Source organism: Pristiophorus japonicus, chromosome 3 (genome assembly GCF_044704955.1).
Source record: "Pristiophorus japonicus isolate sPriJap1 chromosome 3, sPriJap1.hap1, whole genome shotgun sequence".
NCBI classification, from domain to species: domain Eukaryota; kingdom Metazoa; phylum Chordata; class Chondrichthyes; family Pristiophoridae; genus Pristiophorus; species Pristiophorus japonicus.
The window spans coordinates 270,710,045-270,944,823 of NC_091979.1; the positions used below are offsets into that span (position 1 = coordinate 270,710,045).

Sequence of the window (234,779 nt, forward strand, 5' to 3'; positions counted from 1 at the left end):
GGAACACCGGAGGCGGCGGAGAGAAGGAGCAGCCAGCCAGCCCAGGACACAGCGCGGGTCGTGAGCCCCCGCCGGGAATGATGCCGGACCAGGTATGCTGCCGGAACAAAGACTCCCGGACTGGAGAGGTACAACCTGTAGTTCTATTTGAAATACCTTTTGTTCAGTAATCTTTATCAATTGTAGATGTCCTTGCAAACTACCACCCCATCTCCAACCTCCCTTTCCTATAAATGTCTTTGAATCGCCTCCCAAATCCATGGCCATCTTTCCCACAATTCCATGTTTGAATCCCTCCAATTTAGTTTCCTCGCCTGCCACAGTACCGAAATGGCTCTCATCAAAGTCACAAATGACATCCTTTGTGTCTGTGACAAACTATCCCTCCTTCTTGACTTGTCTGCAACCTTTGACACAGTTGACCACTCTATCCTTCTCCAATGCCTCGCCACCATCATCCAGCTGGGTGGACCTGCACTTGCCTGGTTCCATTTTTATCTATCTTATCATAGATATCCCGGCCGTCGTGCTGAAGACTTGTGCTCCAGAACTAGCTATGCCTCTAGCCAAGCTGTTCCAGTCCAGCTCCAACACTGGCATCTACCCGACAATGTGGAAAACCGCCCAGGTATATCCTGTCCACAAAAAAACAGAACAAATCCAATTCTGCCAATTACCAGCCCATCAGTCTACTCTCAATCATCAGCAAAGTGATGGACGGTGTCATTGACAGTGAAATCAAGCAGCACTTACTCACCAATAACCTGTTCATCGATGTTCCAGACCTCATTATAGCCTTGGTCTAAACATAGACAAAAGAGCTGAATTCCAAGATGAGGTGAGAATGGCTGCCCTTGACATCAAGGCAGTATTTGACCAAGTGTGGCATCAAGGAGCATCAAAACTGAAGTCAATGGGAATCAGGGGGAAAACTCTCCACTGGCTGGGGTCATACCTAGCACAAAGGAAGATGGTTGTGGTTGTTGGGAGGTCAATCATCCCAGCCCCAGGACATCGCTGCAAGAGTTCCTGAGGGCAGTGCCTATGCCCAACTATTCAGCTGCTTCAATGACTTTCCCTCCATCATAAGGTCAGAAATGGGGATGTTCACTGATGATTGCATAGTGTTCAGTTCCATTCCCAACTCCTCAGGAAATAAAGCAGTCCATGCCTGAATGCAGCAAGACCTGGGCGACATTCAAGCTTGGACTAATAAGTAGCAAGAAACATTTTCACCACACAAGTGCCAGGCAATGACTATCTCCAAGAGTCTAACCACCTCCCTTTGATATTCAACGGCATTATCATTGCCGAATCCCCCACCATCAACATCCTGGGGGTCACTCATTGACTAGAAGCTTAACTGGACTAGCCACATACTGTGGCAACAAGAGTGGATCAAAGGCTTGTGGTGTCTCAGCTTCTGACTCCCCAAAGCCTTACCACCATCCACAAGGCACAAGTCAGCAGTGTGATGGAATACTCTCCACTTGCCTGGTTGATTGTAGCTTCACCAACACTCAATTTCATCAAGGACAAAGCAGTCTGCTTGACTGGCACCCCATCCAATTCCTTCAACATTCACTCCCTCCACCCCCAGTGCATTGTGGCTGCAGTACCATGTATAAGATACACTGCAGCAACTCGCCATGGCTTCTTTGGCAGTACCTCCCACACTCGCGACCTGTACCACCTTGAAGGACAAGGGCAGCAGGCGCATAAGAACACCATCACCTGCAAGTTCCCCTTCCAAGTTACACACACCATCCTGATTTGGAAATATATAGCCATTCCTTCATTGTCGCTGAGTCAAAATCCTGGAACTCCCTCCCAAACAGCACTGGGAGTAGCTTCACCACAAGGACTGCAGCGGTTCAAGGCGGCGACTTACCACCACCTTCTCAAGCACAATTAGGGATGGGCAATAAATGCTGATCTTGCCAGCGACGCCCACATCCCGGAACAAATTTTTAAAAACCTACCTGCTCAACCTAAACCTCCTTCCATGGGACATTGGTGTGTAGTCCAACTTAAATATTTTCAATTACCAAAATGTATGCATTTACAATTGTTGTATGGTATGTAATATAATTTAATAAAAGCTTTTTAAAACTACATGTCCTTTTCACTCATCCAGCTATTTCATTAAGATGCTACAATAGTCTAAATGTTAACTATCCAGGGGAGTTCTAAAACCTCCAGTCTGTATTGACTATTTGATGATTACAGAAAGTATACAATCGTACAGATTCTGGTACACAAGGATTAGAACATATATAGGAACAGGAGTCGGCCATACAGCCCCTCGAGTTTGCTCCGCCATTCAGTATCATGGCTGATCTTCTACTTCTACTTCAACTCCACTTTCCCCGCCCTATTCCCCCCCCCCGATTAAACCCAACTTCCCTCCCTTCTCAAAAGTTATACATCTATTAAAACTCATGAATTTGTTGGATAAATTATGACAAAAAAAACACACAATAAAGCATACTTATTATAAAGCAGTAGGTCTAGCACACATTGTGTCCACACTTGAATTATAAAAAGTAACAAAATAAATATTTTATTGTTCATGTGTTTCTCCCCTTTCCCTCACGAGCTGTTCATCTCTAATATCTTTCAGTTCTGATGAACGGTTATGCCCAAAACATTAAGTTGTCACTTCACTTCACAGTTGCGGTGTCTGACTTGCTGAGAGTTTCCACCAGAGCCTAAACATCTGGAGCTTCTTAACTGGCCTCTTGATAGACTCACCCAGTGTTTACTGAACAGTTAGACCGTGCCTTTAAAGGGACCTAGTCAGAATAAACACTGCATTACATGGTAAAAAACTTCTCTCCTTATGAGTCTCACTCACCAAAAGCAATGCTAGAGATATATATATATTTACATATTTTAAAGCACTTTATTTAAAAGAATTAGAATTTGTGGTCTTTCAGGGGCAGACCAGATTAAGCGGTGTTGCAGCTTAGCAGCAGAATACATTCTCTATTACATAGTGAAACGTTCCTGTCATTACAAATAGTTTGCCAAACTTACTGTGAATGTCACAGGATATCGCAGATACATGTATAATAAATGAGTACCCAACTAAGTGTTTTAAGTACTGAAATTATTAGCAATGTGTTTTACTATTGGAGCTCCTGCAAATTCAAAGTCCTACACAAACCCTACAATACCAAAGTCAGTATCAGTCTATTGGTTAATATCTGGCATAATCTACTGGCCAACCATTAGAAAATAATGTACCTGCCAGCTTGTAATTTTATTGTTTTAATAAATATTTTCAGCACATTATACTGGGAGGGAAGGGGAGAAGAGGAAGACAAATCAAACTCCTGCACTGCAATTATATATTTAAGTTTAAAGAATATTTCTGCCACAAAGCAATCAAATGTGTTAGTTTCAGAATAACTGTCTGGCTCTTTATAGTACTGCACTTACATTCCAAGTATGAAGTTTACCCTTAAACAGATACAATCTTAACGAGGCACAGTTTTTCCTTTGTGCTATTACTGCACATTCAGTATTAAAGCGTAATCAGAATGAAACAGAAATGATACAGCATCAACAATAACATAAAAAGAAAAGTTCATTCTACATAAAGTTCATTACATACTTTTAAATGAAGATAGAATTTCTTTCATTGGCCTGTACAAGCGTGATATCATGGTTTATAGGATTTCCAACTTGGCCTCAGTCGCCAAATTCATTGTTCTCGTGTCCCAAATACAGTTGCAAATCACTCTCCCAAATAGTTGATCATAAGAGTTTACATGAAATGTGTGTTTTATCTTAAATTTAGGTGGTTAACAAATGAACAAACTTTGAAGGAAGCTGTTTTATATTTGGTTCGGCTTGTAGCCATTTACACTAACTTTTCTGTAGTTCATGCTACATTTCATCCGACTGAGTCCCCACTAACTTGTATTTACAGCTGACAGCATAACTTGCACAATAATGCAAATATAACCATTATAATTCCCTACTCGTGCACTAGCGGAGCATTTCAAATCCTCAATAGCAAACCAACCAGATACAGAAATTAAATTGGGGAAAGGGGCAAGATTAATTTTTTTTAATTTTTTTTTAAAAAGCAGCCTATCCAAAGAAACCCACATACTAGTTTAAGACAACCACCTTTCTTGCTTGTAACACCATGTTGCAACACCACCTTGAGGCAAGCCCAGAGGAAAAATGTTAATACCACATTCAATACAGTGTTCAACCGTAACATTAGACTGCTACTACCTTAATATTATGAATGCAAACAGGGTAGAAAATGCTTTCCCAAAGTACAAATATGTATTTAATCACACTAACTTTTACATTGGCGATTAATGACAGTCATTGATAGGTTTTCCAAAAAGTAGAAGTGAATGCTTGAAAGTAGTTATATAGAACATAAATTTTAAGGTTTATATTTTTGAAGCGGTTTTCTAAATTATACTGGTTTTGGAATTTTAAATTTTCGCTGCAAGTGCCCAAACAAGCAGAGGTGGAGGGAACGAAAATCAGTTTCAGGCCCCTTTACATTCTTATTAACTCTTCAAGGGCATAGTAACACCAGTTAATACAATATCAAAAATATCCAACACCAGTAAAACATGTTCAATTCATTGCCTCGAAGTTACAATATTTCTAGAACATTCTGATTTTTAGTATTTTTGTATTTGTTACAATTTTTTTTTATTTTTAAATAGAGGACATTTTAAGCCCGAGAAATGGCAGTCGTCAAAGACAACAGAATGTGATCAAATTAGAACTGCAATGCTGCGCTTTCAATTTTATTTACTCGTGATGCATTTGGCAGTTTACACTAGACCTGGGGTGTCCAAGCTTCTCTGTGGGCCATTAAGTGCATTCCACAAACACTCATGAGCTACATATGTGGTTTTAAGTTACCATTAACTTGCATATATCTCAAGCTGCCAATTTTTGACAGATCTTGGTGTCCTGATTTAGGATTTATCCATTAGTGAGACTACACATCTAGGATTAGCCCTTTCCAAACCTCCAGGCCCACAAACTTCAAACACAAAACAAGTAACAATTATAAGCACAAATAGGACTGAGTTACAGGACCATGGATGACTGGCTCACGGAAAAACACACAGCAACAAACTTAATGGGCTGAAACTGTCAATCTTTATGGCCCAGGTCCATAGTTTGGATACCCTTGCACTAAATGCTACATTCAGAGTTTCTCAAAACTAAACCAGTTTCACAGTAGTCTTTTGAGGAGAGTGAAGAAAAATTAGTTAAAGCTCTCCATTTGTTAAGATGGTGCCACATTCATAGCTTTTAGTTACAGTTCTATTCAAAGTAATATTTTCAAGCAGGTTGGTGAGTGAAACAAACTTTTCGTCAAGGTCAGCTTGCAACATGTTTATTCGACAATCAATATGATCCTTCAGTCTCTTTTCTATAGACTCCATGTGTTCAGCGATATGCTTTTCCAACTCAAAAGCCTGTTGGCTATGCCTGTGAAGAAATGCAACAACACGAAATCAAGCAGATCGCTTCTCAAATTATACCGTTAAGAAAAAAAAAGTATACCCAAAATATTGGAGCTAAAATTCCAGCCTCGCCGGGTGGTACAGAATACATACGGAGCCTGTGAGGCCTCAGAAAAGCAGGTTTTCGGCACGCAATGCGCATGCGCCAAAAAACAGCTTTTCCGATCTGTCAAGATTTGTCTTGACAGATCCTCTGCATTCCCGCAGCAAAGATACTCGCATGGGCAAGATTGGGCTATTTGCCCAACTCTTGCCCAGCAAATGTTCTTGAAACTCTAAAACACACAAAAATAAAATGTAAGCACATTTTTTGAGAATGGGGGCCTTGTCCATTAAGGTAAATTTATTTTGGACCCAATTAAAAAGACAAAAAATAAATCCAAAAAATAAATGTTTTGATTAACTTTCATTTCAACTGGTTTTCGAATTGAGCTTTTTTTTTGTTTGTTGTGTTTGGGTGTTTTTTCTCATTGATAGCAATGAGAACTCGGAGTTATGGAGTTCCATTGCTATCAATGAGAATACTGTATTGTGATTGGTTGTTGAGGCCCACATGACTCCAGCTTCTCTGTGCGTAGCTGGAAGACATGGACGCGCTCCGATGCACGGGAAGAGAAGACCTCCCAACGCAATCGAAGGCGCCTTTTGCAAAAAATTCTCGGTTCGGAGGGGTTCGTCCGAAGGAAGCCTCCGACCCGAATTTCAGGGCCAATTACTTCCATGGTTCCTCAAAAATAAAAAAAGCTTCAAAATTGCAAGTTGTGGGACAGTAGTTCATGAGAAATGACCAAAGTGATGCAAACTGCAGTACTTATGAACAGCAGATGCAGAACTGGTTTATTAACCATAAACCTTTAAGACTTTGATCTTTATTTTCTTTATACATAAATTAGTAGCTCTCCTATGGCATTGATCGTGGGCAGTTCAGGACCTAGAAAGTAGCTTCTGATACTGTGGTACTGCAGAACCCTAAAATGCAACAGCAGCTTATCCAGCTACAATACAGTAAACGCACTGAAGCAATTTATTGCATCACTAACATGAAGTAAAATGATTTATTCTTCCCTCCTCTCTGCCCCAAAGCTTTTTTTTCTCTCGATGAACTATATATTTTTTCTCCACTTAACTTCCCAAGGTGGATTTGTAGTTCTTGTTAAAACTGTTGTTGGTGTAGAAGTGCATTGGAGAAGTAATCACGACAATCATTGGACATGGTCCAGATCTGGTTGAATGACATAATGCAAATCACAATGTCTGAGATTGGCACCAAAGTGCCTCACCAATATTCCCCTCTAGCATTAGTGTAGATATCAATTCAAAAAAAAGATCCAATTCCAAACAGAACATAGGAACAGGAGTAGGGCATTCAGCCCCTAGAGTCTGTTCCGCCATTCAATGAGATCATAGCTGATCTGTATCCTGACTCCATCCACCCGCCGTGGCTCCAAATCCCTTAATACCCTTGGGTAGCAAAAATCTAGTCATCACAGATTTAAAATTATTAATTGAGCTAGCATCCACTACTTTTTGTAGGAGAGAGTTCCACACTTCTACCACCCTTGGCATGAAAAAATGTTTCCCAACTTCTTTCCTGAATGGCCTGGTTCTGATTCCAAGGTTATGTCTCTTGTCCTAGACTCCTCCACCGGCACAAAAATCTGCTATCGTCCCCACAAATTCCTTTCAAAATTCTAAAAACCTCAATCATATCACCCCTTATAACCTTCTATGTTCCAGGAAATACAAGACCAGTTTATGTAATCTCTGCTCATAATCTAACCCTTGGAGCCCTGGTAACATTCTGGTGAATCTGCGCTGCACTCCTTCCAATATATCCTTTCTAAGGCAGTGCCCAGAACTATACACAGTACTTTTGCTCAGAATTATTCAACAGTTTAAACTATTTTTTAAAAACTGGGGGGGGGGGGGCGGGAAATTGATTTTTTGATCATTGATTCTTGCTACTTGTGCCTCCCCGTTATTTGGAAATATTCTGCTTTTATTGTGAAGAGTCTTGGTTGCTGCAGTGTATTCTGGGTATTGCAATGCAATAGGAGCAAGGTGAAAACTACAACTCCCATGATGCATTTTCTTGTTGCACAGAAAACATTGTCAACGGTAGCTAGAGTTCCAAGTGCCGAAATGAAATTTCCAACTCGGAACAAAGCAGAATGCAAGCCTCACACCCCTGAAAGACATGGGACCTATGTCGAGGTGGGGGACAGACACATTTCAGGCATTTCTAACATTAAAATACATATTTTAAGGGTACTTTTAGTGACCTATCACAATTTGTAATGCAGGGCAAGAGTTCTGGAACCATGACTTAAATGTCAAACACCTCTTCTTGTGTAAGGTAATGTGAAGCCCTTTCCTCATATACTTTGTGAAGTTTAAAAATAATGTACTTGGCTATTTTTGCCATGAAATTAACTACATAATGGCATTATATACATTTTTATTCCATTTGTAGCAGCAAGCAAGATGCTCATGGAGCAGTGTGGTGGCAGCCCGGCACTCAGCCCAGCACTCAGCGTGGCCCTGACCTGCGAGGGAACATCAGCAGCAGGTCAGGGCCATAAAAGGAGCATACCACTGAAAGGTACAGTGTGAGTCAGTTCAGGAGGATGACGACATGGAGGAGGGCGACTGGATTGGACGTCACCAAAATCCAGGTCGCTGATTGGAGTGTGGGGGGGCAGGTACAGCAGGAGCAACAAGGTCAGAATGAAGGAGTGGTGAGAGATCATAGAGTGATGTGATCGGGGCCCAGGAGAGGCGCGAGTTCGGGGCCCAGAAGAGGCGAAAGCCTAGGGGCAGCACAGGCCAGCCCACACTGCGATGTGTGCGCGCACTGGGTCCGTGCAGCCGAGCTGGTCTCCAGTTGTCTTGGTTAATCCTTGCCACTGGACCAAGACCTGGCTGGTGTGCAATGGCCACCACACGCTAAAAAAATCCACGCACAGGCATCTTCCAATATGTAGTTCGTGACCTGGAATACCAGGTCCTTCATTGAAACACCTGTGAACTCATCCCTTTTTGGTGTGGAAGCAAGTCATCCTCGATTCAAGGGACCGCCTAAGAAGAAGTGATGCTTGGCACTAATAAGTCAAGTGAAAAGCTGTGGTATTTGAAGGCATAAACCACCGATCTACATTCCAGACGCTATGCAGTGACCATGCACAGGCTGGTTCAAGATGGCCATAAATTTCCTAGTTTCTAACAGAGGTGGGAGGAAAGAATTAAAAGCAAAACTGAATACAATTTTCAACAAAAATTTTTTCAACAATTTTTTTTTGTAAAGTAAATTGCACATGGAAACAGGTTCCATTAATACGCAACAGATATCTGCAAAATTCGTACCTGCCACAGGTTCTTTCCTCTGCTGCTGCAGCGTTTTTAGTAACTTTAACTTTCTCCCCCATACGAAGTTCATTCACCTGGCCACAAAGATTCTGAAGAAAAGGAAGCATTTCAGAACTAAAGGCATTTTGCTCCCCGTTGCTTTGTTTGCACAGAAATGTTGACACTAGTTCTTTCAAATCTCCTCCTGCAAACGTCTGCTGATCTACATCTTTTGCGCTGTCTTCAGAATCACATGTTGTTTTCTTGTTATTATTTGTTCCAGGAGGCGAGACTGAGCCATCTCTTGTTTGTATAGGTTCAGCATTAAACTTAATTATTTCTTCTGGATCCTTCGTTTCACTAAATACATGGGAAGAGGTCACTCCTTCTTCAGACTGCGCAGCAATCAGCTGAGGTGAGCTAGCTACTTTTCCAACTTCTGTCAAGTCCCTTGCTCCAAAGATGCCCTGGAACAATCCTCCTATTGCTGCCTGATTCTGCATGGAGAATAATCAATATACAAGGTTATAACAATTTCAATTATTATTACCAAATATCTGCAAAAGTCGTAAGAGCTTCACATTTCCCTGCTGCAGAAGCACAGAGACTAATTATAGCCATCCTGGTTGAGATCATCTACCTAAGCAAAGACCTAGAACCTTTAAAGGTTGTATGCTTCAGTTAGATGCTGCCTTTACCAAACAAAGGACAGGATTCTCCTTTCCCTCCAACTCACTCCCTCACATCTTCTCAAAATACTGCCTTCACTACTGGGGTACAGTTGTGGGCAACCTACAGTACCATCCCTATTATTGATTACTGACAATCTTTTATTAAAATACGATGTCACCAAGCTCGCAACGCAGCTGCTTCACAGTAGTTACACAGTGAAAGATCAAGTGGAAATCTGTCAAAGGGAACAGTTCACCCAATTTAACCTGTAAAATGATTATTTTCTTGAACATATCTATATTTAAATGGTTTTGTGCTCTCTATGCTTTGAGCATTACACTTCACTGGAAATTTATGAAAAACTATTACAATTCTGGTAGCATTATAAAAACAGAAAAATGCAGTTCAAAAATAATTTCAAAAATGAAAAATAAGTATTTTTGTGCAATGTGTCAAAAATATTATGCTATTTAAAGATTATTAAACCAAATTAGTTCCCATAGTCTACTTCCTCTTCACATCATATCTCTGAATTGTTACTACCATTCCCTAACATCTATATGCAGAGTATGCACAAAGCTGTATGCGTTTCTGCTCAACCTTTCCACAATGCATTACTATACAATAAAAAATACAAAATACACTAAGTTAGTGAACACTTGACTTGAAAAATAGTGACCCACACAATCACGTGCCCTGAAGCATGCACTTTATTCCAATTGAACATTCTAGATGCATCACTATGGCCTGGCTTACCCCGGGATTATCTATAATGAAAATACAATCAGCTGAACAAATTGTTCCAATTTATAAAAGGAGCATTTGCATAGGGGAGAGCATCAAATGAGTGTTAGAGATTTAAAAAAATATTTAATGCAGAATTATAAGCTTTGTAATAACCACATCTAGGATCTTAAAATTACTGTTGCCTCGTGAAATAAAAATCTTATTCAACCCTTTACTGTGACCAATATACAATTCACCTTCTGTTGGAACTGGACCATGTTAAAAAGTTGCTGAGCTCCAGGCGACAGCTTCGCTCCCATTGAATCCATCATTGTTTGTACTCGTTCCAAGTTGATGTTCTTTCCTAATGGAGAAAAACCTCTTGAAATCCTTACTGAAGCATGTCTGATGCCCAGTAATATTTTACCAATTCGTACTTTCTCCTTTCCACCTAAAGATAGCAGCTAAGAACAGAACATTAATCAGAGGATTCCCAGAGTAAAACATGACCAGTAAAAAACAAAAATAATCCCAACACATTACCTTTAGTTCACAAGATGAACAAGGAAAATCCAACTTAAAATACTTCTTAAACAAGAGGATCTGTTCATGTTCACTGAAAGACAATTTAAAAACAGAAATGCTGGTGGTTAGAAAACACACAATTACTTCAATCCATTCAAAAGGTCAGTGGCCCCAGTGCAGCAGTTGCTACCAAAGTGATTCCGGTGAATCTGAAGCAGCTTTATCTACCTGGAGTGTGAATTCTGTAGCAATAGCTGCTGTTTAGGATCGAAGCCAGTAATTGCAGGGAAAAGAATACCACTCACATGTCAGCCGTAATTTTGGCAGAAGAGCCATGGAAATCCTGGAGAAATGACCCTCTTTAAAACCCACCTCTATGACCAAGCTTTTGGTCACCTCGCCTTTGACTTGGTAAGCACTATTGCTAATGAATTCTGAAGCACTTTGGGCTGTATTTCCACATTGAAGGTACTTATATAAATATAAGTTTTGTTATTAAAGCCATAAAAAAGGACAAATGGGATTTTGGATTTTATATATGGGACACTGTGACCATTAAATAGGCTTTGACCCAACAGTGCTGTGATCACCTTTTTAGAAGGCACAGCAAAAGCATGGATTGTTAGCCTAAATGCTTCTGAAGGTATATCACTCCAAAACTCCATTAAATCAGAAATTACTGCAACAAAGTAATCATATATACTGTACAATGTAGATACCCGTTATTTGCATTGTATAGTGCAAATTGCTGTTTTATGAAGCACACCTTGCTGCATATGCCTTCAAGTGAACTTATTTTACCAAATGTGTTAGTAGTGAGCAATATAGAGTAATGTCAATAAGCCACAAGGTGAATTTGTAAAATTATTTTTCATGAAAATACTCATTTTCACAAAAATGCAAATATAAAATCAACTCCTTCAATTCCATTTGTAACTTGCATTATCATTTTAAACAAAAAAGGATTTAAACCATGCAATAAATCGGGCCTTTTGAGAAAAAAACCCAACTAGTTATATCAAAATTGGTATTGGCACTATTGGCAAAACTCTGAAGTTGCTTCACTACAGTATAATAATTGTTTCCTTACATATTCATCATAAGCTAAAACAATATATTACCCATTTATTTGTAGATTATCTACTCTTTGGCCCTGGCTTGTTCCACAGTACTCTTCTTGTGTGTAAACCTCCATAGTTCTTGCTTCACTCACTACTTCTACAAAGACTATGTCAGCAGGTTGCTGAGAAGAACACTGTAGATACAGCACACACGGAGTTTCTGCAGTAGTGGTTTGAGGCCGTTCCAAAGTGACTAGTTCTGCACTGAACCATAACAAAAGAAACAGTAAGCCATCTCTAATTTAAAGCAAGACATTTTTCAAAATCATAATGTATCACAATGTTCTTTTACCCTTGGCTTGTCACAAATATTACTTACATTTCTAGTAAACTACAGACTTTACATTTTTCTAATATGAATTGAGATTTCCTTTATGCTTACAACAAATATTGCACTATTATATGTCCCCAACAGATATTGGTAATATTCAATAGAACATCCAAATAATTCTTGATAATATGTCCCAGGGTTTCATAAAAAGTTAATTGAGGTCTTCTTCACTTACAAGGGTCCCAGTCTAACACCAAATTTAAGCTGCATAACCAGGTGATGAAAGTTTAGAGTTTACTTCAGGACGAACACTCAAATACTACAGTATTTGCAGTAGACTTAGCACCACGTCAAATCACAAAAGACCTTGATCAATATTCAAAAGTGCAGTGCTTTTCATTTTACCAAGCAGGCAAAAAGGTTAAAGTACACATGCATGGGCAATGCATGAGTACGGAGATCACCTGCCCAGCAATGTCTATTTTTTTTTTAAAGTTATCAGAATTGCAATTAGCCACATCTGGATGCCCAATTGGTCACGTGACTAGTGGCCAACGCAATAGAGAATGATTCTTTCAACTCACTGTAACATATGCAGCAGACACTTGGCTGTCATCATCATCATAGGCAGACCCTCGAAATCGAGGAAGACTTGCCTCCACTCTAAAAGTGAGTTCTCAGGTGACTGTACAGTACTTATGGGAATTACAGTCTCTGTCACAGGTGGGACAGGCAGTGGTTGAAGGAAAGGATGGGTGGGGAGTCTGGTTTGCCACACGCTCTTTCCACTGTCTGTGCTTGGTTTCTGCATGCTTTCGGCGACAAGACTCGGGGTGCTCTATGCCCTCCCGGATGCTCTTCCTCCACTTTGGGCAGTCTTAGGCCAGGGATTCTCAGGTGCCAATGGGAATGTTGCACTTTATCAAGGAGGCTCTGAGGGTGTCCTCGAAACGTTCCCTTTGCCCACCTGGGGCTCACTTGCCGTGTAGGAGTTCAGAGTAGAACGCTTGCTTTGGGAGTCTCGTGATGAGCATTCGGATGATGCGGCCCGCTCATCGGAGCTTGTCGTGTGTGGTCAGTGCTTCGATGCTGGGATGTTGGCGTGATCGAGAACACGGACGTCGGTGTGTCTATCCTTGTCTATCCTCCCAGTGGATTTGCAGGATCTTATGGAGGCAGCACTGGTGGTACTTCTCCAGCGCTTGGTTGTATTAGTGAAATCACTGAGCTGGAGCACTGGACGCCAACGAATCCCATCACTGCACCGCCAGAAACATCACGAGGTGGTAAAAGTCACACTCAGATTTCCAAGAGCCAGTCATCATCTTAAAAAAAAAGTTATTGGCACCGATACACAAATTACATTTTGCAGCTGCTAAAAACCTAATGGGAGAACCGAGGTTGTTTCACAGTGAGTGCTGGATGGCCCGAAACACGCCGCTCAAAGGCAGCAGCGCTGTCAACGCCAGACAAGCGCCAGGCCCGCGGGAAACCCGGTGCAAACACCGCCGCGGGGCCGCGCTGCCAGCCGGTGGGTGGCTGGACTCACTCGCTGCCGGAGAAGTTGCGCACTGCAGGCAGGCCGCAGTCCCCGACCTCACCCCACGGCAGCCTCCGCCTTACCGGGCGCAGCACTCTCGGCCGTCTCCTTCCGAATCCGCAGCCATCACCCGCAGCGCCTCCTGCAGCCGCTCCGGACCCGGGCCGCACTCCCAGGCGGCTCTGACACACACCCCGGCCGCTGGACGGGGGCAGCAACTGCTGCTGTTCGGCCTCAGCTCCATGTTCAGCCGCCACTCCCCGGCCGCCCGGCACCGGAAGCAGCGCACTGCGCAGCCGCCACTTGCGCCGATAGTTAGTGAGTGGAGAAGTGAAACTCAGACAATACAAGCAGTGCAAATACAAGTCTGCACAGGTTCATTACATGGCTTTTTTAACATTCATTCTCGGGATGTGGGAGGTCGCTGGCAATTGGCCATCCCTAATTGCCCTCGAGAAGGTGAACCGCTGCAGTCCGTGTGGCGAAGGCGCTCTCATTGTGCTGTTAGGGAGCGAGCTCCAGAATTTTGACCAGGATTAAAGGAATGACAATATATTGTCAAGTGAGACTTGGAGGGGAACTTGCAGGTGATGGCGTCCCCATGTGCCTGCTGCCCTTGTCCTTCCAGGTGGTAGAGGTAGCAGGTTTGGAAGGTGCTGTTGAAGAAGCCTTGGCGAGTTGCTGCAATGCATCTTGTAGATGGTACACAGTGCAACCACGGTGCGCCGGTAGTGGAGGAGTGAGTGTTTAAGGTGGTTGATGGAGTGCCAGTAACATCATGGGATGTAATAACATTATTTGACGACTGGCTTTTTTTTCCAGTGGGTCAGGAAAATTTGGCGATGTCCTTGACCATTTTGTGTCCAACCAGTCTCCTTTCTCCAGCACATCCTACAATCATTAAGAACTGAGATCTAGTTTAGAAAGCTCCTGTATGTTTATATTATGCACTTTTTAACCACTGGATTGATTAAACATTCCTAATACAAAAGTAAAAATTTATCATATATCATATATTCAGGATGTTTCAAATGTGCTTGGTTAGCAGCAGATCTGAGAAACAACACCTCTAACAATATGATATTCTCAATACTGCACTGAAGTATCAATCTGGATTGTGGGCTCAGGTGTGACTTGTACCCATGAACTCCTGACAGAGGTAACAGAGTCAATCTTAAATATACTAGTAGATCTCTCTGCACTGTTCACAAGTCATTTGATCTACTATCTGGCACCATCCTCAACCACTACCTCATCCCTGACTCCTTTGACCAATCACAAGCTTAAGACTTCGTTCAGCATTTGCCATCGGTCACCCAGCCTGTACATGTAACTCACAGCCATTTCTCTGCATTTGTTGGCATTCATATTTTGGTTGCTGCCCCCACACCTGAGCTCTCCTCTCTCCTTTTTCTTATCATCCACCTCCAGTCCTGCTCTGGTCTCTCCTCTTACTTCACCTATTTTCTTGCTTTCTGTCATCAATCACAATGCTGCCTCAAGCACCAATGCATTTAACACTACTGCTATGCTGACCTCTCCCACCACCTGATTCCATCATCTAAGGCAATATTGTACTACCTTCTTCTTGTTCAAACCCTCCCGCTACTCCAAGATTAGCATGGGCGGTAAAGATAACCTCAGGCTTGTCATATTAATGACAACCCCTATTGACCCCCACTGTGTTTGGAGGCACAGTAGGTTGTGTGGATGGGAGCAATAAGTTAGGAATAGACACAGGCTATGTTGGTGGGCAAAACTATGGCAGATGGAGTTCAATATGGGGAAATGTGTGGTCATCTACTTTGGACCTAAGGAAGACATATTGCAATATTTGGAATGGCGAGAGACTTAAGAGCTGTGGAAGAGCAGTGGGATTTTAGGTGTCCATGTATACAAATCACTAAATGCAAGTGCACAGATACAGAAAGTCATCAGAAAGGCTAATGGTATGTTGACCTTTATTTGAAGAGGTTAGAAATTTAAAAGTAAAGAAGTGATGCTTCAGTGGTCCAGAGCCTTGGCCAGACCCCCATCTGGAGTACCACGTTCAGTTTTGGACACCAAACTTCAGGGAAACATCCCCCAAAAGACTGGATGCTAGATCAATTGAAATTTTCAAGACTGTCATCAATAATTTTTGTATTAGTAATTGTATCAACAGCAACAACTGGCATTCATATAGCGACTTTAACATAGTAAAAGGTGCTTCACCATCATAGGCAGTCCCTCGAAATCGAGGAAGACTTGCTTCCACTCTAAAAGTGAGTTCTTAGATGACTAAACAGTCCAATATGGGAATTACAGTCTGTCACAGGTGGGACAGACAGTCGTTGAAGGAAAGGGTGGGTGGGACTGGTTTGCCGCATGTTCCTTCCGCTGCCTGCGCTTGTTTTCTGCATGCTCTCGGCGACGAGACTCGACATGTTCAGTGCCCTCCCGGATGCACTTCCTCCACTTCAGGCAGTCTATGGCCAGGGACTCCCAGGTGTCGATGGGGATGTTACATTTTATCAAGGAGGCTTTGAAAGTATCCTTGAAACGTTTCCTCTTCCCACCTTGGGCTCGCTTGACGTGTAGAAGTTCCGAGTAGAGCGCTTGCTTTGGGAGTCTTGTGTCAGGCATGCGAACAATGTGGTCAAGCGTGGTCAGTGCTTCGATGCTGGGGATGTTGGCCTGATCGAGGACGCTAACATTGGTGCGCCTGTCCTTCCAGGGGATTTGCAGGATCTTGCGGAGACATCGTTGGTGGTATTTCTCCAGTGATTTGAGGTGTCTACTGTAAATGGTCCACGTCTCTGAGCCATACAGGAGGGCGGGTATCACTACAGCCCTGTAGACCATGAGTTTGGTGGCAGATTTGATGGCCTGATCTTCGAACACACTTTTCCTCACGCGACTGAAGGCTATGCTGGCGCACTGGAGGCAGTGTTGAACCTTGTCCTATTATCAGCAAGGGCAGACATCGACGATGAAGTTCAACACCGCCTCCAGTGCGACAGCGCAGCCTTCAGCTATTTGAGGAAAAGAATGTTCGAAGATCAGACCCTCAAATCTGCCACCAAGGCGCTTCATACTGTGTTATCAGATAAAATTTGACACCGAGCCACATAAGAAGATATTAGGACAGGTCACCAAAAGCTTGATAAAATAAGTATTTTGTGAGAGCGTCTTAGAGGTGAGAGGCATAGAGGTTTAGGGAGGGAATTCTACAGCTCAGACCTGAGACAGCTGAAGGCACAGCCACAATTGGTGGGGCAAAGGAAATCGGAGATGCACAAGAGGCCAGAATTGGAGGAACACAGCGTTCTCAGAGGGTTGTAGGGCTGGAGGAGGTTACAGAGATAGGGAGGGGCAAGGCCATGGGATATGGAACAAAGGCTGGTAAATACAGTTGAAGTAAAAGAAAAAGACTTGCATTTCTATAACATCTTTCACAACCACCGGACGTCACAAAGCACTTTACAGCCAATTAGGTACTTTTGGCAAGTAGTCACTGTTGTAATGTAGGAAACGCAGCAGCCAATTTGCACACAGCAAGCTCCCACAAACAGCAATGTGATAATGACCAGATAAACTATTTTAGTGATATTGGTTGAGGGATAAATATTGGCCAGATAACTCCCCTGCTCTTCTTCGGAATACTGCCATAGGATTTTTACGCCCACCTGAGAGAGCAGATGCGACCTCGGTTTAACGTCTCATCTGAAAGACGGCACTGCCAACAGTGCAACACTCCCTCAGCACTGCACTGGAGCGCCAGCTTAGACTTATGTGCTCAAGTACCTGGAGTGGGATGTGAACCCACAACCTTCTGACTCAGAGTCGAAGGTGCTACCCACTGAGTCAACATGATCAACATGATCAACCATGATCTAATTGAATGGTAGAACAGGCTTGAGTGACTGAATGACCTACTCCTATTTCTATGTTTCTGCTCTACCCATTTTCAACACTAATTCTGAGGAGACCATCCTTTTAGCTACCTCAGCTACCTGCTCCCCTCTTCAAACTCCATCCAGCCCTTATACCCTTGCCTCAGCCCCATATCACAATACACTTCTAATTTTTCCTCACATGCTCACCAAACGCAACTCCCTCATTCTACCTACCTCCTGCCCATTAAAGCTTATGCTCAATCTAATTCAGGTGGTATGCCATGGGCCGCCTGTTTTATGCCCAATATTCAGTTCTTACAAGACACATAAAATCTTTCAATTCTTCCAAACATGTTCCAATTATTTCTGGCTAGTATATTTGTGTCAAATTCAATACTTGGTCTCTGCAAGAAAACAATTGTCTGGTTGAATCCTTGTTTTTCTGGGTAATGTACGCTGTATGGAAGGCAGAGTGACGCAGTGAACTATATGGCCTACAGAGGGCATCCTTAAGCTTAAGCAGTTTTGAAAGAAATACATAAAGGTGGATTCTTGCCATTTTGCAGAGAAAATGTGACTGCATCATTGAGAAATAAGATGTGTGATGATATTATGAACAAGAATGGAACAATGTTTTCCACTGTAAAGTTTGGAATTCCAATGTGCTTTTACAAAATAAAATAATTTTCCAACTATATTTCAGATGTACCAATAAGCATTTAATAACATATTGAAGTTTTCAGATTGTGCCTCTCCACCTTTTACAGGTTGAGGTCAGTGACTATATCACTCATTGTTTGTCCATGAATATGTTCTGCTGTTTGTGAGTGCTTTCTCACTCCATCCCTGATTACAATCACTCAGTCATCGGTGGCCATGCCTTCTGTTGCCTAGGTCCCAAACTCTGGAACTCCCTGCTTAAATCTCTCCATCTCTCTACCTCTCTTTCCTCCTTCAAGATGCTCCTTAAAACCTACCTCTTTGACCAAGTTTTTGGCCACCTGCTCTAATTTCTACTTCTGCGGCTTGGTGTCAAATTTTTGATCTCATAATACTCCTATGAAGTGCCTTGGGCTGTTTCACTACGTTAAAGGCGCTATATAAATACAAGTTGTTGTTATTATTGTGTATCCATTCCAGCCTGCCGGCCAGGCAGGAATCTGAGCCTATTTAAATTAGTACCTGCCATTAGTACCAGCCTTGCCGGATTCTTCACTCTCTTCCGGGCTCCCCCACACCTTTACTGACTCCCCATTAATATTGGGGCCATGGTCTTTGGCTTTATTTTTGGGTCTATTAGGGAATAAAGGGTTATGGGGAGCGGGCAGGGAAGTGGAGCTGAGTCCATGATCAGATCAGCCATGATCTTATTGAATGGCAGAGCAGGCTCGAGGGGCCAAATGGCCTACTCCTGCTCCTATTTCTTATGTACTAATGTTTGCTTCAATTACTCGCTGCAGTAGTGTATTCTACAATGGCAATTGAGCTTCTATGTGGGAATTCCAGATGAATGAAGCTACTTTAGGACTTAAGGAGCATGACATCAATGTAAATCATAAAGTTGCCCCCATAATGATAAAAATTACATAAAAGAAATATAATGTAAACGTTATCTTCTCAATTAACATTCTAAAAAAAAAGAGCACTTAGAAAAGAATAATAAGATTGGGCAGAGTCAGCATGGATTTATGAAAGGGAAATCATGTTTGACAAATCTGTTAGAATTTTTTGAGGATGTAACTAGCAGAATAGATATGGGGGAACCAGTGGATGTGATGTATTTGGATTTTCAGGATGCATTCAATAAGGTGCCACACAAGAGATTGTAAAACAAAATTAGGGCTCATAGGATTGAGGGTAATATACTAGCATGAATTGAGGATTGGTTAATAGACAGAAAACAGAGAGTAGGAATAAATGGGTCATTTCCGGGTTGGCAGGCTGTAACTAGTGAGTTACTTAAGGATCAGTGTATGGGCCTCAGCTATTCACAATCTATATCAACAATTTGGATGAGGGGACAAAATGTAATATATCCAAGTTTGCTGATGATACAAAGCTAGGTGGAAATGTAAGTTGTGAGGAAGATGCAAAGAAGCTTCAAGGGGATATAACAGGCTAAGTGAGTGGGCAAGAACATGGCAAATGAAATATAATGTGGAGAAATGTGAAGTTATCCACTTTGGTAGGAAAAACATAGAAAAGCAGAGTATTTTTTAAATGATGAGATTGGGAAATGTTGGTGTTCAGAGGAACCTGGGTGTCCTTGTACATGAATCACTGAAAGTTAACATGCAGGTACAGCAAACAATTAAGAAAGCAAATGGAATGTTGGCCTTTATTACAAGAGGATTTGAGTATAAGAGTAAAGACATTTTACTGCAATGATATGGAGTATTGTGTACAGTTTTGCTCTCCTTCCCCAAGGAAGGAGGTTCACCAGACTGATTCCTGGGATGAGGAGATTGTCCTATGAGGAGAGATTGAATAGACAAGGTCTATATTCTCTAGAGCTTAGAAGAATGAGAGGTGATCTCATTGAAACATACAAAATTCTTACAGGGCTTGACAGGATAGATGCAGGGAGGCTGATTCCCCTGGCTGGGGAGTCTAGAACCAGGGGGTCACAGTCTCAGAGTAAGGAGTCAGCCATTTAGGGCTGAGATGCGGAGAAATTTCTTCACTCAGAGGGTTGTGAATCTTTGGAATTCTGTACCCCAGAGGGCCGTGGAAGCTCAGTCTTTGAGTAAATTCAAGGCAGAGATCGATAGATTTTTGGATATTAAATGAATCAAGGATTATGGGGATAGTGCAGGCAAGTGGAGTTGAGGTAGAAGATCAGCCATGATCCCATTGAATGGCGGGGCAGGCTCGAGGGGCCAAATGGCCAACTCCTGCTCCTATTCTTTCTTATGTAATCATATGACCTGAAGGTGCAGAAAAAATTTACGAGAATGATTCCAGGAATGAAGAACTTCAGTTATGTTGATAGACTGGAGAAGCTGGGGTTGTTCGCCTTGGAGCAGAGAAGATTGAGAGGAGAATTAATAGTGTTCAAAACTATGAGGGGTCTGGACAGGGTAGATAGAGAGAAACTGTTCCCATTGGCAGAAGGGTCAAGAACCAGAGGACATAAATTTAAAGTGATTGGCAAAAGAACCAAAGGTGACGTAAGAAAAAACTTTTTTATGCAGCGAGTGGTTAAGATCTGGAATGCACTGCCTGAAGAGGGAGGCAGACTCAATTTTATCTTTCGAAAGGGAGTTGGATAAATATTTGAAGGAAAAAGAATTGCAGGGCTACGAGGAAAGGGCAGGGGAGTGGGACTAGCTGAGAGTTGGCAAGGGCTCGATGGGCCAAATGGTCTTCTGCTGTGCTGTAACTATTCTATATAGTCAACCACACCAGAAGATTTTGCTAATTTTATGGATGTACAATGGTCTATCCTCAGTAGTGTAGTGTAGTGCTAAGACACACAGAACAAGAAGGGCCCTTTTTGATCCCTGGCACTTGCTGATGGTGTTAACTCCTATACTTACACTTGTATGCATATTAGCTCTTAAATTCCACAAGGGTTAGAAACATAGAAAATAGGTGCAAGAGTAGGCCATTGGGCCCTTCGAACCTGCACCACCATTCAATAAGATCATGGCTGATCATTCACCTCAGTACCCCTTACCTGCTTTCTCTCCATATCCCTTGATCCCTTTAGCCATAAAGGCCATATCTAACTCCCTCTTGAATATATCCAATGAACTGGCATCAACAACTCTCTGCGGTAGGAAATTCCACAGGTTAACATCTCTCTGAGTGAAGAAGTTTCTCCTCATCTCAGTCCTAAATGGCTTACCCCTTATCCTTAGACTATGTCCCCTGGCTTTGGACTTCCCCAACATTAGGAACATTGTTCCTGCATCTAACTTGTCCAGTCCCATCAGAATTTTATATGTTTCTATGAGATCCCCTCTCATCCTTCTAAGCTCCAGTGAATACAGGCCCATTCGATCCAGTCGCTCCTCATATGTCAGTCCTGCCATCCCTTCACTGCACTCCCTCAATAGCAAGCATGTCCTTCCTCAGATTAGAAGACCAAAACTGAACACAATATTCCAGGTGAGGCCTCACCAAGGCCCTGTACAACTGCAGTAAGACCTCTCTGCTCCTATACTCAAATACCCTAGCTATGAAGGCCAACATACCATTTGCCTTCTTCACCGCCTGCTGTACCTGCACGCCAACTTTCAATGACTGCTGTACCATGACACCCAGGTCTCGTTGCACCTTCCCTTTTACTAATCCGCCGCCATTCAGATAATATTCTGCCTTCGTGTTTTTGCCCCCAAAGTGGATAACCTCACATTTACCCATATTATACTGCATCTGCCATGCATTTTCCCACTCACCTAACCTGTCCAAGTCACCCTGCAGCCTCTTAGCGTCCTCCTCACAATTCACACCGCCACCTAGCTTAGTGTCATCGGCAAACTTGGAGATATTACACTTAATTCCTTCATACAAATTATTAATGTATATTGTAAATAGCTGGGGTCCCAGCACTGAGCCCTGCGGCATCCCACTAGTCACTGCCTGCCATTCTGAAAAGGGTCCGTTTATCCCAACTCTCTGCTTCCTGTCTGCCAACCAGTTCTCTATCCACGTCAGTACATTACCCCCAATACATGTGCCTTAATTTTGCACACCAATCTCTTGTGTGGAACCTTGTCAAAAGCCCTTTGAAAGTCCAAATACACCACATCTGCTGGTTCTCCGTTGTCCACTCTACTAGTTAAATCCTCAAAAAATTCCAGAAGATTTGTCAAGAATGATTTCCCTTTCATAAATCTGTGCTGACTTGGACCGATCGTGTCACTGCTTTCCAAATGCGCTGCTATTTCATCTTTAATAATTGATTCCAACATGTTCCCCACTGCTGATATCAGACTAACCGGTCTATAATTACCCATTTTTATAGAGCATGACCCACCCAACACCAGGAACACTCCCCCCGCACCCAACCCGCCCCATCCCATCAGAATCCTTCCCAAATGCCAAACACCCCCGGATGTCGAGCCCCCAGCCCCGGCCACCCCGGAGCTACGCCCCCGTGAAGCCAACCACACCACATCCACCAACCGCCATCTGCGCAGTCAACCCGTCCACCCCACTCTGAACACTCCCCGCACCGAGGCACAGAGCCCCCAAGCCCGCCCCTCCAACACAATTCGCCCCCCCAGACCTCCGCTGCAATGTCCCACGCCCTGGGTTTCTCCGCCCCTCACCTCCACCACTCTCCCCTCCATCCCCGGCCCCCGTCTCCCCTCAACTTCCCTCTGCCTCCCCGCACAGGCTCCCATCTTGGGGGCAGTAACCTTCTGGGGCCGGGAATTTTAGCGTGGAAGTCCTGCTCCTGCCGCAGAATTGGCCTTACCACCCCTCAGTGTGCAATTTCCCACACTCCACTTCCTTTGGGGACAGTTACCGGGGCACGACTGGATGCTCCTGCGACAGTTGGAACTGGTGCTCTCCACTCTCCCGTCCTGTGACAGTGGGAACTGGTGCTCTCCACTCTCTCTCCTGTGACAGTTTGAACTGGTGCTCTCCACTCTCTCTCCTTTAACAGTTGGAACTGGTGCTCTCCACTCTCACGTCCTGTGACAGTTGGAACTGGTGCTCTCCACTCTCTTGTTGAATGGCGGTGCAGGCTCAAAGGGCCGAATGGCCTACTCCTGCACCTATTTTCTATGTTTCTATGTTTCCTCGCTCCCTCCTTTCTAAAAAATTGGTGTTACATTAGCTACCCTCCAGTCCATAGGAACTGATCTAGAGTCGATAGACTGTTGGAAAATGATCACAAATGCATCCACTATTTCTAGGGCCACTTCCTTAAGTACTCTGGGATGCAGACTATCAGGCCCTGGTGATTTATCAGCCTTCAATCCCATCAATTTCCCTAACACAATTTCCTGCCTAATCAGGATTTTCTTCAGTTTCTCCTTCTCACTAGACCCTCGGTCCCCTAGTATTTCCGGAAGGTTATTTGTGTCTTCCTTCGTGAAGACAGAACCAAAGTATTTGTTCAACTGGTCCGCCCTTTCTTTGTTCCCCATTATAAATTCACCTGAATCTGACTGCAAGGGACCTTTGTTTGTCTTCACTAATCTTTTTCTCTTCACATATCTATAGAAGCCTTTGCAGTCAGTTTTTATGTTCCCAGTAAGCTTCCTCTCATACTCTATTTTCCCCCTCTTAATTAAACCCTTTGTCCTCCTCTGCTGAATTATAAAATTCTCCCAGTCCTCAGGTTTGCTGCTTTTTCTGGCCACTTTATATGCTTCTTCCTTGGATTTAACACTATCCTTAATTTCCCTTGTTAGCCACGGTTGAGCCACCTTTCCCGTTTTATTTTTATTCCAGACAGGGATGTACAATTGTTGAAATTCATCCATGTGATCTTTAAATGTTTGCCATTGCCTATCCATCGTCAACCCTTTAAGTATCACTCGGCAATCTATTCTAGCCAATTTATGTCTCATACCATCGAAGTTACCTTTCCTTAAGTTCAGGACCCTAGTCTCTGAATTAACTGTGTCACTCTTCATCTTAATAAAGAATTCTATCATATTATGGTCACTCTTCCCCAAGGGGCCTCGCACAACAAGATTGCGAATTAGTCCTTTCTCATTACACATCACCCATTCTAGGATGGCCAGCCCTCTAGTTGGTTCCTCGACATATTTGTCGAGGAAACTATCTCTAATACACTCAAAGAAATCCTCCTCCACTGCATTGCCACCAGTTTGGTTAGCCCAATCAATATGTAGATTAAAGTCGCCCATGATAACTGCTGTACCTTTATTGCGTGCATCTCTAATTTCTTGTTTGATGCTGTCCCCAACCTCACTACTACTGTTTGGTGGTCTGTACACAACTCTCACTGGCGTTTTCTGCCCTTTGGTATTCCGTAGCTCTGCCCATACCAATTTCACATCATCCAAGCTAATGTCCTTCCTTACTATTGTGTTAATTTCCTCTTTAACCAGCAACGCCACCCCACCTCCTTTTCCTTTCTTTCTATCCATCCTGAATGTTGAATACCCCTGGATGTTGAGTTCCCACCCTGGAGCTGTGTCTCCGTGATGCCAATTACATCATACCCGGTAACAGCTATCTGCACAGTTAATTCGTCCACCTTATTACGAATACTCCTCGCATTGAGGCACAGAGCCTTCAGGCTTGTCTTTTTAACACACTTTTCCCCTTTAGAATGTTGCTGTAATGTGGCCCTTTTTGTTTTTTGCCTTAGGTTTCTCTGCCCTCCACTTTTATTTCTTCTGTCTATCTTTTGCTTCTGCCCCCATTCTACTTCCCTCTGTCTCCCTGCATAGGTTCCCATCCCCCTGCCATATTAATTTAACCCCTCCTCTAGCAAACACTACCCTGAACATTGGTTCCGGTCCTGCCCAGGTGCAGACCGTCCGGTTTGTACTGGTCCCACCTCCTAGGCTCCTATCGCAATTCCAGTGGGAGACTGACTGAACCCCCAAAATAACAGCAAACACCAAAATAACCAGGATATGCCAAGTTACCACCATTTTTGAAGAGTTCCACCAGTCTGACCACTGGAGTAGAAAAGGGAGACCAGGAGAACCCCCACAGAATTTCACGGCCATTGTCTTCTAAAATCAATAAATACCAAGTTTTTACTAAACCTATTAGCAGCACAATTTTTCACAATGAAAAGTAAAAGAAACTACAAAGATGTAAAGAGATGATCAAGCTTAACTTCTGTTATCAGCATTGTATTTACCCCTATTAACACTGAACAGTTATTTAGGTACAGAGTAATTATGTTCTCAAAGGTATAAGTAGTAAGAAAAACTTAATTTGGATAGTGCCTTATCAGATCCCAAAATACATCACAACCAATGGAGTACTTTTAAAGTGCAATCACTGCTGTTCTGTAGGCAATAGCGGCAGCCAATCTGTGCACAGTAAAATCCCACAAACAGCAAATGAATGAATAACATACGACATACAAAAATGACAGGCAGGAAAAGATCAGCAGGTCCATAAAGCCTGGCCGACACTCATGCCTGATGCCTGAAGCAACATGACTAGACACTTCATACTCCCTCGCAGTCACGTAATCTCCTAGGAGAAGCAAAAAAGCAGAAAAAACCCCAGGGCTAATGAGCAAAAACATACTCTGAAAAATCCCTCTCTGATCCCCTCAGGCAATGGAAACTAGTCCAAGAAACCACATTGAACATACTTACATTAACTGTAAATCCATTTACCTTTTACATACAAATGGCTTTTACAAAGCACCATGGGACGTTTTACTACAATAAAACCACTATATACATGCAAGTTGTTGTTATATGTTGCAATCTCTGCCTCAGCCAGGATCCAGTCCAGCTCCCTCTTGAAGGCATGCAGTGAGTCAGCACAAATTGCACTAGCCACAATGCATTCCAGAGGCTCACTGCTCTCTGGGAAAAGAAGAACTGCTTAATATCCAGATATTCTTGTTTAGTGGGGGAAGGAGCCTTGGCCAGAACACCAGGAGAATTTTAATGAGGCCCAGCCTTCAAAGTGGAGCTCGTCTCCAGCCAGGACTATTGGGCAGCACAAAGTCTGCACCAGGGAAAATCTTTCCCCGAAGCAACCTGGAGACAGTTTGAAGACAGTAAGAAAACATTTTATTATTTTTTTTAATCATTGGATGTGGACATCGTCAGCAAAGCCAGCATTTATTACCCATCCCTAATTGTCCTTGAGAAGATGGTGGTGAGCCACTTACTTGAATAAGTGGGCAGTTAAGAGGCAACCACATTGCTGTGGGTCTGGGGTCACAAATAGGCCAGACCAAGTAAGGATGGCAGATTTCCTTCTCTAAAGGACATTAGTGAACCAGATGGGTTTTTACAACAACCAGTAGTTTTATGGTCACCATTACTGATACTAGTTTTTTAACTTCAGATTTATTTAATTAACTGAATTTAAATTCCCCAGCTGCCATGGTGGGATTTGAACTTATGTCTCTGGATCATTAGTCCAGACCTCTGGATTACTAGTCCAGTATCATAACCACTATGCTACCGTACCCATTGTTGTTGCTGTTAACTATTTTGTAAAAAAAACAAAAGTTTCGATATAACTCTGGAGTCGAGACCTGACCAGCTACCAGTAAGAAGCAGTGTAGGACTGTCAAGGAGCCTGCATTGCACCATTTGACTTTGACACCATAATAGAACGTGTCTGAAGTGCAGTGTCAAACTTGATAAAAAAAAGTGCCAAAGGGGACTCACAAAGAATTAATTTGAATGTTTATAGAGAGCAAGTACTCCCTCTGAACATTTAGATCCTGAAATTTCATGTTGCTTCTCTCAGTCTCTCACCATGACTCTGTGAGGAGATCAGCGGAACAATGGCTCAGAAATTGACGGAGCGGAGCGATAACAAGGGAAATTAAGGATAGCGTTAAATCCAAAGAAGAGGCATATAAATTGGCCAGAAAAAGCAGCAAACCTGAGGACTGGGAGAAATTTAGAATTCAGCAGATGAGGACAAAGGGTTTAATTAGGAGGGGGAAATAGAGTATGAGAGGAAGCTTGCCGGGAACATAAAAACTGACTGCAAAAGCTTTTATAGATATGTGAAGAGAAAAAGATTAGTGAAGACAAACGAAGGTCCGTTGCACTCAGATTCAGGTGAATTTATAATGGGGAACAAAGAAATGGCAGACCAGTTGAACGAACACTTTGGTTCTGTATTCACGAATGAAGACACAAATAACCTTCCGGAAGTACTAGGAGACCGAGGGTCTAGTGAGAAGGAGGAACTGAAGGATATCCTTATTGGGCAGGAAATTGTGTTAGGGAAATTGATGGGATTGAAGGTCGATAAATCCCCAGGGCCTGATAGTCTGCATCCCAGACTACTTAAAGAAGTGGCCATAGAAGTAGTGGATGCATTGGTGATAATTTTCCAACAGCCTATCGACTCTGGATCAGTTCCTATGCACTGGAGGGTTGCTAATGTAACACCACTTTTTAAAAAAGGAGAGAGAGAGAAAACGGGTAATTATAGCCTTACATCAGTAGTGGGGAAAATGGTGGAATCAATTATTAAAGATGAAATAGCAGCGCATTTGGAAAACAGTGACTGGATAGGTCCAAGTCAGCATGGATTTATGAAAGGAAAATCATGCTTGACAAATCTTCTGGTATTTTTTGAGGATGTAACTAGTAGAGTGGGCAAGGGAGAACCAGTGGGTGTTGTGTATTTGGACTTTCAAAAGGCTTTTGACAAGGTCCCACACAATAGATTGGTGTGCAAAATCAAAGCACATGGTATTGGGAAAATGTACTGACGTTGATAGAGAACTGGTTGGCAGACAGGAAGCAGAGAGTCGGGATAAACGGGTCCTTTTCAGAATGGCAGGCAGTGACTCGTGGGGTGCCGCAAGGCTCAGTGCTGGGTCCCCAGCTCTTTACAATATACCTTAATGATTTAAATGAAGGAATTGAGTGTAATATCTCCAAGTTTACAGATGGCACTAAACTGTGAGGAGGACGCTAAGAGGCTGCAGGGTGACTTGGACAGGTTAGGTGAGTGGGAAAATGCATGGCAGATGCAGTATAATGTGGATAAATGTGAGTTTATCCACTTTGGGGGCAAAAACACGAAGGCAGAATATTATCTGAATGGCGGCAGATTTGGAAAAGGGGAGGTGCAATGAGACCTGGGTGTCATGGTTCATCAGTCATTAGAAGTTGGCATGCAGGTACAGCAGGCAGTGAAGAAGGCAAATGGTATGTTGGCCTTCATAGCTAGGAGATTTAAGTATCGGAGCAAGGAGGTCTTACTGCAGTTATACAGGGCCTTGGTGAGGCCTCACCTAAAATATTGTGTTCAGTTTTGGTCTCCTAATCTGAGGAAGGATGTTCTTGCTATTGAGGGAATGCAGCGAAGGTTCACCAGACTGATTCCCGGGATGGCTGGACTGACATATATGAGGAGAGACTGGATCAACTGGGCCTTTATACACTGGAGTTTTAAAGGATGAGAGAGGATCTCATAGAAACATATAAGATTCTGACGGGACTGGACAGGTTAGATGCAGGAAGAATGTTCCCGATGTTGGGGAAGTTCAGAACCAGGGGACACAGTCTTAGGATAAGGGGTAGGCCATTTAGGACTGAAATGAGGAGAAACTTCTTCACTCAAGAGAGTTATTAACCTGTGAAATTCCCTACCACAGAATTTTTGATGCCAGTTCATTGGATATATTCAAGAGGGAGTTAGATATGGCCCTTACGGCTGAAGGGATCAAGGGGTATGGAGAGAAAGCAGGAAAGGGGTACTGAGGGAATGATCAGCCATGATCTTAGCAAATGGTGGTGCAGGCTCGAAGGGCCGAATGGCTTACTCCTGCACCTATTTTCTATGTTTCTATCTCACAGCGAGCACCATGAATTGGAATTTATTCCTCACATTTCAGGTCGTATTATTTTTGTCATGTATTTCACCATCTTGCAATGACTATAAATATGTAACTGTAACTCATGCATACTGCACCTGTACCCTTGTAATGCACACCCTGACCACAGGGAGTGAGCTCCTCACCTGGGCTTCCAGGTATAAAAGGGGAGGTCCCACCCAGGATCGGCACTCTTCAGTCCTGGAAATAAAGTGAAGGTCACAGAGTGAATGTGTCTGATATAACCATGCCTTGTGTGAGTTTGTAACAAGGTGCAGAAACACTACATCTGGCGACAAGAATCGGGAATCACCGAACCACGAGGATGGCCACCGGTGGCACAGAGGAATGCTACTGTGTGGGTGAGGAATGGGATGACTTTGTGGAAAGACTCCAGCAGAGCTTTGTCACAAAGGACTGGCTGGAAGAGGCAGCGGCTGACAAGCAGAGGGCGCATCTACTGACCAGCTGTGGTCCACAGACTTTTGCGCTGATGAAAGACCTGCTCGCACCCCAAAAGCCAGCGGACAAGTCCTTCGAAGAGCTCAGCCAGCTGATCAGTGAGCATCTCAAACCGGCAAGTAGCGTACACATGGCCCGGCACCGGTTCCACTCTCACCGGCGTCGGGAGGATCAAAACATCTCGGACTTCGTGGCGGCACTGCGGCGTTTGGCCAGTCTCTGTAAGTTCTCCGATGCCTGCAGGGGAGAGATGGTAAGGGACTTTTTCATCGAGGGCATTAATCATTCCGGCATTTTCAGGAAGCTCATAAAGACTAAGGATTTGACTTTAGAAGGGGCAGCGTTGATAGCTCAGACCTTCATGGCAAGGGAACAGGAGACCAAGCTAATTTACGCACACAGCCCTGGTTTCAATGTTGCGATGAACCAGGGAGTTAATGTTGTAAAAAGGACACAGAACCCCACAGGCAGGCAAGGGCAATTCGACACCGTCCAGGCAGGCAGGCAAGGGCAATTCAACACCGTCCATGCTGCAACTAGCTCCAGGGCGGGCCTGCAACAGGGACAATGGAAAGGGGATCGACAATTCACGCCATCACAAGGATTGTCCCATCCTGTGATGGGACAATTAACACCCTCCATCAGAGTGATTAGAAACATTCAAACGAGCCATCAGAGAGGAATGCCTGGGAATAGCCCTTTTGTTAACAGCAATCTCAGCTCATGTTGGAGATGTGGGGGCAGACACATTGCAAAAATCTGTAGGTTCCAACTTTACTTTACTGTAGGATTTGTAATGTCAAGGGACACCTGGCCAGGATGTGCAAAAAGGCAGTAGCGAGGCTAGTCTGCGAGACAGACGAACCAGACGAGGGGTCTGAAATGCAGGATGAGGCCTGGGGAACAACCATGGATGCTGAAGTTCAGAGAGTTCATGTGGCCGATGTCCATAGCTCATACACCAAAACGCCACCCATAATGATGAAAGTCTTACTGAATGGCATTCCGGTGCACATGGAACTGGATACACGGAGCTAGCCAGTCCCTCATGAGTGCCCAACAATTTGAGAGACTATGGCCACACAGAACTAGCAGGCCCAAATTGGAACGCATTGAGACGCAGCTACTTCCATACACCAAAGAGATCATCCCAGTGCTGGGCAGTGCAAACTTGGTGGTAACGCATAATGGATCACAGAACTGGCTGCCACTCTGGATTGTTCCGGGAAATGGCCCCGCGCTCTTGGGGAGGAGTTGGCTAGCTGAGATGAATTGGAAATGGGGGGATGTGTGCGCCATTTCATCCGTGGAGCGAAGTTCATGCTCGCAGGTATTCCAAAAACTCGAGTCACTCTTTCAACCCGGTGTCGGAACGTTCAAGGGCACCAAAGTAGTGATACACATTACCCTGGATGCCAGACCAGTGCACCACAAAGCCAGAGTGATGCCGTACGTGATGCGTGAGAAAATTGAAAGTGAACTGGACAGGCTGCTCAGAGAGAGCATAATTTCGCCCGTTGAATTCAGCGACTGGGCAAGTCCCATTGTTCCGGTCCTCAAAGCGGATGGCTCGGTTAGGATTTGTGGCGACTACAAAGCCACCATCAACTGAGTGTCGCTGCAAGACCAATACCCGCTCCCAAGAGCAGAGGACCTTTTTGCCACGCTGGCAGGTGGTAAGCTGTTCACGAAGCTGGATCTCACTTCGGCCTACATGACTCAGGAACTGGCTGAAGAATCCAAGTTTCTGACCACCATCACAACACACAGAGGATTATTTGTTTACAATAGGTGCTCGTTTGGCATTCGTTCGGCAGTGGCTATCTTTCAGCGAAACATGGAAAGCTTGCTCAAGTCCATCCCTGGAATGATCGTGTTCCAAGACGAATCCTTATAACGGGTCGAGACACTGAGGAACACCTCTGCAACCCGGAGGAGGTGCTACACCGATTGGAACGGGTAGGCCTGTGGCTGAAAAAGGCCAAGTGCGTGTTTTTGGCCCCAGAGGTCGAATTCTTGGGCAGGAGGGTTGCCACAGACGGGATCCGGCCCACTGAATCAAAAACTGAGGCGATTCGCCGAGCGCCCAGGCCTGGCAACACGTCGGAGTTGTGATCATTCCTGGGACTCTTGAACTATTTTGGGAACTTCCTGCCGAACTTAAGCATATTGTTGGAGCCATTACACATGCTCCTCCATAAAGATAGTGAATGGTCTTGGGGGGATTGTCAAGAACGGGCTTTCAATAAGGCGAGGAACCTGCTGTGTTCCAACAAACTGTTGACTTTGTATGACCTCTGTAAAAAACTGGTTTTAACATGCGATGCGTCATCCTACGGGGTTGGGTGTGTTTTGCAGCAGGGTAACGATGACGGCCGACTCCAACCGGTGGCTTACGCCTCCAGGTCGCTCTCCCAGGCAGAGCGTGGATACGGCATGGTCAAGAAGGAGGCACTCGCGTGTGTGTACAGTGTGAAAAAGATGCACCAGTACCTTTTCGGTAGACGGTTCGAGCTAGAGACGGGCCACAAGCCGTTAACATCCCTGTTGTCCGATAGAAAGGCTGTCAATGCTAATGCGTCAGCTCGCATACAGCGATGGGCCTTCACGCTGGCTGCGTATGACTACACCATACAGCACCGGCCAGGCACCGAAAATTGCGCTGACGCGCTCAGCAGGCTCCCACTGGCCACCACCAAGGGGGCGTCGGAGCAGAGCGCCGAGATGGTCATGGCCGTTGAGGCTTTTGACACTGCGGGCTCCCCCATCACAGCCCGCCAGATCAAATTCTGGACCAACTGGGACCTCCTCCTATCCATGATAAAAAATGTGTCCTAACTGGGGACTGGGCGCCCGCACACAGGACGTGCCCCGAGGAAGTCAGGCCATTTCAGAGACGGATGGATGAACTCCCCGTCCAAGCCGACTGCCTGTTATGGGGCAGCCGGGTAGTCATGCCCCAGAAAGGAAGGGAAGCGTTCATCAGGGAACTCCACAGCGAGCATTCTGGCATTGTGTTAATGAAGGCCATTGCCCGGTCACACGTGTGATGGCCGGGGATTGACTCAGACCTGGAACACTGGGTTCGCAGGTGCACAACGTGTGCCCAGCTGGGCAATGCCCCCAGGGAGGCCTCACTCAGTCCGTGGCCCTGGCCTACCAAGCCATGGTCACGTATTCACGTGGACTATGCGGGCCCGTTCATGGGAAAAATGTTCCTGATTGTTGTCGATGTATACTCGAAGTGGATCGAGTGCATCATATTGAACTCGTGCATGGCATCCGTCACTGTGGAGAGTCTGCGTACGGGGGTTTTCATGACCCACGGCTTGCCGGACATCCTGGTCAGCGATAATGGCCCGTGTTTTACCAGCCATGAATTCCAGGAGTTTATGTCGGGCAATGGGATCAAACACGTCCGGACAGCGCCGTTCAAGCCGGCCTCCAATGGCCAGGCGGAACGGGCAGTCCAAGTCATAAAGCATCCAAGGATCCTCTCTTCAGTACCGCCTATCGTGCCTCCTGCTGGCCTACAGGTCCCGGCCGCACTCGCTCACGGGAGTCCCGCCAGCGGAACTCCTCATGAAACGCACGCTCAAGGCGCGGCTGTCCCTCATTCACCCAACCCTGGCAGACATTGTTGAGGGCAAGCGCCAGTCCCAAACCGAGCTCCATGATCGAGGCTCAAGGGGGAGGTGTATAGAAATAGATGACCCGGTATTTGTTCTTAACCATGCTTTGGGACCCAAATGGCTCGAGGGCACCGTAATTGGCAAAGAAGGAAACAGGATCATAGTGGTCAGACTAAACAATGGGCAGATATGTCGCAAACACTTGGACCAAGTAAAGACAAGGTTCAGTGCAGACACAGAGGAACCGGAAGAAGAGCATGATGAGATAGCACCCACACCACTGCCAGCGCACGAGCAACAAAGACAGTCCTCAGCATGCACAGTCCCTGCGGCCAGCCCGGACAGGCCGGAATCACCTCAAGTGACAGAGATGCATGCTGAGGCTCAGCCACCAGAGTCTCAACTGCGGCGCTCCACAAGAGAGCGCTGACCACCTGATGGACTTAACCTCTGAAACTAAAAGACCTAAGGGGGAGGTGATGTCATGTATTTCACCATCTTGCAATGACTATAAGTATGTAACTGTAACTCATGCATACTGTACCTGTACCCTATAATGCACACCCTGACCACAGGGAGTGAGCTCCTCACCTGGGCTTCCAGGTATAAAAGGGGAGGTCCCCCCAGGATCAGCACTCTTCAGTCCTGGAAATAAAGTGAAGGTCACAGAGTGACCGTGTCTGATATCCATGCCTCGTGTGAGTTTGTAACAAGGTGCAGAGATACTACAATTTTTGCACCACAAAGTGCTGGAAATGCGAATTGATACTGTTGCAGCAATGTCAACAAATTATCTGTGGCTTCCTGAATGTCAGATCCAATGGACTATTTCCTTAAGCAATTCAATTTAAGGATAGAGAAAGAAACAGAGCAATCGATGGAGAAGGAAATAGGGGGAATTAGAGCAAAATTAGATACTGAAAGAGAAATAAAGCGAGGGAAAGAAAGATTGGATTAAGAGAGAGGAAAAAAAGACAGAAAGAAAAAGTAAGAAAAAAATGATAATTTAAAAATAAATTCCAGGAACAATTTGCTACCTGCAAGAGTGAGATTCCACAAATTCATTGTTCCCTTTCTGGGCTTCCAAGGTTGAGGTTCATGTCACGACCATAAATGACTTCATTAGCAGGGTCCTTATAACATGAAAAACCACCGCTAAATATCTGCGACAAGATTAATTCATATTTATGCTGCAAATCCAGCAATTTCTTGACACATGGGGAGGTTGATGGTGAGCTCCTGTTTTTGCAAGACTAACGTCAGAGTGACGATTTGCAACTAATGGGCCCAGAATTTGCCATCAGAATGGAAGCGAAGGTGTTTGCTGCTGGCCCTGAAGTACATTCCGCACAAGGATTTGCCAATCCCTGTGTCAAGAACTTTGGGTTTTCCGACCTTGAATTGAATTCAACGGAACTTAATCAGCATCCCCTTGTTCGAACTGCTATGATGTCAACTGACCAAGCAGCCAATCAAAAGACAGAATTCTCACAGACAGCGAACAAGGAAGTGAGTAAGCCCTTAAAATTCTAACTTTTAAAAATAGTTAGAGAGAGCAAAAGAAAGATTGGGGTTCTCACATGGGAAAAAAGCAAACCTGAAATAAAATGGACAAACTTAAATAAAATGTATAAAAACCAAATGTTTTTGAAAAGTTTCTGAAAAATGTTATTTTTTATTAAAATGGACTAATTTCACACTGCACAAAATTAAAATTCATTTTCAAATCCCTAACATTTGTTTAGCAATCAATACGCTGTTAAAACCCCAGTTACACCTCATCATCATCATAGATAGTCCCTCGGAATCGAGGAAGACTTGCTTCCACTCTTAAAAAGAGTCCTTAGGTGTCTGAACAGTCCAATACGAGAACCACAGTCCCTGTCACAGGTGGGACAGATAGTCATTGAGGGAAAGGGTGGGTGGGACAGGTTTGCCGCAGGCTCTTTTCACTGCCAGCATTTGATTTCTGCATGCTCTTGGCAATGAGACTCGAAGTGCTTAGTGCCCTCCCGGATGCACTTCCTCCACTTAGGGTGGTCTTTGGCCAGGGACTCCCAGGTGTCAATGGGGATGTTGCACTTTATCAGGGAGGCTTTGAGGGTGTCCTTGTAATGTTTCCTCTGCCCACCTTTGGCTCGTTTGCTGTGTAGGAGTTCCGAATAGAGCGCTTGCTTTGGGAGTCTCGTGTCTGGCATGCAGACAATGTGGCCTGCCCAGCGGAACTGATCAAGTGTGGTCAGTGCTTCAATGCTGGGGATGTTGGCCTGGTCGAGGATGCTAATGTTGGTGCATCTGTCCTCCCAGGGGATTTGTAGGATCTTGCGGAGACATCGTTGGTGGCATTTCTCCAGCGACTTGAGGTGTATACTGTATGGTCCATGTCTCTGAGCCATACAGGAAGGCGGGTATTACTACAGCCCTGTACACCATGAGCTTAGTGGCAGTTTTGAGGGCCTGGTCTTCAAACACTCTTTTCCTCAGGCGGCCGAAGGCTGCACTGGCACACGGGTAGCAGTGTTGAATCTTGTCGTCAGTGTCTGCTCTTGTTGATGAGAGGTTCCCAAGGTATGGGAAATGGTCCACGTTGTCCACGTTGTCCAGGGCCATGCCATGGATCTTGATAACTGGGGGGCAGTGCTGTGCACTTACACCTAATCCCTTTGGATCTAACTTTTAGTGGGGAGTTTAACAGCAAAAGAGCCAAAGTTTTTGTCAATTTCAATGATTTCCGAGATTTCACAGATTGCTGGCTCTGTGCGGCGGGGAGTACAGCTCAACAAGTTTCGGAGCTGTCATTGACAGATTGCAACTTCAGGATTTCCCCATGCGCCTGCGCAGCCGCCAAATCCCGAAGTTACGGTCAGTTTCATAGAATCATTGAATCATAGAAATTTACAGCACGGAAGGAGGCCATTTCAACCCATCGTGTCTGCACCGGCTGACAAAGTGCTATCCAGCTTAATCCCACTTTCCAGCTCTTGGTCCATAGTCTTGTAGGTTATGGCACTTCAAATGCACATCCAAGTACTTTTTAAATGTGGTGAGGGTTTCTGCCTCTACCATCCTTTCAGGCAGTGAATTCCAGACCTCCACAACCCTCTGGGTGAAGAGATTTTCCCTCAAATCCCCTCTAAACTTCCTACCAATTACTTTAACTCTATGCCCCCTGGTTGTTGACCACTCTGTTAAGAGAAATGTCTGTCCTATCCACTCTATCTAGGCCCCTCATTATTTTATACACCTCAATAAGGTTGCCCCTCATTTTAAAGGTTTCAACGGCAGAATGACGTCATCCCGACCGCAAATTCCATGGTGTATCTTTTCCTTGCTTCTTTTTGCCCACTAATATTAGCAGGCGCTGTGAACGTTATTATTTTTGCAGCAATTTTGGCCCAGTGTAAATGAGAGCTGTTTATGTTGTTCCTTCTATTTCCACCAGCGGAATTTCAGGGCCTCTGATGGCCAGGGAGATTCCAGTAGGGGCCAGGCAGTTTACACTGGATACAGTTTGCTTAGAACTCAGCGACCAATCTCAAAAATGGTTGCTGAAATCTGCATGCACCAAAGGCAAGCGCAATACAGTAATATTCTGGGGAAGACTATCTGCTTTTTGTAGGAAAATTCACATACTTCTACATATACCTTATTCATTGAGATAACCTCCTACACAGGATGCACCCATATCACAGATTGTCAAACGGGTGGTGGAGTATTCAATTTGTATTCAACCGCCAGGGTTAGGAATCCACACACCAACCTTGTCACCTGTTTGGTTAGTCCGACAATTGTCGTCAGTGATCAAACTAGCTTTTCAGGTCTGACTAGAAGTTTTCTGCTGTGGAATGCTAATTAAAACCCGAGGAACTACGACTGCTGAAGGTGAAGACTCAGTCCACAGTGAACAAGATTGGACAGTGAGTGCTCAGAACCTGCCCAACAAACCCGATGTTGCTGTTTGTGGAGCTTTTCCTGGTTATCCTGGGGTTCTGTTTCCACAGCGGGGCAGGTAAGTCACTTTCCAACTACTTTTCTTTGTGCCTGGTTGAAACCGTAATCGATCAAAACAAAAACGACAGCAGCCTTTACAACCCAACCTTTGTTGATAGAAAGGTGGCGTTGATTGTATGGTTGGGAGAATTAAAGTGCAATCGTTAGTAAAGGTAAAAGTACAAATTACAGTCTCGTTACATTTCGTTCGTGCTGTTCTTTAGTTAATTCTTCATGAGCAGTTCTTCCGAGTCAGAGTGATAAACAGAAAGCCAACATTCGCCCTCCATTCCTGCAACTGTTACACGCTCTGGGCGTGGAACTGCTCCAAATATCTTACATTGTTTCCTTGTTTAGTTATATTCTTACAAAACAAAAATACAAAATGGGATGATTGAATGCGGTAAATATTTCCGTAGCCAGGGTCAAAGCTACACATGGTTAGGGGTTTAGGGTGTCCTGGCCAATATTTATCCCTCAATCAACGTAGCAAAAACAGATTATCTGGTCATTGTCATTGCTGTTTGTGGAAGCTTGCTATGCGCACTTTGGCTGCCGCGTTTCCCACATTACTACACTCCAAAAGTACTTCATTGGCTGTAAAGCGCTTTGAGAAGTCCGTGGTCATGAAAGGCGCTTTCTTTTTTTGACTCTCCTCAGCACTGTTTCCAGGGATTCAATGGCACCTGTTTCTCAGTAATCAAAATAGATACAGTACTCAGGGTGCAGTCTAACTAGACACTTTGTATTACTAAATCCTCTCACTTGCACGCACAGGCATCTTCCACCCTTCAATATGCAGTTCGGGACCTGGAATATTAGGTCCTTCATTGAAACACCTGTGAAGTGGAAGCAAGTCATCCTCGATTAGAGGGACTGCCTAAGAGAGAGACTTGCATTGTTCAATATTTTATTTGTTTCCTGCTCTGTATCTAGAAGTATTCCTAGCCTTTTAAAAAACCCAAGTCTATGAATACTTATAGATTTATTTTAATCTCACCTTTAACTAATTCAGCAGCATTCATGGAGTAGGTATTTTATCCATTCTTTTTGCAGTATAATAATTTATATTGGTTCTTGACTGCCTCTTTAAATTCAACTCCCTTCCCTAGAATTATATTGTCTTCAAATTTGACCAGTTTCATTCAGAGTGCAAATCAAAGATACCACTGTAAATCAGAAACAGTATGGCTTCTAATATCGATGCATGGGATACCTATCCCATCACCACAACACCACAATCCTAAGAAGTCCATTGCTTCCGACATTTCAGCCAATTTCTTGAATTACATTGTTTTAACGTCAGATTCTACATGTATACTGATAACACCTAGCTCTACACCTCCAGTGCCTCTAATTTTTTATGCTATTTGTCCGACATCCAGTACTGGATGAGGAGAAATGTTCTCCAATTAACTATTGGGAAGACCAAAGCTATTGTCTGAACCTGAGCTGAGCTTCAGACTCCATAATCCTCTCCATCTCCAAGACCGCTTATTTCCATCTACGTAATATTGTCTGCTTCTGCTCCCTCCTCAGCCCATCCTGCTGAGATCCTCATAGAAACATAGAAAATAGGTGCAGGAGTAGGCCATTCGGCCCTTCGAGCCTGCACCACCATTCAATAAGATCATGGTTCATCTTCCACCTCAGTACCCCTTTCCTGCTTTCTCTCCATACCCCTTGATCCCTTTAGCCGTAAGGGCCATATCTAACTCTCTCTTGAATATATCCAATGACCTGGCATCAACGACTCTCTGCAGTAGGGAATTCCACAGGTTAACAACTCTCAGAGTGAAGAAGTTTCTCCTCATCTCAGTCCTAAATGGTTTACCCCTTATCCTTAGACTATGCACCTGGTCCTGGATTTCCCCAACATTGGGAACATTCTTCCTGCATCTAACCTGTCCAGTCCTGTCAGAATTTTATATGTTTCTATGAGATCCCCTCTCATCCTTCTAAACTCCAGTGAATACAGGCCCAGTCGATCCAGTCTCTCCTCATATGTCAGTCCAGCCATCCCGGGAATCAGTCTGGTGAACCTTCGCTGCATTCCCTCAATAGCAAGAATGTCCTTCCTCAGATTAGGAGACCAAAACTGAACACAATATTCCAGGTGAGACCTCATTAAGGCCCTGTACAACTGCAGTAACACCTCCCTGCTCCTATACTCAAATCCCCTAGCTATGAAGGCCAACATACCATTTGCCTTCTTCACCACCTGCTATACCTGCATGCCAACTTTCAATGACTGATGTACCATGACACCCAGGTCTCGTTGCACCTCCCCTTTTCCAAATCTGCTGCCATTCAGATAATATTCTGCCTTCATGTTTTTGCCACGAAAGTGGATAACCTCACATTTATCCACATTATACTGCATCTGCCACGCGTTTGCCCACTCACCTAACCTGTCCAAGTCACCCTGCAGCCTTTTAGCGTCCTCCTCACAGCTCACATCGCCACCAACTTAGTGTCATCTGCAAACTTGGGGATATTACACTCAATTCCCTCTTCCAAATCATTAATGTATATTGTAAATAGCTGGGGTCCCAGCACTGAGACCTGTGGCACCCCACTAGTCACTGCCTGCCAATCTGAAAAGGACGCGTTTATCCCGACTCTCTGCTTCCTGTCTGCCAACTAGTTCTCTATCCATGTCAGTACCCCCAATACCATATGCTTTAATTTTGCACACCAATCTCTTGTGTGGGACCTTGTCAAAAGCCTTTTGAAAGTCCAAATACACCACATCCACTGGTTCTCCCTTGTCCACTCTACCAGTTACATCCTCAAAAAATTCTAGAAGATTTGTCAAGCAAGATTTCCCTTTCATAAATCCATGCTGACTTGGACCGATCCTGTCACTGCTTTCCAAAAGTGGTGCTATTTCATCTTTATTAATTGATTCCACCATTTTCCCCACTACTGATGTCAGGCTAACCAGTCTATAATTACCCTCCTTTATTAAAAAGTGGTGTTGCATTAGCTGCCCTCCAGTCCATAGAAACCGATCCAGATTCGATAGACTGTTGGAAAATGATCACCAATGCATCCACTATTTCTAGGGCTACTATCTTAAGTACTCTGGGATACAGACTATCAGGCCCTAGGGATTTATCGGCCTATCCCATCAATTTCCCTAACACAATTTCCCGCCTAATAAGGATTTCCTTCAGTTCCTCCTTCCCACTAGACCCTCGGTCCCCTAGTATTTCCGGAAGATTATCATGTCTTCCTTCGTGAAGACAGATCTGGTTTAACTGGTTCTCCATTTCTTTGTTCCCTATTATAAATTCACCTAAATCTGACTGCAAGGGACCTACGTTTGTTTTCACTAATCTGTTTCTCTTCCCATATCTATAGAAGCTTTTGCAGTCAGTTTTTATGTTCCCAGCAAGCTTCCTCTTTTACTCTATTTTCCCCCTCCTAATTAAACCCTTTGTCCTCCTCTGCTGTATTACAAAATTCTCCCAGTCCTCAGGTTTGCTGCTTTTTCTGGCCAATTTATATGCCTCTTCCTTGGCTTTAACACTATCCTTAATTTCCCTTGTTAGCCACGGTTGAGCCACCTTCCCCGTTTTATTTTTACTCCAGACAGGGATGTAAAATTGTTGAAGTTCATCCATGTAATCTTTAAATGTTTGCCATTGCCTATTCACCGTCAACCCTTTCAGTATCACTCGCCAGTCTATTCTAGCCAATTGACATCTCATACCATCGAAGTTACCTTTCCTTAAGTTCAGGACCCTAGTCTCTGAATTAACTGTGTCACTCTCCATTTTAATAAAGAATTCTACCATATTATGGTCACTCTTCCTCAAGGGGCCTCACACAATAAGATTGTTAATTAGTCCTTTCTCATTACACATCACCCAGTCTCGGATGGCCAGCCCTCTAGTTGGCTCCTCGACATATTGGTCTAGGAAACCATCCCTAATACACTCCAGAAAATTCTCCTCCACTGCATTGCCACCAGTTTGGTTAGCTCAATCAGTATGTAGATTAAAGTCACCCATGATAACTGCTGTACCTTTATTGCACGCATCACTAATTTCTTGTTTGATGCTGTCCCCAACCTCACTACTACTGTTTGGTGGTATGTACACAACTCCCACTAGCGTTTTCTGCCCTTTGGTATTCCGTAGCTCCACCCATACCGATTCCACCTCATCCAAGCTAATGTTCTTCCTTACTATTGCATTAATTTCCTCTTTAACCAGCAACGCCACCCCAACTCCTTTTCCTTTCTGTCTCTCCTTCCTAAATATTGAATACCCCTGTATGATGAGTTCCCAGCCTTGGTCACTCTGGAGCTATGTCTCCGTGATGCCAATTACATCATATCCGTTAACTGCTATCTGTGCAGTTAATTCGTCCACCTTATTCTGAATACTCCTCGCATTGAGGCACAGAGGCTTCAGGCTTGTCTTATTAACAGCCTTTGCCCCTTTAGAATTTTGCTGTAATGTGGCCCTTTTGGATTTTTGCCTTGGATTTCTCTGCCCTGCACTTTTACTATTCTCCTTTCCATCTTTTGCTTCTGCTCCCCTTCTACTTCCCTTTGTCTCCTTGCATAGGTTCCCATCCCCCTGCTATATTAGTTTAACCCCTCTCCAACAGCACTAGCAAACATTTCCCCTAGGACACTGGTTCCAGTCCTGTCCAGACGCAGACCGCCCGGTTTGTACTGGTCCCACTTCCCCCAGAACCTGTTCCAATGTCCCAGGAATTTTAACCCCTCCCTTCTGCAACACTCCTCAAGCCACGTATTCATCTGAGCTATCCTGCGATTCCTACTCTGACTAGCACGTGGCACTGGTAGCAATCCTGAGATTACTACTTTTGAGGTGCTACTTTTTAATTTAGCTCCTAGCTCCCTGAATTCAGCTTGTAGGACCTCATCTCTTATTTTACCTATATCATTGGTACCTATATGCACTACGACAACTGGCTGTTCACCCTCCCTCTTCAAAATGTCTTGCACCTGCTCCGAGACATCCTTGACCCTTGCACCAGGGAGGCAACATACCATCCTGGAGTCTCGGTTGCGGCCGCAGAAACGTCTATCTATTCCCCTTACAATAGAATCCCCTATCATTATAGCTCACCCACTCTTTTTCCTGCCCTCCTGTGCAGCGGAGCCACCCATGGTGCCATGAACTTGGCTGCTGCTGCTCTCCCCTGATGAGTCATCCCCCTCAACAGTACCCAAAACGGTGTATCTGTTTTGCAGGGGGATGACTGCAGGGGACCCCTGCACTACCTTCCTTCCACTGCTCTTCCTGTTGGTCACCCATACCCTATCTGTCTGTGTACCCTTTATCTGTGGTGTGGCCAACTCACAAAACGTGCTATTCACGTCATTCTCAGCATCATGGAAGCTCCAGAGTAAATCCACCCACAGCTCCAGTGCGCAATGCGGTCTGTCAGGTGCTGCAGGCGGATGCACTTCCCGCACATGTAGTCGTCAGTGACACTGGAAGCGTCCCTGACTTCCCACATATTACAGGAGGAACATAACACTTGTCCGAGCTTTCCTGCCATGACTTAATCCTTAGATTAACTTAATTTGGCAACAACAATGCTAAAAGGTTACTTACTGATAAAGAAAAGAAAAAGAAAAACTACTTACCAATCACCAGCCAATCACTTACCTCCTTGGCTGTGACGTCACCTTTCGATTTCTTTCTACTTTTTGCCTTCTCTCCCTGCTGCAGCTGCACCGGCTGGCCTCTTCTCCAACCACGAACTCCCGAGTCTCCTCGAACTTCTGCTCCTCCACTGTGACTGATGGGCCTTTTATAGGCCTCTCCAACTATGAACTCCAGAGCCTCCTCGAACTCCCACTCCCCGACTGTGACTGATGGGCCTTTTATAGGCTCTCCAAGCACAAACTCCTGAGCCTCCTCGAACTCCCGCTCCCCGACTGTGACTGACGGGCCTTTTATAGGTCTCTCCGACCACGAACTCCAGAGCCTTCTCGAACTCCCGCTCCCCGACTGTGACTGATGGGCCTTTTATAGGCTCTCCGACCACAAACTCCTGAGCCTTCTCGAACTCCCGCTCCCTGACTGTGACTGACGGGCCTTTTATAGGTCTCTCCGACCACGAACTCCAGAGCCTCCTCGAACTCCCGCTCCCCGACTGTGACTGATGGGCCTTTTATAGGCTCTCCGACCACAAACTCCTGAGCCTTCTCGAACTCCCGCTCCCTGACTGTGACTGATGGGCCTTTTATAGGCCTCTCCGACCATGAGCCCCTGAGCCTCCTCGAACTCCCGCTCCCTGACTGTGACTGATGGGCCTTTTATAGGCCTCTCCAACTACAAACTCCAGAGCCTCCTCGAACTCCCGCTCCCCGACTGTGACTGATGGGCCTTTTATAGGCTCTCCGACCACGAACTCCCAAGCCACCTCGAACTCCCGCTCCCCAACTGTGACTGATGGGCCTTTTATAGGCCTTTCTGACCCCAAACTCCCGAGCCTCCTTGAACTCCCATGATTTTGTTCCCTCCAGACTCGACTATTCCAATCGTCTCCTGGCTGGCATCCCATCTTCCACCCTCCGTAAACTTGAGCTAATCTGAAACTGCTGCCTGTGTTCTAACTCACACCAAGTCCTGTTCACCCATCACCCTTATGTTCGCCAACCTACTTTGGTTCCCTGTCCAACAATGCCTCAAATTTAAAATTCTCATCCTAATTTTCAAATCTCTCCCTGGCCTCACCCCTCCCTATCTCTGTAACCTCCTCCAGACCTATATCCTCTGAGAACTCTGCGATTCTCCAATTCTGGCCTCTTGTGCATCCACGATTTCCTTCGCCTCACCATTGGTAGCTAAGCCTTCAGCTGTCTCGGCCTAAGCTCTGGAATTCTCTCCATAAACCTCTCTGCCTCGCTACCTCTATCTCCTCCTTTAAGATGCTCCTTAAGACCTGCCTCTTTGACCAAGCTTTTCAACACCCATCCTAATATCTTCTTATGTGGCTCGGTGTCAAATTTTGTCTAAAAATGCTTCTGTGAAGCACCTTGGGACGTTTTACTACATTAAAGACACTAAGTAGCTACAAGTTGTTGTTGTTGGTAAGGTTAAGCAAAGTCTTTGTGCCAAATTTTGTAAAAGTCATTTAGTCAATTTAATTAAAACTTTCCACGTTCTACTTTTAATGTCACTTCTCCAAACAAGTTAGAGGTTGGATGAACAAGATTTTTCCTTTCTGAAGCTGTGTTGGTTGTCATTATTACTGGCCTAATAGGGTATGATATTTTACCTTAAAATGCAGAGAAATAAATCCAGACATCACTCCTGACCAAATTATTTTGTGGAGCATGAAACTTGAGCACAAAATCAAGGCTGACACTTTACTGCAGTAGTGAAGGAATGCTGCACTGCCCGAGCTGCTGTCTTTCAGATGAGATGTTACACCTGCCCTCTCAGGTGACTCTAAAAGATCCAATGGCACAGTTTCAAAGCAGAGCAGGGGAGTTATTCCTGGTGTCCTGGCCAACATTGATCCCTCAACCAACATCACTAAAATAGATTATCTGGACATTATCTCATTACTGTTTGTGGAACATTGCTGTGTGCAAATAGGCTGCCACATTTCCTACATTACAGTAGTAACCAGTGTTCTCGCTAAGGTGCACGTGCGCGTGGCCGCTGTAACCTGAAAGCTTTTACATTGTAAATACTGCACATGTGCAGATATTTAAAGGGACCACTCATCCAGTTGTTAATGGTGGTGGATCATTAAACAACTAATGGGAGGAGGAGGCTCCATGAATATCCCCATCCTCAATGACGGCGGAGCCCAGCACGCAAATGCAAAAGACAAGACGTTTACAACCATTTTCAACCAGGTGCCGAGTAGGTGATCCACAACAGCCTCCTCCTGAGGCCCCCAGCATCACAGAAACCAATCTTCAGCCAATTCGAATCACTCCACTTATATATCAAGAAACAGCTGAGCGCACTGGATATAGCAAAGGCTACGGGCCCGCCAACATCCCTGCTGTTGTGCTGAAGATTTGTGCTCGAGAACTAGCCACACCTCTCTAGCCAAGCTGTTCCAGTACAGCTACAACACTGACATCTATCCAACAATGTGGAAAATTTCCCAGTCATGCCTAGCACAAAGGAAGATAATTGTGGTGGTCGGAGATCAATAATCATAGGCCCAGAACATCGCTGCAGGAGTTCCTCAGAGTAGTGTCCTAGGCCCAACCATCTTCAGCTGCTTCACCAATGACCTTCCCTCCATCATAAGGTCGGAAGTGGGAATGTTTGCTGATGATTGCACAGTGTTCAGTGCCATTCACAACTCCTCAGATAATGGAGCATTCCATGCCCACATGCAGCAAGACCTGGACGACATTCAGGCTTGGGCTGATAAGTGGCAAGTAACATTCGCGCCACACAAGTTTCAGGCAATGACTATCTCCAATAAGGGAGAGTCTAACCCTTGACATTCAACAGCATTACCATCGTTGAATCCCCCACCATCAACATCCTGGGGGTTACCATTGACCAGGAACTTAACTGGACCAGCCACATAAATATTGTGGCAATAAGAGCAGGTCAGAGGCTGGGTATTCTGTGGCAAGTGTCTCACCTCCTCGTTCCCCGAAGCCTTTCCACTATCTACAAGGCATAAGTCAGGAGTGTGATGGAATACTCTCCACTTGTCTAGATGAGTGCAGCTCCAACAACACTCAAGAAGCTCGACACCATCCAGGACAAAACAGCCCGCTTGATTGGCACCCCATCCACCACTGTAAACATTCACCCCCTCCATCCCCGGCACAGCATGGCTGCAGTGTGTACCATCTGTTTCAAAAAAAGCTGCTCCCTGACAACAGAGGCCGCTCGAGCCTGGAGCAGCTGGAGCTGCTCCCTGACAACAGAGGCAGCATGAGCCTGGAGCAGCTGGAGCTGCTCCCTGACAACGGAGGCAGCGTGAGCCTGGAGCAGCTGGAGCTGCTCCCTGACAACGGAGGCAGCGTGAGCCTGGAGCAGCTGGAGGGAGTTTCAAAAAAATGCTGCTTCCTGACAATGGAGGCAGCACAAGCCTGGAGCAGCTGGAGGGAGTTTTAAAACAAAGCTTCTCTCTGACAACGGAGGGAGCTCGAGCCTGGAGCAGCTGGAGGGAGTTTTTTTTTCAAAAGTTGGTCCCTGACAACGGAGGCAGCATGAGCCTGGAGCAGCTGGAGGGAGTTTTTTTTTAAAAAGCTGGTCCCTGACAGCAGAGGCAGCGTGATCCCACAGCAGCTGGAGGGAGTTTGAAAAAAAGCTGCTCCCTGACATCGGAGGCAGCATGAGCCTAGAGCCATAACAGATCCTGTCAAGGAGACAAAATGTGAACTTAAAAAATAATGACATTATGACATCACAAGGATGGTAGGCAATAAATGGTTCTTGTATATTAATTGAATCAATGGACAAGGAATGAATTTTAAAGAAAGCTAAAATACGATTTAATTTGTTTCAATTGCTGATTTACTAATTTTAACTTAATTTATAATTATTGTATATATTATTTAATTTTGTTTAATTATAATTAGTTTTTATATTAATTTTATTATTGTATACTCCTTATTGTGTTATTTACAATGTAATTTGAATTTCTTTTTTTTTGTTTTTTTGCCTGTGTCTGTCTGTGTGTGCATTTTAGCTGCCGCTTCAGACCCAAGCCTTTTACCTCCTTTACACTTCCTTCTCCACTTTTCCTCGCTTTCCCTCCCTTGTGAATATCTAATGTGTTGTGACTGTTGTGAAGTGCCTTGGGACGTTTTACTACTTTAAAGGCGCCATATAAATAAAAGTTATTATTATCTACAAGATGCACTGCAGCAACTCGCCAAGGCTTCTTCGGCAGCACCTTCCAAACCTGCGACCTCTACCACCTAGAAGGACAAGGGCAGCAGGTGAATACCATCACCTCCAAGTTCCCCTCCAAGTCACACACTATCCTGACTTGGAAATATATTGGTGTTCCTTCATTGTCGCTGGGTCAAAATCCTGGAACTTCTTCCCGAACAGCACCGTGGGAGTACCTTCACCACACGGACTGCAGTGGTTCAAGAAGGTGGCTCACCACCATCTTCTCAGGGACAATTAGGGATGAGCAGTAAATGCTGACCTTGCCAGCGATGCTCACATCCCGAGAATGAATTAAAAAAAAGAAACCAGCCACGCAGAACAAAGCGCAGCTTACAGGGAACATTGGCAGTGACTACACTTGGAAAGTACTTCGTTGGCTGTAAAACACTTTAGCCTGAGGTTGTGAAAGGCGCTATACAAATGTAAGTTCTTTCTTTAGCATCGCTTGTGATCAGAACTTGCAAATCAATTGTGAACACTGTCATTTCGCCCACCATAATTTCCACTAGTATGTTTTGAAATATGTCTTGATTTTGGGACAGCATTGATAAATTGGCACAATGTTATTTCCTCAGTGTATTACTGTCTTACAGCATGATACATGAGCTAGAGTGCGTTATAGCCACTGAAACGATTTAATTATTTTGCATTGATTGTGAGTTTCATTTTAAAATACAGGTACATTCCTGGAACATCAATTATTAACCAGTAATGGGCTTTAGGGCAGTGGCTGCAATTTGATAGTTGCTCAAATCATAATAAAATCTTGATTTTTTTTTGTTTTATTTGATTAGATGCATCTTCCCACCAGACGTCTAAGCTTTCTGCCTATGAAATCACTATTCCTAAACTTATAAGGGAATGGCAGAAACAACATGCTGGCCAGGTAGGTGCTGCCTTCACTTAACATGTTGTGTAACCTGTAAGACTCATTCCTTTTTGCATTTTGGATTTTTGCAATTCATATAAATATTCCTAATTTTCATTGTTATTCAGTTTCATTATATATATGGTACAGTTAAATGTTAAAAGAATGATGTCAGTGCCAAGGAATATCGTCAACAGTTCACATTTTCATAACAGAGATTTTCCAAATCACTGAGTCTCTTGGTTCCGTAGAGTGATATCAAATGTATAGAATGCAACATTGGTGTCTTCTATATGGATGGCTGTCAGATAGCTGCTGTGCTTTCTCCACCCATCATCTATTCTTTAGGTCCCAGGTTTTTTGTTGGGCCTCGGCCTTAAGCTGTCTGTAATGCTGCTTTGCTGCTCCCGAGTTGGGTTGTTTTTAGGTTCAGAAATGCCCTGCGCTTGCGATTTATTAGGTCTTGGATCTCCTGGTCATTCTCATCAAACCAGTCCTGGTGTTTCCTGGTTGAGTGACTGAGCGTCTCTTCGCAGGCATTGGTTATTTTAGCCTGGAGGGCAGACCAAGCGCCATGGGCATCCTGCGTCTTGGGGTCATCAAGGGTCGCCAGGTTAGCAGTGAGGCGTTAGCTGTATAGGGCTCTCTTAGTTGGGTCTTTGAGTGCCCCGGCATTAACCTTTTTGCAGCATTGCTTCTGCTGCCATCGCCGTTTTTGGACTATGTTGATGTTGATGATGAAACGGATTAGGCGACGGTCAGTCCAGCAGTCGTCAGCTCCTGTCATGGCACCGGTGATGCGCACATCCTTGTGATCCCTGGCTCAGATGATGACATAGTCGAGCAGGTGCCAGTGTTTGGAGCAATGATGTTGCCACGATGCCTTGTACTTGTCCCTCTGGTGGAGCAAGGTGTTAGTGATGACAAGGTCGTGCTCTAGGCATTTTGTCAGGAGCAGGGTACTGCTGGAATTGGTTTTCCCTATCCCCTCTCTGCCAATCACGTCTCCCAAGAGGGCTGTGTCCTTGCTGACCCTGGCGTTGAAGTCGCCGAGGAGGATCAATTTGTCGTCCGTTGGGACGCGGGACAGGGATTTTTCGAGGCTAGAGTAAAAATCCTCTTTGGTCTCATCTGTTGCATTGAGTGTTGGGGCGTAAGCGCTGATGACTGTGGCGCACTGGTTCCGGGATAGGGTGAGTCGGAGAGTCATAAGACGTTTGCTAATCCCGCAGGAGGAGTCTCTGAGGCGGTCGACCAGCTCGGTCTTGATAGCAAAACCGACTCCATGGAGGCGACATTCTTCCTCTGGTTTCCCTTTCCAGAAGAAAGTGTAACCTCCACCTTGTTCCTTGAGCTGACCTTCCCCTGCCCGCTGGGTCTTGCTTAGGGCAGCGATGTCGACATTGAAGCGTCTAAGTTCCTGGGCAACTATGGCGGTGCGGTGTTCCGGCCTGTCGCTGTTGGAATTGTCCATGATGGTCCTGATGTTCCAGGTCCCGAACTTCATATTGAAGGGTGGAAGATGCTGAGCAAGGTCTTCGTCCATTGGTAAGGAGGCTCAAGATGAATGGAGACTGCTGTATGAGCCAATTGCCTACAGCGAGATGCGGGCCGTAAGCTCGGCGCTGAGCAGCGCCCTTCAGTAAGATGGTAAGTGATCCGAGGCCTGGCTGTCCTACCCTGTAGATCCAAGGGGGCTCTGGATTTGTTAGTCCCACCCTTTTTCTTTAAGGGCACATATTTGGAGAGAACACAGTGGGAGAGCATTTAGGTGCCAATGACCATAATCAAGTTAGATTTAAGGTAGTTATGGAAAAGGACAAGGATAGACCAGGAATAAAAGTTCTAAATTGGGGAAAAGCTAACTTTGCTAAGCTGAGAGGTGATTTGGCCAAAGTGGACTGGAAACAGCTACTTGAAGGTAAATATCAATGTCAGAGCAGTGGGAGGCATTCAAGGAGGAGATCTGGAGGGTTCAGGCCAAACAAGTGCTCTTAAGGAAAAAGGGTGGGACTAACAAATCTAGAGCCCCCTGGATGTCTAGGGATATACAGCGGAGGATAAAGAAAAAAAGGGAAGCACATAACAGATACCGAGGGCTAAATACAGCAGAATTTCTGGAGGAGTATAGAAAGTGCAGGGGTGAAATTAAAAAGGATATTCGGAAAGCAAAGAGAGAATGAAAAATTCTTGACAAGTAAAATCAAGGAAAATTCAAAGATGTGTTATAAATATGTTAAGAGCAAGAGGATAACGAAAGAAAGGGTGGGGCCTATTAGAGACCATGAGGGTAATCTGTGTGTGGAGACGGGAGATGTGGATATGGTTCTTAATGAATACCTTGTGTCTGTTTTCACAAAGGAGAGGGACAATGCAGACATTGCTGTGGTAGAGGAGGAGTGTGAAATATTAGATGAAGTAAACATAGTGAGAGAGGGGGTATTAAGGGGTTTAGTAGCTTTGAAAGTGAATAAGTCCCAAAGCCCAGATGAAATGTATCCTAGGCTGCTAAGCGAAGCAAAAGAGGAAATAGCAGAGGTTCTGACCATCATTTTCCAGTCCTCTCTGGCTACAGGTGAGGTGCCGTAGGACTGGAGGACTCCTAATGTGGTACCTTTGTTTAAGAAGGGAGAAAGGGATAGACTGAGTAATTACAGGTCAGTTAGCCTAACCTCGGTGGTGGGAAAATTATTGGAAAGAATTCTGAAGGACAGGATAAATCTTCATTTAGAAAGACACAGATTAATCAAGAACAGTCAGCACAGATGTGTTAAGGAAAGATCGTGTCTGACTAACTGGATTGAATTTTTTGAGGAGGTAACAAGGAGGTCGATGAGGGTAGTCGTGCATTTGATGTAGTGTATATGGATTTCAGCAAGGCTTTTGATAAGGTCCCACATGGCAGACTGATCACGAAAGTAAAAGCCCATGGGATCCAGGGCAAAGTGGCAAGTTGGATCCAAAATTGGCTGAAAGGCAGGCAGCAGGGGATAATGGTTGATGGGTGTTTTTGTGATTGGAAGGCTGTTTCCAGTGGGGTTTCACAGGGCTCAGTGCTAGGTCCCTTGCTTTTTGTGGTATACATCAATGACCTAGACTTGATCAAAAGGAGCGGTGCGTCTCATGGGCAGCGTGGCGAACCCGACCTGCGAGAGATATCAGCGGCAGGTTGGGGCCATAAAAGGAGCGGCGAGCGGTGGCCATGGTCAGCATGGCGGCGTAACACTGCAAGGTACAGCGCGAGCTGGTGCAGGAGGACGACGGGCAGCGAAGTGGGACATCATCAAGGTCCAGATCGCTGATTGGAGCGTGGGCAGGTACAGCAGGAGTGGCAAGGTCGGGGCGAAGGGAGTGGCAAGAGTTCGTAGAGGGATGTGATCGGGGCCCAGGAGAGGCACGAGTTCGGGGCCAAAAGGCAGCACGGACCAGCCCACACTGTGATATGTGTGCGCACTAGGTCCGTGCAGCAGAGCAGATCTTCAGTTGTCTTGGTTAATCCTTGCTACTGGACCAAGACCTAGCTCTGTCAGGTCTGTGTGGTGGCTGATGTGCAACGACCACCACATGTTAAAAAAATCCACGCACAGGCATCTTCCACCTTACTCTATGTAGTTCAGGACCTGGAATATTAGGTCCTTTATTGAAACACCTGTGAACTCATCCTTTTTTGGCGTGGAAGCAAGTCATCCTCGTTTTGAGGGACTGTCTATGATGATGATGAGATTGAATTAATACTGCCAATGAAACGTTATACAGCAGCGAGAGCTTAAACATTGTAATGGAGTTCCAACATGTTACAACAGTAATGAGTAACTAGCGTGAAAAGCAATCTGCCTTGAAATATAATTATGTTAAAGTGTAAATGGGATAGTGCAAGTGTAAGTGAGATATGCCTCCAGTCTCACATCTCCTCCAGTGCATCTTCTATGTATAGTCCTCTCCATCTACTTCCTATTGGGCTTTAATTATTTCAGGCTTACTCTCTCTAGCTCCTTCTCTGACTACATCCGCCTCTGTCCCCTTCTCTTCTCTATTAACATAATAACATAAGAAATAAAAGCAGGAGTAGGCCATATGGCCCTTGAGTCTGCTTCACCATTTAATAAGATCATGGCTGATCATCAAACTCAACTCCACTTTCCTGCCGGTCTCCATATCCCTTGATTCCCTTAGAGTCGAAATATCTATCTATCTCAGCCTTGAATATACTCAAAGACCTCAGCAACCACAGTCCTCTGGGACAGAGAATTCCAAAGATTCACAACCCTCTGAGGGAAGAAATTCCTCCTCATCTCGGTCTTAAATGGCCTACCCCTTATCCTGAGCCTATGTTCCCTAGTTCTAGACACTCCATCCAGGGGAAACAACCAAGATCCTGAAAATCCCCTGGGAGGACAGATGCACCAACGTTAGCGTCTTTGACCAGGCCAACATCCCCAGCATCGAAGCACTGACCACACTCAACCAGCTCTGCTGGGCGGGCCACATTGTTCGCATGCCTGACACAAGGCTCCCAAAGTAAGCGCTCTACTCTGAACTCCTACACGGCAAGCGAGCCTAAGGTGAGCAGAGGAAACGTTTCAAGGACACCCTCAAAGCCTCCTTGATAAAATGTAACCTCCCCACCGACACCTGGGAGTCCTGGCCAAAGACCACCCGAAGTGGAGGAAATGCATCTGGGAGGGCGCTGGGCATCTCGAGTCTCGTCGCTGAGAGCATGCAGAAACCAAGCGCAAGCAGCGGAAGCAGCATGCGGAAAACCAGACTCCCCACCCACCCTTTCCTCCAACGACTGTCTGTCCCACCTGTAATTCCCGTATTGGACTGTTCAGTCACGTAAGAACTAATTTTTAGAGTGAAGCAAGTCTGCCTCGATTTCGAGGGACTGCCTATGATGATGATGTCAATCTCCTTCAGAATCTTGTATGTTTCAATTAGATCACCTCTCGTTCTTCTAAACTCCAGAGAATGTAAGCCCATTCTATACAATCTCTCATCATACGACAGCCCTCTCATCCTAGGAACAATCTAATGAATCTCCATTGTACTGCCTCCAAGGCAATGATATCCTTCTTTAGATAAGGAGACCAAAACTGTGCACAATATTCCAGGTGTGGTTTCGCCTAGGCCCTGTACAATTGTGGCAAGACTTACTGTTATAGTCCAACCCCGTTGCAATAAAGGCTAGCATGCCTTTTGCCTTCCTTATTGCTTGCTGTACCTGCATGCTAGTCTTCTGTGTTTCTTGCACGAGGCCACCCACATCTCTCTAAACACCAACATTTAAAAGTTTCTCACCATTTAAAAAATATTCTGATTTTCTATTCTTCCTACCAAAGTAAATAACCTGACATTTCCCTACATTATATTCCACCTGTCACCTTACCGCCCACTCACTTAGTCTTATCTATATCCTTTTAGACTCTTTGTGTTCTCCTGACAGCTTACTGTCCCACCTAGCTTTGTAACAGCTTACTGTACTATCTAGCTTTGTTAGCTTTAAAGCATTAAAAGCTTACTTAAAGTCTAGCTTTTCGAACAAGCCTTTGGTTATCTCTCTGAACTTCCCACAGATGTTTGATGTTCTATGCAACTCGTCTTTGGACTTAGAGTATTTCTATGTTAAAAGTGCTATAGAAATCCAAGTTGCTACTACTAAAATGATACTTAAATAATAAAACATACAACACAGAATTAGTCTTTTGTAATCTATTTAAGCATTAAAATTAATTTTATTACTATTGCAGGAAAAATGGATGGATCAAGTGTCTTATTCAATTGATTTGGAAGGTGAAGTCTATATATTAAAACTGGAAAGGAACAAGTAAGTATTGGTAATAATTTGTTCGTCATTTTATTGTTATTCTTTTTGTGGGTGTATGTAAATCTAGAATTTAAATAATTCTAAAATGTTGGATAATTATCCCACCATGATGATTCACTGGGTAAACGCACTGTACTGAGATTGATACTGAGTCATAAAGACCAGGTTTGCTGTTTCCATCTCTGGTCTATGCTACGCTAGATGATTTCAGTCAGGGTACCAGTGGTGGGTAGCATTAGAACTGGACTCCCTGCAGTCAAAGAAGGGGAAAAAACATGTTTTCTCACTATCCAGTGACTCTTGCTGGAAGATGCACATGTGTGAATATCAGGTTTGATTCTGATGCTTCAGTAATCTGTCAATCTGCATGATTTAGGCTCAAATGTGAAGAATGGCCATTTAGGTGAGATAAAGAAAGGTAGCCTTGCATTTATACAGTGCTTCATCACATCACTCAGAAATACCCCAAAGCACTTCACATACAATGAATTACTTTGAAGCACAGTAACTATTATTATGTGAGCCAACATTTTTGCACACAGCAAGAACCCATAAACAGCACTGAGATGACAGACCAGTTAACCCGGTTGAAGGAGGAATGTTGGCTAGAACTGCAGGACTGGAATTATCAAGTGCCCCTTAGCGCTTTAAAAAAAGTACAGTCACTGTGTGGTAGGTGGAGTCACTGCCATCAGAAGAGGAGGACAGGAAATTGTGAGAAAGTAAACTTCACTGTTATGGGCAGTATTTGTTTCCTCACTGCTTAGACATTTAGCTGTATAACACACCTCAAATACTGTAATCACTGTAGGCTTGATTCATTGGCGTGAGATAAAGGTCACTGATTTTTAAATATTTCTTAAAAATATAAGAGCTAATTATACGACACCACATTCTCATGGTGGACCTTGCCCACTGGCAGTGTATATTGGGTATTTGGACACGTAACTCCATGATTTCCGTCCATTTATTTTTAATGGACAAAAAATCTTGGGGTGAACGTAATTTCATAAAATTACCTCTATATACTTATAAAACGTCAATACTGTAAGGTGGAGTGAAGTATTGTGCAAATATCCTCCCTTATAATAACAGAAAGATTACAAATTACAAATACATTACAACAGTGACTACACTCTAAAAGTACTTCATTGGCTGTAAAGCACTTTGAGACGTCTGGTGGTCGTGTTAGGCGCTATCTAACTGCAAGTCTTTCTTTTTTTTTTGGTTGTTCCCTAAGGGCAATTTGACATCTCCACCTCATGATTGAGAATCTGCAGAATGCAGATCAAAGTATGTGCTTCTCTGCTTTTAAAGTCTAAGAGGCACTTGATAATTCTAGTCCTGTGGCACATATTATGGCTCAAAGGCCTTTACTGCTCCATATCCCCTTGTCCAAAGTTGCTGTAGTGAAGGAGTGGGAACAGTGTTAAATCCTAGCACTATTAATATCCCAGAGCCATTTGGGCTATGAATGAAGCTCAGAGACAATGAGATAAGTTTTGGATTATTAGCTTTCCCAGCATAGAACTTTTGCACGACAGGAGCATATATTGGCAATTTGGGTGTGTCTCCTCCACAACTTTCTGATTTTGTTTCAGATTTTCAATATTTGCAGTATTTTGCATTTTTTTTGTGGTTATTTATCGAATCACTGTTTGTTCAACCTTGCTGTATGCAACACAACTACAATGACTGTATTTCAGAAGTAATTTGTTGATTTTGAAGTGCATTGGGACAGCCGGATAACATAAAAGGTAATGCTGTATATATATGGAAGTTCCTCGGGGTCGCCTCTGTTCATGCTCCAGAGGGGCGTTTAGACCAGCGGAATTAATTTCTGGGTGGGCAGCCAGCTTCCAGCGTCCCGCTGGGACATTCGATGTCGGTTTTGCGGGGGCACGGAGCAGTACTGCCCGGGAGAGGCGGGCCTGTGTACAACGCTCCCGGTTGCGACACCGTTCTTAAATTTGTTTTCTGGGGGACCCGTAATGCCACGTAGCGCGCCCTAGTGGGACCGTCGGGGAAAGCTGGCTGCGGTGAGGGAAAGAATGAATACCTGAGGTAAGTGTGACTTTTTTTTTGTGATTTATGTTTATGTGGAGTGAGCAAGGTATTGGGAAGGTTTTTGGTGTTTTTTTTGCCGATTTTTTTTTCACAGGGAAGCCTCTCTTATGGCGCTCCGAGGCTGGCTCTTTAGTTCGGGATTTTCAGTTGATCAGCCAGCCTAGCACCCTAGCACCCTAGAACGCCTCCCTTAGCGTGCCGCTCCACACTCAGGGCCCAACTGCTGAATTTTGTGGCTGCAAACGCAAACCATTTCCTGGCACAAAATTTACCGCCCCACTGCCATTATCATCCTAATTAGCCTGCAACTGAATTTCAACTCCCTTCTTTCTTAGCACACCATTTACCTAGTAAGCCATCAGTCGACGTCCTAAGCTGATAATTATCATTGCTTTAGGGTGACCATATTTTCTAAACCAAATCCAGGGACCCACAGGGTAGGAGCACTGAAAAGTAGCCAGGACGAAAAATATAGGTTGAGCAGCATGGCGAAGCAAATTTTTTGATATTTTGATGTAAACTGAAGCTGCAAAAAGCAGCGCCTGAACTTTCGGCGTGAATAACATGGCTGCTGTTCACAGCATCTGCCAGCCACAATCACCGGCTCCTCCCATCCTCACAGCCCAAAACTAACCCACGCGACCAAGGCCGCAGTATGCGCTCTAATCTGGCTCCCGGGACATCCACATGGCCTGTCTCTTGCCACCGCTCATTAGTCCGGTTACCAGCGGTTCCCGTTACTCGGACATTTTGCCTCCGGGGTCGATTTCTCTTCAACTGAATTTCACAAGACTATCCAGGGATTCGGTGGGTGGAGGGGGATGTTGAGGGAAGGAGGGGGCGGAGCCTGCGTACTGCAGCCACAGAACGCGATCTCTGCATAAATTAAAGTCCCTCAGTGAGTCCACCCCTTCTGCTGGTTGAAAACAAGAGATTGACATCCCTCCCACCAATCAGAACCCACCCTGTCGCACAGCCCCGCCCATTTTATTGATAGACCGCTGAGCAGTTCGCGGTCACGTGACTCCTGATTTGAATCCATGCGTATTCGGCGACGAGTTTCCTGAACTGGGGACTCTTCCGGGGACATTGTATGCCCGGGGATACAGTCTGTCATTCAGAGACTGTCCCCAGAAAACAGGGACATATGGTCACCCTACATTACTATCTACATTTTATTTTACAGGAAACTGATTACTAAGGATTTTGTACAATATACTTATGATAAAGAAGGCAAAATGAAGGCATCTCAACCCAAGATTCGGGTAAGTGCATGGTTGTGGGTCTTTATCTCCTATCCTTAGCCTCAAAGTTATTTGCATATATTTATCCATGCATTTATTAGGAAACTGTATGACTGTACAGCAAGTAAGTTCATTGTACTCATTAGCATGCACGGTCTTTCAGAAAGATTGTATTAATTATGTCCAAATTCAAAGTTTGGAAATTTTCAATTTGTTGATTTTCTAGATTGTGTGACTGCTTAGAATAGGAGTCAAATCCACGACCGATTGACAGAATGTGGTTTCTCTTAAAATAAAGAAGAAACTCCAAAGGTTGCAAATCTGAAACAAAAACTGAAAATGCTAGAAAGACTCACAGGTCAATCAGCATCTGTGGAAAGAACAGAGAAACTAACATTTTGGGTTGATTCTTTCGACAGAACATGTTAGCTGTAAGAGTTTTAATGACCAGTATTGGTTAGCATGGGCCCGTTAAATAAAACTCTTAGAATTTGGCAGAAATTGGCACTAAGTTGGAAGTAGTACTCAGATTGGAAAACTGCACATGTAACGCACCTATTTAAAAAAGGAGGCAGACAAAAAGCAGGAAACTATAGATCAGTTAGCCTAACATCTGTGGTTGGGAAAATGTTGGAGTCTACTATTAAAGAAGCAGTAGCAGGACATTTGGAAAAGCATAATTCAGTCAGGCATGGATTTATGAAGGGGAAGTCGTGTTTGACAAATTTGCTGGAATTCTTTGAGGATGTAATGAACAGGGTGGATAAAGGGGAACCAGTGGATGTGATGTATTTGGACTTCCAGAAGGCATTTGACAAGATGCCACATAAAAGGTTACTGCACAAGATAAAAGTTCGGGGGTAATATATTAGCATGGTAGAGGATTGGCTAGCTAACAGAAAACAGAGAGTCGGGATAAATGGTTCAATCTCGGGTTGTCAATCAGTAACCAGTGGGGTGCAGCAGGGATCAGTGCTGGGACCCCAACTATGAACAATCTATATTAACAATTTGGATGAAGGGACCGAGTGTATCGTAGCCAAGTTTGCTGACGATAAAAGATGGGAGGAAAAGCAATGTGTGAAGAGGACACAAAAAACCTGCAAAAGGATATAGACAGGCTAAGTGAGTGGGCAAAAATTTGGCAGATTGAATATAATGTTGGAAAGTGTGAGGTCATGCACTTTGGCAGAAAAAATCGAAGAGCAAGTTATTATTTAAATGGAGAAAAATTTCAAAGTGCTGCAGTACAGCGGGACCTGGGGGTGCTGGTGCATGAAACACAAAATGTTAGTGTGCAGGTACAGCAAGTGATCAGGAAGGCCAATGGAATCTTGGCCTTTATTGCAAAGGGAATGGAGTATAAAAGCAGGAAAGTCTTGCTACAGTTATACAGAGTATTGGTGAGACTGCACCTGGAATACTACAAACAATTTTGATTTCCATATTTAAGAAAGGATATACTTACTTTGGAGGGAGTTCAGAGAAGGTTCACTAGGTTGATTCCGGAGATGAGAGGGTTGACTTATGAGGAAAGGTTGAATAGGTTGGGCCTCTACTCATTGGAATTCAGAAGAATGAGAGGTGATCTTATTGAAACGTGTAAGATTATGAGGGGGCTTGACAAGGTGGATTCAGAGAGGATGGTTCCACTGATAGAGGGAGACTAGAACTAGGGGGCATAATCTTAGTTTTAAATGGGCGGCTCCTTATTCTGAGATGAGGAGGAATTTCTATTCTGAGGTTTGTCAATCTGTGGAATTCACTGCCTCAGAGAGCTGTGGAAGCTGGGTCATTGAATAAATTTAAGACAGAGATAGACAGTTTCTTAACCGATAAGGCAATAAGGGGTTATGGGGAGTGGCCAGGGAAGTGGATCTGTGTCCATCGGATCAGCCATAATCGTATTAAATGGCGGAGCAGGTTCAAGGGGCCGTATGGCCTACACCTGCTCCTATTTCTTATGTTCTTATGTTCTTAAACGAGATTTAAGTGTTGGTCTGTGTGGAGTTAGTTGACCTAACTTGGGCAGTAGTAGGGGCACTAGAATTTGCCTCCATGTCCTGGATTAGAGCAGAGAAAATTTGCTAGCATTCCCAATCATTATCCAATAACTTCTGCTGAAAGGTGTGTGTGTAGCTGTCAGATGAGCTCAGGACTAACTGAGTTGTAATGCGCTCATAGTTAAACAGGCTGCGAACAGTCACTTTCTAGGCTCATATATGAAGAATAGCCAATTGAGCAGGGGAGTGGAGAGTGATCCAGCCCGTGGATCTGTACTCTTGTAAGGAGGAAGAAAATAGAGGTGTGGGCGAGGGGAAATCATTGCAATTTTCTCTAGGCCACTCAGCTCTTCACTAAAAACAAAGAAGTAATGCCGGTACCATCGCAATAATGTCATGCTTATTTATACTGTAAAACCCAATAATTAATATCCACAATTAATCATTCATTTCAGATCCATTGTTACTACCACGGGGTTGTGGAGGATGTTAACAATTCCAAAGTTTTGCTCAGCACATGCTCGGGTATCAGGTATTGTATTACAACTGCTTTTGTTTAACAACTAAAAATAGCTTCATATATCCCTAAATTTAGCTGAATGTCTTACTTGAAATGATTGACTTAAATCTTATTAATTATACTTTTCATCTAAAGCCATTGAGAAAGAAAAAAAAATCCATATAGATGTATGGCACCTTATCACATCACTCAAAACTTACCATGTCTCAGAATTGTCTCAAAGCACATTCAAAAACATTCAATTAATTACTTTTTGAAATGCAGCAACTTGTTTTGTTGGCAAATACTGCAGTCATTTTGTGCACAGCAGGGGAGGAATATTGGCCAAGACACCAGGAGAACTCTTCTTCAAATAGTGCTGTGGTATCTTTAACACCCATCTAAACATCATCATCATCATCATAGGCAGTCCCTCGGAGTTGAGGATGACTGCTTCCACTCTAAAAGTGAGTTCTCAGGTGGCTGAAGAATCCAATGCGGGACCTACAGTTTCTGTCACCGGTGAGGCAGACAGTGGTTGAAGGAAAGGGTGGGGGGCGGGGTGGTGGGGAGCCTGGGTTGATGCACACTCATTCCATTATCTGCGCTTGGTTTCTGCTTGCTCTCGGCGATGAGACTCAAGGTGCTCAGCGCCCTCCCAGATGCTCTTCCCCCACTTTGGGCGGTCTTGGGCCAGGGATTCCCAGGTGCCAGTGGGGATGTTGCACTTTATCAAGGAGGCTTTAAGGATGTCCTTGAAGCATTTTCTCTGCCCACCCAGGGCTCGCTTGCCGTGCCGAAGCTCCAAGTAGAGCGCTTGCTTTGGGAGTCTTGCGTCGGGCATGCGGACAATGTGGCCCGCCCAACGGAGCTGATCGAGCGTGGTCAGTGCTTCGATGCCGGGGATGTTGGCCTGAGCGAGAACACTGATGTTGGTGTGTCAGTCCTCCCAATGGATTTGCAGGATCTTGGGGAGGCAGCGCTGGTGGTACTTCTCCAGCGTTTTGAGGTGTCTGCTGTATATAGTCCACGTCTCTGAGCCATATAGGAAGGCAGGTATCACTACTGCCCTGTAGACCATAAGCTTGGTGCCAGATTTGAGGTCCTGGTCTTCAAACACTCTTTTCCTCAGGTGACCAAAGGCTGCGCTGGCACACTGGAGGCGGTGTTGGACCTCGTCATCGATGTCTGCTCTATCTGATAGTAGGCTCCCGAGGTATGGAAAATGGCCCACATTGTCCAAGGCCTTGCGTGGATTTTGATGACCAGGGGGGCAGTGCTGTGTGGCGGGGACAGGTTGGTGAGGACCTTTGTCTTATGGATGTTTAGTGTAAGGCCCATGCTTTCATTTGCCTCGGTGAAGGTGTTGACGATGACTTGGAGTTCAGCCTCCGAGTGTGCGCAGATGCTAGTGTCATCTGCGTACTGTAGTTCAATGACAGAGGATGGGACAACCTTGGATTTAGCCTGGAGGCGGCAAAGGTTGAACAGATTCCCATTAATTCTATAGTTTAGTTCCACTTCAGCGGGGAGCTTGCTGAGGGTGAGATGAAGCAAGGAAGATCGAGAAGAGCTTTGATGCCCATTAGTTCTATAGTTTAGTTCCACTTCAGCGGGGAGCTTGCTGAGGGTGAGATGAAGCAAGGATGATCAAGAAGAGCTTTGATGCGATGACACAGCCTTGCTTGATCCCGGGCTGGACGTGGATTGGGTCTGTAGTGGATCCATTGGTCAGAATCATGGTTTGCATGTCATCATGGAGCAGGCGGAGGATGGAGAAAAACTTTTGAGGGCAGCCGAAACGGAGGAGGTCTCTCCATAATCCCTCACAGTTGACAGTGTAAAAGGCCTTTGTGATGTCAAAGAAGGCCAAGGGTTGCTGCTGTTTTCAGCATTTCTCTTGTAGTTGTCGCGCAGTGAAGATCATGTCCGTTGTACCCTTTAGTGGACGCAATCCACATTGCGACTCTGGGAGTAGCTCTTCAGCCATAGGGAGAAGACAATGGAGGAGGATTCTTGCGATGACTTTCCCTGTGGCCGACAGCAGGGAGATTCCTCGGTAATTACCGCAGTCGGAATTGTCCCCTTTCTTGAAGATCGTCACGATTACGGCATCTCTGAGATCTCCTGGCATGCTCTCCTCCTTCCAGATAAAAGAAATGAAGTCATGCATTCGTGCCAAGAGTGCTTTTCCTCCATGCTTTAGTGCCTCGGCGGGAATTCCACCTGCTCCTCGTGTCTTGTTGTTCTTCAGCTGACGGATGGCCTTTTCAACTTCGTGCTGGGCTAGGGTTGTGCTGAGATGGTGGCGGGTAGCATGCTGCAGGATGGAGTTGAGGACACTCGCGTCGAAGACAGAGTCTCGGTTGAGGAGATCTTCAAAGTGCTCCTTCCAGTGGGTACTGACTGCCTCGCTGTCCTTGATGAGAGCTCTCTGTCCTTGACTGCGCTGAAGAATCCTCGCCGTTGTGGTTGTTGTAATATTTCTAAATCTCTGTAATTAAATTTGACAGTGAGACAATTCTTCTAAAACAATTGGAACAGTTTATTTAAAAAAAACACATACACATGCACATCCATCTTAGTTACAACAGATACAATGAGGTTATAATAAAGAGTGATATACGTTATTTCCCTTTGGCTGGCTGGTTCAAGAGAGAGAGAAAAGTCTTTGGCTGGATTCTTTTAAATCTCTCAAAACCATTATCCCTCCAAAAGCCTCACAATTGGACCTTGGGTCCAGGGCAGTTCCTTATTGGCTCTCCTCACACATGTGGCTGTCTGGCCTGGCTCAGCCATCTCTTGATTAGAGTAAATGCCTTTCCAATACACAAAACCCATGCGGCAACCTGTGGGGGCTTTCATTTTGTTTCTTTTGTTTCAAAACTCAACTCATGCTGGCAACGTGTAGGCTTTCATTTTGTTTCAACACAAACAGGCCTTTCCATATAATCTATACTTTTAACATTTATACATACACAGAATCAATTTTAATCATTAATTAACACTTTTATTCTTACAAACTCTCCACCTTGAGGGTGAAATATCCTTATTAATCCCTCATATGGTTTATCTCCTCAGGGATCACATATCATAGACATTGAGAGGGAGAGGGAGAAAAGTGGATGGCCTAACTTTGTCCCCACCTCCTAGGGTGTAGGCCACATAGGGGATTTACTATAGTCCATTAACATCTCCAGCGGAGACTCTCCCTTTCACGTATTTTCGGTGCACCGTCGCTTCTCAAAGCACATTGATGATTGATGATGTTCATGAGTCATGCTGCAGCTCCCGCTTGTCCATCTGCCCTCCGCTTCGTTCGTGGCCGGTGTAGAAACATAGAAAAATAGAAAATAGGTGCAGGAGTAGGCCATTCGGCCCTTCGAGCCTGCACCGCCATTCAATGAGTTCATGGCTGAACATGCAACTTCAGTACCCCATTCCTGCTTTCTTGCCATACCCTTTGATCCCCCTAAAAGTAAGGACTACATCTAACTCCTTTTTGAATATATTTAGTGAATTAGCCTCAACAACTTTCTGTGGTAGAGAATTCCACAGGTTCACCACTCTCTGGGTGAAGAAGTTTCTCCTTATCTCGGTCCTAAATGGCTTACCCCTTATCCTTAGACTGTGACCCCTGGTTCTGGACTTCCCCAACATTGGGAACATTCTTCCTGCATCTAACCTGTCCAAACCCATCAGAATTTTAAACGTTTCTATGAGATCCCCTCTCATTCTTCTGAACTCCAGTTCAGAATACAAGCCCAGTTGATCCAGGCTTTCTTGATATGTCAGTCCCGCCATCCCGGGAATCAGTCTGGTGAACCTTCGCTGCACTCCTTCCATAGCAAGAATGTCCTTCCACAAGTTAGGAGACCAAAACTGTACACAATACTCCAGGTGTGGCATCACCAAGTCCCTGAACAATTGTAGTAACACCTCCCTGCCCCTGTACTCAAATCCCCTCACTATGAAGGCCAACATGCCATTTGCTTTCTTAACCGCCTGCTGTACCTGCATGTCACCCTTCAATGATTGATGTACTATGACACCCAGGTCTCGTTGCACCTCCCCTTTTCCTAATCTGTCACCATTCAGATAATAGTCTGTCTTTCTGTTTTTACCACCAAAGTGGATAACCTCACATTTATCCACATTATACTTCATGTGCCATGCATTTGCCCACTCACCTAACCTATCCAAGTCACTCTGCAGCCTCATAGCATCCTCCTCACAGCTCACACTGCCACCCAACTTAGTGTCATCTGAAAATTTGGAGATACTACATTTAATCCCCTCGTCTAAATCACTAATGTACAATGTAAACAGCTGGGGCCCCAGCACAAAACCTTGCGGTACCCCACTAGTCACTGCCTGCCATTCTGAAAAGTACCCATTTACTCCTACTCTTTGCTTCCTGTCTGCCAACCAGTTCTCAATCCACGTCAGCACACTACTCCCAATCCATGTGCTTTAACCTTGCACATTAATCTCTTGTGTGGGACCTTGTCGAAAGCCTTCTGAAAGTCCAAATACACCACATCAACTGGTTCTCCCTTGTCCACTCTACTGGAAACATCCTCAGAAAATTCCAGAAGATTTGTCAAGCATGATTTCCCTTTCACAAATCCATGCTAACTTGGACCTATCATGTCACCTCTTTCCAAATGCGCTGCTATGACATCCTTAATAATTGATTCCATCATTTTACCCACTACCGATGTCAGGCTGACCGGTCTATAATTCCCTGTTTTCTCTCTCCCTCCTTTTTTAAAAAGTGGGGTTACATTGGCTACCCTCCACTCGATAGGAACTGATCCAGAGTCAATGGAATGTTGGAAAATGACTGTCAATGCATCCAAGGCCACCTCCTCAAGTACTCTGGGATGCAGACCATCAGGCTCTGGGGATTTATCGGCCTTCAATCCCATCAATTTCCCCAACACAATTTCCCGACTAATAAGGATTTCCCTGAGTTCCTCCTTCTTACTAGACCCTCTGACCCCTTTTATATCCGGAAGGTTGTTTGTGTCCTCCTTAGTGAATACAAAACCAAAGTACTTGTTCAATTGGTCTGCCATTTCTTTGTTCCCCGTTATGACTTCCCCTGATTCTGACTGTAGGGGACCTACGTTTGTCTTTACTAACCTTTTTCTCTTTACATATCTATAGAAGCTTTAGCAGTCCATTTTAATGTTCTTTGCAAGCTTCCTCTCGTACTCTATTTTCCCTGCCCTAATCAAACCCTTTGTCCTCCTCTGCTGAGTTCTAAATTTTTCCCAGTCCCCGGGTTCGCTGCTATTTCTGGCCAATTTGTATGCCACTTCCATGGCTTTAATACTATCCCTGATTTCTCTTGATAGCCACGGTTGAGCCACCTTCCCTTTTTTATTTTTACGCCAGACATGGATGTACAATTCTTGTTGTTCATCCATGCAGTCTCTAAATGTCTGCCATTGCCCATCCACAGTCAACCCCTTAAGTATCATTTGCCAATCTATCCTAACCAATTCATGCCTCATAACTTCAAAGTTATCCTTCTTTAACTTCTGGACCATGGTCTCTGAATTAACTGTTTCATTCTCCATCTTAATGTAGAATTCCACCATATTATGGTCACTCTTCCCCAAGGGGCCTCGCACAACGAGATTGCTAATTAATCCTCTCTCATTACACAACACCCAGTCTAAGATGGCCTCCCCCCTAGTTGGTTCCTCGACATATTGGTCTAGAAAACCATCCCTTATGCACTCCAGGAAATCCTCCTCCACCGTATTTTTTCCACTTTGGTTAGCCCAATCTATATGCATATTAAAGTCACCCATGATAACTGCTGCACCTTTATTGCATGCACCCCTAATTTCCTGTTTGATGCCCTCCCCAACATCACTACTACTGTTTGTATCATCCTGACAATCATGAGGATCCTTAACATGGTCTGTGGGAAACGAGATCAGTGCAGTATTTACTCTTTGGCAGTTTTTAGCTGATTAATGTGAAACCACTTCTTGTACTGAACACCCTTTTTCCCCGGTAACTGAATCAAATAAACCGTGGGGTTCAAATGGTCTATAATCTTATGCAGTCCCCACCACCTGGGCTCAAAGGCAGCTTCTTTTTCCCATAATTTGGAATCATTACTGAGTCTCCCACCTCGTATTCAAAGTACTTTCTTGTCAAAGTACCTTTTAATTTGTCTTCTTGACTTCCCCAATTTGGTGGCCACAAATCGATTGATCTGATCGGTGTGATCTACAACTTGTTCCAGCCACTTGGAACTACATGTTTTCATTGTCAGGGTATTCATCCCTGTTAGTGTTAGCTGGCCTTGTGTTCTCATGAGCCTCCCCATCATGGCCTGATATGGGGAGACCCCTGTTGGTCTATGAGGTGTGGACCTCATTGCCATTAAGCACAGTGGCAGCATGTTAGCCCACTGAGTGGGCTGGTCCGCGCACAATTTTTTAAACATTAACCTGAGGGTCCTGTTCCCCTTTTCGACCACTCCGGATGACTGGGGGCAGTGAGCAATAGTAATTTGTATTTTATCCCCAACATTTCCTGCAGGTGGGTAAAAATTTTACCGGTAAAGTGTGAACCTTGATCACTGTCCACTTGTACTGGTACTCCCCACCTACAAAACACATGATTCAGTAGTGTTTTGGCTGCTGTGATTGCAGTGTTGGAGCGGCAGGGGAATGCTTCGATCCATTTAGTGAATTGATCCACCACCACTAGGGCATGCTGAAAATTGCCTTGCGCCTGTGGAAGTGGCCCAATGAAGTCTATCTGGAGGTGAGTCCATGGCCCTTGAGGTGGGGGTACGCTTTGAAGCAAGGCTCGGTTAGTGCATGAGGGAGGATTGTGTTGCAGGCCCGGTAGGCATCATGCCATGTATTGGTTGATTGTTTCCCTCATGGAAGGCCACCAAGCTGTGGATGCTACCTTGTAGAAGGTTACCAGGGTCGAATAGTGCCCTGCTGTGGGGTGGGAGTGAAGGAGGGAAAGCAGTTCCTGATCCACCTCTGGTGGAACACACACCACCGGGCAGGCATTTAGCTTTCTTTTGAACATCAGCAACTGCTCATCTGAGTCAGGGCCAGTGGCTTGTATGGTATTGGGAGCCCAGGCTGTTGGTTGAGGAAGGGGTCTGCCAGGTGCTTACAACAGCATGTGACCAGTATTACTGCTGCAAGGATTTTAAATCTAGGTGATCTGTTGGGGAGGCCTTGCTAACAGCATTGCAGGGCTCAACTACTATAGCCTCTATCTTCCCATCAATCGCATCATCCTTGGCTGCTCTGTCTGCTCTGGAATTTCCCTCACTATGTGGACCCCCTTTTCGATGGACTGCTTCCTTTCCTATGAAGCAGGGCTGCGATCGCTGTTTAAGGTATGTCTAGAGCAGGCGTAACCAGGGCCCATGGACCAGGGCCTTACCGTCTATCGTACAATCGGCATTTTTGTGGTATAGGGGCAGGGAGAGCATGGTGTTTATAGCGTAGGCACTATCAGACCAAATATTCACAGGTCTATCTGAGGTCTCCTTTACAGCAGTTAGAAGTGCGGCGATTTCTGCATATTGTAAAGACTGTCTGTTGCATCCTCGCTGGATAGTTCTTTCTGGCAATACCACAGCATATCCGGTGTGAGGGGATCCTTCAATGTGACATGAGAACCCATCAATGAAGACATCTGAGGCACCCTGTATGGGCTCTTTCTGCACAGGATGGGTCTCAAAGTTAATCAGGGGTAACGGTCCCCCTCATAGATCAGAAATTGTGGCAGCAAGGTGGTGGGTTTGGAAATTGTATCAATGTCTCTTTCCATAAATTCCAATGTCCATTTGCTGAGGCGCTGCGAGGAAACTAGCGAATCTCCAGGTTTCATCAGTAGTTTCAGAGGTGTGTGTCCGCTGTGCAGGATTGTAGCCTGTAACCCAGAAATAAAAGTAGGAGACGGTCAGTAGGTGGCACTCGCATGTGGTATACGTCTTTTCTGCCCCCTGCAGGATTCGAGATGCTTATACAATGGGCTGTCGTCGATCAGCTCGCATTTGGTACAGAACTACAGTGAGGCTTTGCTCTGTGGCCCCGACCTCCAAATGGAAGGGCTGCGTGGGATCAGGAGAGATCAGACATGCAGCCTGTATCACTGCAGTTTTTAATTCAGCCACAGACTGGGTGTGGGATCAGTCCATGCCGGGCGTATGTCATCACCCTTCACTTTTATTAAATCATACGGGGCTTTACAAACTCTGCAAAGCCTGGGGTAAATTTCCTTTGGTACCCCACCAAACCCAAGAATGATCGTAGGGCTGTTTTCAAAGTGGGTAATGGCAGCCGCTGTATTATCTCCACCTTGTGAGAGTCGGGGGATGATCCCTCTGGAGAAATGGACACTCCTGGAAAGGTGACCCGTTCTTTTACTAATTGAACCTTACGGGGATTCACCTTTAGTCCCGCCTGAGCCAACAACGTCAAAAGTTTGTGCAACAGGGACAGATGCTCCTCCATGCTGTCTGTTGCCAGCAGTAGGTCGTCTACGTACTGCAGCAAGCAGGTAGGGTGGGAAAAGTCTTTTAAAATTGCAGCTATTCTTTTGTGGAATATTGTGGGGGCATTGTGGAACCCCTGAGGCAAGCATGTCCAGGTGTAGCTCTGGTCCTCAAATGTGAACGCAAATTTGTACTGGTCTTCCCCTTTAACAGGGATACTCCAGAATCCATTGGCGATGTCGAGGGTGGAAAAGTATTGGGGACCAGCAGGAATTTGAGATAATATGGTGGGAGTTTCTCTTACTACCGGTGAGCAGGCTGGTATTACAGAATGTAATTTTCTGTAATCAAAAGTCAGTCGCCAGCTGCTATCAGGCTTTTTAACCGGCCATGCGGGTGAATTGGTCGTGAAAGTGCCTATCCTAAGAACACCCTGCTCGAGTAGGGATTTTATGGTGAATTGGATGTAAGGGTGACTCTCCCTTGGGATGGGGTACTGTTTAGTGAATGAGTGGGGGGGTCCCTCAATAGATTCCTCACCTGCCATTTTTCCACAGTCATGCTCGCATTTGGCAAACGCCGCTAGGTGTTCCTGAATTAGTTTTGCCACAGCTTCATTTTCGCTCCCTGGAGCGTCATACTCCAATGGCTTTTTAATAGCAAAAACTGAGTGAGCATCTGAAATTTCTATCACTCCTGCCTTATCTCTCAATCCCATCCAAACAGTCCCGATTATAATCTATCACCGCGCCATACTGATCCAACACATCAGTCCCTAAAATTCCCCTTCCGTCGGGGGTGGTCATCAGCATTGGTGCTGGGACCTTACAGGTGAGACCTTCCAACTGAAGTTCAATGGCCTTCCCTGTATCACCGTTAAACCCTTTAAGGGTCATATAACCCTTGCCCGCTGCCACATGGCGTTCAGGGTATGGGGTGTGGATGATGGTAATGGCTGAGCCAGTATCGATTAGCATAATCTGCTGTCTTCCCCCTTTTAAGACAACAAGGACTACTGGTCTCCCGCTACCATCACCCCGGAATCCCACTTCCGACCAATCTTTGGGGGCAGAACCCCGTCATAGGGTCGATCCTGGAATGGGTCTCTCTAATGAGTGTGCATCGGCGATTGCGTGCACCGGTAAATGATTTTGCATCCTCCTGTGGCAATTTGGGTTTGTATAAGGGTTATCAATTGATCCAATGGTTGATCTGTCCCAGAGGGCTTGGATTCGTCCCTCGGGAGGTATCTATGGTTCAGTGCTGGTCTGCATCTGGTGCAGTCTTTTGCTAGGTGGCCTACCTTCTTACAATTAAAGCACTGTCCCTTAAAGGGGTAGTTTCGAGATCCCTCCATCATTGACACTGGTTTATTTGCAGTGGGTGGTGACTTCCCCTTTAACTGGTCTTTTACCACCTCACAGGCTATTTGAATGCTGGTCTCTATGTCCACTGATTGGTGGACCTCATGTCTATTCCCAGGGTGGTTTTAACTTAAGGGTGGAGTTAGATCAGGAACATCGATTTAAATTGTTCCTGATTCTTTCCTACTGTAGCATTTGTGGGTACCTGGTTCTGCGTACGTTGATAGATATCGTACAGGCGATTACTGAAGGCTCTATGGGTTTTTTCTGGGTGCTGCTTGGTCTGATTAAGCAGAGCCACTAAGTTCAAGTTTTGGATCCCTAAATGGTTTAGGATCCCAGTCATGAGTGCATCGGCCGCTGCGCCAGGCTGGAGGACTGCTTCTGGCAGATCATCTTTTAGGGAAGTGGTACAGGCCAAGAAGAGGACTCGTGTTAAGTCTCTCTCTTCCAACTCGGGGTGACCCCTCCTGAAATTTGCTCACCTCCTATTAACTTCCAGTAGGTCGTCCCCATCATTAAAGGGCCCCAACTTGTGGCTACACGCAGTGGCGTCAGCACAGGATATGGGCTGTGAGTTGGTATGGTTACTGGTGATGTGACCGTGCGTATTACGTCGTAAAGAAGTGGTTACTACGGCTACGGTTGGCTCTTGTGTCTCCAAGCTATCCCATCCTGCACCACCCTCCTGGGAATTATACTGACCTTCTTCCTCTTCCCAATCTGTCCCCCCCTTTTCCCCTTCTGTTTCTGTTATGGCTCCCCGTGTTACTGCGGATACCAGGGCCTGCTGCTCCCCTAATTTACTTTTTAGCCTCGCTATTTCTAGTTGGCACTGGGAGTGATCTCCCTTTGTGGCTTCTTAATGATTTCCCTTAATGCATCCCTAGCATCTTCTATCTCTTGCTGGAGCCTCAAGTTTTCCAATTTATATTTTTTTAACTCTAATTTGTTTTCATTTGCTTCAACAACGGCTATGGTGGCATTTAAGTTTGAAAGGCTTTGTTGCTGTAGCAGTGAAGCTGCCTGTTCAGCCCCTCATTCGAATTGCTTAATACTATGGTTTAATGAGCCAATTTCTTGTCTTAAATGCTGTATTTCTCCCTCTTTTAACTGCTTCACAAGTTGGAGGCCTTCTTCCTTTTGTTGTTTTATACCTTCAATCTCTCTTTTAGTTGAATCTCTTTTACTTGCAATTCTTTCAAATCTTGTATCACTTTGGCGTCTTGCCTCATTAATTCCTCATCTTTCCTGGCACAATAAAATGCGCTAAATGCCATGAGACTGTTTGCCTGTTTTGGCCATATCTCTCACTTATCTACCCTCTCCTGGATAAGTTTCACCATCTCCCCAAATGACACAGGTCTATCCTCATACCATGCCTGTGCCATTAACTCTTCTACATCTTGTATTGGGAGCTTTTTGGGCAACTTCTCCTGATAAACTAGCTCAACATTACTTTTTATTGTTGGCCTTCTGTCCATGACCGATTTCTTCATCCTGTGTCTTTTGAATATAACTACTGGTGGTCCCCACTTAAATAGTTCCAACCCACCCCACTTAAATAGTTACAACTATCGAGATGACCGCTCTCCTTTTTAAGACGCAATTTCTCCCGACCCGTTGAATCGATTATATTCGCAACACAGATTAGAATCGCAACTCCCGAGATTTCCAATTGTTCAAAAGAATCATCAAAAAGCTGTCTCGCCAGTTGCCCGCATTCTCCACCAATTGTAAGATTTCTAAATCTTTGGCATTAAATTTGACAGTGAGACAATTCTTCTAAAACAATTGGAACAGTTTATTTAAAAAAAATACACACACATGCACATCCAACTTAGTTACAACAGATACAATGAGGTTATAATAAAGAGTGATATATGTTACTTCCCTTTGGCTGGCTGGCTCAAGAGAGAGAGAAAAGTATTTGGCTGAGTTCTTTTAAACCTCTCAAAGCCATTATCCCTCCAAAAGCCTCATGATTGGACCTTGGTTCCAGGGCAGTTCCTTATTGGCTCTCCTCACACATGTGGCTGTCTGGCCTGGCTCAGCCATCTCTTGATTAGAGTAAATGCCTTTCCAATACACAAAACCCATGCGGCAACCTGTGATGGCTTTCATTTTGTTTCTTTTGTTTCAAAACTCAGCTCATACTGGCAACCTGTGGGCTTTCAACACAAACGGGCCTTTCCGTATAATCTACACTTTTAACATTTATATATGCACAGAATCAATTTTAATCATTAATAAACACTTTTATTCTTACATTGTTGACTACCTGCTGGATTACCTGTGCTTTCTCCATCCACCATCTACTAAAAAAATGATAAAGAGAGGGAAGATAAATTATGAAAGTAAACTAGCACAAAATATAAAAACGGATAGTAAGAGTTTCTACAGGTACATAAAAAGGAAAAGAGTGACTAAAGTAAATGTTGTTCCCCAGGAGAATAAGACTGGGGAATTAATAATGGATAACAGGGAAATGGCAGAGACGTTGAACAAATATTTTGTATCAGTCTTCAAAGTAGAAGACACTAAAAACATCCCAATAGTGGATAATCAAGGGGCTATAGGTAGGGAGGAACTTAATACAATAATTATCACTAATGAATTAGTACTAGATAAAATAATGGGACTAAAAGCGGACAAGTCCCCTGATGCCTTACATCCTAGTATCTTAAGAGAAGTGGCTGCAGAGATAGTGGATGCATTGGTTGTAATCTACCAAAATTCCCTGGATTCTGGGGCGGTCCGAGCAGATTGGAAAATCGCAAATGTAACACCCCTATTTAAAAAAGAAGGCAGACAAAAAGCAGGAAACTATAGACCAGTTAGCCCAACATCTGTCGTTGAGAAAATGCTGGAGTTCATTATTAAGGAAGCAGTAGCGGGACATTTGGAAAAGCATGATTCAATCAAGCAGAGTCAGCATGGTTTTATGAAAGGGAAATCATGTTTGACAAATTTGCTGGAGTTCTTTGAGGATGTAACGAGCAGGTTGGATAAGGGAGAACCAGTGGATGTGGTGTATTTGAATTTCCAGTAGGCATTCGATAAGGTGCCACATAAGAGGTTACTGCACAAGATAAAATCTCACGGGGTTGGGGATAATATATTAGCATGGATAGAGGATTGGCTAACTATTAGAAAACAGCGAGTTGGGATAAATGGGTCATTTTCCACTTGACAAACAGTGACCAGTGGGGTGCCGCAGAGATTGGTGTTGGGGCCTCAACTATTTACAATCTATATTAATGACTTGGATGAAGGGACCAAGTATAATGTAGCCAAGTTAGCTGATGATACAAAGATGGATGGGAAAGCAAATTGTGAGGAGGACACAAATAATCTGCAAAGGGATATAGACAGGCTAAGTGAGTGGACAAACATTTGGCAGATGGAGTATAATGTGGGAAAATGTGAGGTTATCTATTTTGGCAGAAATAATAGAAAAGCAAATTATAATTTAAATGGAGAAAAATTGCAAAGTGCTGCAGTACAGAGGGACCTGGGGGTCCTTGTGCATGAAACACAAAAAGTTAGTATGCAGGTACAGCAAGTAATCAGGAAGGTAAATGGAATGTTGGCCTTTATTGCAAGGGGGATAGAGTATAAAAACAGAGAAGTCCTGCTGCAACTGTACAGCGTATTGGTGAGGCCACACCTGGAGTACTGTGTACAGTTTTGGTCTCTATTTAAGGAAGGATATACTTGCATTGGAGGCTGTTTAGAGAAGGTTCACTAGGTTGATTCCGGAGATGAGGGGGTTGACTTATGAGGATAGGTTGAGTAGGTTGGGCAACATTGGAGTTCAGAAGAATAAGAGGTGATCTTATTAAAACTTATAAGATATTGGGCTCAATTTTGACCGAGCCCGTTTTTCAGTACACTTACCGGAGTTGTGCCGCTTATGTACTTTCGGAGATGCGGCAGAAAAAAAATGTTGCAACTTTGGCCGCTGTCTGGCCTCTTCACTGCAGTCGCGCAGCGTGGCCAGTCAACTCGGGGGATGGAGCCTGCGTTCTGCACTGGAAAATGTGCCAGGACTTCTGCACATGCGCAGTGGAGAATGGTGATGTTCCCGCATGCGCAGTAGCGCTGCGAGTCTGCGTGTTGGCAATCGGCCATTAAAGGGTTGCTTGCATCTTCGCGACCGAATTTCTGAGGTAGACTATCTTGCTTTCTTGTTATTCATCAATTCACTCAGGGGTTACTTCTTACAAGTAATTCATCCAGCAGAAGATACTAGATTTTCTGTTTTCACTCATTTCTCAGAGCACGAATAATTCAGAATTCTGGTCAATATGCAATTTTCATAAACTACACCTTGCAAATTTGGCAGATGGAATAGAATGTTGGAAAGTGTGAGGTCATGCACTATGGCAGAAAAAAATCAAGGAGGACGTCATTATTTAAATGGAGAAAGATTGCAAAGTGCAGCAGTACAGTGGGACCTGTACTTCGTGGCCAACGAGCTGGAAGGGGTCGAGAACGCGAACAAACGAAGGGCGATCCTCCTAACTGTCTGTGGGGCAACAACCTATGGCCTCATGAAGAATCTTCTGGCCCCAGGTAAATCAACAGATAAATCCTATGAAGAACTGTGTACGCTGGTCCGGGAGCACCTAAATCCTATAGAAAGCATTTTGACGACGAGATATCGGTTCTACACGTGTCAACGATTGGACGGCCAGGAAGTGGCGACCTACATCGCCGAACTAAGGCGCCTCGCAGGACATTGTGAGTTTGAGGGATTCCTGGAACAAATGCTCAGAGATGTTTTTGTACTGGGCACCGGACATGAGACAATCCTTCGCAAACTGTTGACTGTAGAAACTCCAAATCTGAGTAAAGCCATAATGATAGCCCAGGCATTTATGTCCACCAGCGACAACACCAAGCAGATTTTGCAGAACAAAGAAGTTTCGGCCAGTACTGTGCATATAGTAACATCGGTTTTGAGCAGAAATATACAGGGCAGAGCGTACACGCCGGCTGCTGTGGCCCGACCTCAATTGACCCAAAGTCCGCCATCATCTGTTAATGCGAGGCAGTTAACACCCTGTTGGCGCTACGGGGGTGTTAGCGTGAATGTTTTCCCGGAAGAATCACTCAACACTCTGGGTCGGTTCCAACATCAAAACGGCCTTTATTACGCCGGCGGGGAGAGAACCTCTGGTCCAACTCCAGTCACTCCACTCCACCGAACAAAGAAATCCATCGATATTTATATGTTTTACAACAGTTCATTACAGTTACTTCAGCCCACATCGGCTGGACACAATCCATTCATAACGATTATAGATTACATATAGGTTTCTTTGGGCCAATAGAATTAACCCCGGTACATCAGGGGGCAGCATGCTCGGTTTATGCCAGCTGGGGCTGATTCATGTCCTTGTGATGTTCTCCAGGCCCCCTTATCTCTGTTGCTCGGGGATTCTGCCGGTGCCTAGTTTTCTTATCTCAACATGGTTGCTAGGTATCCCATCTGGAGTAATTGATTTAAAGACATTCCGTACTAGGTACTGCAGTGTTCTGTTATGGTCTCTTGTCTCAAGTTGTTAATTCAAGACATTCTTGATACCAGGCACTGCAGGGTCAACGCTCAGTCAGCGTTTTAGCTAACTTGGCTAACTGAGTTCCCATCATGTTTGCGAAGCCCCTGGCATCCATTTTATATCTGGCTACCATTTTAAACAGACATACATACATATATTCAGCAGGTGCCTCTGCCTTAAAAAATCCCGCTGCAACAGGGGGTGATCATCAGCCCCATCAATGCCGCTTTAAGCACTAAGTGTGCAATGGCTGCAGAACAATGGGACACCTCCAACGAATGTGCAGGCGAGCTGCAAACCCTGCAAACCCTGCAAACCACCACGTTGCAGAGGAAGATTGATCCACATTGGATCAGACGGAATTGGAAACTCGTATGGAGGAGGCAGAGGTGTACGGGGTACACATGTTCACAAAGAAAAGGCCACCAATAATGTTGAAAGATGAACTGAACGGTATTCCAGTGTCTATGGAGCTAGACACAGGGGCAAGTCAGTCCATAATGAGTAAAATGGCCTTCAACAGGCTGTGGGGAAAGAAGGCACACAGGCCCAAGCTCAGCCCCATTCATACCAAACTAAGGACTTACACAAAGGAACTAATCCCTGTAATTGGCAATGCTGAAGTCAAGGTCTCCTATGATGGAGCAGTACACGAACTCCCGCCATGGATTGTGCCAGGGGATGGCCCCAGGTTGTTTGGCAGAAGCTGCCTGGGAAAAATCCGCTGGAACTGTGACGACATCCGAGTGCTCTCGTCCATCGACGACACCGCATGTACCCAGGTTCTAAGCAAATTCCCGTCGTTATTTGAGCCAGGCATTGGAAGCTTCTCGGGGGCGAAAGTGCAGATCCATTTGATTCCCGGTACGCAACTCATCCACCACAAGGCTCAGGCGGTACTGTACATGATGCATGAAAAAGTGGAAATCGAGCTGGACAGGCTACAACGTGAAGGCATCATTGCGCCGGTGGAATTCAACGATTGGGCCAATCCGATTGTTCCGGTACTCAGGGAGGATGGTACAGTTAGAATTTGCGGGGACTATAAAGCAACAATTAACCATTTTTCGCTGCAGGACCAGTACCCGCTACCCAAGGCAGACGACCTATTCGCGACCCTGGCTGGAGGGAAGACATTCACCAAGCTGGATCTGACCTCAGCCTACATGACGCAGGAGCTGGAGAAGTCTTCGAAAGGCCTCACTTGCATCAACACGCACAAAGGTCTGTTTATCTACAACCAGTGCTCGTTCGGGATTCGGTCGGCCGCAGCGATCTTCCAGCGGAACATGGAGAGCCTGTTAAAGTCGGTTCCTTACACAGTGGTCTTCCAGGACGACATATTGGTTACAGGTCGGAACACCATGGAGCACCTGAAGAATCTGGAGGAGGTTCTTAGTCGGTTGGATTGTGTGGAGCTCAGGTTGAAACGCTCGAATTGTGTTTTCCTGACACAGGATGTCAAATTCTTAGGAAGGAAATCGCAGCAGACGGCATCAGGCCCACCGATGCCAAGACGGAGGCCATCAAGAATGCGCCACGACCACAGAACGTGATGGAGCTGCGGTCGTTCCTGGAACCCCTTAACTACTTCAGTAATTTCCTACATGGGTTAAGCACCCTGCTAGAACCCCTACATGCGCTACTGCACAAGAGAGACGACTGGGTATGGGGAATTCACAAGAGGCTGCCTTTAAGAAAGCCAGACATTTATTGTGTTCTAGCAAACTGCTTGTCCTGTATAACCCATGTAAACGATTGGTGATAGCTTGCGATGCGTCGTCATACGGGGTCGGGTGTGTGTTACAACAGGCTAATGAATCAGGAATTTTGCAACCGGTTGCGTATGCATCCAGGAGTTTGTCCAAGGCTGAAAGGGCCTACAGCATGGTTGAAAAATAGGCTCTGGCATGCGTTTGTTGGTTTAAAAAAATGCACCAGTACTTATTTGGCCTCAAGTTCGAGCTTGAAACTGACCACAAGCTGCTCATATCGCTATTCTCGGAGAGCAAAGGGATTAACACCAATGTCTCTACCCGCATCCAAAGATGGGCGCTCACGCTGTCGGCATACAACTATGTAATCTGCCACAGACCGGGCACAGAGAACTGCGCAGATGCCCTCAGTCGGCTACCATTGCCCACCACCGGGGTGGAAATGGCACAGCCAGAGGACTTACTCATGGTCATGGAGGCATTTGAGAGCGAGCAATCCCCCGTTACGGCCCCCTAGATCAAGACCTGGACCAGCCTGGATCCTTTACTCTCCCTGGTAAAAAAACTGTGTCCTCCATGGGAGCTGGTTCAGTGTCCCAGTGGAGATGCGGGAAGTGATTAAGCTGTTAGCGTGAATGTTTTCTCAGAAGAATCACTCAACACTCAGAGTCGGTTCCAACGCCAATGCAGCCTTTATTAACGCCAGCAGGGAGGAAGCCTCAGGACTGGATCCAGGCACTTCACTCCGCCGAACAAAGGGTTTCATGGATCTTTATATGTTTTACAACAGTTTACTACAGTTACTTAGCCCACTTCGGCTGGACACAATCCAATCATAACGCTTATAGATTACAAATAGGTTTCTTTAACCCAATCGAATTTCCCTGATACCTCAGGAACTGCATGTTCGGCTTTTGTCAGCTCGGGCTGATTAATGACCTCGTTATGTGAGGCAGGTTCTCCCCTTATTTCTCTTCCTCGGGTTTCGGCTGTGTGAAATCACTAGTTCATTATAATTATCTTGTATCCAAGGCATAGAAACATAGAAACATAGAAAATAGGTGCAGGATTAGGCCATTCAGCCCTTCTAGCCTGCACCGCCATTCAATGAGTTCATGGCTGAACATTCAACTTCAGTACCCCATTCCTGCTTTCTCACCATACCCCTTGATCCCCCTAGTAGTAAGGACCTCATCTAACTCCTTTTTGAATATATTTAGTGAATTGGCCTCAACAACTTTCTGTGGTAGACAATTCCACAGGTTCACCACTCTCTGGGTGAAGAAGTTCCTCCGCATCTCGGTCCTAAATGGCTTACCCCTTATCCTTAGACTGTGACCTCTGGTTCTGGACTTCCCCAACATTGGGAACATTCTTCCTGCATCTAACCTGTCTAACCCCATCAGAATTTTAAATGTTTCTATGAGGTCCCGTCTCATTCTTCTGAGCTCCAGTGAATACAAGCCCAGTTGATCCAGTCTTTCTTGATAGGTCAGTCCCGCCATCCCGGGAATCAGTCTGGTGAACCTTCGCTGCACTCCCTCAATAGCAAGAATGTCCTTCCTCAGGTTAGGAGACCAAAACTGTACACAATACTCCAGGTGTGGCCTCACCAATGCCCTGTACAACTGTAGCAACACCTCCCTGCCCCTGTACTCAAATCCCCTCGCTATGAAGGCCAACATGCCATTTGCTTTCTTAACCGCCTGCTGCACCTGCATGCCAACCTTCAATGACTGATGTACCATGACAACCAGGTTTCTTTGCACCTTCCCTTTTCCTAATCTGTCACCATTCAGATAATAGTCTGTCTCTCTGTTTTTACCACCAAAGTGGATAACCTCACATTTATCCACATTATACTTCATCTGCCATGCATTTGCCCACTCACCTAACCTATCCAAGTTGCTCTGCAGCCTCACAGCATCCTCCTCGCAGCTCACACTGCCACCCAACTTAGTGTCATCCGCAAATTTGGAGATACTACATTTATCCCCTCATCTAAATCATTAATGTACAGTGTAAACAGCTGGGGCCCCAGCACAAAACCTTGCGGTACCCCACTAGTCACTGCCTGCCATTCTGAAAAGTACCCATTTACTCCTACTCTTTGCTTCCTGTCTGACAACCAGTTCTCAATCCATGTCAGCACACTACCCCCAATCCCATGTGCTCTAACTTTGCACATCAATCTCTTGTGTGGGACCTTATCGAACGCCTTCTGAAAGTCCAAATATACCACATCAACTGGTTCTCCCTTGTCCACTCTACTGGAAACATCCTCAAAAAATTCCAGAAGATTTGTCAAGCATGATTTCCCTTTCACAAATCCATGCTGACTTGGACCTATCATGTCACCTCTTTCCAAATGCACTGCTATGACATCCTTAATAATTGATTCCATCATTTTACCCACTACCGATGTCAGGCTGACCGGTCTATAATTCCCTGTTTTCTCTCTCCCTCCTTTTTTAAAAAGTGGGGTTACATTGGCTACCCTCCACTCTATAGGAACTGATCCAGAGTCAATGGAATGTTGGAAAATGACTGTCAATGCATCCACAATTTCCAAGGCCACCTCCTTAAGTACTCTGGGATGCAGTCCATCAGGCCCTGGGGATTTATCGGCCTTCAATCCCATCAATTTCTCCAACACAATTTCCCGGCTAATAAGGATTTCCCTCAGTTCCTCCTCCTTACTAGACCCCCCGACCCCTTTTATAACCGGAAGGTTGTTTGTGTCCTCCTTCGTGAATACCGAACCAAAGTACTTGTTCAATTGGTCCGCCATTTCTTTGTTCCCCGTTATGACTTCCCCTGATTCTGACTGCAGGGGACCTACGTTTGTCTTTACTAACCTTTTTCTCTTTACATATCTATAGAAAGTTTTGCAATCCGTCTTAATGTTCCCTGCAAGCTTCTTCTCATACTCCATTTTCCCTGCCCTAATCAAACCCTTTGTCCTCCTCTGCTGAGTTCTAAATTTCTCCCAGTCCCCAGGTTCGCTGCTATTTCTGGCCAATTTGTATGCCACTTCCTTGGCTTTAATACTATCCCTGATTTCCCTTGATAGCCACGGTTGAGCCACCTTCCCTTTTTTATTTTTATGCCAGACAGGAATGTACAATTGTTGTAGTTCATCCATGCGGTCTCTAAATGTCTGCCATTGCCCATCCACAGTCAACCCCTTAAGTATCATTCGCCAATCCATCCCAGCCAATTCACGCCTCATACCTTCAAAGTTAGCCTTCTTTAAGTTCTGGACCATGGTCTCTGAATTAACTGTTTCATTCTCCATCCCAATGCAGAATTCCACCATATTATGGTCACTCTTCCCCAAGGGGCCTCGCACAACGAGATTGCTAATTAATCCTCTCTCATTACATAACACCCAGTCTAAGATGGCCTCCCCCCTAGTTGGTTCCTCAACATATTGGTCTAAAAAACCATCCCTTATGCACTCCAGGAAATCCTCCTCCACCGCATTCCTGGTAGTGGGCCTCACAGGGTCATTGCTCGGTCATTGCTCGGTCAGCCCCAGTTCATTACTTGACTAACGGGGTTCCCATCATGCTTGGGCAGCCATTTTATATGTGGCCGCTTTAAACTTATATGAGTTTAGATATATTCAGCAGGTGCCTAATGCCTAGTGTTTTATATATTCAGCAGGTGCCTAATGCCTACAACAAAGCCATTCCTCAGATGCAAAGCTGAGCTGTCCCTGCAGGCGGACTGTCTTTTGTGGGGCAATCGCGTAGTCTTGCCCAAGAAAGGCAGAGACACATTCATTTGCGAACTGCACATCACCCACCCATGCATCGTGATGATGAAAGCCATAGCCAGCTCCCACGTGTGGTGGCCTGGCATCGACTCAGATTTAGAGTCATGTGTGCTCCAGTGCAACACTTGCTCTCAGTTAAGCAATGCACCCAGAGAGGCACCGCTAATTTTGCGGCCCTGGCCATCCAAACCTTGGTCGAGGATCCACGTAGACTATGCGGGCCCATTCCTAGGCAAAATGTTTTTGGTTGTCATGGACGCTTACTCAAAGTGGATTGAATGTGCAATAATGTCTATAAGCACGTCCACGGCCATCATTGAAAGTCTATGAGCTATGTTTGCCAAACACGGCCTGCCTGATGTCCTAGTCAGCGACAATGGGCCGTGCTTCACCAGTGCTGAATTCAAAGAATTCATGACCCGCAACGGGATCAAACATGTCACATCTGCGCCGTTCAAGCCCACATCCAACCGCCAGGCAGAACGGGCAGTTCAGACCATCAAGCAAAGCTTGAAACGCGTGTCGGAAGGCTCCCTGCAGACCCAGTTGTCCTGAGTACTGCTCAGCTACTGCACCAGACCCCACTCACTCACCGGGATTCCCCCAGCTGAGCTGCTCATGAAAAAGGCGCTTAAAACAAGGCTCTCTCTGGTCCACCCTGATCTCCATCATCACATGTAGGACAAGCGGCATCAACAAAGTGTGTACCATGACCGCGCAAACTTGTCATGCGATATTGAAATCAATGATCCTGTGTTTGTGCTCAATTATGGACATGGTCCCAAATGGCTCGCGGGCACAATCACAGCCAAAGAGGGGAGTAGAGTATTTCAGGTCAAACTAACCAATGGACAAATGCACAGAAAACACTTGGACCAAATTAAACTGTGGTTCACCAACAGCTACGTACAACCTGAAGAGGACACCACCAACTTTGACCCTCCAACACACAAACAAGTGGCAACTGACATCACAGTTGACCACGAAACAGAACTCATCATCCCCAGCAGCCCAACAGCCTAATGAAGAACCAACCAACCCACCCACACCAGCAGTTGTACCGAGGCGATCGACAAGGGAGCGCAAAGCACCAGATCGTCTCACCTTGTAAATAAGTGTATTGTTGACGTCACGGGGGAGTGAAGTTATGTATTTAACCCCTTGTAACCTGCGTCACACCTGTCCACCAAAGGGCCTACCTGTTGGAGTCCCAAGGGATCCCAGCATCCCTTGAGATCACAGTATATAAGCAGGCCACCCACGAGGTACCTGCACTCTGGAACTATAATAAAGGAGCTAAGGTCACACTTGCTCATTACACACAGTACTTGGTCTGACCATTTATTATGAGTGTAAAAGTTAGTATGCAGATACAGCAAGTGATCAGGAAGGCCAATGGAATCTTGGCCTTTATTGCAAAGTGGATGGAGTATAAAAGCAGGGAAGTGTCTGAAATACAGTGATTGTGAGATAAAGACCCCGATATTTACGAGGAGGCGGGGAGGGAACTCATATGCTCGCGTTCAGATATAGCTCTGTAACGGAAATGAAAAGCCACTTCTACTTTTACTGAATCAAAGTTTCCTGTTGACTTATTCAAATGTGTTTGCTGCTGTTATCTAGAATTGCAGCCTCTCCCTCTCTGTGGCTCCTGGTGCTTGCCAGTTCCCTCCCTCCCACTCTCCACCACCCACCCGCCCGCCCCCAGCCTCTCCGTTGATTTGCTTGCAGCCTCTCCATTGAATCCTGGTGCCGGCCAGTTTACTCGCTCCCGCCCCTAGCCCAGGCCAAGTGGCCTCCCGGTACATTGTCCCGCCCCTAGCCCAGGCCAAGTGGCCTCCCGGTGCGTTGTCCCGCCCCTAGCCCAGGCCAAGTGGCCTCCCGGTGCGTTGTCCCGCCCCTAGCCCAGGCCAAGTGGCCTCCCGGTGCGTTGTCCCGCCCCTAGCCCAGGCCAAGTGGCCTCCCGGTGCATTGTCCCGCCCCTAGCTCAGGCCGAGTGGCCTCCCACACCGGCCCGCGGCCTTCCCGGACCGAGTGCAGAAAGGTGAATTGCAGTTTGAAGATGAAGGTAGTAAATTTTTTATTTCTTTTCGAATTGTTAGTAGTTTTTGTTTGCAAACATTGCTAAGGGTAAGGCTTGGTTGGTTTATGTCTGGGTCCTCTCCGCTTCCCGCCCCTATACCAGACCGATGGCCTCCAATGTACTTACCTGCGCCAATATATTTATCTCGCCGCAAGGGTTTTCTCAAGTGGCCACAAACGCTGGCCTAAGTAAAAATGGAGAAACTATTAGCTGGTCAAAGTTGCCGAAATGGGCAGAACTGGCATAGGTAGCTGGTAACGCCCCCTTTTGAGAAAAAAAACTAACCTAAAAGAAACTTAACTAAGTGAGTTACGCTGGTGAAAATTGATTGGGGAAACTGGGGATTTTTAAGTTACACCAGAAAAAGTTACTCCAAAAAAAAACGGAACTCTTGACCAAAATTGAGCCCAATGAGCGGACTCGGCAAGGTGAATGCAGAGAGGATATTTCCGCTCATAGGGGAAACTAAAACTAGGGAACATAGTCTTAGAATAAGGGGCCGCCCATTTCAAACTGAGATTAGGAGAAATTTCTTCTCTCAGAGGGTTGTAAATCTATGAAATTCTCTGCCCCAGAGAGCTGTGGAGGCTGGGTCATTGAATATATTTAAGGCAGAGATAGACAGATTTTTGAGCAATACGCGAGTAAAGGGTTATGGGGAGCGGGCAGGGAAGTGGAGCTGAGTCCATGATCAGATCAGCCTTGATCTTATTGAATGGCAGAGCAGGTCGAGGGGCCAAATGGCCTACTCCTGCTCTTATTTCTTATGTTCTTATGTTCTTATTCTTTAGGTAGCAGGTTTTTCATTGGACCGCAGCCTTCAGTCGTCTGTAAAGCTGTTTTCTTGCTCTCGATTTGGGTTGCTGCTTTAAGTTCAGAAATGCCTTTTGCTTGCGGCTTATTAGTTCCTGGATCTCCTGGTCGTTCTCGTCAAACCAGTTTAGTGTTTCCTGATCGTGTGACCGAGCGTCTCTTTGCAGGTGATGATTATGGAAGCCTTGAGGGCTGACCAGGCGCTGTTAGCACTCTGTGTCTCTGGGTCATCGAGGGTCGCCAGGTTGACAGTGAGGCACTAGTTGAACAGGGCTTTCTTGTCAGGGTTTTGAGTGCCTCTGCGTTGATTTTCCTGCGGCACTGTTTCTGTTGCCATCACTGTTTTGGGGCAATATTGATGTTAATAACGGAGCGGATTAGGCGGTGGTCCATCCAGCAGTCATCGGCTCCTGTCATGGCGCGGGTGATGTGTACGTCCTTGCGATCCCTCGCTCAAACGATGACGTAGTCGAGCAGATGCCAGTGTTTGGAGCAAGGATGTTGCCATGATGCCTTGTACTTGTCTGTGTGACGGAACAAAGTGTTAGTAATGACAAGGCCATATTCTAGGCATTTTGTCAGGAGCAGGGTACCGCTGGAGTTGGTTTTCTGCCGATCACACCTCCCCAAAGATCTGTGTCCTTTCCGAGTCTGCGTTGAAATCGCCAAGGTGGATCAGCTTGTCACCTGTTGGTATTCGGGACAGGGATTGTTCGAGGCTGGAATAGAATTCCTCTTTGGTCTCGTCTGTAGCATCCAGTGTTGGGGCAAACGCACTGATGACCATAGCACACTGGTTCAGGGCTAGAGTGAGCCGAAGAGTCATGAGATGTTCGCTTATCCCGCAAGGGGAGTCACTGAGACAGCCCACCAGCACATTCTTCATGGCAAAGCCAACTCCATGGAGATGGCGTTCTTCTGATTTGCCTTTCCAGAAGAAGGTGTAACCAGCACCTTGCTCTTTGAGCTGGCCTTGCCCTGCCCGCTGGGTCTCACTTAGGGCGGCAATGTCAACGTCGAAACGTCTGAGTTCTCAGGCAATGATAACAGTGCGACGTTCCAGTCTGTTACTGTTGGGGTTGTCCATGAGGGTCCTGACGTTCCAGGTCCTGAACTTCATTTTGAAGGGTGGAAAATGCCTGTGCGTGAGTTCTTTTAACGTGGGATAGCCATTGCACACCGGCTACCACACCAGCTTAGCAGAGCAAGGTCTTGGTCCAGTGGCAAGGTGGTCCGAGATGACTGGAGACCAGGGTCTACTGTATGGGCCTAGTTGCCTACGGTGGCATGTGAGCCATAAGATCGGCACAGAGCAGCACCTTTATGAGAGGTGGTGGTGGTGAGAAATCCAAGTTGTGGAGAGTGAAAGTAAGAGACTTGAGGTATTAGTTCCCGGCTGAGGGCAGACACTGGGGCCCATCTCGTGCTTTTTAGCTACACCCCGCTCTATTTTGGTGGGTCGCAGGAGAAGATAGAATGGCCACCGCCATAATGTGCACTACGTGCCCACCACGATTCCTCCAGCTGCTTTTGCCTCCGCAGTCAAATGTGACCGGCGGCCGAAGGGAGGCCGAGACACCAACAGGATCGAATCAATGAAAAGCTGGTCCCAGGACAGGCACACCACGCTCCATGATCAGATCAGGCATGATCTTATTAAATGGTGAAGCAAGCTTGAGGGGCCAAATGGCCTACTCCTGCTCCTATTTCTTATGTTGTTATGTTGTTAACCTGAGAGTAGTACAGAAGCTGCATGCATAACATGACATCATTCATATATTATAATCAAATGCCATTACATTACTTTGAATTACCACTGCTTTACACATTACTCACGTGGCGCAACAATAAGACCTGCACCACCAGGTGGCATAGCAACTGTGGCTGCCCACTAGTGCTGCAGCACGTTCCTCCAAGTCGCTGAGCATCACTAATTGAGCAGGGCCTCCTCCGGTGCGCCTCTGCTCCGACTGATTCTTAGCTATCTTCCTCTGCAAACGTGACAAGACCATGGCATAAGCTGATTGACTAGGTACTATTACGGAAAGACAACAGATTCTAACGTTATATGTTAATACGGTTTGTATCCAATGGATGCATGGTTATAAAATCTACCTTCAGAGAAAATATTTAATAAGATCGTGTTTAGTAACTAATGCTTGACATCAAACATCTCCCGTACAATCTCGAGAAAGGGCCTCATCCACTGGCCAATGCATTCGCCGCCTGAGGGGAGGTAAGCGGTTTATTTGACTTGATGGAGGCCCCCCAGGTGGGGGAATCAGGACCGCTGGTGAGCTCGGCAATGACAGGAGTGTAATGAGAGGGCTGTGTTCGGAGACCTCATGTGGCCAGAGCTAATGTCCCAAATTGTCGCAGGGCAGACAGTGAGCCAGGGCAGCTCTCTCCCAGTCCAGGCTGGGTCACTGTGTAAGTGACAACAGCCGGAGAGACTGACACAGTGTGGGTGAAGATGACCGGACCCCTCAGTGCTCAGCCGTGCCCCATCCACCAACGTAACCCAAAAGGAGACGGCGCCAAAATTAGAATTAAAGGTCACAGGTTCTGAACCCAGTCCAAATCTTAGCAGGGAATCTATGCAAGAATAACCAGCTTAATTTCAATCCGGCAGATTTACATATTCAGTGGATCATTACAATTTAAAACCTATTTAATACTTATTTTTGCCGAAGCAACCAGGCTGTTCCACCTCTTGCGGCACTGGTCCATTCCCCTCAGTTCGTGGGACACTGATAATACAATATCGGCAGTCTAGTCCCAAATTTGTCAATATGTCTGGGGTGGAGGTTTTCCACGCCCACCTCGGGTTAGTTGGCCCCACTGAGTCTGCACCTCATTAAGGAGGGCCTTATTCCGGATTCTTCATGGGACATCTCCAACTTCACAGACAAATTCACCTTCTTCACAGCAAAAATCAACAGCTTTCTCGCTCTCTCTCCCTCCCTTTGCCTTCTGCGTGACCCCTGACCTCCCGAATCACGGGAAAACTTATTTGCAAAAAAAACCCCACATGCGCAGAACGGCCGTGACTATGGACGCCAGCCTTCCACATCGCTCAGGCCCATTTCACATCGCTAAGGCCCATTCCACATCAATAAGGCCCATTCCACATCGATAAGGCTATTGCCCAAAATAAAAAGCCGAAAGTAGCGATCAAAATAATGGCCGATCTTCGAGCGATCCTGAAAAATAAAAAATCGCTAAGGCCGGAACATCGCCCATTTTTTGGCCGATAGTGATCTGAGTGGAAAGTCTGGTCCCAGAAGATACCACAACATTTTCAACTTTTATCTTTGATTCATTTTTAAGCAGTATCGAATACATGTTGTGTATATAAGATAGCACCTGACTACTATCTGAATTTATGTTTATGCAATGTTTATGTTTATGCAATGTTCCCTCTAATTTTTTTTCGCATGCGGTTCCTTTAAATTTGCTGCACGGCCGATCACTATGCAGCAATATCGCTTCCAATGACAGGAGCTGGTGAGCAGCCTGCACGGGACCACATGATTGTTGGTCGACCATGCAGCCACACGCCTTAGGGGGAACATTGGTGGGCAACCCTCAACAGCTCACCAAAACTTGGTAAGTGGCCCTCCAGCCCAAATAATTGCCCACCCCTGACCTAGGTTATGTGCTCAAGTCCTGGAGTGAGGCTCAAACTCACAACCCTTTCAGCATAACGAGTTTAAATAGGCAGTTCCCATTATAAGAACATAAGAAACATAAGAAATAGGAGCAGGAGTAGGCCATTGGCCCCTCGAACCTGCTCCACTATTTAATAAAATCATGGCTGATCTGATCTTGGACCCAGCTCTACTTCCCTGCCCGCTCCCCCACAACCCTTCACTCACTTATCATTCAAAAATCTGTTTATAGCTGTGGAGAGAGGAATTATAATAGAAACATTTAATACAAAAACATGGCAGTAGGAAGTAAGGATTTGTTGACAGGAACTGTCCACAGACATAAGAGCCTAGAAATTTGTTCGCATGAAGATCTGGTTTTCCTGAAATATAATCTAATTTTGCAAAGAGGGCTTCAAACAGGCATTCGGCCCATTATCTGTACCTGCAAAGGGCACTGGATACCGTGCAGGCGCTGGATACCATTTTCTTTCCACCTATAACAATATGGTGGCCAGCGTACATCTGACTCAGAATGAGCACGCACCTCCTGCCCGCCACACTTAGATGCCAGTTTAGTGGCGTCATTGAATTTCAAGGGTAAGATATTGAACATGGCTGATCCGATCTTGGACCCAGCTCCACTTCCCTGCCCACTCCCCCACAACCCTTCACTCACTTATCATTCAAAAATCTGTTTATACCTGTGGAGAGAGGAATTATAATAGAAACATTTAATACAAAAACGTGGCAGTAGGAAGTAAGAATTTGTTGGATATAGTAAGGATATAGTACATCCTTCAGGGATCCAGGCTGAGTGAGATAAGGCATACCGGCTTCCTCATGAGGAATGGTTGGCGGCACTGGCATGGGATGGGTCCCATGCCAGTGCTGCCAACCATTCCTCATGAGGAGGCCGGTATGCCTTATCTCACTCAGCATACCAACCTCCCATACTATGGATCCAGAATCTACCAGGGAAGTAGGAACTCCACAGTAAAGAGACTCTACCCGGCTCTGTCCACTGACAACATTTGACTTGCATGAAGTGGGCGGAGGTACTACTGGGTCCAGGCTGTTTTTTGGTAGATTCCGCTATTTTTTGGTGGATTCCACCACTTTCCCGCTGGAGTTATGGGGCCCCTATATTTTATGAAAAGAATCTAAATTGCATTGTAACTTAAATGAGTTGTTCTATTTACTATATTTTAGCCATGGCACTGAACTAATTATGGAGGTTTAAATGACCTTCATTGAAGGTTTGATCTGTTTACAAAGGTAATTGTGATTCTGAAATGCTTTGACCAAAAAGGGATATTTTCATCTAGGCATTAATGTGAGCTTAATTTTTTTGTTCATGTTAGTGACTGGAGGAAACTACATTCCACACTTCCACAGTAACCAGGATTAATTAATCATGGGACTTTCTGTATTTGCCAATAATACCAGATTGTTTCACAAGCAAGTGAATATGAAAAGCACAAGGCTGGGTGGGTAATCATAGTAGAATGTAGAGGACAACACCCTCAAATTATGGGTGCCCTGAAAAATGAAGGGCAGTTGCCAAATTTTAAGTACTGGCATTACATTACTTTCAAAGGAAACAGATGACAGCAGTTCTTTGTTCATCTCTTAGGTAAAAGAATGAAAATTAGGTACATTCACTTCAGTGCAAGAAACAAGCGCTATAGTCTGGCTACTCTCAGGCACCAGCTTACGTAACTCTTTAGGGTTGGAGAGGACAGTGGGAGAGAGGGGAGTGCACCACATCTGGATAATGTTTTTAAAGATAATTTTGAAAAGAACCCGAAAGAGGAGAATTTTTTAACGCAGGTCCCAGATGCTGGAAACAGTTTCAATGTTAGCTTCAAAAAAAAGAATTGGATATATACTTGAAAATGAAGAATTTACAGGACTATGGGGAAGGAGCAGGGGAATGGGACTAATTGCATAACTCTTTCAAAGAGCCAGCACGGGCATGATGGCTAAACGGTTTCCTATACTGTATTATTCTATGGATTGGACAGTCTGAATGGACCCGTCAGTCTTGTCTCCCTTTCCAGTGGCAGAACCAGTCATAATCCCCCATATAATTTCACGGTCAGCCAACATGCATTTGAAGTACTGCCACCTTATTGCTCTCAGGAATCTCTGTCACCCGTCTCCCGCCTGCAAATCTGTGTGGTTTCTGGCTCGACCTTCTGAGTAATGTCAGCATTCCCCAGTTTCCCATCCTGCCAAATCTTGAGTTTGACCCCCTCCCCCAGTTGGCCAAACCTAGCTCTACTACTGCTTCTTTGTCATGTGTGCGTAACCCCACTTAACAGAGAACAACAGATATCAGTGCGTGATACTAATTCAGATTCAAAGCAAATTCACTATTTTCTTGATTTTAATCTATGCTGATCAGTTGCAAGGAAAATCTTAATTTACTTTCTGACATCGTAAGTACCTCTAAATGCCATGCAATGTTGGTTCGGTGCTGTTTGGAATGCCTTAGTTGCAAATAAAACATTCCTGTGGAGAACAACTGCAAAGTTCTGGGTATCAGAGCAGTCTGATTTAGTGGATTGATAAGGGAAATAGACTGAGAAATCTTCGTATGGTTTACGTCAAAGACCTTTGTTGATAGTTTCATGAGAGTTCAGCTGTGAAACCGTTGACTGCAATGCATGACGAGAGGAAAATGGACAATGAAACAGCTCATGGCAGGAGGAAGCTCCATGAACATCCCCATCCTCAATGATGGAGGAGCCCAGCACATGAGTGCAAAAGAAAAGGCTGACGTGTTTGCAAGAAGTGCCGAGTGGATGATCTATCTCAGCCTCCACCTAAAAAGGCTATGGGCTCCAACAACAACCCGGCTGCAGTGCTGAAACCTTGTGCTCCAGAACTAGCCATGCCTCTAGCCAAGCTGGTCCAGGACATCTACAACACTGGCATCCAAAAGAAGTGGCTACAGAGATAGCGGATGCATTGGTTGTAATCTACCAAAATTCCCTGGATTCTGGGGCAGTCCCAGTGGATTGGAAAACCTCAAATGTAACACCCCTATTTAAAAAAGGAGGCAGACAAAAAGCAGGAAACTATAGACCAGTTAGCCTAACATCTGTCGTTGGGAAAATGCTGGAGTCTATTATTAAGGAAGCAGTAGCCGGACATTTGGAAAAGCATGATTTAATCAAGCAGATTCAGCATGGTTTTATGAAAGGAAAATCATGTTTGACAAATTTGCTGGAGTTCTTTGATGATGTAACATAAGAACATAAGAAATAGGAGCAGGAGTAGGCCATACGGCCCCTCGAGCCTGCTCCACCATTCAATAAGATCATGGCTGATCTGATCATGGAATCAGCTCTACTTCCCTGCCCGCTCTCCATAACCCCTTATCGTTTAAGAAACTGTCTATTTCTCTCTTAAATTTATTTAATGTCCCAGCTTCCACAGCTCTCTGAGGCAGCGAATTCCACAGATTTACAAGTCTCTGAGAGAAGAAATTTCTCCTCATCTCAGTTCTAAATGGGCGTCCCCTTATTCCAAGATCATGCCCTCTCGCTCTTCTGAATTCCAATGAGTAGAGACCCAACCTACTCAACCTTTCCTCATAAGTCAACCCCCTCATCCCCGGAATCAACCTAGTGAACCTTCTCTAAACTGCCTCCAAAGCAAGCACAAGTACTCAAGTCCACTGTTCTCTAAGCTCACTTTCCAAAATACTCTTGCCAGACACTCCTTAACTGCAAGCCTAACCCTCATTCACTTATCTTGCTGCAGCAGAAATGAGCATACAATTCTCAGGAGAGACTCAGAACGAGCAGGTGCATCTCCACCTGCAGGCTCCTGACCTCCCCATGAGTAGGAGGCCGTGGGCATCCTGGGCATGCACAGCCCCATCGCTATATGTGATGCTGAAGCTGGAAGAAGATTACCAGTGTCTGAGGAATACCTCAACACCTACAGTTTTGCCGTGTACCCCACAGCATTACCAGACACTTTCAAGCTTCCGCCCGCTTTTCCTTTAACCTGAGAGGGAACGTGTTCATTCCTTCTCATCTGCCATCCTTCCCTGTAGAAGCACAGTAGCCATGGTGGCCTCCATATGGCAGACGATGAGTCTGAGGAAGAGGAGGAAGTGAACCATTTTCCATCCTTAGCAATACAGCAGAAAGTGATAGTTCTGGAGGAGGAGGAGGAAGAGAGCAAACAGCGAGCATGGTGGATAAAGGGGAAATCAGTGGATGTGGTGTATTTGGATTTCCAGAAGGCATTCAATAAGGTGCCACATAAGAGGTTACTCCACAAAATATAAGGTCACGGGGTTGGGGGTAATATATTAGCATGGATAGAGGATTGGCTAACTAACAGAAAACAGAGAGTCGGGATAAATGGGTAATTTTCTGGTTGGCAAACAGTGACCAGTGGGATGCCGCAGGGATCGGTGCTGTGTCCTAAACTATTTATAATCTATATTAATGACTTGGATGAAAGGACCGTGTAATGTAACCAAGTTTGCTGATGATACAAAGATGAGTGGGAAAGCAAATTGTGAGGAGGACAGAAAAAATCTGCAAAGGGATATAGACAGGCTAAGTGAGTGGGCAAAAATTTGGCAGATGGAATATAATGTGGGAAAATGTGACGTTATCCACTTTGGCAGAAATAATAGAAAAGCAAATTATAATTTAAATGGAGAAAAATTGCAAAGTGCTGCAGTACAGAGGGACCTGGGGGTCCTTGTACATGAAACACAAAAAGTGAGTAAGCAGGCACAGCAAGTAGAAAATGGAATGTTGGCCTTTATTGCAAGGGGGATAAAGTATATAAGCAGAGAGGTCCTGCTACAACTGTACAGGATATTGGTAATGTTATGTATGTAAACTTTACCAGTGTGTAAGACTTGCCACCAGGGGGTGCACCTGTGGGAGACCTAAGGGTCACCTGTACACCCAGGCAGGCAGGTATAAAATGCAGTCTAATGTTCCTCACTCTGGAGTTACATTAAAGAGACCATGGTCTCAACAGTTTGAGCTTACAGCACACACTCTTATTCTGAACATAACAATTGGCGACAAGTAACAGATCATGAACTATCATGCGGTTATGGCTGCATTGGTATTCTTGAGAGATTTTTTAAGGGTGATGATTGGGAAGCCTTTATTGAACGTTTTGACCAGTACTTCGTGGCCAATGATCTGGATAAGGAAGAGACCGCGGTCAAGGGCGATTCTCCTCACCGTTTGTGTGTCCACGATATATGGCCTCATCAAAAATCTGCTAGCACTGACGAAATCAACGGAGAAGACATATGAAGAGTTGTGCACGCTGGTTCTGGAATGCCTCAAGCCGAAGGAGAGCATCCTAATGGCCAGGTATCACTTTTATACGCACCATCGCTCCGAGGGCAGGACGTGGTGAGCTATGTTGTCAACCTAAGAAGCCTTGCGGGACTGTGCGTATTTGCTGGACTTTGGGGGAAAATGTTGCAGGACTTTTTTGTGCTTGGAATCGGCCACGAGGTCATTCTTCGCAAACGGCTGTCTGTACATGGCAGGGCCTACACACCCGCAGAGGCCAGACCTAGGATGACTCAGAGTCCGCCGTGGGGCGTGAATGCGAATCCATTAGCACCATGTTGACGCTGCAGGGGTAATCATCAAGCTCATCAATGTCGATTCAAGCACTACGTGTGCAAAGACTGCGGAACAATGGGGCACCTCCAGCGAATGTGCAGACGCACTGTGACTCACCACGTGGCAGAGTCGGCAGACGATGACCGATCTGTCGTGGATCACGCTGAACGAGTAAAAGAGGCAACTCAACCCGAGGCTGAAGAGGAAATGTATAGGGTACACACCTTCAACACCAAAAGCCCTCCTATAATGTTGAAAGTAAAATTAAATGGCATTCCAGTTTCCATGGAATTGGACACGGGGGCGAGTCAGTCAGTTATGAGCCAGAAGGCTTTTGAGAAACTGTGGGGCAACAAGCCACAAAGGCCAAAACTAAGCCCGATTCACACCAAGCTGCGCACTTACACCAAAGAGCACATACCAGTCATTGGCAGTGCAGCAGTGAAGATATTGTACGATGGAACTGTGCATGATTTATCACCATGGATTGTACCAGGCGATGGCCCAACGCTGTTCGGCAGAAGCTGGCTAGGAAAGATCCGATGGAACTGGGACGACATCAAAGCACTGTCTTCGGTGGATGACGCCTCGTGCACCCAAGTGCTAAACAAATTCCTGTCGTTATTCGAACCAGGCATCGGCAACTTCACAGGCTCCAAAGTGCAGATCCATCTAGTCCCTGATGCACAACCCGTTCATCACAAGGCCCGAGCGGTTCCATACATGATGAGAGAGAAAGTCGAGATCGAACTGGACAGACTTCAACGAGAGGGGATCATTTCGCCAATCGAGTTCAACGAGTGGGCCAGTCCAATTGTGCCGGTGTTGAAGAGCGATGGGACGGTCAGAATCTGCAGAGACTGCAAGGTAACGATCAACCAAGTCTCATTACAGGACCAGTACCCGCTACCCAAAGCAGATGACCTGTTCACAATGCTAGCAGGGGGAGAAGTCATTCACCAAGCTGGATCTAACCTCTGCTTACATGACACAGGAGCTGGCTGAACCTTCGAAAAAATTGACATGCATCAACACGCACAAAGGACTGTTCATATACCACAGATACCCTTTTTGGATTCACTCAGCTGCGGCCATCTTCCAGAGGAACATGGAGAGTCTGCTGAAATCGGTTTCGTGCACCGTGGTGTTTCAAGACGACACCCTGATCACTGGTCGCAACACCACCGAACACTTGCACAACCTGGAAGAGGTTCTAAAGCGACTGAACAGAGTAGGACTCAGGCTGAAATGCTCCAAGTGTGTTTTCCTGGCGCCAGAGGTTGAATTTCTGGGGCGAAAAATTGCGGCGGACGGCATCAGACCCACGGACTCAAAGACAGAGGCCATCAAGAATGCACCCAGACCACAGAATATGATGGAGCTGCGTTCATTCCTGGGACTCCTCAACTATTTTGGTAACTTTCTACTGGGGTTGAGCACTTTGCTGGAACCTTTGCATTTATTGCTACGCAAGGGTGACGATGGGTTTAGGATAAATCTCAAGAGACAGCCTTTAATAAAGCCAGAAACCTGCTATGTTCTAACAAGTTAGTTGTATTGTATGACCCGTGTAAATGTTTAGTACTAGCTTGTGATGTAGCTTCTTACAGGGTCGGTTGTGAGTTATAGCAAGCCAATGTGTCAGGCAAACTGCAACCGGTTACATATGCGTCCAGAAGTTTATCTAAGGCTGAAAGAGCCTCCAGTATGGTTGAGAAAGAAGCATTAGCATGTGTATACGGGATTAAAAAAATGCACCAATACCTATTTGGACTCCGGTTCGAGCTTGAAACCGACCACAAGCTGCTCATTTCGCTGTTCTCAGAAAGCAACGGTATTAACACCAATGCTTCGTCCCGCATCCAAAGATGGGCACTAACGTTATCTGCGTATAACTATGTAATCCGCCACAGACCAGGCACGGAGAACTATGCTGATGGCCTCAGCTGCTTACTATTGCCCACAACCGGGATGGAAATGGCGCAATCCGCAGACTTGCTTCTGGTAATGGATGCTTTTGAGGGCGACAGGTCACACGTCACGGCTCGCCAGATCAGGGCCTGCACTAACCAGGACCCTGTGCTATCACTAGTAAAAAGCTGCATCCTTAATGGGAGCTGGTCGGCGGTTCCCGGAGAAATGCAAGACGAAATTAAGCCGTTTCACCGACGCAAGAATGAAATGTCCATCCATTTGGACTGTCTCCTATGGGGGACTCATGTAGTTTTGCCAAAAAAAAGCAGGGAAACGTTTATACGTGACCATCACAGTACCCACCCAGGCATAGTCATGATGAAGGCTATCGCCAGGTCGCACATTTGGTGGCCCAGCATTGACTCGGATTTGGAGTTATGCGTACACCAATGTAACACTTGCTCACAGTTGAACAATGCACCAAGGGAAGCCCCACTGAGTCTGTGGTCATGGCCCTCCAAACCGTGGTCCAGGATCCACGTAGATTTCGCTGGCCCCTTTCTAGGAAAGATATTCCTAGTAGCAGTGGACGCTTACTCTAAATCGATTGATTGTATAATAATGTCATCATGTACGTCCACTGCCACCATTGAAAGCCTCCGGGCCATGTTTGCCACTCAAGGTTTACCCGATGTCCTTGTTAGTGACAAAGGACCATGTTTCACTAGCTCGGAATTCAACGAGTTCATGACCCGCAATGGGATTAAGCATATCAGGTCTGCCCCATTTAAGCCCGCATCCAATGGTCAAGTGGAACGGGTAGTCCAAACTATCAAGCAGAGCTTGAAACACGTATTGGATGGTTCCCTGCAGACCCGGTTATCTCAGATTCTGCTCAGCTACTGGACGCGACCCCACTCGCTTAATAAAGCTCGGGCAGTGCCGTACATGATGAGGGAGAAGGTCGAAATTGAACTGGACAGACTCCAGCGTGAAGAGATCATATCACCAGTCGAATTTAATGAATGGGCCAGCTCCATTGTTCCTGTGCTGAAAAGTGATGGCACAGTCAGAATCTGTGGAGACTACAAGGCTACAATCAACAGGGTTTCGAAATAAGATCAGTACCCGTTACCGAAGGTTGATGACTTGTTTGCGACGCTAGCTGGAGGGAAGTCATTCACAAAACTGGACTTGATGTCGGCCTATATGACACAGGAGTTGGTCGAGACGTCAGAGACTTACATGCATTAACATGCACAGAGGACTGTTTATTTACCACAGGTGCCCTTTCGGAATTTGCTCGGCTGCAGCAATATTCCAGAGGAATATGGAAAGTCTACTGAAGTCCATTCCCAGAACCGTCGTGTTCCAAGATGACATCCTGATCACCGGTCGTGACTCCAAGGAACATCTGAACAACCTGGAAGAGGTTCTGTTGCGTTTGGATAAAGTGGGACTCAGACTGAAATGCTCAAAGTGCGTCTTCATGGCACCGGAGGTCGAATTCCTCGGGAAGAAAATCGCCGCTGATGGCATGAGACCTACTGACGTGAAAACCAAGGCCATCAAGAATGCACCCAAGCCACAGAATGTGACGGAGCTGCGTTCGTTCCTGGGTCTACTCAACTACTTTGGTAACTTCCTACCTAAATTGAGCACCTTACTTGAACCACTGCACATGCTATTGAGAAAAGGCAACAACTGGGCGTGGGGCACATCGCAAGACAGAGCTTTCGAGAAGGCCACCAATCTGCTTTGCTCGAATAAGCTGCTGGTACATTATGACCCATGTAAACATTTAGTTTTGGCCTGTGACGCGTCGTCATATGGAATTGGTTGCGTACTCCAACAAGTCAATGAGTCGGGGAAACTCCAACCTGTCGCATATGCATCCAAAAGTTTGTCTAAAGTAGAAAGAGCCTTCAGCATGGTAGAAAAAGAAGCTTTAGCGTGTGTGTATGGGGTTAAAAAGATGCATCAAACCTGTTCAGTCTGAGGTTCGAATTAGAGACTGATCACAAGCCGCTCATTTCATTGTTTTCCGAGAGCAAAGGTATCAATACCAACACTTCATCCTGCATCCAAAGGTGGGCGCTGACATTATCTGCAATTGATTATGTCATTTGCCACAGACCTGGCACAGAGAATTGTGCCGACGCTTTGAGCCGGCTGCTATTGCCCACGTCGGAGGTGGAAACGCCACAACCGGCGGATCTAATGTTAATCATTGATACTTTTGAGAGTGCAGGAACCCCTGTCACGGCTCAACAAGTTAAGACCTGGACCAGCCAGGACCCGATTTTATCGGTGGTAAAGGTTTGCATCCTCAAAGGGGATTGGTCTGCCATATCTAAGCAAATGTGCGAGGAGGCCAAACCGTACATTCGTCGCAAATACGAACTGTCTATTCAAATAGATTGCATATTGTGGGGCAATCGCATTGTAATGCCCAAGAAAGGGAGAGAGAAGTTCATGCGTGAGTTACACAGCACACATCCTGGTATAGTGATAATGAAGGCCATCGCCAGGTCCCATGTATGGTGGCCAGGAATTGATTCTGAGCTAGAAGCATGCGTGCATCAGTGCAACATTTGCATGCAGCTCAGCAAAGCACCAGCGGAATCGCTGCAGAGTCTCGTTGTGGCCATTCAAACCTTGGTCCAGGATCCATGTAGATTTTGCAGCTCCCTTCCTGTGCAAGATGTTTTTAGTGGTGGTGGACGCTTATTCGAAGTGGATAGAATGCATAATCTTGCCATCCAGCATGGCCCCGGCAACCATAGAGAATCTCAATGTCATGTTTGCGACACATGGAATGGTGAGTGACAATGGGTCGTGCTTCACCAGTCAGGAGTCTCAGGAATTTGTGAAACTTAATGGCATAAAACATGTAAGGTCAGCACCGTTCAAGCCTGCGACCAACGGGCAAGCTAAACGTGCAGTACAAATTATCAAGCAAAGCATGAGGAAGCCAACATTCTATAGACTCTGGATCAGGTCCTTTGGAGTGGAGGGTAGCCAATGTAACCCCACTTTTTAAAAAAAGGAGGGAGAGAAAAAACAGAATTATAGACCGGTCAGCCTGACATCGGTAGTGGGTAAAATAATGGAATCAATTATTAAGAATGTCGTAGCAGCGCATTTGGAAAGAGGTGACATGATAGGTCCAAGTCAGCATGGATTTGTGAAAGGGAAGTCATGCTTGACAAATCTGGAATTTTTTGAGGATGTTTCCAGTAGAGTGGACAAGGGAGAACCAGTTGATGTGGTGTATTTGGACTTTCAGAAGGCTTTCGACAAGGTCCCACACAAGAGATTAATGTGCAAAGTTAAAGCACATGGGATTGGGGATAGTGTGCTGACGTGGATTGAGAACTGGTTGGCAGACAGGAAGCAAAAAGTCGGAGTAAATGGGTACTTTTCAGAATGGCAGGCAGTGACTAGTGGGGTACCGCAAGGTTCTGTGCTGGGGCCCCAGCTGTTTACATTGTACATTAATGATTTAGACGAGGGGATTAAATGTAGTATCTCCAAATTTGCGGATGACACTAAGTTGGGTGGCAGTGTGAGCTGCGAGGAGGATGCTATGAGACTGCAGAGTGACTTGGATAGGTTAGGTGATTGGGCAAATGCATGGCAGATGAAGCATAATGTGGATAAATGTGAGGTTATCCACTTTGGTGGTAAAAACAGAGAGACAGACTATTATCTGAATGGTGACAGATTAGGAAAAGGGAAGGTGCAACGAGACCTGGGTGTCATGGTACATCAGTCATTGAAGGTTGACATGCAGGTACAGCAGGTGGTTAAGAAAGCAAATGGCATGTTGGCCTTCATAGCGAGGGGATTTGAGTACAGGGACAGGGAGATGTTACTACAATTGTTCAGGGCCTTGGTGAGGCCACACCTGGAGTATTGTGTACAGTTTTGGTCTCCTAACTTGAGGAAGGACATTCTTGCTATTGAAGGAGTGCAGCGAAGGTTCACCAGACTGATTCCCGGGATGGCGGGACTGACATATCAAGAAAGACTGGATCAACTGGGCTTGTATTCACTGGAGTTCAGAAGAATGAGAGGGGATCTCAGAGAAACGTTTAAAATTCTGACGGGTTTAGACAGATTAGATGCAGGAAAAATGTTCCCAATGTTGGGGAAGTCCAGATCCAGGGGTCACAGTCTAAGGATAAGGGGTAAGCCATTTAGGACCGAGATGAGGAGAAACTTCTTCACCCAGAGAGTGGTGAACCTATGGAATTCTCTACCACAGAAAGTTGTTGAGGCCAATTCACTAAATATATTCAAAAAGGAGTTAGATGTAGTCCTTACTACAAGGGAGATCAAGGGGTATGGCGAGAAAGCAGGAAAGGGGTACTGAAGTTGCATGTTCAGCCATGAACTCATTGAATGGCGGTGCAGGCTCGAAGGGCCGAATGGCCTACTCCTGCACCTATTTTCTATGTTTCTATGTTTCTAACGCAAGGATCACTGCAGACCCACTTGTCCTGCATACTGCTGAGTTACAGGACAAGACCCCACCTACTCACAGGGGTCTCGCCTGCTGAACTCATGATGAAAAGAGGTCTTAAGACTAAGCTATCTCCGGTACACCCGGATTTAAATAATCATGTTGAATACAGAAGACAAAGTCAACAAGGGTACCATGACTGCGTAACTGTGTCACATGAGATTTCTGTTAATGATCCTGTATGTTACATATGCAAACTATAGATAGACTCTCTGTGTAATCACTGTATAGTTGCATAAGATGGAGACTTGTTTACCTGATGTACTATCAATAAGGTTTACATTGTGTATATATATGCTGGCACCACTAGAGGGTGCAACGGGTGTAGACCGGGGTTTCCTGCCCCTGTGGCAGAGGCTGTCCACCAGAGGGCACTGCGGTGGGAGACCTGAGGGTCACCTGCATAAGTGCGCAGGGCCCAGTATAAAAGGCTGCCCAGCATGGTTGTGCCTCACTCTGAAGTTTCAAATAAAGGGCCATGGTCACTACAGTTTGAGTACAACACATTGCCTCATGGAATCATAAGTGCGTTACAGACATAACAACTAGCGACGAGAATACGGACTTTCACGCGATTATCGCTACCCTTGGCACACTAAAAGACTTCGCAGAGGGTGATGATTGGGATGCCTTCATCGAAAGGCTCGAGCAATATTTCGTGGCAAACGACCTGGCAGAGGAGACGGACACATTGCCGTAGAAGCGCAAGGCTATACCGCTGACCAGTTGTGGGCCCGAGGTCTACCACCTCGTCAGGGACTTGCTGGCACCCACGAAGGCCAAGGATAAGACATACTATGAGCTGACTGAACTAATTTGCGACCAACTAAAACCAAAGCATCCTCACAGCCAGGCACAGATTCTACACTCACCTGAGGGCCAGGAGATTGCAAAATATGCTGCCGACCTCAGGAGACTTGCGGCACCGTGTGATTTCGGCACGCACCTCAACAAAGCATTGCGAGACATTTTCATTATGTGAATTGGCCACGAGGGCCTCCTTCACAAGCTATTATCTACCGACACAACAGTCAACCTGCAGAAGGCCATCAGCATCAGTCAGGCATTCATGACCTCAATCTGCAGCACCAAGCAAATTATTCATCATGTGGACTCAAACCCAGCAAGTACTGTACACAGAAAGGTGCCTTTCACAGGCAAGACTGTAGAACATGGCTCTGCCCAGGTCAGAGAGCACAGACCTCAGGGTTCCAGAACTCGGAGTCCGCTGAGGGGTGCTAATCGAGTAGCACCATGCTGGTGTTGCGGAGGAAACCATAAGGCTCACCAGTGTCGGTTTGCGGAGTACATATGCAAAGCCTGTAACATGCAGAGCCACCTCCAGCGAATGTGTAAAAGAAACACGACTCACTATCTAGCAGAGGAGTCGGTAGATGACTTTGAATCCAGCGAGGAGTATGATGATTTGGCCAGAGAGGCAGCTCAGCCCCAAGAAGACGTGTATGGAGTGTATACCTGCACCACCTATTATCCTCCAGTGAAGATGGAAGTCAAGATAAATGGCGTTCCAGTCTTCATGGAAGTGGACATGGGAGCGAGCCAGTCAGTGATGAGACAGAATTCCTTTGAGAGGCTATGGAATGAAAAACGACCCGAGCTGGTTCCAGTACAGGAAAAGTTGCGCACCTACACCAAGGAGCTGATCCCAGTCCTTGGTAGTGTGGATGTAAGTGTAATCCATAATGGCGTGGTGCACAAATGACCTCTGTGGATTGTTGCAGATGATGGTCCAACACTACTCGGAAGAAGGTGAATGGGGAAGATCCAGTGGAAATGGGAAGACCTCTTCACTCCAGCAATCGATGTCCCCCGTGCTCAGAGGCAGAGCAAAACCTCACCTTTGCTTGGGCCAGGCACCAGAGAACAGACCAGCGCAGCACCGGAGGCACAGACTGTCCATCATGACTGCGTGGCAATGATCCGACCGGAACGAACTAAAAGTACCTTCCCGGTTCCAGTGGCAGGACTCCTGGGGAGGAAGATCGAATTCACAGGCACTCTTCCAGCTTTTGTGGCAGAATCGTGGGAGAGAAGGATCAACGCAGTCAACCTCGAGGACAGAGACAATATGACGTCCCTGCTGCAGCGAGGTGTAGCGTGGCTGAAAAGAAAGATGGCCGCGGCCATAAAATGAGGTGCAAAGCTGAGGAACCAACATGTGGTGTCTAACAAAGGATTTGATTGGGGTAAAGCCAGCAGGGTTCTCTTAAAGGAGACCTGCAACCAACTGAACTTAAAGAGACATTGTATGCATGGCAATCAATGTAACGAACCGATTAAGATTGTGAACAAAATGTTGTTGTGAGATGTCGGTATTATTCCTAATGTAAAGAACAAAATGTTGTTGCCAGGTGTCGGGAATAGAGTGTCCCCTAAAGTAGCAAGCGAGCGAATTTGGGAGGGTAAAGGCGCTGATCCTGATGCCCTGCCCCAGGAATCCCCACAAGTTATAGGACAGCGACCTCAGGAGGGTGAAGGCACTGATCCTGATACCCTGCCCCAGATCTATCCCACGCTGCAGGCATCCGATGGCATTATTCGCCAAGGACCTAGAAATGAAAACGGCGCCAATACACGCAGTCGCCCCAGACCCAGTCGCTACCTCGGCCATATCCGGGAGCGAAAGGTCAGAACCAACGAGTTCCCCAAACGGGACCTGGAACAACCAGGTTCCCAACACCGTTAGAGAGCAGGAAGAAGATTCTCAGCTCTCAAAGGAGAACAGGGCGGTCACACACATCTGTGGCTCTGCCCATCACTAGGCAAAGGCCCTGAGTCCTGGCTAGGTGAGCGAACCAAGCCCATCCAGCTAGCAAGGCGTGCAGCGCTGCTATCAGACGACCAGGACCCCGTCCGATTGCTCTGGAACATGCGTCTTCACATACCTCTACTGCTATTTCAGTACTTACCATGACTGAACCATGAAGGCCATCTACCCAATCCTGGCGCACGACCACAAAACGTAACAAATGTAAGTCACTGAATCAAGGTGTCATGATACAAACTGTAACTTCTTTTCTTTGTACTTGCACTGTCTGATCCTGTATGTTAATGTAACGAGCCTGCTGCATGATCTCGCTGTGGGGGGTAAGGAGGATGGATGGATGTAGCCATGGACACATACACATGGATCACACCCAGAACCCACTGGAACCTCCACTGCATCATCGAACCATCCAAACTGGTAACCACTACCCAACGTTGTGGCAAAAGGACTTGGGGGTTAACAGGGAGAGAGCCAAGCCAAAACACAGCCAAGGTGCAAGGGCTATTGGCACTTAAATCTGGGGAGAGCTAAGCCAGAGCACAAAGTGCAAAGGTAATTGGCACAAAGGGCTTGGGGGAGAGTGATGTTATATATGCAGACTAAAGATATACTCTCTGTGCAGTCACTGTATAGTTGCATAAGATGGAGATTTGTTTACCTGATGTACTGTCAATAAGGTTTACACTGTGTATATACATGCTGGCACCACTAGAGGGTGCAACTGGTGGAGACTGGGGTTTCCTGCCTGGTGGCAGGGGCTGTATAAAAGTGGAGCCACCATGAAGTTATAAATAAAAGACAAAGGTCCCTACAGTTTGAGTACAACGCATTGCCTCATGGAGTCATTCATAAGTGCATTACAGACATAACACTGTATATGTGTTGAACTATGGTCAGGTTCCCAAATGGATCGCTGGTACGGTCATGGCCAAGGAGGGCAACAGAGTATTCGTTATTAACCTCAAGAATGGGCAAACTTGCAGGAAACACATGGATCAGACAAAGCTGAGGCACACAGACGAGCCAGAACAGTCAGACGAAGAAACCATTGATGACCAACCAACCTACCAGCAGTCTTCAGAGGACTTGAGGGTCATCAGTGAACCTGGAATTTCCATCACGGACCTGTTCAATAAAAATGGACTTGCAATTCCTGACAGGGTCACTGCCACTCCCAACAAGTCAGTCATCCAGCCATCAGCCACAACAGACCTCGCACACTTACCCAAGGCTGGAGTCGAACTGAGACATTCAGCCCAGGAGTACATAGCACCGAACCGTTTCAACCTGTGAAAGACTGTGATAAGTTCTCAGAGGTGGGTATTGTCATGTATGTACATTCTGTTTGTAGCCACCAGATGGCGTCATTGTTGGAGGCCACTGAGCAGCACGCACATGGTGCTGCTCAGGTATAAAAGGCAGAGCCAAGGTTATACCTTGCTTAGATAAACAGTACTTAGTTTGAACCTTTATTGCAAACATAACACATAACTAGCAAAAAAGGAAGATGGCTGTGGTTGTTGGAGGTCAATCACCTCAGCCCCAGGACATCGCTGCATGATTTCATAAGAATATAAACATAAGAAATAGGAACAGGAGTAGGCCATACGGCCCCTCGAGCCTGTTCCGCCATTCAATAAGATCATGGCTGATTTGATCATGGACTTAGCTCCTCTTTCCCGCCTGCTCCTTAGGACAGTGTCCTAGGCCCACCCATCTTCAGCTGCTTCATCATAAGGTCAGAAGTAGGGCAGTTCACTGATGATTGCACAGTGTTCAGTGTCATTCGCAATTCCTCAGATAATGAAACAGTCCATGCCCACATACAGCATGACCTGAACAACATTCAACCTTGGTCTGGTAAGTGGCAAGTAACATTCATGCCATGCAAGTGCCAGGCAATGACTATCACCAACAAGAGAGCGTCTAACCACCACCCTTTGACATTCAATGGCATTACCATCATTGAATCCCCCAGCATCAACATCCTGGGGGTCACTATTAACCGGAAACTTAACTGGACCAGCCACATAAATACTGTGGCTACAAGAGCAGGTCAGAGGCTGGGTATTCTGCAGCGAGTGTCTCACCTTCTGACTCCTCAAAGCCTTTCCACCATCTACAAGGCAAAAGTCATGAATACTCTCCACTTGCCTTGATGAGTCATCATCATAGGCAGCCCCTCGGAGTCGAGGATAACTTGCTTCCACACTAAAAATGAGTTCTCAGGGGATTGAAGAGTCCAACGTGGGACCTACAGTCTCTGTCACAGGTGGGGCAGACAGTGGTTGAAGGAACGGGTGGGTGGGGTGCCTGGGTTGCCGCGCACTCCTTTCGCTGTCAACGCTTGGCTTCAGCTTGCTCTCGGTGAAAAGACTCGAGGTGTTCAGCGCCTTCCCAGATGCTTTTCCTCCACTTTGGGTGGTCTTGTGCCAGGGATTCCCAGTGTCGGTGGAGATGTTAAATTTTTTCAAGGAGGCTTTGAGGGTGTCCTTGAAGCATTTTCTCTGCCCACCTGGGGCTCGATTGCCATGTTGGAGCTCCGAGTAGATCACTTGTTTTGGGAGTCTCGTGTCAGGCATGTGGATGATGTGGCCCGTCCAGCAGAGCTGATTGAGTGTGGTCAGTGCTTCGATGCTGGGGATGTTGGCTGAGCGAGGACACTGACGTTGGTGCGCCTGTCCTTCCAATAGATTTGCTGGGTCTTGCGAAGGCAGCGTTGGTGGTACTTCTCCAGTGTTTAGAATTGCCTGCTGTACATAGTCCATGTCTCTGAGCCATATAGGAGGGCGGGTATCACCACTGCTCTGTAGACCATGAGCTTGGTGCCGGGTTTGAGGTCCTGGTCTTCAAACACTCTCTTCCTCAGGTGACCGAACGCTGCACTGCCACACTGAAGGCGGTGTTGTATCTCGTCATCCATGTCTGCCCTTGTTGACAGTAGGCTCCCGAGGCATGGAAAATGGTCCACGTTGTCCAAGGCCTCATCGTGGATTTTGATAACCGGGGTCAGTGCTGTGTGGCGGGGGCAGGTTGTTGGTGGACCTTTGTCTTACGGATGTTTAGTGTAAGGCCCATACTCTCGTACGCCTCTATGAAGGTGTTGATGATGGCTTGGAGTTCGGCCTCCGAGTGTGCGCAGACGCAAGTGTCGTCTGCGTACTGTAGTTCGATGACAGAGAATGGGACAATCTTGGATCTGGCCTGGAGGCGGTGGAGGTTGAACAGATTCCCCTTTGTCCTGTAATTTAGCTTCACTCCAGCGGGGAGCTTGCTGAGGGTGAGATGGTGCATTGCAGCAAGGAAGATTGAGAAGAGCATTGTTGCGATGACACAGCCTTGCTTGATCCCGGTTCGAATGTGGAATGGGTCTTTGATGGATCCGTTGGTCAGGATCACAGCTTGCATGTCATCGTGGAGCAGGCGGAGGATGGTGTCAAACTTTTGAGGGCAGCCGAATCTGAGGAGGATGCTCCGTAATCCCTCATGGTTGACAGTATCAAAGACTTTTGTGAGGACAAAGAAGGCCATGTTAAAGGGTTGGTGCTGTTCCCTACATTTCTCTTGTATCTGCCGTGCGGTGAAGATCATGTCCATTGTGTCACTTAATGGGCAGAATCCACATTGCGATTCTGGCAGGGGTACTTCAACTACAGGAAGAAGGCGATTCAGAACGATTCTTGCGATGACTTTCCCGGTGGTCGACAGCAGAGAGATTCCTCTGTAGTTACTGCAGTCGGACTGGTCACCTTTCTTGAAGATGGTCATGATTACAGCGTCTCTGCTCCTGTCATAATCTCCTCCTTCTAGATAAGAGAGATGAGGTCATGGATCCGTGCCAGTAGTGCTTCTCTGCCATGTTTTAGTGCTTCGGCGAGGATTCCATCTGCTCCTGATGACTTGTTGTTCTTCAGTTGTCGGATGGCCTTTTCAACCTTATGCCGGGCTGGGGTTGTGCTGAGATGGTGGCGGTTGGTATGCTGTGGGATGGAGTTGATGACACTCATGTCGATGACAGAGTCTCGGTTGAGGAGATCCTCGAAGTGCTCCTTCCAGCGGGCACTGACTGTGTCTCTGTACTTGATGAGCATTTCTCCGTTCTTGGCCAGTAGTGGGGAAGGGCCACTTGCCTGGATGAGTACAGCTCCAACAACACTCAAGAAGCTTAACGCCACACAGGACAAAGCAGCCTGCTTGATTGGCACCGCATTCACCACTTTCAACATTCACTGTCTCCACCAATGGCAAATCATGATTGCAGTGTGTGACATCTACAAGATGCACTGCAGCAACTCGCCAAAGGCTTCTTCAACAGCACCTCCAAAACCCGCAACCTCTACCACCTAGAAGGACAAGGGAAGCAGGTGCATGTGAACACTACAACCATCAAGTTCCCCTCCAAGTCACACACCATCCTGACTTGGAAATATATTGCCGTTCCTTTATCATCGATGGATCAAAAATCTGGAACTCCCTTCCTCAGCACTGTGGAAGTATCTTCACCACACGGACTGCAGCGTTTCAAGAAGGCGGCTCACCACCACCTTCTCAAAGGCAAATAGGAATAGGCAATAAATGCTGGCCTTGTCAGCAACGTCCACATCTTGTAAATGAATAAAGAAAAAAAAGTGCAGCCAGCCGGGTTACTCAGTGCTGCATTGTTCAAAGCCAACACAAGTCAATTGTCAAAATCTATTATAGTCTGTGTCTGTTCCTCTAGGTATTGATGTCAAGAGTCTGCAGGAATGTGAATCCATTGCTGTGGCATTTCTTTCTGGTAGAAGTACAGATGTTTCGGCTTTGAGGATACAGGTCAACATGTGGTGATCTAAGGGATTATTATTTCTTACATCAGCCTAGAAATTGGCCTCCTTAGCGCCTTCCATTGTCGTCTCTGGGGACGATAACAGGGCGCTAGAAGATCGACTCCTGCTATATTCAGTGGGAGGTTTGTGGTGGTGGTTACGCCCCGAACTCCTTCGCCCAAAGATCGTGATGTCATCACCGTGCGCATCGCCCCGGTAGTGCCCCAGACCCGAACTTCAGTTCTGCCCCCTGCAGCATCGCTGGACGAAAGCACCGAAAGCAGTAGGAGACATTCATCGGGAGACCAGGTGCTTCGGGGGCGATGCTGCAAGGCGAGATGGCCGAGGTAAGTGAATAAAAGCTGAAGTGCTCTTTCTGGGGGTTTTCGATGTACTTCACTCCCGATCGATCAGCCCGGCACTCAGTTGCAGTGCATTGGGCTGATCGGGCCGGATCGTAGCTGTCTTCAGGGAGCAGGTAAGTTTTTCCTTTGAAAAGCCTGTAGCAACAGTCCTTCCCTTTAAGGGAGGGAAGAAGCCTGCCAACCCAGCAGCCTTGTACGGCCCATTATGCAGCGCTGCACACTTACCGCCCCGCCTGCTGCCTGTTGTGCCCCAAGAAGCGCTTGATTTAGCGCTCCACTTTCTTCCTGGAGTGCAAATGGCAAATTTTTTTTAAGTTAAAAATCATTAGCGCCTGATGCTAATTTTTTCAACTTTTAAAAGTTAATGCCCCAAAGGGGCGTTCCTGAATTTCTGCCCCACAGCACAGAATCATGTCATTTGGCCCAACAGGTCTATGCCGTTGTTTATTCTCCACATGTTCCTCCTCCAACCTTCCTTCATCTCAGCCTATCAACATATTCTCCTAGAATTTAACCCTTTATGAACAGTTAAATTCCATGATCCCATGCTGCTAGCTGTTTGAAGTGCTCAAAGAGAACATGGGTTGGCGAATCAGGTCGACAGTGTTGTGGCCATGTCCCTAATCCATGCATCCTTTCCTGCCAATTTGTTTTCTTCTCTCTTCTGAAAATATTGGCTTGCTGTTCCACAGTTGATGAGCAGTCCCCAATGCGATGCCCAAGTGGCCATTATTCACACGTGAGACTTGTACAGTGATTGTTAACAGGATGTTCCACCTTGGGGACCATTACAGGCAAATCCAATCCTGTCTTCACCCAAAGTCCAGCTGGAGTTGGTGGACAGAGTGATAAGGAGTGGGAACTTTGGCTGATTTGCTGCCTTACACTAGCCAACTGTACCTAGCTTGTATGATGCAATCCTTCCCTTTATGGGAGGGAAGGAGCCTTCCAACCCAGATGAACTCCGTGAGTCATCAGGGGAACTTGAAACTTCTCAGTTCAATTGGACTGGTCTGGTATTAACTGGTTTTACAGCTGGAAGCAAAATGAGATTCGTCAAAGATAGAACGTGTGCAAGAATGGAAAATACTTTGGTATTGTGCAGTTGCCAAATTTTGTACGCATAGCTCATATTTTATATTTTTGCACAATATGTTAATTATGAAGTAGTCCTTTAAAGGACAGCTGGCGTAGAAATATTATAGAGGATCAAGAAATGCCCAAGTTTTAAAATAAATTTCTTCATTCCAGTTTTTTTTGATGAAGACTATAAACAAATTTCAGATGCAGTCAAATTCACTGAGGAGCCCCTGACATGCATCTTGGTCAGTAAATCATAAACTGTGAAGAAACACAAAGAAATTAATCCTTCCAACACCACGGACAACTTTATTTGTAGAGCAATTTGGAAATTGTTCCCCCCTCCCCCTTCTAAAATGGACCACGAGAGTCATGAAGAAGAAAAAGGCATTGAAAAGTTTTAAAGTTGGAAAAGATTTAGAAAAGATAGATTAGGAGCAATGAAATAGAATAAAGTAACATTTAAGATGTCATTCCAGAACCCACAGATCAGGAAGTTCCCAGGTTTAATCCACAGCCTGCGTTGATATAAACTGGGGCAGCAATAGTCTGGAATCAACAGTTTTCTGCAGCAGCCCAGGTTAAGAAAGGGAACAATGGGTCATGCTGCTGCTCCTCATTGCCATTCAGTAATCCCTGCCTGACGAGGGTATGGAGATCAGGTGAGGACAGGATTGGACTTGGTGGTGAAGTTCTCCATAGTCGTATAGCTTACCAACGCTCCCTAACAGGATATGAACGTAGGAACAGGAAAAGACCGTTCAGCCCCTTGAACCTGTTCCGCCATTCACTTAGATGGTGGCTGATCTATATTTTAACTCCATCGACCCGCCTTGGTTCTGTAACCCTTAATACCCTTGCCGAACAAAAATCTGTTAATCTCAGTCTTGAAATTTTCAAGTGCCAGTTGGACAAAGTGGAGGGTGGTGTTGACTGTGAAACTGTATCATAGTAAGTGAGTCAACATTTGCAGGAGAGGAGAGGATAGAAAATTGAGGAGAATTTAAAAAAAAATAGAGAATGGGGGAAAGGTAGGGCAGGATAAGTAGGATTCATTTTCAATTGAATATTACATTTTAGCTTAATTGTTATATAAAGCATAGAAATGATGCAGGCCAATATTAACATATTTATATGAAATTACTGTGCCCTCTAGTTAGATGCTTTTGTAATTTATTCTCAGGATTTAAGCTGTGCTGACAAGGCCACATTTATTGGCCATCCCTAGTTACCTTGAGAAGGTGGTGTTGGGCCTACATCTTGAACCGCTGAAGTGTAGGAGCTGAAAATGCCCTCCCCTGGAAATGGGGTGCACCTACCGCATTTTTAGTGTGCTTTACCAGCGCTATGGATGAGCGAAATTCTGTTTTTTTTGGCGGCTAAACGGAATGGAGTGGTAATGACTGGTTAATGGGTTGGTTATAGCGGTGTGGCAGCGGAGTGGTGTTTGGACCACGATATTCCGCCCCTAATCAATTGATCCTAATGATCTAGCTGCTCCCAGGCCTTCTTAAAGGGCATGTTTTGGAGCTGTGTCTTGACTTCAGTCTGAGTTGCTTCAGAGGAGATGGCTGCAGGGGGACCTTTGAGGAGGGCGAGCCGCTTCAGCGACGTTGAGCTGAAAAGCCTGATGCAAGCTGTGGAGGGAAGGATGTGGTTACTCTTCCCTGATACTGGTGGGCGACCAATTAGGAGTGTCTTCCTAAATGCCTGGAGGGAGATTGCAGAGGAAATTTTGGGAACCTCCATTCACCAGCGCACCGCTACCCAGTGCAGGAAAAGGCTCACAGACCTTATTCGACGACTGAAAGTGAGTACATGTTCCCCAACTCCTCACCTTACATCTGCAAGACTCTCCTTCACCTTGACTTCTTTCTTAACTTCTTTCTCACCAACACTATATAGTAGCTGAAGTAGCATTTGATTGCTAAGGCATGTATGTGCGCACACTCACAGTGGAGGCTCCCTTGCATGTGAGATTCACAGCTGCATGTAATGGACCCACACTTGCACTAATTGCCGTGACCTCAGGAAACTCTGACTTACCAACCCTTCTTTACTTTGCAGGCCTAGGTGGCACGCAACTGTGCCCAGCAACAAGCCACTGGTGGGGGCAAGTCCGAAAATGTCGAGCGGCTAGTGGCCATGCATGTTGGATTCCCTGTGGCTGCTGGCTGCTCTGATGCCACTGGGGGCAGCATGGGTAAGTGAAGGCCTTTGTGCAATGCCATCTCTCCCTGACAGTACAATCGGCTACCTGGCAATTGCTTATGCTTGTGTGCAAACTGCTTGCTGCATGGTGCAATGCACCACCTCACCCTCACGGCACCCTTTGTCCCATTTATGATTGCAGATGAGACCCCCCGAGTGTCAGCCAAAACGACACGGACCCCCTTGACACGACTGGTTGCCAGAGTCAGGAGGACACACTTGGGGGCCTGGATAATCTTGGTGGCATGTCTGATGAGGGAGATGGAGAGGTGAAGGGCTGTACCAGCAGCACCATGTCGCTGCTTCTTACAGTCCCACGCACCTGCTCAGATATTGGGAGTCCGTGGTCGGGTATCTTAGATTTAGGAGAGGAGTCTGCACTGGGTGAAGCATCAGGGCCTAGCAGGCTGCAGCATGGTGAAGGGCGAAGGGAAGCTTGGGTGCCATCTCTCCAGGGGGCGAGTGCGCAGCCGAGTCCACTGAGGAAGACTCAGAAGAGCCCATTGATGTTGGGACTTATGAAAGAAGGGTGGAGGCCTTGCAATCTGGGCAGCAAGCCATGGAGCATCTTACTGCTGTCGTCTCTGGTGGCTTCGGGAGTCTGGTTGCTCTCATGCAGTCTCAGCTCGATGCTACACGAGATCTGACTGCTGCCATCGTGGCTGGGTCCACCGGGGGCCTAACGGTGCCACCCCACCCCACCGACTTGTGCTCCAGCAGCTTGGTGGGGGAGGTGGGGTGCTGCCCCGGGGGAGTGGCACTGGCTCCTTGGACCAGGATACTGATGTGGGCTCTCCAGTTCACAGCAGCCCTGAGCCAAGACCTGCCACTCCACCATTGCTGCCAACCATGGCATCGCCCCAGCCACTTCCGACTGAAGGCACAGAGGAGGATGCGGCCCAGTCTGCACCTTTCCAGGGCCAGAGCTGGTCGAGACATCCAAGAAGGACACCCGTAGCTTCCTGTACAGACACACAGCAGCCTTCCCAAAGCCATGAGGCAGCCATAGGGGAGACACGTGGCATAGTGTAAGAATAGGCCTGCATAAGAAGGGTTATAAGGAGTGGTACGAGCGATCATTGATAATGTTGATGTTTTGTGCACCTATTGTTTGGTGTGTAATAAATCTTTATTTTTTTTGGACATTTCTGAATAGGACTCTCATTTAACTGTGCGGGAATGATGTGTGAGAAGGGTCATAGGTTGGACCATGAACGTGGCCAGATGCAGACTTAACTGGGCATTCAGTTATGTGAATCATGCAGTTATGAGATGGTTTTGTGCTTCCCGTGCAGGGTCACAATGGCGATGCCACCTCCTGCGTGACTGGCCACCCGCATCCTGCTCCTCCTCCTGTGCCTCCTCCTCCTCATGCGCCTTCTCCTCCTCCTCCACAGGTGACACTTCTGCCTCATCCTCCAATGGCTGTGCCCTCATGATGGCCAGGTTGTGGAGCATGGAGCACACCACCACGAATAAGGACACAAAAGCAAAATACTGCAGATGCTGTAACCTGAAGTAAAAACAGAAAATGCTGGAAATCTCAGCGGGTCAGGCAGCATCTGTGCAGAGAAAAACAGAGTTAACATTTCAGGTCGATGACCCTTCGTCAGAGCTGGTGAATGTTCAAAAAGAACAGGTTCTTAAGGAGCACTGAAAGGGGGAGCAGAAGAACGAACAAAAGGGAAAGTCTGTGATAGAGTGGAAGGCAGGAGAGGGTAATGTTATATATGTAAACCTGTACATACCTTGTGTAGCCACCAGAGGGCTCATTCCCTAGAGTCCCAAGGGATCCCACAATCCCTTGGGAGCACTGGTACTTAAGGAGGCCTCACAGGCTGGAGAGACACTCTGGAGACTTGCATTAATAGACTACGGTCACACTTTACTTTGAGCTCAAAGTATCTAATCAGACTCTTTTTTCATACGCAACAGTTAAAGAGACAAAAGGGATGATGGGCCGAATTGAAATGGTAATGGCAGAAGTTAGAAAAAGGTTAGTCTAGCTAGGGTGTGAATGGCGGAATAATGACCAGCTGCCATTGGAGACAAAGAGGAAAAAAACGGGATGGGGGGGGGTGGGGGAAGGGAACCAACAATGGGCAGAGGTTATCTGAAATTGTTGAATTCGATATTGAGTCCAGAAGGCTGTAAAGTGCCTAAGTGAAAGATGAGGTGCTGTTCCTCGAGCTTGCGTTGAGCTTCATTGGAACAGTGTAGGAGGCCGAGGACAGATATGTCGGAGTTGGAGTGGAGCGGGGAATTAAAATGACAGGCAACCGGAAGCTCAGGGTCATGCTTACGGACTGAACGGAGGTGCTCTGCAAAGCGGTCACCCAATCTGCGTTTGGTCTCCCCAATCTATAGGAGACCACATCATGAGCAGCGAATACAGTATACTAAATTGAAAGAAGTATAAGTAAATCGTTGTTTCACCTGGAAGGAGTATTTAGGGGCCTGGATAGTGGGAAGGGAGGAGGTAAAAGGGTAGGTGTTGCATCTCCTGCGCTTGCACGGGAAGTTGCCGTGGGAAGGGGAGGAGGTTCTGTGGGTGACTGCGGAATGGACCAGTAGGAATCGGTCCCTTCGGAATGCTGAGAGGTGGGGAGAGGGGAAGATGTGATTGGTGGTGGGATCACGCTGGAGGTGGCGGAAATGGCGGAAGATGATCCATTGAATGTGGAGGCTGGTGGTGTGAAAGGTGAGGACAAGGGGAACCCTATCGTGGTTCTGAGAAGGAGGAGAAGGGGTGAGAGCAGAGGTGCGGGAAATAGAACGAACACGGTTGAGGGCCATTTTAACCACGGTGGAGGGGAATCCTCGGTTGAAGAAAAAGGAAGACATGTCAGAGGCATTGGTGTGAAAGGTGGCATTGTCAGAGCAGATGCAACGGAGACTGAGAAACTGGGAAAATGGAATGGAGTCCTTACAGGATGCGGGGTTGGAGGGAGTGTAGCCCAGGTAGCTGTGAGAGTCAGCTATGAATATGGAGACACGCTCAGCCGAGTACTGCAGCACAATGCCTGAGTGATCCAGGCAATGGAATCTCTGCTTCAGAATCCCAATTGTGTGCTCGATGATGGCCCTGGTGGCCGAGAGACTGTCATTATAGGCGTGCTGCGCCGCAGTTCTAGGGTTGCGAAGAGGAGTCATGAGCCAAGTGCTCAGTGCATAGTTCTTGTCACCGAGGACCCAGCCGCATTCTTGATTCTGACCAGTGAAGAGGCCTGGCACACCGGTTTGCTGCAGTATGGAAGAATCGTGGCTGCTGCCAGGAAACCAGGCATCCACTTGCATAATTTTTCGGTTGTGGTCGCAAACCAGTTGAACATCGAGGGAGTGGAAACCCTTGCGGTTTTGGAATTGCTCGGGAGTGTGTTGGGGTGACCTCAGACCAACATGGGCACAATCAATGACCCCCTGGACCCTGGGGAAGCCCGCCATGCACAGGAATCCAGTTTGCCGCTCCAACTGCTTGTCCCTGCTCATAGGGAAGATGTAATCGGCTCTCCTCCAATAGAGAGCATCTGTGACCTCCCGTATCGATGTATGGGCTGCAAACTGCGAGATGTTGGAGATGTCTGCAGTGGCAGCTTGGATGTACCCAGTGGCATAAAAGTTCAGGGTGATAGTAACCTTGGATGCCACGCTCAGGGCTGTCCTCACCCGTGTTTGCGGCTCAAGTCTGCCTGCAGGAGATTGCAGAGCTCCGTCGCTACATCCTTGCGGAATCGTAGTCTGCACAGGCACTGATCATCATTCAGGTGCCTGTATGAGAATTGCCTGATGGAAGACCCTTTGTCGATATGGCCTTCCGCCCCCATATCTGTGCAGCCGTCTTGCTCTCTGTTGTGCCTCATTGGCTTCTCCCTGCTGGTCTGCTGGCTCCTCTGCCTCTGCAGGCTGCTGCTGCCCAGCATATGCCTCCACTGCAGGCTGCCTCCTGGCCTGCCGGCCCAGTATCTGGTGGGGGGGGAGGGTTCACATACCTCACTCTCCTCCTTAGGGGACGCCCTTGCTGAGGGTCTTCCTGTGGCAGCTCGCTAGCCTCCCCTCTGTCGCCATCTCCCTGGCACTCTCCATGCTGGGCCGCCATGATTGCCACGGCCCTTGCCTGCTGCCTGTGCAGCCGTTGGACCTGGCGTCGCCTTCTCCTGTATGCCTCGGCGGCACACACAATGTGCAGGAGGCGTTGGCCTGCCAGCATTGCCCCTATTTCCAACCCTTTCTTTAGCCCAGCCTCCTTGATGTCGGCTCCCTGTTCTGCAAGTGGAGGCGCCTCCAGCACTCTCAAACAATCGCGCACTATAATCTCGCACTGGTTCTCAAAGATGGGGCAGAAGTTGCCGACACAGATGCATCAAAAACCAGCACACCTCTGAGGAACGCTAGACACCGACCAAAAAAACTTACTCTTGGCACCGTCGAGCTGTTGGAAGATTTTTATAGCAGAATGTGGCTTCTGGCCCAGGACCTCAACGGTGCATGCTCTGATGCTACGCTTAGGAGTGCTGGCCATCAGCATAGCGGAAGTCGGGGGGCAGTGGGGAGTGTTGTGGTGATGCTCACCACCGGGAAATCGTGGCAGGGCAAACGGGCGAGCGTCGTGGCCACCGATTTCCAGTGGTAACAGGCCTTAAAGGAAGGGCAAATTCGGCCCCGTAGTGTTTTGGTACAACGGAATGGTTTGTTAGGCCACTTTAGAGGGCAATTAAAAGTCAACCACATTGGTGTGAGACTGGAGTCACATGTAAGTCAGACCAGGTAAGGATGGCAGGTTTCCTTCTCTAAAGGACATTTGTGAACCAATTGGGTTTTTACACATTCCAACAGTCAATTTTACTGATACCAACTTTTCATTCCCAGATTACTGTGTCCTCTGATTAAAGGTGTTAATCTGCTCATTTTCTTTTGAACAGGTTAATTCCTCCATTAAAATAGCAGTCAAAGAAATTTCATATGAAAGTATTATGTGTTCATATGGCAACGTTACTTTGGAATCTTCAAGGAAATTAGTAAAGAAATAGACAAAGTAAGGATTAAGATTGTACTTGAGAACTGGAGGACGGCAAGCAATTTCAGTATTCAAACAAAGAGCAAGACATGATGTGACAAATTCTAGACCACTTAGTCTAACATCAGCAGTAGGAAAATGTTTGACACTGTTACATAGGATGTTTTCAGTTTTCAGTTAAAAAATAGAAGAAGCCATAGGGCCTCATGATGATAAAAACAATAGGCTATCCTTAAAAAGCATCTTGATTGACCAGATGGAAGCTGTTATGTATGTAAACCTGTAAATACCATGTCTAACCACCAGAGGGCTTATCCCCTGGAGTCCCAAGGGATCCCACGATCCTTTGGGAGCACCTGTATATAAGGAGGCCTCACAGGCTGGAGAGGCACTCTGAGATCTGTAATAAAGGACTACGGTCACACCTTACTTTGAGCTTGCAGTATCTAGTCTGACTCTTTATTCAAGACATAACAACTGGCGACGAGATACAAATGACAAACCCCACCACAACAATGCAGAGAACCGTGGGCAACCTGGAGAAATTTTCGGAGGGAGATGATTGGGAAACCATCGTGGAGTGACTCGACCAATACTTCGTGGCCAACGAGCTGGAAGGAGAAGTGAACGCTGCCAAACGAACCTCCTCACCGTTTGCGGGGCACCAACGTATGGCCTCATGAAAAATCTGCTCGCTCTAGCAAAACCCACAGACAAGTCGTACGATGAGTTGTGCACACTGGTTCTGGAGCATCTAAACCCGAAGGAAAACGTTCTGATGGCGAGGTACCGGTTCTACACGTACAAGAGGCCTGAAGGCCAGGAAGTGACAAGCTATGTTGCCGAGCTAAGGCGCATTGCAGGACATTGCGAATTTGAAGGACACTTGGAGCACATGCTCAGGGACTTCTTTGCACTTGGCATTGGCCATGAAGTAATACTTCGCAAACTTTTGACTGTAGAGACCCCATCCTTGAGTAAAGCCATAGCGATAGCCCACGCGTTTATCGCCACCAGTGACAATACCAAACAAATTTCTCAGCACATGAGTGCTGCTGCAAGTACTGTGAACAAAGTAATGTTGTACTCGAATCAAAATGTACAGGGCAGGACTTACACGCCTGCAGTTGCACATCCACAGATGACTCAGAGTCCACCATCAAGGGTAGTGAGTACAAGGCCATTAACACCTTGTTGGCACTGCGGGGGTGATCATCATTTCCATTCATGCTGCTTCAAAGGATACGTTTGCAAGGGCTGTGGAACAATGGGACACCTCCAGTGCATGTGCAGGTGAGCTGTAAACCCTGATAATCCTGCAAACCACCATGTTACAGAGGAGGACAGATCCACAGTGGATCACGACGAACCAGAACATCAGACCGAGGAGGCAGAGGTATATGGGGTGCACACATTTACCACAAAGTGTCCCCCAATAATGCTGAAGATTGAATTAAATGGACTCCTGGGATCCATGGAGCTGGACACGGGCGCAAGCCAGTCCATAATGAGCAAAAAGACTTTTGATAAGTTGTGGTGCAGCAAGGCCTCAAGGCCAGTCCTGACTCCCATTCGTACCAAACTGAGAACGTACACAAATGAACTGATTCCCATAATCGGCAGTGCTATCGTAAAGGTCTCCTACAATGGAGTGGTGCATGAATTACCACTCTGGGTGGTACCGGGCGATGGCCCCACGCTGTTCGGCAGGAGTTGGCTGGGAAAGATACTCTGGAACTGGGACGACGTCCGAGCGCTATCATCTGTCGACGATACTTCATGTGCCCAGATCCTAAACAAGTTCCCTTCGCTGTTCGAACCAGGCATCGGGAAGTTCTAAGGAGCAAAAGTGCAGATCCATTTGATTCCGGGGGCTCGACCCATCCATCACAAGGCGAGAGCGCTATCTTGCATGATGAGAGAGAGGGTGGAAATCGAACTGGACAGGCTGCAACGAGAGGGCATCATTTCGCCGATTGAATTCAGTGAGTGGGCCACTCCGATTGTTCCAGTCCTCAAGGGAGATGGCACCATCAGAATCTGTGGTGATTACAAAGTAACTATCAATCGTTTCTCGCTGCAGGATCAATACCCGCTACCAAAGGCAGACGACCTATTTGAGACGCTGGCGGGAGGAAAAACATTCACGAAACTGGACTTGACCTCAGCCTACATGACGCAGGAGCTGGAGGTATCATCGAAAGGCCTCACCTGCATCAATACACACAAAGGCCTCTTCATTTACAACAGATGCCTGTTTGGGATTCGATCGGCTGCGGCGATATTCCAGAGGAACATGGAAAGCTTGCTGAAGTCGGTTCCGTGCACCGTGGTTTTCCAGGACGGCATCTTGGTTACAGGTCGGGACAACGTCGAGTACCTGCAGAACCTGGAGGAGGTTCTTAGTCGGCGCAATCGTGTGGGGCTCAGGCTAAAACGCTCAAAATGCGTTTTCCTGGCACCTGAAGTGGAATTCCTGGGGAGAAGAATCGCGGCGGACGGCATCAGGCCCACCGATTCGAAGACGGAGGCAATCAAGAACACACCGAGACCAGAGAACGTGACGGAGCTGCGGTCGTTTCTCGGACTCCTGAACTATTTTGGTAACTTCTTACCGGGTCTTAGCGCATTGTTAGAACCCCTGCACTCTTTACTGCGTAAAGGAGATGAATGGGTATGGGATAAAAGCCAAGAAAATGCCTTTGAGAAAGCTAGGAAGCTGCTATGTTCAAACAAATTGCCTGTGTTGTACAACCATGTAAGCATTTGGTACTAGCAAGTGATGCGTCGTCATACGGGGTCGGGTGTGTATTGCAACAAGCTAATGAATCTGGGATATTGCAACTGGTTGCTTGTGCATCCAGAAGTCTGTCTAAGGCCGAGGGGGTCTACAGTATGATCGAAAAAGAAGCGTCAGCGTGTGTTTACGAGGTAAAGAAAATGCATCAATATCTGTTCGGGCTCAAATTTGAATTGGAAACCGACCATAAGCTGCTTATATCCCTCTTTTCTGAAAGCAAGGGGATAAATACGAATGCATCGGCCCGCATCCAGAGATGGGCGCTCACGTTGTCCGCATACAACTACGTCATCTGCCACAGGCCAGGCACAGAAAACTGTGCCGATGCTCTCAGCAGGCTGCCAGTGCCCACCACAGGGGTGGAGATGGCACAGCACACAGATTTAGTTATGGTAATGGAAGCATTCGAGAGTGAGCAAACACCTGTTACCGCCCGACAGATTAGAACCTGGATGAGCCAGGACCCCTTACTGTCTTTAGTAAAAAACTCTGTGCTCCACTGGAGGTGGTCTAGTGTCCCGTTACAGATACAGGAAGAAATAAAGCCGTACCAGCAGCGCAAAGATGAAATGTCTATACAGGCAGACTGCCTCCTATGGGGTAATCGGATAGTGGTGCCAAAAAAGGGCAGGGACACTTTCATCAGTGATCTCCACAGCACCCACCCAGGCATTGTAATGATGAAAGTGATAGCCAGATCCCACGTGTGGTGGCCCGGTATCGATGCAGACTTAAAGTCCTGTGTGTACAAATGTAATACATGTTCTCAGTTAAGCAATGCACCCAGGGAGGCGCCACTAAGTTTATGGTCCTGGCCCTCCAAACCGTGGTTCAGGGTCCATGTCGACTATGCAGGCCCATTCTTGGGAAAAATGTTCTTCATGGTTGTAGATGCGTACTCCAAATGGATTGAATGTGTGATAATGTCGGCAAGCACATCCGCTGCCACCATTGAAAGCCTACTGGCCATGTTTGCCACGCACGGCCTGCCTGATGTCCTTGTAAGCGACAATGGGCCGAGCTTTACCAGTGCCGAGTTCAAGGAGTTCATGACCCGCAATGGGATCAAACATGTCATATCTGCCCCGTTTAAACCAGCGTCCAACAGTCAGGCAGAACGAGCAGTTCAAACAATCAAGCAGAGCTTGAAAAGGGTAACTGAAGGCTCACTGCTGACTCGCTTATCCCGAGTCCTGCTTAGTTACCGCACAAGACCCCACTCGCTCACTGGGGTCCCTCCCGCTGAACTACTCATGAAAAGGGCACTTAAGACAAGGCTCTCATTAGTACACCCTGATCTACATGAACAGGTAGATAGCAGGTGGCTTCAACAGACTACATATGATCGCGCAAATGTGTCACGCGAAATTGAGATAAATGATCCTGTATTTGTGTTGAACTATGGACAAGGTCCCAAGTGGCTTCCTGGCATTGTTTTGGCCAAAGAGCGGAGTAGGGTGTTTGTGGTCAAACTCTCAAATGGACTCACCTGCAGGAAACACCTGGACCATACCAAACTCAGATTTACGGACTATCCAGAACAACCCACAATAGACTCCACCTTTTTCGACCCTCCAACACACACACAAGTGGCAACCGACCCAGCGGTTGACCACGAAGCAGAACCCATCACCCACAGCAGCTCAGCAGGGCCAACCACCCTCAGCAGCCCAGCAAGGCCAGCTGCACAGCAGCCCAGCGAGGGCCCAACAAACGACTCACCAAAACCAGCATTTGCACCAAGACGATCAACCAGGGAAAGGAAGGCCCCAGATCGAATCACATTATAAATAGTTACACTCTTGACTTTGGGGGTGAGTGTTATGTATGTAAACTTGTAAATACCATGTCTAACCACCAGAGGGCTTATCCCCTGGAGTCCCAAGGGATCCCATAATCTCTTGGGAGCACCTGTATATAAGGAGGCCTCACAGGCTGGAGAGGCACTCTGAGATCTGTAATAAAGAACTACAGTCACACCTTACCTTGAGCTTGCAGTATCTAGTCTGACTCTTTATTCAAGACATAACAGAAGCTATCCATTGCATCTTTAGATAGCATTGTGAATGCAACAGGCTATATTACGAACTGCTTTAAAGCAGCAGTGGACGACCAATTGTCATAGTAAAAAGAATGTGCTTCTGGGACTATGAAAATGTTGCATGGAATGAAGTTCGCCCGAGTTAAATAATATATACAGTATATACTTGAGTACATTCAGTGCCAATGACTAAGCATTTTAGGTGTTATGTAAAATTGTTGGGGGCTAAATTGGATGAGGCCCGAAAACAGGCACGGGATGGCGATGCACGATCTGCCCGCATCTGTTAAAAGTAGTGCAGGCAGCATGTGAAATTTGTGCCACCTCCTCATTAGCATGATTGCAGCACTGAGTCAGTGCTAAACATGCTGCTGATTGGCTCAGCACTCATCAGGGGGCCCAATATCATGTGCAGTCTCTATTTGAAGGTTGCCTGCATAGTGAAAGGCCGTCTGCACTTCTTAAAACCATGATCAGCCATGATCTTATTGAATGGCAGAGCAAGCTTGAGGGGCCAAATGGCCTACTCCTGCTCCTATTTCCTATGTAAAGTGGAGATGCTTTGTTATAGAAGTATTTCATTGTGACTCCAAATACACTGCTCCCTGAAGACCCGAGGTGGGTGAGGCCTCCTGCTGAGAGTTCTCCTCCTCCTCCCTCTGCGAACAGCTTGCCTTTGCTGTGCCTGCTCCATCTCCCTGTCATGCTGCAGTGCGAGGGGGACTGTAAGTAGAGCCTCATGACTGGGAGCAAGACGTGTAGTCAGAGGGCTTCCAGTAGCAGCCAAGACCTTTCCAACATCCAGCAGCACTTCCTGCACACTTTAACATCTTTATAAATGTCTTCCAGCAACCCAGTATAGATATAAACTCTGCAAGAGAAAAAAATCAACTTACCTGCAAGTTAAATTACACTGGTGAGGGTTCCCTCGTGCAGCTGAACACATGACCAGCTGTTCATGTTTAGGGGAGGGCATTATTTGGAATGTCCAAAGTGGCAAGTTGTGCAGCAAATCAGTGTTGCATGCTAACTGATATCACAATCTGCCGACTCTGAACACTGCCGAAGCCCGTGCTACTGCCCTTACCAAGATGGTGACCTGCACGGGTCACGCCAGAAGTGGGCAGAAGTGAGGCTGCCATCACTTTTTTCCAAAACCGGCCTTAGCTGCTGGCGCTAAGGTGCCGAATTTCGTGGCCGCTTTCTTCAGATCTGAGCAACTTCCCAGAGTTGCCATGACTTGGACCAATATAATAACATTCATTGTGAAATTTCACACAGCTTTATATTATTGAAACTTTTACCTCAGGTTATTCAGCTCTGTCAAGAGATGAAATCAATTAACAAGAATGATATATATATGTGTATGTGTGTGTCAAAAATGGTGAGTGGGTTAGGACAATCATTACAAAATACATTGAGAACTCCTGTGTCGGACTTTGTCAATGGCAGAACCCATTCTAAAAATGGCGAGATAGGCACCCACAATGTAGTTCTATTAGCCTGGCTCCCCTCTGGAAGCACGGGATCCTGGAATTGGTCCTTTCATTTCTTCATTACAGTCACTGGACAACTCCTCATCCTTCTTGTGTAATTATTGCAGGGGAATGATTTTTATTGGTGAAAGAAGTTTTGGAATTGAGCCATTGGAAAGCTCACTTACATTTGAACACCTAATCTATCGACTGGAAGACATGCAAGCAGAGCCCTTTGTGTGTGGTGTAGCTCACCATGGTGGATCAACGAACGATGAACATCATCGCTCGAGCTATGGAAGTTTGGTGCAGCACCTGAGGGTAATCACAGCTCTATTTCATTGCTTAGCTATTTAATAACAGTCAAGTTAGTAACTTTGAGACACAAAAAATGCCACCGGTTGCTGAGTATTTTACAATTAGTTTTTACCCATGTCCAACTGGGTAAAGCTGCAGGTGTCAGAAACTGAATACACATTCCTGACGGGTACAGACCATACATACCATCACAGGAGGGCAGGAAAAAGAGTGGGTGCACGATAGTGATAGGGGATTCAATGGTGAGGGGAATAGATAGGCGTTTCTGCGGCCGCAACCGAGACTCCAGGCTGGTATGTTGCCTCCCTGGTGCAAGGGTCAAGGATGTCTCGGAGCGGGTGCAGGACTATCTGAAATGGAAGGGAGAACAGCCAGTTGTCGTGGTGCACATTGGTACCAACGACATAGGTAAAAAAAAGGGATGAGGTCCTACGAAACGAATTTAAGGAGCTAGGAGCTAAATTAAAAAGTAGGACCTCAAAAATAGTAATCTCGGGATTGCTACCAGTGCCACGTGCTAGTCAGAGTAGGAATCACAGGATAGCGCAGATGAATACGTGGCTTGAGCAGTGGTGCAGCAGGGAGGGATTCAAATTCCTCAGGCATTGGAACCGGTTCTGGGGGAGGTGGGACCAGTACAAACCGGACGGTCTGCACCCGGGCAGGACTGGAACCAATGTCCTAGGGGGAGTGTTTGCTAGTGCTGTTGGGGAGGAGTTAAACTAATATGGCAGGGGGATGGGAACCAATGCAGGGAGACAGAGGGAGACAAAAAGGAGGCAAAAGCAAAAGACAGAAAGGAGATGAGGAAAAGTGGAGGGCAGAGAAACCCAAGGCAAAGAACAAAAAGGGCCACTGTACAGCAAAATTCTAAAAGGACAAAGGGTGTTAAAAAAAACAAGCCTGAAGGCTTTGTGTCTTAATGCAAGGAGTATCCGCAATAAGGTGGATGAATTAACTGTGCAAATAGATGTTAACAAATATGATGTGATTGGGATTACGGAGACGTGGCTCCAGGATGATCAGGGCTGGGAACTCAACATCCAGGGGTATTCAACATTCAGGAAGGATAGAATAAAAGGAAAAGGAGGTGGGGTAGCATTGCTGGTTAAAGAGGAGATTAATGCAATAGTTAGGAAAGACATTAGCTTGGATGATGTGGAATCTATATGGGTAGAGCTGCAGAACACCAAAGGGCAAAAAACATTAGTGGGAGTTGTGTACAGACCTCCAAACAGTAGTAGTGATGTTGGGGAGGGCATCAAACAGGAAATTAGGGGTGCATGCAATAAAGGTGCAGCAGTTATAATGGGTGACTTTAATATGCACATAGATTGGGCTAGCCAAACTGGAAGCAATACAGAGGAGGAGGATTTCCTGGAGTGCATAAGGGATGGTTTTCTAGACCAATATGTCGAGGAACCAACTAGGGTGGAGGCCATCTTAGACTGGATGTTGTGTAATGAGAGAGGATTAATTAGCAATCTCATTGTGCGAGGCCCCTTGGGGAAGAGTGACCATAATATGGTGGAATTCTGCATTAGGATGGAGAATGAAACAGTTAATTCAGAGACCATGGTCCAGAATTTAAAGAAGGGTAACTTTGAAGGTATGAGGCGTGAATTGGCTAGGATAGATTGGCGAATGATACTTAAGGGGTTGACTGTGGATGGGCAATGGCAGACATTTAGAGACTGCATGGATGAATTACAACAATTCTACATTCCTGTCTGGCGTAAAAATAAAAAAGGGAAGGTGGCTCAACCGTGGCTATCAAGGGAAATCAGGGATAGTGTTAAAGCCAAGGAAGTGGCATACAAATTGGCCAGAAATAGCAGCGAACCCGGGGACTGGGAGAAATTTAGAACTCAGCAGAGGAAGACAAAGGGTTTGATTAGGGCAGGGAAAATGGAGTACGAGAAGAAGCTTGCAGGGAACATTAAGGCGGATTGCAAAAGTTTCTATAGGTATGTAAAGAGAAAAAGGTTAATAAAGACAAACGTAGGTCCCCTGCAGTCAGAATCAGGGGAAGTCATAACGGGGAACAAAGAAATGGCAGACCAATTGAACAAGTACTTTGGTTCGGTATTCACTAAGGAGGACACAAACAACCTTCCGGATATAAAAGGGGTCAGAGGGTCTAGTAAGGAGGAGGAACTGAGGGAAATCTTTATTAGTCGGGAAATTGTGTTGGGGAAATTGATGGGATTGAAGGCCGATAAATCCCCAGGGCCTGATGGACTGCATCCCAGGGTACTTAAGGAGGTGGCCTTGGAAATAGCGGATGCATTGACAGTCATTTTCCAACATTCCATTGACTCTGGATCAGTTCCTATCGAGTGGAGGGTAGCCAATGTAACCCCACTTTTTAAAAAAGGAGGGAGAGAGAAAACAGGGAATTATAGACCGGTCAGCCTGACCTCAGTAGTGGGTAAAATGATGGAATCAATTATTAAGGATGTCATAGCAGCGCATTTGGAAAATGGTGACATGATAGGTCCAAGTCAGCATGGATTTGTGAAAGGGAAATCATGCTTGACAAGTCTTCTGGAATTTTTTGAGGATGTTTCCAGTAAAGTGGACAAAGGAGAACCAGTTGATGTGGTATATTTGGACTTTCAGAAGGCTTTCGACAAGGTCCCACACAAGAGATTAATGGGATTCGGGGTAGTGTGCTGACGTGGATTGAGAACTGGTTGGCAGACAGGAAGCAAAGAGTAGGAGTAAATGGGTACTTTTCAGAATGGCAGGCAGTGACTAGTGGGGTACCGCAAGGTTCTGTGCTGGGGCCCCAGCTGTTTACATTGTACATTAATGATTTAGACGAGGGGATTAAATGTAGTATCTCCAAATTTGCGGATGACACTAAGTTGGGTGGCAGTGTGAGCTGCGAGGAGGATGCTATGAGGCTGCAGAGTGACTTGGATAGGTTAGGTGAGTGGGCAAATGAATGGCAGATGAAGTATAATGTGGATAAATGTGAGGTTATCCACTTTGGTGGTAAAAACAGAGAGACAGACTATTATCTGAATGGTGACAGATTAGGAAAAGGGGAGGTGCAACGAGACCTGGGTGTCATGGTACATCAGTCATTGAAGGTTGGCATGCAGGTGCAGCAGGCGGTTAAGAAAGCAAATGGCATGTTGGCCTTCATAGCGAGGGGATTTGAGTACAGGGGCAGGGATGTGTTGCTACAGACAGTTGTACAGGGCCTTGGTGAGGCCACACCTGGAGTATTGTGTACAGTTTTGGTCTCCTAACTTGAGGAAGGACATTCTTGCTATTGAGGGAGAGCAGCGAAGATTCACCAGACTGATTCCTGGGATGGTGGGACTGACCTATCAAGAAAGACTGGATCAACTGGGCTTGTATTCACTGGAGTTCAGAAGAATGAGAGGGGACCTCATAGAAACGTTTAAAATTCTGACGGGTTTAGACAGGTTAGATGCAGGAAGAATGTTCCTAATGTTGGGGAAGTCCAGAACCAGGGGTCACAGTCTAAGGATAAGGGGTAAGCCATTTAGGACCGAGATGAGGAGAAACTTTTTCACCCAGAGAGTGGTGAACCTGTGGAATTCTCTACCACAGAAAGTAGTTGAGGCCAATTCACTAAATATATTCAAAAGGGAGTTAGATGAAGTCCTTACTACTCGGGGGATCAAGGGGTATGGCGAGAAAGCAGGAAGGGGGTACTGAAGTTTCATTTCAGCCATGAACTCATTGAATGGCGGTGCAGGCTAGAAGGGCTGAATGGCATACTCCTGCACCTATTTTCTATGTTTCTATGTTTCTATGCCAGTTAATCAGAATACTGCACACGCCCCTTATCTAACAGAAACAGGAACTTCGTGTACACATTGGCTAAGCATATTGGCGGGCAGTTAAATCTGATTGTCAATGCCCCTGTTTAAACGATGGGGTGATTTAAATCCTCCACGGTCAGTTACCTGTCCTGGAGCTGACCTGCCGGGAGTTTCACCCCACATGGCAAGGACAGCTGCACATGTTTCTTAATTGGGTTTTGAAGGTAAAGCTCTGTTCACCTGTTCTTCATTCAGGTAAAGCTATCAAGTAAATTCTGTTTCGTATAGATTTTTTGTATGTTTGGATTTATTACACAAATACACACATAAGTTTGTTCGAGCATTCTGTTGTCAAATTGCAGAGTAGTGCTGGAGACATCTCCCATTCTCAACAGAAATATATAAAAAGATATACTATTTTTCAGTCTCACAAAGGCTCTTTGTACTACATTCTATATTCACACGTGCTGACTGGGAAAGGGTGAACAGGGAGACATTGGGAGCCTGTGTCCTTCTACAATTGAATTATAATAGTATTGCAGTCAATTGTTGTGCAATACAGTTTCCCTCCCGCAATCTCAGAGAGTGAAGGGAGGACGGTCCACTGACTAGGCCGTTCTAGTCAATCATTTTGTTTTTCTATATTTAAAAAGAAATTCTGATTGTGTTAGGGAATCACATTTACCTGTTTCAAAGTAGTGTATATGTTGGGTTGTGTTTTAGCCAGTAATGCCTTGGGTGATAACAATCATGTCCAGATCAATTTTAGGTAATGTACTTGAAACTGTTTTATATAGAAATTGAGAAAAACTGGTATCCTGTTCTATAACTGTAGCATGAATTGTTTCCCTTTAAAAAAATGTTAGCAATACAGTCAAAATGTAGGCATTATTTTTATATATGTTCTGATATTGTAGTCAGAAAATAAGATACATATTCTGCAAACCGAAAGCTACATGTAAAAGAAACTTGCGTCTAGTATGCAAATAGAATAGTATACTCTGATATTTCCAGTAAAAAGTGATCTAATTCTATCTTCATGTTTAACCATTAGAAAAAGCGAGCTATTTTACCAAGAACCAATTATGTGGAGTTGGTTTTGGTTGTTGACAATGACAAAGTAAGTATTCATTTATTTAAATTAGTTCAAAATTAAATTCAAAAGGATATCAGTTTCACTAAGTTAACTTACTTTTGGTCATATTTTGTGTTTTCTAGTACAATTTGCACAACAGGAATGAAACTGTGATTCAGGAGCAAATGATTGAACTGGTTCATATGGTAAATGGAGTACGTAAGAATTTATGTTGTCAATATTCAGTTATCTAATCTGGATGTAACATCCCTGCCTTTGAAGATTCACATAACAGTTGTAACCTTTATGAGACAATAGTTTGGGTACAGTGTGGATTAGAGGCAGGTGGGGTTAGAGGCATGGACTAGAGGTAACAAATCTGGTGTGGTATCACACCATGTATGATGGCGCTTATAGATGGCAGGTCAGCTATGGTGTGGTAGAGGTACTAGGTTGGGTGTTGCATGGACTAGAGGAAGCAAGTAGGATATAATTTGGGTTAGAGGTACCTAGTTAATGATCGCAGTGATTACTGTGGTATTGGTGGAATGCATCACATCCCACCATCCATCACCTCATCAAATATATTAGGTACTTTAAAACAGGTCCCACCTGTGTGTTCCAGAGCATCTCTATTGACTTACTGAAAGTGGGTACTTTAGATTGACTGAATGCCAATATACAGGTCCTTGAGCTAGGAATATTTAGTACTAACTCGAAAGCAACAGTACCCAGCTGATACTAACTATTCTGGTTCACCCAGACCATTGGAAAATCAGCTTTCAGAAAAGTGAAGAAGCTGGTCTGGGATGTACCTTTAATCAGCATCATTGGACAGCCATAGCGGAGGCCTGAAATGGTGATGCTCATAAGTAACAATGATTCATTAAATGCTAGTTATTAACTGGGAGAAACATAAGCCCCAGTATTAACTCGGGGTAGGAATCAGGGGTGTAAGGCCCAAAGCGGGCAGAGAACCCCACCCCGTCTTGAATTTCCTAAAGCTGACTCCTGCAGGAAGCTCACGGAGATGACATGGATACCCATGGACACCACCGGGCAGGAGTGGGAAATCGTGTGGCTTCGAGTCGCCGTTAGGAAAGCAAAGAGCACGGTCCCCGGTAAAGTAAGTGAGTAGGGGGAGTGGGGGGACTGGTCTGATTGCGGCCAGCATTGGTTGGGGAATGTCTGGGGCAGAGTAGGAGTATGGTTACCTTCTCGGGGCAGGAGGAGAATTCCTGCTCCTGTTGGGCCACAAAGAACATCTCAGAAATTTAAAAAATGTAAAACTTACTTACCTGGGACTCTTCTGAAGCTGCTTGCAACCAGCTTTGCTGGCGACTTGAAGACTGCGTGAAATTCACACCTCTCTGCGATAAATTGCCCACGGAATCATTGGACCCTCAATATTTACGGGACCCCTGCCTGTCTGTGGTGAGCGGCCTCCAGGCTCCTGAGAACCCAGGAGTTAAAATGTCGGTGGATGTGTAAATGCTATGGGAATGCAGCCGTTTCTGTCTGGCCTCCATGTTAACCCCCCGCCCACACCTTTCCCACCGGGCGAGTAGGGTTAAAATTGATCCTATAGATTTTGTAAGTTAATTATATGGGTAGAGAAAGCACTTAATACTAAAAATATTCTTTCCCTATCCTTTCAGTACTTTTTATTATTTTTTCTTTAAACAGAAAATTGGTATCAATAGAAAACATTAACTGGCTTTTTCATCACCTTTCAGATGTACAGCTCTCTGAATATCGGTGTCACACTAACTGGTCTTGTGATCTGGAAAGATAAAAATCAGATTAATATCACCAAAAACGCTGGAGATGTTTTGGGTAAATTTGTACGGTGGCGTCAACGAGTCCTGCTCCCTGAGAAGAAACATGACAGTGGACACCTGATTCTGTAAGTTTATTTGTGTGGGAAGTTCCTCAGGTGCTGCTTTGTTGTCATAACTTTGGTGGATACCCCTTTAAGCACATAAATATATGTGTGTGATCCACATTTTAAAGTTTTCTTCAATGTTGCATATTATAACTATAATGTGAAGCAACCTGTCAAGTATACTTCTAAATGACTACCTGGTGTGATAGAAATGAACATGAATTGGCAACAGTACATCTTTACGTTTACAAGTTACATTTGTATCTTGTCAGGACTTCAAAACTATGGTGCGCTTTGGTCTTCCATTCACTCTACAATCTACAGAATTTTAAAACCAAAGCTTCGCATCACTTAATTACTGTTTCTAAACTTGCTTCAACTTCTGCACTATGGGTGTTGATCCTTCTGGGTTTCTCAATATTTTTTTTTGGAAAGGACTCTCGTGGCTTTTACGCTTCCTTTCTCTCTCACTCTCGCTCTCTCTCCCGCTTTCTGGTCTAAAACATGGTTATTCATCCAATCCCTGTGACACGATGTCCAAAGTAAGCACAAATGGTTGCAGACATGTGTTAAGAGTTGTTTTTATATTTAATTTGCATTTTGATCATTGCAATCTTGATAAGCTGCAGATAATGTCAGGTTGCAAACTATAAAACTGGATATACCCACTATGAAGTCATTGATTATTTTTGATACAAGTCCAACAAATATATCAACAAAAAGGTTAGAATAGCTTTAAGTCGTGCAATCAGCTCTCCTGTATGAACAGGGAGTGATGGTTGTCGGTGTTTAGGTACATTCTTGGAGCTGTCTGATTTTCATGGCCTCCACTCAGCAGGAACACAGCAGCAATGGACCTATAATGAAAGTGCACCACATGCTGTCCCAATCCCACTCCTGGTATGGCCACCAACATTTTGTTGGGTCTTCACCTGGACAGCCCCAGCTGATTTGTCTTTAAACTTAATGTTTATTTCTTTAAGGGAATATAGCAACATTTTAACTAATTTACACCTATAATTTGTTTTTAGATTTTCCCTTCCTCTCCTGGCGGCATTGGATAATGCTAAAGTACCTTTCTCTGCAGTCTGGTAGCTCCTTCATCCTAAGAATGGCCATTCTTTATATGTGAACCTAGAGAGGAGTGTTGCCTGGTTATTCTACATGGGTGGCATCATATTTGACCACAATCCTGTCCTCAGCATCATCCACTTTTCAGCAGGGGGTCACTGGACTGTGACCTGGTTGGTTCCCCTTTCCTTAGCTTGAGAAACGTGAGGCCAGTTTTAGTGCCCTTATCAGCACCCTGGCTTAAAGTCAGCTAACTCAGAATAAACCAGATATTGATCATGTGCTCCATCAGAGCAGACGTGAGGTGTATAATTAAGCAACTTGTGATGCTAAACATTGGGCTGGATTTTTGGTCTGTTGCCGCATCTGTTTGCGCCCCAGAGGGGCGGTAATGGCGGCGGAAACATTTCCGGGTGGCGGTTAGCTTCCAGCGCCCTGCTGGGACATTCGATGCCAAGTTTGCGGGAACACGGAGCAGTACCACCCGGGAGAGGCGAGCCGGTGTGCAACGCCCCTGGTCGCGACATCATTTAAAAATTTATTTTGCGTGCGATCCATAGTGCCCCGTAGCGTGCCCTAGTGGGACCGCCCAGGAAAGCTGGCTGTCCGAGCTGTACCAGCCGCAGTGAGGGAATGTCTACCTGAGGTAAGTGTGATTGTTTGTTATTTTTTTATTTTTGCAGTTTGTGTTTATGTGACGTCAATAAGGTATTGCGAATGTTTTTGGTGTTTTTTTTTGCCGATTTGTTTTTCCCAGGGAAGCCTCAACGAGGCCGGCTCTTTAGCAATGGATTTTCACTTGCTCAGCCAGCCTAATGCCCTAAAAGGGGTGTGGAATGCGTCCCTTAGTGCTCCGCCCCACATTCAGGGTCTAGCTGATGAATTTTGCGGCTTGAGGCGCAAACCATTTCCTGGCGCAAAATTTACAGCTCCGCCGCCATTACCGCCTCAAAAGAGGCGTGACCGAATTTCCACCCCAATGTGTTCTTATCAGGTTTAGATAACATTAAAATACTTGGTCTTGACAGAATGGGGGTGAAATTGGACACGGGTGGGGATGTTAAATAGGCAGAATCGTAGTTGGCAGCCATTATACAACATGCCCGCTATTCAATTCAATTCAACTGAAGTTAACATAAACTGAAAATCAGGCGGAGCATATTACAGGCAACCGATGTGATGCCTCAAATTTGTGTCCCGGCACATCTCCAATTCTAATATCTAATACCCTAATATCTTCAGGTATCTTAGTCACACTGCAAATATATGTTTTTATTATCCTTTCACAAAACCAACGTAAATGCATTCTTAATTTTGAGCAATCAGATAACCTGTCGAGCCAGATGTCACAAAACCAATTTGCCTGGGTGCATTAACAGTGACATCACTTGTTTCTTTTCTGTTTCAGAGGTAAATCTCAGTTCTCTGGAATTCTAGGACTGGCCTTTGTAGGCACAGTCTGCTCTGTCAGGCATGGAGGTGGAATTAATGTTGTAAGTGATCTGCTTTATTACTTCAGGGCAGCTGTTGAATAAATGTAATGTCACTGTAGGTATATCAATAACAGAAGATGTAACCTTTTCAATAATTTTGTTCCTTTCAATTCTTCAAAGACCCAGGGCCTAAAAAAAACGACATTATTAACTGTTTGGTGAAGATGCTACAGGTTGAACCTCGCTTATCCAGAACTCCCTTATCCAGAACCACGCCTCATCCAGAACCATTCCCGGCCACTGGGTGACGCATGCGCAGAACTCCGACATGAACAAGTTGAAGTCCTTCCTTGCTGCCGACTCACGCAATCGCTGGCTTGACCCCGCGATCCACCGCCCCCCCCCCACCCCCAATGATCTCTCTGCCGCACTCCCAACCCCAAGCCAGCCTGCCCCGATATCCCCTTGCTCAATACCTGTACCATCCAATTTAACGTGACCACCCTTCATCCGGAAAAATTCCTTATCCAGAACAGGGCCAGGTCTCAAAGGTTCCGGATAAGTGAGGTTCAACCTGTAATATGTTTATTTTAAGTAGGTTAGTAACTTTGTCAAAATAGCAGACAAAAGAATTTCGTACTAAAGTTTTAAGCATTCATAAATACTAATAGCGCACAGAACAAGTTCAAAACTAAGTTTCCTCTGTCGTTTGTAAGCCCAACCAATAACTACCACTTCTTACTTTGAGGACTTTACAATTAAGTCCATCTTCATCTATTGCACCGTTGCCATATCTGGGGAGACTTTCCTAACATCTTTCTCACACTACTGGAACAAGAAGAAACTCGTAGTATAACAGGCAATCCTTCTCTCATCGCTAGCCTTCATCCTCTATTTCACCGTCACAACCTTTCTTGTCTTTATCATAGGCAGTCCCTTGAAATTGAGGAAGACAAGCTTCTACTCCAAAAGTGAGTTCTCAGGTGACTGAACAGTCCAATACGGGAATTATAGTCTCTGTCACAGGTGGGACAGACAGTCGTTGAAGGAAAGGGTGGGTTTGCTGCACGCTCCTTCCGCTGCCTGTGCTTGATTTCTGCATGCTCTCGGCGGCGAGACTCGAGGTGCTCAGCGCCCTCCCGGATGCTCTTCCTCCACTTAGGGCAGTCTTTAGCCAGGGATTCCCAGGTGTCAGTGGGGATGTTGCACTTTATCAAGGAGGCTTTGAGGGTGTCCTTGAAGCATTTCCTTTCCCCACCTGGGGCTCGCTTGCCGTGTAGGAGTTCCGAGTAGAGCGCTTGCTTCGGGCGTCTTGTGTCCGGCATGCGGTCAGTGTGGTTGGTCGAGTGTGGTCAGTGCTTCGATGCTGGGGATGTTGGCCCGATCGAGAACACTGACGTTAGTGCGTCTGTCCTCCCAGGGGATTTGCAGGATTTGATTTTATTGCTAGCATGATCATTCCTCACTTGTTACTCTGAAGCTCCAAATATGTCACCCTATATATGGGTTTTTCTTCTCTCTAAATGCTAAGTATCGAAACAAGATTCACCAAGATTCACTGTTTCTTACACTTAATTCATTCTTTTCTAGGACGACAAAACAATGGAATTAGTCCTCCAATAATCTACAGGCTTTTCAAACCCAAAATTTGATATCACCTAATCACTTTTGATTTATCTTATCTTGCCTCCTGTTTTTTTCAACATTGATGAGGTCTTGCACTATGTGCCTTGACCCTTCGCATAGGTTTCTCAATTAAAAGGCCACACTCTGATATGGAACGACTATCAATTCTGATGTAATGACTACAATGCAGTTGTGCTGAAATGTTCTTTTCATCAGAAACGATTTTTAATATGAAATGATGAGAGGGTGGCTATTTGCATAACTAGTGCACGAATTCCAATGACCATCAACACTGGTTAGTTATAAAGTATTGTGTCTTTTTGGATCATTTAAAAGTTACTCGTACCAAGTCCCCTGTGTTCGCTGACCTAGTCCCAGTCCGACTGGATTGGCTCCCAGTCCGGCAACGTCTCGATTTGTAAATTCTTATCCTTGCTTTCAAATCTCTCCATGGCTTTGCCCTTCCCTATCTCTGTAACCACCTCCAGCCCGACAACCTATATCTGCGCTCCTCCAATTCTGGCATCTTGAGTGTCATCGATTTTATTTGCTCCATCATTGGTGGCTGTCTCTTCGGCTGCCTAGGCCCTAAGCTCTGGAATTCCCTCCCGAAACCTCTCCGCCTCTGTACCTCTCTCTCCTCCTTTAAGATGCTCCTTAAAAACTACCTCTTCAACCAAGATCTAGAACTAGCCGTGCCTCTAGCCAGGCTGTTCCAGTACAGCAACAACACTGGCATCTATCTACCTGACAAAATGGAAAACTACGCAGGTACATCCTGTCCACAAAAAGCAGGACAAATCCAATCCGGCCAATTACTGCCCAGTCAGACAACTGTCAACCATCAGCAAAGTGATGGAAGGTGTCGTCGACAGTTCTATCCAGTGGCACTTACTCACCAATAACCTGCTCACCAATGCTGAGTTTGGGTTCTGCCAGGACCACTCAGCTCCAGACTTCATTAGAGCCTTGGTCCAGACATGGACAAAAGAGCTGAATTCCAGAGGTGAGGTGAGAGTGTTTGCCCTTGACATCAAGGCAGCACTTGACTGAGTGTGGTATCAAGGAGCCCAATAAAACTGAAGTCAATGGGAATCAGAAGAAAAACTCTCCACTGGTTGGAGGCATATCTAGCACAAAGGAAAATGGTTGTGGTTGTTGGAGGTCAGTTATCTCAGCCCCAGGACATCGCTGCAGGAGTACCTCAGGGCAGTGTCCTAGGCCCAACCATCTTCAGCTGCTTCATCAATGACCTTCCCTCCATCATAAGGTCAGAAGTGGGGATTTTTTAAGCTGATGATTTGCAACTCCCCAGATAATGAAGCAGTCCATGCCTGCATGCAGCAAGACCTGGACAACATTCAGACTTGGGCTGATAAGTGGCAAGTAACATTTGTGCCATACAAGTGTCAGGCAATGACTATCTCCAACAACAGAGAGTCTAACCACCGCCCCTTGACATTCAGCGGCATTACCATCGCCAAATCCCCTACCATCAACATCCTGGGGTCAACATTGACCAGAAACTTAACTGGACCAGCCACATGAATAATGTGGCTACAAGAGCAGGTCAGAGGCTGGGTATTCACCTCTTGACTCCACAAAGCTTTTCCACTTTCTACAAGGCACAAGTCAGGAGTGTGTTGGAATACTCTCCACTTGCCTGGATGAGTGCAACTCCAAGAACACTCAAGAAGCTCAACACCATCCAGGACAAAGCAGCCCGCTTGATCAGCACCCCATCCACCACCTTAAATACTTCACTCCCTCCACCACCGGTGCACTGCGGCTGCAGTGTGTACCATCTACAAGATGCACCAAGGCTTCTTCGACAGCACCTCCCAAACCCGTGACCTCTACCACCTAGAAGAATAAGGGCAGCAGCGCATGGGAGCACAATTACCTGCAAGTTCTCCTCCAAGTTACACACCATCCTGGAAGTATATCGGTGTTCCTTCATCGTTGCTGGTTCAAAATCCTGAAACTCCCTTCCTAACAGCACTGTGGGAGCGATTCAAGAAGGCGGTTCATCACCCCGTTCTCGAGGGCAATTAGGGGTGGGCAAAAAAATGCTCACATCCGATGGACTATTTTAAAAAAAAAGCTTTGGTCATCTATCCTAATATCTCCTTATGTGGCTCTGTATCAAATTTTGTTTGATAATGCTCCTGTGGAGCACCTTGGGTGTTTTACTATGTTAAAGGAGATATTCAAATGCAAGTTATTGTTGCTGTAAGAATTCTTTCCCTCTAAGAAAATCCTGCAATCAAATCCTTCTCTTTTTTTCAACAAGTTTTCCAGTAGTAATGTACCAACGGCTGCAACAATTCTTGCTCATGAATTAGGACATAATATGGGCATAAGTCATGATGATAACCGACACTGTAAATGCCCAACACGCACCTGCATCATGTACAGTGCAGTTACGTAAGTAAAAAACTGGCTTATTTGGTATTTATTTCAGTGGATGTGAAAAAAAGAATTATTTCCCTAGTTTCATTATAATGTTTAAAATGGAATTTCAAGATTATGGAGCCAAAGTTGCCCCTTTCCGAAAGGCTCATGTGCACTTCCCGGAGATGCTAACGGGGCGATAAGGACTTTTCGCCCGGGGGCAGGCGGTGGACGCGACCTGGCCGGAATTGCCTCTAGGATGGCGGCGGTGAAAACCGCTTTGCACCCCATAGTTTTCGCCATGGGCGGCGTGCACGTGGCGATGACGTCATCGTCGTGCGCGCTGAGCCCTTATCACTCCACATTGACCCCTTTATGCCGCGCTGGGGAAATTGCGCCGCAGGAGCGAGGTTGGTGCGGGGCGATGCCACCGACAGCTTTGCGGGTCGCACAGCTGTGGTGGCTGGGGTGCCCTGTCCGCCCTTAAAGGAGAGGGCCTTGCGCCGTGGCCGGCATCTTTTTTTTAATCGACCGACTTGTCAAATGGCCTGGCAATGGCAGCCGCTGGTTCAGCCGACCCGCAAACATGCAGCCCACTAACCCCTCTTGGGTGCCGGGCCGCTGGATCGACCGAAACCCTCCCTGGTGGCCTAGTGAGTGCCTGGAAAGCAGCTGCAGAGTTTGCCGTAGCCCTCCCCTTTAAAAGGGGAGGGACGTTGTGATGCGTCAGCGCAACGCGTTTCCGCCCCTCTATCGCCTCGCTACCGCCCTGCGGAGGCGAATTACGTCTCCAATAACACCCTGCAAATGTTTTTGTTTCAAAGACCTCAATTCCAGGACATTTAGCTGCCCATCTCGTCGGGCGCTAAATTTTCATTTAATTCGAATTGCGCGCAGGACAATATTGCCCCCTATGGGTGTCAGGAATATAACACAAATTTAATTTATGAGGAAAGCTTAAAGAAGTGGGAATTGTTCTCTCGGGGAAAAGATGTGACTGAGTTAATCAATTTGAAGTTTTCAAGATTCTAGAGGGAATTGACAAAATTGATCCAGCCAAATTATCTGCCAGGATGAAGGGTTTGAATCCTAGGGACAAATTAAAATTGAGGATGTCAGGGGAAAAAATGTGGAATCAATTACCATAAGAAACCATTGAAGCATTTCCTGTAAATAGGTTCAATATGCAATTAGTGATTCTGGAGAGAACAGGGATTGCGGGATATGGTGAGAGGTGGCAGGCTTTATAGAGCCGAATGACCTTTTTCTGTTACTAAAATCTCTTATCATAGAATCATTAGAATGATACAACACAGAAGGAGGCCATTCAGCCCATCATGCCTGTGCCAGCTCTTTTAAAGAGCTATTTAATTAGTTCCGTTCCCCTGTCTTTTTCCCATACCGCTGCAATTGTTTCCAGTTCAAGTATTTATCCGATTCCCCTTTGTAAGTTATTATTAAATCTGCTTCCACCACCCTTTCAGGCAGTGCATTCCAGATCATAACAACTCACTACATAAAATAATTTCTCCTCATCTCGCCTCTGGTTCTTTGCCAATTACCTTAAATCTGTGTCCTCCAGTTACTGAAGCTCCTACCACTGGAAACTGTTTCCCCTTATTTACTCTTTCAAAACCTTTTGTGATTTTGAACACCTCTATTAAATCTCCCTTAATCTTCTCTGCTCTAAGGAGAACCAACCTAGTTTCTCTAGTCTCTCCACGTAACTGATGTAAGGAAGTATTAATTTAACGTACAAACAAAACGGCAGTAGTAATTATAGCTCTCCTTTAAAGAAATATGGTGATCAATGTTTTGAATGACCTCATTCAAACTAATTGCTTGGTCAAGATTAATTTAGCAATTAAAGGGGTGAAAATAAGTTGGAATGAATTACTTATACATATTACAAATGTCACTTTATTACAGCGGTGCCAGGAACTTCAGTAACTGCAGTGAGAGTGATTTTGTACAGTTTATCGAGAGAGGAAGAGGAATATGTCTTCAAAATGAACCTAACCCGGAAGACGAGTTTTCCCTGCCTTCCTGTGGCAATAATATTGTTGATGAAGGAGAGGAATGTGACTGTGGTACATCACAGGTTAAACATCAGATCTCATTTTTTTTTCTGATTTGCTTTTAGAAACCTAGGCCTAGAAGTTTGTCTCGGGCGGTGGTGCACAACAGGTGGTATCGGATTGGCCAGCCATTATATGCAGCGCCTGATATTCCATTATAATGGAACTGAATATCAGACACTGCGTATAACGAGCAGCCGATCCAATACCACTCGTTTTGAGCCACCGCCCAAGATGAATTTCTAGGCCCTCTTAGTTTATCAACTTCATAGAAACATAGAAAATAGGTGCAGGAGTAGGCCATTCGGCCCTTCGAGCCTGCACCGCCATTCAATGAGTTCATGGCTGAACATGCAACTTCAGTACCCCATTCCTGCTTTCTCGCCGTACCCCTTCATCCCCCTAGTAGTAAGGACTAAATCTAACTCCTTTTTGAATATATTTAGTGAATTGGCCTCCACAACTTTCTGTGGTAGAGAATTCCACAGGTTCACCACTCTCTGGATGAAGAAGTTTCTCCTCATCTCGATCCTAAATGGCTTACCCTTTATCCTTAGACTGTGAGCCCTGTTTCTGGACTTCCCCAACATTGGGAACATTCTTCCTGCATCTAACCTGTCTAAAGCCATCAGAATTTTAAACGTTTCTATGAGATCCCCTCTCATTCTTCTGAACTCCAGTGAATACAAGCCCAGTTGATCCAGTCTTTCTTGATATGTCAGTCCCGCCATCCTGGGAATCAGTCTGGTGAACCTTCGCTGCACTCCTTCAATAGCAAGAATGTCCTTCCTCAATTTAGGAGACCAAAACTGTACACAATACTCCAGGTGTGGCATCACCAAGGCCCTGTACAACTGTAGTAACATCTCCCTGCCCCTGTACTCAAATCCCCTCGCTATGAAGGCCAACATGCCATTTGCTTTCTTAACCGCCTGCTGTACCTGCATGCCAACCTTCAATGACTGATGTACCATGACACCCAGGTCTCGTTGCACTTCCCCTTTTCCTAATCTGTCACCATTCAGATAATAGTCTGTCTCTCTGTTTTTACCACCAAAGTGGATGACCTCACATTTATCCACATTATACTTCATCTGCCATGCATTTGCCCACTCACCTAACCTATCCAAGTCACTCTGCAGCCTCATAACATCCTCCTCGCAGCTCACACTGCCACCCAACTTAGTGTCATCCGCAAATTTGGAGATACTACATTTAATCCCCTCGTCTAAATCATTAATGTACAATGTAAACAGCTGGGGCCCCAGCACAGAACCTTGCTGTACCCCACTAGTCACTGCCTGCCATTCTGAAAAGTACCCATTTACTCCTACTCTTTGCTTCCTGTCTGCCAACCAGTTCTCAATCCACGTCAGCACACTACCCCCAATCCCATGTTACATGAGAAGATATAGACTCTTCTCATTTTGATTTTCTAATGCTCGCCTGGTCAGCCTCCCATTCTTGACCTTTCAAAAAACTTCAGCTCCTCGAAAACTCTTTGGCTCACATGCCCTCCTGTACCCCTCATCCATCACCCCTCTTCCATCACCCCTCATCCATCACCCCTCATCCATCACCCAATATCCATCACCCCATATCCATCACCCCATATCCATCACCCCTCATCCATCACCCCTCATCCATCACCCCATATCCATCCCCCCTCATCCTTCACCCTTTTCCTCAATGACCTACATTGGCTCCCAGTCACCACCGCCTCAAGTTGTACTTAAATCTCTCCATGGTCTCATCCCCCAACAACCCCCCCCCCCCCCCCCGGCTCCCCCCCTTCCGCTCTGCAACCTCTTCCAGCCCTTCCCTCCAAACTCTCCCTTCCTCTGACTCCAGCCTCTTGTGAATTCTCTCCTCCCTTCGCCCCAGTGTAGGCAACTGTGGCTTAAGCTGCCATGGCCTACGGAATGCCTTTCCTGAATCCCTCTACCTTCCTATCTGCCTTTCCTCCTTTAAGTTCATCCTTAAAACCCATCTCTTTGACCAAACTTTTGGTCGTTCTTCTTTTCCTTGTGGCTTCTGTGAAGTGTCATAGGATATTTTTCTTTGTTAAAGGCACTATATAAATTCAGGTTATTGATGTTGATGAGATAGTGGACAGAACCTAATGATGATTGACAGCTGAATTGGCCAATCATCAAGAAATAACATTGAGCGATAGTACCTTGCCAAATTATCCAAGAGAGATTAAACTGTTAGCTCAGTCAAATAGAGCATGCAATTAAATATAGGGGCTAGAAATTGCATTGGCTTACCACCTGGTTTCTGGGCAGTATTGACCATTGTGGGCGATAACCAGGTCAGCGAGAAATTGCCCAGCTGAGTTACGCCGGTGGTTTTGAGGTACAGCTGGGGATCTGACCGCTGGCATGCACCATCCTCAGATCACCCTGGTGCGATATTTGGCTCAGCAGTGACCTGTAAGTAAGTATGAAAAAAAGCACCCACGAGAATCAGCAGAGCTGGGCGGTAGGTGAGTAGCTCTGCAAAAAAAGGTTAGTAATTGGTTGTTTACTTATTATTTTTTAATTATGTTGTGGTGATTTAGGTTAAAAGGTTCTTGAGAATGTTTTTTATGATTTTTTATGGTCTGTTTATAAAAAAAATATTTTTAGTGTTTTTCTTCTCCTAGGCCCAAACCGCAGCCTCGGGGTAAATTTTTAGTGGATTTTTTATTTATCGCCCAATTTCTTTAGGAACCACCCAATCGACCCTAAATTCCACTTTTTCGCCGAGGATCAGGGTGCAACGCCCATTTTTTTTGCTGGGTGGATTTTTTTCTTTTTTGGGGGGGAAGTTTTCGCCGGCAATAATCTTGGGAATCTTAGCAGTCTTTTGGGTGGCAATGGGGCACTGGCGGGTTGTGAGGAAATTCTAGCCCTGTATCTTTTTTGTACCTTAATTGCTGATATTTTTATTAGATTAAATTACAATTGAATGCTCTGATTGGTGGTGTTTGCTTGTTTCTCCACTACTGTGGTACATTTAACAGTTGTGCGGTGACTCAATTATAGAATTAAAGAAAACATTGTTAAGCTCAAACACACAAATGGGATTTACAACTAGTTCAATGTTTAGGTACTCTATAAATCAATCTGTTTATTTTATGTTATTATCTTTCACTTTTATTTTCACTAGAAATGTACTAATCCGTGCTGTAATGCAGCCACTTGTACGCTAACATCAGGCTCACAATGCGCACATGGGACATGCTGTAAGAACTGCAGAGTAAGTAGATCTGCTGTAAAGGTAGCAGGCTCAGATTTGTAAAGTTACTATAGAAAAATATGTTTTGATATTTTGATGGATGGACATTGAGGATAAAGCACTGACCAGATTCTTCTCACTGACACAACCCTCGTCCGCCACAATATATTTATCAACAAGTTCACAGAGAAATCACATCGATGCAATTAAAGTCACGCTTCCTTTAATAAAAACCGATTTCCCAATATAGGAGGCTCATGAACGCTTGTAAAGAGGAAAGACATTTTGAGTACTAGTCCTAGGAAGCATTTTCTCTTTTTGTTTCAGATTTCCACCATTGGTGGCTTTTCCTCTTTACATTTCCCATGATATTTAACCTATCAGGCTTTGAATTATTTCCCTTGTTGCATCACTCGTTCTGCTTCTCACCATAAGCTTTCAAAATTTAATTTTATGTTGTAGCGTTAGTAAAAGGATATATTCCCAGTAGCAAGGGTCTATAACATTATTATTCTTGGGAAATTCAAAGCAATACATGACTTTGCTCTTAATTCTGAGAGGATTGCACCACCTGCTGGGCTGTTTTCCTGGCCTTCCATTTTGTTGGGCTTTGCGATGCTTCTCATTAGCAAAAAGAAAATGAAACAGGGACTTTAGAGATTGGATTTTCCTCCAGGATTGGTATTGGTGGGTCAAGGCTGTGCTTTGGGGTTGGGGTCAATCTCATGCATAGCCATTCCCAGCGGTATCTCTGCTCTGCAGAGGGGGTCAAGAATCCAGGGAGGAAATTCCTGTGGTGATGCAGCAGAGCACTCGCTGCAACACTGGAAATGTTCAGCTGCCAGAAGCCTCGTAAAGATTTTGATTGCTCTGAATGAGTTCTTATGGAGACCTGCCAGGAGTTGGAGGGCATATGAGAAGGAGAGGTAGCCCAAAGAATCCTGTCCTTCTAAAGATTTTTCGTTCAACCAGCCAGTAATGTCTCTGTGCTGCTTTCCTGGTACCAGTCTTGCTGTAGGCCAGCGGTACTGAGCGGGGGAGGGGGAAAGACTGGGAAGTAGGCTGATGTCTGAAGCTTACCAACCCCCCCCCCCCCCCCCCCCCGCCCCGCCCCCCCACACGACAGTCAAAGAACAAGCAGCCAATATCCCTACTAATGGGAATGAGGAATGGCCAAAATCAGGGGAAGGATTCGGCATTCAGCCTCCCTAATTTTTCATGGTACACTACTTCAGCACCACCTAAAACTGAGTGGCTACCCAGAGGACAATCTAGGCCAAAAAGTTTATTCACTAAATGGCAAATAAATTAAGTGTTTGCCAAGTCACTTTATAAAATAATAATAAGTGTGATATAAAGCAACAATTTGGCAACTTTCCTGAAAGAATATCTTCCTTTTGATTTCAAACAATGTAGTCAAGGGATGTGGGTATATGGCGGGAAAGTGAAATTGATGTAGGAGATCAGCCATGATCTTATTGAATGGTGGAGCAGACTCAAGGGGATGTATGGCCTGCTCCTGCTCCTATTTCTTATGTTCTTATTTTAGATATTTTCTGATTTATATTATTTTGCCAGCTTTCTCGCATCTTCTGCTGACTGTGGTGACTCTTGCTGATTTTAGTTTCATGGCCAGGAGCTGCCCTCTGATAAGGCCGCACACAGATGGCTAGTGGAGGCCTCCACCTGGGCTACCACCTCTAGTACACTGCTTGGCACAGTTCCCCAAGACTGCACAATGCTCAGAAAGCATCCTTTTTTAAAAAGCAGTCCTGTGAGGTCCAAATGCCGAGCCTCCTTAGCCCAGAGAGACTTGGGCTGTTCCCCTTGGACAGCATCAGCTGCACCTGCTTATTGTGTTCTGTTCCCCGCCCTCCCCTATTCCTCAGACTCTAAATCCTCCAAGGTGGATATATCTGGTGCTTGGGAGGGATAGAGTGACTGATGATGTATTCTCTGTGGGCCCAGTGAGAAGCTTAACTCCACTTCCTCTGGCACACCTAGATAAGGGGAAGAGAAATTACAATGGTTTCCTTATAAGAAGCCTTCACATATAGCTTCTAATAAAAGGAGTAGGATGGCAAAGTACTTCAGTATATGATTTGTTGCCAGCGAGTAAATGAAAGAATGAAATTAGGGTTGGGCAGGAAATACTGGCCTTGCCAGTGATGCCCACATCCTGTGTATGAATTTTTTTTAAATGAGAAAAAAAGAGCAGTAGAAAATAGTAAGCACTAACCCTGAGCTGGCGCCTGTTTCTTTCCCATCTCCAGCCCAATCTATGGCTTCTCGCCCCAGATTTTGTAGGGTTTTCTCCTCGTATAGGGTCGTGTACAAATGTTAGAGAGTACATGTTCTCCCTCTTTTGTTATTTTGCTGCTACCAGAGTAGAAAAAAAATGAGAGGTTGCAATTGTCATGATGCTGTACAGTGATACCTAAGTGTCAGAATGCAGCCTACAATGGGAGTTATAACATGTCCGTGCATCATGTTGCTACATTAGATATGATGATTACTTTACCCTGAATGCGTGTTAGGATATGAGTGAGAGAACACTTCCAGAAGAAGGCTAGTGTTGCTAAGTGTACCATATAATTAATTGGCATTTATGGCAAGCATTGAAAGTAATTTAAAACCATGCGACAGGTATTTAATTTTAAGTGTCATAGGTGCTTAATACACTGAAATAATGGGTTTGCTTACCTAGGCTGATTTGGTAAAGATATCAAAATTCTACTTACACGGCCTGCTTGTATATCGTATGTTGCTCCTGACTTTCATGCTGATTGCCATCTCCTACCATTCTTGTTGGGCAACTTGCCTGTGCGTCCTGCTCTGTTCCATCTTCATTGGGGAAATGAGGCATTGTGTGACATGCTGAGCTGCTTACAGACATGCATTGCAAAACGAAGGGTGCTGCCTTGCATGATGCCTGCCCTCTTAAGCTGCAGCAGGCCTTTAAATTCTGTAGCAGCGCATGACCTACCACCCAGCAATGGGCAAGCTCTCAATCACAGGCATTTTCTATGCTAGAGCTTTCTCGGTTTATGTAAGTGACACTGAGCCTGGAAATTTGCATGAGGTCGGTGCATCATCGTCATCATCATCATCATAGGCAATCCCTCGGAATCGAGGAAGACTTACTTCCACTCTTAACATGAGTTCTTAGGTGGCTGTACAGTCCAATATGAGAACCACAGTCTCTGTCACAGGTGGGACAGATAGTTGCTGAGGGAAGGAGTGGGTGGGACTGGTTTGCCGCACGCTCTTTCCACTGCCTGCGCTTGATTTTTGCATGCTCTCAACGTCGAGACTCGAGGTGCTCAGTGCCCTCCTGGATGCACTTCCTCCACTTAGGACGGTCTTTGGCCAGGGACTCCCAGGTGTCAGTGGGGATGTTGCACTTTATCAGGGAGGCTTTGAGGGTGTCCCTGTAACAGTTCCGCTGCCCATCTTTGGCTCATTTGCCGTGAAGGAGTTCCGAGTAGAGTGCTTGCTTTGGGAATCTCATGTCTGGCATGCGAACTATGTGGCCTGCCTACAGTTTGGATAGATGTTCTGCTCACACCACCCTATTTACCTACATCTCACTTACATCATATTGGAAAATCCATGCCTAAGTGACAAAAGATGGTAAATTGTTTCTTTCCCATACCAAAAAAACAAATGTGAATCGGCCTGTTTTCTGGCCATTTGTTGCTTTAATATTACTTTAAAAACTTACATAGTCTGTTACATTTCTTCAATTATTTAGCACTATTAATTTGCTGAAAGCTCATGAATGAAAATGTGTATTTTTGTAAACTACTGAACAAACATCAACATCAATAAACATTGACTCATTCTCAGATCTGATATTATTCTATGTAGTTCCATTCTGCAATGACTTTATGCAGAGGAGTAGAAAATGTCTGTGACCTCCCAGAGTACTGCAATGGCTCTTCACCCTTCTGCCAGCCTGATGCCTTTATCCAAAATGGTTATCCATGTGCAAATAATACGACGTACTGCTATGAAGGTGTGTGTCAGACCTACGACGAACAATGTCAGGAACTATTTGGCTCTAGTAAGTATAACATTTATAATTACTAATGATCACAGAAAATACATTTGCTTCAAATTAGAATAAAGATTTTTCAAATTTATTGAAGATTCTTATTAAAAAATAATTAGGGGTGAAATTGCCCCTTTTTATAGCCCTGTTAGCGCCTCCGGGGGGCAGCAAGGCAATTTTCAACCAGGGGAGTGGGGCGCTACCGCCTCCCGGGAAATTGTCTGGGAGGTGGTGGAGATGCTGCCTTGGCAGTGCCACGCCCTGCAGTTAGCGCCCTGGGCTACCGTGCAACCGGCAATAACATCATCGCCGTGCACGGTAACCCATCACCACCCTGCGCTGAACCCTTCACGCCCTGCGGGGGAAATTGCTACACGGGGCGCAAAGCTGGCAGCCATCCACTCTCGGGGCGGTGATTAAAGTGGATGGTGCTAGCGGCCCGGACCGCCATCTTCCTTTGTCAGCCGACTCTTGGGTCGACTCGACGATGGTGACCCTAGCATGGTCTAGCACTTTGTCTTGGGCACCAGATGCCATGCAGAGTGCACAGCGGCCCTCCCCTCTAATCGAAGAGGAGGTATGTTGAAGCGCGTTAGTACTACGTGGGTCATCTGCGTAGCACTGAACATTTCACCTCAGTAGAGCCCCGGGACCCATCCCTAAAGGAATGTTGGCCTTCATAGCGAGGGGATTTGAGTACAGGGGCAGGGAGGTGTTACTACAGTTGTACAGGGCCTTGGTGAGGCCACACCTGGAGTATTGTGTACAGTTTTGGTTTGCTAACTTGAGGAAGGACATTCTTGCTATTGAGGGAGAGCAGCGAAGGTTCACCAGACTGATTCCCGGGATGGCGGGATTGACATATCAAGAAAGACTGGATCAACTGGGCTTGTATCCACTGGAGTTCAGAAGAATGAGAGAGAATCTCATAGAAACGTTTACAATTCTGACGGGTTTAGACAGGTTAGATGCAGGAAGAATGTTCCCAATGTTGGGGAAGTCCAGAACCAGGGGTCACAGTCTAAGTATAAGGGGTAAGCCATTTAGGACCGAGATGAGGAGAAACTTCTTCACCCAGAGAGTGGTGAACCTGTGGAATTCTCTACCACAGAAAGTTGTTGAGGCCAATTCACTAAATATATTCAAAAAGGAGTTAGATGTAGTCCTTACTACTCGGGGGATTAAGGGGTGTGGCGAGAAAGCAGGAATGGGGTACTGAAGTTGCATGTTCAGCCATGAACTCATTGAATGGCAGTGCAGGCTCGAAGGGCCGAATGGCCTACTCCTGCACCTATTTTCTATGTTTCTATGTTTCAAAGTGGAGCACGGTAGATTGCGTTCCGCTTCTGTTTAGGCGCAGTAAAGGCAATTCCGCATTGAGGGCGGGACTTCTGCGTCAGGGGTGGGACTTCCGTGCTGGGCGCTAAAAGTCCCGGCCCCGGAAGGTTATCATCCCTGTTTGGAGCATGGGGCTATTTCGTCCTCTGAGTCTTTATGTCAAAATAAAAATGTATTTATAATTAAAAGTCTTGTGCTGAAATTCCTCCCATGGAAAAGGACCAACACTAACTATCTAGGTGCAGTAAATGTGACAGCATCGCTCAAATCACAAGGACAAATAAAAAAATCTCACAGACCCGTTTGAGGAATTAGTTGTGCAGCGGGATTGGATTTCCATCTGCTGCTTTAACTCGCCACTGTTAATGTGAAACATATAACCATAGTTCACATCTCCAATGTCTCAATCATTTTGATGCTAACAAAATACTAACTGTGAGATTTGCACACAGTTATTGGATTGAAGAAAGCATTATTCCAAAGACTAATAACATTGTCCCTGTGATATATTAACAGCTTCAAAGCGTGCACCAGATGAGTGTTTTCAATTTGCAAACCGACAAGGGGACAGGTTCGGGAACTGTGGATTCCAAGGAGGGAAATTCATAAAATGTCGTCTAAGGTATATTATTGTATATAAAACAACTAAATGCAAAAGGATATCAATCTGACATTTTTTTTGAAACCTGAGAAGTTGTCTTGTAATCTTCCCCCTTTCAGAAATTCTGGCTGTGGTAAAATTCAATGCATAAATGTGACAGAGAAACCTTTTGGTGTTGATACAAGCACTTCGTTTAATAATGGTGTTGAATGTGTGAATGCTGACTTCCACGTGGGTACAGATGTCACTGATCCCTCTTATGTGAATACGGGCACTGGCTGCGGCAATAACAAGGTAACTGTTATGCTCACAATAAATGGTAAGACTGAGTACTGTGTATAATGAGCAAGTGTGACCTTAGCTCCTTTATTAGGTTCCAGAGTGCAGGTACCTCGTGGGTGACCTGCTTATATACTGTGCTCCCAAGGGATGCTGGGATCTCTTGGGACTCCAATGGGTGGGCCCTCTGGTGGTCAGGTGTAATGCAAGTTACAAAGGGTTAAATACATAACATCACTCCCTCGTGAAGTCAACAGTACACTTATTTACAAGGTGAGACGATCAGGGGTTTTGCGCTCCCTTGTCGATCGTCTCGGTACAAACGCTGGTGTGGATGAGTTGGTCAGTTCTTCACTGGGCTGTTGGGCAGCCGGCCTTGCTGGACTGCTGGGGATGATGAGTTCGGTTTCGTGGTCAACTATGATGTCAGTTGCCACGTGTGTGTGTGTGTTGGAAGGTCAAAGTTGGTGGTGTCCTCTTCGGGTTGTTCATAGCTGTTGGCGAACCGCAATTTGATTTGGTCCAGCAGAATTTTGCTTAGATATGCAAATCGGTGTCCTAGGCCAGTTGCAGAGCCCTGAGCAATTTTCAGGTACAAGTGTATAGAATGTACATGCCATTTGTACCAGGTGGAGCCTAACCACCAATACTTAAAAAGACCGCTGGAGGACACTCAAAAGTGACCCACAAAGAAACTCCAGCCCACTGCCCGCCCATGAAAGGCCCTCCCTCCTGCCGCTGGATTACTTGCCCCCCGACCCCCAGGTCCGACCTGCTGGCAAGCTCATTGCGGCAGACAGCCAATTTCCTGCTCTCCCACAACCGGTGACCTTCAGCAGGGCACCCATTTGGCACCTGCAGTTTGCCAGCGGCATTTAAATGAGGCCTGTATGAAAAATGGTTTGTGCCTCTCAATGCCAGCTTTGGACAGGTGGCATGGGTACTCCACTGACTTTGTGCCCATTTTGGGCAGAGGTCAAAGGTCCCCCCCCCCACTGTAAACAAACTGTTGTCATTTCTATCAGTGTTGAATACTTAAATGTTTGAAATTAATGTCATTTTTTTTTTAATTACCTTCTTGAAATTCATGCCTCCCAGTTTCAATTCTTCAGTCTTTTTTTAAATTGCAGTTTTGAATTCTCATTATTCATAGTTTACCACTTGCCTACAGAGCTACGTTACCATTGCTAAGATATGCCAACCATTAGCCACTAGCCTGCAAAGGTCCTGGCGAAGCATAAATGTTTACAGGATGGCCTGTTGGGAGGCAGAGGCTCCACAAATTCAAAACAAGGCCATCAATTTAAGGGGCATGGGAACTCCAAACATAAAATCCCTGTGCCCTTGGCCCTCTCTGAAACCCAGCGTATAGTCGAGACAGGTATACCAGGCATACTGGCTAACCCAACAGCACACATGCGGGACCACCTGATGCTTCAGACTGGGACCGTGACCAGACCCCCCGAAGATATTTCACTTTATTATATTTCTTTAAGTGGCTGTTGGGAACACTTACAGTATCCTTCTAATAGCTATCCCTCCCCACCGATATATTCAATGACCTATTCCTACACAAGTGGTACATGATATTCTAAAAAGTAGTGTAAGAATGAAAAATTAACTATGTTAATCTGTTATGTTTTATTCATTCTAATTTATTACCTGTATTTTTTTTAGGTCTGCATAGATTTTGAATGTGTGGATGCTAGCCAACTGGGATATGATTGTGATGTCAAAGAGAAATGCAATAACCACGGAGTAAGAATTATTCTTTTCCTATTCATAGTGTGAACATTACATGGCTGTTTACTTGATGCTTTATCTTTGTTATGAGGGCGTAGTGAGTTTTGTATTGCAAAATTAACATTAAACAAAAATTGGAATTGATTTATTTTCACACAAAAACAAAATTGTTTTATTTATTTGTATTTTATCAAGGCTATATCGTAGTACAAGATATTTTCTTTTGGATATTCGTAACTAGACAGATGAGTTGATGGCACAAATAGAAATAAATGGGTATGATCTGATAACCATTGCAGAGATGTGGTTGCAAGGTGACCAAGGCAGGGAACTGAATATTCAGGGGTATTTGACAATTCAGAAGGATAGGCAGAAAAGAAAAGGAGGTGGGGTAGCTCTGTTAATAAAGGATGAGATCAGTGCAGTAGTGAGCAATGATAATGGCTCAGAAGATCAAGATGTAGGGCCCAAGTTTCCACATGATTTGCGCCTGATTTTTAGGAGCAACTGGTGGAGAACGGACTATCTTAGAAATCGCAATTCTCCACATTTTTTTTTTCTGCAGTTCTAGTCGGGTAGAACAGTTCTACTTTAAACAGAATTTTTTCTTCAAAAGGGGGCGTGTCCGGCCACTGACGCCTGATTTCAAAGTTTCCACAGTGAAAACGTACTCCAAACTAAAGTAGAATGGGGCAAGTGAAGATTTTTGTAGAACTGAAAAAACCTGTTCTACACATTAAAAAATCAGGCGCAGGTTACAAATTAGGCGTCCAGAACGAGGTGGGGGGCAGGGAACTCATTAAATTCTACAATCAATCCTTATTTATACTTCTACAAATATTATACAAATAAATCCAACCTGAATAAACATTTATAAGCAAAGAAAAGATTAAATAAACCATCTTCCTATCTGTGTGAAAGTACTTCAGCCATCGTTCGAAGGAAACCGCCGTTTGTTGCCGCGTAGGGGAGGGAGGGGAAGGAGACAGCGGCTTGTTGCCGTGGAGGGAGGGGAGGGAGGGGAAGGAGACAGCGGCTTGTTGCCGTGGAGGGAGGGGAGGGAGGGGACGGAGACAGCGGCTTGTTGCCGTGGAGGGAGGGGAGGGAGGGGAAGGAGACAGCGGCTTGTTGCCGTGGAGGGAGGGGAAGGAGGGGAAGGAGACAGCGGCTTGTTGCCGCGCAGGGGAGGGAGGGGAAGGAGACAGTGGCTTGTTGCCGTGGAGGGAGGGGAGGGAGGGGAAGGAGACAGCGGCTTGTTGCCGCGCAGGGGAGGGAGGGGAAGGAGACAGCGGCTTGTTGCCGCGGAGGGGAGGGAGGGGAAGGAGACAGCGGCTTGTTGCCGCGGAGGGGAGGGAGGGGAAGGAGACAGAAAGAAGGGAAGCCTCAGTGCTGATATGCTGATGGCAATGTGGTTTTATTAAAAAATGTTCAAAAATTAAACAGCTACAAAGAACTACAAAAATGGCCGAGTGCCAATGTTTTTTCACACTGAGCATGTGCGAACGCTCCAACGCGCACGCGCAGCGTTGCCGGCAGGAAAAAAACTAATTTAAATAGTACCCGCCCCCTCCCACTTACAAAATCGGCGCGAGTGTAGGCCCCGCCCCCCTGGGCGCCGCGCCAAACAGACAAGGAACTGCAAAGCGCTCGAGAATAGCGCGTTTTTTTTCTGGCGCCGTTTTAGGCGCGAAAAACGGGCATCCAACTCGGAGGGGCGCCTGTTTTTTATCCTGTGGAAACTTGGGCCTGTAGAATCAGTTTCAGTGGAGATAACAAATAATAAGGGAAATAAGTCACTGCTGGGAGTAATCTATAAGCCCCCTCTGTAGGACAGAGTATAAATCAAGAAATAATGGAGGTTTATAAGAAAGGTACAGCAATAATCATGGGCGATTTTAATCTTCATATTGATTGGACAAATCAAATCGGCAAAGGTAGCCTTGAGACGAGTTTACACAGTGTATTCGGGATGGCTTCTTATAACAATTCATTGTGGAACCAACCAGGGAGCAGACTATTTTAGATCTGGTAATGTGTAATGGGACCGGATTAATTAATAATCTCATAGTAAAGGATCCTCTTGGAAAGAGTAATCATAATATGGTAGAATTTCAAATACAGTTTGAAGGTGAGAACGCTGAGTCTCAAACTAGTGTCCTGAACTTAAATAAAGACAATTATAAAGATATGAAGGTAGAATTGGCTAAGTGGACTGGGAAAACAGATTAAAGGGTAAGACGGTAGATAAGCAGTGGCAGACATTTAAGAAGATTTCATGTCTCAGCAAAGATATATTCCAGTGAGAGAGAAAGACTCTAAGAGAATGATGAACCATCCGTGGCTAACTAAGGAAGTAAAGGATGTATCAAATTGAAAACAAAGGATCACAATGTTGTGAAGATTAGTGGAAGGTCAGAGGATTGGGAAATTTTTAGAAACCAGCAAAGAACGATCAAAAATATAATAAAGCGAGAGAAGATAGATTATGAGAGTAAACTGGCAAGAAATATTAAAATAGACAATAAGAACTTCTACATGTATATAAAAAAGAAGAGAATAGCTAAAGTAAACATTGGTCCCCTTAGAGGATGAGACTGGGGAATTAATAATGGGAAACAGGGAAATGGCAGAGACTTTGAACAAATATTTTGTATCAGTCTTCATGGTAGAAGACACTAAAAGCATCCGGATAATAGATAATCAAGGAGCTATAGGGAGGGGGGGAACTTAAAACAATCACTGTCACTAGAGAAAAAATACTAGGCAAACTAATGGGACTAAAGGTAGACAAGTCCCCTGGACATGATGGCCTGCATCCTTGGGTCTTAAACATAGTGGCCACAGAGATAGTGGATGTATTGGTTATAATCTACCAAAATTCCCTAGATTCTGGAGAGGTTCCAGCGGATTGGTAAACTGCAAATGTAACATCCCTATTTAAGAAAGGAGGGAGACAGAAAACAGGAAACTATAGACCAGTTAGCCTAACATCTGTCATTGGGAAAATGCTGGAGTCCATTATTATGGAAGTAGTAGCAGGTCATTTAGAAAAGTAGAATACAAGCAGAGTCAGCATGGTTTTATGAAAGAGAAATCATGTTTGACAAATTTGCTGGCGTTCTTTGAGAATGTAACGAGCAGGGTGGATAAAGGGGAACTAGTAGATGTAGTGTATTTGGATTTTCAGAAGCCATTCGATAAGGTGCCGCATAAAAGGTTACAGCACAAGATAAAAGCTCATGGGGTTGAGGGTAATATATTAGTATGGATAGAGGATTGGCTAAGTAACAGAAAACAGAGTCGGGATAAATGGGTTATTTTCAGGTTGCATAGAAACATAGAAAATAGGTACAGGAGTAGGCCATTTGGCCCTTCGAGTCTGCACCGCCATTCAATAAAATCATGGCTGATCATTCCCTCAGTATCCCTTTCCTGCTTTCTCTCCATACCCCTTGATCTTCTTAGCCACAAGGGCCATATCTAACGTCCTCTTGAATATATCCAATGAACTGGCATCAACTGGCATCTCTGTGGCAGGGAATTCCATAGGTAAACAACTCTCTGAGTGAAGAAGTTTCTCTTCATCTCAGTCCTAAATGGCCTACCCCTTATCCTAAGACTATGTCCCCTGGTTCTGGACTTCCCCAACATTGGGAACATTCTTCACGCATCTAACCTGTCCAGTCCCGTCAGAATCTTATACGTTTCTATGAGATCCCCTCTCATCCTTCTAAACACCAGTGAATACAGGCCCAGTTGATCCAGTCTCTCCTCATATGACAGTCCAGCCATCCCGGGAATCAGTCTGGTGAACCTTCGCTGCACTCCCTCAATAGCAAGAACGTCCTTCCTCAGATTAGGAGACCAAAACTGAACACACTATTCCAGGTGAGGCCTCAATAAGGCCCTGTACAACTGCAGTAAGACCTCCCTGCTCCTATACTCAAATCCCCTAGCTATGAAGGCCAACATACCATTTGCCTTCTTTACCATCTGCTGTACCTGCATGCCCACTTTCAGTGACTGATGAACCATGACACCCAGATCTCATTGCACCTCCCCTTTTCCTAATCTGCCGCCATTCAGATAATATTCTGCCTTCGTGTTTTTGCCCCCAAAATGGATCTCACATTTATCCACATTATACTGCATCTGCCATGCATTTTCCCACTCACCTAACCTGTCCAAGTCACCCTGCAGCCTCTTAGCGTCCTCCTCACAGCTCACACCGCCACCCAGTTTAGTGTTATCCGCAAACTTGGAGATATTACACTTAATCCCTTCATCTAACTGTAACTAGTGGGGTGCCACAGGGATCAGTGCGAGGGCCTCCAATATTTACAATCTATATTAATAACTTGGATGAAGGAACCGAGTGCAATGTAACCAGATTTGCTGATGATACAAAGATAGGTGGGAAAGCAAGTTATGAGGAGGACGCAAAGAATCTGCAAAGGAGATAGATAGGCTAAGTGAGTGGGCAAAAATTTGGCAGATTGAGTATAATGTAGGAAAATGTGAGGTTAACCACTTTGCTAGGAAAAATAAAAAAGCAAATTATTATTTAAATGGGGAGGGATTATAAAATGCTGCAGTACAAAGGGATCTGGGGTCCTTGTACATGAAGCTCAAAATCTTAACACGCAGGTACAGCAAGTATTTAGGAAAGGTAAATGTAACGTTGGCCTTTATTGCAAGAGGGATGGAGTATAAAAGTAGGGAAGTCTTGCTACAACTGTACAGTTTTGGTCTCCTTTTTTAAGGAGGGATATACTTGCATTGGAGGCAGTTCAAAGAAGGATCACAAGATTGATTTCTGAGAAGAAATGGTTTGTAAGATTTCTGAATCTCTCTGGGCTTACATTTGACAGTGAGACGATTCTTTCCAAACACTTAGAAGAGTTTATTAAAAACATACACACATGCACATTAGCAGCAGTAATCAGTTATCTTAAAAAGACACACACATGCACATTACCAACAGTTGTCAATTATGTTATAACAGAGCTACAATGAGGTTATAATAACGAGTGATATACGTTACATCCCTTTTGCTAGCTGGTTTGGACACACGGCTTGTTGTTTTAGCTGGTCTTCAGGGATGTCTTGTGCCATGTGTCCAAGAGACAGAAGAGAGGAGAGAAAAGTTCCTGGTTTGCGTTTTTTATATTCCTCAAGGCCATTTTCCTCAGAAAGCCTCCTGATTGGATCTTGGCTCCAGGGCAGCTCCTTATTGGCTCTCCTCACACATGTGGCGTCTGGTCTGGCTCAGCCATCTCTGATTAGTTTAAATGGCTTTCCAATACACAAAACCCATGCAGTAGCTCTGGGGACTTTCATTTTGTTTCTTACAAAACTTAGCCCATGCTGGCAATCTGTGGGCTTCCATTTTAAATCAACACAAACAGGCCTTTCCGTTAATTTACACTTTTAACATTTATACATACACAGAATCAATTAATAAACACTGTTATTCTTACAAATTCCCCACCTTGAGGGGGAAATATCCTTATTGACCCCTCATATATCGTAAGCATTGAGGGGGAGAGGAAGAAAAGTGGGTGGCCTGACTTGGTCCCCACTTCGTAAGATGTAGGGGATTTAATAACAGTCCGATAACATCTCCAGCGGAGACTCGCCCCTTCCCGTTTCTTCGGTGCACCATCGCTTCTCGAAGCACATTGATGATTGATGATGTTCGTGAGTCATGCTGCAGCTCCCGCTTCTCCATCTTCCCTCCACTTCGGTCTTGGCCAGTATCGTCCTGACAATCGTGAGGATCTGTAACATGGTCTGTGGGAAACAAGATCAGTGCAACATTTATTCTTTGGCAGTTTTTAACTGATTAATGTGAAACTACTTCTTGTACTTAACACCCTTTTCCCCCGGTAACTGAATCAAATAAACCACGGGGTTCAATTAGTCTATAATCTTATGCGGTCCCCACCACCTGGGCTCAAAGGTATGCTTCTTTTTCCCATAATTTGGAATCATTATTGAGTCTTCCACCTCGTATTCAAAGGGACGTACTTTCTTGTCAAAGTACTTTTTAATTTGTCTTTTTGACTTCCCCAATTTGGGGCCACAAATGGATTGTTCTGATCGGTGTGATCTACCACTTGTTCCAGCCACTTGGAACGACATGTTTTCATTGTCAGGGGACTCATCCCTGTTAGTGTTAACTGGCCTAGTGTTCTCATGAGCCTCCCCATCATGGCCTGATATGGGGAGACCCCTGTTCTATGAGGTGTGGACCTCATTGCCATTAAGCACATTGGCACATGTTAGCCCATTGAGTGGGGTGGTCCGGCACAATTTTTTTAACATTAACTTGAGGGTCCTGTTCCCCCTTTCGACCCCTCTGACTGGGGGTGGTGAGCAATATGTAATTTGTATTTTATCCCCAACATTTCCTGCAGGTAGGTAAAAATTTTACCAGTAAAGTGTGAACCTTGATCGCTGTCCACTTGTACTGGTACACCCCACCTACAAAACACATGATTCAGTAGTGTTTTGGCTGCTGTGATTGCGGTGTTGGAGCGGCAGGGGAATGCTTCGATCCATTTAGTGAATTGATCCACCACCACTAGGGCATGCTGAAAATTGCCTTGCGCCTGTGGAAGTGGCCCAATGAAGTCTATCTGGAGGTGAGTCCATGGCCCTTGAGGTGGGGGTGCGCTTTGAAGCAAGGCTCGGTTAGTGCATGAGGGAGGATTGTGTTGCAGGCATGGTAGGCATCGTGCCATGTATTGGTCGATTGTTTCCCTCATGGAAGGCCACCAAGCTGTGGATGCTACCTTGTAGAAGGTTACCAGGGCCGAATAGTACCCTGCTGTGGGGTGAGAGTGAAAGAGGGAGAGCAGTTCCTGACCCACCTCTAGTGGAACACACACCACCGGGCAGGCGTTTGGCTTTCTTTTGAACATCAGCAACTGCTCATTTGAGTCAGGGGCAGTGGCTACTATGGTATTGGGAGCCCAGGCTGTTGGTTGAGGAAGGGGTCTGCCTTCATCGTGCCAGGTGTTTACAACAGCATATGACCAGTATTGCTGCTGCAGGGATTTTAAATCTAGGTGATCTGTTGGGGAGGCCCTGCCAACAGCATTGCAGGGCTCAACAACTATATCCTCTATCTCCCCATCAATCGCAGCATCCTTGGCTGCTCTGGAATTTCCCTCACCATGTGGACCCCCTTTTCTATGGGCTGCTACCTTTCCTATGAAGCAGGGTTGGGATCGCTGCTTGACTAGAGCAGGCGTAACCAAGGCCCATGGACCAGGGCCTTACTGTCTATCATACAATAGTCATTTTTGTAGTATAGGGGCAAGGAGAGCATGGTGTTTATAGCATAGGCACTATCGGAACAAATATTCACGGGTCTATCTGAGGTCTCCTTTACAACAGTTAGAAGTGCGGCGATTTCTGCATATTGTGAAGACTGTCTGTTGCATCTTCACTGGATGGTTCTTTCTGGCAATACCACAGCATATCCGGTGTGAGGCGATCCTTCAATGTGATCTGAGGACCCATCGATGTAGACATCTGGGACACCCTGTATGGGCTCTTTCTGCACAGGCTGGGTCTCAAAGTTAATCAGGGGTAACGGACATTCATGCGGGTCCCCCTCATAGATCAGAAATTGTGGCAGCAAGGTGGTGGGTTTGGAAATTGTATCAATGTCTCTTTCCATAAATTCCAATATCCATTTGCTGAGGTGCTGTGAGGAAACTAGTGAATCTCCAGGTTTCATCAGTAGTTTCAGAGGTGTGTCCCCGCTGTGTAGGATTGTAGCCTGTAACCCAGTAACAAAAGTAAAGTGATGTACAGAAGATGACCAGTAGGTGGCGCTTGCATGCAGTATACGTCTTTTCTGCCCCCTGCATGATTCGAGATGCAATGGGCATATACAATGGGCTGCAATCGATCAGCTCGTGTTTGGCACAGAGGCCATTGTCCTCAAAGTCTCCAGATTGGATCTTGGCTCCAGGGCAGTTCCTTATTGGCTCTCCTCACACATATGGCTGTCTGGTCTGGCTCAGCCATCTCTGATAGTTTAAATGGCTTTTCAATACACAAAACCCATGTGCAGCTCTGGGGGCTTTCATTTTGTTTCTTACAAAACTTAGCCCATGCTGGCAATCTGTGGGCTTCCATTTTATCTCAACACAAACAGGCCTTTCTGTTAATCTACACATTTAACATTTATACATACACAGAATCAATGAATAAACATTTTTATTCCTACAGGTTGTCTTATGAAGAAAGGTTGAGAAGGTTGGGTCTATACTCATTAGAGTTCAGAAGAATGAGAGATGATTTTATTGAAACATATAAGATTCTGTGGGGGCTTCACAGGGGAGACGCAGAGAGGATATTTCCCCTCGTGAGGGTATCTAGAACTAGGGGTCATGACCAAAATATTAGAATGAAGGCAATAAGGGAGACAGGTAGATTTCCTTTAGTAGTTCTGTTGCTGTAATCTTTTATTGAAAGGGTCTTTATATCTTATTAGGTTTGTAACAATAACAAGAATTGCCATTGTGATGATGGATGGGCACCACCTAATTGTGACACTCGTGGCTTTGGAGGGAGCATAGATAGTGGATCCACTCGCAAAGGTATTTAAAAAATTGCTGTGAACCAAGTGTATTTTTCACATGTTTGTGGATTAAAGTGAACACATTCTGATAGCTGATGATATATGCCAATGGATTTAGCAAAATTATTGTATTTTGATTGTTTCTATTAAGGCTATAATTAATTTAAATTCTATTATTGAGCCTAGTTCCCTATTACATTTTATTTTATTAATATGGGAAGCTAAAATCCTTTGTTCAACTTTCCAAATAATTCTTCTTCATCATTCATGATTTTTGTAAAGGGCATGCCAGATCCTTTATGTCTGGCAGACCAGCGTGAACCGATTTTTAGACCCAAGAATTATAAAATAGATTGGAAGTTGGATGTGTTTAGTCATGATTCTCAAAGCAATTTAATAATGCATAGTCTGTGTGCATTCCCCATTACCTCCCGCACTCATTTGAGTGAGATTTCACAATTTAATGCCCATTAGGAATTAGTTAATCATACTCAAAACCATTTAACATCTCAAAGAATTCCCATCACTTTAGGCTGTATTTGAATCCAAATCCTGCAAGAGAAGGGCAGTGAGCTAGCCAACTAACCCACCCAAACCTATCTAAAGGGATCCATCTAATTAGCACATTTTCAATATAAGAGTTAAAAAGTAACAAAAATATTCTGTAGATCAAACTACAGATTATCGCCACGTATTTCCTTGGGGCTTCTCCCACTATCTGGCAGCGGCTCAGCGGAAATCCCTTTGAAGCACTTAAACATCATCATTATCATCATCATAGGCAGTCCCTCGAAAACGAGGAAGACTTGCTTCCACTCTAAAAGTGAGTTCTCATGTGACGGTACAGTCTAATACGGGAAATACAGTCTGTCACAGGTTGGACAGACAGTGGTTGAAGGAAAGGGTGGGTGGGGAGTCTGATTTGCTGCACGCTCCTTCTGCTGTCTGCGCATGGTTTCTGCATGCTCTTGGCGACGAGACTCGAGGTGCACAACGCCCTCCCGGATGCTCTTCCTCCACTTTGGGAAGTCTTGGGCCAGGGATTCCCAGGTGCCAGTGAGGATGTTGCACTTTATCAAGCAGGCTTTGAGGGTGTCGTTGAAGCGGTTCCTCTGCCCACCTGGTGCTCGCTTGCTGTGTAGGAGTTCCGAGTAGAGCGCTTGCTTTGGGAGTCTCGTGTCGGGCATGCGGGCGATGTGGCCCGCCCAACGGAACTGGTTGAGTGCGGTCAGTGCTTCGGTGCTGGGGATGTTGGCCTCCATCTAATTAGCACATTTTCAATATAAGAGTAAAAAAGTAACAAAAATATTCTGTGGATCAAACTACAGATTATCGCCAGGTATTTCCTTGGGGCTTCTCTCACTATCTGGCTCGGCGGAAATCCCTTTGACGCACTTAAACAGAAGTTACAGTGGAGGAGCAGGAAAAGCCCCGAGGAAATTCCCAGTCCAGATGTTATGAAGCAAACATCTGTCAGTGGGCCTAAGGCAGCAAATTTATCTTGGGGTTCTTCTGATCACAAATAACTCAAGCTTCACTGTTATGGTATAAAAGCCACTTGATTAGAAATGCTGCCTAGTTGCCAATCTATTATACTTCATAAAAAGCATGGGGCCAAAATTCAGGCCCGCCCAAAACCTGGCGCACCTCCCATTTTTGAAGAGTTTTCACCGCCGTGTTGGATGAGGTCGCTTCTTTTGCGAAATTCAGCTCTTTGTCGTTTTTTTTTAAGTGGACCGAAAGTCGGTCATAATGGGAGCGGAAGGGGGGCAGTAAGCAGCAGATTGCCAACAAGAGGGGCAAAAGTGGAGACGGGACAGAGTCACCGCCACTGTCAATCATCAGCGGAGCAGTGATGACATCATGACACGTGTGCACCACCATGTCTCTCCCCTTCACTTAAAGGGGAAATCCGCTGCGAGCTCTGTGAACATTTTAGTTAGGTCCACTGGGCCACCAGGGAGGGGCTGGGCTAGTGGTCTGGCACCCAAGAGGGCCGCGGCAGTGGGCCCTCGCCTTTGACGGCCACCGCGCAGCCGAGTCCCACACACAGACAATAAGGTGCACCGACAGAAAAACCTGTCGTGGGCACCGCTCGGCGGATCGTGGATTCTTGAAGCTGAATTTGGCTGGAGGTGTGGGAAATTGGCGGTGCGTCCTTTGATGATACACTTAGGTATGGTCAGCAGCAGCGGGAACTGCCGGAAAATCCACCAAGGTGAATTTCGCTAGTGGCAGCCATTCGGCTGGAAATCAGCGGCCACTGGACTCCGCCACTTGGCCGCCACTTTCTGGCGGTAAGAGGCCTTTTTGGGAGGCTGAATTTCGGCCCTCATGTCTCCAACCTGTAAAGGTTAGAAATAACTTTTTGGATTCTTAAATATTGTCACCAACATAAATCTAAGGTAAGATCCCATTGAATCTTGGTAGCTATCTGCATCACTTATCGTTTTTTATTATTGTAGGAAAATCAATTGAGAAGTCTTTTCTTTTCCTTTAGATACATCACTTCGAGATGGTTTGCTGGTATTTTTCCTTTTGGTGGTCCCTGTGCTGATTTTGATTGGCTTAATCATTTTTTTCAAACGTAATGCAATAAAACGACTCTGGAGAAAGAGGGATCCTTCGCACACGGTGTATGTGAGATTTGACTTCACCTTTAACTTCTCATCAAGTTTTTATTATTAAGATAGTTACTTCCTTATTGATTTTACTTTTTGTTTAGCTCATTTTATTTTTTTATCTGCTGATATTTTATTTTAATTTCATTCTACTGTGTAGTTTTTCCCCGTCTCTCCTGAAGGTAGTGGCTCATGATGCAATATGATTCCATGGACACTGGCTACCCTCAGGTATCCTGCCTCACTCACCATTCTTCATGGGTGAGCTTGGACAGCGAACGTTGGCATGCTATTTCTATTTGAGGCATCAAAACCGAGCCTGATACTGTCCTCACGAGGTGACCAAATCTGCACTAGCAATCAGGAGTGGGAGCCCGGGCTGACGATTCCCCTCCCTAATGGTACATTAAGTGTTGGCTACCCTGAGCATGTAGATTATGAATGGAAACATAGAAACATAGAAAATAAGTGCAGGAGTAGACCATTCGGCCCTTCGAGCCTGCACTGCCATTCAATGAGTTCATGGCTGAACATGTAACTTCAGTACCCCATTCCTGCTTTCTCGCCATACCCCTTGATCCCCCTAGTAGTAAGGACTACATCTAACTCCTTTTTGAATATATTTAGTGACTTGGCCTCAACAACTTTCTGTGGTAGAGAATTCCACAGGTTCACCACTCTCTGGATGAAGAAGTTTCTCCTCATCTCGATCCTAAATGGCTTACCCCTTATCCTTAGACTGTGACCCCTGGTTCTGGACTTCCCCAACATTGGGAACATTCTTCCTGCATCTAACCTGTCTAAACCCGTCAGAATTTTAAACGTTTCTATGAGATTCCCTCTCATTCTTCTGAACTCCAGTGGATACAAGCCCAGTTGATCCAGTCTTTCTTGATATGTCAGTCCCGCCATCCTGGGAATCAGTCTGGTGAACCTTCGCTGCACTCCCTCAATGGCAAGAATGTCCTTCCTCAGGTTAGGAGATCAAAACTGTACACAATACTCCAGATGTGGCTTCACCAAGGCCCTGTACAACTGTAGTAACACCTCCCTGCCCCTGTACTCAAATCCCCTCGCTATGAAGGCCAACATGCCATTTGCTTTCTTAACCGCCTGCTGTACCTGCATGCCAACTTTCAATGACTGATGTACCATGACACCCAGGTCTCGTTGCACCTCCCCTTTTCCTAATCTATCACCATTCAGATAATAGTCTGTCTCTCTGTTTTTACCACCAAAGTGGATAACCTCACATTTATCCACATTATACTTCATCTGCCATGCATTTGCCCACTCACCTAACCTATCCAAGTCACTCTGCAGCCTCATAGCATCCTTCTCACAGCTCACACTGCCACCCAACTTAGTGTCATCCGCAAATTTGGAGATACTTCATTTAATCCCCTCGTCTAAATCATTAATGTACAATGTAAACAGCTGGGGCCCCAGCACAGAACCTTGTGGTACCCCACTAGTCACTGCCTGCCATTCTGAAAAGTACCCATTTACTTCTACTCTTTGCTTCCTGTCTGCCAACCAGTTCTCAATCCATGTCAGCACACTACCCCCAATCCCATGTGCTTTAACTTTGCACATTAATCTCTTGTGTGGGACCTTGTCGAAAGCCTTCTGAAAGTCCAAATACACCACATCAACTGGTTCTCCCTTGTCCACTCTACTGGAAACATCCTCAAAATATGTCATGACTGCGTGAATGAGGTTTACTGTATCTATTTAAGGAATAAAGAATGCTCTGTTCATAAAACAGGGGTGGGAAGAAAATTATTGTGCTCACAAGACAAAACATTTACAATATGTATTGTTCCCTCAGGATTAAAACCTGAAATCAGAAAACTATCTAACCTTGGTGACATTGCAAGACCTGTAGCTATTCATTTCCAGCCATGGCATTTCTTATGAAAATAACCGTTTTATTTTACAGTGCACAGAATAGAAAACATCAACAGAACACTCATTCAAACCAAGGCAATCAGAGAAATAATCCAGTAAGAATCGTTCTCATTTCAGCAACCCTCCTGTACCATGGATTAAAAGCCATAACATTCCAGGCTAACAGTTTTTTTAATGAGGCTGTAATACATTTGGATGTGCATTCATACAAATATTTTGTGACGTTATCATATAGAGGAGTACATTCATTCAGATACCACTACCACTTAATTCCCATCCATCAGCTCAGGAGTGACAATGGGACAAAATTCATGCAGATATTTTGTAACGTTATCATAGATATAGGTGCACACTTTAATATTTTCTTAAGAACATAAGAAATAGGAGCAGGAGTAGGCCACCTGGCCCCTCGAACTTGCTCCGCCACTTAATAAGATCATGGCTGATCTGATCATGGACTTAGCTCCACTTCCCTGCCCGCTCCCCATAACCCTTTATTGCCTTCTTGCTCAAAAATCTGTCTATCTCGCCTTAAATATATTTAATGACCCAGCCTCCACAGCTCTCTGGAGCAGAGAATTCCATAGATTTACAACCCTCTTGAGAGAAGAAATTCCTCCTCATTTCAGTTTTAAATGGGCGGTCCCTTATTCTGAGACTATGTCCCCTAGTTTTAGTTTCTCCTATGAGTGGAAATATCCTCTCTGCATCCACCTTGTCGAGCCCCCTCATTATCTTATATGTTCCGATATATCTCATTATGTTTCGATAAGATCACCTCTCATATTATCTCATATGTTTCATTATCTCAGTATGTTTCAATAAGATTAACTCTCATTCTTCTGACCAACCTACTCAACCTATCTTCATAGGTCAACCCCCTCATTTCCAGAATCAACCTAGTGAACCTTCTCTCAACTCCAATGCAAGTATATCCGTCCTTAAATACAGAGACCAAAACTGTACGCAGTACTCTAGGTGTGGCCTCACCAATACCCTGTACAGTTGTAGCAGGACTTCTCTACTTTTATACTCCATCCCCCTTGCAATAAAGACCAACATTCCACTTGCCTTCCTGATTACTTGCTGTACCTGCATATTAACTTTTTGTGTTTCATGCACAAGGACCCCCAGATCCCTCTGTACTGCAGCACTTTGCAATTTTTCTCCATTCAATTTATAACTTGTTTTCTATTTTATCTGCCAAATTGGATAACCTCACATTTTACTTGATCTGCCAAATCTTTGCCCACTCACTTAGCCTGTCTATCCCTTTGCAGATTTTGTGTGTCCCCCTCACAATTTGCTTTTCCACCCATCTTTGTATCATCAGCAAACTTGGCTACATTAAACATAGAAACATAGAAAATAGGTGCAGGAGCAGGCCATTCAGCCCTTCTAGCCTGCACCGCCATTCAATGAGTTCATGGCTGAACATGAAACTTCAGTACCCCCTTCCTGCTTTCACGCCATACCCCTTGATCCCCCGAGTAGTAAGGACTTCATCTAACTCCCTTTTGAATATATTTAGTGAATTGGCCTCAACTACTTCCTGTGGTAGAGAATTCCACAGGTTCACCACTCTCTGGGTGAAGAAGTTTCTCCTTATCTCGGTCCTAAATGGCTTACCACTTATCCTTAGACTGTGACCCCTGGTTCTGGACTTCCCCAACATTGGGAACATTCTTCCTGCATCCAACCTGTCCAAACCCGTCAGAATTTTAAACGTTTCTATGAGGTCCCCTCTCACTCTTCTGAACTCCAGTGAATACAAGCCCAGTTGATCCAGTCTTTCTTGATAGGTCAGTCCCACCATCCCGGGAATCAGTCTGGTGAATCTTCGCTGCACTCCCTCAATAGCAAGAATGTCCTTCCTCAAGTTAGGAGACCAAAACTGTACACAATACTCCAGGTGTGGCCTCACCAAGGCCCTGTACAACTGTAGCAACACCTCCCTGCCCCTGTACTCAAATCCCCTCGCTATGAAGGCCAACATGCCATTTGCTTTCTTAACCGCCTGCTGTACCTGCATGCCAACCTTCAATGACTGATGTACCATGACACCCAGGTCTCGTTGCACCTTCCCTTTTCCTAATCTGTCACCATTCAGATAATAGTCTGTCTCTCTGTTTTTACCACCAAAGTGGATAACCTCACATTTATCCACATTATACTTCATCTGCCACGCATTTGCCCACTCACCTAACCTATCCAAGTCACTCTGTAGCCTCATAGCATCCTCCTCGCAGCTCACACTGCCACCCAACTTAGTGTCATCCGCAAATTTGGAGATACTACATTTAATCCCCTCGTCTAAATCATTAATGTACAATGTAAACAGCTGGGGCCCCAGCAGAGAACCCTGCGGTACCCCACTAGTCACTACCAGCCATTCCGAAAAGTACCCATTTACTCCTACTCTTTGCTTCCTGTCTGACAACCAGTTCTCAATCCACGTCAGCACACTACCCCCAATCCCATGTGCTTTAACTTTGCACATTAATCTCCTTGTCGAAAGCCTTCTGAAAGTCCAAATATACCACATCAACGGGTACTCCTTTGTCCACTTTATTGGAAACATCCTCAAAAAATCCCAGAAGATTTGTCAAGCATGATCTCCCTTTCACAAATCCATGCTGACTTGGACCTATCATGTCACCATTTTCCAAATGCGCTGCTATGACATCCTTAATAATTGATTCCATCATTTTACCCACTACTGAGGTCAGGCTGACCGGTCTATAATTCCCTGCTTTCTCTCTCCCTCCTTTTTTAAAAAGTGGGGTTACATTGGCTACCCTCCACTCGATAGGAACTGATCCAGAGTCAATGGAATGTTGGAAAATGACTGTCAATGCATCCGCTATTTCCAAGGCCACCTCCTTAAGTACTCTGGGATGCAGTCCATCAGGCCCTGGGGATTTATCGGCCTTCAATCCCATTAATTTCCCCAACACAATTTCCCGACTAATAAAGATTTCCCTCAGTTCCTCCTCCTTACTAGACCCTCTGACCACTTTTATATCCGGAAGGTTGTTTGTGTCCTCCTTAGTGAATACTGAACCAAAGTACTTGTTCAATTGGTCTGCCATTTCTTTGTTCCCCGTTATGACTTCCCCTGATTCTGACTGCAGGGGACCTACATTTGTCTTTACTAACCTTTTTCTCTTTACATACCTGTAGAAACTTTTGCAATCCGCCTTAATGTTCCCTGCAAGCTTCTTCTCGTACTCCATTTTCCCTGCCCTAATCAAACCCTTTGTCCTCCTCTGATCAGTTCTAAATTTCTCCCAGTCCCCAGGTTCGCTGCTATTTCTGGCCAATTTGTATGCCACTTCCTTGGCTTTAACACTATCCCTGATTTCCCTTGATAGCCACGGTTGAGCCACCTTCCCTTTTTTATTTTTACGCCAGACAGGAATGTACAATTGTTGTAATTCATCCATGCGGTCTCTAAATGTCTGCCATTGCCCATCCACAGTCAACCCCTTAAGTATCATTAGCCAATCTATCTTAGTCAATTCATGCCTCATACCTTCAAAGTTACCCTTCTTTAAGTTCTGGACCATGGTCTCTGAATTAACTGTTTCATTCTCCATCCTAATGCAGAATTCCACCATATTATGGTCACTCTTCCCCAAGGGGCCTCGCACAATGAGATTGCTAATTAATCCTCTCTCATTACACAACACCCAGTCTAAGATGGCCTCCCCCCTAGTTGGTTCCTCGACATATTGGTCTAGAAAACCATCCCTTATGCACTCCAGGAAATCCTCCTCCACCATATTGCTTCCAGTTTGGCTAGCCCAATCTATGTGCATATTAAAGTCACCCATTATAACTGCTGCACCTTTATTGCATGCACTCCTAATTTCCTGTTTGATGCCCTCCCCAACATCACTACTACTGTTTGGAGGTCTGTACACAACTCCCACTATCGATTTTTGCCCTTTAGTGTTCTGCAGCTCTACCCATATAGATTCCACATCATCCAAGCTAATGTCTTTCCTAACTATTGCATTAATCTCCTCTTTAACCAGCAATGCTACCCCACCTCCTTTTCCTTTTATTCTATCCTTCCTGAATGTTGAATACCCCTGGATGTTGAGTTCCCAGCCCTGATCATTACACTCGGTCCCTTCATCCACATCATTAATATAGAGTGTAAATGGTTGAGGACCCAGCACCGATCCCTGCGACACCGCACTAGTCACTGTTTGCTAACTGGAAAATTAACCATTTATCCCGACTCTCTGTTTTCTGTGAGTTAGCCAATCCTCTATCCATGCTAATATATTACCCCCAACCCCATGAACTTTTCTCTTGTGCAGTAACCTTTTATGTGGCACCTTATCAAATGCCTTCCAGAAATCCAAATACACCACATCCACTGGTTCCCCCTTATCTACCCTGCTCATTGCATCCTCAAAGAACTCCAGCAAATTTGTCAAACATGATTTCCCTTTCATAAAACCATGCTGATTCTGCTTGATTGAATTATGCTTTTCCAAATGTCCCGCTATTGCTTCCTTATTAATGAACTTCAACATTTTCCCAACGACAGATGTTAAGCTAACTGGTCTATAGTTTCCTGCTTTTTGTCTGTCTCCTGTTTTAAATAGGGGCGTTACATTTGCGATTTTCCAGTCCGCTGGTACTGCCCCAGAATCCAGGGAATTTTGGTGGAGTACAACCAAAGCATCCATTATCTCTGCAGCCACCTCTCTCAAGATCCTAGGATGTAAGCCATCAGATCCAGGGGACTTGTCCACCTTTAGTCCCATTATTTTACCAAGTACTACTTCATTGGTGATTGTATTAAGTTCCTCTCTCCCTATAGCCCCTTGATTATCCACTATTGGGATATTTTTAGTGTCTTCTACCATGAAGTCCGATACAAAATATTTGTTCAACGTCTCTGCCATTTCCCTGTTCTCCATTATTAATTCCCCAATCTCATCCTCTAGGGGACCAACATTTTCTTTAGTCACTCTTTTCCTTTTTATGTACCTCTAGAAACTCTTACTAACTGTTTTTATATTTCGTGCTAGTTTACTTTCATAATCTATCTTCACTCTCTATCATTTCTTTAGTCGTTCGTTGCTGGTTTTTAAAAGTTTCCCAATTCTCTGGCCTCTAACTAGTCTTGGCCACATTGTATGCCCTTGTTTTCAATTTGATACAATCACTTATTTCCTTAGTTAGCCACAGATGGTTATCCCTTCTCTTAGTCTTTCCTTCTAATTGGGATATATTTTTGTTGCGTGTTATGAATCTCCTTAAATGTCTGCCACTGCTCATCAACCGCCCCTTCTTTAATCTAGTTTCCCAGTCCACTTTAGCCAACTCTGCCCTCACACCTTTGTAGACTCCTTTATTTAAGCTTCGGACATTGGTTTGAGAACCAACTTTCTCACCCTCCAACTGAATTTGAAATTCAATCATGTTATGGTCACTCATTCCTAGAGGATCCTTTACTACAAGATCATTTATTAATCCTGTCTCATCACACAGTACCAGATCTAAGATAGCCTGCTCCCTGGTTGGTTCCACAACGTACTGTTCAAGGAAATTATCCCAGATACACTCTATGAACTCTTCCTCAAGGCTAACCTGGCCAATTTGCTTTGTCCAATCAATATGAAGATTAAAATCGCCTATGATTTATTGCCATTCCTTTATTACAAGCCTCCATTATTTCTTGATTTATACTCCGTCCAACAGTGTAATTACTGTTAGAGGGCCTATAGACTACGCCCACCAGTGACTTTTCCCCCTTATTCCTTATCTCCACCCAAACTCATTCAACATCTTGATCTTCTGAGCCAATATCATTTCTCACTAATGCACTGATCTCATTCTTTATCAACAGTGTTACCCCACCTCCTTTTCCTTTCTGTCCATCCTTCCAAATTGTCAAATACCCCTGAATATTTAGTTCCAAGTCCTGGTCACCTTGCAACCACATCTCTGTAATGGCTATCAGATCATACCCATTTGCATCTATTTGTGCCGTCAACTCATCTATTTTGTTACGAATGCTACGTGAACAATGTATGATGAAGATATTGTTCATGTTTATTCCAATTTACACGGAACTAAATCTTGCCAAAGTGCACTGTATAAGTATTTATTATATATGTAGTTTTTGCCTCCTCTATGTCTTGTTCCATTTCCTCCTTCATCCAGAAATATAAAGCGTTCTGGGCAGTGCATTTCACCACACACAATTAGTGGCAATGATTGGTTCACAAGAAGCTTATTTTCTGGGGTAGGACTTATCATGACATTTTCTCAGTATTCTCCACTGCTGCAGTCTTCTCCAATCAAAGAAATGGGTTAATATATCTGTTAAAACAGCACACAGACAAATTTCCCACAAATGCATTAACATGTTCATTATTAGCATTGCATAGCACAATTTCACCCCAAATGTGTTTTATTACATTCACCATAAACCTCATATTTTAGTATTTTTTAGTATTACAAAAGGTAAAGGGTGAACTAATAACATGTTGTTTGCTTTTGTTGTATTTCTAGGTTATTTCTACTGAAATCTATGCAAATATTACTCCACAAAGGTATGTATGTTCAATATAAGTGCTGCTGATGCTGTCAATTTTTGCCACTGTATGCTTAGCTGAATTTCACCCAAATGGAAATAATATTTCATGCATCAAAAATAATAGTGGTCATGCAGTCTCCATGATGGAATTAGTATTAAGTGTAAAATTACCAAGAATTATGCTTCCAATTGTTCAATCTCAGATTGAGCAGGAGAATCGGGTTAGTGTTAGCTTGGCTCAGTGATTGTCCTCTCAGCTGTGAGTTAAAAGGTCATGAGTTCAAGCCGCGCTCCAGGACTTGAGCGCATAATCTGGGCTGATCCTTCAGTGCAGTACTGAGGAATGCTGCATTGTTGGAGATGCCGGGGCCAAAATACAGGCATGCCAGAAACGTGGCGCACGTACGATTTCTTACCTGTTTTTACCGCCGCATGGGAAGAGGTTGCCTCCTGATCGATATTCAGGTCTTTGTCGGTTTTTTTCGTCATAATGGGGGCAGAAGTCACTCAGCGGCGGAGCGGTGGTGACATCAGTGCACGTGTGCTTCGCCACGTCGCCCCCCTCATTTAAAGTGGAATCGGCGATTCTGTAGCTTGAGCCACTGGGCCACCAGGGAGGGTCGCAGCTGGGCCAGTGGCCTGGCACCCAAGATGGGGATGCCAGGCTGCTTGTTGGTGGCCTGGCCGAACCCGGGACAATAATTGGCCAGCCGATCGGGAAGTTGGCCGTCAAAAATAAAAACATGGCAGCCGCAGCAGTGCACCCTCCCCTTGAAGGGCCACCGTGCTGCCGTACCGCACACACACAGAACAAGGTGCACCAACAGAAAAAGCTGTCGGGAGCACCACGTGGCGGAGCAAAGATTTTTGCAGGTAAGTTTGGAGGGGTGGGGGGGGGGGGGGAGTGGGATGGAGGTGCGGGAGATCTTTGCTTTGATGACGCACTTGCGGTGGTCGGCCGCAGCAGGGCAGAAGTGTGGACAGGCTGAAAAATCCCCACGGTGAATTTGGGTCATGGCGGCCAATAGACTGCAACGCAGCAGCCACTCGATTCCGCCACATGACCGCTGCAAAACAGAGATAATGGGCCTTACGCTGAATTTTGGCACCGCCATCTTTTGCTGAGACTTTAAACCATGCTTCTATCAGGCTGCTTAGGTGCTTGTGAAAGATCCCATGGCACTTTTTCAAAGTAGAGCAGGGACTTCTCCTCGTGTCAACCAACATCACCAAGAAACAAATTGACTGGCCTTTCATCTGTTTGTGAGACCGTAGTGTGCAGATTGCCTGCCGTATTTGTCTATCAAATAACAGTGACTACACTTCAAAAGTGACTAATTACCTGTGAAGTGCATTGGGTTGTTCTGTTCCACACAAGAGATTATTAGCAAAATTAAAACACAAAGAATTGGAGGCAACCTTGGGACATGAGTTGAAAATTGGTTGGAAGGTAGAAGACAGAGACTAGAGATAAAGGGATTGTTTTCAGATTGGCAGGATGTAGTGCTCCCCAGGAATCTGTATTGGGGCCTCAGCTTTCCAGTATATTTATCAATGACTTGGATGAAGGAATATAGGGGCCGATATTGCCCTTTTAAATAAGAGCTGTGACCACCTCAAAGAGGCAGCCATGGGTCGGTAAGGACTCAGTCAGCGCAGAGGGGCCGCCATTTTGTAAATTGCCCTCCTTTATTTTTGGAGCAGTGTACGGGACCGCCCTGCCCGTTTACCCACCATATCGGGCAAGCGCCTTACCGAATGGCAGCAACCCGCTTTCCGACCCCTGCGGGAAATTGCCCCACAGGAAATTGCCCCACAGGAGTGGTGCCACCACCGGTCTGTGCCACTGACAACTTTTCCTAGTGGGGAGCTGTCTGTGGCTGGATGGTACAGCCACCCTTAAAGGGGAAGCCGTGCTGCCGGCGACTCCATTTTATTTTTGCTTGTCGGCCGACTGCCAGGTCGGGCCAACAAGTATGCCCACGAGTTTGGCTGAGCCGCCAACAGGCAGCCTAGCACCAACTCTTGGGTGCCAAGCCGCTGACCCGGCCCAAACCCTCGCTGGTGGCCCAGTATTTGCCACTAAAGTAGCTGCAGAGTGTGCAGCGGCCCTCCCCTTTAACTGAAGGGGAGGGACGTTGTGACGGGTCAGCATGATGCGGCATCCGCGTCGCGCTGACATCATCAGCGATGCACTGACATCATCAGCGTGACGCCGATGACTTGGAGCGATGGCCGTTCCAACCCACTCCCACTTCCGCCCTACTGATGACAGCTGCTCCAACCTGCTCGCACTTCCACCCCTCTCCCAACACTAACACCGCTCCAACTGGAAACAAAGTGTTGAATATCGCCTGATTGTCCACCCCATGCATTGGGGCGGATGGAACACTTAAAAATTGGTAGGTGTGCCGCCCTTTCAGGTGGAGGGCAGTTTCAGCGCAGAGAGTTGTATATCCAAGTTTGCAGACAACACTAAATTAGGAGACACAGTAATTAGCTTTGATGCAAGCTAGTAGTTACAAAGGGGCATAGACGGATGGCAAATGGAGTTCAATGTGGGCATGTGTGAGTTCATCCACTTTGGATCCAAGAAAGACAAATTAGAGTATTTTCTAAATGGTGTTAAACTGTGGAGGATCAAACATGTTTGGCGGTCTTTGTACACAAGTCACTATAAAAGCTAGTGAGGAGGCACAAAAAGCAATCAAAAAGGCTAATTCTCTTTATCTCAAGGGGACTGAAATATAAATGGGCAGAAGTAATGCTTCAGTGGTAGGGATGGACAATAAATGCTGACCTTGCCAGCGATGCCCACATCCCAGGAACGAATAATAAAAAGTAGTATAGAGCCTTAGTCAGACCCCACCTGGAGTATTGCATTCAGTTTTGAGCACTGCACCTCGGGAAGGATATATTGGCCTTGGAGGCGCTGCAGTGCAGATTCATCAGAATGATGCCGGGGGTTTAAAGGCTCAAATTATGAGGACAGTTGCACAAACTTGCCGTGTTTTCCCTTGAATATAGAAGTTTGAGGGATGATCTAATCGAGGTGTTTAAAATTATAAAAAGGTTTAGAAGGGATAGAATCTATGTCCTGGGGAATCCAGATCAAGAGAGCATAATCTTTAGAAATGTGAATGCAAGTATATATATATATTAAATATAGGTGTGTAGTTGGTTACTGCTTTGTGATTTTTATTGACTTTGCACAGACATTTGTTTTTCAAATGCGTGACATCAGCGATGCAAGGCAAAGTGCCATCGTAACCTGTCTATTGCTATATCTTCTGAGTCATCAGTGGGGCTCCGTGATTGCGCTTAAGTTGTTTTAAAAATGTCTATATAGCATGTATACCTGCCACAGGAATATTGCTGGTTATCAGCATTTGTTTTGAAGCCTACTGACGAATGTATGAATGATGTGGCTAAGCCAGCGAAGCTGTGCTTTGTTCAGTGTCACTTCATTGCCGACTCTACTGGCCCTGGACTTCCTTGCTGTTGATTTTGTCTTGACATTTAATACACAATATCAATCATAAATAACACATGGAACTTGTCAGGTTCCTTGATGTGCAGCTTGTATTCCTTACCTGTGTATAAAAAAGTTGACTTCACTATTGGATCATAAACCCTTCAGCTTGGTCTTAAAGGTGAACCCATGCAAGTATATAATTGCTATACTCCCAGATTATTTGTATAAAAAGCAGTGAAAATTATACAATGCATCTTTAAAATTATATTATAAGAGGCTAAAAGTCTTCTTTGTCTTTTAGGCCACATGCTTCAACAGAAAATCATGCACCTCATGCAGCCTATACACCAAAGCATCAAAATCCTGCTGTACCTCCTAGACCTACCGTGCCTCCTAGACCTACCGGGCCTCCTAGATCTACCGGGCCTCCTAGATCTACCGGGCCTCCTAGACCTACTGCCCCCCCCACAGTCTAGGTTCAGTCCAACACAATGAACACAAATTGCCTTATCTGTGACATTACTGATTAGATATGTACCTCAGAAAAGCATAAAACAAAAAAAGTACCTTGTTTCCTTATATAATCATTATTTATAATTATCCCTGTTAAGAAGTGGATAGACTAACATGTTTTTAGTAACCTTACTCAGTGCAGGTAAAGCTTCAATGATGGTACTAAAGCACTGCACTATGGCTGGTTTTACATTAGGCTCTGAATGAGTCTCAAAGCTAAAGTCTCAGGAATATTGTTTTTTTTATAAATAGGACTGGGCAGACAAAACTGAAATTGTTAATAGCAGACTTTACAACTCATGTTTGCCTGATTTTCACATGTAAAATAAGCATTAAACCTCTAAATTTTGGATTGCGAACAGCCGGAAGTGCACCATATTGGCTTGGGCAACTTTTAGTCATCCAAGGTACCTACCAGAAATAAGGTAGGCTCTTTAAATATACAAATAGGCGTGCTAAGTCAGATTTAGGACCCTGACTACAAAATTCCAATACAAATGGGCAGAACTTACACCACGCATGCTCCACCTAGTTATATTAGGTGCTGAATGGCCTAACCAACGATCCATGAAAAGAACCGCTGGAGGCCACTCAAGAAAAACACAAGTTTTCAGTTTTTATTTTTGTGGGACTGGGAAAAGCAAGGGTACTACTCTTGGGCACCAAAAAAACTGTGGGCCACTCCCGGCATGTTCAAGTCTCCCCACCCCCTCGGACATGACCTACCAGCTGGCTCAGTATGAGAACCAACTGATTTTCTGTCCTCTCTGAATGGGTGCCCCCTGCAGCCCAAAGCCAACTTTAGCTCAGGCCTCAGACCGACATGGACATGTGTCTGCTTTGGGCACAAGTCAAATTTCTTGGCAAATGTAACTAATATTTGTCTCTGATCTTATTAATCATAAAATAAATTGAGTTGTGTTTATTTGCTTACTGCACATTAGAAATTTGCATGTCTCAGGTTGCCATCAATTGATTTGACTATATTTATCTTTCATAGTGGCTACTGTTCTAGTTACATGGACCTGCTATGTGTTACTGCTTTCTCAGCTGAACTATTAGTGGTGTATGTTTGAGAAGCACCAATGCAGAATAATTTCAGATCAAGAAGTAGAAAAAGTTGTTAATCCTTTGGCACAATCAACAACAACAACTTGTATTTATATAGCGCCTTTAACATCGTGAAACGGGCCAAGGCGCTTCTCAGGAGTATTATGAGACAAGAAAAATTAAGAGACACCAAGAGCATGAGCAACAGCACGATGCTTTATTGGGAAGACAGTTGAATTGGTAGTCTGGAAGGATGAGATCAAATTGGCTGAAGGGCTTTCTTGGTTTTTTTAATACATAATCTATAAATCAGAAAATGGCAGTTTAATGTTTATTTATGTTGAAATGTTTTAAATGGGATGCTGCTCTAAATTGATCTACAGTGAACTCTTAAGTAAGTTTCATTAGTTCCACAACTAAATTGTAAACACAAGAAAATGTAGATAATCCTGAACTATTTAATTTTAAATTCATTTACACTATCCAATTTCATTTGAACTGCCTGAATGAAGTAAAAATATTATTTGAGAAATAGAATTGGATTTGAATCTATTGAATTAGTAATAAATCTGTAGCCCAAAACACAGTCTGCTATTCAGACCAGATTAAACAGTAGGATACTGTTCTGTACGCATGGAAGGGTGAATTTTCTGAACGTTTCCACCAACTTGGTGTGGGAGTTCAGGGAGCAAAGGTCCCACTTATTGGATCTCCACCCATACTGTGCAGATAGCCAGGAATTTATAAGTTTTCTTGATGTTTACTAGCCTATTCATCACTTTTAGTGGGTTCTGAAGTTTAAGGACATAAATTGTGATTCAGAAGACTGCAATTGAAAGAAATAGAAAATAGAATACACGCATTCTATACAATAGGATTACTTGTGACAATTTTATGAGTAGAATATGCACAAAGCAACTAAATGCTTGCTTTGGGGAATAAAAAGTAATACACATTGAACTGTTACTATGTAGAACCCTGTGTTGTTTGAAAAGGAAAGTGCACACAGATATGGTTCCGTGACATTAACTCGACAGGAGCCTCTCAAAACACACTGGCATCTGTGTTTGAAATTGATGTATTTGGTCTGTTTACTGGCCAATTACAAGCGTTCCCTTTTTTAAAAAAAATTCAGTGGGCTGGAATTTCGTCAGCCTTCCACGCATTTTTCAGCAATATTTCCTCTTTTTCGGTGGAAAACCACCCGGTGGGAATTTCATCAAAGTGTTCCGGCGGCAGTTTTCAAATACCGCTGGGGAGCGGACCGCCGGAATACAACACTGAAAAAACTGCTTCTGCCCAAGTTTGGTGGAAGTAGTGATCCGTACTTGATGGGAAAAAAACCGCCGTAGAGAAACCAGCTGGAGCAGCCCTTCGATTGGCGGTAAGTGTGAAACCCTGCGAAAAAAGGTAAGATAACGTTTTTTTAATTATTTTGCAGCAATTCACTGGAAAGGGGTCCTGTGAATGTTTTCTGATTTTTTGGGTTTTTTTGAAAAATATTTTTTGTGTTTTCCCCCCTCCCTAGTCCCAACTCGTAGCCTCAGATTAAATTTGCCGAGGATTGCATTTTCCGCCGTGAATCCACGTGCAATGGTAATTTTTCCCGCCGGGCAGATTTATTTTTGCATTTTTTAATTAATTTTCCGCCGATCTTAATTGAATACAGGTAATCATAGCGGTTTTTTGGGCGGTAATCCGGTGGTGGCGGTTTTTGATCAAAATCCAGCCCAGTGTCTGCTAAATATTTGCTATCTTTTAGCAAAAGACTTCAAAAAATCTCATCAATCTGGAATCAGACCTAATATACTGAAACCAAGCATAGGAAATTAATGCACTTCAAGATGATTGATTTGACTTATGTCGTGATTAGATCTATTTACTTTTGATGTCACTTGGCATAGTGACACGGTTCTATAGAGGACGGTTCAAAAGATTTTTTTAATATCTTGACTGTTGGAAACATTACCTGGGACACATTGAGGGATATGTACTTAACATGCCTAGCCCAAGAAATACTTTACCTATAACTGAATGAGACTACTATAGGGTTGACTGTTGGTGATCCTATTCACACAGTGATTTGATTAACAAGCTATGAGAAGGTGAATAGAAAGGACTGATCTTAAATGGCAACATGCTCCAGGTTATCACATTTTCAATTTTAAGCAGGTTTAATTTGATTGAATTGATTTTCACCATATTTTGTGCTGCAGTAAATTACAATGGCTTTACAAGATGCTTGCTCTTGAACCAGTTCAGAGAGGTGCTTCAGTTGAATCAAATATTGTATAATAATAGAGAATTGTATTAAAATAATGAGCTAGCCTTCTATCACTTTGGTATGAATTGCAAATATTTATATATTTGATTTATTTTCACTAAGCTAGTTAGTAGTTACATATTCAAGCAATCTGTTTAATTCTGTACCTATTGTAAGGAACATCACAGGAGAATGTTTCAGTGTGCTTGTGGGTTTATCACATCGCCTTAACCCGTCAATGTTTTATTGTTCTGCACATACTCTTGGGATGTGATATTTTGTGAGTACACATTTTTAGTGAAGTATAGTTTAGAATTCTGAATGTTTTGTAAATTCTGGATGCATGCATTATTTGCCTTATTCTAATACCTATGAATGATGATCACTTAATGAAGGAAATGAAAAAGAAGCTATGATCATTTATAGTTGTACTACAGAAGTGATCCCATGACTTATTGAACATTACCAATTAAATACCACTGAACTAGTGATTGTTTTTACAACATTCATTTCTAATCATTTATCTATTTAAATCATGTACCACTCCATTTCTATACTGAAAATGTAACTATGAAAATGTAACCTCAAAAATCACAAATTAAAAAACTATACCTTATGCCGATTTTTTGCCTTCATGAAGAGGCGGGTAAGAACATTGAGAATTAAATACTTTTGCAGTTGGGCAGCAAATGTTAAGTAATCACAGTCATATATACTACGACAATATGCTCCCTCTACTCTGTCTTCATCAATGTGCCTTAAGCAAAACCTGTATGATCACTAAATTTTCAGTTCTGTGTACTTGTATTTAATCAATGAGGATTAACAGTTGATTGACATTTGATGAGACAGGTGCATAGGAAACAAAAGCAACTAAAGTCCACTTTCAAAAGCATCACATCTGAAAATGTGGATGGAATCTTGGAACATGCCAGAGGAGACCACGTGGGCATGGGAATGAAATCATTGCCAGCTATGTTAGGACAAATAGGAGAGGAACTATGAGAGGGTAATACCATGGATGTGGACCACTGAGGAGCGGAAATGGAGATGGATAGTCTGGTCAATGTATTGAAGACCACAGAAAGGTGAAGAAGTATTAATGTGTCATAGTTACAAAGTATGTTGTTCATGACTTTCAGCAGGCCAGTTCCAGTGCTGTGGGCAGGACAGAAACCAGATTGAAAGCATTTGAACAGGGAATCATGGTGAGTTGTACAGCGGGACCTGGGGGTACTTGTGCATGAAACACAAAAGGTTAGTATTCAAGTGATTAGGAAGGCCAATGGAATCCTGGCCTTTATTGCAAAGGGGATGGAGTATAAAAGCAGGGAAGTCTTGCTACAGTTGTACAGGGTATTGGTGAGGCCACACTTGAAATACTGCGTGCAGTTTTGGTTTCCATATTTAAGGAAGGATATACTTACTTTGGAGGCAGTTCAGAGAAGGTTCACTAGGTTGATTCCAGAGATGAGGGGGTTGACTTATGAGGAAAGGTTGAGTAGGTTGGGCCTCTACTCATTGGAATTCAAAAGAATGAGAGGTGATCTTATCGAAACGTATAAGATTATGAGGGAGCTTGACAGGGTGGATGCAGAGAAGATGTTTCCACTGATAGGGAGACTAGAACTAGAGGGCATAGTCTTAGAATAAGGGCCATCCATTTAAAACTGAAATGAGGAGGAATTTCTTCTCTCAGAGGGTTGTAAATCTGTGGAATTTGCTGCCTCAGAGAGCTGTGGTAGCTGGGACATTGAATAATTTAAGACAGAAATGGACAGTTTCTTAAATGTTAAGGGAATAGGGGTTATGGACAGCCGGCAGGGAAGTGGAGCTGAGTCCATGATCGGATCAGCCATGATCGTGTTGAATGGCAGAGCAGGCTCGAGGGGCCATATGGCCTAATCCTGCTCCTATTTCTTATGTTCTTAAAGCTAGGTGACAATAGTGTATTTGAGAATTTTGAGATGAAGGGGGGTTTAGTGAAAGGTGGTCATTTGAGTGGAGAGAGGAGCTTTTTAAAGGAATAATTGCAGTAGTTTTGAAGAGAGAAATCAATGCCTATGGAAGAGGAGTTGTTTATGTTTCAAAAAGCATTAAGCCAAGGAGAGGTAGTTCAATGATTAGGAGCTGGGTTGGGAAAAGAAAATTATGATTTGGGATTGTTCTTACCCTACAGGATGAGAAAGGAAAGTAGAATGGATTTGATTACAGTGGAGAGGCAATATTGCTTGAGGTGGTCAAGTAAGATCTGGCAGTGGAGAACCAAACAAGTCATGAATAATGTGTGCTCAAGCGTATGGCCCTGGGAGGTAAGGGGCTAATTTTCCACATGGCTGATTTTTGACGCAGTTGTAGAGATGTGTCCGATTTTTTTTAGTGGCCTACTGCAACAAAAAAAGTTCCACGTTTCGCCGGCATAACCTTTCATTTTGGATCGGTGCAGATTGTCCTTAAGCTCTGTGGGTGGAGCTTAAGGTCTGCACCAAAAAATGGAGGTTGCCAGAGTAACGAGGGACACAATGGAGGGCTGAGGCTGCAAAGTGAAACATACAAGATGCAGTAAGACAGATGGAGGTACATATATCATTGCCAAGATCTCTTCTGTTTATTGAAAGATTGTCGTGACAAATTATCATACTCTGCAATATTTATTTCTTTAATTTTAGATAAAACAGGCCTAATAAAATAAAAGTTATTCCACACACAATCGCACATTAGGTTGTAAGGTTTGCAAAGATATTTGCTCAGGGCACAGGAAGATGCCAGGATCTGGAGACTAAAACTTGAAGCACAGGAAAAGGCGACAGCCAAATATGGTTTTGAATCGATGAAGGACATTGAAATGTTTTAAAGCTTTTCTGATTGACTATGAAAAGGAGCATTCATAGAAATATGTGGCCTGGAATCTTGAGCAAGCCTTGATTGATTTAGATGGGAGAAATTAGCACCTGGACAATGCTCTAGGTTTCACTCAATTAATGGCCTGAATCAGAAAAACGTTTACCTGCGAGCCGACTAATAGACACACCCCTAAACAGTAAGAGGAAACCACATTAAGTGTGTATTTCAGGGAGTGGGAAACAAAGATGAGGAGTCATCTTCAATCTCGCAAACTCTGCATGGTGGTTTAATTACTGGTTGATGATAAAACCCCAGTTACGCATATTCCAACAAGGCTTAACATTTAATGGGGTATTTAACAGCGATATTACCGCGGAAAAGCCTATGTTTTCGTCAGTTTCACTGAATTCACATTGCCGGCTGTTGGGGAAAGGGTGTGGGATCGCACAGCTGGTGTTGCGGCAGTGAATGACTGACCAAGGATTTATGTGTTTAGATGCGCAAGCGCTAAATCCTGAAGTTGCGGTCAGTTTCAAAGGGGTAATGATGGCGAACACTGTTAGTTCGCCGTCATTACCCACTGCAAATTCTGGGCCAATGAATAATTACTTTGCATCAGTATTTGCCAGGGAGACTAACCGGATGGACAGAAGGTCAAAAAAAATATCAAACCATTTAAGATGGAAAGGGGGGAGATAATTGATAAACTAGTCAAACTTAGAGAGGATAAAACCCATGGTCCAGATGTTTGCATCTGTGAACACTAAAAGAAGTTATAGACCAGTCAGCTTAACATTGGTGGTAGGAACAATAATAGAATCTTTACTTAAACAGGTCATAGAAAGATATCGAGAAACCTAAAATATAATAAAGAATAGTCAGCACTAATTTCAAAAGGCAAGGTCATGCTTGACCAACCTTTATTAAGTTCTGTGAAGAAGTAAAGAATAACCTCTCAATGTTTTGCTTTAAATTAAGGCATCGAAAATAAGCATCTAAATTTAATTAACAATATTAACAGCTGAATAATCTTGAACAAAACCATAGGCAACTCAATAGTCCACTTTAAAATGGGTAACTGTTTGGAGTAGATACCTGAGGTTGTGGGTGGTCAATGTGGGTTGAGGTCACTTGATGTCAAACATTGCTCGGGTATTGTTGCACAGTCTTGTCTCTCTAATAGTATGTGGAGAATGCAGAATGAAAATGAATTGTAGATTTTCCAAACTTGGTTGTAAAAAAACATTTTGCTTTATTTAATGCTAGAATGATATACTGATGGTAATAGTGGGAGCAATTTGAAGTACTGAATTTAGTCATGTAACTGCATTGCAGAACAGTAAATCATATTGGTTTGACCACCCCCCCCCCACCTCCCCACATTGAAAGTATGGGTGCACATTTTGTATGTGTGCTCTTTGTGGCTGAAGCTCCCTGCCAGAAGCATCAATTCAGAAAATGATCCTAATATGCTCAATAAACCTAGTGACAACATAGTAGTCTATTTCACCATCTAGTTCAGAAATCATCATTCCATCTTGATTTCCTTCCTCTTCGAGAACTTGGTTGTAACTGTTGGCTCTTGCAAGCTCTGCTCTTTGGATGTCCTTCACCTGAGCCAACTTCATACCATTGGCCCGATCATATGCTGTACTATACTTCCATTTGTTGTGGTATGACCAGTTGGGTTCGCCCATGGGCCGCCCCGACCTGTGTGAGAATACCACCGCAGGTCGGGCCTATAAATAGAGCTGGAGCGCTGGGCCCTGGAACATCGTGGGCGAAAGTGCGGCGAATGAAGGTACGGAGCCCAGAAGAGCCGAGGGCCCAGAGGCAGCACGGGGCCTGCCCACACCGCGATATCTGTGCGCACTAGGTCCGTACAGCAGAGCAGGTCTCCAGTCGTCCTGGTTCAACCCTTGCCACTGGATAAAGGCCTAGCTCTGTTCAGCCCGTGTGGTGGCTGATGCACAACGGTCACCACATGTTAAGAAAATCCACGCACAGGCATCTTCCACCCTCTCAATTGGAGTTCAGGACTGGAACATCGGGTCCTTCATTGAAACATCTGTGAACTCTTGTGAAAGCAAATCATTCTTTGTTCAAGGGACTGCCTATGATGATGATTGTTATGTCTTTAGATGTTCTGATAATGACTCCAGGAGGCAAAGTATTGCACTTGAACTGTAGTGACCTTAGTCTGTTTAATATAACTCCAGAGTGAGGATACCACATGGTGGACTCCCTTTTATACCTGGGTACCTGTGGTGTACAGGTAACCCCGGGCCTCCACCAGTTGTGCCCTCTGGTGGTGCCAGCATAGTGTATACAGTGTGAACCTTGTTGATGGTACCTCTGATAAACAAGTCTTCATCTTATGCAACTATACAGTGACTACGCAGAGAGTATATCTATAGTATGCCTATATAACAATGATGATGATGATGTATGAATGTCGGCCATTCAGAAGCCCAGCAACTGAAACGACGGTTGGGGGAGGGCTTTGTGACAAAAAGAGACTTTAAGACGGAAGGACATCGACGGGGAAACACACAGGAAGACTCTCGCTCTCGAGGACGACGGTAGTCAGGTAAAGATGAACGGGGGCCGGTCATTCCCAGCTCCATAGAAACATAGAAAATAGGTGCAGGAGTAGGCCGTTCGGCCCTTAGAGCCTGCACGACCATTCAATAAGATCATGGCTGATCATTCCCTCAGTACCCATTTCCTGCTTTCTCTCCATACCCCTTGATCCCTTTAGCCATAAGGGCCATATCTAACTCCCTCTTGAATATATCCAATGAACTGGCATCAACAACTCTCTGCGGCAGGGAATTCCACAGGTTCACCACTCTCTGAGTGAAGAAGTTTCTCCTCATCTCAGTCCTAAATGGCTTACCCCTTATCCTTAGACTGTGTCCCCTGGTTCTGGACTTCAACATCAGGAACATTCTTCCTGCATCTAACCTGTCCAGTCCCGTCAGGATCTTATATGTTTCTATGAGATCCCCTCTCATCCTTCTAAACTCCAGTGTATAAAGGCCCAGTTGATCCAGTCTCTCCTCATATGTCAGACCAGCCATCCCGGGAATCAGTCTGGTGAACCTTTGCTGCAATCCCTCAAGAATGTCCTTCCTCAGATTAGGAGACCAAAACTGAACACAATATTCCAGGTGAGGCTTCACCAAGGCCCTGTACAACTGCAGTAAGACCTCCCTGCTCCTATACTCAAATCCCCTAGCTATGAAGGCCAACATACCATTTGCCTTCTTCACCGCCTGCTGTACCTGCATGCCAACTTTCAATGATTGATGAACCATGACACCCAGGTCTCGTTGCACCTCCCCTTTTCCTAGTCTGCCGCCATTCAGATAATATTCTGCCTTCGTGTTTTTGCCCCCAAAGTGGATAATCTCACATTTATCCACATTATACTGCATATGCCATGCATTTGCCCATTCACCTAACCTGTCCAAGTCACCCTGCAGCCTCTTAGCGTCCTCCTTGCAACTCGCACTGCCACCCAGTTTAGTGTCATCTGCAAACTTGGAGATAGTACACTCAATTCCTTCATCTAAATCATTAAAGTATATTGTAAAGAGCTGGGGTCCCAGCACTGAGCCCTGCGGCACTCCACTAGTCACTGCCTGCCATTCGGAAAAGGATCCATTTATCCCGACTCTCTGCTTGCTGACTGCCAGCCAGTTCTCTATCCACGTCAGTATATTACCCCCAATACCAATCTTGTGTATCTGTAAAGCATGCACCCCCATGTTCCGCCACCAGGGAGCGCATCCCCTGAAGTCCCAAGGGATCCCAGCATCCCTTGGGAGCACTGTATATAAGCCGGCCCCTAAGGCCTGTTCCTCACTCTGGAGTATCTTATTAAAGATGGAGGTCACTGTTACTTTAAGCTCCCTGTGAGCAGTCTCAACTGTGTTAGGAACACAATAACTGGCGACGAGAATACGAATCCAATGCAAAGATGCAGCAAACTGTGGGCATCCTGGAGAAGTTCACGGAGGGTGAGGACTGGGAAGCCTATGTCGAACGGCTAGACCAGTACTTTGTAGCCAACAAGCTGGACGGAGAAGGAAGCGCTGCAAAAAAGGAGAGCGGTCCTCCTCACAGTCTGTGGGGCACCGACCTACAGCCTCATGAAGAATCTTCTGGCTCTGGTGAAACCCACAGATAAATCATATGAGAGCTGGTTCGGGAGCATCTTAACCCGAGGGAGAGCGTGCTGATGGCGAGGTATCGGTTCTACACGTGCCAGCGATCTGAAAGTCAGGAAGTGGCGAGCTACGTCGCCGGGCTAAAGCGACTTGCAGGGCAATGTGAGTTTGATGGCTACCTGGAGCAGATGCTCAGAGACTTTTTTGTACTGGGCATTGGCCACGAGACCAACCTACAAAAACTTCTGACTGTAGAGACACCGACCCTCAGTAAGGCCATAGCGATAGCACAGGCGTCTATGTCCACCAGTGATAACACCAAACAAGTCTCTCAGCACACAAATGCTAGCAATGTTCATAAATTAACTGGAACTGTGTTTGCGAGCAGAAATGTACAGGGCAGAAACCACGAGACTGCAACTACCAGCAGGACTAAGGTGACCCAGATGACTCAGAGTCCCCAACAAAGGATGAATGCAAGGCAATTCACACCTTGTTGGCATTGCAGAGGCTTCCATTCAGCCTATTCATGCCGCTTCAAAGGGTATGTTTGCAAGAGCTGTAGAACAAAGGGGCACCTCCAACGAGCTTGCAGACAAGCTGCAAGCACTGCAAAACCTGCTAACCACCACGTGGCAGAGGAAGATCGGTCCATGGTGGGTCAAAGCAATTTTGAGCCTCAGAGAGAAGAGGCAGATGCTGAAGTGCACGGGGTGCAAATATTTGAGATGAAATGTCCACCTATAATGCGAAATGTAAAATTGAATGGCTTACCCGTAGCCATGGAACTGGACCCTGGCACGAGCCAATCCATCATTGTAAAAAGATGTTTGAGAGACTGTGGTGCAACAAGGCATTCAGACCAGCCTTGAGCCCCATCCACACAAAACTGAGAATGTACACCAAAGAGCTCATCACTGTCCTGGGCAGTGCCATGGTCAAGGTCACCTACGAGGGCACGGTGCACGAACTGCCACTCTGGATTGTCCCGGGCGATGGTCCCACACTGCTTGGAAGCTGGCTGGGCAAAATCCGCTGGAACTGGGAAGACATCCGAGCGCTATCACATGTCAATGAGGCCTCATGTACCCAGGTTCTTAACAAATTTCCTTCCCTTTTTGAGCCAGGCATTGGAAACTTTCCCGGGGCGAAGGTGCGGATCCACTTGGTCCTAGAGGCATGACCCATTCACCACAAGACGCGAGCGGTACCTCACATGATGAGGGAGAGAGTGGAAATCGAGCTAGACAGGCAGCAATGCGAGGGCATCATCTCCCCAGTGGAATTCAGCGAGTGGGCCAGCCCGATTATTCCAGTACTCAAAAGTGATGGCACGATCAGGATTTGCGGCGATTATAAAGTAACTATTAATCGTTTCTCACTACAGGACCAATACCCACTACCTAAGGCAGACGACCTATTTGCGACACTGGCAGGAGGCAAGATGTTCACCAAGCTCGACCAGACTTCGGCCTACATGACGCAGGAGCTGGAGGAGTCTTCGAAGGGCCTCACCTGCATCAACACGCACCAGGGACTGTTCATCTACAACAGATGCCCGTTTGGAATTCGGTCGGCTGCAGCGATCTTCCAGAGAAACATGGAGAGCCTACTCAAGTCGGTACCACACACGGTGGTTTTTCTGGACGACATATTGGTCATGGGTCGGGACACCGTCGAGCACCTACAAAACCTGGAGGAGGTCCTCCAGCGACTGAATCATGTAGGGCTGCGGCTGAAGAGGTCAAAATGCGTCTCCATGGCAACAGAAATGGAGTTTTGGGGAGAAAGATCACGGCGGACGGCATTTGGCCCACAGACGCCAAGACAGAGGCTATCAGGAATGCGTCCAGGCCACAGAACGTCACAGAGCTGGGACTCCTCAACTATTTTGGTAACTTCCTACTGGGGTTAAGCACCCTCTTAGAGCCCCTACATGTGTTATTGGATAAAGGTGAGAACTGGGTATGGGGAAAAAAAACAAGTAATTGCTTTTGAGAAAGCCAGAAACATTTTATGCTTCAACAAGCTGCTTGCATTGTATAACCCGTGTAAAAGACTTGTGCTAGCATGTGATGCGTCGTCGTACGGATTCGGGTGTGTATTACAACAAACTATCATTGCGGAGAAGTTGCAACCTGTCGCCTATGCCTCCAGGAGCTTGTCTAAGGCCGAGAGTGTAAAGTCCTTACTGTGCAGCATGAAACCACATGAGGCACATTCTGGGGACAAGGTCACTCTGTGACCTTAACTCTTTATTCACAGGACTCCAAAGACGATGACCCTGCGTGGGACCTCCCTTTTTATACCTGTGTGATCAAGTAAGGAGTGTCTCCCACAAGTTCACCTCTAGTGGTCAAGGTGTGCATCTAGGTTGAGAGTATACAGTAATACAGTGGTGTTACATTGTGGTTACATACATGACATCACCTTCCCCCCCAAAGTCTTAATGGGATCATAGGTCGAGTCTTTCAGGTGGTCTACACTCCCTCGTGGAGCGCCGCAGTTGGCGCTCTGGTTGTTGGACACTGACGTGAGTGTCTGTCACCTCTGGTGATTCCGGCCTGTCTGGGCTGACCACAGGGACTGTGCTTTCTTCTGATTGCTCTTGTTGCTCGTTCACTGGCGGTGTTGTGAGCTCCATCTCATGGTCTTCTTCAGGTTCCTCCGTGTCGATGTTGAACCTTTTTATTTACTTAGTCCAGATGCTTACGGCATATCTGACTATTGTTGAGTTTTACCAAGATGAACCTATTCCCCTCTTTGTCAATTACAGTGCCCTCAAGCCATTTGGGCACCATGGCGTGATTGAGGACGAATACAGGATCATTTATTTCTATACATCTCCCCCTCGAATTACAGTCATGGTACTCGTTTTGTGACTTGCGCTTGCCCTCAACTATGTCGGTCAGGACTAGATGAATGAGGGACAACCGAGTTTTGAGTGTCCGTTTCATTAGTAGCTCTGCAGGCAGGTGCGGTCGGGATCTATAGGCCAGCAGGAGACGCGACAGGTGGCATTGTAGGGAGGGTGCTTGAATCCTGAGCATACCTTGCTTAATGATTTGGACCGTACGTTTCACCTGGCCATTGGAGGCCGGCTTGAACGGCGCAATCCTGACGTGGTTGATGCCAATGCCCGACATAAACTCTCGAAATTCATAGCTTGTGAAACGTGGGCCATTATCACTAACCAGGATGTCCAGCCAGCCATGGGTTGCAAAGATCGCACATAGGCTTTCCACGGTGGTGGATGACGTGCATGAATTCAAAATGATGCACTCGATCCATTTCGAGTACACATCTACCACAATAAGGAACATATTACCCATGAACGGGCCCGCGTAGTCAACATGAACGCCTGACCGTGGCCTTGTAGGCCAGGGCCACGGGCTGAGCGGGGTCTCTCTGGGGACATTACCCAGCTGGGCACACGACAGTGCACCTGCAAACACAGTGTTCCTGGTCTGAATCAATTCCAGGCCACCAAATGTGTGACCGGGCAATGGCCTTCATCAGCACAATGCCTGGGCGCAAGCTGTGGAGTTCCCTGATGAATGCCTCCCTGCCCTTCTGGGGCATAACTACCCGGCTGCCCCATAGTAGGCAGTCGGCTTGGATGGAGAGCTCATCCATCTGTCTGTGGAACGGTCTGACCTCCTCAGGGCATGCTCCGTGTGCGGGCGCCCAATCCCCAGTCAGGACACATTTCTTAATCAGGGATAGGAGGGGATCTCTGTTTGTCCAGATTTTGATCTGGCGGGCTGTGATGGGGAGCCTGCGCTGTCAAAGGCATTGACAGCCATGACCATCTCGACGCTTTGCTCCGCTGCCCCCTCAGTGGTGGCCAGTGGAAGCCTGCTGAGCACGTCAGCGCAATTTTCAGTGCCGGGCCGGTGCCAGATGGAGCAGTCATAAGCAGCCAGCGTGAGAGCCCATCGCTGTATGCAAGCTGATGCTTTGGCATTGATAGCCTTGCTGTCTGACAACAGGGATGTTAATGGCTTGTGGTCCGTCTCTAATTCAAACTTCCTACCAAAGAGGTACTGATGAATTTTTTTTACACCGTAGACACATGCAAGCGCTTCCTTCTCGACCATCCCATATCCCCGTTCTGCTTGAGAGCGCGACCTGGAGGCATAAGCCACAGGTTACAGTTGACCCTCAGCATTGCCCTGCTGCAGCACGCACCCAACCCCATTGGACGATGCATCACATGTCAGAACCAGTTTTTTACAGGGGTCATACAGGGTCAACAACTTGTTTGAACAAAGTAGGTTTCGCGCCCAATCAAAAGCCCGTTCCTGACAGTCCCCCCAAAACCAATCGCAACCCTTATGCAAGAGCACGTGTAGCGGCTCCAACATCGTGCTCAAGTTTGGCAGAAAGTTCCCGAAATAGTTCAACAGTCCCAGGAATGAACGCAACTCCGATGTGTTGCAGGGCCTGGGTGCTCGCCTGTTTTGGATTCGGTGGGCCGAATCCCATCTGCAACAATCCTCCTGCCCAGAAACTCAACCTCAGGAGCTAAGAACACACATTTAGACTTCTTGAGTCGCAGGCCTACCCGGTCCAGTCGGCGTAGCACCTCCTCCAGGTTGTGGAGGTGTTCCTCGGTGTCTCGACCCGTGATAAGGATGTCGTCCTGGAATACGATCGTTCCAGGAATGGATTTAAGCAGGCTTTCCATGTTTCGTTGAAAAATCACGGCCGCTGATCGAATGCCAAACGGGCACCTGTTAGAAACGAACAGTCCATTGTGCGTGGTGATGGTGGTCAGTAGTTTAGAATAGTCGGCCAGTTCCTGGGTCATATCGGCTGAAGTGAAGTCCGACTTGGTGAACAGCTTGCCGCCTGCCAGCGTGGCGAAGAGGTCCTCCACTCTCTGGAGCGGGTATTGATCTTGTAGGGACACCCGATTGATGGTGGCCTTGTAGTCGCCACAGATCCTGACAGAGCCATCCACTTTTAGGATGGGAACGATGGGGCTCGCCAGTCGCTGAATTCAACAGGCGAGATGATGCCCTCTCTCAACAGCCGGTCCAATTCGCTCTCGATCTTTTCCCGCATCACATACAGCACCGCTCTGGCTTTGTGGTGCACTGGCCTGGCATCCGGTGTGATGTGTATCACTACTTTAGTGCCTTTGAAAGTCCCGACGCCAGGTTGGAATAGTGAATCGAATTGTTGTAGGACATGTGAGCATGAACTTCGCTCCGCAGATGACATTGCGTGAATATCCCCCCATTTCCAATTCATCTCGGCTAACCAGCTCCTCCCCAACAGTGCGGGACCATTGCCCGGGACAATCTAGAGCGGCAGCCGATTCACTAACCCATTGTGTGTGACAGCCAATATTGCACTGCCTAGCACCGGAATGATTTCTTTAGTGTAAGTCCGTAATTGTGTCTCAATACGTGCTAAATTAGGTCTACTGGCTTTAAGTGGCCATAGCTTCTCAAATTGCTGAACGCCCATGAGTGACTGGCTGGCCTCAGTGTCCAGCTCCATGCGTATAGGGATATTATTTAATAAAACCCTCATCATCATTGGTGGCGTTCTGGTGTATGAACTGTGAATATTCACCACATGGACCCGCTGAACCTCGGCGTTCATCGATTTGCCCCAAAAGTCATCCTGCCTCAAAGAACCCTCTTCTGGTCCATCTGCCTCATATATTAGTCTGGTAGCAGACTTCCTGCACATTCGAGCTAAGTGGCCACTGAGATTGCAGTTCCTGCAGACAAACTGTTGAAATCTGCAAGATCTAGCTGAGTGTTTTCCCCCACACCTCCAGCATGAGTTAAAGTTTCCATTGTTGGGAACAAAGGGACGATGGCCAGGCACTCCGCGCTGACTGTCCCATTGACTGCTCTTAGAGCCGCATTGTCCACTGTGATGGCGTGAATGTCCGTTCAGCCTGCCATTGCCTCTGTTGAAATCCTACTCTGGGGTCTATTTCTGCCTAGGGAGTGTCGGACTGCCCCTGCCTGCCTACGGGGCTCTGAGTTGCATTGATGATGTTGACTCCATGATCCATCGCCGCGTTAGAGGCAGAATTGCGCGCGTATATTATTTTCGTCTCTTCCTCTCCAGCCATGAAAGTTTGAGCCATCAACGCCGCCGCTTCCAAGGTCAAATCCTTGGTCTCAATTAATTTGCGGAAAATTCCCGCATGACCGATGCCCTCGATAAAGAAGTCCCTTAGCATCTCCTCCTTGCAGGCGTCTGTGAACTTACAGAGGCTGGCCAAACGCCGGAGGTCTGCTACGAAGGCCGGTATGCTCTGTCCTTCACGACGTCGGTGGGTGTAGAATCTGTGTCGAGCCATATGTATGCTACTCGCCGGTTTGAGGTGCTCCCCGATCAATTTGCTAAGTTCTTCAAAGATTTTGTCCGCCGACTTTTCGGGTGCTAATAAGTCCTTCATGAGCACATAAGTCTTTGGTCCGCAGCTGGTCAAAAGATGAGCCCTTCGCTTGTCGGCCGCTGCATCTCCCAGCCATTCTTTCGTAACGAAGTTTTGCTGAAGCCTCTCGACAAAATCGTGCCAGTCTTCCCCAACACAGTACCGTTCCTCTGTGCGACCGGTGGCCGTTCTCGTGGGCCGTGAATTCCTGTTTCTCGTCGCCAATGTAAAGTTCTTACTCTACAGCATGAAACCACACGATGCACATTCTGGGGACAAGGTCACTCTGTGACCTTAACTCTTTATTCACAGGACTCCAAAGACGATGACCCTGCGTGGGACCTCCCTTTTTATACCTGTGTGATCAGGTAAGGAGTGTCTCCCACAAGTTCACCCCTTGTGGTCAAGATGTGCATCTAGGTTGAGAATATACAGTCATACAGTGGTGTTACATTGTGGTTACATGCATGACAGAGAGGGCCTACAGCATGATTGAGAAAGAGGCATTAGCGTGTGTGTTCGGGGTAAAGAAAATGCATCAGTACCTGTTTGGCCTCAAATTTGAGCTGGAAACCGATCACAAGCCCCTCATATCCCTGTTCGCTGAAAATAAGGGGAGAAATATTAATGCCTCAGCCCGCATACAAAGGTGGACACTCGCGCTATCAGCATATAACTAAACCATCAGGCACCGAGAACTGTACGGATGCTCTCAGTCGGCTACCATTGCCCACCACGGAGGTGGAAATGGTGCAGCCTGCAAACTTGTTGATGGTGGCACAGACCGCAGACTTGTTGATGGTCATGGAAGCGTTTGAAAATGATAAATCACCTGTCACGGCCCGCCAGATTAGAACTTGGACCAGCCCAAATCATCTGCTGTCCCTAGTAAAAAAAACTGTGTACTGCATGGGAGCTGGGCGAGCATCCCCGTTGAAATGCAAGAGCTAATCAAGCTGTTCCAGCAGCGAAAGGATGAGCTGTCCATTCAGGAATACTGCCTGTTGTGGGGTAACCGCGTAGTGCTACCCAAAAATGGCACGGAGATGTTCATCTCGGATCTCCACAGCACACACCTGGGTATAGTAATGATGAAAGCGATAGCCAGATCCCAAGTGTGGTGGCCCGGTATCGACTCCGACTTAAGAGTCCTGTGTACGGCAATGCAGCGTGTGTGCTCAGTTGGGAGAGGCACCAATAAGTTTGTGGTCCTGGCCCTCCAGACCATGGTCAAGGATCCATGTCGACTATGCGGGCCCGTTTCTCGGTAATATGTTCCTGGTGGTGGTGGATGCTTTTTCAAAATGAATTGAATGTGAAATAATGTCGGGAAGCACCACCACGCCACCATTGAAAGCCTGAGGGCCATGTTTGCCACCCACGGCCTGACTGACATACTGGTCAGTGACAACGGGCCATGTTTCACCAGTGCCGAATTTAAAGAATTCATGACCCGCAATGGGATCAAACATGTCACCTCGGCCCCGTTTAAACCAGCCTTCAATGGGCAGGCAGAGCGGGCAGTACAAACAATCAAACAGAGGCTTAAACGAGTCACAGAAGGCTCACTCCAAACCCGCCTGTCCCGAGTACTGCTCAGCTACCGCACGTGACCCCACTCGCTCACAGGGGTGCCCCCAGCTGAGCTACTCATGAAAAGGACACTTAAAACCAGACTCTCACTGGTTCACCCCAACCTGCATGATCAGGTAGAAAGCAGGCGGCAGCAACAAAATGTAAACGATGGTCGCGTCACTGTGTCATGGGAAATTGATCTTAATGACCCTGTGTATGTGCTAAACTATGAACATGGTCCCAAGTGGATTGTGGGCACTGTGATAGCTAAAGAAGGGAGTAGGGTGTTTGTAGTCAAACTAGACAATGGACAAATTTGCAGAAAGCACCTGGACCAAACAAGGCTGCGGTTCACAGACTGCCCTGAACAACCCACAGCAGACACCACCTTTTTCGAGCTCACAACACACACCTAAAGGATCAACGACACCACCCCGGACCAGGAAATTGAACCCATCACGCCCAACAGCCCAGCAAGGCCAGGCTCACCCAGTAGCCCTGCAGGGCCAATAACATGCCAGCCCAGTGAGGGCACAGCCAACACACCAGAACAGACATTTGTACCGAGGCGGTCCACCAGGGAAAGAAAGGCTCCCGACTGCCTCACCTTGTAAATAGTTTTCACTTTGACTTTGGAGGGGAGTGATGTGTATCTGTAAAGCATGCACTCCAATGTTCCGCCACCAGGGAGCGCATCCCCTGAAGTCCCAAGGGATTCCAACGTCCCTTGGGAGCACTGTATATAAGCTGGCCCCTTAGGCCTGTCCCTCACTCTGGAGTGTCTTATTAAAGACTGAGGTCACTGTTACTTTGTGCAGTCTCAACTGTGTTAGGAACACAATAAATCTCTTGTGTGGGACCTTGTCAAAAGCCTTTTGAAATTCCAAATACACTACATCCACTGGTTCTCCCTTGTCCACTCTACTAGTTACATCCTCAAAAAATTCCAGAAGATTTGTCAAGCATGATTACCCTTTTATAAATCCATGCTGACTTGGACCGATCCTGTCACTGCTTTCCAAATGTGCTGCTATTTCGTCCTTAATAATTGATTCCAACATTTCCCCCTCTACTGATGTCAGGCTAACCGGTCTATAATTACCCGTTTTCTCTCTCCCTCCCTTATTAAAAAGTGGTGTTACATTAGTTACCCTCCAGTCCATCGGAACTGATCCAGAGTCGATAGACTGTTGGAAAATGATCACCACTATTTTCTAGGACCACTTCCTTAAGTACTCTGGGATGCAGACTATCAGGCCCCAGGGATTTATCGGCCTTCAATCCCATCAATTTCCCTAACACAATTTCCTGCCTAATAAGGATATCCTTCAGTTCCTCCTTCTCACTAGACCCTCGGTTCCCTAGTACTTCTAGAAGGTATTTGTGTCTTCCTTCGTGAAGGCAGAGCCAAAGTATTTGTTCAAATGGTCTGCCATTTCTTTTTTCCCCATTATAAATTCACCTGAATCCGACTGCAAGGGATCTACATTTGTCTTCATTAATTTTTTTCTCTTCACATATCTATAGAAGCTTTTGCAGTCAGTTTTTATGTTCCTGGCAAGCTTCCTCTCGTACTCTATTTTTCCCCTCTTAATTAAACCCTTTGTCCTCCTCTGCTAAATTCTAAATTTCTCCCAGTCCTCAGGTTTGCTGCTTTTTCTGGTCGATTTATATGGCCTACAATCGACATTGGTGATCACCTGCCGGATGTTTCAACCAAATCTCTAAGGGGTTTTATCTGTGTTTTGTTGGTTTTAATAAACTAGTAGTTTTGGGTTAAGCTTAAACCTTTGTGTCGTGTATATTTTGTTCCTGTAAATCCCAGAGTCAATGAACTGTAGTAAGGACAAGGAAAGCAAAAACCCTTACAAGGTTACTGCTTTTTTGTAGAGCCCCGATGCCGCTGCTATCCCAGGCCAAAAGGCCCCCTGACGGTGCCACTGCTATCCCAGACCGAACAGCCCCCTGCCCCCTGCCGGTGCCCCTGCTATTCCAGACCGAACAGCCCCCTGCCAGTGCCACTGCTATCCCAGACCGAATGGCCCCCTGCCAGTGCCACTGCTATCTTGGGCCGTATGGCCCCCCTGCCGGTGCTATCCCGGGCCAAATGACCCCCCCTGCCCCCTGCCAGTGCCATTGCTATCCCGGGCGAATGGCCACCCCGCCCCCTGCCGGTGCTATCCCAGGCCAAATGCCCCCTGCCGGTGCCACTACTATCCTGGGCCGTATGGCCCCCTGCCGGTGCCACTGCTATCCCAGACCGAATGGCCCCCTGCCCCCTGCCGGTGCCACTGCTATCCCGGGCCAAATGGCCCCCCGCCCCCCCTGCCACTACTATCCCGGGCCAAATGCCCCCCCGCCCCCTGCCAGTGCTACTGCTATCCCGGGCCGAATGCCCCCCCCCCTCCTCCTCGCCCCCTGCCAGTGCCACTGCAATCCCGGGCCAGAAGGCCCCCGCCCCTATCCCGGGGGTTGAAAGGCCCACTGCCCCCGGTGCCGTGTCTTCAGCTCCGCTTAAACAATGGTGTCTGCGCCGATTTTCTCTTCGCTGCGTGATTTTCTTAAGTGCAGGTAAGATTTTTCAGAACGGTACACTGCCGTTTTTGAAAAAATCCTACTTGGCCAAATTTGCTTAAATAGCCAGAAATGGTGCAGCCGGCAGCCGGCATCCCCAGTGACATAAAAAAATTGGGAACTAAAAAAAATTGGCCGTAAGTAGTTTAGGATGGAGTAGAAACTTTGGCAAAACTTGTAGATTTTAGTCTGCTCCAAAAAAACAGCTTGATCAAAAAAACAGCGCAGAATGGTGCCAAAAATTCAGCCCTTAAGGATGCAGGTGTTGAGAATTGTATCACTTGCATGGTGGATGTGGAAGACCATGAAAGTCTTGGTGGTAATGGTTTCAAAAGCAGAAACAAAAAAGCTGTTAACAGATGGTAAGCCTATGGCTAGGGATTCGATAGTAGCATACTGCATTGGTCTTGTTGAAGAAACAGATTTATGTTAACAGTTCTCCATAAAGCAAATTCCCAGTCTTAGCAGGAAGTTTTAAGTAAAGACTGGGTGCTTCCCCACAGGGAAGGAGGAAAAATCAGGTTCTGCCACCTGCAGCAGATTTTGCACAACTACTAAGCTGTGAAAAAGTAACATTACCTGAGGCCTGGAAACCGGTCACTTGCTTGCCGTCCAGTATTTATAATCATAGCATGGTTACAGCACAGAAGGAGGCCTTTCGGCCCATCGAATCCATGCCGACTCTGCAAGAGCACTTCAGTTAGTCCCACTCCCCGACTCTTTCCCCATAGCCCTGCATTTTTTTTCCTTCAGGTACTTATAACAATTCCCTTTTGATATTTCATTGGCTGTAAAGCACTTTAGGACGTTCTGAGATCGTGAAAGGCGCTATATAAATGATTTCCTGTCCACACCTGCCAATCGCGTGGGGTTTTGTGTTTAAAGCATCTCACCGGCAGATGGCAGTAACCTGCCCTGCCCACCCGCCGCTGATCCTGACTGACAACGCGCGTTGACCAATCAGCAGGAGACGGTGCCTTCCGGCGGCTGCGCGTGAGGAGCGGAGGGTTGCTGTGTGCGCGCGGGGGCAGCGTTCGAACGCTTGGTTATGAATTCTGCGCATGCGCTTGTCTCAGGCTCCCGGAGCGCTGGATGAAGGCCGAGGGCTGCGGAGGCCCCGGGAAGCAGGCCTGTGTGTGTGTTTGGTGGCCGGCCTGCCGGGAGCCGGGAAATCCACATTCGCTCGCCTTCTGCCGAAGCTCCTGCAGCCGAAGTCTGAGTCGTTCGTGCTCTGTTACGATGACTTTATTCCGGGGGAAGCTTTCTCGCTCACAGGACAGGCTGACGGTGACCGTTCAACGGACAATCCTGCAGGAACGGTTAGCATAGGCTGTATCCGAAGCACTCCCCAAGGGGCTTCCATAAGTAGCATTTTAAACGTCTGACTAAAATTATAATCAGCCTTTATAATTGCCAATCAATGGGTTACATTTTAAGCATTATTTAACATTCTTGTGCTTTTTTAAATAATGAGCTAGAATGCACTGACTAAGGGTGGGGGAAAGCAGATTCAATAGCAACTTTCAAAAGGGAATTGGATATATATTTGAAAAGGCAAAAAGTTTGCAGGGCTTTGGGAAAAGAGCAGGGGAGTGGGATTAATTGGATAACATATTCAAAGAGCTGGCAGTGACACGGTGGGCTGAATGGCCTTCTGTGCTGTATGATTCTGACTTAAACAAATAAGCATTTTTCCACAATTGCATATATTTATCACATAGGACTGTTCGTATAATCTGGGATGTCACCCACTGATTTTTGTGGGCCTTTTACAATAGGAATGCAGCCCAAGGCAGCTATGTGATATTTCCACAATGGGTTGCACGCTATGGTGTAAACAACCTGACAACATTGTCATCCCACTACAAAGTGGGTCCACACATGTGCCGTTGTGGTATAGCTGCTGGTTTCAGTAATGTATCCCTGTGAACTGCTCCTGTGTATTTGCAGAGACATAACATTTCCAGGGGGTGGGAAGGGTTGGGTCCCAATCTCTTGCTGTAACTTTGATGTAAAATCACTGCAAAAACCAGAAAAATGTTAGAAATGGCCATTCTTGCTATTTCTCTGGGGTTTCTATTGATTTTCCAAAGTTATGGTGGGAGAAGACCTGTGGAATTTACTGGCGCAGTTCTTTGTATTACACGGTAGATCTCAGCATACCTACACTGTAAAAGCATGAGAGCAAATCACAGGAGTCACTCTTCTGGAACGTTGGGGTTGATTTTCCACAAGGGTTCTGTCATGTATTCAACTATCATTGTAACTCATGTATAAGAGAACATTGACCACAAGGAGCAAACTTGGAGACATTCCTAACCTGGACTTTAGGTATAAAAGGGGAAGCTCCACCCACTGTCATCACTTGAGGTCTTGGTAATAAAGGTAACTGGTCACAGAGTGACCTCTCAAGTATGGGCCTCGTGTGCATTTATACTGTATAGCAAGGACATATCATTGGCGATGAGAAACTGGGATTTAAACCACTCAAGCATGGCTACTAGCAGCACAGAAGAGAGGTACTGTGTTGGTGATGATTGGGACGACTTTATTGAGAGACTACAGCAAAGTTTTGTCACTAAGGAATGGTTGGGACAGGATTCAGCCGACAAACGCAGGACTCATCTCCTGACTGTGGATCCAGAATGTACTCCCTGATGAAGGACCTTCTAGCGCCAGAGAAGCCGGTGGACAAGACGTTCGAAGAGCTCAGTAAGTTGATTGGGGAACACCTTAAACCGGCGAGCAGCATGCATATGGCGAGACACCGGTTTTACATGCACCGGCGGCGAGAAGGGCAAAGCGTTCCAGACTTCGTGGCAGATCTCTGGCGACTGGCGAGCCTATGTAAGTTCCCGGATGCATGCAGAGCAGAGATGCTGCGAGACTTTTTTATTGAAGGCATCGGACACGCTGGTGTTTTCAGGAAACTGATTGAGACCAAAGACTTGACCTTGGAAGCGGCGGCTCTGATAGCCCAGACATTTATCTCGGGAGGAAGAGACCAGAATGATGTATGACAAAAATCTTGGCTCAAATGCAGCAAACGTTCAGGGAGTCAACATTGTTAATGCGGCACATAATTTTCTAGGCAGACAAGGGCAATTGGACATGCCCCAGCATGTAGTCGAACCCAAAGGGGGAATTCAACAGAGACAATGGCTAGCTGAACGGCGATTCATGCCATCGCATTGGACAATGCGGCCGGTAATGGGGCCATCAACACCTCTTAATGTTGTGCTTAAGGACAGTTACAGAGACAGTCAGAGATGATCGACTGGTAATGGACCTTTTGTTTCCAACAACGGGGCCTCCAGCTCATGCTGGAGGCAAACACCCAGTCAGAGCTTGCAGGTATCAGCAATATACCTGCAGAAACTGCAACATCAGCGGTCACTTGGCGCGTATGTGCAGGAAGCCTGCAGCCAGATTGATGTACAAGGAGGACGGGCCTGATGTAAGCCCTACGAGGCCAAATGAGTACTGGGGGAAATCGCTGGAAGCTGAAGTTCAGCGAGTTCATGTGGATCACATATACAGTTCATATACCAGGACTCCACCGATAATGATGAAAGTGCTCCTCAATGGCATCCCAGTATTAATGGAGCTAGACACGGGGGCCAGCCAGTCCCTGATGAGTATCAAACATTTCGAAAGGTTGTGGGCGTCCAAGGCCAGGAGGCCAAAATTATTGCCGATTAATGCACAGCTATGGACATATACAAAGGAAATCATTTTGGTGCTAGGCAGCGCCACGGTAGTAGTGACCCACAAAGATTCTGAGAACAGGTTGCCACTCTGGATTGTCCCAGGGGACGGTCCCGCACTACTGGGGAGGAGTTGGCTTGCTGTCATGAACTGGAAATGGGGCGATGTCAATGCAATTTCTTCTGTGGAGCGAGTATCATGCTCACAGATCCTGGACAAATTTGACTCATTATTTCAACCCGGCATCGGCACTTTCATGGGGGCCAAGGTAGTGATTCACATAAACCCGGACGCCAGGCCAGGACACCACAAGGCCAGAGCGGTGCCGTATGTGGAAAAAGATAGAATGCAAATTGGACCGCCTGCTGAGGGAAGGCATCATCTCGCCAGTCGAATTCAGTGACTGGGCGAGCCCGATCGTGCCGGTGCTCAAGGCGGGTGGATCGGTCAGGATATGTGGCGATTACAAGGCCACCATCAATCGGGTGTCACTCCAAGACCAGTACCCGCTACCGAGAGCGGAGGACCTCTTTGCGACACTATCCGGTGGCACACTTTTTTCAAAATTGGACCTGACCTCAGCTTACATGACCCAGGAGTTGGCGAGTGAGTCGAAGAAGCTGACCACCATCACAACACACAAGGGGTTGTTTGAGTATAACAGATGTCCGTTCGGGATTCGCTCGGCCGCCACGATCTTTCAGCGAAATATGGAAAGCCTCTTCAAGTCGATTCTAAGGACGGTGGTTTTTCAAGACGACATCCTCATCACGGGTTGCGATACTGAAGAACACCTCCACAAGCTGGAGGAGGTGCAACGTAGACTGGACCGGGTAGGGCTGCGACTGAAAAAGGTGAAGTGCGTCTTCTTAGCTCCAGAGGTAGAATTCCTGGGAAGGAGGGTAGCAGCAGACGGGATCAAACCTACTGCGTCCAAAATGGAAGTGATCCAGAGAACACCCAGACCTCTTAACATGACGGAGCTGAGTTCGTACCTGGGGCTCCTGAACTATTTTGGTAACTTTCTTCCCAAATTGAACACGCTGTTAGAGCCGCTACACGTGCTCCTACGCAAAGGTCGCGATTGGGTCTGGGGGGACAGCCAGGAAAGGGCTTTTGATAGAACACGCAATTTGTTATGCTCCAACAATCTGTTAACATTATATGACCCGTGTAAGAAACTTGTTTTAACGTGCGATGCGTCATCCTATGGGGTCGGGTGTGTGTTGCAGCATGTGAATGCCAATGGTCAGTTACAGCTGGTAGCTTATGCCTCCAGAAGTCTGTCCCAGGCAGAAAGTGGCTACGGGATGGTAGGAAAGGAAGCGCTAGCATATGTATCTGCAGTAAAAAAAAAAAATGCACCAGTATCTGTTTGGCAGGAAATTTGAGCTGGAGACAGATCACAAACCCCTAACGTCCCTATGGGCCGAAGACAAGGCCATAAATGCAAATGCATCGGTTTGCATACAGAAGTGGGCACTTGCGTTAGCACAATTCGGCACAGACCGGGCGCTGAAAACTGCGCCGATGCACTCAGCAGGCGCCCACTAGCCACCACTGAGGGGGCAACTGAGCATGATGCTGAGGTGGTCATGGCTGTTGAAGCTTTCGAAAGCGAAGGCTCACCTGTGACAGCCCGTCAGATTAAAGTCTGGACAAATAAAGACACGCTACTGTCTTTAGTTAAAAAATGTGTCCTGAATGGGGACTGGGCAGCCACATATGGGGCGTGCCCTGAGAAATTTAAACCGTTTCATAGGCACAAGGATGAACTCTCGATTCAGGCCAATTGCCTACCGTGGGGACACTGAGTAGTCATACCTCAGATGGGCAGAGAGGTGTTTATCAGAGAACTTCATAATGAGCATCCGGGCATTGTCATGATGAAGGCAATTGCCAGGTCACACGTTTGGTGGTTAGGGATAGATGCAGACCTGGAACTTTGTGTTTGCAGGTGCAACACATGTGCTCAGCTGGGCAACGCACCCAGGGAAGCCCCCCTTAGCCCCTGGTCCTGGCCCGCCAAGCCATGGTCACGCAGACATGTGGACTACGCAGGTCCTTTCATGGGAAAAATGTTTTTGGTTGTAGTAGACGCCTACTCCAAATGGATTGAGTGTGCCATTTTAAATTCAAGCACATCCTCTGCCACGGTAGAAAGTCTACGGGCAATATTCGCCGCCCATGGTCTACCGGATGTTTTGGTCAGCGACAATGGCCCGTGCTTCACAAGCACTGAATTCCAGGACTTCATGGCAGGCAATGGAATCAACCATCAGAACGGCACCGTTCAAGCCGGCCTCAAACGGCCAGGCGGAACGAGCAGTGCAGATAATCAAACAGGGGATGCTCAGAATCCAAGGGAGTTCCCTACAAAGCCGCTTATCACGCCTCCTGTTGGCCAATAGATCCCGACCACACTCGCTCACAGGGGTTCCACCCACAGAGCTGCTAATGAAAAGGACGCTCAAAACCAGCTTATCCCTTATACACCCTACTATGAAAGAAATTGTTGAGAGCAGGCGTCAGTCATAATGTGACTACCATGACAGGAATGCGAGGGCGCGATGTATTGATGTCAATATTTTTGTCAATTACGCTGCAGAGCCCAAATGGCTTGCAGGCACTGTGATTGCCCAAGAGGGGGGAATAGGGTTTTGGTAATTAAACTTACCAATGGACAAATCTGCTGCAAACACATGGATCAAACTAAAAGGAGGTTCAGCAACCCCATAGAAGAAGCAGAGGAAGAACACGATGTAGAGTTTACTCCACCACAGGTGACCGAACACCAGAACCAAGTGGAGGAGAGCCCAGTCACTGTGGGCAGTCCGGACAGGCCTGAGGCACCGCAAATAGCAGACACTCAGGCCAGCGCCCAACTCAGGCACTCTACAAGGAAGCGTAAACCACGAGAGAGACTTAACCTGTGATCCCAATAAGACTTTGGGGGGGAGGTGATGTCATGTATTCAACTATCATAACCCATGTATAAGCTGACCTAAGTTGTACACCTTGTGAACATTGACCACAGGTGGCGAACTTGTGGGAGAAACTCCTAACCTGGACTTTCAAGTATAAAAGGGAAAACTCCACCCACCTTCATCACTTGAGGTCTTGGTAATAAAGCTAACTGGTCACAGAGTGACCTTCTCTCAAGTATGGGCCTCGTGTGCATTTATACTGTATCGTACGGACATATCAGGTTCCCTGATCTATCACTGTAAATGTGGCAGAAATCCTGGAGAAACAGCCATGCTAAATGGCTATGCTAATAGTGCCAACAAGCATATTGCATGAAGTATACATAAAATGTGTGAATTATGTAGCAGTCTTGCTTGTGGATTAAAATTCATATTAAATGCACAGTATTCACTTTCAGAAATTACTATCAAGCCCAGCCCATCCACCCTAGCCGTCCTCTCTCTTGCGAGAGAGAAAAACACACCAAGACCAGGAACAACTTTGTGAAGTTCTTTTCCAACTTCCTAAAGCAATCGAGCAAACACCTGAATATCATGTTAGCCTGTACATGTCATAGCAATGACTAACTAAGCTGCATCTAAGTCAGAAGGTTGAATCTGAGTCCGATGATTGTAGGTTTTAGTCCCAGTTCAGAGACTTGAGCACATAATGTAGGTTGACACTTCAGTGCTGCACTGTCGGAGGTGCCATCTTTCAGATGAAATGTTAAACCAAGGCTTGTCCCCTCGGGTGGATGTTAACGATCCCATGGCATTATTTAAAGAAGAGCGGGGGAGCTCTCCTGGTATCCTGGTCAACGTTTATCCCTCAACAAACATCACTAAAAAAATTATCTCATTGTTTGTTTCATTGCTGTTTGTGGAACTGTGCTGTGAGAAAATTGTCTGCCATTACAACAGTGATTACACTTCAAAATTACTTCATTGGCTATGAAACTAGAAACTTAACGAGAGAGAAAGAGAGAGAGAGAGAGAGAAGGCGAGAGATTGTGGCCTAACTAGTGTTTTATACAGTACAATGTAGTAAGCAACAGCTTCTGACCTTTGAAAGTGAACAGCTGTGAGATGGGAGCTTTTATAGCACTTTTCCAACTGAGATGATTCCATGGCCATTCAACTCCTACCCTGCTTACCTGATGTGATCCCTGAGCAGAATGGACCCCGTGGGCAACCTGGTAAACTCTGAAACTCAAAATAGTTCTTAATGGTCTGTTAACAAGGTCATAATGAACTGAATGTTAGCTGACATTGTTAACAATTCGCTCTCCTCAGGTACTGTTTCCCCCTTTCCCTCAAATCTGCCGTCATCACCCTATCAAAAAAAACAACCCTCGATCCCTCCGTCCTTGCAAACTACCGCCCCATCTCCAACCTCCCTTTCTTCTCAAGTCCTTGAACGTGTTGTCGCCTCCCAAATCCGTGCCCATCTTTCCCGCAATTCCATATTTGAATCCCTCCAATCCAGTATCTGAGCCTGCCACAGTACCAAAACGGCTTTCATCAAAGTCACAAATGACATTCTTTGTGACCGTGACAAAGGCAAATTATCCCTCCTCCTCCTTCTTGACTTGTCTGCAGCCTTTTACACGGTTGATCTATCCTTCGCCAATGCCTCTCCACTGTCGTCCAGCTGGGTGGGACTGCACTTGCCTGGTTCTATTCTTATCTAATCATAACTAGAGAATCACCTGCAACGGTTTCTCTTTCCACCCCTGGATCGTTACCTCTGGTGTCCCCCAAGGATCTATCCTTGGCCCTCCTATTTCTCATCTACATGTTGCCCTTTGGCAACATCATCTGGAAACACAGCATCCGTTTCCACATGTAGGCTGATGACACCCAGCTCTACCTCACTACCACTTCTCTGGACCCCTCCATGATCTCTAATTGTCAGATTGTTTGTCCGACATCCAGTTCTGGATGAGCAGAAATTTTCTCCAATTGAAACATATATAGAAACATAGAAAATAGGTGCAGGAGTAGGCCATTCGGCCCTTCTAGCCTGCACCGCCATACAATGAGTTCATGGCTGAACATGCAACTTCAGTACCCCATTCCTGTTTTCTCACCATACCCCTTGATCCCCCTAGTAGTAAGGACTTCATCTAACTCCTTCTTGAATATATTTAGCGAATTGGTCTCAACAACTTTCTGTGGTAGAGAATTCCACAGGTTCACCACTCTCTGGGTGAAGAAGTTTCTCCTCATCTCGGTCCTAAATGGCTCACCCCTTATCCTTAGATTGTGACCCCTGGTTCTGGACTTCCCCAACATTGGGAACAATCTTCCTGCATCTAACCTGTCTGAACCCATCAGAATTTTAAACGTCTCATTCTTCTGAACTCCAGTGAATACAAGCCCAGTTGATCCAGTCTTTCTTGGTAGGTCAGTCCTGCCATCCCGGGAATCAGTCTGGTGAACCTTCGCTGCACTCCCTCAATAGCAAGAATGTCCTTCCTCAAGTTAGGAGACCAAAACTGTACACAATACTCCAGGTGTGGCCTCACCAAGGCTCTGTACAACTGTAGCAACACCTCACTGCCCCTGTACTCAAATCCCCTCGCTATGAAGGCCAACATGCCATTTACTTTCTTAACCGCTTGCTGTAACTGCATGCCAACCTTCAATGACTGATGTACCATGACACCCAGGTCTTGTTTCACCTCCCCTTTTCCTAACCTGTCACCATTCAGATAATCGTCTGTCTCTCTGTTTTTACCACCAAAGTGGATAACCTCACATTTATCCACATTATTCTTCATCTGCCATGCATTTGCCCACTCACCTAACCTATCCAAGTCACTCTGCAGCCTCATAGCATCCTCCTCGCAGCTCACACTGCCACCCAATTTAGTGTCATCCGCAAATTTGGAGATACTACATTTAATCCCCTCGTCTAAATCATTAATGTATAGTGTAAACAGCTGGGGCCCCAGCACAGAACCTTGCGGTACCCCACTAGTCACTGCCTGTCATTCTGAAAAGTACCCATTTACTCCTACTCTTTGCTTCCTGTCTGCCAACCAGTTCTCAGTCCACGTCAGCACACTATCCCCCAATCCCATGTGCTTTAACTTTGCACATTAATCTCTTGTGTGGGACCTTGTCGAAAGCCTTCTGAAAGTCCAAATATACCACATCAACTGGTTCTCCCTTGTCCACTCTACTGGAAACATCCTCAAAAAATTCCAGAAGATTTGTCAAGCATGATTTCCCTTTCACACATCCATGCTGACTTGGACGTATCATGTCACCTCTTTCCAAATGTGCTGCTATGACATCCTTAATAATTGATTCCATCATTTTACCCACTACTGAGGTCAGGCTGACCGGTCTATAATTCCGTTTTCTCTCTCCTTTTTTAAAAAGTGGGGTTACATTGGCTACCCTCCACTCGATAGGAACTGATCCAGAGTCAATGGAATGTTGGAAAATGACTGTCAATGCATCCGCTATTTCCAAGGCCACCTCCTTAAGTACTCTGGGATGCAGTCCATCAGTCCCTGGGGATTTATCGGCCTTCAATCCCATCAATTTCCTCAACACAATTTCCTGACTAATAAGGATTTCTCTTCAGTTCCTCCTCCTTACTAGACCCTCTGACCCCTTTTATATCTGGAAAGTTGTTTGTGTCCTCCTTAGTGAATACCGAACCAAAGTACTTGTTCAATTGGTCTGCCATTTCTTTGTTCCCCGTTATGACTTCCCCTGATTCTGACTGCAGGGGACCTACGTTTGTCTTTAATAACCTTTTTCTCTTTGCAAAAGTTTCTATAGATATGTAATCTGTCTTAATGTTCCCTGCAAGCTTCTTCTCGTCCTCCATTTTCCCTGCCCTAATCAAACCCTTTGTCCTCCTCTGCTGACTTCTAAATTTCTCCCAGTCCCCGGGTTCGCTGCTATTTCTGGCCAATTTGTATGCCACTTCCTTTGCTTTAATACTATCCCTGATTTCCCTTGATAGCCACGGTTGAGCCACCTTCCCTTTTTTATTTTTACGCCAGACAGGAATGTACAATTGTTGTAATTCATCCATGCGGTCTCTAAATGTCTGCCATTGCCCATCCACAGTCAACCCCTTAAGTATCATTCGCCAATCTATCCTAGCCAATTCACGCCTCATACCTTCAAAGTTACCCTTCTTTAAGTTCTGGACCATGGTCTCTGAATTAACTCTTTCATTCTCCATCCTAATGCAGAATTCCACCATATTCTGGTCACTCTTCCCCAAGGGGCCTCGCACAACGAGATTGCTAATTAATCCCCTCTCATTACACAACACCCAGTCTAAGATGGCCTTCCCCCTAGTTGATTCCTCGACAGATTGGTCTAGAAAACCATCCCTTATGCACTCCAGGAAATCCTCCTCCCACCATATTGCTTCCAGTTTGGTTAGCCCAATCTGTGCATATTGAATATTGGAAAGACCAAAACCATTGTTTTCGGTCCCAGTCACAAACACCATTCCCTAGACACTGCCTCCATCCCTCTTCGCAACTCCTATCTGAGGCTGAACCAGTCTGTTCACAACCTTGGTGTCATATTTGACCCTGAAGTTAGTTTTGGACTACATATCCGCAGCATAACTAAGACTGCCTATGTCTACCTCCGTCTCCACCCTTGTCTCAGCTCATCTGCTGCTGAAGCCCTCATCCATGCCTTTGTTACCTCTAGACTTGACTGTTCCAATGTACACCTGGCTGGCCTCCCACATTCTACCCTACGTAAACTAGAGGTGATCCAAAACTCGCACCAAGTCCCGCTCACCTATCACCCCTGTGCTTGCTGACCTACATTGGCTTCCAGTTAATCGAATCAACACCTCGATTTCAAAAGTCTCATCCTCATTTTCAAATCCCTCCATTGTCCTGCCTCTCCCTATCTCTGTAATCTCCTCCAGGCCCACAATTCCCTGAGATGTCTGCGCTCTAATTCTGCTCTCTTGAGCATCCCTGATTTGTAATCACTCAACTGTTGGTGGCTGTGCCTTCTGTTGCCTAGGCTCTAAGCTCTGGAACTCCCTGCCTAAACCTCTCCGCGCCTCTTTCCTCCTTCAAGACATTCCTTAAAACATACCTCTTTGACCAAGCTTTTGGTCACTTGCGCTAATTTCTACTTATTAAATTTTTATCACGTAATACTCCTGTGAAGTGCCTTGGGATGTTTCACTACATTAAAGGCGCTATATAAATACATCTTGTTGTTGTTGAATTGCCTCTCCTGCTGCTGCATGTCCGGTCTGCTCACCATTGACCGATCCGCTGTCAAAAATGTTTTTTCCCACCCGAACCGCCACCGATCGCGCACGCTGACACACCCCCCACCCCTCCCCCCACCGAAAAATCCCCCTCGCAGAGTCTGAACCAGGAAGTGTATCTTAGAATAGTTAATTCAATGCCAAGAGATGGAAAGAAAGATGGGATTGTAAAAGTTGATTTTCAGGGCCAGAGAGGTTGTTTAGCAATAATTAAGACTTATCATTAAAAATTTACTTACACTTGAATGGACAAGCCCTAACTTTTTCTGGCGAGTTTAGTGTGCATCAATCACATAAGTACCGCAACTTTACACCCTTCCATGTGTTTCAATGGCGAGTCTCTCGGCGGGACACCGGTATAGTGCAGCTTCTGGAGGAGCAGGGAAACCTGGACAGAAACATCTTGATTTCCCGGTTTAACCGTGCATGTGTGGTTGCCAGAAGTTGCTGTCCGATTTACTTTTTAATAACTGAACACTGATAGTCTCACTATTATATTTACTGCAAAAGCCAGGCCATAGTATGTTTGTTGTAACAGGCTGAGAGATTGCAACCCCACTTCTGCATTCTTGGAATATATGAGAGACTGCAATCTTACCTCTGCATTCTTGGAATATTGATTTTTTTTTTTGAAGAGTTTAAAGCACCACCTCTGGTTCTGTATACTCGCTACTTTCAGTCTATTTGTTAAAACATGTGGATCCATATTGGATCTATGTTCCTTTCAATGGAATACCATTTATGCAGGTGTCATGCTGGATAAATCTTGCATCAGCCAGAAAATGTTTTCTTAAAATGTGTTGTATAATACATTATTCAGTTGAGAATAGAATAATGATTATCCATTGTGAATGAAGTCAACTTTTTATATGTGTACTAAACTTGAGTGCAACATGGAGTTGTATTGATACCTTATGTATTTTACATTTATTTAGTTCCATCAAGTCAATTCAGGTTGAAGAATTAAATTTATATTCGTGTTGCACTGACTGCCAAACATAATTTTTTTTATTGATTTTGTGTTTTTGGATTCACAGGGTTCACTTTGGAAATTGTATAGGCATAAAGTGCTGGTATACATTGAATGCTTAATACAGGCTATTTATGGGAATGGCTGCCTGTCTCTTTCTGGCAGTGAAAATGATTCAGTGTGGGAATGTTTCATTCAATCACTGAAACAGCAGCAGATTATCTCTGGAGAAACCCAGCATGGAGTGCAGCAATACCCAGTTTTCATCACGTATTCAAGACCTTTAGTTATCATTTTGGATGACAACTTCTACTATCAAAGCATGAGATATGAAGTTTACCAGATGGCGAGGCGAAGTATGTTTCCTATAGCAAGAAATACTTATTGTTTGCCTATCAATGTATGTAAATTAACATTATTTGCACAAATATTGGACAATTGTCTTCAGCACAAAAAAACAGTATTTTCTTTATTTCCAGCATGCGCAGTATTTTGCTTTTGTAATATTTTTTGGAGCTGCTTTGTTCACTAACTGCTTACTAAGATGATTTAAACATTCAAAATCTCTACTCATGTACATAACATGAGTGGTTTTGCAGCCTTTCAGTGTAGCATTTTATTGTAAATTCAATGCATTGACATTTTCTAGTTCAGTGACAGCATCTCACTTAAATCTGTTTTGAAATATTTTCTTCTGGCACCAACACAAATGCCTTAAAATAGAATAATGACACAGAATCAGTAAATAGTATAGTACTAGCTATTTTTCAAAGAATAGAAGTCCATCATTAATAACTAATTTAAGAACCACAGAATAAAATATGCCATAGCAAGACTATTTTTTGATATGGCTATTAACTTGGATTCGTTATTAACAGGGAAGCCATAGACTGTTTACCTTAGCGATAAGGCAGTGATAGATTGGAGAGTGTTCCTATGATATTTGCTGTACTATTAATGATTACGTTTGCAAGGATCCTGCATCCTTCCTGGTCATGTCCCTAGCCCTGGTTTGGCTTGTGCTTACTCACATCTCTAGATTGCTTCAAAATGGTGGTTGGAACTTTAGGCTGTTACTTACCATTTCTGGATTTAAGTCAAGTCGAAGTGAGTGGAACAAAATCTCTTACTGATGATTATAAAGGTCCTAAGTAAAAATATTCTAAGTAACTTAAATCCAGTTGCTAGAAATCCTTCCAATGAGTTAGTAGGCAAATAAGCCAAGTGTTGTGGTACTGAACTATACAAAGTAGGAAGAATCTAGATCTAATTCATGTTCTCTGCTGAGCTGGCTGACCTGAACTGCAGCAGTGATGAAGCACTATGACTGACCTCAGTGTCCCCAACTGATGAGGAGAAAAATCAGCCAGAGTTCTTGCACCTGCTAGCTATTCAATGACCTGCTGATAAATGTGTGAGGGTGGACATGGGATGACGACCGGTTTGAGTTCAGTTGTGCTGCCACTCGCAGTTGAATAACCTACCAAAAATGACTGTCTAGGTTCGTAGATAAAGAATGGCCACTTGCGTGTAGTATCGGAGACTGTAAGCGAGCAGGAGTCAGTATCTTCAGGAAGGGAAAACTGGGGTGGGGGAATCTAGTTTCCCCAAGACAAAATTGTTCATAGTTTGGCACTAAACTGATGATCTCATTCAGAGAAGACATTATGTGGGAAATGCAAAGTTCAGAACGGTACAATGCGGGTATGCACATTTATCAGACCGAGTAGACTGAGCTTCACACTGAATCTAATTTGTGCTGTATCTGGTTTGGGACTGTTTGATGCTAATACTATCACTCCCAGTACTTGTGTTGTCCTTTATATGAACTCAAATAGTCAGCAATGTAAGATATATTAGGTTAGAAATTCAGCTTCTGCACTAGTCTGTGATTTTGATTCCAATAAAGTGAATGGGTAGAAAAAATACTAGCTGGTAAGTGCAGAAGCAGAATTTCTACCCCATTGTCTCTTTTTTAAAGAATATACTTCATTATAACTTTAGAAATTATACTTAAGATCAGTTAGCAACTACATATTTTTTTAAAGATTCACTAGGCTTCTTCCAGCTGTTTCTGGAATGTCCACTTGAATTATGCCTGCAGCGGAATCTTGAGCGGAGCTGTCTGGTAAACGATGAAACCATAGTGCTGATGTCAGCAAAAATCCAGCCTCCTGATCCGGAGAAAAATCCATGGGAAAAGAACAGTATGATACTGAAAAGTGCAGAAAATGTTTTGGAAGAGGACATGTAAGTATTTTAAGTGCCAATTGTTTAATTACCATAGACCTTTAACACTCTTTAAAGTTTGGCTGTCCATTTTTGGTTAGGAAAGGGACAAAATATCTTATTTAAGTGAAATTCTATATTCATTCTTTTTGAATTAGTTGGTGGAGTGTGATTACTTCAGGATATTTGAGGATGGTAGATTTCTATCGACCCCTTGCCTGTCCCATCTTTCCAATGGAGCTTTACTACATATAATGGAAGGCCAAGATATCAGATTCAAGTGTGCTTAAAAATTCCTGCTTTAACAACAACCTGGAGAAAATCAAAACTTTGTAATCTTGCAAACTCCCCATTGTACAAGTTTAAGTAACTCTATTTTGGATCTTGTCTTCAATCTTTGCCATAACCCTAACTCTGCTAGAATATCGACATTTGTAAATTATTGTGGTGCTTTGGAATAAATTGTGACAATAGTGCAGTGATGTATGTCAATAGGTTTTACGATTGTTGTGAAGAATGTGGGGTAGTTCAAGCAATCACTCAGTGAATTTATGCAATAGGAGTAAGTGAGTCACACAGCAGCAAGGTTTAATCGCTAGTTTGCGCTGAAATACACTGAAGTTGATCGCACTATTATTTGCCTCGGGCACTCTGGATTAAGGACTGGAGAGCTGGCTATGATTTTTGCTCCTGATCAATATCCAGCAACTTGTGCACGATGAGGCCTCTATGATCCATTTAAGATTCATTAGCAAAAATTGTTACCAAGGCTACTTGGGCAAGGTACTGAAGGGCAACCATAAACAAGCAAGGAGTCGGCGCTTTCAGGAAAGCAAGATAAAATTGGTGAGAACATTTTAAAAAAAGAAAAAATATTGTGGGAACTTTGAAAGCAAAGTAATATATTTTTATACATAGGCTAAAGTCTAAGGGTTAGAATTTCCAAAAAATCTGCCAGTGCCGGATTGCCACCCAAAGTACCGCTAAGATTTAAAAATTACCGCAGGTGAAAAATTCCACAAAAAAAGGAAAAAATTCCGCTCGGCAGAAAGAATGGACCTTGTACCCGATTTTTGGCGGAAACCACGATCCTGGGCCAATTGGGTGGTTCTTAATCAAAATGGGTGGTAATTACTAAAATTTTGACCAAGGCTGCGGGTTGGGCCTTGGAGGGGGGAAAACACACACAATATTTTTCCCAAAAAACATAAAATAAAAAAATCAGAAAACATTCTCAGGACCTTTTTCAACTTAATCACTGTAAAACAATGTTAAAAATAATTACTAAAAACCCTTTTAACTTATCTTTTTTTTTGCAGGGCTACTAACCTACTGCCCAGCTTTGGCTGCTTTTCGTGGGCGTTTTTTTCAATCTTACCTACGGGTCACCACTGAGCCCAAACTTGGGCGGTGGCGGTGCACGCTGGCAGTCCGTTCCCCAGCGGTATATCGAGACCGTTGGCGGAACTCTGTAGAAATTTCCGCTGGGTGGTTTTCCGACCAATACTACTGAGAAACTGGGCGGAGATGGCGTGGAAATTCTAGCCCTAAATCTAAATATGGCAACATTACTTTTACTGCTCACTTTCACATCCATTCATTGTAATTTATGTTTTACAGCCAGAAGGTGTTTGAACTACTTGATTTTTCTTTAGAAAATCCAGAGAAGCCATTTGAAGAAAACATTGAACAAAAGGTAAATGGAATGGTTTAAACTATTTAATGTGTATCATAATAATAAAAATTGTAGTTTTTAAAATGTTGATTTGTTGCACACGAGTGTAGGTAGAATTAAAGAAGTTACACACTCCTGTTTCTCGTGTCATTGCTTTTAACAGTATTCTTCACTATGGAGCCCAGTTGGAATTGATTACTTGGACAAAAAAGATGCCTTCCAGTGATTTTCAGTGAGAAGGTCCATAAGAGAAGCGTTTATTTCTGTACAGTCCGCATTATCAATGTTGACTGAATGCTGGCTGCATTTTCAAAAGCAAAATACTGGAAATCTGAAATAAAATCATAAAATGCTGGAAACACTCAGCCGGTCAAGGCAGCATCTATGGAGAGAGAAACAGAGTTAATGTTTCAGATCGATGACCTTTTATCAGAACTGGATGTGCAATTATTATTGCAGGTGTACTTAATTTTAAAGTACACCTGCAAAGTTTGATATTAAGTAGAATTAACTAGTTAAATATTTTGTTGTCTTTGTAATAAATAATCTGAGAAGCGTAAGGGGTGATTTTCAGCTGCCGGACATATAAGTGGCCTGCAGTTGAAAATCGGGGGGCACTCGGCCGTCCTATTGATGCACAAGACTCACTTGATGCAATTTTCAAATGGGCCTGTAACTGGGCAAGCAGTACTCAAGCTGTTTCTAGTGGATACTGCTGATTGCAGGAAAACCTATTGCAATTTTCAGGTACAAATCAATGGAGTGTGCACTGTACACACTCTTGTCAATTTGCACCAGTTAAGTGGCCTAACCAGGCATCCTCAATTTTTTTTTTCTCCTGCACAAAATTACTGCGGGTCACTGCCAACCTGTGGTTGACCCCTTCTGGGATCGGCTCTACCCCCACCCTTGCCAAGCCTGACCTGTCCAGCTCAGCATGGGAGAAAAACAATCTCTTGCCCTCCTGCAACTGGCAAGCTGCAGCAGGGTACCCACAGGTCGCCCACAGCTCGCCAGTGGCATTTAAATGAAACCTGATTGCAAAATTTGGCTTCAGGTGTACAGCGTAGCCACATTGCTGACTTCATGCCTGTTTCGGGCAGAAGTCGCCCCCATAATCCCTAGGCTAATACCAAGTGTCAGAGGACTTGAGTTGTTTTTTAAAAAAAAAGTTTAAAAGATACTTCAGGCTCGAAAGGACGCAAATGAATGGGATCTTATTGAGATAAAATGCGAAGTAGAATAGAAAAGTTACATTCTGAGCACTGTTTCAAGTTAAACTATGATTATAGGATTGGGCATCATAGGTACAAACTAGGAAAAGGATTGTTGTCAGGAAGCACTTTACACAAAGAGTGATTGATAATTACATTGGCCTTCTATGGAAGGGAGTTGTAGGCAAAAAAAAGTTTGATGCCATCATGGTGGGAATGTGGGTTTCTTTGGAAGGATGAGCTAGGTTGGGTGAATGGCCATCTTCATCTGTATTTATCTTTGTGATAAGATGCAAGTAATTCACTTGGAATTACTTCCCGCTACTGTTTTCTTCGACAGTGTAGAAAAGCAGGTAATCTCCTGGACTGAACTGTTTTGCTAGATAAAATTATATGAACTGAAATGTGATCTGTATGGCCAATTTTCATGAATTCGAAATCATTGACACGTGACAATATTAGGCAGCACCACAAAGTTATGTACTTGCATTCTTTTGTTCATATCTATTTCATATAATTGAAGGTATGTTAATGGTCTCCAATATCTTCATTTTTCTTTACACCTCAAATTAATAAATATTACGGAGATGAAATTGTGTTGATTGTAAATAGGAATATGCATGAACAATTGATGTTCTTAGCGTGTATATTTGAAGTACACTGATAGCTTAGGCACATTACAGTTGAGGTTTAATTCCAGATTTCAAGTATACAATTAATCCAATAATGATAGCTTGCTTTAATTATGGAAATATTTAAAATATTTGCTTTTGGCTATCACACAGGAGCTAGATCGTGCCATTTGTGCAGCTAGTGTTCTTCATCAGGCTGATCAAGCCTTCCGTCGCTTGGTTTCCCAGTCTATGAAAACTGCGAAAGGTACAACTAATATAACCTGTACAATGAATACGAGAATTATCATTTATGTATTGGTATATTATTATTCTGTCCGTATGATATAATACTGTAAGCAAAATTGAAAAACTGAATGTGTACTACTTAGTACATTCCAAATTAGATGTAATGTATTTGGATTTTCAAAAGGCCTTTGCTAAAGTACCGCATAGTAGAGTAATGACTAAGGTCAGAGCATGTGGAGTCAGAGGACAGGTAGCAGAATGGATGGCAAGCTGGTGACAAAACTGAAAACAGAAAGTAGGGGTTAAGGGCAGCTACTTGGACAGAGATCGGTGCTGGTACCACTATTGTTCACAGTTTACATCAATGATTTGGACTTAGAAATTTGAAGAAGTTTCAAAATTTGTGGATGACACCAAATGAGGAGATGAGGTAAAGTGAATACTAAGCAAGAATGTGACAAAATACAATGTTGTGGAGTATTAAAAATATAACGCTCTAAACAAAGGTCCGTATATAGAGAAAAGAATTGTTTGTTAAAACCTGATCAATCAAATACCCCTACTGAGTGCTCTAGTCGCCGATCTCGTGGGACAGGCTGCGCAGTTACAATTTATAGTCAAAATGGTGAAACTACGCGGGGAAGTGTTCCATTGGTTATTTGCCTACCTGTTATTAATACAATGGTTCATACAATTACAGCAATATCATTGGTTACTACAGTTACATTAATTTCATTGGTTAGTCATTTCTAATGATTTCATTGGTATATTCAGTTTATGGTTACTGTTGCTAGGGAAAAGCCCCCCTACAAGTTGTGTGTTGCATTTCTGGGAATGTCTTCCCAGGCTAGCTCTCATGTGTCCTTGACAGATCCACCTGGCTACACTGATTTCAAAGGGGCTTTGTTTCTGTTATCTCGTGTGACTGGACCATGGCAGCTTCAAGCTCATTATTTCTGTGAGCTGCCTACATAAATCTTGTGGGTGCTCATAGAAGTGTTATCTCCTCAGAGAATGTCTCTAACCTTCTGTGTTTCAGCCTAATTACTAGAATGTGGGATTCAGCTATTCTACCATGAACGCATTAAAGCTTTCTCTCAGCTTTTCTTGCTTTATGTTTTAACTTTACCAAATTACTTTTCCCTTGATTTAAGGTTTTCGCTCCTACAACAAGAAGACATAAGATAAACTTGCAGAATGGGCATGTAATTGGCAAAATGAATTTCAATATAGTGTGTGGTAGTGCAGTCAATACAGTGTGAGGTGGGGCATTTTGGTAGAAAGATTAAGGAGGCCCCATACTGCTTGGATAATAGTCTAAAAGGGGTAGAGAAGCAAAAGGATCTAGGGGTACGGATACACAAATCATTAAAAGTAGCGATGCAGGACAATAAAGCCATTTTTTTAAAAAGCAAGCCAAGCACTGAAGTTTATTTCGAGAGGGATAGAATTGTAAAGCAGAGAAGTTATATTAAACTTGTATAGCATCTTTGTTAAACTACACTTTGCGTACTGTCCACAGTTCTGGTCTCCATATTATAAAAATGATCGAGGCACTGGCAAAGGTGCAAAAAAGTTTCACCAGAACTGAGAGGATATACTTATCAGGAAAGGCGAAACAGGCTGCGGCTCTTTTCTCTAGAGAAGAGAAGGGTAAGGGGTGACCTGATAGAGGTCTATACAATTCTGAAAGGATTTATAGGGTAGATGTAGATAAAATGTTTCCACTTGTGGGAGAGTCCAAAACTAGAGGTCATAAATATAAGATAGTCACTAATAAATCCAATAGGGAATTCAAGAGTAACTTCTTTACCCAAAGAGTGGTGAGAATGTGGAACATGCTACCATACTGAGTAGTTGAGGCAAATAGCATAGATGCATTTAAGCGGAAGCTTAATGAGGGAGAAAGGATTAGAAGGACATGCTGAGATGGTTAGATGAAGAGGGCTGGGGAGGAGGCTCGTGTGGAGTGCAAACGTTGGAATAGATCAGTTGGGCTGAATAGTCTGTTTCTGTGCTGTAGACTCTAAATACAATTTTTAAAAATCATTAAGAATTCTGGCTAAACCTTTTGCAAATGTTATATCGCACATGTTAGGAGTTGAAATAATTTTATGCAATATCAGTAAATTTTTGTATGAAATTCCTTATTTTAATTACATTAAAATGATAAGATTTGCTTATGAACGTATTTGGGTTTTATTACTAATATCACATCACATAGTGCAGTTTTAACCCATTGGGGAGCTTTTCACACCTGTATGATCACAGAAAGGAAGTTAGTGGGTTGATGACCTGCAGCTGTGCTTAATAGAAAATGTTTTCAAGATATATAAGATTATCTCAGTGAGGCAATGGAAAGATATTAAAAGAACAAAATAAAGTAGAAATAAGTAAAATGGTGAAAATCCACGGGAGAGTTCCATAAAAGGAAAACGAGGGAGATTGGAGAAAGAACTTTTTTAAAAAAAACTGCAGTCACTGGACATCTGAAATAAAAACAGGAAATGATTGGACATATATATCACCGTTCCTTCATTGTCGCTGGATAAAAATCCAGTAACACCCTAACTAACAGCACTGTGGGGGCACCTTCACCACAAGGACTGCAACAGCTCAAAAAGACGGCCCATCACCACCTTCTCAAGGGCAACTAGGATTGGGCAATAAATGCCGGCGTTGCCAGTGATGCGCTCATCCCGAAGGATGATTTATTTTAAGACTAGGGGGCTGAAATTCATCAGCCCACTCCCGCCAACATTCCTCCTGAAGATCCACCCAGAGCCATTTTGGAGGTGGGCTGGAGGGGAGAGCCGCCAGGAACCGGCCGCTGATGTCAGCGGACGACCGAGTGGCGCAACTGACCTTCCGCCCGCCAAGCTCCCAGATTCCTGCAGGTAGGAGTTGGCGGGACTTGGCGGCAGAACGGGGGTGGACCACTGCGAGGAGGCTTGTCTGTCCTCGATGGCAAGTTTGAAGAGCCTGAAGAAAAAGGGAAGTGAACATTTGAAAAAAAAAAATTTCCCCTGAAAGACTTCGGATAGTTTTTTTTTGGTGATTTTTTTTTCAGGTCTTTGACCCTCCATGGGCCCGACTCCATCCTTGGTGGCACTTGGGCGGCAAGCGCCTCTGCCACTGAGAATGAGACCTACTACCCGCTGCCGCCCAGATTGGCGGCGTATGTCGCCTATTTGCCGCCCGCCGATCTTTTGAGGGACCTCTGCCATGAATATCCCGCCCAAAGTACCAACCGGCCATGGGCGGCACTTGGTGAAAATTGGCCCCGAAGGATTGAACTTGCCACCTTCCTGGTCTGTATAGCTCAGTATTACCCACACTGCATTTATTTACTGAGCTATATGGGAGCCGCACAGATATTTTTTGTTCCAAGTACCTGGCTTTTTTAAGTGTTGTACATTTATGTTCTAATGTAGTGTTTTGTAACTAATACGAATTAACGGAAGAAATAATAACCAGTTGTGAAATACTTTAGATACTATTTTAACAGAATAGTACCATAACTGCAATGCTTCAATTCTTTGGCTGTTTAACACTTAACAGCAGACAGAAAAAAAGAGAGAAAATGTGGTGCTCATTCTGTTTCAACGGGACAGTTTGTTCAAGTACTGGTCAGAATCTGGGAATTATTTAACTTAGCCTTCTAGCATTTTCCAAAGTCTGGATTTTGTTAGCATTTTTGTTTTCATCATAATTCTCACATTGTTAAATGATTTCTGTTCTAGATCAGAAACTATCAAAGTGCAATATGAAGTTACTGTCTGAAGAAATTAACAAGCTTAAGACTGTGCTTTTGGAGGATCTTCGACATGTCACTTTCCAAGGCAATCCCATAAAGCTGTGCGGTGATGTTGATATAATTGTCGAAGAAGCTGCACAGGAATTTAATCAGAAAAAGGAAGAAATTCTGAAGAATTTTCTAAAATCCCAGACATGACAGTACTGTACAATATGCCTATAGCCCATAGCTTAATATTTTATATCTGTGCTCAAGCTTATTTATGAGATCTTGAATTGGTTATTCTACGAGAAAACTGTGGGACCTTTTAAATGTTGCTTGCAGAATTGATAGTACCTTTCTGTTGTTAGAGAGGTACACTGGAGAAAAAAATAATACAATTGTTGTGCAATATCTAACAGCCATAAATCTGCTGAAAGATCAGACAAATCCACTTGTAATATACCTAGATGTAATTCAGCGGTTTCCTGCACATATTTTCAAGATTGTTCCTCCTTTACTTTTTGTAAATTTGAAGAGGGTTTCTTCAAACTAAAGTCTCGGCAAGAAGTTCTACTGCAGATCATTAAATGGAAGTTTCCATTAAAATTATATTTTATTTAGTGGGAAGTACAATATTTGCAGTCCTCTTCCCACTCCAGCTTGCTTTCTTCTTTCCTGAAGGCAACAATATTCTTCTGGTTCCTTGATAAAGTGGGGCATTACAGCGGAGTTCAATTTGGCCCTTGTGCAATGTTCATACACACTTCAGTGGGGCACTGAATAGCAATCAGGAGTCGGCATCTTCTCAGATTTTGTTTTCCCCTCCCCAACTAGTAATGCTGAAGCTAATTGTAGCACCTCAACTGCGATCAGCTAACTGGAACCTGAGGATGGATCACTGAAGGTAAAATTTATAATCTTGATAATCTCAGTCATTTGTAAAAACCTTTATGGGTGATGGAGCTCAATTTACCCCTTTGAAAAATACAGAGAATGTTTTTTTTGTTTGGACAGATATTACAACTGTAATTATTGCACCTCTTCTGAAGGGGTATTGTTCTGAGATTGAAACATAATAAAATGTATTTTCTCCAGAGGACATGCATAATAAAGCTAGCTTTTAGAAGATACTTGAGTGGTCTATATGGCCCAAAGGTTTTAAAATTGGGGTCCTTTGAGAGGAATCTCAGATTTCTGTCTTCATTGTCATTCTAGTATATTATTTCTGTTGGTGTATTGTAATAAAAATAATTTCTTCATGTAGCACTTTTTCTTTGGGTAATTCACACTGGCTTTTAGAGGTTGGACAAGGGCCCCTGTGAGTGTGTCAGTATTTGTAGTAGATTCCTGCACTCAGAAGTTTGAAAGCCACTGATATACACCTTAGAACAGAACCACATTGTTTTCAAAATAAATACCCCTGCATTTTCAGTTGTTTGTATATAGTGACACTACAAGTTCTGGCCAGAATGGAGATGATTGGGTAAGTGATTGATTGGAATTGATTTTATGCACATAATTTGTATTTTGCAACTATCCAACACTCTGTATTTTGCTGGAGAAATAATTCTGCTGTACTCTGAATACTCTGCTGTAGTTTCAGTCTGTTTGCTGTAGTTCATAGAGACTCAGTTTAAAGAGACACTGTTTGTTGAGTAAATAGACCACTGTAAACATAGAAAATAGGTGCAGGAGTAGGTCACTCGGCCCTTCGAGCCTGCACCACCAATTCAATAAGATCATGGCTGATCATTCACCTCAGTACCCCTTTCCTGCTTTCTCTCCATACCCCTTGATCCCTTTAGCCATAAGGGCCATATCTAACTCCCTCTTGAATATATCCAATGAACTGGCATCAACAACTCTGCAGTAGGGAATTCCACAGGTGAACAACTCTCTGAGTGAAGAAGTTTCTCTTCATCCCTGTCCTAAATGGCTTACCCCTTATCCTTAAACTATGTCCCCTGGTTCTGGACTTCCCCAACATCGGGAACATTCTTCCTACATCTAACCTGTCCAGTCCCGTCAGAATTTTATATGTTTCTATGCGATCCCCTCTCATCCTTCTAAACTCCAGTGAATAAAGGCCAAATCGATCCAGTCTCTCCTCATATGTCAGTCTTGCCATCCCAGGAATCGGTCTGGTGAACCTTTGCTGCACACCCTCAATTGCAAGAACGTCCTTCCTCAGATTAGGAGATCAAAACTGAACGCAATATTCCAGGTGAGGCCTCACCAAGGCCCTGTACAACTGCAGTAAGACCTTCCTGCTCCTATACTCAAATCCCCTAGCTATGAAGGTCAACATACCATTTGCCGCCTTCACCGCCTGCTGTACCTGCATACCAACTTTAAATGACTGATATACCATAGCACCTAGTTCTCGCTGCACCTCCCCTTTTCCTAATCTGCCGCCATTCAGATAATCTGCCTTCGTGTTTTTGCCACTAAAGTGAATAACCTCACATTTATCCATATTATGCTGCATCTGCCACGCGTTTGCCCACTCACCTAACCTGTCCAAGTCACCCTGCAGCCTTTTAGCGCCCTCCTCACAGCTCACACTGCCACCCAGCTTAGTGTCATCTGCAAACTTGGAGATATTACAATCAATTCCCTCATCCAAATCATTAATGTATATTGTAAATAGCTGGGGTCCCAGCACTGAGCCCTGCGGTACCCCACTAGTCACTGCCTGCCATTTTGAAAAGGACCCGTTTGTCCCGACTCTGCTTCCTGTCTGCCAACCAGTTCTCTATCCACGTCAGTACATTACCCCCAATACCATGTGCTTTAATTTTGCACACCAATCTCTTGTGTGGGACCTTGTCAAAAGCCTTTTGAAAGTCCAAATACACCACATCCACTGGTTCTCCCTTGTCCACTCTACTAGTTACATCCTCAAAAAATTCTAGATTTGTCAAGCAGGATTTCCCTTTCATAAATCCATGCTGACTTGGGCTGAACCCGTCACTGCTTTCCAAATGTGCTGTTATTTCATCTTTAATAATTGATTCCAACATTTTTCCCCACTACTGATGTCAGGCTAACCGGTCTATAATTACCTGTTTTCTCTCTCCCTCCTTTCTTAAAAAGTGGTGTTACATTAGTTACCCTCCAGTCCATAGGAACTGATCCAGAGTCGATAGACTGTTGGAAAATGATCACCAATGCATCTACTATTTGTAGGGCTACTTAAGTACTCTGGGATGCAGGCTATCAGGCCCCGGGGATTTATCGGCCTTCAATCCCATCAATTTTCCTAACACTATTTCCCACCTAATAAGGATTTCCTTCAGTTGCTCCTTCTCACTAGATCCTTGGTCCCCTTGTATTTCTGGAAGGTTATTTGTGTCTTCCTTTGTGAAGACAAAACCAAAGCAATATTCCCTTTAATCTTTTCCTGGGTACGTAGCCCGTTTGGGTTTTCCCCCATTTAAAAGCTGGCGAGCCGGCTGCACAGGAACTCCAGAACGGCTACCCAGCTTAAAGGGAACATTGGCTATAAATCCTGCCATAAGTCCCAACCTAGAGTTTCAGAGCTTGAACGGCAGTTGGGAGTCACTGCGGTGCATCCGCGAGGCTGACAGCTACGTGGATAGCACGTTTCTTGAGGTAGTCATCACCATCATAGGCAGTCCCTCAAAATCAAGGAAGACTCTTCCACTCTAAAAGTGAGTTCCCAGGTGGCTGCAGTCCAATGCGGGAATTACAGGTGGGGCAGACTGTGGTTGAAGGAAAGGGTGAGTGGGGAGCCTGATTTGCCGCTCATTCCTTCTGTTGTCTTTGCTTGTTTTCTGCATGCTCTTGGCGACTAGACTCGACATGCTCAGCGCCCTCCCGGATGCTCTTCCTCCACTTTGGGCGGTCTTGGGTCAGGGATTCCCAGCTGCTGGTTGGGATGTAACATTTTTTCAAGGAGGCTTGGAGGGTGTCCTTGAAGCATTTCCTCTGCCCACCTGAGGCTCCCTTGCCATGTCGGAGTTCTGAGTAGAGCACTTGCTTAGGAAGTCTCATGTCAGGCATGTGGACAACATCCTGTGGTATGTGGGAAGTTCTGGATGCTTCGCGTAGCCTGGACGACTGCGTGTGCAGGAAGTGTCTCCAGATGCAGCAACTTGAGCTCCGCATTTCGGAGCTTGAGCGGTGGCCTGCTCTGTGTCCCTTTGGCCCGCTCTGTCTTGTGGCATGTGGTGCGGGTAATGACGGCGGCCATCCTGTCCTCTCCAGCGACTCACCAAGAAGCAAGATGGAGCGGGGTGCAGCTAACAAAAGCAAACAGGACCCCAGTGGCTCCCACCCTCACCCTCCATACCTCGGGTCCCTCACCACCTCGCAGCTAAAGGGTGCAGACAGGGAGGAAGTGGGTGACCTCCAGACAGAAGAGGAGGACTAGGCAGGTAGGGCAGGAGTCCCCCGAGTGCATCTCACTCTCCAACCAGTACTCTGTTCTGAGTACTAGTGGGGGCGATGGTGCCTCTGGGGAGTGCAGCCAGAGCCAAGTCCACGGCACCACAGGTGGCTCAGCTGCACATGGGGGGGGGTTGGTGCGGTTGGGCAGGAAGAAGAATGGGGGAGCAGACAGGCATATTTCTGCGATCGCAGCCATGACTCCGGGATGGTATGTTGCCTCCCTGGTGCCAGGGTCAAGGATGTCACTGAGCGGCTGCAAGTCATTCTGGGGGGAGGTGGTGAACAGCCAGAGGTTGTGGTCCATATTGGTACCAATGACATAGGTAGAAAGAGGGACAAGGTCCTGTATTCAGAGTTTAGGGAGCTCGGAGAGAGATTTAAAAAGCAGGACCTCAAAAGGTAGTAATGTTCGGGTTACTGCCAGTGCCACTTGCTAGTGAGTACAGAAATAGGAGGATAGAGATAAATGCGTGGCTGGAGAGATGGTGCAGGTGGGAGGGCTTTAGATTACTGAGGCAAAGGGACAGTTTCTGGGGGAGGTGGGAGCGGTACAAGCTAGATGAGGTGCACATCAACAGAGCAGTGACCAGTATCCTCATTGGAGGGTTTGCTAGTGCTGTTGGCGAGGCTTTAAACTGGTTTGGCAGGGGGATGGGAACCAGAGAATAGAGTCAGTGGGGAGAGACGCAAAGCTAGAATTAGGCAGCAGAAAAGTAGAAAGTGAATTTGGAAGACAGCGGAAACGGCTGGAAAATATTCAACAAGAGAGTTTGGTACCACTAAATGGTTTATACTTCAATGCAAGGAGTATAGGGAATATGACAGATGAGCTGAGAGCACAGATAGATACTTGGGAATACGATATTCTAGCCATTACTGAAACATTTTTGAAAGGAGGACAGGCATGGCAGCTTAACATTCCTAGTTACAGGGTTTTCAGATGGGATAGAGAGGGGGGTAAACAAAGGAGGGGAGGGGGTCGCAGAATGAATTAAACAATTACAGCTGTGAGAAGGGACGATGTATTAGAGGGGTCACCAAACAAGGCCATATGGGTTGAATTGAAGAACAAAAAAGGGTGATCACACGACTGGGAGTGTACTATAGACCTCCAAACAGTCAGAGGGAGATAGAAGAACAAATACGTGGACAAATTGCTGCGAAGTGCAAAAACTACAGAGCTGTAATAGTGGGGGATTTCAACTACCCTAATATTAACTGGGAAAAAAGCAGTGTGAATGGTACAGAGGGCACGTAATTCCTAAAATGCATTCAGGAGAACTTCTTTAGCCAGTATGTAACAAGCCCAACAAGGGAGGGGGCGATTCTGGACTTGGTTTTCGGGAATGAAGAGGGGCAGGTGGAAGGGGTATCAGTGGGAGAGCATTTTGGTGCTAGTGATCACAATTCAGTAAGATTTAGGATAGTTATGGAAAAGGACAAAGGTGGACCAGGAAAAATATTCTCAATTGGGGTAATGCCAATTTTGCTGAGCTGAAATGGGATTTGGCCAAAATGGACTGGAAATGGCTACTTGATGGTAAATCAGTATTAGAGCAGTGGGAGGCATTCAAGGAGGAGATCCTGAGGGTACAGAGCAAGTATGTTCCCTTCAAGAGCCCCCTGGATGTCAAGGGACATACAGGGTAAGAAAGAAAAAAAGGGAAGCTTATGACAGATTCTGAGAGCTCAACACTGCAGAGAATCTAGAGTATAAGAAGTGCAGAAGATACCAGGAAAGCAAAGTGAGAGCAAGAAAGAATGTTGGCAAGTAAAATCAGGGAAAACCCAGAGATGTTTTATAAATACCTTAAGAGCAAGAGGATAACTAGAGAAAGAGTGGGGCCTATTAGAGACCATAAAGGAAATCTGTGTGTGGAGGCAGAAGATGTGGGTATGATTCTTAATGAATACTTTGCATCTGTTTTCACAAAAGAGAGGGAGGAGGAGTGTGAAATATTAAATGAGATAAACATGGTGAGAGAGGAACTATTACGGGGCTTAGCAGCTTTGAAAGTGGATAATTCCCCAGGCCTGGATGAAATGTATCCCAGGCTGTTAGAGAAGCAAAAGAGGCTCTGACAATCATTTTCCAGTCCTCTCTGGTTACAGGTGTCGTGCCAGACGACTGTTAATGTTGTATCTTTGTTTAAGAAGGGAGAAGGGGATAGACTGAGTAATTACAGGCCAATCAGTCTAACCTCAGTGGTGGGAAAATTATTGGAAAAATCCTGAGGGACAGGATAAATCTTCATTTGGAAAGACATGCATTAATCAGGGACAGTCAGGATGGATTTGTTAAGGGAAGGTCGTGTCTGACTAACTTGATTGAATTTTGAGAGGAGGTAACCAGGAGGGTCGATGAGGGTAGTGCATATGATGTAGTGTATATGGACTTTAGCAAAGCTTTTGATAACAGAAACATAAAAAATAGGTGCAGGAGTAGGCCCTTCGAGCCTGCACCACCATTCAATAAGATCAAGGCTGATCATTCCCTCAGTATCCCTTTCCTGCTTTCTCTCCATACCCCTTGATCCCTTTAACCGTAAGGGCCATTTCTAACTGCCTCTTGAATATATCCAATGAACTGGCATCAACAACTCTCTGTGGCAGGGAATTCCACAGATTAATAACTCCGAGTGAAGAAGTTTCTCATCTCAGAACTAAACGGCTTACCCCTTATCCTAAGACTGTGACCCTGGTTCTGGACTTCCCCAACATTGGGAACATTCTACTCGCATCTAACCTGTCCCGTCCTGTCAGAATCTTATATGTTTCTATGAGATCCCCTCTCATCCTTCTAACCTCCACTATATAAAGGCCCAGTTGATCCAGTCTCCTCATATGTCAGTCCTGCCATCCCGGGAATCAGTCTGGTGAACCTTCGCTGCACTCCCTCAATAGCAAGAACGTCCTTCCTCAGATTAGGAGACCAAAACTGAACACGCTATTCCAGGTGAGGCCTCACCAAGGCCCTGTACAACTGCAGTAAGACCTCCCTGCTCCTATACTCAAATCCCTTCGCTATGAAGGCCAACATACCATTTGCCACCTTCCCCGCCTGCTGTACCTGTATGCCAACTTTCAATGACTGATGAACCATGAAACCCAGGTCTCGTTGCACCTCCCCTTTTCCTAATCTGCCGCCATTCAGATAATAGTCTGTCTTTGCGTTTTTGCCCCCAAAGTGGATAACCTCACATTTATCCACATTATACTGCATCTGCCATGCATTTGCCCACTCACCTAACCTGTCCAAGTCACCCTGCAACCTCTTAGCATCCCCCTCACAGCTCACACCACCACCCACATGGCAGACTGGTCACAAAAGTAAAAGCCCATGGAATCCAAGGCAAAGTGGCAAGTTAGATCCAAAATTGGCTCAGAGGCAGGAAGCTAAGGGTAATGGTCAATGGATATTTTTGTGACTGGAAGGCTGTATCCAGTGGAATTCTGCAGGGCTCAGTGCTGGGTTCCTTGCTTTTTGTGATATATATCAATGACTTGGACTTGAGTATAACATAACCAAATTTGCTGACAATACAAAGATGGGAGGAAATGCAATGCGAGGAGGACACAAAAAATCTGCAAAAGGACAGACTGGCTGAGTGGGCAAAAATTTGGCAGATGGAGTATAATGTTGGAAAGTGTGAGATTATGCACTTTGGCAGAAAAAAAATCAGAGCAAGTGATTATTTAAATAGAGAAAAATTACAAAGTGCTGCAGTACAGCGGGACCTGGGGGTCCTGGTGCGTGAAACACAAAAGGTTAGTATGAGGTACAGCAAGTGATCAGGAAGGCCAATGGAATCTTGGCCTTTATTGCGAAGGGGATGGAGTATTAATGCAGGGAAGTCTTGCTAAAGTTATACAGGGTCATCGAAATCGAGGAAGACTTGCTTCCACTCAAAGTGTTCTTAGGTGACTGAACAGTCCAATATGGGAACCACAGTCTCTGTCACAGGTGGGACAGACAGTCGTTGAAGGAAAGGGTGGGTGGGACTGATTTGCCACATGCTCCTTCCATTGCCTGCGTCTGTTTTCTGCATGCTCTCGGCGATGAGGCTCGGTGCACAGCGCCTTCCTGGATGCACCTCCTAGGGTGGTCTTTGGCCAGGGACTCCCAGGTGTCGGTGGGGATGTTGTATTTTATCAAGGAGGCTTTGAGGGTATCCTTAAAATGTTTCCTCTGTTCACCTTGGGCTCGCTTGCCATGTAGGTGGTGTGAGTAGAGCGCTTGCTTTGGAAGTCTTGTGTCAGGCATGTGAACAATGTGGCCTGCCCAACAGAGCTGGTCAAGTGTGGTCAGTGCTTTGATGCTGGAGATGTTGGCCTGATCGAGGACACGAACGTTGGTGCATCTGTCCTTCCAGGGGATTTGCAGGATCTTGCGGAGACATCGTTGGTGATATTTCTCCAGCGATTTAAGGCGTCTACTGTATATGGTCCATGTTTCTGAGCCATACAGGAGGGCGGGTATCACTATAGCCCTGTAGACCATGAGCTTGGTGGCAGATTTGAGGGTCTGATCTTCGAACACTCTTTTCCTCAAGCGGCCGAAGGCTGCACTGGCGCACTAAAGGCAGTGTTGAATCTCGTCGTCTATGTCTGCCCTTGCTGATAATAGGCCCCCAAGGTATAGAAAGTGGTCAACATTGTCCAGGGCCGTGCCGTGGCTAGATGGTGGGTAGAGAAAGCGCAGGAGATTCAGTAGCTGGCCGACAGCCATGATGTGCGAGGATTCTTCACCGCAGTCAAGGCCACCTATGGCCCAAGCATCCAAGGCCCCACCCCACTGCTGGCCAAGAACGGGGAGATACTGCCTCGGTGTACTTGATGAATCAGGACCCGCTGGAAGGAGCACTTAGAAGATCTCCTTAACCGAGTCTCTGCCTTTGACTCAAGTGTCCTCGACTTCATCCCGCAGCATGCTACGTGCCACCATCTCAGCAAAACCCCAACCTTGCACGAGATAGAAAAGGCCATCCACCAGCTCAACAAGGCAACGGGAATCCCCGCTGAGGCACTAATAAGGCGGAGAGGCACTATTGGCCTCATCTCTCTCAGCTGGAAGGAGGAGAGCATGCCAGGAGATCAGAGATGCAGTAATCGTAACCATCTTTAAAAAAGGGGACAAGTCTGACTGCAGCAACTACAGAGGAATCTCCCTGTTATCAGTCACTGGGAAAGTCGTCACTAGAATCCTCCTCAACCGTCTATACAGGGTATTGGTGAGGCCACACCTGGAATACAACGTACAGTTTTGGTTTCCATATTTAAGAAAGGATATACTTGCTTTGGAGGCAGTTCAGAGAAGGTTCACTAGGTTGATTCCGGAGATGAGGGGGTTGACTTATGAGGAAAGGTTGAGTAGGTTGGACCTCTACTCATTGGAATTCAGAAGAATGAGAGGTGATCTTATCGAAACGTATAAGATTATGAGGGGGCTTGACAAGGTGGATGCAGAGAAGATTTTTCCACTGATGGGGGAGACTAGAACTAGGGGACATAATCTTAGAATAAGGCGCCGCCCATTTAAAATTGAGATGAGATGAGGAATTTCTTCTGGGGGTTGTAAATTTGCAGAATTCGCTGCCTCAGAGAGCTGTGGAAGCTGGGTCATTGTCTTAAATTTAAGACCGAAATAGAAAGTTTCTTTACCTTTAAGAGAAAAGGGGTTATGGGGTGCGGGCAGGGAAGTGGTTGTATTAAATGGCGGAGCAGGCTCGAGGGGCTGTATGGCCTACTTCTGCTCCTATTTCTTGCGTTATGTTCTTATGAATGTTGGGGGGGATGATTAAAAAGTTTGCAGATAACACTAAAATAGGCTGTGTGGTTGATAATGAAGAAGAAAGCTGCGGATTGCAGGAAGATATCAATGTACTTGTCACGTGGACGGAACAGTGACAAATGGAATTCAATCCGGATAAGTGTGAGGTAATGCATTTGGGGAGGTCTAACAAGGCAAGGGAATATATATTTAATGGTACAAAACTGAAAAGTGTAGAGGAACAAAGGGACCTTGGAGTGCAGGTCCACAAATCCCTAAAGGTAACAGGCCAGGTAGATAAGGTGGTTAAGAAGGCATATAGAATACTTGCCTTTATTAGTTGAGGCATGGAATACAAGAGCAAGGAGGTTATGTTTGAACGGTATAAAACACTGGTTAGGCTGCAGCTGGAGTGCTGTGTGCAATTCTGGTCACCACACTACAGGAACAATGTGATTGTACTGGAAAGGGTGCAGAGGAGATTTGCAAGAATGTTGCCTGGACTGGAGAATTTTGGCTATGAGGAAAGATTGGAGATGCTGGGTCTGTTTTCTTTGGAACAGAGGAAGCTAAGGGGAGACCTGAGTGAGGTGTATAAAATTATGAGGGACCTGGATAGAGTGGATAGGAAGGACCTGTTTCCTTTGACAGAGGGGTCAACAACCAGGGGACCATAAATTTAAAGTAATTGGGGCAAGATTTAAGAGGAGATATGAGGGGAAATGTTTTCTCCCAGAGGGTAGTTGGGGTCTGAAATTCTCTGCTTGAAAGGGTGGTAGAGGAAGAAACCCTCACATTTAAAAAATACTTGGATGTGCACTTCAAAAGTGCTGTAACCTAGAATGCTATGGACCAAGAGCTGGAAAGTGGGATTAGGCTGGATAGCTCTTGGTCGGCCAGTGCGGACACGATGGGCCGAAATGGCCTCCTTCCATTCTGTAAATGTCTATGATTCTAATAGGGTATTAATTTTAGTTATAAGTAGAGTTTCATTATGTGGGTTCCACAAGCTGCTTTACAAAATACTGTAGTTTTAGAATACTGCAATGCCACTAACTACAACTTAAAGGTGCCCAAAGCAAAAGCACACTATTCGATAATATATTTGCTCAAATAAAAATTTAAATGGCTGGAAACATTCATCAAGTTAGTCATCATCTGTGGCAAGAACAGACAAGTTAATGTTTCAGGTATAGACCCTTCATCAAAACAGATGAACAATATTTAAAAAGGACCAGAACAAAGGGAAGGGTGAGGGGGAAAAGTACATACATACATACATACAAGAGAGGATCTAGAACTTCAAGTACTTAAAAGCACTTAAAAAAAAATAGAAAACGAGATGGTTAAATGGCTGAAGCAATATTAACATGACTGAAGTGATAACGCATGGTCATGTAAATGTTAAATACATCTGCTCACTTTGGATGGATTTTACTCAGATATTTTTGTTACACTCCACACCAAACGTCTGCACCTTAAGCAACCCTTGCTCCCTACACTCAACATCTGGTAATGTGGCACACCCGGTGTTTTATATCCCCTTACTCTCATGATTCTGAGATTTCAGAAAGCTAAAGATATACATAAATAATAAATAGGAGAAAGGGGATACAAAACTAAAAACATATATATAACACAAGTAGATAGACTTTTAAATAAAATGAAAGGACAGCTGGGACCCATTGCCTGCAACTACTGTGGCATGTTCTTTCGTCGCTGGGACAAAATGCTGGAATTGCCTATCGAGCAGCACTGTGGGAATATCTTCACCATATGGACTGCAGCGATTCAAGAAGCTGGCTCATCTTCTTAAGGGCAATTAGGGGTGGGCAATAAATACTGGCCTTGCCCACATCACGTGAATGAATTTGAAAAAAAAAATGACCTATTCCTCCTTGAAAAAAGTAAACCACGGGCACAACCCTTCACGACGAATACATATAAATTCTGGTCTCAAAGTATCATTCTTTAACTAACTTTGTGAGGTTCTTATTTCCCTGTAGAGTCTTCCACTTTTTTCTTGATGGCCTTGGAACAACTGGAAGTATAATCCTTGAGATTTACCCCTGGTATATTCAAAGTTCAAGTAGAAAGAAACACAATCAAAAGTGTATCTCTTCAAATTAAATGAATGATTGGGTAATTCCCCCTTCAATCATCTCCATTCTGGCCAGGATTTGTGGTGTCACACAATGCAGCCAACTAAAAATGCAGGGGTATTTATTTTGAAGACAATGTGGTTCCATTCTAAGGTGTATATCAGTGATTTTCAAACTTAGAATGTCCGCAGTTCCAGAGATTAGGATCTGGATTATCAACAGCATCCACTTAACAGTTGTCAGATTCAAATACACGTGTCTGATCTGACTGAAAACTTCTTACATAAGAACATAAGAACATAAGAATTAGGAACAGGAGTAGGCCATCTAGCTCCTCAAGCCTGCTCCGCCATTCAATAAGATCATGGCTGATCTGGCCGTGGACTCAGCTCCACTTACCCGCCCGCTCCCCGTAACCCTTAATTCCCTTATTGGTTAAAAATCTATCTATCTGTGACTTGAATACATTCAATGAGCTAGCCTCAACTGCTTCCTTGGGCAGAGAATTCCACAGATTCACAACCCTCTGGGAGAAGAAATTCCTTCTCAACTCAGTTTTAAATTGGCTCCCCCGTATTTTGAGGCTATGCCCCCTAGTTCTAGTCTCCCCGACCAGTGAAAACAACCTCTCTGCCTCTATCTTGTCTATCCCTTTCATTATTTTAAATGTTTCTATAAGATCACCCCACATCCTTCTGAACTCCAACGAGTAAATACCCAGTCTACTCAATCTATCATCATAAGGTAACCCCCTCATCTCTGGAATCAGCCTAGTGAATCGTCTCTGTACCCCCTCCAAAGCCAGTATATCCTTCCTTAAGTAAGGTGACCAAAACTGCACGCAGTACTCCAGGTGTGGCCTAACCAATACCCTATACAGTTGCAGCAGGATCTCCCTGCTTTTGTACTCCATCCCTCTCGCAATGAAGGCCAACATTCCGTTCGCCTTCCTGATTACCTGCTGCACCTGCAAACTAACTTTTTGGGATTCATGCACAAGGACCCCCAGGTCCCTCTGCACCTCAGCATGTTGTAATTTCTCCCCATTCAAATAATATTCATTTTTTTTTTCCCCCAAGGTGGATGACCTCACACTTTCCGACATTGTATTCCATCTGCCAAACCTTAGCCCATTCGCTTAACCTATCCAAATCTCTTTGCCGCCTCTCTGTGTCCTCTACACAACCCGCTTTCCCACTAATCTTTGTGTCATCTGCAAATTTTGTTACACTACACTCTGTCCCCTCTTCCAGGTCATCTATGTACATTGTAAACAGTTGTGGTCCCAGCACCGATCCCTGTGGCACACCACTAACCACCGATTTCCAACCCGAAAAGGACCGATTTATCCCGACTCTCTGCTTTCTGTTCGCCAGCCAATTCTCTATCCATGCTAATACATTTCCTCTGACTCCGCGTACCTCTATCTTCTGCAGTAACCTTTTGTGTGGCACCTTATCGAATGCCTTTTGGAAATCTAAATACACCACATCCATCGGTACACCTCTATCCACCATGTTCGTTATATCCTCAAAGAATTTCAGTAAATTAGTTAAACATGATTTCCCCTTCATGAATCCATGCTGCGTCTGCTTGATTGCACTATTCCTATCTAGATGTCCCGCTATTTCTTCCTTAATGATAGTTTCAAGCATTTTCCCCACTACAGATGTTAAACTAACCGGCCTATAGTTACCTGCCTTTTGTCTGCCCCCTTTTTTAAACAGAGGCGTTACATTGGCTGCTTTCCAATCCGCTGGTACCTCCCCAGAGTCCAGAGAATTTTGGTAGATTATAACGAATGCATCTGCTATAACTTCCGCCATCTCTTTTAATAACCTGGAATGCATTTCATCAGGACCAGGGGACTTGTCTACCTTGAGTCCCATTAGCCTGTCCAGCACTACCCCCCTAGTGATAGTGATTGTCTCAAGGTCCTCCCTTCCCACATTCCTGTGACCAGCAATTTTTGGCATGGTTTTTGTGTCTTCCACTGTGAAGACCGAAGCAAAATAATTGTTTAAAGTCTCAGCCATTTCCACATTTCCCATTATTAAATCCCCCTTCTCACCTTCTAAGGGACCAACATTTACTTTAGTCACTCTTTTCCGTTTTATATATCTGTAAAAGCTTTTACTATCTGTTTTTATGTTTTGTGCAAGTTTACCTTCATAATCTATCTTTCCTTTCTTTATTGCTATTTTAGTCATTCTTTGCTGTTGTTTAAAATTTTCCCAATCCTCTAGTTTCCCACTAACCTTGGCCACCTTATATGCATTGGGCTTTGATTTGATACTCTACTTTATTTCCTTAGTTATCCACGGCTGGTTATCCCTTCTCTTACCGCCTTTCTTTTTCACTGGAATATATTTTTGTTGCGTACTATGAAAGAGCTCCTTAAAAGTCCTCCACTGTTCCTCAATTGTGCCACTGTTTAGTCTGTGTTTCCAGTCTACTTTAGCCAACTCTGCCCTCATCCCACTGTAGTCCCCTTTGTTAAGCATAGTATGCTCATTTCTGACACAACTTCCTTACCCTCAATCTGTATTACAAATTCAACCATACTGTGATCACTCATTCCGAGAGGATCTTTGACTAGGAGATCGTTTATTTTTCCTGTCTCATTACACAGGACCAGATCTAAGATAGCTTGCTCCCTTGTAGGTTCTGTAACATACTGTTCTAAGAAACAATCCCGTATGCATTCTATGAATTCCTCCTCCAGGCTACCCTGTGCGATTTGATTTGACCAATCAATATGTAGGTTAAAATCCCCCATGACTACTGCCGTTCCTTTTTCACATGCCTCCATTATTCCCTTGATTATTGCCCGCCCCACCGTGAAGTTATTATTTGGAGGCCTATAAACTACGCCCACCAGTGACCTTTTTCCCCTTACTATCTCTAATCTCCACCTACAATGATTCAACATTTTGTTCATTAGAGCCAATATCGTCTCTCACAACTGCCCTGTTATCATCCTTTATTAACAGAGCTACCCCACCTCCTTTCCCTTCTTGTCTATCTTTCCGAATCGTCAGATACCTCTTTTACTTTATTCAACCATTTGCAGAATGAAGCAAACAGCAATCTGGAACTACTTCTGGTGATATCAACCTCAAATGGCTTTGCAATTAACACAAAAATTCAATTGATCTCCACTCAGACGCTCTGGGAATGAATAGGTTATTTCTTTGAGCAAACCTGATTTTAACCCTGAAAGTAGTAATGAAAAGGACAGAACAAAAAAAAAAGCAACAGGGGACACAGCAAAGTATCCACAAAATAAAATCTGACATTACAAGTACCTGGATTACAAGAGGAGCTAGCTACTACAGCATATTTGTAAAGCAGTATTCTTTTAAAAATTAGTTACATTGGGCTAAATTTTCCATTATTTTTGCATGCATATCGCCCATTTAACGTCCATTTTAATGCTGAAATGAGGTATAACGCCCATATATCACCCATTTAGCCACAAAATGGAAACTGACGCCCATTTCTCGGTCACGCAAGCGTTACTTTCGGTATGTACGTAACGGCGATAAAAAAAATACCGTCCGCACACTTTTTTTGGACGGAATCATCAGAATGGGCGAACCCAATGACTATAATATCGCCTAGCGTTACTTTCGGCACATACTTAACGCCGAGATTCAATAATACCGACCTGCCACATTTTTTGTCATAAAGATCATATTTGCCGAAACTAATGCCCAGCATATCACCCAGTATCACTTTCAGCACCTCGCACACATATCGCCCACAATCTCGCTCGCTGAAAAAACCGCTGTGGAAGAGTTGAACTGATCTGAACTAATCACAGCAGTGTGGACGCCATTTTGTAAATTGCACATCGCTTCATTGAAAAGGCTGCTTCAACTTCGGGGGAGTTTGGATGTTCTCTGGATTTCTTTTCAGGTGATGTGACCATCTGAACAGACATCTTATCATACTGTGGATGATTGGATTTTACTTTAGGTGTCTTAGTGGGGAAATTTATTGCTTGTGAACAATCGGCATTATATTTATAGTTATTGGAATGCGGCCAGCCATTTCTCAGCCTGCAATGATTACAATGCAGATGCTGCAGAGTGCAAATGGCACAACGTCTAATCCACAGCATTATGTGCCCAATCTAAGACGTGCCAGACTGATGAGGAGGACCAGACCATACACCCCCTGCGGGAGAAGCGGTCTTACCTCGACTTATCTGAGAACACCTGCCTTCGGAGACTGCGCTTCCACAAAGTGGTTATCAGTGAGATATGCCAGCTCATCAGGGCAGATCTGCATCCTGCCAACACCTTCAGGACCTCATTGTCCGTCGAGGTCAAGGTCACCGCGGCAGTCGTTCTACTCGTCCGGTTCCTTTCAGGCCTCCGCGGTCGACATTTGCGCTATGTCTCAGCATGCCTCACGTTGCTGCATTAGACAGGTCACTGAAGCCCAGTATGCACATAGGATGGACTTTATCAGCTTCCTTATGACCACGGAGGCTCAGACTGACAGGGCTCTAGGATTCTACTGAATTGCTATCTTCCCCAAGGTGCAGGGAGCAATACACTGTACGCACATCACCATGCGGGCACCTTCTCAGGATGCAGAGGTTTTTCGCAACCGAAAAGGATTTCACTCCAACTCATTGTCGACCACAACCAGATAATAATGGCAGATAAAACTTTCATGTTTTCAGATGGTTTTGCCTTCCAGTAATATTTATGTGATCAACTGGAAAATATTTTCTGTTGTGCAGATATGTTTTTGAAAGACATAAATACAATTAGATTAAAAAATGAAACAATTATAAATATGTTTCCAACTATACCAAAGCATGATTTAAAGAAATAATAGTTATAATTAGTACATAAAATTAATTAGCAATAACTATAGACAACATTTTTGATTTGTGAACTGATGCTTTCATTAAAAAAATGTTATAGGCCTAAATATTCATCTCGGGCAGTGGCGCAAAACGGGCATTATTGGATCGCCTCCCATTATATGCAGCACCTGATATTGAGTTCCTTTGTGAATATCCTTCACGGCCTCTAAATTGTTAAGACTGCTTGTCTGACATCCAGTTCTATATGAGCAGAAATTTCTCCAATTAAATATTGGGAAGACTGAAGCCATTGTTTTCGGTCTTCGCCACGAACTCCGTTCTCTTGCCACTGATTCCATCCCTCTCCCCAACATTATATAAGGCTCTACATTTGAATATGTACACTGTTCACAACCTTGGTGTTATACTTGACTCTGAAATGAGCTTCTGACCCCATGTCCGCGCCATAACTAAGACCACCTATTTCCACTTCTAACATCGCCCGTCTCTGCACTTGCCTCAGCTCATCCGCTGCTAAAACCTTTGTTACCTCTAGACTTGACTATTCCAACGCACTCTTGGCTGGCCTCCCACATTCTACCCTGTGTAAACATTCGTGTCCTAACCTGCACCAAGTCCCATTCATCCGTCACCTGTGCTCGCTGGCCTACATTGGCTCCCGGTTAAACAATGCCTCGGTTTCAACATTCTCATTCTTGTTTTCAAATCCCTCCATGGCCTCACCGCTCCCTATAATCTTCTGTCATCTCCTCCAGCCCCAAAATCGCCCCCCCTCCCCCACCTAGAGATATCTGCGCTTCTCTAATTCTGCCCTCGAGCATCCATGATTATAATCGCTCAACCATTGGTGGCCGTGCCTTCTGTTACCTCGGCCCCAAGCTCTGGAATTCCCTCCCTAAAACTCTCCGCCTCTCTTTCCTCTTTCAAGACACTCAAAAACTTCCTATTTGACCAAGCTTTTGGTCATCTACCCTAATTTTCTCTTTATGTGGCTGTGTCAAATTTTTTGTCTTATATTACTTCTATGAAGCACCTTGGGACATTTTACTATGTTAAAGGCGCTATATAAATCCAAGTTGAAGTTGTTGTTGTTGATCAGATGGTGCGTAAAACAGCCGGCTGATCCAATACCGCCTATTTTGCGCCACCATCCCAGATGAATTTCTAGTATTTTAAATAAAGGAAGTCCTTTATCTATGTTTTTATGCAGCATTAAATTCATTATATGGGGCATCCATTTCATCAAAAACTTTCATGTGAAGTTTCCTCCTATGATCATCAGTCATCCTCTGGAATCCAATACCTATCGCAAGTGGCTACTTTTCACATCAGCCCAAACAGTGAGTGTGGCAGGATATTACTATGGGAAGTGTCACAGGCAAGTCCAGTTCTTTCGTCACCCGACATCTACACATGCACTTTCAAGAAAGGGTTACTAGATAGTGATCAAGAGTGGAAACCAGAACTGATTAATCTCGGCCTAACCCAGGAGTCCCATCATCAATAACTGCATTAATCCTCCAACATGGACAATATCAACTACTCGCTGTTGTAACAACAATGCAGCAGTTCAGGATTTCTCTTTCCATATTCAACTCGGTAATTTAAGATGTCTTAGGGAAGAAATTGCTATTTTCCAAGATGTGTGCAATACTGACATTCCTTCAGGCTGGATAACATATCCTATGAAAGGCTGCAATTCTTGGGTTTGCCTGCTAGAGGTCTCTTGTGTACATATTAGTTATTACACGAGTTCATATTTTCAGAAGGAATCCTGATGTATAATTGAAAAATTGGAGGCTAACATATATGTGTTCACAAAATAAAAACCAGGTCAGG

The 234,779-nt window shown here is 45.2% G+C and overlaps 3 protein-coding genes and 1 long non-coding RNA gene across 4 annotated transcripts; 2 read left to right on the forward strand and 2 right to left on the reverse strand.

The window, feature by feature from the left end:
- Positions 1 to 2,885: 2,885 nt before the first annotated feature.
- On the reverse strand, positions 2,886 to 14,010 carry c3h10orf88 (chromosome 3 C10orf88 homolog). The gene is made up of 6 exons (XM_070876712.1): positions 13,803 to 14,010; positions 11,909 to 12,112; positions 10,806 to 10,878; positions 10,520 to 10,726; positions 8,883 to 9,361; positions 2,886 to 5,484 (listed from the first exon to the last, which is right to left on the reverse strand). Exons 1-6 carry the CDS (start codon positions 13,961 to 13,963, stop codon positions 5,262 to 5,264), a joined length of 1,347 nt encoding a protein of 448 aa, XP_070732813.1. The 5' UTR covers positions 13,964 to 14,010; the 3' UTR covers positions 2,886 to 5,261.
- An 11,320-nt stretch (positions 14,011 to 25,330) lies between these two features.
- Positions 25,331 to 172,257, forward strand: adam9b (ADAM metallopeptidase domain 9b). Its single transcript, XM_070873997.1, has 23 exons — positions 25,331 to 25,337; positions 26,185 to 26,286; positions 47,845 to 47,936; positions 53,666 to 53,742; positions 56,996 to 57,074; positions 59,512 to 59,588; positions 121,805 to 121,997; positions 126,852 to 126,917; positions 127,016 to 127,087; positions 128,609 to 128,778; positions 131,237 to 131,321; positions 135,181 to 135,314; positions 137,211 to 137,382; positions 140,513 to 140,602; positions 144,452 to 144,647; positions 146,490 to 146,595; positions 146,694 to 146,868; positions 148,531 to 148,611; positions 157,109 to 157,214; positions 159,696 to 159,831; positions 161,759 to 161,822; positions 168,268 to 168,308; positions 172,069 to 172,257. Exons 1-23 carry the CDS (start codon positions 25,331 to 25,333, stop codon positions 172,241 to 172,243), a joined length of 2,496 nt encoding a protein of 831 aa, XP_070730098.1. The 3' UTR covers positions 172,244 to 172,257.
- Positions 172,258 to 173,526: 1,269 nt separating this feature from the next.
- On the reverse strand, positions 173,527 to 194,053 carry LOC139259517 (uncharacterized). The gene is made up of 4 exons (XR_011592587.1): positions 193,750 to 194,053; positions 189,567 to 189,624; positions 179,533 to 179,613; positions 173,527 to 174,728 (listed from the first exon to the last, which is right to left on the reverse strand). It is a non-coding gene; the product is annotated as an uncharacterized lncRNA (long non-coding RNA).
- Positions 194,054 to 194,226: 173 nt separating this feature from the next.
- On the forward strand, positions 194,227 to 217,072 carry LOC139260289 (L-seryl-tRNA(Sec) kinase). The gene is made up of 6 exons (XM_070876717.1): positions 194,227 to 194,489; positions 206,160 to 206,448; positions 208,141 to 208,342; positions 209,942 to 210,017; positions 211,996 to 212,089; positions 215,814 to 217,072. The coding sequence occupies exons 1-6, from the start codon at positions 194,232 to 194,234 to the stop codon at positions 216,023 to 216,025; spliced, it is 1,131 nt and encodes a 376-aa protein (XP_070732818.1). The 5' UTR covers positions 194,227 to 194,231; the 3' UTR covers positions 216,026 to 217,072.
- The last annotated feature ends 17,707 nt before the right edge of the window (positions 217,073 to 234,779 follow it).

Bases quoted from the DNA above. Each gene is read 5' to 3' on its own strand.
- c3h10orf88 (XM_070876712.1), bottom strand. From the start codon at position 13,963: ATGGAGCTGAGGCCGAACAGCAGCAGTTGCTGCCCCCGTCCAGCGGCC. The intron at 10,727-10,805 runs GTAATGTGTTGG...TTCTGTTCTTAG, and splicing joins GTTCATCTTGTGAACTAAAG to CTGCTATCTTTAGGTGGAAA. The intron at 9,362-10,519 runs GTGAATTGTATA...TTCTCCATGCAG, and splicing joins TGGTCCAGTTCCAACAGAAG to AATCAGGCAGCAATAGGAGG.
- adam9b (XM_070873997.1), top strand. The intron at 47,937-53,665 runs GTAGGTGCTGCC...TTACTATTGCAG, and splicing joins AGAAACAACATGCTGGCCAG to GAAAAATGGATGGATCAAGT. The intron at 135,315-137,210 runs GTAAGTAAAAAA...ACTTTATTACAG, and splicing joins ATCATGTACAGTGCAGTTAC to CGGTGCCAGGAACTTCAGTA.
- LOC139260289 (XM_070876717.1), top strand. From the start codon at position 194,232: ATGCGCTTGTCTCAGGCTCCCGGAGCGCTGGATGAAGGCCGAGGGCTG. The intron at 210,018-211,995 runs GTAAATGGAATG...GCTATCACACAG, and splicing joins AAGAAAACATTGAACAAAAG to GAGCTAGATCGTGCCATTTG. The intron at 212,090-215,813 runs GTACAACTAATA...TTTCTGTTCTAG, and splicing joins GTCTATGAAAACTGCGAAAG to ATCAGAAACTATCAAAGTGC.